Here is a 288,358-nt window from a genome sequence, read left to right as displayed (position 1 = left end):
AGGAAAAATAATGCCTTTACCATTCTGCCATTGTTATGTCTTCTTTCATCAAGAAAGTAACACCCTTTCCCTCTTACCTGCACCTCTGTCACAGCTATGACATCTGTATCCCTAATCTAACAGATATGCCCTTCCTTCGGCCATGTTTCTGTTATGTCAGTGGTATCCTAGTCCCCATAGTCAATCCACATCCTCAGTTCATCTGCCTTACCTGAAAACTCTTTTGCATTGACACAAATGCAGTTTAAATTGACGGGCTTTCCTCTCCCTTTTTCTGTGCACCTGTCTATGCTGACAACTCAATTTGCTCTCCTTGACTACAGTGTTATCCCCTGATTTCAAATCAGCCACTCTACTGCTCAGGGTCCCAATTTTCCCACCTCACACCACTCCATTTTAAACTCTCTGGAGTAGCACTAGCAAATCTCCCATTGGTCTCCCTCTATTTCAGGAGCAACTTGTCTCTCCTGTACAGGTCTCCTCTACCCAAGAAGTTGTCCCAATGATCCAAGAACTTGAATCTCTGCCTTCTGCATACTCTTGCCACATATTCTTCTGAGCTCTTTCTATTGTTACAACCATAAGCACATAATACTGCAAGTAATCCAGGATGAGTGCCCTTGAGGTCCTACCTTGAATGTTTTCTTCTACACCCTCCAATATTCACTGCACAGGACTTCATCCTCTTTCTATGTAGGTCATTGGCACCAACATAAAGACATAATTTTCCTATACCAAGCTCATAGTTCCTTTTATATTTCTTTTTCAGTCTGAACCTTGTACATACTTGATGTTATTTTGCAGAGTTCTTTCGTAAATATAGACTTACTTAAAGAAATAGTGGTATCAAGCAGTTGCCAAAGACTGTGACCATTGCATTTGAGTATGTTGCCAAGCCAAATGAATTGTGTATTGCTTTGACTAAATATTTTTGTTGTGTTGTAAATTTAGCTTTATATAGACAATTCTAAACAAAGATTTTGGCAACAATTTTAGTGAATTATAGTTGCTGCTCTGAATGCTTTTCAATCATCCATATTGCAAGCGAACAAAATTGAGTCACTCTGTGAAGTTTCCTATTCAATAAGATTGATGGAATTCACTGGAAAACATATTAATGATGACTATCTGGACAGTAGCTGTCAAAAGAAGTATCTATCAAAAGCAGAAAATGGAGAAAAATTAGAAAATATTGGTTAAAAAAAGCAAGCCCCCCTTCTTTGATTTTTATCCTATAATTGCACTGAAAACAAGCGTAACCAAAAGTATGTGTCCTCTTGTGCCAGGAAGAGGCCATCGTCAGGGTGGAGGAGCAGAACCTTGTATTCTGTCTGGGTGGCCTCTAACCTGATGGCATGAATATCGATTTCTCCTTCCGTTAATAAGATTTATTCTCTTCTACTCCCCACTCTGGTCTTTTACCCCTTCTTACCTACCAATCACCTCCTGCTGGTGTTCCTCCTCCTTTCCTTTCTCCTATGCATCATTTTCCTCTCCTATTAGATTCCTTCGGCTCCAGCGAGTTACCTTTTCCACCCACTTGGCTTCACCCATCATCTTCCAGTTAGCCTTCTTTCCCTCCCCCCCACCATTTTTATTCTAGTATCTTCCCACTTCCATTTCGGTCCTGAAGAAAGACTTAAACCAAAATATTGACTGTTTATTTATTTCCAGAGATGCTGCCTGATCTGATGAGTTCTTCCAGCTTTTTGCGTGTGTTGCTAACCAAAATTATAGAAGGGATTTTTAATTATGCTAGCAATAGTAACTCAACTACCTTCAGAACTGTGTCACATTCCATCTTCTCTTAAGCCTATCATCCCTAATGGGCATAAGCCACTGACAGTATCTCACCCGAGCCCTCTGTCCTGAGCCAGTCTTACAAGTTGTCCCCTGATGTAGCCTTGTATATCCTTTCCCTCCCAGCATAAGACCTTTGGAGCTTCTATTGGTGTTTCTGTAGTATTGGGTTTTTTTATGGGAAGGAGTTGCTAGCCCCATGTTTGACCCTCTGCCTTTCCCATCTGGGCTCATGACCATCCATGGCAGAGTAGTCACACTCCATGGTTCAATAAAATCTAGGCTACTTATTGATGAGGTGAACAAATTTCTGTAGAAAGCTGAAACATCACCTTAGTCACTTTTATACCAAACATACCTCTGTTCATCTTGTTTAGATAAGCTGGCCTTTTAAAATGTAGAGTACAGTCCCAACTACCAGTAATTGGATAACAAGTAACATCTGGCAATTAAAACATCAGCTGCTGAGTCATAAATTTTATTTATGACATACTTACTCTTTGGCAGATTCTTCAGATATTGCAAAAGATAAATGGGACTTCCCCTACACATCAGGAACATCAAATTGTGATTAAACGATAACCACGTTAGCCTTCCTCTGAACCTCCCCGTATTCTGGGGAGTAAGGACTTTTCTATTTATTCAGAACTTTTGGAGATATCAGATGTTGCTGTTGCTACTGCACCATGAGGAACTTCCATTTCCTTGCTTTCTCTTCATTACAAAATAATATCCAAGAAGTTACGGTGTGTTAAGTTGGCATTTGATGATAGTCACATCACTAGACTCCATTGATGAACAATCTGTCTAAGCTATATGTGTATTGACTTATACGTTCAGTATTATGGTAGAGTTGTGGAAAGAATCACAGATAAATTAATACAAAAAATATAGTCAACATGACTATATATGACTAGTCTCCGCCTATACACCAGGAATAGCCAGGTGAAGGGACTTTTCAAGTTACAGGCATGGAATGGCACAGTAATTGTTCTTGATAGTGGTGTAACAGTGGTCAAGTGTGTTGGTTCCTCTGGCTCCACGGGTGATATGTTCACGATAGTTGTTCAGAGACTTCTTCAAGCTGGCCTGGTCAAAATATCGCACAAAGTTGGAGATAAGGCATCAGGTTGTGTTGTTTCATGTCTGCTGATTATAGTGCACAGCAACTCCTGACTTGGTGGCCTGAGATGGAATGTATACCACTACCAGGATGATGGCAGAACACTCCCTCGGCAGATAAGATGGAAAACACTTGACTGCTAGATATTCCAAATCAGGTAAGCAGGATTGAGACAGAACTGCGCACCTCTGTGCATTATAATGAGTTGATCATAAAGCTTCCACCACTTCCTCTACCTTTAGAGGACTCAAAAGGTGACCTAACTTTTCAGTGGATGGTGAAGCCCGCGGGCCGCAGCACTGCAACCAAGATGAGAAAGGTGAACCATGGTTCTGTGAAGCATTTACATAGCAGTCCCTAATGTCCCTGTGGTACTGCAATCTTGCTCTGAAGTCTTCATTTTATTTTCGCCAGCAGGATTGGGGTCTAAGTACTCTGTGTTACAATCATACATGTTGACTGCATGGTCTCCTCATTTCTTTTGCTGAAAATGGAACTGCACTGCTGACTGGGGTCTGCCAATTCTGAGGATTTAATCATCTTAAAACGCTGTTGCTTATTTCTTATTAGCCTATACTGGTTTTGGTATTGAGTAGCAGCTGTAGGATCACAGCCCAGAATGATTTGCACACAACGTTCCCAGTGGGAAAACCCCACAGACAAAACAAGTGACGAGCCAAGATTGTACTTTTCTTCTGATTACTTTATATTTGATAGTTGACAATTTCAGTATGAATTAAGGAACCGAGGTCTTGCAAATATTTTCTCCCCATGGAATGCACTGCATGTAATACCTTACAATTTTTACTTATTGCAAAACCAGTAATACAAGTATTAATTTCTAAAATTGCTCTCAGGCTTAAAGGGCAATTGCTTATAATGCCGCTAAGAATGTTTGAAAGATCAATCAAAATATACTAATATGTGAAAGCTTGAAATAACAGAATCTAATTCATACACCTGGACCAGTACTAGACCATTATGTGTGTATATCCCTGCCAGAAATTACACCCTGAATATAACCATTGATTTGTCGAAGAGTACAGTTAACATACAAGACATCTCCAAACACTAATCTGAAGCAGCCTCTGTGTTGAAACTGACAAAGACTGCTGTGTATTCTAATAGGCTGAAGCTAATTTAGGTGTATTTTCAAAGTATTCCCATTGTGCTAAGATCTGCATCATGGGTATTTCTAGAGCTTCAGAACATAATAAACTGTAACATATTTATTCGTCAAGGTTGGAGGTCAAGCAAGAGCACTAAATCCCACAGCTTGAGAAGACAAACAGTATGTGTACATTAATCCTCCCATGACAGCAACCCTTGTTTGTAAATATTCTATGGAGCTTCTAAGTCTGTAGATTCAAAATCTGAAATCTTCACTGAGCTGTTTTCTAGTATTTTGTATCCAATAATACATGCACTGTGAGTTACTTCCTAGTCCCTCTTCAAATTTGTTTACTACATCCTCTGAAAGGATGCTTCTCCGTATAATCTTCTGTGATGTGCTGCTTGGTAAATTGAATTCCTTTAAGGATCATATCTGTGAAAGACAGATTTTCAGACTGCTATCTCAATTTATCAGATTACAACAGTATTTTCAGAGTATGCTATCCTCTTTTGCTTATTTTGTGCCTGTGTGTACATGTAGTTCAGTGGCACACACCTACATTTGAGTTACAGACGAGTTATGAGCAGGGATAGGCCACTTGATTATGTCTGATCTGATTGTAACTTCAGCTCTCCATTCCTCTCTACCTGCAGTAGCTTTTCACCTTTGGCTTATCAAGAATTTATCTTCTTTTGTAAAAATATTCACTCTGCTTTCACTACTCTTTGCCTATTCTCACTATTATCAAGTAAATCTTTTCTGAACTCCCTCCTACAAATTAACATCCTTCCTTAACTATGGAGACAAATACTGCACACAAACTTCTCCATGTGTGGTCTCATCACCGTTGTGCATAACTGAAGCATAATTGCTCTACCTTTTTATTTAATTTCCCTAAAATACATGGTAATATTCTGTAGATTTTCTAATTATTTGCAGTGCAACAATTCAGTACTTCCATTTAATATCAGAGAATATATACCATATACAATCTGAAAATTTTGTTCTTCACAGACGTCAATGAAATCAGAACGAAATCCCCCAAAGATTAAATGACAGTAAAAACATTAGAATCCCAAAGCACTCCCTGCTGCCCTCCTCCCACACACAAGCAGCAGCAAAACTTTGATCCAGCCTTCCCCCTCCCCACTTACTTCAGCAAAATGCATCAACACCCTCCACCCACCAAACAAGCAATCACAAAGTCCCCAAGAAAGACCATGATCTGCAGTAGAACAAAAACTAATTGTTCACCCGACAATTCAACATGTCTCTCTCTCCCTAATAAGGGGGTGGAGAGATGTCACTCAGTGAGAGAGGAGACTAACAAGACAGAATAAAAGCATCTCACTGATTACGATGCTAAAGTCTTGTGTGTCATTTTTTTTCTGAGTTCTCCAACTTGATGCGCCATCAATAACTCTCTGAGACGCGAGGTGAGATTTAGGCTTTTATTGGCTGGAAGAAAGAACAAGCAGCAATTGACCACCACACTACATCCTGGAGACTGAGGCCGGGGCTCGGGCTCCAATCGCTCCCAGTCAGTGGGAGGAGCCACAGGAGCAGTCAGTGGGGGGGGCGTGTCCAGACAGGTATATGTAGTTCACTACATAACTCAAGAATCAGCAATAAACTCTCCCCCATGATTAAGAGAACAAGAAAGAGAAAGCCCCCTGACAGCCGATCTGCTGCTCCCGATATTCCGTTTTCTCCAGCAGTTGGTGATACTGGCATAAAATTGGCTCATCCCCAGGGCTGCAGAGCCTCAGAACCCCAAAAGCGTGCTGGCCTTCTAGGGCGTCTCCCCTGGGATCTCGAAAAACGGCTGGTTGGTGAGCCCCAGGAGAGGGACCAATCAGCGTAAAGAACCAAAGTTTGAGTGTGGCAAGTCAGGGACTTTGACAGAACCCCATCCACCTTGAAAAGAAACAGAAAGAGAGATTAAAGGTAGAAAGTAAGTTGTTTTCCACAGATGAGCTCAAAGAAGCCACTCTCTAGCGCCATCATGGCTCTACACTCCAAGACTGGCCCTTTGTAAATCATACACTAGAACAGGGTATCGCAACCCGGGGATCCACGAATTCCTCAATTAATGCTAGGGGTCCATGGAAATAAAAAGGTTGGGAACTCCTGCGCTAGAAAATCCGGAACTTCCTGCAAAGCTCTACAATTTGTTGCCATTTAATTTCACATTAAACTATCTACACCTTTTTGAAGCCTACTTACATTCTTAATAGATAAATCAGAATAAGTTAATTAAATTCTATAGTACTTTCATAATGTTAAATATCAGCCTTGAGTATCACCCTCCAATGTTGTCCTGTTGCATTGCATTCCTTTGCAGAAATGATTTCTAAGTTAATATCATAGGAATGAATAACATATCTTTACTTCCTTCTCATGCTGACAAAATATATGATTCACAGCAAATGGATGTCATTCTGAAAATGGAGAAACTACACTGACAGATAGAAAGTGCACCCTACTCTACATTTCAGAGATCAATTAAATCTAATGTATTGGATGTTTTAAACAATTATTTACTTAGAAACTTCAAAAATCCTGTTTTGAACATAAGTGTACAAATATAGCTACAGAATCAGAATCAGAATCCGGTTTAATATCACCATTTTATATAGCATGAAATCTGCTGTTTTGCAGCAGCAGCTCCATGCAAATACATAAAATCACTATAAATTACAAAATAAATAAATAGTGCAAAAAAAGAATAATTCAAAATTCGAGATTGTTTAATGTCATTTCCAGTAGACAAGTGTAAAGGAGAACAAAATAATTATAATGCAGGATATGATGCTGCACACAAATAAACACAATCAGATGAAAAACACAATAAATATAGACGCAAATGATAGCTTATATACATAGATTCATTCTATGTACGTACAAAAAGTGACATTAGATACAGGAGTGTTTGTACCTAAAGAGACTGACGGGAAATGATAGTGAGGTAGTATTTTTGGATACATGGACCATTCAGAAATATGATGGCAGAGGAGAAGAACCTGGATCTGAATCATTGAAAGTGGGTCTTCAGGATCCTGTACCAATGGTAGTAGTGAGGAAATGACATGTTTTGGATGGTGATGTCCAGTGCCTTCTTGAGTCACTGCCACTTGAAGATGCTCTCAATGCTGTAGAGGATTTAAAGATTAAAGATTAGCTTGATTTATCATATGTAAGCCAGAGACCAACACAGTCCGAGGCTGTACTTGGGGCAGCCCACAGGTGTGGCCATGCTTTCGGCACCAACGTAAAATGACCATTATTTACTAATCCTAATCTGTACGTCTTTCGAACGTGGGAGGAGACTAGAGCACCCAGAGTATGTAGTGATGGGGTGAATGCACAAACTCCTTACAGACAGTGGCAGGAAATTGAAATCTGATTTACATGCTACCATGCCACCCATGACATAGGCTGAGGAGTCTGTAACCATCTGCAGCCTCTTGTGACCTTATGCATTGGAGCTTCCATATCAGGCAGTGATGTAACCGGTCAGAACGCTCTCCATTGTACATCAAAAGAAACAAGAAAGATTCTTTGGTAACATTCCAAATCTCCTCAAACTGCTAATGAAGTAGCCCTACTGACATGCCTTCTTCATGATTGCATCAATGTGTTGGGCCCAGGATAGAACTTCTGAGATAAGACCATAAAACCATAAGATGTAGGAGCACAAATAGGCCATTCAGCCCATTGAGTCTGCTCCGCCATTCAATCAGGGGGCTGATCCAATTCTTGCAGTCATCCCCACTCTCCCCTGCTTTCTCCCCATACACTTTGATGCCCTGGCTAATCAAGAATCTATCTTTGCCTTAAATGCACCTGATGACTTGTCCTCCACAGCCCCTTGTGATAACAAATTCCACAGATTTACCACCCTCTGACTAAAGTAATTTCATTGCATCTCTGTTCTAAATAGATGTTCTTCAATCCTGAATTTTTTCCCACTTGTCCTAGACTCTCCTACCATGAGAAATAACTTACTTAGTTCAGGCCTTTTAACATTTGGAATGTTCCTGTGAGATCCCCCCTCATTCTCCTGAACATCAGGGAATACAGCCCAAAAGCTGCCAGATGTTCCTCATACTATAACCCTTTCATTCCTGGAATCATTCTCGTGAATCTTTTCTGAACCTTCTCCAATGTCAATATATCCTTTCTAAAATAAGGAGACCAAAACTGCTTGGAACAATATTCCAAGTGTGGTCTCATGAGTGCCTTATAGAGCCTCATCATTACATCCCTGCTCTTTTATTCTATACCTCTAGAAATGAATGCCAACATTGCATTCGCTGCATTCACCACCGGCTCAACCTGGAGATTAACCTTTAGGGTACCCTACACAAGGACTCCCAAGTCCTTTAGCATTTCTGCATTTTACATTCTCTCCCCATCTAAATAATAGTCTGCTCGTTTATTTCGTCCAGCAATGTGTATGACCATACAGCTTCCAACAGTGTATTTCATTTGCCACTTCCTTGCCCATTCCCCTAAACTATCTAAGTCTCTCTGCAGGCTCTGTGTTTCCTCAGCACAACCTGCTCCTCTATCTATCTTTGTATCATCAGCAAATTTAGCCATAAATCCATTAATCCCATAGTCCAATTAATTGACATACATTGTAAAATGCAGCAGTCCCAACGCCAACCCCTGTGGAACTCCATTGATAATCAGCAGTTCATCAGAATTGGATCCCTTTATTCCCACTCTCTGTTTTCTACCAATCAGCCAAAGCTCCACCCATGCCAGTAACTCCCCTGTAATTACACGGGCTCTTATCTTGCTAAGCAGTCTCATGTGCGGCACCTTGTCAAAGGCCTTCTGAAAAGCCAAATATACCACATCAAATTCATCTCCTTTGTCCACCCTGCTTGTAATTTCCTCAGAAAATTGCAGTAGGGTAGTCAGATGTTGACACCCGAGAATTTGAAGCCGTTTAACATTTCCACTACTGACCTCACAATGAGGACTGACGCATATTTTTGCAATTTCCTCTTCATGAAGCCCACAATCGGTTTCTTGGCGTTGCTAACGTTGACTGCATGATCGATATTGTGAAATCACTCAACAAGTTGATCTATCTCACTCTGGTATGTCTCGTCGTCACCATCTGAGATTTTACCAACATCAGTGAGTGGACCTGCGATGGAATCTGAACAGTACTTGATTAGAAAGAGCAGAGCAATACAGCATCTACTTCTGACAGAAGGTCATGTGGCTGAAGGCCTTTTCCCTGCAAAAGGAGAATAGACAGATTCTATAGAGGAGAGACTGATTTCTGTGATCTGTTGACCTGTGTTCACAACTCTCTGTAGTTGCTTGCAATCATGGGCAGATCATTTGCATTAATGCATCCATTCAAGATGCTTTCTCTGGTGCATCCATTAAAAAGTAGAGGGTCAAAGGGAACATGTCAGATTTCTTTAGGTTCCTGATTAAACTGAGGTGCTGATTAGATTTCTTAGCCACAGTGCAGCATGGTTGGACCAGGACGGGCTACTAATGTTCGCTCCCAGGAACTTGAAACTCAGCCCTCTCAACACTGTTGATGTGAACAAGAGAGGTCAAACCACACCCCTTCCTGAAGTCAAATACCAGCTAGGTTTATTTTACTGACACAGAGCAAAATGCTGTCGTCATGACACCATGTCACTAGACCCTCTGTCTAATTAATTTATTCCAATTCGTCACTATCTGAGATATATCTCACTGCCGTGGAAAAATCTGCAAAATGGTGGACGGAGTTAAAGCAGTCACAACCTGGTGTTTTTCCTTTTCCCTTTATCTCTTCCTCAGCCTTAAATGACTGTTTTTTTATTGTGTACTAGGACATGTTTCACCTATACTTTGAAATATGTTGCTCAAAGTATCACTTTTCACGTGTGAACGTGAGCAATCAATGTTACCTGCTGCAGATGGGCCAATTTGCCCCAGATGGCCCATACATGTATATACATTTGCAGCAAGGCTTATTAGCTAGTGAGCAGATGCTTCCCTCTGGCAAACCCAGGGGCTTTGAGGCCAATTGTTTTCCTAAGATCAGCTTGAATATTATCACCTCATATAAAATTAAATCAAGCGACATAGGAAACAGCAGGGTTTTGCTTCCAGGTGAATTAAGTGCCTCCTATGCTCACTTTGACTGTCAAAACGATGGAGGAAGCATCACCAGCTCCAATATCCCCTGATGATCCAATGATTTCAGCCGACGTGCGAACTGCCTTCAGGAGGGTGAACCCACAATAGCATTCAGCCCACGTAGGATAACTGGTCTTGTACTAAAGACCTGTGCTGATCAACTGCATGGAGTGAGTGTTCACTGAGATCTTTAACCTCTCACTTCAGCAGTGTGTAGTGACTACCTGCTTCAATCAGGCTTCAATTATCCTAGTGCCCAAGAAGATTGTGATGACCTTTTCAGTGACTATCACCCAGTAGCACTTACATTCATAGTGATTAAGTGTATTGAGAGGCTGGTGATGAAACATATCAAATCCTTCCTTAGAAGTAGCTTGGATCTGCCCCAATTTGCCTACTGGAGCAACAGCTCCACAGCAGATGCCATCGCATTGGCTCTTCACTCAGCACTGAAATATCTGGATAGTCAAAGGTGCATTCATCAGGATGCTCTTTATCAAATACAGCTCAGCGCACAATACCATCATCCCCTTATCCCCTCAAAACTAAGCAATAGGCTACAAGATTTTGGCCTCAATACCTCCTTGTGAAAAAGATCCTGGATTTCCTCACTTGTAAAACACCCGCAGCCCCCGTCAGTTCAGGGGCCAAATCAGGGGTGGTGATCAATCAGCATATAGGAGGGAGACTGAAAATCTGGCTGAGTGGTAACTACACCCTCTCACTCAATGTCAACAGGACAAAGGATCTGATTATAGACCAGGAGAAATAAACCAGAGCTCCATGAGGCAGGTTCAGAGGTGGAGAGGGTCAACAGCATTAATTTTCTCGGTATTATTATTTCAGAGGAACTGTCCTGGGCTCAGTATGTAAATGCAATTATGAAGAAAGCAGGCAGTGTCTCTACTTCTTTGTGAGTTTGTGAAGATGTGACATGGCATCTAAAACTTTGACAAATGTCTATACATGTGTAGTGGAGAGTATATGGACTGGCTGCATCACAGCCTGGTATGGAAACACCAATGCCCTTGAACAGAAAATCCTACAAAAATCTGGATACAGCTCAATCTAACATGGATAATGTCCTCCCAACCATTGAGCACATCTACATGAAACACTGTCACAGGAAAGCAGTAAGCATCACCAGGGACCCCCACCACCCAGAACATGTTTGCTTCTCACTGCTGCCATCAGGAAGAATGTACAAGAGCTTTCAGACTCACACCACCAGGGTTAGGAACAGTTATTACCCCTCAACCATCAGGTTCTTGAACAAAGGGGGTAACTTCACTCAACTTCACTTGCCCCATCATTGAAATGTTCCCACAACCAATGGACTCACTTTCAAGGACTCTTCATCTCACATTCTTGATATTTGTTCCTTATTTATTTATATTATTCTTCCTTCTTTTTGCATTTGCACAGTTTGTTGACTGCACTTTGGTCAAATGCCCTAGTTGAGTAGTCATTCATTGATTCTGTTGTAGTTACTATCCAAGGGTTCAAAGATTCATTTATTATCAAAGTATTTATCCCTAAACAACTCTGAAATTTGTCTTCTCCAGATAACCACAGAACAAAAAAAGGACATGAAAGTCATTCAGAGAGAAACATCCAACCCATTCCCCCCACTCCAACACAAAAAAAAAGAATGGCATCCCACTCTACAAACCCTTTCCCTCCACACAAAACAGAACAGGAACATCGACTCGTAAAAAACAATCCCTCCCCCACATGAAAAACTGACAGAACACTAACTGAGCATCAAAGACCATCCACTTTAAACACTATCCGCTCGCGCAACAAAATGAAAAAGGAACTGGCAATTTTTTAAAAAACACAATATAAAAACATTAAGTCTGAAAAAGTCCACTGGCCATAAATGCAATAGCCCAATCAATACACGCAGAACCATGATAGCATCCTGCGATATTACTGACATTCATCAAAAGAGAGGGACACCACACCAGGCAGAGAGGACTGACCACCCACCTGCCACAGCAAACCTCACAATGAAGGGCCGTGCACAGACTCCTTCTCCAGCAGTGACCAGAAGGCAGGCAGTCAATGCTGAACTCTCACTCGCCTTCTGTATTTGCCTCGATGTCTCAGTCTTCCTCGATGCTTTAATTGGCGATTACTGGACACTTTAAATGGCAAAATGGAGTAGAACATCAGGTCGCACCCAGTTTCAAAGTTTTGTTGAGTATGCCCCGAGAAAATGAACCTCAGGATTGTATATGGCCACATATATGTACTTTGAACTTTGAGCTAATTCACAGAAGAGAATTGTCACTGCTATTTCAGTTGATGAACAATTCAACATGGCTCTTTTACCTACACATAACTGTATCTTTTTAATCTAGATTTCCTGACTGAATCAAGAATATTCCATGTGTGGGATCCACATATCCATCACAAATCAAATGGCTGTACATCTTCAGCTGCAATCAAAGGGAAAAACTTTTGGAATGAAAGCTTTGTAAAAAAATTCCTTACAAGTATTTTGAAAGATACTAGGAGTACAGTTTACTGAGTACTAAATTAAAATGTTTCTGTGTGGTGAGTTCTATAAGTAATGGGAAGATGGCAAACTTCACCTTTGTGTGAAAAGTTTTTAATTTTTGATAGATGTATACTATTTTTAACTGATAAGACTGGGCTCTGCTTAGTTTTTATCCAATTTCTGTACACTTTCAAACCAACATGCAGTTCAAGGAATGATGTTATCAATAGCTAATTGGCAGATAATGAACTATTTAAGATAATCATGACTGAAAATGTAATGGAACAGATCAATCATATAATCACATATCTGTAATGTACTACTTTTCCTTAAATGTAACATGCATATTTTACAAAATAGATATGAGACACAGCATTTTTGCAGGATATGACTCATGTTCTTTATCAGCTACTACATTTCCCTTACAGAACCTACGTTAATGACACAGTGCAGAAGTGAGTGATGGTTTCACAACAGATTCCAGGAAATGATAACAGACAGATTTTAGAAAATAGCTAAAATGCAAATATGTGAAAAGCAAAGCAGATGAGGAACCAAAATAATAGAAGGAAAAGTTCTACTTTTTTTTCAATTACTTAATTTTGATAATTTATTCACCATTTGCATTTATTGCCATCCCTAACTGCCTTTGAGAAGGTGATGATGAGCTATCTTCTTTCACCTTCTTCGGGTTCAGTACCTCCCACATTGCTTTTGGGTGACAGTTCCATGATATAGAAGGGCCAGCAGTATATTTCCAGGTCAGTTTGGTGTGTCACTTAGAAGGGTGACTGCATATGGTGTTGTTGCCAAAGCCTGCTGCCCTTATCCTACTTAGGAATAGATGTCTGGGATTTAAGAGCCTTGGCAAGTAACTATGGTACATTTGTAGACCACTGATAATCTCCAGGATCTTGATGGTGCAAAAATTGGATATCATTATGCAATTGGATGTCAAGCGGAGATGTATCAACTCTCTTTTGGTAATGGTTCATTATTGTTACATGTATCAAGGTACAATGAAAAACGTCCTTGCAGTTCATAACCATCATCCATACTTTGAGAAAGTGCAAAGGACAAACAAAAACAAACTGTAGAATATTGTATTTCAGTTACAGAGAAAGTGCAAGTTCTGCTTTGTAACTTCAAATCATTAAGCTAATCCAAAAGAAGAATCAGGAGTCTGAAATGTTAGTCTAACTTTGTGTTTACTTTTACTGAGGTATGTACATATCATGTGAAAGCGTGATGACATAAGCAAGTCATGTATTTTTACATATAGCCTGTAAGAATTATTTAAACAAGCAATATATAGTTTGATTAAGCATTTTCTTAGTGAAATATTAAATACACAACACTCCTCCCTGCTTAGCTGTAAACTCCAACTCAATAGAGAATATATCTCAACTATATACACAGATGAACTCAACACCTTCTATGCATGCTTTGGAAGGGAGAACACAACTACAGCCCTGAAGATCCCTGCTACACCTGATGACCCTGTAATCTCTGTCTCAGAGGCCAATGTTAGACTGCCTTTAAAGAGAGTGATCCTTCGCAAAGAGGAAGGTCCCAATGGCGTACCTGGTAAGGCTCTGAACACCTGTGCCAACCATCTAGCGGGAGTATTCAAGGACATTTTCAACCTCTCACTGTTACAGGCAGAAGTTCCCACTTGCTTCAAAAAAGCAACAATTATATTAGTGCCTAAGAAGAATAATGTGGGCTGCCTTAATGATTATCACCCGGTAGCACTCACATCAATAATGATGAAATTCTTTGAGAGGTTGATCTTGACTAGACTGATCTCCTGCCTCAGCAAGGACCTAGAACCATTGCAGTTTGCCTATCGCCATAATAGGTCAATGGTAGATGCAACCTCCATGGCTCTCCAGACCACCTAGACAACACAAATATCTACGTCACAATGTTGTTCATCAACTATAGCTCAGCATTTAATACCATCATTCCCATAATCCCGATTGAGAATTTGCAGAACTTGGGCCTCTGTACCCACCTCTGCAATTGGATCTTTGACTTCCTAACCAGAAGACCACAATCTGTGCGGATTGGTGATAACATTTCTCTTCGCTGACATTCAGCACTGGCGCACCTCAGGGGTGTGTTCTTAGCCCACTGCTCTACTCTGTATATACACATGACTGTGTGGCTAGGCATAGCTCAAATACCATCTATAAATTTGTTGACGTTACAACCATTGTTGGTAGAATCTTGGGTGGTGACGAGAGGGTGTACAGGAGTGAGATATGCCAACTAGCAGAGTGGTGCCACAGCAATAATCTGACACTCAACGTCAGTAAAACAAAAGAGCTGATTGTAGATTTCATGAAGGGTAAGACAAAGGAACACATACCAATCCTCATAGAGGGAGCAGAAAGTTCCTGGGTGTCAAGATCTCTAAGGATCTAACCTCGTCCCAACGTATCAATGCAGTTATAAAGAAGGCAAGGCAGCGACTATACTTCATTAGGAGTCTGAAGAGATTTTGTATGTCAACAAATACATTCAAAAACTTCTATAGTTGTACCATGGAGAGCATTCTGACAAGCTGCATCACTGTCTGGTATGGAGGGGCAAGTGCACAGGACCGAAAGAAACTGCAGAAAGTTGTAAATCTAGTCAGCTCCATCTTGGGCAGTAGCCTACAAAGTACCCAGGACATCCTTAAGGAGCAGTGTCTCAGAAAGGCAGCATCCATTATTAAGGACGTCCAGCACCCAGGGCATGCCCTTTTCTTACTGTTACCATCAGGTTGGAGGTACAGAAACTTGAAGGCACACACTCAGTGATTCAGGAACAGCTTCTTCCCCTCTGCCATCCAATTCTTAAATGGACATTGAATCTTTGGACACTACCTCACTCTTTTTTTAATATACAGTATTTCTGTTTTTGCACATTTCTTTAATCTATTCAATATATGTAACAGATTCACTTGTTTATTTATTATTATATTTATTCTTACTGTTTTTTTCTCTGCTAGATTATGTATCGCATTGAACTGCTGCTGCTAAGTTAACAAATTTCATGTCACATGCCGGTGGCCTGATTCTGATTCAGTGAATTATATACTACAAAGGCTATATAGAGATATCCACAGCATAGTAAATTTTTAAATTGTCCCATTCAGGCTTAAAAATTTAATCACTGTGGAGAATTTCTTACTCATCTTTCCAGACACTGTGCTTTGCAGGTGAGACTTGTGGCAGTGGAACGATCTCAGGTTCTGAGGCCTCCTCTGTGGTGACTGAAGAGTTGACTGAGACTGCAGAAGTGGTTTTGACAGTGAAAGACACTTCTTCTTTGTTTATCTTTTTCTAGTTTTTTGATCTTGGTCTTGGGAAGGTGCAATTAGTTCACTTATTAATCTTCCGCTTGCTCGCTTTACAATCTGATCTCTCCTCTTAGTTTCTGCATCCAGAACATCATCTGACAAATCTTCTGTTTTGATATCTCCATTGACTCCTTCTTTTTGGCCTTCCATTCATCCAGCTCAGCTTTGGTCTTTGCATCTGCTTTTACAAGCAGCTTTTTGTCCCGCACTTGAAGTTCATGCAATAACCTTAATGCACATAGAATAAATTCTGGTTCCTTATACTCACAAAAGCTGACTGCTTACAACTTTCCTGAACCTCCTTGAACTCTCTTCTAACTTAAAACCAAGCTCTATTTTGCAAGTAACTACTTGATTAACATACCAGACGATTCCTCAGATATGTTGCTGAGAAAACTGTTATAGTCAAAACATTGCTTTCATCCCTTTCACACTTCCTCAGAGCAGCATGGTCCTTCATTGGTCGAATATGCTTTCCAACCAGAGACACAGAGGTTGGCATCAACATGTGTTTCTCCTCTGTTGGACCACAGTTCATGGTGTCTGGCATGGAGACAGTTATGGCATCATCCTGTATATTTCATAATTCACTTTCAGTTAGCTTCATTGCAGGGACTCTCATCAAGTTGTAGATGTTTTAGACACTGATGTCCCCATAATGCTGGTTCTCCTGTTTTTACCACGTACAAGCCCAATGGGGCCTGTTGATTGTTCTACTTCACTGTTATGAATATCATTTCTCCCATAGGAGCTACCTTTTCTTCAGTATAAGTTCCGAGTTGGATATCTACAGGCTTCATTTAGTATCTTTGAAATGCCATTCAACCTCATTTTGTGGAATGACTGAGACAGCTGAGCCAGAATCGAACTCAGTTTTAATTAATTTGTAAACCATATTGTTAATTTTCATACTGTAAATGTCAAGGCTACGCAGTCCTGTGTCACTCTCATCAATATCAATTTCTTTTATCATTAGCATGCATGCAGATTAGTGCTCTTTATGAAACTGCAGCTTGACTTTCTATCTTTTTCTCTTCTGTGCAGTCCATTTACATTTGTCTGTCTGCCATTCTCTTTGTTTCTGTCCTACTTTGTTGTATTTTCTGCAATTTTCGCCCATAAACCTGAAATGGTCTGGTGTATGCGACCCCCTGCTACAATGGTAACACAATTTATTTGGCCTGGCAAGTTTCTGCTTAGACATTGCAGTTTTGTTTGTGCTCACTTTCTTACCTGACTGAAACTCAATTGCATCTCTGTCTGCTGTTTCCATTGAAACAGAAATGAGCTTCAGTTAGGAGTTGTTTTTGAATGCTTTCTTGTAAGATCCCAAAAATTCAATGACTTTTCAGCGCATCATTAAACCTATTACCAAAACTGACAATGCTTGGATAATCTCTTCAATTCAACCACATATGCTGAAAAGGACACCCCTTCCATTTGATTCCATTATTAAATGTAAAGCATCTGCTTTAATTCTAAATGCTCTTGCATTAGTTTGACAATATGCGCAAAGTTCATATCTGCTGGTTTGGTTGGAGCAATCAAACTTCAAAGCAAACTATAGGCCTTTAAATCCCATGAATTGAGCAAAATTGGTTCTCATTTCTTATTGACAATTTAATTTGCCTCAAAATGCTGTTCACTTTGCTCAGTATATATCAAGTTATCTGTTGTGTAATCAAACATGTCAATCTTTCTGATGTAGCCAGCGATTTCCAAAGTTTCTTTGTGATTAATATCACTTGGTACTCACTGCTTATGAAACCTAATTCCTTCCATTTACTGTCTTTTTTTTATATCGACAGTCTCTACACATGCTGCACTGGTATTTTTTATTCACCATTGTTTGCTGCGCTTTTCTTTGAACTCAAACATCTCACTGTGCTTCAACAAGTTGGTAGCCATTTGGATTCCTTTTAAAAATATTTCATCACCAATGTTATGTTTTGTAACTTCAAAACATGAATCCAATTCAAAGGAAGATTCAAGAGTCAAATATGTTAGTTTAACTTCATGTTTATTTCTAGCGAAGCGCATACATATTACATGGTAGCATGATGACATAGATAATCCACATATTTTTATGTATTACTCATAATTAATTATTTAAATGAACAAAGTTGTTTAATTAAACTATATATATATAATAGGTTACTCAAATATCTGTGAAATATTAAATATACAACACTGCATTGGAGGTAGACAATAAAGGTGCAAGGGTCATGGTGCGGTAGATTGCGATGTCAAAAGTGTATCGTTAATGTATAAGAGGTCCATTCAAGGGTCTCAGAAGCTGTCCTTGAAACTGGGAGGAGAGGTCTATGATAAAGTGTCTGCGTTACAAGGCAGCAGACCGGGTAAACAGAGTTTATGGAGTGTGACTGTTTTTTGTGATTGACTGAGCTGTGTTAATGATTCTCTGCAATGTTTTTGTGGTGCAGGGCAGAGCAGTTGCCATACTGAGCTGTGATGCATTTGGATAGGATAATTTGAGTCATGTATTTATAAAAATTGGTGAAGTTCAGTGCATATATGTCAAATTTCCTTACCTCCTGGAATTAGAAAAACTACTGTGCTTTCTTGGTTATAACACTTACGTCATTGGACCAGGTCAGGCTTTGTTGGAGATAGTCTTGCCTAGTTATTTTGTGGTATGAGTGTTACTTGTCACTAATCAGCCGTTAAGTGAATTTTGTCAAGATCATTCTGCATGCAGATATAGACTGATTCAATGCTGAAGATCTGTGAATCAATCTGAACATTGCATAATCATCAGCTAAGAACCTTACTTATAATGATAAAGTGGAAGGAAGATTGCCCTTGAAACAGCTCAAGGGGGCTTCTTCTAGGACATGTGTCCTTCAGTACTTCTGAGTGAACATGGTTGCAAAGACACAAATGATAAATATTTTAAAACAATGATCTTCATGTATTCAAATAGAAATTTAAAAAAAACTATGCCTCCCAAGCCTTGGGTACAGTTGTGTGGGAGCGACACGTGTTGGGCCTGAGATTTCAGAGGCTGTGTCCAGGATGGCCTGTGGCCACAGATACTATAAGGTTTTGTACCATGGTTGATGTGGGGTGGCATGTGCAGCATCAGAGCCTGTTGTACATGGATTGTTGGGTTGATGTTATGCACCATCAATAACTCTCGGAGACTGGAAGTGAATGATAGGCTTTCATTAGCAGCAAAAAGTGAGCACAGCATCTCGGAGACTGAGGGAGGAGCAGAGCCCCAATCGCCTTTATACAGGGGTCTGTGGGAGGAGCCACAGGAGCAGTCAGCAGAGAGGCGTGTCCAGACAGGTTGTCCAGACACATGATGAGAGTTGGAATACTGGAAATTATGATAAAATGGTTCGGGGGCAGTGGTCAGCATCTTAGCAATGATCTTTAGATGATGGAATGGAGTCATGAACAATGGATCAATGATAAGGAGGTGTCTGTGCATAGTGAAAGATGTAGGGAATTGTTGTACTCACCAAGCACACACATTGCAGAGCATTAGGTTTAAACCTATGACTGAGCTGGAAAACAATTTCCAACTCAGCTCTTATATTGCTGATGAGTCATCTTTTGAGTTCTGCAAACTGAAATGTGATGATTCATTCCTTTAAATGTGCTATTCCATCCTATAATAGAAAATCAAATGGGATTGGACAGGTCAATTTTGCCAAGCCATAATAAACTATTGGAAAACAGTAGTGCTCCTAGTCAAATCATTGCAGTATCACATCCAAATTAATGCACTGGCTCAATAGTTTTGATGCATTTCCTGCATGACCACTTGCTGACATCAAGGCTTCAAATACCATGACAGGAGTCCTTTCATAAAACTATAGGTACTGCGACACGTAAACCATTGATAAATAAAACAATATCTGCTGTATTTTTATTGGTCAAGCATGAATAACAGTCCATCATGTTTAGTTTGCATCTTGGAGTGTTTTGTTATCGTCATCCCTCCTCTTCATGCATGCTTCTTAGTGATCATTCTTCAAACTTGATGTGGAATTTATTGCCCATCTGCCCACATGTCTTATCTATCAGTTTTGGCTTCATCATTTAAATCAATGGGAGAGACTTGGGCCAATGCTGATAATTTTGCAGATAGGTTTCTATTGTAATTTGTACTGAGCCTGATATGGATTTATAGGCAAAAACTAAACACAGATAAAACCTCTCCTTCCTCCTCTTCTGGTTCTAATTCAAATAGCCTGAACTGTAACAGCACTTTACAAAATGCATTATCACATTCTCACTGGCAGAGTAACAATTATGCATTGTATCCTCATTCGTCAAGAACCAATGATGTAATGAAATCTCAATGCTGAATATTCTTACAGGTGGAAGAATATTTTTAACCCAAGCTAGGAGTACTACAACATACAGTATCAGTGTTCAGTAAAGTAATGATAAGCAAAATAGCAGTATAACATACCACATTAAAACCTAGCAAATTCCTTTTAACTTAAGGATGAAAATTAGTTGAGCATAAAGGGATGAAGATAACAATTTTAGTTAATGATTATTTTGTTCAATTGAACCGCTTTAAGGGGACAAGTACACCTGATGTGACTCTTCCATATCCTGTAGAATCCTGAGTGATCTTTGCAATTCAAATTCTCCTCTTCCCATTAGTGGCCAAGAGAACGATCTCTTCTTGAAGACTTTAAACCACTTAATGACAACCCATTCAACAAAACCTGTAAAGAGAGTTTTTGAACATAACACCATTTTGTTTCTGCATCTTGATTGATCTTTCATTTGTATTTGTAGCCCTTATGTCTACCCTTTCGATTGCTTTGCTAGCAGAGAGGGGCGAGCTCGCCATGGTGCCCATGTTACCCAGGTTTTCAGCATTTTGGATATGGACTTGAAAATTTTTTTTAGTCTTATAGTATTTTTTATATTCTGTGTTTTTCGCCCGACCTTTCTTATTAATTTTTTGTGTGGGTGGAGGGTGGAGGGATTTGGGGGTTGAAGTACCTGCTCCATTTTTGATTGTTTTATTTTGTGTAGGAAGGGGGGATTTGGGGGTTGATATGCCTCTTCTCGTTTTGATCATTTTGGGTGGGGAGGGGGGATTTGGGGGTTGATGATCATGCTGCCTTTCTTTCTTGGTTTCATGGCTCCCGGTGAAGAAGAATTTCAGAGTTGTATACTTTGATAATAAATGAAACTTCAAACATGCCAGATGGCCAGTCCTGAAATATCTTCATTTTGCCTTAATGATATTACTTCAGTGCTATACATTCCTTTTATGATTTAACTGATTCAAGCTCTAAATAATTGATCACATTCAAGAGCCTCACGATCACCGGTCTGTTTACAGTAAAAGGTATTTTTCCAGTGAATCTGTATGTCTAGCATGGTAGGTACATCGCTTAGGATCTAATGCAGCATCTAACTCACTCTTTGTCTCACTGTTTAATTTGCCTGGGGAAGCTGATTATCTTTTTCTGCATATTATAGATGAGACAAACAGTATAAGTTTATCTTGGAAACCGGGAAGTCATAGTCATACAATTTAAAAACAAGCCCTTCAGCCCAGTTATTCAAAGCTGACCAAGATTCCCAGCTAAGCTAGTTCCATTTGCCAAAACTCTTCCATTCCATCCTCCTGTCCCAATGTCTTAAATACTTCTATTGTACCTGCCTCAATCACTTACTCAGACAACTCATTCCATGCACATATCACATTCAACATTATGAAGCTGCCTCAAAATCAATTTTAAATCTGTCCTCTCTCAGCTCTGGGGAAAGACCATGTGATTTCACCCCTGGCTGAGATGAACTGTCAAAAGATTCAAACAATTCACCATTCAAAAGAACTGGAGAATTTTATGTCAATTAGCGTAATGTCTGGAATCTGGAATAAGTGTGGGCTGAGTTACAGTAGGATTAGTGTAAATGGGTAGTCGATATTCAGTATGAACTCTGAGTCTCTGTTTTGTATTCCTCTGTGTCTTTGCAAAAGTGAGCTTATGGGGTTTTGAAATAACATAATATCACAATCAGGAAATTTGCTTACTGAAAGCAGCAAGTACAGATCAGATAGTCATATTCACTTTGTCAACCTGTGACCAGTATACTTACCGAGGGGATTGTTGCTAGGACATAAGTGTTAACAATATATCTTACTGACTTGGAGAAAGGAAGTGAACATACTGCAGCCATATTTATGGAAAATGCAAGCAGTGGGGAGGATACAAGAGTAAATTCAATTACCCACATACAAGTTTAGGTCCATCCTTCAGATGAAAATCTCCAGATGATTAATCTTTTAACAGTTTCAGCTCCTATATTCTAAGCTTTCACTTCCTTATATCCATGTTATCTGTGTAGTTTGTGGATTCTCAGTTTGACTACAATCTGGACTATTGAACAAACTCATCAAAATTCAAGAGCTCCAACAAACATGTTTCTTTTTATTCTAAGTCCTCTCGATAAACTCCGGAACGCTGTACAAATAATGCTGCTACCTGATAGCCGTCAATCACCAAATGGCCTGTACCTGTACCAAATGTTCTATGTTCTACTGTCCTTAGGGCTATCAGACTTCAGGTAATAATTGCTATGTATACCACAGTTCAAACTTTAAGAAACTATGAAGGAAAAGAAAGATATTATGAAAGAAGTTCAATGACTATGTATTAATAGCAGTTTTGTTGCCGTTTTACAATTTTAAAAAGACACTGCAATGCTGGCTGGCACAGACTGGTTCACATGAAATTGTGATGGGCATTCACTGTCCTGGGCCAGGGGGCCTTTTTTTTGCTACGCCCACCTTTCTACACAACAGCTGACACTTCTATAGATCAAAGAGTTGTTTATGAGTAAGTTAAACATCCAACCAATATTTTTGTTCAGCTTCTTGTCATGAATGAGAGCCCGCCTTCAGTTCTTAATGCAAATGGCAAGTGATCATTTGTCTGAAGTTAAAAGGACAGCTTTGCAAATGAACAACACTGTCTATAGCAGGCATGGGCAAACTACGGCCCGTGGGCCATATGCGGCCCGTTAAGCTTTTTAATCCGGCCCGCAGAACTTAATGAAATTATATTAATAAACCTTGTTAACGTTTTATCCCCGCAATTCTGGCGTTTTCCCAATAGATGACGCACTCTATATACATTGACCTTTGTTGAGGTGCAGCGTATTACTCCACATTTGCGCTTTACTCTTTGTTCGGCTCGACCTATTTGTGTGAACTGGCGTTCAGCGTCATGAACATCAACAAAGCCAGCCACAGATACAGGTTAACTGACCAACACCTCAGATCCATCCTGAGAATCGCCACAACAAAACAAAATCCAGACTTTGATGCGCTGGCTAAAAAGGGAGACCAACAACACTATTCCCACTGAAATTAAAAATAAGTTTCTTCGTTGTGTTATGTAAAAAATGCATTTGAAAATATTTTTTTCAATAAGCCTTACATGTTACATGTCATTTCTTTTAAGTGATGGACATGAGTAGTGCGCAGGTGCACGTACGTTCTCAAAATAAAAAAAATGCGCTCCAGATCAAATAACACGCTCCGCATACTGGCACTGGTCACTGGTCTGTCTTTGTGCTGGTCGTTGTTGAGTTTTGGCACAGGGGACAATTGAATAAGAAGGAGAAGGACAAGTAGACCTGCATCTCCTTCCGTTTTTGAAAAAAAGACAGTCAGGAGGAGAGTGATGATGATAATATCTTGAAGGATAACAGAATTTTCAGTGCTTTAAAATAATAACTGTTACTATTAAAAAAAGCTATATTTTATTCATTTAATTTTCAGTGTTTTAAAAGTCATTTCAATAAATAGCTAAATACCATGGGACTTCAAAGACAAATATTTTGTTGTAATCCATTTGTTCATTTTCAATTGAAATTAAAGCACATGTTTTCTACATATCCCATGATATTTTACTTTCTCTTATGAGGTGTATTACCAAAACACTCTGTCCATCTGCTCCTGGTCCGGCCCCCCTGTCAAATTTTAGAACCCTTTGTGGCCCACAAGTCAAAAAGTTTGCCCACCCCTGGTCCATAGAAAACAGACTGCTGGCTCACAGCATGGGGCTGGTTGCAGTGTAAGATAATGGGTTATGTTAACTGGCCTGCATCAAACCAAATAACACTGGCTAAATTATTTAGTTTAAGGATTGATACTGTCACTTAGCACATCAAAGAGCCGATCTATTATTAGTTGGAAGATTAGTGTACTCATAGAGTGTTTGATAACGGGACAATCTCAGAAAATTTGATAATTGTTTGCATTTTGATTTCCACAATTTCTCCAGCAAACAGGGAGGTTACTATCACAATGGGATTTCTGAGAAGGTGTAATAAAATATCTTATCAAGTTTTTCCATCCAAATTCCCTCCATTTCTGTGAACTGTGATTATGATTTTGCAGCACATTTGAGTGTAACCCATCATATGATGCTCCATGGAAAAATATTGAAGAGAGGATTCTTCCCATCCCCATACAGGCAATTTTGGCTGATAACAACCTACAAAGTTACATAAATACTATTGATAACTCATGAGTGAAACGGACTCTTAAAATATGGAAAACTATTATAAAAGAATATAAACTAGAGGGAGATATTGTAATTCTTAAATGGTGTGCATATGACTCAGATTTTACGCCGAATAATCTGGATGCTAGATCTAAGATCAAGACAGGTAAAAGAATAACAGTTCTTTGCAATATAATGAAAAAAGGAATGCTGTTCAGTTTTGAAATGCTTACAGAGAAACACTTATTAGAAAAGCAAGACTTTTATCAGTATTTGCAGATGCGACAGTATGTTAATAGGAGAGTTAAAAATGTACCCAAGGCAAGTACCCAAGGCAAGAGCCATTTAGAAAAGCATATAATTCAGATAGTTGTAGTAGAATCTTTTCAAGTGTATAAGGGCTTGTCAAATCTTAAAACACAGTCAATTTCATACATTGAAACAAAATGGGAGAAGGAAGGAGGGATAATTATATCTGAGGAAGAATGGACAATAATATGGAGGTATCAATGGAAGTGTACTGGTAATGAATGTTCTAATTGTGATTATTCTATAAATATAAATGTGGGATGCTTGTTAGATATCTTAAAACTTAAAACTGTAGTTTAGTATATGTTAGTCACAATTGTTCTCATTTTATGTTACTATGCATACCTTAATCGTCTGCATTAATTTGTCACTCTGTTAGCACTGTCTATTCAGTGGGTTCTTACAAGCAGCAAAAAATAATTTAGTATTTTTTCCATTGTCTTGCTTTTCAATAAGTGAGATTACTAATATTCAATAGAAGATTGAACAAACATATATATTTCACAATAAAACAACATGCATCTTATGACCTATCTACAAGACCATAAGACATAGGAGCAGAATTAGGGACATCCTTGTATTCTGAGGCTGTGCCCATTGTCCCTACACTCCCCCACTATTGGAAACATCCTCTCCATGTCCACTCTATCTAGATCTTTCAATATTTGATAGGTTTCAATGAGATCTCCCCTCATTACTTTAATCTACAGCAAGAACAGGTCCAAAGCCATCAAATGCTTCTTACACATTAAAATTTTCATTCTTGGTATCATTCCCAGGAATCTCCTCTGGACCCTTTGCAAAGCACATCTTTTCTCAGCTAAGGGGCACAAAATTGCTCACAAATCTCCAAGTGCAATCCGACCAATGCTTTACAAAGCCTCAACCATACATCATTGCTTTTATATTCTAATACTCTGGAAAAGAATGCTAATATTACATTTGCTTTCCTTACCATTGACTCAACCTGAAAGTTAAATTATAGGGAATCCTGCACGAGAACTCCCAAGTTTCTTTGCTCCCCAGATTTATGAATTTGCTCCCCATCTAAAAAATACCTTACATTCATATTCCTTCTACCAAATTGCAAGCCTATACACTTCCTTACACTGTGTTCCATCTGCCACCTCTTTGCCTATATTCTGAAGCTTTCTAAGTCCTTCTACAGATTCTTTGCTTCCTCAACACTACATCCCCCTCCACCAATCTTGGTATCATCCGCATACCTGGCCACAAAGTTGTTCAGTTCCTTCATCCTAATTATTGGCATATAATGTGAAAACAGCAGTACAACTCCACCTACAGCAGATCACCTCTAGTCATTGGCAGCAAATCAGAAAATGCCTTCTTTATTCCCACTCTTTGCTTCCTGCTAGTCAGCCAATCTTCTGTCTATGCATTATCTTCCCAGTAATAACATGGGCTCTTATCTTGCTGAGCAGTCTCATTTGTGGTACTTTGTCAAAGGTTTTCCAAAAAACCAAGTCAACAACATCCATTGTCTATCCTGCCCATTATTTTTTCAAGGAATTGCAACAGATTTGAATGGCAGGAAACAATGCTGGCTTTGATCTATTTTATCATGTGCTTCCAAGTATCCTGAATCCTCACACTTAATACTGTAGTGGACTCTAACATCTTGTCCTCCATGAAGTCAGGCTACCTAGCCTATTATTTCCTGTCTTTTGCGTCCTTCTTAAAATGCGGAGTGACATTTCTAGTTTTTCAGTCTTCTAGAATCTTGCAATTCTTGGAAGATCACTACTAATACCTCCACAATTTCTTCAGCTACCTCTATCAGGGCTCTGGAGTGTAGTTCATCTGGTCCTGGGAGGGGGAGGTGTGAAGTAAAGAGCTGGGAAGTTGATTGGTGAAAGATAAACGGGGCTGGAGAAGGGGAAATCCAATTGGAGAGGACAGAAGGTCATGGAGGAACGAAAAGGGAAGAGGAGCACCAGAGGGAGGTGATGAGCAGGCAAGGAGATAAGGTGAGAGATGGAAAAGTGGATGGGTAATGGTGAAGGAGCTCTGTCCGCTACAGAAAGCAGGATCTCCCAGTGGCCACCCATTTAATTATACTTCCCATTCCCATTCCAATATGTCAATCCATGGCCTCCTCCACTGTCGGGATGAGGCCACTCTTAGGTTGGAGGAACAGCACCTTATATTCCATTTGGGTAGCCTCCAATCTGACGGCATGAACATCCATTTCTTGAGCTTCTGGTAATAGTCCCCCCCAACCCCCACTCTCCACCATCCCCCGTTCCCCATTCCCTCTATCAATTTAGCTGGAAAGGAGTACAATTGCAATCTTCCAGTACCCCCATGAGGATGACTTGGGTGTTCTCCTGCCATATATCACCACAAACATCACCATATGTATCTTCAGACATCTACTTTCCTTTCATTCTTCAGCTAAACTTGCCCATTTAAAACATGCTAACTTTTAATTACTCTTCTGAATATTTTACAAGCTAAAACAACTCTCCACAAATGTAGTTTGATTCCAGACAATGGGCACTTTATTCTACAGCCTGCATAAATTATATTCTAGTTTCTCTTGTTCACCATCAGACGCTGTTTCATCTTGACTTGCATTACTTGCAGAGATAAGCATGACCCAACAGGATTATAAATTATAATTCTAAAACAAAGGCTCTTTGTCAGGGATGAGGTCATCAGTACATTTAAACTTATGAAGAAATGTAACATCCGATAAGATCAGTTACTCTTGAAAAGTATTGCATTTCTTAGCATAATTTAAATTGTGAGGTTGAGCATGCCGAACTAAAATTATGTAAAATAATGTCAAAGTAATATTGCTACAAGAAAGCATTTTTATCCACTGGTGGCATTACACATAACTTTGGTGTGCAAAGACACATTATGGGCAAAAGGAGCAAAAATTTGGAGGAGGAGGAAGGGGAAAGGACAAGCCAATCTATAAACCACATACCTAACTGTCGTCAATGTACAACTTGACTTTGATTCATGTAAATGCAGTCTAATTTCTCTTTCCACCAACACCCCTGATCCTTCTCCATACCAACAACACAAAAATAAGTACTTATATAAAATAAGTATCACCCACCAAATCTATAAAACAAAAAAAATGTCATTTTATGTAGAATCGACCCTGTGCTTTGCCTTAATTTTTGTTGTCAAAGTACATTCACTTGTCTTCTTTTTCTCCAGCTTGCCTAGAAGCTACAGCTTAGGTTGAGGACCCATGGGTGCCTAGGAGGATAACCTCAGTAGGTTGTATGCCCAGTAGGCTCAGCTTTGATCTATTCCTTTATACCCTGCAAACTGGGCCCAGTGACTGACACGACACCTACAGAGGGTCCCTATAGTAGTGTAATCAAAATCAGCAGGTTTCCATTACCCTGGGCCACTGCCAAGTGTGGTACCTCAAATACTAGTAAATTACATATATGAAGACAAATTGTTGTGCTGTAGCATCACCCAGGGCTCTTTAGACACTTGTATCCGTGGTTTGGATGGTAACTGTGTCCGAACTTACATGAAAGAAGCCCGTCTTTCCAATGTGGTGCCTAGATACTGGGAATTTCCGCTGTGTGTAATCAAAACTGAACCCTCAGTCAACTGATGCTGCATTTGATCAGGCCTATGACTGTGCTGAAAGCTCTATGTGTCTGACATAAAGCCCGAAGCAAGATTAATACTTGACTTTTCCTGATGTTGAATGAAAAGATAAGCATGACCCAACATGACTGGCAGTATACATGACATTCTGTACATAGCCTTCGATCTGTGTAGGCTGACCTGCTGAATCCTTTCCAGCAGAACCATGTAGTGTTACCTGGGCCATCCTTGCTCCTCATCCTTTATGCTGATCACTCACATCTCGTGCCTCACTAAACGAAGCTCCAAACTGTGCATTACCTACGACGATGCTTTGAGATTATGGGTCAAATACTCAGTCAAATTGTAGGATATTTTCACCTTGCCCTTCCACCATTGCCTGACAAGAGTTGAATTTTTTTGATTTCTGAAAGAAGAAAGGTTCAGAGTTCTTGACAACAGCCATTCTAAATACAATCAATACTGTCTCCTACTTCTAGATGAACTTTGTAGTTGTGTCTGGCCCCTCTGGGTTAGTTGATAACTTGCCACCTTTAAGGGTGCCACAGTGGAACAGCTAGTAGCACAGTAGCAGAAACCCAGATGTGATGCTGACCTTTAATAGTACTGTGTAGCACCTGCACACTCACTGTAACAACATGTGTGTCTCCTCCAGATGCTCCAGTTTCGCAAAGACATGGGGGGAGGGTGATGTTGGTAGGTAAATAGCCTCTAATATGTAGGTGTATGGTCATATCTGGGATGAGTTGATGAGATTAAGGGAGCTAGGACTTTACTCTTTGGAGAGAAGGAGGATAAGAGGAGACATGATAGAGGTATACAAGATACTAAGAGGAATAGACAGAGTGGACAGCCAGTGCCTCTTCCCCAGGGCACCACTGCTCAATACAAGTGGACATGGCTTTAAGGAAAGGGGAGGGAAATTCAAGGGGGGGATATTAGAGGAAGCTTTTTCACTCAGAGAGTGGTTGGTGCATGGAATACACTGCCTGAGTCAGTGGTGCAGGCAGATACACTAATGAAATTTAAGAGACTACTGGACAGGTATATGGAGGAATTTAAGGTGGGCGGTTATATGGGAGCCAGGATCTAAGGGTTGGCACAACATTGTGGGCCGAAGGGTCTGTACTGTGCTGTACTATTCTATGTTCTATGTTTTAAAATGCAGGATAGTGTAAGTGGGTAGTTGGTCAGCATGGACTTAGTCTGAAGGACCTCTTTCTGTACTGTAGTTTTTCCATGACTCTATCATGGAAGAAAATGGGAAATGTGTCAGTATCATGCAATATTTTTGGTTGAAGTGCTTCATATGTTACAAATGCAAGCAGCTTATGCAGGCTATGAGATACAAATGAAATAATTGTTAGAGGTTAGTGTGTGACTTTGATGTGAACCTATTAATGTTAACCTTAATTATTAATTGTTGGTGAGAGAAGAGGGTGATGTACTTTGAGAAGTATCTGAGGCTTGTGGAACAGCTAGTTATTTACTTTACTTATTGAGATCCAACACAGCGTTGGCCCTTCCAGCACTTCAAGTGGTGTCACCCAGCAACCCCTAGCCTAATCATGAGACATTTTATAACAATCAAATAACCTACCAAAAGATTCATTTTTACACTGTGGGAGGAAACCAGAGAACCTGGAGGAAACCCACAGGGTCACAGGGAGAATATACAAACTCCTTGTAGACAGCAGTGGGAATTGAACCCTGGTTGCTGGTGCTGTAAAGAGTTGTGCTAACCACTACGCTACCATACCGCCATTAATGTTAAACTTAATTCCTAATTGTTGGTGAGTGAAAAGGGTGTTGTACTTTGGGAAGTATCTGGGGCTTGTAGAACAATTCATGGGATGACGATTCTATTGCTTTCGGATAATTTGTTTGGAGACCCTGCTTGCCTCTTATTAGTATATCCTATCTCTCCTCTTCAATTTCACCGAAGTTTGCAGTGCCAAACTGGAAAAACATGGCACCTATCTTCTCTCATATTGTTCAAATATAAAAGGAATCACAACCACGATTGACTCGAGAAAATTCCCATCATTTTCTTACAGTCACAGTGTGAATTCCCTTTGAGGTACAAGTTAACATTAAAGAGTGTAAGCTAGCATGAGTTGTGCTAGTGATTAGGCTGCCTGTCATTCATATTGGTTGCATGCAGTAATTGCAAAGATTATGAAGCAACAGTATTGGTCAATGTGATTCATGGACCAATTTTGGGGATTTATTGAAGCTAGCCACTCAAGAATTTTCTTGTATTGGTTAATCAAATTCATGTATCTTTTAACTGCTGGACACAATAAAGTTGGTTTTCTTGGTGATTGTGATTCTAGGATCAGCAAAGAAAGATTCCAGGGTCAAATAAATATGCTTGCTCTAGCTTTCTCAATAATTTGTTAACAAGTTTGTTAATCCAAAGACCCAGGTCAAATTTCATACAGGAAAATATGACTATAATTGAAGAGTTTCTGCATATCTCTTCCTCTACCAGCTTTCCAAGATATCTGTTAAGACTAATATAACATAATTCAATTCTCAAATTCAAATTAGCTTTAGCTTATGATCTCAACTTCGATAGGCTCACCCATTTTTAGGAGCTGTGCCAGAGCAAATATTTTTTTTAAATGTGGAACATGACTCAACCATCCTCAAAACTAACCCCCTTTTCAGCATAGGTATGTCAAAAAGGAGAAAAAGTCTCTGATGTGAAGTAGGTTAGTTAATAAGATATGATGACAAAAGCTAGACGGCATCATTTGAATGATAATTCCTCTTTAAACCAAAGGCATCTGTAATTTTCCAACAGCTGAAAACAGAATACCGGAACCGAATCCATGATGGTTGTGAACCACAAAGCGCAGGAGAGTTCTATCCAGGTCCAGAAAGTATCTACCTTTTCCTAGCACCTTCCTGCACACAAACTGAATGTCTTTCAACATTACTCACACTCCTTTATTTGTCATCAGTTTTCCCTCTGTATCCTCACCAGTAGTTCCCTCACCACCATGAGAACTTCTTTGCTAGTAATTGGAAGCTTCCCATGATGAATGACCTTACTACTCACTATTACACCTGCACTCTCGGTCAACATAAGGTAAGATCTTGCAGTCAGAACACCACTTGAGAGGACCACGGGCTGGATATCAATCTAGTTCTTGTTGAGAAACTTGTGGTAAAAAATTGAATCATCACTTGTGAAACCCATACTTCCAGTCTTCCTAATCTCAAACACCTAACTCTCTTGCCTCCAAATTAACCATATGGAGGTGCATCCAGATAATATACAGGCAAATGTATTTCCTCAAAAGAATAAATAAAACAGCCAAAGGTTTACTTGGAAAACCTTACTAAGAATGAGACTATTTGGCCTGAGGACTTTGCCAGTTGTGTGCTGGAACAATTTAAAGCTGCTCCCTCTGCATCCCTTTTTCTCTAGGGTTTCCTTTTAAAAGATGCATTGTTCTTTGTCCAAATCATTCCCTGTGGCAAAGTACTTCATGCCTCAATAGCATTCTATATTATAAACATACCTCAATATCTTTAATTCAATCTTTTTCAAGATGGTGTTAAATTAATGATCTTTCATCACTGTCACCACTTGAAGAAAACAAAATCTTCTATCAAACATCAGCAGCCATCACTGCAGAGATGATGAAAGGATTACAGAAACTGATATCAATTATTTCGTGGGAAATACTTGCAATCCTTGAGGCATCTTATTAGGCTGGATTTGAGTATGGTAGGTACAGGTGAGGACAAAAGCCAGCCGACCGTTGCCTGCTAAGGTTAGTAGCTATGTCTCAAGATTGGAAGAATAATTGGGGTGATGGTTGAGCATGAGGTGGCTGTGAAATGTAATGCACTCTTCTTCAATAGCAATAGACCTACAACCCTACAACCTGTTTGAGTCCTGACAAAGGGTCTCGGCCCAAAATGTCGACTGCACTTCTTCCTATAGATGCTGCCTGGCCTGCTGCATTCCACCAGCATTTTGTGTGTGTTGCTTGGATTTCCAGCATCTGCAGATTTTCTCTTGCTTATGACCTACAATAGTTATTGGAGTTGAACTTCAAAAGTGGATTGCAATACAGTATATTATTGAGAGCTTAGCTTAGTTTAAGAACAAATATCTTAAGGTTAATATCACTGGATACCAGTAGGCTATATACATTTAGATTCGTCCTGAAGAAGGGCCTCAGCCTGAAATATCGACTGTTTGTTCATTTCTGTGGATGCTGCCTGACCTGCTAAGTTCCTCCGGCATTTTGTGTTTGTTGCTTTGGATTTCCAGCATATGCAGAATTTCTTGTGTATATATCAACTTATTTTGAATTTAATCTAGAATACTACTATTACCTACGGGGAGTTGGGGCTACATTTCTTTTTTAAAGATAGCCACTTTATAATAATAATAATTTGCCTGAAGTCTTCCTTTGAAATTTATGTTTTTTATTACATTCGAATAAATATTAGAAACTATGGTGGTTTACATTTTTCTGTTTGTATACTGTCTGTTGGTTGCTTGTAGAGTTCAATAGCAATGTCCATTGATTTTAAAGTTCAAAGTTCAAAATTCCAAATGCATTTATTTTGAATGTACATATATATATATATCACCGTATACCACCCTGAGATTCATTTTCTTGCAGACAAGCTGAGTAGGTACAAAGAAACATAATAGCATCAATGAAAATCCATACACAACAAAGACAGACAGATAACCCATGTGTAAAAGATAACGAACTATACAAATACAAAAAGGAAGAAAAAAAATAATCAATGAATATCAACTACGTGAGTTGTAGAGTTCTTAAAAGTGAGTCCATAGTTTGCAGAATCAGTTCAGTGCTGGGGTGAGTGAAGGTGTTTCCTCTGGTTCAAGAGCCTGCTAGATGAGGGGTAATAACTATTCCTGAAGGTGTGGGGCTTGAGGCTCCTGTGCCTCCTTCCTATTGGCAGAAGTAAGAAGAGAACATGGCCTGGATTGTGAGGATGATGGATTTATTCACAATATTGCATATTACAGACTACGGTCTAAAGCGTAAACCATGCAGCCAGCCAGCCATGGTTGATACTGATTCCATTGATCAATAGTGAACTAGAGCAAAGACGAGGTACAAAATAAACATATGCTGCAATTAGAGTGAACTGTAAAAACTTCTACAAATGCTAGAAATATCAGTAAAATCATGTTAAGTCTCCTACATTCAGGAAGAGAAGAATTTATAAACAAGGAAAGAGCAGATCAGTTAAACAAACACTTTGGTTTTACCTTTACTGAGCATGGCATTAGTGACTTCCCAGAAATGTTAGGAACAAAGAATCCAATGAAACTGAGGAGGCGTAGGAAGTTAGTATTAGGAATGAAATAATCCTGGAGAATTTCAAGGCACTGAATGGTGATAAATCTTCAGGACCTGATAATTTGAATCCCAGAATACTAAAGGATGTGGCCATGGAAAATAACAGTTGCATTGATATTCAGTTTAGGACTTAAGATTACAATTTTAGTTTGAAATACTAAACTTTCTTTGTTAAAGAATTCTGTCGCTTTGTGGTAATTCTCCCCTAATGGATGATGGATCGTAGAATTATTAACTATTAACTTTTATCATCCTGTAAAAGGTTCAGGGCACTAAAAGCCAGAACAAATAGACTGAAGAACAGCTTCTACCCCAGAGCTATGGCCTCCATCACACCACTCTCACAGAACAATGACTGAAACGGTGAAGACACACATGCACACAAAAGGACTCAAATACTTGCACTAACGGCACTTTGTGCATTACTGTGATATTCTGGTGCTGCAGCAACTTATTTTCTGCTACTTGTCTATCTAATACTGTTTTTCTATAACTGTCTTGTTTTTATCTACCGCTTTGTTTGATTGCCTGAGAGGAAGCCAAACAGAGTTTCATTGTACCTATGTATAATGACAATAAAGATCCTTCAATTCAATTCTAATCCTTTTCAAATGAAGTTAAAAGAATAAGGTATCCTATTTATGAGTCTAGCTGTATGATTACAGTAAAGTTACGTATATTAAAATCTATTGTGTTTTAATATCTCAGTATTCAGTTCACCAGTTTGGTCTGTGCAATGAATCTGTGGACAATTCTGTGTTGATCGTCTGTGGAGCACTACATCAGTGGTTCAAGTGCACAAAAGGCATTTGGTCATAGAGTCATACAGCACTACAGCACTGAAACAGATTCCTCAGCCCATTTCTACGGCGCCAAAATATTACTCTGTCTAGTCCCATCGACCTGCACCCAGACCATAGCCTTCCATAATTCTCCCATCCATATACCTATCTAAATTTCTCTTAATTGTTGAAATCAAACCCACATCCAACACATCAGCTGGTAGCTCATTCCATACTCTCACCACCCTCTGAGTGAAGAAGTTTCTTCTCATGTTCCCCATAAATATTTCAACTTTCACCATTAACCCATGACCTCTAGTTGCAGACTCACCCAACTTCAGTGGGAAAAGTCTGCTTGAATTTACCCTGACTATACCCCTCATAATTTTGTATACCTAATCAAATCTCCCCTCATTCTCCAAGCTCTAGGGAATAAAGTCCCAATCTTTTCAACCTTTCCCTATAACTCAGATCCTCAAATCCTGGCAACGTCCTTGCCAATTTTCTCTGCACTCTTTCAATCTTACTGCTAACTTCCCTGCAGGTAGATGACTGGAACTGCACACATTGCAGTTCAAATAATTATGGGGTCTGTATTCCACTGTCTTGCCTTCATCAGTGGGATCTTGGGGTCTGAGTCCATAGGACACTCAAAGCTGCTGTGCAGGTTGACTCTGTGGTTAAGAAGGCATACGGTGCATTGGCCTTTATCAATCATGAAATTGAATTGAGGAGCCGAGAGGTAATGTTGCAGCTATATAGGACCCTGGTCAGACCCCACTTGGAGTACTGTGCTCAGTTCTGGTCGCCTCACTACAGGAAGGATGAGGAAAACATAGAAAGGGTGCAGAGGAGATTTACAAGGATGTTGCCTGGATTGGGGAGCATGCCTTATGAAAACAGGTTGAGTGATAAGCAACCTGGAGACCCAGTGGCACGGTCACATAGTGGTTAGTGCAATCACTTCACAGAGACAGTGACTACCTACCAGGGTTCGATTCCCACCACGATCTGTATGGAATTCAAGCATTCTCAGCATGCTTGTGTACGTTTCCTCCAGGTGCTCTGGTTCTTTCCTACATTCTAAAGATGTACGGTTAGCTTTAGGGTCAGTAAGTTGTGGGCATGATATATTGATGCCAGCGGCATGGCAACTCTTGCAGGCTGCCTCCTGATTTGTTGCAACTAAAGATAAGCTTTATTTTGTCACATGTACATCAAAACATCGAAATATACAATGAAATGTGTTTTGGGACTAGTGAGGAAGATACACAACAAAAAACTTATCTGAAGCATGTGTCTGATATGAGAAAGGAATTGCAAAAGGCTTCTGAACTAGCCGGGGTCTCGGCTACCAAGCTGAATCAAGGAAATAAGAGAAGGTATGATCAAAAGGTTAGGTTCTCCCAACTAATGCCTGGAGACTGAGTCCACATAAAGAATCTGGGGCTACCTGGGAAGCATAAATTGGCTGACCGTTGCGTGGCTACGCCCTATGCAGTAGAGAGTCAGATGCCAAACATACCAGTTTTCTGGGTGAAACCAGAGCATGGGAATGGATCTGTCAATATTCTCCATCAGAACCACCGTCTACCACTGGGGCAAGAGGTATGTGTTGACCCAGAACCTGTTCTGGACCCTACATCAAGTAAGAGGATACTGCAGCAATGTGGGGGAACCAAAGGACCAGCAGTTGGAATGATTAGACCAGATCCCAGCCTTGAATGTGATACGGACCCAGGAGTATGAGAAAATGGGGGTGTGGTGTATGCTGCCCTTCGCAAACTCCCTAATAATTGATGAAAAGATTCCCAACCCTTTCCACACTGAGGCGTGTGAAATGGGGGGATCTAGGAGTGGACAGGCAGGTTTGCAGTTAGAAGGTGATGGGAGGCTGGACTCTGAAGTCACTGGGCATGAAAGTGAGCTCAGACAAGTGACGGGGGACCTGAGTTGCTGGTGGACATGAGTAATGGATGAGGGAGGGGCCTCCCCAGGTAGACAAGAAAGAGCCCTGGAGTATCTGAAGCTGAAGAAGAAGATGATGATGGGATAAGGGGGTCCCAAAGAGTCAGGAGACCCCCAGACAGTCTGGCCTATGTTGCACCCGGGGAGCAGAGTGTGGTCAGCTATGTCACTGCCATTTACACATGGGTTGGATTTTGTGCTTTGTATGAAGGGGTGACAAATTACCTCAAAGTCATAAGGACGTGACTAAATTTGGTGGGGGAGAATGTAACACCCTAGGGAAGGTTTCACTGCTATGTTATGGTCCTTCTGTAGAAGCAGTGTTTGGGTTATAGTTAGCGATTATGGGTGCTTTAGAATGTGAGCCATCGAATGAGGAGAGTGTGTTTTTGTGTTGTGCGCCTGACACCGGTGTGAGCTGGGTCCTTTTGTTCAGTGGGAAATGAGAGGTGACCTGATAGACGTGTAGAACATGATGAGAGGCATTGATCATGTCGATAGTCAGAGGCTTTTTCCCAGTGCTGAACTGGTTGCCACAAGAGGACACAGGCTTAAGGTGCTGGGGAGTAGGTACAGAGGAGATGTCAAGGGTAAGTTTTTTACTCAGAGAGTTGTGAGTCGTGGAATGGGCTGCTGGCAACAGTGGTAGAGGTGGATACAATAAGGTCTTTTAAGAGAATCCTGGATTGGTACATGGAGCTTAGAAAAATAGAGGGCTATGGGTAACCTTAGATAATTTCTATGGTAAGGACATGCTCGGCACAATTTTGTGGGCCGAGTGGCCTGTATTGTGCTGTAGGTTTTCTATGTTTTCTTTTCCTATGACATTCCTGGTAACTTCATTAAGAAACTCTATAAAATTGGTTAGACATGATCTACTGCGCACAAAGCCATGTTGATTATCCCTAATCAGTCCCTGTCTATTCAAATACTAACTGTATATATCTGGTTTCTTAGAATACCTTCCAGCAGCTTATGTCAGGCTCAGCAGTCAATAACTTCTTAAATAAAGTACTCATAGAACCTTTCTTAAACAATGGAACAACATTAGCTATCAGCCAGTGCTCTGCCACTTCACCGTGGCTGAGGACATTTTAAGTATCTCTGCTAGGTCCACTGCAATTTTTGCATTGGGCACCTACAGTGTCCAAGGAAATACCCTGACAGGCCCTGGACAGTTATCCACCCTAATTTGCCTCAAGAAAACAAGCAGTCCCTCCTCTGTAGTCTGTCCACTGCCTCACTTCTATAGGCCTAGTGTCCATCTCCTGAAGTAAATAGAGATGCAAAAACTCCATTTAAGATCTCCTCCATCTCCTTCGGCTCCCTGCAAATCATTATTATTTAAATTTTGTATCTTTACTCTGTTGCCATTTACTTTTATTTTGTAATTCTGTGTCCCACTCATTAAATGGCTTCATTGAAAACTTGGGAGAAAGTAAATACTTTTGAAAGTCAATAGTGGCTGAATGGGAGATGAAAGAGAGTAGTGGTGGATAACTGTTTGTCAGGTTGGAGGCCTCAGGGATCTGTACTGGGTCCAATGTTGTTTGTCATTTACATTAATGATCTGGATGATGGGGTGGTAAATTGGATTAGTAAGTATGCAGATGATACTAAGTTGGCTGGCGTTATGGATAATGAAGTAGGTTTTCAAAGCTTGCAGAGAGATTTAGGCCAGTTAGAAGAGTGGGCTGAAAGATGGCAGATGGAGTTTAATACTGATGTGTGAGGTGCTACATTTTGGTAGGAATAATCCAAAAAGGACATACATGGTAAATGGTAGGGCATTGAGGAATGCAGTAGAACAGAGTGATCTAGGAATAATGGTGCACAGTTTCCTAAAGGTGGAATCTCATGTGGATAGGGTGGTGAAGAAAGCTTTTGGTATGCTGGCCTTTATAAATCAGAGCAATGAGTATAGGAGATGGGATGTAATGTTAAAATTGTATAAGGCATTGGTGAGGCCAAATTTGGAGTATTGTGTACAGTTCTGGTCACCGAATAAGAGGAAAGATGACAGCAAAATAGGAGATTTACTAGAATGTTACCTGGGTTTCAGCACCTAAGTTACAGGGAAAGGCTGAACAAGTTAGGTCTTTATTCTTTGGAGCGTAGAAGGTTGAGGGGGGACTTGATAGAGGTATTTAAAATTATGATGGGGATAGATAGAGTTGATGTGGATAGACTTTTTCCATTGAGAGTAGGGGAGATTCAAATAAGAGGACATGTTTTGAGAGTTAAGGGGCAAAAGTTTAGGGGTAACACGAGGGGGAACTTCTTTACTCAGAGAGTGGTAGCTGTGTGGAACGAGCTTCCAGTAGAAGTGGTAGAGGCAGGTTTGATTTTGTCATTTAAAAAAAAAATTGGATAGGTATATGGACAGGAAAGGAATGGAGGGTTATGGGCTGAATGCAAATAGCTGGGACTAGGTGAGAGTAAGCGTTCGGCACGGACTAGAAGGGCCAAGGTGGCCTGTTTCTGTGCTGTAATTGTTACGTGGTTATAATATATGACTCCACAGAAGACAGTAATAAATCTAATGACCTGAGACTCCTACATTTACAGAGTCCTGAGAATGATGTCAGCAAACTGCATCTAAGTGGTTTCAAGTCCACAGATCTATAGAAGGCTACAAAAGAAGATAGGGCCTCATCTTTCTTTCTTACCTTGTGGCCTACTCCTTCTGGCCAGAAATCCTATTGCACAGAGTGTAATTCCTCTCTATTGAACATTTCTTCTTAATATTGATTCTCAGCATGTGGGCAAATCAAGATAATTTATAGTATATACTATCAGAGGAATATTGTAGTAAGAGAAAAGACCATTCAGCACATTAAATCCCAACCATTGGTTCATCCCCTTTAACACTGCAAATTGCGTCCCATACAACAGTTACACATTTATTTTGTGGAAGATACCATAGCAGCATTGCCACAGGCTATGTACGAGTCACCTCTTAAACTTGGCTCTGTGCACGTACTGCAACTTTCACGTGCACAATGTAAACAGATTTTTTTAGTCTGGGAATCCAGTGGTGGCAGGCCGAAACTGAGATAAGATAGCATGGCCATAAAGCATTCAAATGGTGTCCTAGAAGTGGTTGAAGGGGCAGCCTTGTCTCATTGATTGTACACAACCAGTGAACGGAAGGTGTGGTGAGAGTTCAGGCTCTTGCCTCTCCGCTCTCTTACTATGTAGTGGTGACATAAATTACAAGCTTAAAAAGTAAATCACCCCACAATGAATAAAAGTGCATCACTGAGATAAATTTGGCTATACATGTGGTAACTCCACCTACAGTTCACAATGGAAACAAAGAGTCATTCCGTCATCTGCCACAAGTTTTAGTACCGAAAACAGACATTCTGTAAATTTTTCTGAATCACCTACAATAAAGAAAAAAACTACCATGGCAAAACAATGCAGTAATAGCTTTCGAGATTAGAAAAGTGCCAACAACACCTAGTGCGGAACTTCCTCTGTACTAGGTCATGACATCTACTTCAAAAAACCTTTACCATATATTATTGAAACATCCAGATTAATAACTGTTGTGTTACCAGCAGCTTTTATGTTAGTTCACAGTGTTCAAAAATATGTTATTGTATCCAAATGAATATCTAGGCCTTAACTTATTCGAAGACAGTTCTAAGAAGCACAATAGATACGTAAAGACATGCTAATTTTACACTTGTGACAATCATGAATCATTCTTTCCCAAAGTTTGCATCAGAATTTTGCAATCTTCAGCTGTGCTATCAGAATTATGGAACTGAAATTGTCTCTCTGTTTCAAGCACTAGTTTACAGATACCGTACATCTCCTGAGAAAAGCAGTCCTTTGAAATTGACAAAAGCTGCTTTGCCAGTGATAAGCACACTCACAACTGAGTGTGGAGGGAAAAGCAAGCAGCAGCTGTTGAAATATTTATAAATCCCAAAGTAATTTATAATTCATCAAATAACAAAAATACAATCATTCACAAGTACAGAATAAAGTAAAAATCAAAATGAGCTACTGTGCTCATTTTGAGCATAGTATGAGCATAGTGTTTGTTTCTGGTAGCTGTTCTGAGAGTGTATTTTTACCTCAATCAAATTTCAGTGGAGCAATCGGCACATTTATTATTCTATTGCAAAGGCTGATGGCTGTAACTCCCAACCCACCATGGTGCTTACACTGCATAAGAACATGACATTAGCTTTCAGCGTCAATGTTGCCTGACCTGCTGAGTTCTTCCTTCCAGAGTCCTTTGTTTTGAATTTCCATCACCAGGAGGTTTTTTTTTGAAATACTTTCACAGTACTACAAATCCTTTTCCATGCTCAGTAGTTTTCATCGTGGATCACGAAGAAGGGTCTCAAATTGCAGACCTCAGCTGCACTGCCCCTCAGCAATAAAGCTAAACCATCACGGGCTGCTTTAAATCTGGTATTGGGTTCTTCTTCTTTGCAATATATCTGACATGTGGCATTTTTCCCCAAGTTAAACATGTGTTGTTGCATTTTAAGGCATATAACCAGCTCATGAATATCTTTAGCCAATGTTTTGGGAATTCCTAGTCTGCCTCCTCTTCAGCACCAGCAACCTCACCACTCACTTTCTCTTCATGCAAACTCACCCCAACCTTCAAACTAATAAAACACCCATGCCACAGATGTTCTCTCTGCTCCAGCCTTCTTAGCTTTTTAAGTTTTATTGATCTAACATCAGCAAGGTACAGGAGCCTGAATTCTGAAACAGCTTTTCCCCCTCCACCATCAAATTTCTCAACGATTCATGAACACTACCTCATATTTCATTGTTTTCTGCAGTACTATCTTGTAATGTATAGTATTTTTTATGTCTTTTCACTGTATAGCTACCACAAAACAACATATTTCACATCATACAGTGGCATGCAGAAGTTTGGGCACCCCTGGTCAAAATTTCTGTTACTGTGAATAGTGAAATGAGTAGAAGATGAACTGATCTCCAAAAGTCATACAGTTAAAGATGAAACATACTTTTCATCATTTTAAGCAAGATTTATTGTATTATTTTTGTTTTGTACAACTTTAGAGTGAAAAAAGGGAAGGAGCACCATGCAAACGTTTGGGCACCCCAAGAGATTTGAGCTCTCAGATAACTTTTACCAAGGGCTCAGATCTTAATTAGCTTGTTAGGGCTATGGCTTGTTCACAGTCATCGTTAGGAAAGGCAAGGTGATGCAAATTTCAAAGCTTTATAAACGTCCTGACTCCTCAAACCTTGTCCCAACAATCAGCAGCCATGGGCTCCTCTAATCAGCTGCCCAGCACTCTGAAAATTTAAAATAAATGACGCCCACAAAGCAGGAGAAGGCTATAAGACGATAGCCGTTTCCTCAGTTCGTAATGTAATTAAGAAATGGCAGTTAACAGGAACAGTGGAGGTCAAAGTGAAGAAAACTTTCCGAGAGAACTGCTCATAGGATTGCTAGAAGGGCAAATCAAAACCCCTGTTTGACTGCAAAAGACCTTCAGGAAGATGTAGCAGATGCTAGAGTGGTATTTGCACAAATATGACCTTCATGGAAGAGTCATCAGAAGAAAACCTTTCCTGTATCCTCACCACAAAATTCAGCATCAGAAATTTGCAAAGGAACATCTCAACAAGCCTGATGCATTTTGGAAACAAGTCCTGTGGACTGATGAAGTTAAAATAGAACTTTTTGGCCGCAATGAACAAAGGTATGTTTGGAGAAAAAAGGGTGCAGAATTTCATGAAAAGAACACCTCTCCAACTGTTAAGCAAGGGGGTGGATCGATCATGCTTTGGGCTTGTGTTGCAGCCAGTGGCATAGGGAACATTTCACTGGTAGAGGGAAGAATGAATTCAATTAAATACCAGCAAATTCTGGAAGCAAACATCACACCATCTGTTTAAAAAAAAGCTGAAGATGAAAAGAGAATGGTTTTTACAACAGGATAACGATCCCAAACACACCTCAAAATCCACAATGGACTACCTCAAGAGGCACAAGCTGAAGGTTTTGCCATGGCCCTCACAGTCCCCTGAACTAAACATCATCAAATATCTGTGGATAGACCTCAAAAGAGCAGTGCATGCAAGACAGCCCAAGAATCTCACAGAACTAGAAGCCTTTTGCAAGGAAGAATGGTTGAAAATCCCCAAGTAAGAATTGAAAGACTCTTAGCTGGCTACAGAAGACTGTATACTTGCCAAAGGGGGTGTTACTGAGTACTGACCATGGAGGGTGCCAAAACTTTTGCTTTGGGCCCTTTTCCTTTTTTGTTATTTTGAAACTGTAAAAGATGGAAATAAAAAAGTAATCTTGCTTAAAATATTGGAAATGAGGTCATCTTTTACTTGCTTAGCTATTCACAGCAACAGAAATTTTGACCAGCAATAATAATGAATCAGATTTTGATCTGAAGACTTTTAGCTTTTCCTAAATAATCTTACAAGATAGATGCACCTAGTATGTTGGAGACCAGCACTGTCTTGAATTTGATCCTCAATCCACAACACTAATAATTATTCTGGTCTTATAACCATTCAAATGCATGAAGTATAAAATACAAAAGTAAGTTGATTATCAGAGCACATACACTGTACTCTGTACGTGTACAACCCCAAGATTCATCTTCCTGCAGGCATACTCAGAAAATCCACATAACAGGATCAATGAAAGAGCAAGTAGAGTGCAGAAGATAAACTGTGCAGATGCAAATATAAATAAATAGCAATGAATAATGAGAACATGGGATAACAAGATAAAGAGTCATTAAAGTGAGATCATTGTTTGTGGGAACATCTCAGTGAATGGGCAAGTGAGTGTAATTATCCCCTTTTGATCAGGAGCCTGATGGTTGAGGGGTAGTAACTGTTCTTGAACTGGTGGTGTGAGTACTGAGGCTCTTGAACCTTCTACCTAATGGCAGCAATGAGTAAAGTGCATGACCTGGGTGGTAAGGATCTGTAACGATGGGTGTTACTTTCCTACAATGGCATTTCATGTAGATGTTCTCAATGGTTGTTTTTGCACTACTATTCTTAATTTAACTATTTAATATACATATACATACTTACTTACATAATTCAGTTATTCAGTTATTTTTTCTATACTTATCATGTAATACATTGTACTGCTGCCACTAAGTTAACAAATTTCACGACATATGACAGAGATATTAAACCTGATTCTAATTCTGATTCTCTGTAATATGTAGTCCATGATAAATTCTGTGTCCATCTCCTGAGTAAATATAGACACAAAAAAAATCAACTTAAGGAGCCAATTAGATGGCAGAAACTCAATGCATAAAAGCACAAAGACATAATCAAGAGGCTCAGTGTTTTTTCAGATCAAATGTCAGAACAGGCAAGAAGTGACTAAGTGTCTTTGACAGTGCAATGATTGTTGGTACCAGGTGGAGTGGTTTGAGTATCTCAAAAACTGATGATCTCCTGGGATTTTCACACACAACAATCTCTAGAGTTTACAGAGAATGGAGTGAAAAACAAAAAAAAAACAAATCTAGTGAGCTGCAGTTCTGTAGGCAAAAAAAAACCCTTTTAATGAGAGAGATCAGAGAAGAATGGCCAGACTGGCTCAAGCTGACAGGATGGCAACAGTAAGTCAAATAACCTGACCTTACAACAATGGTGTGCAGAAGCACATCTCTGAATGCACAACAAGTCAAGCCTTGAGGTGGATGGGCTACAGCAGTTGAAGACAATGACCATACACTCAGTGGCCACTTTATTAGGTCCAAGAGGTATAATACACACCAAGTGTATATTCAGCATCTATAACCAATATTGATAAGTGAAAATGCGATTCAATACTAATGTGATTCAGGAGCAAATGCAAGAACTTAAATTTGAGCACTGTTAGATCAGTATTTTATGCAAAAGTATGCACACCTGTATCATTGTTAGTGGACAATAAGGAAGAGATGTGGATGATCTGGGCCAGCCGAAAAATGGGCTGAAAAATAGCAGATAGAATTTAATGCAGTCAAATGTTAGGTGTTGAACTTTGGGAGGATAAACCAGTGTAGGGCTTACAAAGTGATAGGTAGAGAACTGAGGTGTGTGTGAAGAAAACAGAGGGATCTGGGAATACAGATTCATAATTCCTTGGAAGTGGCGTCACAGGCAGATAAGGTAAGCAGAAGAACTTCTGGCACATTGGTCTTCATAAATTGGAGCTGAGTTGTTATATTGATATCATTTAAGACATTAGTGAGGCCTAGTTTGGAGTATTGTGTGCAGTTCTGGTCATCTACCTACACTAAAGATATTAATAAGATTGAAAGAGTGCAGTGAAAATTTACAATAATGTTGCAAGGACTTGAGCACCTGAGTTATAGAGAAAGTTGAATAAGTTGGGACCTTTTATTCTTACACAAAATGACTGGAGATTTGATGGAGGCTTAAAAAATTTGAGGTGTATAGCTAGGGTAAATACAAGCAGGCTTTTTACAGTGAGGTTGGGTGATACTAGAGCTAGAGGTTACGGGTTAAAGGAGGTCAAAGGAGAATCAGTGCATGTTGTTCACTTGTATTTTCAGGAGGCCTTTAACAAGGTGCTGCACATGAGGCTGTTAAGCAAGATAAAACCACATGGTATTACAGGAAAGATACGAGCATGGATAGAAGATTAGCCGACTAACAGGCAGGGGACCAGAATATAAAAACAAGGATATAATACTTAGGCTTTCTAAGGCATTGGTCAGACCACACTTGGAATATTGAGAAAAGTTTTGGGCCCTTTATCCAAGAAAGTATGAGCTGGCATTAGAGAGGTGCCAGAGAATGTTTATGAGAATGATACTGGGAATGAAAAGATTAATGTACAGGGAGCATTTGATCACACTGAGACTGTACTCACTGGAGGTTAGAAGAATAAGAGGTGTTATCTTTGAAAACTATCAAATATTAAAAGGCTTAGATAGAGTGTATATGGAGGGGATGTTTTCTATATTGGGGAGTCATTGAGTACATTTAAAATGGAGGTTGGTAGGTTCTTGATTAATAAGGATGCAGAGGACATAGGGAGAATATAGGAGAGTGGAGTTGAGAGTCAGAATAAATCAGTCATGTAGGAATGGCAGAGCAGGCTCAATGTGTCGAATGGCCTAATTACGTAAAAAATTGTCAAATTATGTTCAATCATCAAAACATTCTGGAGTGAGTCTGCAATCCTCAAAGTTCAAAGTGCATTTATTATCAAAGTATGTATACTATTGTTACGAATGTGAAGCAACTCTGAGGGGCTGAAGGGTACAAAGTCGCCCCCTCCTTTTTGAGAATCGCCAGATCGCTATTATTTCGGGTCTGAGACCCAGGAAATGAGAGAGAGACATCCAGAATACACAAGGTTTGGAATGTGTCCTGACATCAGCGGAACGCAACCACTGATTACTGCCATTGTCTCTTGGAGACGGAATTGTGTATTGAGTACTGTACTATTCATTGAAACCCCTCGGGACAACCAGAGTGGTCTGGTTGAGGGATTGCATCATCCCAACCTGATTGACATCTGAGACCCCATGAGTAAGGATAAAAGAGGGTCTGGGGAACAGCCCCTTTAGACGCACCAGGAGAAATGCTAGAAATCCCGTGACAGCATTTTATAGCGAAAGCCGGTGGGGCTCGTGTGCGTCTTCCCTTGCCTGGGGTGGTGAGCTCACCACGGAAGAACGGTTTAGCTAAAGGAGAGGCCACAGGTGAACGGCCACGACAACGAGACACCTGATGGATCGAAATCATAAAGGAAAGCCGGCAAGTTTTTCTCCAAATCTCTCTCTCTCTCCAACAATTGCAACACAGTGGTCCCCAACGGCAGCAGCCTGTATGAACTGAATGAACTATATATTTCCATCAGACAATACATTATCCCCGAGACAACAATAGAGCTTATTTCTTATTGATTATTATTATACCCGCACTTTTAGATTTCGTATTGACGACGTATATCATCTGTATATTTGCATTGATATTATTTTTGTGTATTTTTACTAATAAACACTGTTAAAAATAGTATCATCAGACTTCAACGGACGTCTCTATCTTTGCTGGTAAGACACCCAGTTACGGGGTTCGTAACTCTATATACAACCTTAAGATTTGACTCCTTCCAGGCAGCCACAAAACAAAGAAGCCCGATAGAACCTGGTTAAAAAAAAAGAAACTGTCAAACCCCCAATGTACACAAAAATCCAATTGTGCAAACAATAAGAATAAGCAAATAATATTCGCAACTGAATTTCAGGAGTGAGCCCATTAGTTGCAGCCCAGAGACGAGTAAACCTCACAAATCAGTGAACTGAACACCGACTCATTTCTCACCTCGGGCCCCGACACCCTGACCTTTTCAATCTGGCCTGGTGTTTACATCGGATAAACAGCGGATCATTCCTCGTACTCAGACCCGCCATCTCAATTCATCCCGTAGCTGACCTTCCCAATTTGGCACAGCGCTTATATCAGTCAAACCTCAGCTTGTGCCTTGCTCTCAGGCCTGGGCCTGGTGCTCTCTCACCACCTCGACTCTGCCTTGCCTCAGTTCTGCTTCTTCGAATCACCTGCAAGTCCGCTCCAGTAGCCAAACATTAGCTCATTCCCCGCCACTGCAATTCAGACCATACACAGCATGTCACAGCCATCCTGCGCCTTCGAGGCTTCAGCTTACATCGAAAAAATGCCAGGACATACAGGTGATTGCAAATCTCGGCTCCAAAAGGGAAATTACAGGCTATTGATTGCAGTGATCGTTTTCCAGGAAAATTGTGATTAATATAGTAATTAGTAGCTGTTTTTGCTGCCAGTAACATCTTAATGCCTCTATCAATGGTATCTACATTTCGAAGTAATTTTAGTTCAAGAAGCAAACTTGAGGATGTTAGATTTTTCACTTCGGTATAAAATGGATTAAGTATTTGGGTATAGTGAAGCTTAACTCTAGTAGTGTTTTAAGTCTTATTTTTTGGTACAACTGATGCTGAATTGTGAAGGTATTCCTTGAAGCAAGGACAATCTTTGTGAAATTAAGATTAAGTATAGATTGGAAGCACGCCAATGTTGTCCAGTGCTACATAGCCAGTGTAAAAAACCTTGTGTTTATCCAGATGAGATAAATTTAGCCAGATTTACAGGTCTTCAGGCAAAATATGTTTTGGAAATGGACAGAGAAAGGAACAATTTTTCAACACTTGAACAATTACAGTGTGCTTCACCACAGGTGCCTTATATTCAGAACTACTGGCACACTCCCAGACACAACAAAGATTGTTTCCTTGATTCAGAAGAAATGTTTATTTTCTTTTAAAATGTCACCCATAGAGTCTGCTAAATGGCCTTTTTATCATCTAGGTAAACTATCTTCTTTCTTGTTTAGGGAATATGATATAGGTGGGGAGGAAGTATTTAAGTAGTACTGTAGTTTTGTCTACAAATTATCAAAAGGCAATTTTTAAATGCATCTGAATGTTAAAAAGGCAGCATCTGTGGAAGGAAAGAAGCAGTCAATGTTTCAGGCTGTGACCCTTCATTAGGACTGGAAAAAAAAAGGTCTCAGCCTGAAAGTTTGACTGATAATTTACCTCTATAGATACTGCCTGGCCTGTTGAGTTCTTTCAGCTATCAGCCTAACCTATTCTGTTTGCTTTTGTTTAAAATTACATGTATTTTTCTACCCAATTGTTGACAAACAAGATTCAGACAGAACGAGAAATCAATTGTAAAAATTGCTTTAACACAATAAGCGAACCTCCTAGAGTTACTTATGAACTAATAAAAGTATTATCACTTTGGTATGTTAAGTATCTTATTATTCACCTTGAGTTTTTGTGGGGTTTTTCTCCTGGTGTTCCACATCCTCTCTTCCCTTTAACTTTTTCTTCTGTTCTTATGCCTTATAACATCACTAGCTTTGCCACCATTGTGTCTTCCTTTATCACAGACTTTCTTATCCTTAGAAAGGACTATATGAGGAAGAACAGCTCTTCCTTTTTAAATAATCCATATGACCTTGTTGAGGCCTATAAAGTCAACAAGAAAAATTCCTTTAGAACACATGAAAATACGGTACTAGTGTTTCAAGGTTGATTTAATTCTGGGATATTTTCATTAACAGTGACACTGGGAATTTTGCTGTCAGTTAATCCTTTGGGAGATGTTCATAGTTCATCTATCTTTTTAACTATTTTTGTTTGCATTTGGAAAGAAATATTCAAGTACATTGGCATGAAGTATAAGTTTGCTCACATATTAGAATGAGAAACAGCCTGAATTATCAGATATCTAACTTTTGGTAAATTTTTAGTTGATTTATATTGCTTACTTAACTATTTCATACATTAATTGAAAACAAGATGAAAGTTCCTACGATTCTATAAGGCAGCAAGGGAAAAATGCCAAATGTACAGCTGTGTGGTAGAACTGCACAGCAAGAATTACCAAGATATGGCATGGTACTTGCAGAGATGTTGGTTGGTGCAGTCCTTGTCTCCCATCCCACTCAAAGACTGATAAGATGGGGAGATTGTGGTGATGCCGTTCACAGCCGTTGCAACGCAAGTCACAATCTTGTAAAACAACATTTTAAATATCTTTGCTGATAGTATTTTGTGACAGTCTTTGGCCTCTTTCATTTAATTCTACTCATCTGCATATGCACATCTGTTTGCAAATGAACACAGGAATTTTGAAGCCAGAAAGCTTTTATTTGTGGTACAGTCCTCTGATTAACAAAAACTTTGAAACAAGTTCTTGATATCCAAAATGAGAGTCAATAGCAAATATGTTTCATTTTAACTTCAAAAAGAATTCTGAATTCTGACGTTCTGAATTCAGAAATTCTGAACTTCAAAAATTCTGATTTATTTTGCATATGGTAATATGCTTCTGTGTTATATTGGTGGCATCTGTCACCTGGAGTTTCCAGGGCGCAGGGTTGTATGGAAGACCGGCAGTTGCCCAAGCTGCAGGCCTTCCCCTCTCCATGCCACCGATGTTGCCCAAGGGAAGGGCACTAGGACCCATGCAGCTTGGCACCAGTGATGTCGCAGAGCAATGTGTTGTTAATTGCCTTGCTCATGGACACAATCACACTGCCTCAGCTGAGGTTCGAACCAGTGACCTTCAGGTTACTAGTCTGATGCCTTGCCCACTAGGCCACGCACCAACTTGTGTTATATAGGAAGCAAAATAAAAGACAGATAGTAATTGCATTTCAGGTAATAGAGAAGGATTTGGGACTGTACACAAAATACATTCCAAAGTGATACCTGAAACAATAATTATTCTTTATGGAGATTATTTTTTCATGCACATGTTCACTTCTCGGAGATGAATGCTTAACTGCTATCGGGAATTGCTTCTTTCTCAAAAATGTATTTATAGCATATGCCTAGCTTGATTTGGAATTATGGTTACGATCAGTCCTTGTACACACCTGTGTCTGGTTATCTATCCCTTTACTGGAAGAACCGTGAATTTTCCAGCTACAATATTACACTAATAAAAACAATGCACTGCAAGATAATATTTGAACTATTTACAATCCATTTGGAAGAGATTAATCATTCTCAAGGTCAACTGAAACAACATTTCATTTTGTGTAGAGTTTGATAATACAAGAATCTTTGAGAAATTGTCCAAGTTTCATTTGTAGCTATTGGCCACTGATGTTGCAGGGCAGGTGGGGGGTGTAGGGAACAGCAAAAAAGCTGCAATGCTAAAGCAAATTGACCCCGGTTCATCTGTTTAAGTTTAGGCTATTTTAGCACAGCATCTTCACTTATACCCAAGCTAGCCAATTGACCAAAACAAGTGAAAAGATGCAGTTTCATTTTTCCAAGATGGCATCTGAGGTCACAGCTTAGACTTAATTGTTTTTTTTTAGTTTTTCTTAGGTTCATAGGGGACAGAGAGAGAAGTTAAGGATCAGGTTAGGTTTTAGGGACTGGGATGTGTGGAATTAGAAGCCTCCACTCCGTGTCATAGGTCAGCGACGTGGATGTAGATCGATGTCAGGCCCACAAACCAACACAAACAAGGGCTGGAGACATCAGTGTTTTCCAGGATCAGAAATCCATTTGGGCAGGAGGAACATGGCTGGTGACTCCCTCGGTACGCAAAGCGTGAGACTGGGTTCAAGCCTAATGTTTGGGATCCAGTCATTTGCGTGTCCAGAGCTCAAGCCTTCATTTCAGATACTCATCCAGGGTCCTGATTTGTCGCCATTTGCAAGTACTGGGCAATACTGGGATCAAAGCCTGAAGCCAGGAAGTCCAGATTAAAGCCCGAAGGTTGATTGGAAATCCAGTATTTGAGGCCTAATGGCCGGGGCCTGAGTCTGCGAATCTCTGTGAGTCCACTGCGGAAGTCAAAGGCCCAATATCTACAAATCCACCAGCTCGCTGGATGTTGGAAGCAGAAAGTGACGGAGTATCCTGGAGTTAGAGGACTGTGTATGTGTTGGTGGGTTGGAACGATGAACGAGGGTTGCTTTGCTGTTGTTACTTTGTTGCTTTCTATGTTCTCTTTTGTTGTGTTCTGTCTAGTTCTGCTGAGCATTGTGAGCATGCATTGCTGGCGCTGGAATGTGTGGCATCATATCATTGGGCGCATTGGCTGTTGACACAAACCACACTTTCACTGTACGTACAGTGATGTATGATAATTAAATCTGAAATCAGATGGCAAGTGTGCTAGCTAACTTAAGACAATAGATGATTAACTAACAATGCTCAAATACTACTTTTAACCAAATTTTAGATACCGATCAGGAAAAGAAATGAATTAAAAGTTTAGTTCTCTAGTTTAACAGATTTAAATTCACCAACTCATCATTCTGCATTCTTAATGTACCGTAGTAGGTTTAGTTAATGCAGATAAATAAACTAATTAGCATTGTTTTCAACTTGAACTGTAAACAGGTGGATCTTAATTCTGGTTTCATAAGTAGAGTACCCGAACTTGCCACCAACAGCAAGTCAAGTATGGCTTGCATTACCTACTATACATTGTGAAGAATAGCCATTCCTTTCCAGATTGTGTGAGTGTTGATTTAATGCTAAAACCGTCCTGGATCCTACATAGTGAGGCTTTGTGTTGCATCAGGCTCTGCAGCATTGTAAAATCTTAAAAATACAAACAAACCCTGCTTGATAAACATCTGGAAAAGCTTTAACAGGTGCCTAAGTCTAGCCTATGTTTCACTGACTGTCAGATCTGCCAAAGAATATTAAATTTCTGAATATCCTAGTATTTAGACATATTAGGAAAGAAATATGTTAAGGATATTTACATAAGAGATAGGTAAATATGAAAAAATATGTTAATGTTGTTAAAATCATTAATATTTTTAAAAATAGAAGTAAGACTTATTAAATATGTTTACTTTAAATCAGTTTTAAACAGCAAAAAGATTTAAAGTTAATTCAGAAAGTTTCCTTAATACCCATTCTTGTTCTTATGGGAAAAATGAAGTTTCCATTGAATAGGTGGACTAATCTAGCATGGATTTAGTGAACATGAATTCTGGGTTACTGTAGCCTGCTCATGCAAAGCTGCAGGATTCTGCAAGGATTCCACTTCAGCAAGTCCCAAAGTACAAGTGAAGAGCTGCTGGAAATTTCAGGACAAGAGGACTGTTATAGTATGACTGATAACTTGGCAAATAACAAAAATTGATGTTTGTTGATGACAAGGAGAGTAATCTTGTAGTGTTATATTAAATTTAATCTCAATGAGGGTGAGATGATGCATTATAGGTTAGTTGTGGCACATCAAAGTTGGTGGATAAAGCATATGGGATAATGACCATCACATGCAGAGGCATCAGAAACAAGAGCTTTGAGGTCAGGGTGCAACTTTATAAAACATTGGTTAGGCCACAGCTGGAGTACTTTGTGCATTTATTGCCAAAACACAGTAGGAAGGGCACCGAACATGGGCATCAGCCCCCAGCACGCCATGGACTCACTCGCTTCTGATTCAGACCTCAGTTCTGGCGCCCTGCAGGCCACAGGCTCCGACACCCCCAGTTCCAGATCCAGCTCGGACTAAGATCCTGACCCTATCCAGACCAGGACCTCTCTTACTGATGCTGGGTCCTACCACTCATTTTATTCCTCTACTAACCCCTATCTTCCCTGCGACTTCCAACACTCCCTCCACCCCTCATCTCCCCTCCATTCCTCTGATCCCTCATCCTCCCCTCAGCCTGCTCTCCCTGACCATCCCAACCCCCCTCTCCCTCCTCCCACTCTTTACTCTCCAATGACCCCAGCCCCAACCCTTTCCATGTCTTCACCATCCCCTCTGACCTTCCCCTCTCTGAGGCAGAGCGTTCTGTGCTCAGCAAGGGCCTCACTTTTGTCCCCCTCCGTCCACACCTCAGTGAGTTCCGTGTCTGGCATGACGCTGAACTCTTCTTCTGTCGCCTACGTCTCTGAGCCTACTACTTTAATAAGGATTCCCCTTGCCCTTTTCCCGTCTTCAACCCTCCTCCTCCTCCTGGACACCCCCACCGGGCCTTCTACCTGCACTCTATCTTTTCATCTCCAACTTCACCACTCCTCTCTCCTGTTCCAACCTCACTCCCTCTGAACACACTGCCCTCCACTCTCTCCGCACTCGTCCTAACCTCACCATCAAACCCGCAGACAAAGGTGGTGCCGCAGTGGTCTGGCAGACAGACTCTACCTCACTAAGGCCAAACGGCAGCTCTCTGACACCTTCTCTTACTTACCCCTGGAACAGGACCCCACCAAAAAACATCAAACCATTGTCCCCCGTACCATCGTTGCCCTTATCAACTCCGGAGACCTTCCATCCTCAGCCAAAAAACTCATAATTCCCACACCCCCCACTGCTAGCTTTTACCTCCTCCCCAAGATCCATAAGCCTGACTGTCCTGGTAGGCCTATAGTTTCGGCCTGTTCCTGTCCCACCAAACTTGTATCTTCCTACCTCGACTCCATTTTGTCACCCATAGTTCAGTCCCTCCCTACCTACATCCGGGATACATCCCATGCCCTCAACCTCTTCAATAACTTCCAGTTTCCCAGTCCCGGCTGCTTCATTTTCACCATGGATGTCCAATTCTTATACACTTCAATTCCCCATCAAGAAGGCCTCAAAGCCCTCCGCTACTTTCTGGACAATAGACCTTACCAGTTCCCCAACACCACCACACTCCTCCAGTTGGCGGAACTGGTACTCACACTTAATAACTTCTCTTTTGGCTCTTCCCACTTTCTTCAGACCAAAGATGTAGCAATGGTCTCTCGCATGGGCCCCAGCTATGCCTGCCTCTTTGTGGGTTATGTGGAACAGTCTATGCTCCAAATCTATACTGGTACTGCTCCCCAACTTTTCCTTCGCTACATTGACGATTACATTGGTGCTGCTTCCTGCACCCATGCTGAGCTTGTCAATTTCATCGACTTTGCCTCTAACTTTCACCCAGCCCACAAATTCACTTGGTCCATCTTGGACACTTCTCTCCCCTTTCTCGATCTCTCAGTCTCCATCTCTGGAGATAGACTGTACACTGACATCTTCTATAAACCCACTGACTCTCATAACTACCTCGACTATACCTCTTCACACCCTGTCAAATGTAAAAATGCTATTCCCTATTTCCAGTTCCTCCGTCTCCGCTGCATCTGCTCCAAGGATGAGGCTTTCCGTTCCAGGATATCCCAAATGTCCTCTTTCTTTAAGAATCGTGCTTTCCCTTCTTCCATCATCAATGAAGCCCTCACCCGCATCTCCTCCATTTCCCGCTCTTCGGCCCTCACCCCATCCTCCCATCAACACAACAGGGACCGTGTCCCCTTGTCCTCACCTACCACCCCACCAGCCTCTGGACCCAGCATATTATCCTCCATCTCTGCCGGCACCTTCAAGAGGACCCCACCACTAAGCACATCTTTTCCTCTCTGCTTTTTGCAGGGATCGTTCCCTCCGCTACTGCCTGATTCACACTTTCCCTCCCCACAGATCTCCCACCTGGCACTTATCCCTGCAAGCAGAAGTGCTACACCTGTCCCTACACCTCATCTCTTACCGCCATTCAGGGCTTCAAACAGTCCTTCTACGTGAGGCAACACATCACTTGTGAGTCTGCTGGGGTCATCTATTGCATCCAGTGCTCCCAGTGCGGCCTCCTCTACATCAGCGAGACCCGACGCAGATTGAGGGACTGCTTCGTCGAGCACCTTTGCTCCGTCCGTCACAACAGACTGAATCTCCTGGTTGCCACTCACTTCAACTCTGCTTCACATTCCCATTCAGATATGTCCATACACGGCCTCCTCTACTGCCATGATGAGGCCAAACTCAGGTTGGAGGAACAACATCTCATATACCGTCTGGGTAGTCTCCAGCCCCTTGGTATGAACATTGAATTCTCCAACTTCTGGTAATTCCCTCCCTCTCCCTTCCCCCATCCCACTTTCACTCTGTCTCCTCTTCTAGCTGCCTATCACCTCTCTCATGATTCTGCCTTCTTCTACCACCCATAGTGCTTTCCCCTTACATTCCTTCTTCACCTCTCCTGCCTATACCCTCCCTGCTTCCCCTCCCCCACCCCTTGATCTTTCTTCTGATTGGTTTTTCACCTGGCACCTTCCACCGTGCCGCCGCCTTCTTTATGGGGCCCCTGCCCCCTCCTTCTTCAGTCCTGACGAAGGGTCTCGGCCCAAAACTTCGACGGATGCTGCCCAACCTGCTGAGTTAATCCAGCTTGTTTGTACGAGTTGATTTGACCACAGCATCTGCAGTGTACTTTGTGTTTACCGTAGGAAGGATATGATTGCACGAGAGAATGAGCGGAGCAGATTTACCAAATGTTGCCTGCATTTTGGTTTGATCTGAGTGTATATTTTTTTCCACCCAGAAAGCACAGCCTGAGAAGATAGAGGCAGACACTTTTGCAGTGTTTAAGAATATCTGGCTGCTACATATAAGGCTATGGATCAAGTGCAGGTAAATGGAATTAGCCCAGTTGGAGATGAGATCATTGGCATGTATGTCATGAAACTAAGGACCTGCTTCTCTGCGGTATAATTTTTATGAGACAGACTTACAAATTTGCATGGCAATTCTAATCTTCCTTGCAGTTAAGGCTAGAAACATCACCAGCTGCGTGTGGAACAGCTGCCACAATCCAGCAAATACTGCCACGTTATTTGCAATTAAGTCAGTATTGTAGCGATGTGCTACACACAGCGCTGAAATAACGACACGCAGTTGGTAAGTTGTTTTGAGACTAGTTTATTCAAACTTTGTGGCGCTGGCATTTAAATCCCTAGCGCCCGCCATCTCCGGGCGGAAATGACGTCAGAGGTGCATTACCAAAGTCTCCCTCCGCGCACTGGCTATTTGTGAGCCGGTTCGCCTGCGCAGAAAGTGGGTCGCCACATAACCCCCCACCTCCAGAACCGGCGATACACTCCCCAATGTCCACAGTCTGGATCAGCCTCTGTTTGGGAGGTCTGCCTCTGCGCCGCGGTGCCTGAACCTCGACCGGCTGCGCCAAGTCCACATGGGCTGGTTTGAGTCAGTCCACTGTGAAAACCTCCTATTTCCCCCCAATGTCCAGAATGTACGTGGACCCGTTGCTGTTGAACACCTTGAATGGCCCCTCGTACGGCCACTGTAGTGGTGCCCGGTGTCCGCCCCTTCGTACAAACACAAACTTACAGTTCTGCAGGTCTTTGGGTACATGGGTCGGGGTCCGTCTGTGCTGTGAAGTCGGTAAAGGGGCCAGGTTGCCGAACCTTTCGCGTAGCCTGTCCAGGACTGCTGCGGGTTCTTCCTCTTGCCCGCTTGGGGCTGGTATGAACTCTCCTGGGACGACCATGGGTGCACCGTACATCAACTCGGCCGACGAGGCGTGCAGAGCCTCTTTGGGCACTGTGTGAATTCCAAGCAGGACCCAGGGAAGCTCATCCACCCAGTTGGGTCCTCTCTGACAGGAAATGAGAGCCGACTTCAAGTGACGGTGGAAGTGTTCCACTAGTCCGTTCGACTGTGGGTGGTAGGCAGTAGTGTGGTGTAGCTGCGTTCCCAACAGGCTGGCCACAGCTGACCGCAGGCTGGAGGTGAACTGGGCGCCTCTGTCGGAGGTAATGTGGGCCGGTACACCAAAGCGAGATACCCAGGTTGCAATCAGTGCTCAGGCGCAGGAATCGGCAGATGTGTCGGTGAGCGGGACTGCCTCTGGCCACCTCGTGAACCGGTCTACCACCATTAGGAGGTACCGCGCTCCTCGGGACACTGGTAGAGGGCCCATGATATCCACATGAATGTGGTCAAACCTCCGGTGAGTGGGTTCGAACTGCTGCAGCGGGGCTTTAGTGTGCCACTGCACCTTGGCTGTTTGGCACTGCGCGCACGTTCTGGCCCATTGACTGACCTGCTTGCGAAGTCTGTGCCACACGAACTTGCTGGAGACCACCCGGACAGTTGTCCTGATAGATGGGTGCGCCAAACCGTGTATGAAGTCAAAAACTCGCCGCCTCCAGGCTGCCGGGACGATGGGGTGAGGTTGGCCGGTAGCCACGTCGCACAAGTGGGTCCTCTCACCTGGGCCTACGAGAAAGTCCGACAGCTGCAAACCCGAGACTGCGGTCCTATAGCTGGGCATCTCGTCGTCTGCCTGCTGCGCCTCCACCAGTGCTGCATAGTCCACCCCCAGGGACAGGGCCTGGACAGCTGGTCTGGAGAGTGCGTCCGCCACAACGTTGTCCTTTCCCCAGGCATGCTGGATGTCCGTCATGTACTCAGAGATGTAGGACAGATGTCGCTGCTGGCGAGCCAACCGGGGATCGGACATCTTCGTGAACATTAAGGTCAACGGTTTGTGGTCTGTGAACGTGGTGAACGGCCTGCCTTCTAAGAAGTACCTGAAATGCCGGATTGCCAGATACAGTGCCGACAGCTCCCGGTCGAAAGCACTGTACTTGAATTTGGGTGGTCGTAGGTGCTTGCTGAAGAATGCCAGGGGTTGCCTCGATGAGCTGCTCCAGCACCCCACTGACTGCTGTGTCAGATGCGTCCACCGTGAGGGCGGTTGGAACATCCGTTATGGGGTGCACCAGCATCGTGGCATCTGCCAAGGCTTCCGTGGCTTTAACGAAAGTGGCCACAGCTTCCACGTCCCAAGTAATGTCCTTGCCTTTACCCAACATCAGGGTGTACAAAGGGCGCATGATACGGGCTGCTGAGGGGAGGAAACAGTGGTACAAGTTCACCATACCAACGAACTCCTGCAGGCCTTTGACCGTGTTGGGCTGGGCAAAGTGTCGGATCGTGTCTACCTTGGCGGGCAGAGGTGTTGCCCCGTCTTTGGTAATCCTGTGGCCCAGGAAGTCGATGATATCGAGACTGAACTGGCATTTGGTCGGGTTGATCGTGAGGCCGAAATCACTCAGGCGGGAGTAGAACTTGAGGAGGTGGGACAGATGCTCCTGACGACTACTGCTGGCTATAAGGATGTTATCCAAATAGATGAACACAAAGTCCAGGTTGCATCCCACTACGCCCATTAGCCGCTGGAATGTCTGTGCAGCATTCTTCAGGCTGATCGGCATTCGAAGGAACTCGAACAGGCCGAACAGGGTGATGAGTGCTGTATTGGGGATGTCTTCAGGGTGCACCGGGATTTGATGGTGTCCCTGGACGAGGTCTACTTTGGAAAAGATTCTTGCCCCATGCAGGTTTACTGCAAAGTCCTGTATGTGCGGCACGGGGTAGCGGTCTGGAGTTGTAGCCTCGTTCAGTCTGCGGTAGTCGCCGCATGGTCTCCAATCCCTAGTTGCTTTGGGCACCATGTTCAGGGGGGAGGCCCATGGACAGTTGGACCTCTGTACGATCCCCAATTCCTCCATCCTCTTGAACCTCCTTCGCCAGGCGGAGCTTTTCCAGGGGGAGCCTTCATGCGTGGGCGTGGAGGGGTGGTCCCTTGGTCGGGATGTGGTGCTGTACCCCGTGTCTGGGCATGGCTGCCAGAATCGATGGAAAGTCTGCCAGGATTCTGGTGAATTTGTTGTCCGACAGTGTGATGGAGTCCAGGAGTGGGGCTGACAACTTGGCTTCGCCCAGGGAGAATGACTGGAAAGTCTTGGCATGTACCAGTCTTTTCCCTTGCAAGTTGACCAGCAGGCTGTGAGCTCGCAAGAAGTCCACCCCCAGGAGTGGTTGGGCCACCACGGCCAGTGTGAAGTCCCACATGAACCGGCTGGCGCCGAACTGCAGCTGCACTGTGCGGGTGCTGTAGGTCCGTATCATGCTGCCGTTTGCGGCCCTCAGGGTGAGCCCTGGCTTCCTGTTGAGGTGTCGTACCCCATCGGGGGCAAGACGCTGATTTCCACTCCGGTGTCGACCAAGAAGAGGCATCCCGACTGTTTGTCCCAGACGTACAAGAGGCTGTCCTGGTGGCCAGCTGCCATAGTCATTAGCGGCAGCCGGCCCTGGTTCTGGCCCTTGCAGGGCGGGTGACAACAGCGGGCTTTTGTGCCTCACCGCTGGTGGTAGAAACACCACTGTTCACTGGCCTTCTCACTCCTGCCTCTATGTTGTGTGCGCCCCCCTGCCGGGCCTGGTCTGGTCTGCTGTTGGGCTAGTGGCCTGGTAGTCTGAAGGACGGACACCATGCTCTCCCTCTTGGCTTTCCACAGCATGTCTGCCCGGGCCGCCACCTTCTGGGGGGGAGTCGTTGAAATTTGCATCGGCCAGCTGCAGATGTATGTCCTCGGGCAGTCGCTCTAGGAACGCTTGCTCGAACATGAGGCAGGGCTTGTGTCCGTCAGCCAGGGCCAGCGTCTCGTTCATCAATGCTGACAGTAGTCTGCCTCCCAAACCGTCCAGGTGAAGCAGGCGGGCACCTTGCTCACGCAGTGAGAGGCCAAAGGTCCCAATGAGCAGCGCTTTGAATGCTTCATATTTGCCTTCTTCTGGGGGCGACTGTATGAAATGCGCAACCTGGGTGGCCGTCTCCTGGTCAAGGGCACTCACCACATGGTAGTAACATGTGGAATCAGAGGATATCTGCTGAATCAGGAACTGGGCTTCTGCTTGGCTAAACCACACACGTGGTCGCAGCGTCCAGAAAGTCGGCAGTTCTAGCGAAACTGCGTGAACAGATGAAGAGTCAGTCATCTTTGGTCCAAATCCCGTTTGGACCGTCATGGTCACCAATGTAGCGATGTGCTACACACAGCGCTGAAATAACGATATGCAGTCGGTAAGTCATTTCGAAACTAGTTTATTCAAACTTCGCAGCGCTGGCACTTAATCCCTAGTGTCGCCCTCTCCGGGCGGAAATGACGTCAGAGGTGCATTACCAAATTCTCCCCCCGCGCGCTGGCTATTTGTGAGCCGGTTCGCCTGCGCAGAAAGTGGGTCACCACAGTATAGCGAAATTTTTTGTACAAAGCAGTGTGTTTAACCATGGTATCTAAAGAAGGAAATTCAATGTATCTATATGCATGAGCCAGAGCAAGGGATTTTTCATCTTTGATTTTTTTTAATCCCTTACAGCTTTTTACTCATTTGCAGGATGTTGACATTCCTGGCAATGCTGGTGCTTATTGCCCATCCATAATTACTTTTGATAAGATGATGGCAAGTGGTCTTCTCCAAATATTTCTGGTGAAAGTATACCTATACTATTACTGGGTTTTGACACACTGACATAGAAGGACTGATATACATTTGCGAGTTGGGATGGTGGGTAACTTGTAGGGAACTCTGGATTTGATAGTGATGCCTTGCATTTGTTGCCTTTTTGCTGTGTGGCAGATATTGTTGGCTTCAGAGAAACTGTCAGAGTAGTTTGGGTGCAAACTATTGTCGCAATGTGCCAGTGGAAGAGGAATGAACGTTCAGTGTGCTTGTTAAAATGCGCTTCAAGTGGGGTGCTTTTTCTTAGGTGGTGCCAAGTTTCTTGGAAATTATTGGTGCTGCACGCATTGCAAAGTGTTGCATCACAGTCCTGAATTGATTCTTGTAGGTAGTGGAAGGACCTCTAGGCATCAGAGGCAAATCACTTATAGCAAGATAGTCCATCTTTCACTAGCTCTTGCAGCCGTGGCATTTATGGAAGTGGTTTATTTGAGTTTCTGGTTGATGGTGGCCTCTAAGTTATCTGGGGACCCAGCCATGGTAATCCCAGTGAGTATCAAGTTTAGGTATTTCTGTTAGGTGATCATAGCCTGGCACTTTTGTCATATTACTCACCACTTATCAGCCCATGCTGATGTTGTCTCGGACAGCTTCATTCGGTGAGGAACTGCATATCGTGGACATCTCCACTTCTGACCTAATGATGGTTGAAGCTCTGTGATGAAAAAGCTGAAAATGACTGGACCTAAAATGAACTCCTGCAGTGATATCTTGGCAGCTTCTTCTATAGGAGGTACTGTATGACTTCATTTTCTTATGGGCATACTAAATAAATCCATAATTGAATAATAACCATAATAGAATCAATGAAAGACGGCAGCAACTTGAGAGTTCAACCAGTCTGCAAAAGACAGCTAATTGTGCATATACAAAAAGAGAGAAGAAAAAAAAACACCAAATAAATAAATAGATAGATAGATAGATAGATAATCAATAAGTACTGAGAAAATGAGATGAAGAGTCCTTGAAATTGAGTCCACTGGTTGTGGGAACATTTCAGTATCGGGATCAGTGAAGTTATCACCTTTGGTTCAAGAGCCTGATTATTGAAGGGTTGATAACTGTTCTTAAACCTGGTGGTGTGAGTCCTGAGGCTCCAGTATCTTCTTCCTGATGGTGGTAGCGAGAGGAGGGCATGATCTGGGTGGTGGGTGACACTGATGATGGATGCTGTTTTCCTGTGAAAATGCTCCGTGAAGTATTCAATGGTGGGGAGGTCTTTACCCATGATAGATTGGGCCATGTCCACTACTTTATCCATGCAAGGTTACTGGTCTTCCAATATGATGCAGCCAGTCAATATACTCTCCACTACACTTCTATAGAAACTTGTCAAAGTTTATATGTCATGCCGAATGTTTGCAAACCTCTAAGGAAGTAGAGGCGCTGCCATACCTTCTTCATAATTGCACGTATGTGCTGGGCCTAAGACAGACCCTACAAAATGATAACACCAAGGAACTCTGATGAGGACTGGTTCATGGACCTCTGGTTTCCCCCTCCTGTAGTCAGTAATCAGCTCCTTGGTCTTGCTGACATTGAGTGAGAGGTAATTGCTGTGGCACCACTCTGCCAAATTTTTAATCTCCCTCCTATCTGCTGAGTTGCCATCTCCTTTGATTCAATATATGACAGTGGTGTCATCAGCAAACTTGAATATTGCATTAGAGATGTGCTTAGCCACACAGTCATAAGTGTAAAGTGAGTAGAGCAGTGAGTTAAGCACACAGCCTTGTGGTGCTTCTCAGCTGATAGAGATTGTGGATGAGATGCTGTTGCCAATCTGAACTGACTGGAGTCTGCAGGTAAGGAAATCAAGGATCCAGTTGCACAGGGAAGTAATAAGGCCAAGGTCTTATTGATTAGTTCTGAAGGGATGATGGTATCAAGCTGTAGTTGATAAAAAGCATCATGATGTATGAATTTTTGCTGTCCAGATGGTCCAGGGTTGAGTGAAGAGCCAGTCAGATGGCATCTGCTGTGGACCTGGTGCTCCGGTAGGCAAATCAGAGTGGATCCAAGTTGCTTCTCAGGCAGGAGTTGATATCTTTCATAACCAACCTCTCAAACTCTGGTGAGGATCCCTAGGTACATGCGAACTCCCTAGGTACATAGAAAAGATGGCATTTGACCATTACATGTTGAAGATTGGGGGAATGCAAGTTTGACAAAACTGTAACATCAGAGCACCACCAAGAGTTTATAATGAATCACACACCTTCAGCTTTTGCTTTTCTAAATCAGCAGTTCGGTTCAGTCTGTGAATTGAGAAGCCTTTGGGTCTGATTGCCATATCCGGTGTTCAGGGAGTAAGCCATGTCTCAGTCAAACATAGAGCACAGCAATCTCTCATTTCTCTCCGATACAGTAATCTTGCCCTCAGATCCTCAATTTTGTTCTCCAGCAACTGGATATTTGCTAACAATATGCTGGTTATGTAAGGTCTGCATGTCTCCAGTTTACTCATAAAAGAAATAAGTAGATGGAATATTTATCCATACATTATACAATAAACTTGTAAATAAATTGGGTCTCAATATTTTAGACATGTCAAGTATTAGAAATTATTCAATATTTTAGAATAGTTCAAAAGTATTGTTAAATATATTGTTCTATCCATTGCTAATTTTACTTTACAGGATGAACAGCATGATATTGAAATTTTAATTTCTTTGAAAATATAAAGCATTTTAATCTATAAATCACACATGAAGGAAGCTGCTTTGCCATACAATTTTACAAGGATTAGACATGAGGCACCGGTAAGTGTCCTGGATTGGAATCAAAGCTTACATTATGCAGGTAGGTTATTTATCTTGTAACATTTTCTACATTCTTTGCATAGCTATTCTTTACATACCATGTTAGTTAATCAATCTATAAGGACAAATTAAGATTTTTATCAGACACCATTTGACTTCCCTTTCAGGTAGGTCCATAAATCTAACTTCTATTTTCTTAGGCCAGAGGGTGATAGTTAAAAGCAAATGAAGAGACAAGAATTAAAGGACAATGCTTTATTTTTTTCATCTCACAACTGGTGAAAGAAACTGGATAATGAAATTTGAAATGTTGACTGGAAGTAACTTGATAAATTTTGAAGTTTAAAAATATACAATAATTGTAGAAGTTTTAATATTACATTATACACACAAGAGATTCTGCAGATGCTGGAAATTTTGGGCAACACACACAAAGTTTGCTTAAAACTCATTTTGTCAGTTTGATGGTGATGTTGGGATTGATGTGAAGAGAGTAGAGTGGAGAGTTGAGTTCTTCCAGCATATTATGCGTATTACATAATACACTAATGGGTGAATCTTGTTGAAAAGGAACAGGAGATCAGAAAATGTTTTGAGGTTGAATTTGATTTTAAAATCTAAAGCCAAAAATGGGTAAACCATCCTTCATATTCCATATTTATTTCTATCGAAACTATGGCTTGAGAGGAAGAAGAATAGAGTCATGTGGTTTGGTCCGTATGCAAAATAGCTATAATGTATGGATCTACTTCTTTTAGAGCAATGACCACTCCCTTAGCACTACGTAGAGATCTGTTCTTTGCTGTTGTTTACTCATGCATGTTGTTCTCTCTCTCTCTCTCTCTCACTGCAATCTGAGTACAGCAGTTCAAGCTATCACCCGCCTGCGTGCTTTTTTAAAGTCGATATATAGTTGTGCACAGATGCAACAAATTGGTGAAGAGGTTGGGAGCTGAATGTCAGAAAATATCATGAGCTGCACCTACAGTTACAGCATGATTACGCGATGAAACAGCAACAATTAAACAGTGAGAGTTAAACAGCACAAGAAAGCCATCATGAACACTTACAAAGGAATGCATGAGTAGTAAAAGGTGTGCTGAATTTAAAATGAAAATCATGTGGTGGTGGCTTCAGTTGGGAAAGTTGATGAGTTTGATAGTGCTAGTGAAAGCTATGAGTGTACATCAAGAGGGTTGAACTATATTGTAACACGAACAACGTGCAGGAGCAAAAGGAAGACACTATACTTCTCAGCTTAATGGACCAAGAACATATAGTCTTTTATGCAATTTAGTATCCCCTGCAGAGCCAGCAAGACGTTCGATGGAATTGTTACAATTTTACAAAATCACTTGAACCCTAAACTGCTGGTAATAGGTGACAGATTTAGACTTTACAAAAGGAACCAGTTGAAAGATGAAAGATATTCTGAATACATTGCAAAACTGCGCAAATTTTCCCAGTACTGTGACTTTAGAGATGGACTTTCTGATACATTAAGGGACAAGTTTGTATGTGACATGCATAGACAAAGCACTCAAACGAGACTACTGGCAGTAAAGGGGCCTAACATTAGAACCTTAGAACAGGTGTTGACCTTTGCAGTATTGTTAGAGACCTCATCAAGGGATGCAGCAGAACTACAGAAAAGGAAGTTAGAATGTGAAAGTGTTCCTGAGTGGGGCAAAAGGCCAAAGATATTATCGATGTGGCAAATCCTCTGGCAGTGAGTCAAAGCTCTCAATATGGCACAAACAGGCAACTGCAGCCCAAATGCTAGACCTCCTGAAACCAAACCTTCGGAGGGAAGTACAAAATAAACAATTCAGTCTGTTGCCAAGTGAATCAACAAGGAGCTTTGAGATTGGGAAGGACTTCCTAGTACATGATCACTGAGAATACAAGTGGACACCTGTTAGGATAGCTACAAGAACTGGAACACTGATGTACACAGTGGATGTTGGAGATCAGATACGGAGACATCACGTGGCCCGGATACTGGATGCTTAGCTGAAGAACACACCTGAGCTGACTGCATCCAACTGACAGACACATTACAGTCATTGGACTTGCCTCTCAGTGATGATGTCACTGATAGCAACGTGATGCCGGAAGCTGAGAAAGTTGTCTTAGACACAACCCTCGCCAAACCCAATGCTACTCCACAAGTCCAGAGGCATGATAAGAATGTTATCATTGTCTAGATACCTGCCAAACCTGATGCCATTCCACAGATCCAGAGGCGCTATGCTGGAAGAAACAGAGCGCCAGCCAGAAGACTGAACCTTTAGAACTGTGAAGTCAGTTATGGACTGTTATCGTGAAAGTACATTTACTTAGAATATGGCTTTATGAAAGGAAAAGTGAATGTTTTGTACATATGCAGTTTTATGTTGCATTAATCTAAAGGAGGATTGATTTTCAAACTTTTGATACGTTTCCTTAAGTTCAAGAAACATGTTTTCTCGTCAGCATTTTTTTCCATCAAAAGTTCTAAGACTGATTGTATTGAAGAGAAGAAAAAGATCAAAATATTTATGAGTTGTAAAAACAGTTCGGAAGGAATTTTTAGGCATTAAAATGGAAAAGCAATGAACTCTATGGAAATTTCACCTTAATTGCCGGAACTAACTATATTATAATTGTAGGTTGCATATGTCAGAAGTTTTAACATGCACAAGAACATAGTGGCACAGAGAGAGCAAAGATTATCCAATTTGTCTCATCCCGTACTTAACAGTTTTTCTGGTAGTTGTCCTGACCAGCATTCCTCCAAATAACCACATCACCAAACTATGGTTAACTGTTGTTAATTAACTGCAAATTGTGAAATCCAACTGTGACTAATTTGGTTGTTACATATCACAGAAGCAATTGTACGTCAGAGAATTCTGGATGAATAATTCTGGGATAATTCCAACTCATACAGATCTTGAAACAAATGTCAGTTTTTAAAACTAACTCACAGCCCTTAAGTGAATGATGCAGAATTGTACAAAAATCCATGTTTAGGAGACAGAGAGTAAATATATTGATTGGCTGAAGAGTTTGCCTGCCCTTGCCTGGTAACAGATGCTCTGTACAGGATTTTGTGGTGGATCAGATGTCAGATTCAAGCAGGTCTGCATTCAAATCCATGAAAGTTTGTGAGCAGCTGTCGATAAAGTGAATGTTAAACATATTTTTGTGGCTGTTGACAAGAAATCCATAGGGTTCTCTTTAAGCAAACTGTGGAGAGCAGCTGGAAGGAGGAGACGATGGCATCATGGTTAGTTTTGGTGACCTGAGTTCACATCCGAACATGCAGCTGTTCAATTAAAATTCAAATAATTATTTGAAAAATAAATTGATGAATATTATTTTATATAGTATATAATATTTATAATTATAATATAAATAATTGTAATAATTATTATGTGTATTTTATAATAAATATAATATAATTATTATAATTAAAATTCAAATAATAGTCCAGAATTTAAAGAAAAATAAAAGAGCTATCCTTAGCAATGACTGGTCTCTTCATTGTAAAATTCCATCTGGTTTCACTAATGTTCTTTATGGGAAGAAATAGACTGTTATTGTCTCGTCTGGCTTATATGTGACTTCAGAACCACAATATTATGGTTGACTTTTAAATTACAGATAAAGCCACTCTGTTCAGGCACAATTTGTGACATGTTTTACCTCTAAAATGCATTAATCCAGTTTTTTCTTGCAGAAGTTTAGTTTTTGTTTTGCTTCTCCTTCAGAACAAATGAGAGGCAGAGCCAGAAGCTCACTAAAGAATTGCTCATTAAGGATTATCAGGAAGACTTATCTTCAAGTGAGTGGAATTGCATTTGGAAAAGCGAGCAGAAGGGAATATTGATGATAGGAGAAATTCAGTGGCAAAAGTACAAGTAGACAGCCGATTGTAGAAGAACAAGTAGTAGATCAGTGAAATAATCGAAGAAGGTGTGAATGCAGAATAATTACTCTAAATTCACTTGAGAAACATGGAATGAGTGCCAGAACTCTGGAAATGCTAATTATTTGAAACTTCCTCGATCATATGTTGAGATTTATTGGAAAAATCTTGGAGATTGACAACAGGCTAGTCAGATTAAGGAGTGGCTGGTTTAATTAAAATGACAGTGATTAGAGGCCAGGGCTGACACTTGCAGACTAAATGGCTGTTTTGCAAAGCAAACTATCAATCTGTATTTGCCTCCCATGGTAGTAGAGGACAGTACAATAAATTGTAATAAGTGTACAAATGACAGCCGCATGCACGAAGTATCCTTAAGACCTGGAATAGAAGGAAAGGAGGAGACAAAAGATCATATTTTGTGATTGGAATGAGGATGGATATCACTGGAGATGTGAGACTGAATTGGAGACACAAATAAATGCCAAAGCCGGAACATAGAGCAACAAACAAGGTTTTGGAGGAACTCAGCAGGCCGAGCAGCATCTGTGGGAGGAAAGCAACTGTCAATGTTCAGGGATGATACTTTGTGAGGGTAGAGGCAAGGTGGCCGGTCTTAGGAGGGCAAAGGAAGTAGAGCAATGGAGGTCAGATGTGACTGGTGGGGCAGTGTAAGACAGCAAGCAGGTTATGTCAGTTAGGGGATGGGCCAAAGGATGGAGTTGGGAAATAAGGGGCAGATGAATGATAGGTGGAAGCAGACAAAGAGAGCAAGGAAACAAAAAGTATGGATAGGCAGATCGAGCAAGGTGCGGTTGGAGTGCATAGGTTAGAAACTGCTCCAGGAGGGACATTAGCAAGGACAAAAGGGCTACAGAATAAATGAAGAGAGAATAGGAACCACCAGGGGAAAGGAGCGTGGTGGTTGGAATTAGAACTAGAAAGGATAGAAAGGTGAAGAACCTGTGGGTGAAGTGTAAGTGTGTGTGTGCGCGTGCGTGTACGTGTGTGTGTGTGTGTGTGTGTGTGTGTGTGTGTGTGTGTGTGCGCATGTGTGTGCATGTCTGCGTGTGTGTATGCGTGTGCTTGTGCGTGTGTGTGCGTGTGCGTGTGTGTGTGCGTGTGCTTGTGTGTGTGCGTGAGCTTGTGCGCGTGTGTGCGTGTGCGCGTGCGCGTGTGCGTGTGCTTGTGTGTGTGCGTGTGCTTGTGCGCGTGTGTGCGCGTGCGCGTGTGCGTGTGTGTGTGTGTGTGTGTGTGCGTGTGTGTGTGTGTGTGTGTGTGTGTGCGCATGCACACTTTCAGTGGATGGAACCAGGAGGAGATGGGAGATGGTGCAGGAGTCAAAGGAAAAGATGACAAAAATGGAAGACCCAGAAGAGGATCAGAAGAAAATGGAGGGTGGGGGAAGGTAGCACTGTCAAGTGGGGAGGCAACCCAGCAGAGATAGAGGGTTCCCAAACATTGGGTAACTCAATCTTCATGTCATTGGGTAGTAGACTATGCAGGTTGAATATGAGGTGTTGTTCCTTTAGTTTACATTAGACTTAACTCTGGCAGTAAGAAAGGCCAAACCTGGACAGGTCATTGTAGGAATGGCAAAGGAAATTAGAATGCACTACAACTGGGAGCTCAGGATGGCTATTTATGCGTCAAGTGCAGATGTTGTACTAAGCCTGCGCCTAGTCTGCACTTGGTATTACCGATGTAGACGAGGCCACATCAGGAACTACAGATGCAGTGGACTTGGCTGCATAAGAACCTTTGCCTCACCTGCAAGGGCTGTTGAGGTCCCTGGATGGTGGTGAGAGGTAAAGACAACTGCTACACCTCCTGCAATTGTAGGAGGACATTTCAGGGATCAGGGAGGGAAGAGTGGACCACTGTATTATGGAAGTTGCAGTCTCTGCAGAAGGCAGAAAAGGTTATGGAGGAGAAGATATGTCTGGTGTTGGGATCATGTCATAACTTCATCCGATTAAACGTAAAAAAATATTTAAAGTATTCCATAGATTGAACGCTAATATTATTTTTGCACAGGAGACCCATATTAGGAGGGAGGATAATCAACGTTTTTTTAGGTTCTGGAAAGGAAAACAATTTCACTCAAATTGTACCGCTAAAATTAGGGGTGTGTCTATTTTTATAGACCCCTCAATTTCGTTTACACATTATGAAATTATTTCTGATCCACAAGGTAGATTTTTGTTGATAACTGGTTCACTTTTTAATCGGAAAGTTGTTTTAGTTAATATTTATGCTCCAAACTTTGATTGTCCTGAATTTTTTAAACGTTTATTTACTTCTCTTCCTAATTTGAATGAATATATGTTGATTATGGGTGGAGACTTTAATTGTTGTTTGAATCCTTCGATGGATAGATCTAAACCTATTCGAACTCTTCCGAATAGATCAGCTTTACTTATTAATTCTTTTATGGTTGATTCTGGAATTACTGAAATATGGCGGTTTTTGAACCCTAAAGATAAAGAATTTTCTTTTTTTTCACATGTATATCATAGTTATTCTAGAATTGATTATTTCCTTATTGATCATCGTTTATTAACAGATGTTATTGATTGTAAATACGATTCTATTGCTATTTCGGATCATGCGCCTTTGAAGTTATCTATCAAGATTCCAGACTCTTCTATCAATACTAGATCTTGGAGACTTAATGCTACTTTGCTTCAAGATCCAGAATTTATTACCTTCATAAAACAACAAATTGACTTATTTTTTTCAACAAACTATAATGAAGAGATTGATAAAGGAATACTTTGGGACTCTTTCAAGGCTTTTATTCGTGGACAAATTATTTCATATTCCGCTGGTAAAAGAAAACAAAGATATTCAGATATAGCTTTATTGGTGGATAAAATTAAAGAAATTGATAAGATTTATTCCGTTACTCCTACCAAAGAACTTTATAAGAAGAGAGTTGAGCTTCAAATGGAACATAGTTTATTATTATCTTCTTCAATTGAGAATCAATTAATTAAGACTAGGGCTCAATTTTATATTCATAGTGATCGAACTGGTAAATTGTTAGCTAATCAATTAAAAGCTATTTCGACTAAGCGACAAATTATTAAAATTCGTAAACAAGATGGTAATTTAACTACTGATTATAAAGAAATCAATAACACTTTTCAAGATTTTTATAAATCTTTATATCAATCAGAATTTGACGGTGACCGGTTTACGATGGATAATTTTTTTAATAACTTGAATATTCCTAAACTGATAGATGAAGATTGTAGCTTGCTTGATGCTCCTATTTCTATGGATGAAATAAGAGAGGCTATCTCATCAATGAATTCAGGGAAAGCTCCTGGTCTTGATGGTTTTATTGTAGAATTTTTTAAAACTTTTTCTTTATTGCTTTCTCCTTGGCTATGTGAAATCTTTAATGATGCGTTTGTTAAGAAGAGACTACCTCAATCGTTTTATGAAGCTACTATCTCTCTAATTCTTAAAAAAGATAAAGATCCTACTTTATGTGCATCTTATCGCCCTATATCATTATTAAATGTAGACTCTAAGATTCTTACAAAAATTTTAGCCATTAGATTAGAAAAGGTATTACCACAGATTATTTCAGAAGATCAAACTGGTTTTATTAGGAATCGGTATTCCTTTTTTAATATTAGAAAATTGATTAACATAATTTATACTTCATCACCTACAACCCCAGAATGTGTTATCTCATTAGATGCTGAAAAAGCCTTTGATAGAGTTGAATGGATATATTTATTTAATGCATTGAGAAACTTTAATTTTAGTCCTAATTTTATATCATGGATTAAATTAATATATTATAAACCTGTTGCTTCTGTTCTTACAAATAATTATAGATCCTCTTTTTTTCAATTATCTCGTGGTACGAGACAAGGTTGTCCTTTAAGTCCTTTATTATTTAATATTGCATTAGAACCTTTAGCTATTGCTATTCGTGAGTCTCCTAATATTTTTGGTATTACCCGTAATGAGAAGTTATACAAATTATCGCTTTATGCTGATGATTTGTTGTTATATATTTCTAATCCTAGTAGGTCTATTCCTGCTATTTTATCCTTGTTGGCTCAATTTGGTAGCTTTTCTGGTTATAAGTTAAACTTAGATAAGAGTGAGTTATTCCCTTTAAACGCGCAAACCTTATTGAGTGATAGGATGCCATTTAAAGTTGTTACTGATAACTTTATCTATTTAGGTATAAAAATCACTAAGAAATATAAAGATTTATTTGGTCTGAATTTTTTACCTATGCTTTATCAAATTCAGCAACTTACTACAAGATGGTCTCCCTTATTTTTATCATTAGTTGGTCGGATTAATGCTATTAAAATGATGATTTTACCGAAATTTTTATATTTATTCCAAGCTTTACCAATTTTTATTCCTAAATCTTTTTTTGATAATATTGATTCAAAAATTTCCTCATTTGTGTGGCAAAATAAAAATCCTAGGTTAAGCAAAAGGCAATTACAAAAGTCTAAAAAAGATGGTGGTCTAGCTTTACCTAACTTTAGATTTTATTATTGGGCGAATAATATTCGTAACCTAATGTACTGGAAACTAGATTTGGATTCACCTGTGTGCCCACAGTGGGTAAATTTGGAATGTAGTGTGGTTAAGGGATATTCTATATTTTCCGTTCTTGGTTCTTCTCTTCCTATTGATTTAGCCAAATTCAATAAACAGATATCTAACCCTGTTGTTAAACATACACTACGAATTTGGTTTCAATTTCGCAAATTCTTTAATCTGAAAAACTTTGCTCTGGACAGCCCTATTTTATGTAATTTTTTTTTCAAACCTTCATTGACAGATCAAGCTTTTAGTATATGGAAAAGGAAAGGTATAAAATGTTTTCGTGATCTTTTTTTTGAAGGTACTTTGATGTCTTTTGATCAACTATCCAACAAATTTGAATTACCTAAATCTAATTTTTTTAGATACTTACAAATTAGAAATTTCTTACATAAAATTCTTCCATCTTTTCCTAATTCAACTCCATCGGATTTTTCAGATTTGATTTTTACTTTTAATCCTTGTCAGAAGGGATTAGTAGCTTTTATTTATAACATGATTATGAAGATACAGCCAGAAATATCAGATAGAATTAGACAAGAATGGGAAAAAGAACTTCGATGTAATATATCAACAGATAAATGGGAAAAAATTTTACAAATGGTTAATTCCTCCTCTATTTGTGCTAAACATGCTTTAATACAATTTAAAATTGTACATAGAGCTTATATGTCTAAAGATAAGCTTGCCCGATTTTACTCGCATATTAATCCTCAATGTGACAGATGTCACTTAGAAGTGACATCATTGACCCACATGTTTTGGGCATGTCCCACTTTACATAACTATTGGAAGGACATTTTTGATGTCATTTCCTCAGTATGGAATATCGATTTACAACCCCATTTTATTACTGCAATTTTCGGTATACCAAATGAAGATGGCAATCAGCTTTCCCCTTCAATCAGACGAATGATTGCCTTTGTAACATTAATTGCCAGAAGGTCTATATTACAAAACTGGAAAGAAGTAAATCCTCCTACTACATTTCAGTGGTTCTCCCAAACTATTTCTTATTTGAGTTTGGAAAAAATCAGAAGCACTATCTTTGATTCTTCAATTAAATTTGAAGAAACCTGGGGACCATTTATTCGACACTTTCATATGAATTAATTTGGCCTATTTCAGATCCTTTTCTCTACTTATCCTTGTTCAGGTATGGAGTTCCGGAGTTCTTTTCTTGACACCTTCATATATTTATAAAGTGCTATTATTGCCCATGTTAGTTTAGTTTAGTATTTTTTTTCAATATATACTTTTTCTCATATATAATTTCAATTTTTTTTTCTTTTTTCGATGATTATTTTTGTTTTTTTTTCATATATATTTATATAGACTTGATTGATTTATGTACCTTTTGTTGATGGATGTTTTAATAGGATATTATTATCCTATTACTAATGTTATCTCAAGTTTGTTGAATTTGTAATCTATTCATTATTATGTGTTGTTTTTTTTTATATATGAAATTTAATAAAAAGATTGAAAAAGAAAGAAAGATCATGTCATAACTGGCAGGAATGACAAAGGACGGGATGCTGGATGTGGAAGCTCATGGGGTGAAAGGTGAGGACCAGAGGAACTCTATCTCGGTTCTGTCTTAGAGGAAGGTCAGTGACAACAGAAGTATGAGACATGGGAGATGTAAGAATGGACTTCTACAACAGCAGAAGGGAAGCAACACTTCTTGAAAAGGGAGGACATTCGCAGTGTCCTGGAACAGAAAGCATCATCTTCAGAGCAAATCCAGCAGACAGAGAATTTGGAAGAAAGTAATGGCATCATTACAAGGGGCGGGCTGGGAATAGGTGTCATTTAAATAGTGGCAGGAGTTAGTGAGCTTATAGTAAATATCAACCAATAGTTTTGCTCCTGAGATGGAGACAGAGAGATCCAGGAAAGGGAGAAATGTGTCAGAAATGGCCCGTGTAAATTTGAGAGCAAGGTGGATGTGACAAGAGTCCTTGACAAGGATAGTTTGCACCCAAATGTTAGAATAGCCAAAGCAAGGATTGAAACACAGTATCAAACTGAATGGAGAACTGAGCACTAACCAAATGCTGGACAAAACTACCAGCAGGCTTAGCATTGAGCACTGAACTGCAGTTCAGGTGTTCCTTAAATACTCAATTCTTGGCACAAAATCATGATTACTAATTAGCGGGACTGTCCCGAATCCTTAAAGGGGCCACACCAGATATCTGTACTCTGGGTTGATAGAGCGTCTAAATCCCAGAAGTTGGCACAGTTGGGAGAATCCCATAATAGGGCCTTCCTCTCCTATGGCCGACTCTGGACGGCTCTGGCTGCTTGGAGAGGCGGGGATAGTAATCATGGATGACAGCCAGATCCACAGTGCCTCTTTCGGGCATCCAGCGCATCTCCTCTGATTTGAATCCTTCCCAGTTCATGGGGTTGCCAAATCCCTCAGACAGTATGCATCCAGAGCCTTCTCACCATGAAGACCTTTTCTCCCTTAATACAGCTGGGTGGCTGTTGTGCTGATGGTGCAGGGGCTAAGGGGCTGTGCAGACAGGGTTTAATTTAGAGATGTGGAAGGTGGGATTGATCTTTAGGGTCTTGGGGAGCTTCAAGGTGTAAGCCACTAGGTTTACTTTCCTCAGGATTTCAAAGGGTCCAACAAACCTGGTGGGTAACTTTCTGGATTCCAACAGGAGTGGAATATGATGAGTGGACAGCCCAGACCAAGGGCTCCTCCACTCCCTACCTGTTCCAGAAAGACATAGGGCACACACCTCCATGGTCCCCATGGTTCCCCTTGAGTTCAGGAATTGGTTTCCTTGTTCCAGTCACACACCTCGCATACCTGCACATACTGCCGAACCTTTATCATCATGCCAGGCTGCCAATACCTCCTCTTGACAAACTTGAGGGTCCTGGCAATCCCAGAGTGTGCAGTGATTCTCGATGAATGTCCTCATTGGAGCACCTGGGACTGGATGGAACTTGGAACAAACAGCCAACCCAGAGAACTGTTCTTGGGAATCTTTCCTCGTGCTTGGGCCTTGTGAGCAAAAGCGTCAATTCCCCAGCAAGTTGGCAACACCGCCTGGCTTGGGGCACAATTGTGGTGGCTGTTCTTCTCAATCTGGTTCATCAAACTTATGGGACAGGGCATCTAGCTTCTGGTTCTTCAAACCCAGTCAATAGGTCAGGATGAATTCAAAGAACGAAACCCACCTCCCTGTCTGGAATTCAACATCTTGGCCACCTGAATGTAACCCAGATTCTTGTGGTCAGTCAATTACAATAAAAAGGTTCTTGGCTCCCTCTAGCCTGTGACACTATACCTCCAAGGCTAACTTAACCACAAGAAGCTCCTGATTCCCAATGTCATAGTTCTTCTTTGCCAGGGATAGCTACCTGGAGAAGAATGCAGATGGGCTCAGATTACTGTCCAAAGGTGGTTATTGAGACAAGGTGGCACCCTCTCTGATGTCTGAGGTGTCCACCTCCACAATGAAGGGAAGATCCAGGAACGTCCAGGAGGTTAGAAGAAACCAAGATGGGAGCTGTTGTGAACCACTGTTTAAGTTCTGTAAAAACACCCTCTGCTTCAATAGTCCAGACAAAAGGGCCTGTGGATTTCTCAGTTAACACTGTCAATGGAGATGCCACCAAGCTGAAGTTCCTGATGAACTTCCAGTAGAAGTTTGCAAACTCCAGCAATTGCTGGACTTGTTTGACACTGGATAGTGGAGATGATGAAACCCAAAAATGTAACAGTCGTCACATGAAACTCAGACTTTCCCAACTTGACATAAAGTCTATGGTCTAGCAGCCTCTTTGAAATGTCCCAGACATGAGCGACATTCTCCTATATGAACTTCGAGAAGATTAGGGTATCATCCAAGCAGAGGAAAGTATACTTATGGAGAGTATCATGGAGAACATCATTTATAAAGGCCTGGAAAAAGGTTGGAGCGTTCGCAAGGCCAAAGGGCATAACCAGGGCATAATCGTAGTGCACTGTTGGTTTATTGAATACGATCTTACACTCATCGCCTTCCCTGTTACGGACCAGATTACATGCACTCGGTAGGTCTAGTTTTGTGAATACCCTCGCTCCTCAGAGCATCTCAAAGGCCGTACTCATGAGTGAAAAAGGGTAACAATTTTTGGCCATTATGGGGTTTAATTCCCTATAATCAATACACAGCCATAGGCTCCCATCTTTGTTTTGTACGAAGAAGAAACCTGCACTAGCGGGTGAGATGGGGGCCAAATGAAGCCCATGGCAAGAGCTTCCTTTATATACTCCTCCATTGCTCTTCTCCCTGGGCCTGAGAGCACAAACAATCGACCCCATGGGGACATATACTGGACAGCGGGTCTATAGCACCATCGTAGGGTCAGTGCAATGGAAGAGTCAATGCCTTTCCCTTGTTGCAGACGACCTCCAAGTCGTTGCAGACAGAGGAGATTTTGATTGGCCTGGGTGTTGCCATCTCTTCTGGGACTTCCTTCGAAGATGACTCCTGAAGCTTCTTACTTGTCAGATCTCAGAGTCCTCTCCCTAGGCTCACAAAGTTCCTTTGTACAAACAGTGGCCAAATCAGAATCCAAATCCCCATCTGTATCCTCCAGCAAAGGCAGCAAGGCATTACAGAGTGTTCTTGCCTCCCTAGGATTCGGCTTCAAGGACCAGCATAAAGGAGTCTTTCCCTTCCTTGAGACCTGGCAGCTGGATTCCTTAAGCTTAAACAAGTTTCCCAGACAACTCAGGCATCTCACTGGACCACTCCTGAACTATAGATTCCCTCTCTGAGCTCCTGTGAGATCCTGACTAAAGTGTGTTAGGACTCCTACAATCCTGTTGGCTGGAACTGGCTTGTCCACTCTTGAGGACTGGACTAAATCTCCAGAAAGTCTTACGTTCCCTCACACTGACCTCAGTGGTTGGGAAGATGTTAGAGACGATCATTAATGATGAGGTGATGGTGTACTTGGTGACACAGGACAAGATAGGACAAAGTCGGCATGGCTTCCTTAAAGGATAACCTTGCCTGACAAACCTGATGGAACTCTTTGAGGAGATTACAAGTAGGATAGATAAAGGGGATGTGGTGGATGTTGTATATTTGGACTTACTGAAGGCCTTTGACAAGGTGCCACACATGAGGCTGCTTGCCAGGTTAAGAGCCCATGGTATTACAGGAAAGTTACTGACATGGTTAGAATATTGACTGATTGGTAGGAAGCAATGAGGGGAATAAAAGGATCCTTATCTATTTGGCTGCCAGTGACTAGTGGTGTTCCACAGGGGTCAGTGTTGGGACCGCGTCTTTTTATGTTGTGTATCAATGATTTAGATGATGGAATAAATGGCTTTGTTGCCAAGTTTGCAGATGATACAAAGATTGGTGGAGGGGCAGGTAGTGTTGAGGAAACTGGTAGGCTGGTGAAGGACTTAGATTAGGAGAATGGGCAAATGGCAAATAAAATACAATGTTGGAAAATGCATGGTCATGTGCTTCTGTAGTATAAATAAATGTACAGACTATTTTCTAAACAAGCAGAAAATCCAAAAATCTGAGATGCAAAGGGACTTGGGAGTCCTTGTGCAGAACACCCTAAATGTTAACTTGCAGGTAGAGTCAGTGGTGAGGAGGGCAAATGCAATGTTAGCATTCATTTCAAGAGGCCTAGAATACAAGAGCAAGGATGTGACGCTGAGGCTTTATAAGGCACTGGTGAGGCCTCACTATGAGTATTGTGAACAGTTTTGGGCTCCTGATCTAAGAAAAGACGTGCTGGCTTTGGAGAGGGTTCAGAGGAGGTTCACAAGGATAAAAAGGTTATCATGTGAGGAACACTTGATGGCTCTGGGTCTGTACTCGCTGGAATTTAGAAGGATGAAGGGGGATCTTATTGAAACCTTTCGGATGTTGACAGAACTAGACAGAATGGATGTGGAAAGGATGTTTCCCATGGTGGGAAAGTCTAGGACATAAGGGCACAACCTCAGGATAGAGGGTTGCCCTTTCAAAGCAGAGATGTAGAGAAATTTCTTTAGCCAAAGGGTAGTGAATTAGTGGAATTTGTCACCACATCCAGTTGTGGAGGTCAGATCGTTGGGTGTACTTAAGGCGGAGATTGATAAGTTCTTGATTGGACACGACATCAAATGTTACGAGGAGAAGGCTGAGGAATGGAGTTGAGGAGGGGATAAAAGGATCAGCTATGATTTGAATCGTGGAGCAGGCCTGATGCTTAAATGGCCTAATTCTGCTCTTATGTCTTATGGTCTTAATAATCGACTCCAACATCTTCCCAACCACTGAAGTCAGACTAACTGGCCTATAGTTTCCTTTCTTTTGCCGCTCTCCCTTCCTGAAGAGTGGAGTGACAAATACGCAATCCTTGGTAACCAAAACATGATTACCAATTAGTGGGGCCATCCTAAAGGCTTAAAGGGGCCGCACCAGTTATCCGTTTTACGGGGAGCTACAGTGTCTAAATCCCGAAAGCTGAAGGTGGGAGCATCTCGTAACAGTGGAAGTTAGGGTGATTGTGATAAAATCGAAGCAATATGAATGGAGAAAGAGCTGCAGAGTTGTACCAGAGAAGATTTGGATTGGGTTCTGTTCCACGTAGCCAGTTAAAGGGCGGTCAGTGCTGGGGCCCATATAGGTGATTGGTTTGTAACAGTGTGAGTTAAGATATTCCAGAGGAACGCTCTTGATGAAATGCTAATATGAAAGAGAATGGAAAATGTTTGCTGTGATGCTATCACATTTGAGCTATCAGAAATTTCAGCTGAGGCTTCCTACTTCCTCATTTTCTCCATCTAGTACTTTTCTCTCTTTCTAAATTTTCTCTTTTCTGATGAGAAATCATTGGTCTGGAATTATAACAGTTTCTATCTCTACAGAAACTGCCCGAACTCTTAACAATTTTCCCAAAATCATAAGGCACTCAAGCTACATACAGGAATAACTGGACCAAAATATCTGAGAAGAAACCCATTGAAACATAGAATTTTATGTAATTACTTTGAATTGACTAAGTTGAAATAAATTATGATTTTCAAAATGCAATGCATTTCCACCTTCTCTAGAAAATGTGGGCAGTTAACACAGAATTAACCAGTTTCAAATGATTAAAACTTCATAGACTTGTGACAATATTACTTCAAGGTGGTATCTTGTTGAACATTATTATAGGATTGATAGCATCCAGTCTGACATTAGTGACAGGATGTGTAATGATACAAGTGAGACCATAAAAAATAAGAGCAGGATTAAGCCATTTGGCCCATCAAATCAGCTGCACTATTTGATCATGGCTGATACCATTCCTCTCAATCCCATTCTCCTGCTTTCTCCCCATAACATCTGATGCACCTGCCATTTCCTCTGTACTAGACAACACCCAGTCCAGAATTGTGTTTCCTCTAGTGGGCTCAACCACAAGCTGCTAGATAGTGCTATACGAGCCTCAGCCCTCAGCCCTTGAGCTTGCCCAGCAGGTCTAAAATTGGTGCTCCCTGTGAAGGTGAAAACTGGGTCTCAACCACAAGCAGCTCTAAAAAGCCATCTTGTAGGCATTCTACAGATTGCTTCTCTTAGGATCCAGCATCAACCAATTTTCCAATTTTCCAAACCAGATTTTCCAATCTAAATGAAATTTCACCCATGACAATCATAACAATATCCTTTTTATACGCCTTTTCTAACTCCTGTTACAATTTGTTCCCCACATCCTGGCTATGTACAGGAAATAGGCCCTTGCAATTTCTTCACTCTAACCACAAGGATTCTACATCTTCCGATGCTGTCATCTCTTTCTCATGATTTGATTTCAATTTTTACCAGTGGATAGGAAAGGTTTAGAGTGGTTTGGGCCAAATGTGGGCATATGGGGCTGGTTTAAATGGGAATCTTTGTGAGCATGTTCTAGTTAGGCTATAAAGAGCCTCTTCCCATGCTCTGTGACCCGAGTGTCTCTCTCCCTCCTCACTGCAAACAGAAAGACACACCATCCTTTCCATCCACATCTCTCCTTTCGATACAACATTCACCCAGCTGTGAACTTACGATGTCCACAACATCATACTTACCAATTTTTAACTGCGCTACAAGATCATCTACCTTATTTTGTATACAGAGTGCTTTCAAGTATGACAGCATCAGTCATTCAGTCACCACCCTTTTGTCTGAAGTTAAATTCTTATCTCTTGCTGAACATTTTGTCTTATTATTTATTCTAGAGACTTTAGTATCTTTCTTGCATTTTCCTTCCCTTTTATTTTATCCATACTTTTCCAAGCTGTTGAACTATTTAGTTTTAAGCACAAAGATAGTTATGTGATTTACCACTACCCTGGTCCCAGGTGGATCTTGTTGAATCAGAACAGTTCCTTCCTCTTACAGTACTAGTGCCAATGTCCCACAAGCTTAAACCCATTTCTTCCACACCAATCTTTGACCTACCCATTTGACTCTCTAATCTTACTAACCTTGTGCCAAAATACACGTGGCTCAGGTAATATTCCAGAGATTATTACCTTCTGCATTTTAATCTAAATTCCCTCAGCAGAACCTCTTTCTTTGTTCTTCCTATGTTATTGGTATCCATATGGACCATGACAACTGGATCTTTGCCCTCTACTCCAAATTCCTCTGTCTGTCAGTTGAGATGTCCTGAACCTAGGCACCAGAGAGGCAACACAGTCACTGGGACTCTTAGTTCTTGTGACATAGAATTGTGCCTATTCTTCTGACTACACTATAGTCAATTACAACTACATTTCTCTTCTCAGCACTCCAGTGCCACCTTGAATGTCTCCCTGAGCCACGGTTCATTTCATACAGTCCCCACTCGCATTCTCACAGACAGCAATGATCTCAGACCTCTTGGGCGAACTCAAAGGCTGAGGCTCCTCCAGCACTGCCTCCTGAATCCCCCTCCCTCACCAACTCACAACCTCGCAGACTGAAGTTTAAGTACTTAATTTAAATAATGGGTGTGACTGCCTTCTGAAGCAGTGTTGGGGTAACTCTCCCCCTCCCTGATGCATCAAAGTGCTTGAAGCTCAGATTCCAGGCAATCGATATTGAGCCTGGGTATCTCCAGCAACCGACACTTGCTACAGACATGGTCATCAAGAACCACAATGGGGTCCACCAGCTAGATCACTTCCCTATTTAGTTTAATAAGTTGTAATTTTCCATCTTTTTATTTAACTACTATAAAAAGTATGTCCCTTTTCCGACCTGCTACTGAGAATAATAATGATAATTTAATTGTATGTCCTGTATCAGGTGTGCATTTTTTTATAGCAGCTGGTAGCATTGAAAGATAAATAAGGCTAATCTTAAGATATGGAAAGTTGGAAATAAAATTATTAGATATAGTTCTTTGTAGTAGGTGACCTATGAGGTATGACAGAAATTCATAATGAAGTTATGCTAGAATATGTAACCCAATTATATAAAAGCTCTTTGACAATATTAGTCAATCTCCAGCAGAATGGCTTGGGTATATACAGTCAGTGTCCGCTTCACTATCTTCCTCCAGTACTTCATAGTGGCCAGTGAGTGTACGCTCGTGACCTTCTGCTGTATCCCATCCATTTCAAGGATCAACATGACGTGCATTCAGAGATGTTCTTCTGCACACCACTGTTTCAACGCATGACCATTTGGGTTACAGTTGCCTTCCTGTCAGCTTGAACCAATCCAGCTATTCTCCTCTGACCTCTCTCATTAACAAGGTGTTTTGACCCACAGGGCTGCTGCTCACTGGATGTTTTCTTTTGTTTATTGCACCATTCTCTGTAAACTCCAGAGACTGTTTTGCGTGAAAATCCAAGGCAATCAGTAGTTGCTGAGATAACCCGTTTCATACCAAAAATGATTGCACAGTCAAAGTCACTTAGAACATATGTCTTCTCCATTCTGGTGTTTGGCTTGAATAATAACTGAAGCTCTTGACCATGTCTACTTGCTTTTATGCAAAGTGTTGCTGATTAGATATTTGCCTTGATGAGCAGATGTACAGGTGAATCTAATAAAGTGGCCAAGCAATGTATATTCTCATAATAATGTTATCTATTTGTGCTGTAAGTACCTTGCTATCCATCGTAGGTTTGCATACAGTTTCTTATTCTATTTGTCCTCCACATTCACCCTCCACATTGTTTGTCTGTGAACCTTGCATTTTTACTTCCGTTGTAGCCTCAATTATTGGTCAGCATTGGTCACACAACAATTAAGGTATTGTGAGCAGTTTTGGGCCCCTTATGAGACCATGAGACATAGGAGGAGAATTAGACCATTTGTCCCTGCTGAGCTATTTTCCCTCTCAGCCCCAATCTCCTACCTCCTCCCCATATCCCTTCATGCCCTGGCTAATCAGGAATCTACCTTAAATATCGTGCCTTAAATATACACAATGACCTGGCCTCCACAGCCACCTGTAGCAATGAATTCCACAGATTCTCCATTTTATTGACAAAAAAAAATCCTCCTCATCTCCAATCCAAATGGAGGTCTCTCTATTCTGAGCCTGTATTCTCTGGTCTTAGACCCTCCTCTCATAGAAAACATCATCTTCATATCCACTCTACTGAGGCCTTTCAACATTCAATAGGTTTCAATGATTTCCCAACCCCCTATTCTTCTGAATTCCAGTGAGTACAGGCCCAGAGCCATCAAACGCTCCTCATTTGAGAAGCCATTTAAAACTGGAATCATTTTCATGATACTCCATTGAACTCTCTGCAGTTTCAGCAGATAAGGCCCTAAACTTCTCACAGTACTCCAAATGAGGCCTCGCCAGAGCTTTTTAAGGCCTTAACATTACATCCTTGCTTTTATCTGAGAAAGGATGTGCTGCCATTGGAGAGGGCCCAGAGGAGATTCATCAGAATGAGCCTGGGAGTGAAAAGGTTAAAACATCAGGCTGGTTCTAGATCTGTATTTGTAGAGTTTAGAAGAACGAGAGGGGATCTCATTCAAAACTGCTGAATATTGAAAGGCCTAGATAGAGTGGACTTAGCGGGAATGTTTCCTACATTAGGGGAGTTAGGACCAGAATGCACAGCCTCAGAATAGAAGCATGTCTCTTTAGAACAGAGCTGAGGGAAAATTTATTTAACCAGAAGGTGGTGAATCTGTAGAATTTACAGCCACAGTCAGCTGTGGAGGCCTAGTCATTGGGTCTATTTAAAACAGAGGTTATTAGATTTTTAATTAATGGAGCGTCAATGGTTAGGGGCAGGAGAATGGGGTTGAGAGGGATAATGAATCAGCCTCGATTGAGTGGGAGAGTAGACTTGATGGGTTGAATGGCCTAATTCTGCTGATGACCATGTTTTATGGTCTAAAACTGCAATCACCCACCCCCAGCACCTTGTCTTTTTTCAAATAATCTTGAGGGCATTATCTTTTTTAAATAAATCTGTGTGGTCCTAATGTGGTCTATAGTCATTAAAGCAACCTTTCTTTTAAGTGTATTAATAAATGTTACGTTGTTTCGCTCACTGAATAAAATGCAGGAGGCAATACAGCCAATTAGGTTCAACAGTACACACCCATTCTCCACTTATTTCCCTGTAGCACTTTCGCCACCCACTTAATTAATTCTTAATCATTTTGCCATTTAATTATGCTAAGAAGTGATTTGCAATGGCCAGCTGAGCTAACAGCCTATTTGTGTATCTGTGGCAGGAAACTGTGGCACTTGATTCAAACCAGAGAGAGTGTGCAGACTGCACAATAGGTAGCACCCAAGGTGAGTATTGAATTCAGATTCCTGGAGCTATGAGGTGGCACTGGGAGCTGCTGCACCACTATGGCTGGTCTATTGCAGGTATGTTCTTCACCAGCAATGTTGAAAAAATTATTGCCCTTTGGGCTTATGGAAGCTTATCATTTTCTTAGCTTTTATCTTTACTTGTTTTACTGGTAGATGTATCCCAATGGTTGAGTTAAAGGTGGAGGGTTATAGAACAACAGAACAATTGTTTAAATATTTGGCTGAGTGGTGTCATTTCAACAACCTCTCACTCAATGTCAGTAAGACCAAGGAACTGAGTGTAGACTTCAGGGGAGGAATCCACAGGTCCATGAGCCAGTGCTCATCAGAAGTGAAGTGGATTAGCAACTTCCAATTCCTAGGAGTTAATATTTCTGGGATCTGCCCTGAATCCAGCACATACTGTAAGAGCAATTGCAAAGAATGCACAGCAGTGCCTCTACTTCCTGGGAGTCTGTGGAGATTCGGCACAACATTCTAAAACTTTGACAGACTTCTATAGATGTGTAGTGGAGAGTGTATTGACTGGCTGCATCATGGCCTGGTATGGAAACATCAATGGCTTTGAATGGAAAATCTTACAAAGTGTAATGCATTTGGCCCAGTACATCACAGGTAAAGCTCTCCCAACCATAGGATACATTTAGATGAAACACTGTCATAGGAAAGCAGCATCTATCATTGGAGATCTCCACCACCCAGGCCACTTGCTTTTCTCGCTGCTGTCATCAGGTAGAAGGTACAGGGGCCTCAGGACTTGCACCACCAGGTTTGGGGACAGTTACTACCACACAACCATCAGGCTCCTGAACAAAAGTGGGTAACTACACTCACTTCCCATCCGTTGAGTTGTTCCTACAGCCAATAATATCATTTTAAGGGCTGTTTATCCTGTTACTTCATGTTCTCATCATTGATTGCTATTTATTTATATTTGTATTTGCATAGCTTGTTGTCTTCTGCTCACTGGTTGAACTTTCATTGATCCTGTTATAGTTGCTATTCTATAGATTTGCTGAGCATGCCTACAGGAAAATGAATCTCAGGGCTGTATGTGGTGACATATATGTACTTTGATAATAAAATTTGCTTTGAACTTTGAAAGTACATGGTTTACTGCAGGTGGGTAGGGTAGTGAAGAAGGCCTTTGTCAGTCAGGGCACTGAGTATAGTAGATAGAATGTTACACTGGAGTTATACAAGATCTTGGTGAGGCTTCATTTGGAATACTGTATTCAGTTTAGCTTACCCTGCCATTAAGCTGAAGGAATGCAAAGGAAATGTATGAGCATGTTGCCAGTACTGGAAAGACTGAGATTATGGAGAGATAGGTATTTTTCACCCAAAAAATGATTCAAATAGAGAATAAACTAAAAAAGGAAGTGGTTGAGTAGGTGTGTTAACAACATTTAAAACACACTTGGACAGGTAAGGTTTAGAGGGATTTGGGCTAAATATGGCTTAGATGGCAATCTTTGTCAGCATGGACCATTTGGATAGAAGGGCCTGTTTCCATGGAATATGACTGTAATGTCCCTCAGAAAGATGGATTATAGCCATTTAAAATAAGAAAAAAGCTACGGATGCTGAAAATCAGGATGATTGTTGTTTCTTTTAACTATTTTCTGGAACCTAACAGTTTATGGTTATTACTTAGCAGGGAATTCTTCAGAAGTCTAGAAGCCATCACAGGGAGTAGTTGAAGAGAGTAGTATAGATTCATATAAGAGAATAAGGAATAGAGGTTATGCTGGCATATTTACCTGAGGAAGACAGGAGCCACAAGAGTTGGAGTACTGAATGGAATAAATGGCTCATTTCTGTACAGATATTCTATGTGAACTAAAATCATAACAATCAGCCAAGGCTGAAGAGAAAGGAAGCTTAAGATTCTGTGCACCACTGTTCCCTTGGAGATGTTGGATTTGTAGAGGGAGACCGATTTCAGAAAAAGCAAGCAGAAGCAGTTCAGGCATTCCACACTCCACAGCTCCCTTGGAAACATTAAATTACACATAATTAGGCACTTGGAAAGGGCCAACAAGCAGTTCGAAGTTCAAAGTATGAACACTATACACAACCTTGAGATTCCTCAGCCACAAAACAAAGAAACCCAGTAGAACTCATTTTTTGAAAAAAGGCAGTCCAATCCACAGGAAAAAAATCATATTATACGAACAATAAAAAGTAAGCAAATAATTTTCAGAACTGAAGTTCACTAAAGTGAGTCCACAGCCACAAAGCCGATTCAGGAGCCCATTTGTTGCAGGCCACAGCCTCAATTCAGCACAGAGATGAGTAAACCTTGCGCAGCAACGAACTGAACACTGGCCCATCCTTCCTTCTCCTCTGGCCCCAACACTCTCACTTTAAATTGGGCCCGCCGCTTAAATCAGGCAAATCAGGTGTGCTACCTTGCTCTCCCTCCCAGTTCTTGCTACCTTCATATGCTGTCACCCCACTGCCTCAATTTAGCCTGTACCAGATCTTTCCAATATGGCTGGCCACTTGTATCTGCCAAATAATGGGCTGTCCTTCCCTCTCGGGCCTGGGTCCCCTGCCCCTGCCTCAACTCTGCTCCACCTTGGTTCCCTGCTTTGAATTGCCTCCATGTCTGCTCCAACATTGACCAAACAATGGTTCATACCACACTCTCAGGCCTGGGTATCACCATCTCAACTCGGCCCTCACCTGCCATGCTGTAACCATCCTGCACCTTCAAGTCTTTAGTTCATACTGCAAAAATGGCAGGTTGTACAGATTGTTCCATAGCTCAGCTCCAAAAGGGATGTTATTGTAGTGATCATTTCTGGGAAAAAGTGTGGGAGTTAATAAAGAAGCTATTAGTTTTGTTTGCTACCAGCAAGTCATCACTGTGCTTCACCAGTGCCACCCCAAACCAGAAACAAGTTAGGTTTAAGCAGAGCAGCCATTGAGTGAGTGGGCCAGTGTTGGGGTGGTAAGTTCAGACTTTGGATCAGAGACTTTGCCAAGGAGAGGCAGAGGCTGAACCTGGGTTTTTTTTTGTTTAGTTCTTTCTGTTTTAATGTGCGGATAGAGCAGCGGAGGTGTAAGGCAGAATGGTGGAATGTGGAGAGGCCATGTCCCTGGTGACTATACCTGCAAGAAGTGCATCCGGCTGCAGCTTCTTTCAGACCGTGTTAAGGAATGGGAGCTGGAGCTAGATGAACTCCAGATTATTTAGGAGACTGACGGATTGATCAACAGGATATATAGGGAACAGGAAACAGGTAACTAGGTGGCTGTCAGGAGGGGATAAGGGGCTAGGCCGCCAGTGCATAGTACTCCTGTGGCTGTTCCACTCAAAGACAGGTATATTGCTTTGGATACTGTTGGGGAGATGACATGGGAGAGGAAATCTACAGTCGTCAGGTCTCTTATCATTGAGTCTGACTCTGTAGCTCACAAGGCAAGAGGGAAAAGAGGTGAGCTATGGTGATAGGGGATACACTGGTTGGGGAATGGAAAGGAGGTTTTGTCGACAAGAACAAGATTCCCAAATGGTTTGCAGCCTCGCAAGTGTCAAGGTCAGGGACATCTTAGATCACATCCACAGCTTTCTTAAGTGGGAGGGTGAGGTTGTGGACAACATTGGTATCAATGACATGGGCAGGAAGGGTGATGACATCCCACATCGTGAATTCAGGGAGTTAGGTGTTGTTAAGGAACAGGACCTTCAGGGTTGTGAACTCAGATGTGCTACTCGTGCCAGGTGCTAGTGAGGGCAGAAATGGGAAGATCATACAGTTTAACGCATGGCTAAGGAGGATTTCATAATTTTGGATCATTGGGCTCTCTACCAAGAAAGGTGGGACCTTTACAGACTTGAACTGGAAAGGGACTAATGTCCTTGCAGGTAGTGCTACCCAAAGGCTTTTAAACTAGAATTGCAGTGGGACGGGAAGTGGAGCACCAGAGCAGGTAGAGGAGTGGTTGTGGGGGAAAAGTATCGTAAGTCTACATACAAAGTCAGGAGTCGGAAGATTGAGCATGTTGAGACTACTGTGCTGAGTTGTGTAAATTTCAAAGCAAGGAATATCATAAGAAAGGTGGATAAGCTCAGGGCATGGATCAACATGTGGAATTACAACACTGAAGCCTTTAGTTAGACTTGGTTGCAGGAGGGGCAGGACTGGTGATTCAATGCTCCAGAATTCTGTTGCTTTAGATGTGATAAATGGGAAAGATTAAAAGAGAAGGGGTGGCATTACCAGTTAGGGAAACTGTTACAGCAGGACAGACAGAGCAAGTATACTGAGGCTATATGAGTGCACTGCTGAATAAGACGGGGATGACACATTAATGGGATTAGGGGAGCAAATTTATAGAGATCGCAGGCTTATGGCAAGGACACATAAGGTTGTGATAGTAGATGATTTTAACTTTCCACACATTGACTGGGACTCTGTAGGAAGGCTGGATAGGATAGAGTTTGTCAAATGTGTTTAGGCATCAGTATGTAGATGTCCAAAATGGAGAAAGTGTGATACTAGATCTCTTATTAGGGAATGAGACAGGGGAGGTATCAGAGGTTTGTGCAGGGGAACAATTTGCGTCTAGTGATCATAATGCCATTAGTTTCAAAATAATTATGGAGAAGGTTGAGATTCTAAATTAGAGAAAGGCCAATTTTGATGGGATCAGAATGGATCTGGCAAGTGTGGATTGGGACAGGCTGTTTTCCTGCCTAAGGTGTACTTGGTAAGCAGAGTCCTTCAAAATTGAAATTTTGAAAGCACAGCGTTTGTATATTTATGTCAGAATAAAAGGTAAAGATAACAGGTTTAGGAAACTTTGGTTTTCAAGAGGTATTGAGGCCCTGGCTAAGAAAAAGGAGAAGGCATACAGCAGGTATAGGCAAGAAAGAGTAAATGAGGCACTTAAGGAGTACAAGAAACGCAAGTGAACACTTAAGAGAAATCAGGAAGGAAAAAGGAAGGCAAGAGATTGCTCAGCAGATGATGTAAAGGAGAACCTTAAGGGCTTCTGCAGATACTTACACAGTGAATGGTAGGGAACTGAGGAGTGTGATAGAACAAAGAGTTCTGGGAATACAGGTCCATAATTCATTGAAAGTGGTGGCACAGGAAAATAGGGTTGTAAAGAAAACTTTTGGCACATTGCTCTTCAAAAATCAAAGATTTGAGTGCAGGAAATGGGATGTGATGTTGAAGTTGTATAAGATGTTGTTGAGGCCTTATTGTGTGTAATTTTGGTCACCTCACAGGAAGGATGTTAATAAGATTGAAAGAATACAGAAAAAAATTTACAAGGATTTTGCTACAACTGGAGGATATAGGGAATATATATATTTTTAAATTTTTAAGGGGTATATGAGGGGGAACTTCATCATTCACAAGGTGATGAGAGTGTGGAACAAGCTGCCAGCGGAAGAGGTAGATGAGTCCAATTTCAAAACTGAAGAGTAATTTGGATAAGTACTTGGATGGGAGGTATATGCAGGGCTATTTTCCAGTTGTGGGTCAATGGGACTAGGCAGTATAATAGTTCAGCATAGTCTAGATGGCTTGAAAGACCTGCTTCTATGCTGTAGTGTTCTATTACTCTATGTAGCAGGCAAAAGGGAATGGAAATAGAAACCAAGGTGTAGGCATAAATCTACAGAGGTGTTGTAATACCTCAGTACTTCAACCCTTAGTGGAGTGGTTTCTAAAGTGGAGGTAGTTCTGCAGAACTTGCTTGGTTAATATTCTAAGAAATTCCTCTTTAACCTTGACACATTGCTTGAAATATTTATGTATAGGTGTCATTAATCATCTTTTTCTTGGTAAACCTCAAAACTGATCCTAGTGTCTTATTTCAGCCTGCCTGAGTTAACTGTGATGTCTTGTAACTTCAGAAACCATCGATCAAAAAAAAAACAAGGGAGCCCAGAAGATAACTGGTCTACTTTGTTTTACTTTTCTTTAATTAAGTGCTCGGATGACGTGGTGGCATAATGACGTATGTAATTCTTACATACAGTATATCCGGGATTGAACTATGTAAACAAAGAAAGAATGCTCAAACAAATTTACAATGCAACACACACAAAATGCTGGAGGAACTTAGTAGGTCAGGCAACAGACTGAATAGGCAGTCAACGTTTCAGACCGAGACCCTTCTTCAGGACTGGAAGGAAGGCAGAAGACACCAGAATAAAACAAAAGGTGAGAAGGTAGGAAAGGAGGTTCACTGTGGGGTGATAGGTGAAGCCATGAGGTTAGGAGAGGTCAAGGGCTGGAGAAGAAGGAATCTGATAGGAGAGTGAACCATAGGGAAAAGGGAAGGAGAAGGGGACCTAGGTGGAAGCAATAGGCAAGTGAGAATAGGTAAAGGTCAGGGTGGGGAATAGAAGAATGGGGGGAATTTGTTTACTGGAAGGAGAAATTTATATTAATTACATCAGGTTGAAGACTTCACAGATCGTGTTGTTCCTCCATGCTGAGAGTAGCCTCGTGGTACAAGAGGCGGGTGTGGACCAGCATATGGGAATGGGAATGGGAATTGAAATGCTTGGCCACAGGGTAGTCTCACTCATGACTGATGGAGTAGAGATGTTCAACGAAGTACTTGCCCAATTTATGATGAGTCTCGCCAATGTAGAGGAGGCTGCATCAGGAGCACTGGACACAATAGACAACTCCAGGAGATGTGCAGATGAGGTGTTGCTTCACCTGGAAGAACTGCCCAGGGTGCTGAATGGAGTGAGGGAGGAAGTGTTTGGGCAGGGGTGGAGCAGGAGTAAGTGCTGGGAGGGAGATTAGTGGTAATGTATGAATGGACCAGGGAATCACAGTGATCAAACCCTGTGGAAAACAAAGATGGGGGGGGGGGAAGTAAAGTTTAGTGGTAGGATCCCTTTGGAGATGGTGGAATTTGCTGAGGATAATGTGTTGATTGCAGGGGCTGATGTGGTGGTAGATAAGGACAAGACGAACTCTATCATTGTTAAGGTGGCGGGAAAATGGGGTGTGAGGACGTTTGGAAAATGGAGAAGTGGGTGAGGGCAGCATCAATAGTGGAGGGAGAGAAACCCCATTCTTTGAGGACAGAAGACATCACAGATGTCCTGGAATGGAAAGCTGTGTCCTGGGAACAGATGAGGTGCTGGCAAAGAAACTGAGAAAAGGAATAGCATTTTTGTAGGAGATTGGGTGGGAAGAGGTATAGTCAAGATAACTGTGGGAATCCGGAAGTTTATAAAAGATGTCGGCTGACAGGTTTTTTTTTCTCCCTTTTTTTAAGGGATATAGATGAGAAGGGACTGAACCAAGGGAAATAGATTGGAATTGAGATATGAGGATACGAGTTCAGTGGGGCAGGGGCAGGCAGAGCCAATCAGCCTGCCTGGACAGTCCAGTTTGCGGACCTTGGGTAGGAGGAAGAAACAAGAAGCAATCAGCGTGGGGTAAAGGAACTGAGTTTGGTGGCAGTGGATGGGAGATCCCCCAGAGTGGATGTGTTCACTGATGATGTCGGAGATAGTTATTTGGTGGTGTGGATTGGGGTCCTCTTCACAGAATAGATATGAGGAAGAGTTTGAGTTGTTGCCTGGCTTCAGCAAGGTAAAGGTCAGTGTGCTATATTTCAGAAATATTAAACAAACTACACTCCTCCCTGCCTAGCTGTTAACTTCAACCCAGTATAGAATGCATCCCCACTATATAGAGAGTATACCATGTAATACAACTACTATATAGACATCCACAGCATAGTAAATTTTAACTTGTCCCATTCAGGCCTAAAGAATTAATTACTGTGGAGGATTTCTTTCTCTTGTGGGATTAACAATTTTTCTGACCTGGGGGAAGGGGTAGGGAGGTCATTCTGCTTAGCAGGTGAGACTTGTGGGTGTGAAACAATCTCAGGTTCTGGGTCCTCCTCTGTGGTGGTTGTAGGAGTCAAATCTGGGACTGCAGGAAGTGGTTCTGACAGCTCTGGGCACCTTTCTTCTGGAGAATTTGTTGCTGCATTCACTTCTACCAAGAAATGTGTGCCCATGAATGGTCCAGCACAATCCACATGAATCCTCTTCTAGGACAATCCTGGCCATTCCCATGGATAGAGAGGAGTTGCTCTTGGCATCTTCTGGTCATTTTGGCATCCTGTAGAGTGCATAACAATCTGCTGAACTTTCCCAGGACACCAGACAAAGCTTTGAGCCAACAAGCCTAGCCAACTGGCATGGACTATAGCTCCTTCAACACTTTTGCTTTCAGCTTGGAGGCTACAACAACTCCCAATCCCCACATAAAGCAAGTCCCATCAAGGGCAAGTTCATCTCAGTGCTAATATTTGCATTAGGGAGAGTGTCAAGAGAAGTGTCCTTTCTTATAAATTTTTCAGGTATTTCCTTTTCCAAGAGTAAATGGGACAGTACATCAGCTTTTCCATAATTAGTTGTCCTTTTAAGTTTGATTTCGTAATCGTGTCCTTGAAGAAACAGAGCCCATCTCTGCATTTGCACTGCTGCTGTTAGTGAAACACCCTTCGGTGGATTGAAAATAGACAACAGTGGTTGATCATCAATACTGAGGATAAACTCTCACCCAGCGAGGTACAGGTTGAAGCATTTTACACCCCAAAACAGACTCAATCTCTCTCTTAATACGTACACAACGCTGGAAGAACTCAGCAGGTCAGGCAGCATCCGTGAGAAAAGAGTAGCCAAAGTTTCGGGCTGAGACCCTTCATCAGGAATGGTGGGGGGGGGGGGGGAAGAGAGGGACGAAGCTCAGTGATAGACATGGGGGGGGGGGTAGGGCCTAGAGGCACCATGTGGAAAACCAATCAGAGGAAAGATAAAGGGGGTAGGGAATAAGCATGAAAGAACTGTAGAGATAAAACAGCAGAAAGTTGAAAGGGGACAGAGGCAGAGAGGGATCTGGGATAGGGGGACGGAATTACCGGAAATTGGAGAATTCAATGTTCATACCACCAGGCGGGAGGCTACCCAGACGGTAGATGAGGTGTTCCTCCTACAACCTGAGTTTGGCCTCATCATGGCAGTCGAGGCCATGTATGGACCTATCTAGATGGGAATGAGAGGCAGAGTTGAAGAGGGTGGCAACCGGGATGCAGAGGAGGCCACACCGGGAGCACCGGATGCAATAGACAACTCCAGCAGACTCGCAGGTGAAGTGTTGCCTCACCTGGAAGGACTGTCTGGGGCCCGGAATGGTGGTAAGGGGGGAGGTGTGTAGCATTTGCGCTTGCAGGGATAAGTGCCTGGTGGGAGTTCTGTGGGGAGGGACGTGTGGACCAGGTAGTCATGGAGGGAACTATCCCTGCGAAAAGCTGAGAGGGGTAGAGAGGGAAAGATGTGCTTGGTGGTGGGGTCCTGTTGAAGGTGGCAGAAGTTGCAGAGGATAAATGCTGGATCCGGAGGCTGGTAGGGTGGTAGGTGAGGACAAGGGGAACCCTGTCCCTGTTGTGGTGACAGGAGGATGGGTTAAGGGCTGAAGTGCGGGAAGTGGAGGAGATGCTGTTGAGGGCATCTTTGATGACACCAGAAGGGAAACTTGAAAGAAAGAGGACATTTGAGAAGTCCTGGAATGGAAAGCCTCATCCTGGGAGCAGATGCAGTGGAGACGGAGGAACTGGGAATAGGGAATGGCATTTTTGCATTGGGCAGGGTGGGGAAGAGGTATAGTCAGGTGGGAGTCAGTGGGTTTGTTGAAGATGTCAGTGGATAGTCTGCCTCCAGAGATAGAGACCAAGAGATCAAGAAAGGGGAGAGAAGTGTCTGAGGTGGACCAAGTGAATTTAAGGGCTGGGGGAAAGTTAGAGGCAAAGCTTCATTGGGCAGGTTGGGAAGAGGTATAATCTCTCTGTCAATCTCTGTGCAATCTTTCTATGCATTGGTAAGGGAATGTGATGCATTCACTTCCATTACTCATAACATGTGACGACTGCACCTGCAAGCTTCACTGGAAGATTTAGATCATAATATGTATATAGTGTCTGACCATTTCCTTTACCTCTGGCAAAGCCACCTCATGTTGATTTGTCCATTGCCATTTCTCCCTGATCTCTAGCAAAAAAAAAAAATTCAAGGTGTGGACCATAGTAGCCAGGTTTGGCAGCAGCCTGTTAGAGAAATTGAAAACTATGACTCATCCTTTGGCCTTGGGACAGCCACCACTGTTTGAATTTTCTCAGCACACTTGTGTAAACTTGTGTGTCAATGGTGTAACCACTGTAAGTAATGCTTAGTTTAAAGAATTCACACTCATTGTGTGATGCTGAGCCTGTAATCTTTTTAACACTGTCTTGAGTTTTGGAGATGTGCCTTGCCATCCTCACCAGCAACAATGATGTCATCCAGGAAAAACTGGGAGCCTGGGCAGCCTTGCAACACCTGGTCCATAGTTTTCTGCCGGAGTGCAGGTGCAGATGCTATTCCAAAAATAAGCCTATTATAAAGATAAATCTTATTGTAAGTAATGCAATGCTTCCATCTCCATCTGTAGGTAGGCCTTTGCTAAGTCCACTTTGCTTAATTGTTTCCCTCCAGAAAGATTTGCAAAGATATCCTCTACTCTGGGTAGAAGTTATAGATCTAATTTCAGTATTGAGTTAATGGTGACCTTAATCACCACAGATCCATTCTTCTTGGGTACTGAGACCACTGGCATTACCCATGAGCTCCACTCAACCATGGAAAGAATTCCTTCAGCCTCCATATGATCTGGCTCTCTGGCTACTTTACCAAGAGTGCTATAAGGAACTGGTGAGATCACTTGGCATGGACAGGGGAGACTGCTCTTTCTAATCTTTGGTGAGATCACTCTGCTACAGAGGGGGAGAATATTGCCCAGGTTTTCTGTTTTGTATGTCAACCTTTTCAGTCTTATGGTTTTTGTATTCTGTTTACTATCCAATCTTTCTCATTTTTTTGTGGGGGGGTAGGAGGATTTGGGGGCTGATGATCATGCTGCCTTTTTTTTCTTGCTTGGTTTCATGGCTATCTGGAGAAGAGTTGTATACTTTGATAATAAATTAATCTTTGAAATTTTATAATTAATTTCGGTCAGTTTGGTTGAAGCAGTTGACCTTCTAAGCAAATTGTATGCTTTTCCAACTATTGCACTCAATAACACTGGCACTCGTTTTTCATTGGCTACATCATTTGCTTTAAAATACTGCTCAATTCATTCAATATGTATCAGTCACTTATCTGTTGAGCATCAAATGAATTTTATCTTAATGTATCCAGCCATTTCTACTTTATTTATATTATTATTAACAGGTATTAATAGTTTATGAACCCATAAATTTTGTCAGTTCTCTACCATCTTTTTAAAAAAACAGGAACATCTCTATGTAGGTAGGCATCCTGGAGTCATTTTAAAACTTGCTCATTGGCAGAGTTATATTTTGTAACTACAGAAACTAATCAAAAGAAAAACACGGGAACACGGGGATCACTGGTCTAGTTCATTTTACTTTCTTTAGTGAGTCGCTCACATATGACGTGTTAGCGTAATGACGTGTGCCATTCACGTACTTCTTACATATAACCCGTAATGAATTATGTAAACAAATACTTAATCAAACAATATATTTACAATATTATCCAAATATTACCAAAATATTAAATATACTACATTAACCTAGAGCTTTCTTTGCACATTCTTCCAGAAGAGCATTCCATGGTTCAGATGAACCTTAAGCTATCAGTTGCTTGTCTTTTTAGCTATCAGTGCAAAGGCTATTCAACCATGCATTTCTTCAAAATATTAAATCTTTTAACTTTCATTTTCTTTTTAAAAAAATATACTCTATTTTCAGTTTTTTTCAACATTCCAGGCCTGATTAACATTTATACCTTAAATTTCTCCTTTGTCTTTCTTTACTCATTTGATTAAAACGAGAGTCAACCAAGTTCACATTCGGTGAAATTTTATTACAATACTGAAGTTTCATGAACTTCAGTGAAGACCATATTTTAAGAGAAACATGTACAGTTTGAGTGGATATGGCAATCTGTGACGGAAAATGTATAAGAAATGTACAGTAATACTGTTTAAACACCATTTTAACATAAAAGGATAGACAGAATCCAAACTACTTCCAAAATTAAGCTGCTAGTGCAGTCATCATAGTCTTGCATACACCATTTTATTAAATACTAAGGCTCAGCTGCTATTGAATGTACTGTATAGGACAGAACACTAATAAGCAGCTGTGTATGTAGTACAACAAATAGAAATGCTTGTTAGACAGTACACAAGTCATACTGGATATTTGGCACTTAATATGGGATGGTGGTTTGTATTTGGTTTAAAAGACTATAATATGATACAGCTGCATTTCACAAACAGTAAAATAATGATGCTGTCCCTTTAATCCCTTAATACAGTGTTTGTAGACTCAGCTACTATTCATCATGTTCACAAACATCCTAATTTTTTTCAGGATTTGCAATGAATTAATCCTGCACTTCATTTCAAAAAAGAAAGCATTTGATGCTTCTGGCTGCTATTTTTCAGATTAAGAAAGGTGCTTAAATTTAATTCTCTCCAATAAAGGCTCTGACTAATGGTTGTTAGTGTTGATGGAAATGTTGTTCCCTTTATACATAGTTAGGCTAATCTGGTAATAGACATTGCAGATGTTGCAGAAAATAGTTGTTTTATCTTCTGACCTACAAGAATCAACTGGACCACTCTTTGTAAAGATAATAGTTCGAGGATTCCAAATTTCCATCATCTGCAAATATTTAGTTTTGACCTTAATCGCCTATCGCACAGCAGTGGCAGTTATAAGTATATGAACACAGCTATCAAACATGCCAAATGCAATTGAATATGAGGAGGTAATTGTAGGGATGGATATAACTGGAATTAAGGCACTAAGAAGGTTACTGGATCTTCTACCAGTTAACATAATTCTGAAGGAAGGAAGAAACAATATGGGAATCACAAGCTTCAGATTCATGTTAGAGGACTGAAAAGGTGGCTGTGGTAGTTGTAATACCTAAAGAAAGCAAGTGAACTTATAAGTTAAACATTTGCAAAGGATCAAATTACATTACTAAAGTTAAAAATTACGACCATATGAAGAGTTTGACAGCATACTTTTCAGAAACAGATTATGCCGCATTAACATGACGAAGGGAGGGTTTAAATGGAGACATTGGCTAAGGATGATAGAAAGTAGATTTGACATATTTCTGGAAACCAAGCTAGGTAATGTCCTGGGCAATAAATTTTGTCAATAACCATTTTTAAACAGAATTTTAACAGACAATTAACATAATTGACATGGAGCTTGCCATTGCAGATTTGTGGGGGTCACCTACATAATCTGTAGGTTTTTGAGTTAGCACTGTTGCTGCTTATCACCTGTAACAAGTTCTAGATGGCACATTACTGTATACAAATATGCAGAGGTGTTGAGAATTGATATTTAATCATAACTAATCTGAATTATGGCAGATACTCTCATTGTGATAAGCCAGCATTATTGGTTTAGGTTTGGAAATTAATGGAATGTTTATACTACATGGGCACCTAATATGGTTTCACACAAAAGGAGAGGCCTAAGGCAGACACAAGAGATTCTGCAGATGCTGGAAATCTTGAGCAACACACACAAAATGCTGAAGGAGCTCAATAAGTCAGTCAGCCAGCATCTATGGTGGGGAATAAACGGTCAATGCTTTGGCCTGGGACCATTCATCCGGACTGAGTTCCTCCAGCATTTTATGTCTGGAGCTGATAAATTAAGGTTTTTTAAGTCCTAGTCTCAGTCCTGATGAAGGGTCTTGGCCCAAAACGTCAACTGTTTACTCTTCTCCACAGATGCTGCCTGGCTTGCTGAGTTCCTCCAGCATTTTGTATGTGTTGCTATGTTTCAGAAGTGCAGTGGTACAGTTAAACATATTTCATTACTGGGGATAAATAATACAACTCTAGCAAACATATTAGGTATTCATAGTATCATGACCTTCTGAAACAGATTCCAAAGCATATGTGTATGTAACCAGTGTAATCCTTAAGGGAGATGAAAGTTGTATTTGAATGAGTTTCTATTTCAGAGCAGTTCTTTTTCCAAATTGTGTTTCATGGAAGTGTTAGTTGTGCTTGATGGATTATAAATGCATCTAGACTGTAGGTATACACATATTGGGTCCCCTGTTAAGTAACAGGCAAACTAAGTTCATGTGATATCTCTTTAAACAGTGAGAGTTGAAATGGGGGGCATATTTTAAAAAAACAGCACCATTAACTTTGCATATCACTGTCTTTTGGTTTTTGCATTTGCAACTAGCAGAATTTAAAAATATAATAAATGCTTCTTAATAAAAATTAACTTCACCAGGACAATTTTGTTCAGAAAATGTTACATAATGCACACAGTAAATTTAAATGTAAAAAAATTAGTAATTATCAAAAGAGATACATTTACATTGCTATTTTAGGTCTATAAAATCTGTCCGATAAAGTAACTGCATTTGAAAATTATATTTTTGATAAACTGTACATTATAGCTTCTAATAACTAAAGCAAAAATTGTACTGTAGTTCTTTGTAATTTCTCACTGAACCAATAAGAGCCTTTACTTTAAATGTTTTATTCTCCTAAAAGAGTGCAATATACAAAGGGTAGTTAGTAATAACTAAGGCTTGGTACTCATGGAAGAACATACTAGCTCTCTCATTTAAGTACAAATCATAATGGGGAATCCCATGTAATAATCCTCAATACTGTCTTGCTACACGTGGCATGCACACCACATGTGCCAGAGCTAACTACATGTCAAAACCTGCAAAACTACCTGATTATAAACCAGATAGCTGCATAATTGTTTTCTTTAAATTAAATAAACATGACCATATCATGGATCCTGGGATCAGGCATAGACTTTCCAGTAACTGATAAAAGACCTCACTGTGTAATAATTCCTGGAAGGTGATTTGTTATTTGATATTTTTTCACAAGATAAGTTGTGGAAATATTGGTCATTGTTATGACATGTGCGTAATAGGAAAAATATCGATACTATTATTGGTATTTTTTTTTAGTGACTCTTACATAAATGGGAGTGGGAGAAAATGCTTCCATAGCTATTGTGTTCAGTGATAATCCCAAATATTAAATATTTGTTGAGACTCTGAACAATTTATCATAACTCAACCATTTTTGTGGAATGGAAATAACTTAGTTCCAAATAAAATATGCAATTAACACAAATTGTATGCAAGTTTTTCAAAAGGTTATAAAGTGATTTAAAACTCTTCAGATATTATTTTGAATTAACCTAATTATTGATCTGAGTCTTCCTATCAACTATTCCAGTGCTCCCTATTCTGAATTCTACTTATGCAGTATCTGCAGGGTACCTTTTTGTCACCAACATTTACAGCTGTTTTATTAGTTTTAAGGAAAGTTACTCCAGGGTTCTTCAACCTTCTGTTATAACATGTTAGTTGGTGGCTCAGAAGTTTTGAAAAAGTCATAAATGGTGTCAGATGTTAGGAGTCATTGGGATGCAAACTTGTATAACACCATCACCATGAATGGGAATTACCACATTTAGGATTGTATCAACTAAAGACAAAGAGAAACAAATGTCTTTTATATTTACTGCCAACTGCCCTACATAAGTTTAAAAAAAATACCTTAATTTCATTTCCATGCAGCAGACTGTCTTTGTGTTACTACTTTTTTTAAAAAGAAGTGCTATAATGTGTTTAGTCGTGAGCAGGCAGGTGAAAAGGGAAAATGATTGTCATAATCTTATCTTACATGCACAGTCCTGGAAAGACCAAATCCATTTGGCAAAAGTGCATCTGGCAAATCCATACACAACCTTTTTACTTTTAGCATACTGGAATAACCAGCTACTACAGTTGTAAAAGTAGGTTATTTTAAAATTATACCACATCTCCAAGTCCAACCATTTCAATAGAGCTCATTCAATGTGAAAGAACTTTTGTCACTTTCAATATGAATTTTGGAGCAAAAGTACATGCAGGAACCAAACTGGAATTCCAGCTTGAAAAGGTCATCATAGTACTTGAAGACTAGAGAGCCCATAACAAGATCCAGTACAGTCTCTTGCTCGTTCACATTCTACATACAAATGTCAGTTCCTTCAGCAAGCACCACAAAAAATACTGCCGCACTTGTTGTCACTGGACAGAAATTTCCATGGTTGCCTATATAATGTCACTTGATGGTTGATTTGAGTAAGATCCAGGATCTCTCAGATGATTATGTGGAGCCTGAAGATATGTGTCTGTGTAATTTCTGTTACCAAATATACTTGGATAAACTTCATTCCTGTTTCCATCATTGCATCCTGTTTGGATCTGTTGAGGAAAAGAAAAACATGTTTTAGCATTTTACTTGTATAAAAGGACCTATTGTCAACATGAAATGATACTTATTGGCTCATGGTGAACTAGCCTAAATTTTACAGTGCAAGTCAAACTGTACAGAATTCAGGCACAGGCTGTTCCTTTCAAAGTTCAAAGTAAATTTATTACCAAAGTACATACAGTGGCATGCAAAGGTTTGGGCACCCTTGGTCAAAATTTCTGTTACTGTGAATAGTTAAGTGAGTAGAAGATGAACTGATCTCCAAAAGTCAAAGTTAAAGAAGAACCTTTCTTTTCAACATTTTAAGCAAGATTAGTGTATTATTTTTGTTTTCTACAATTTTAGAATGGGGGGAAAAAAGGGAAGGAGCACCATGCAAACGTTTGGGCACCCTAGGAGATTTGAGCTCTCATAACTTTTACCAAGGTCTCAAATCTTAATTAGCTTGTTAGGGCTATGGCTTGTTCAGTCATCGTTAGGAAAGGCCTGGTAATGCAAATTTCAAAGCTTTATAAATATCCTGACTCCTCAAACCTTGTCCCAACAATCAGCAGCCATGGGATCCTCTAAGCAGCTGCCTAGCACTCTGAAAATTTAAAATAAGTGATGCCCACAAAGCAGGAGGCGGCTATAAAAAGATAGCAAAGTGTTTTCAGGTAGCCATTTCCTCAGTTCGTAATGTAATTAAGAAATGGCAGTTAACAGGAATAGTGGAGATCAAGTTGAAGAAAACTATGAGAGAACTGCTCGTAGGATTGCTAGAAAGGCAAATCAAAACCCCTGTTTGACTGCAAAAGACCTTCAGGAAGATTTAGCAGATGCTAGAGTGGTGGTAACACCTGCACAAATATGACCTTCATGGTAGAGTCATCAGAAGAAAACCTTTCCTGCATCATCACCACAAAATTCAGCATCAGAAGTTTGCAAAGGAACATCTCAACAAGCCTGATGCATTTTGGAAACAAGTCCTGTGGACTGATGAAGTTAAAATAGAACTTTTTGGCCGCAATGAGCAAAGGTATGTTTGGAGAAAAAAGGGTGCAGAATTTCATGAAAAGAACACTTCTCCAACTATTAAGTAAGGGGGTGGATTGATCATGCATTGGGCTTGTGTTGCAGCCAGTGGCATGGGGACATTTCACTGGTAGAAGGAAGATGGAATTCAATTAAATACCAGCAAATTCTGGAAGCAAACATCACACCATCTGTTTAAAAAAAAAGCTGAAGATGAAAAGAGGATGGCTTCTACAACAGGATAATAATCCTAAACACATCTCAAAATACACAATGGACCACCTCAAGAGGCGCAAGCTGAAGGTTTTGCCATGGCACTCACAGTCCTGTTACTTAAACATAATCAAAAATCTGTGGCTAGACATCAAATGAGCAGTGCATGCAAGATGGCCCAAGAATCTCACAGAACTAGAAGCCTTTTGCAAGGAAGAATGGGTGATAATTCTTGTTTAGGGAATTTAAAGACTCTTAGTTGGCTACAGAAAGTGTTTACAAGCTGTGATAATTGCCAAAGGGGGTGTTACTAAGTACTGACCATGCAGGGTGCCCAAACTTTGCTTTGGGCCCTTTTCCTTTTTTGTTATTTTGAACCTGTAAAAGATGGAAATAAAGTAATCTTGCTTAAAATATTAAAGAAATGTGTTATCTTTAACTTAATGCTTTTTGGAAATCGGGTCATCTTTTACTCGCTTAGCTATTCACAGTAACGGAAATTTTAACCAGGGTGCCCAAACATTTACATGCCACTGTATATGTCACCATATTCTATCTGGAACTTCATTTGCTTGCAGGCATTTACAGAAAAAAAATTAAATACAATAGAATTTAGTACAATTTTTTTCAATAACAAATACTTATAAACATCCAATGTGCAAGAGAGGTCAAATCAAGCAAATAATAAAAAGTGTAAATAAATAATACTGAATGGTAGAGTCCATGAAAGTAAGTCCATAGGTTGTGGAATCAGTACAGTGGTGAGGTGAGTGAGTTATCCAGTGGTTCCGGAGCCTGATGGTTGTATAACTGTTCCTATACCCAATGGTGTGGGATTCAAGGCTCCTGTACATTCTGCCCAATGGTAGTATTGAGAAGAGAACATGGCCTGGATAATGAGTTCTTGATTATGAATGCTGCTTTCTTGTGGCGCCACTGCTTGTAAAGCTACTCTGATGGGGAGGCCTTTGCCTGTGATGGACATGGCTATATTCACCATTTTTACTAGACTTTTCTGTTCCTAGGCAATGTCCCTCCTATATGCCAATTCGTCACTATCTTTGATTTGGCCAACAGCAGTAAACTTAAATACGGCATTGGAGTTATACTTAGCCACACAATCATAGGTGTAGAGCATGGGGATAAGCACATAGCCTTGTGATGAACCTGTACTGACTGGGATCTGTAAGTGAGGAAGTTGAGAACACAGTTACACAGGCAGGTATCAAAGCTTGGGTCTTGGAGCTTTCTGATTAGCTTTGATTGGATGACTGTTGAATACTAAGCTGTATACAAAGAAGAGCCAATTAAATGGAATCTGCTGCTGACCTGTTGTGATGATAAGCAAATGGGAGCAGATCCAAGTTATTCCTTAGGCAAGAGTTGATGTGCTTCCTGAACAATCTCTCAAACCACTTCATCACCATGGTTTTCAGAAGGCAAGGAGCTGCAGGTGAAGTTGCCAAATAAGAGTCCATGGTGTAATTAGAGGAAAGATACTTTTATGGATAGAAGATTGGTTGACTGGCAGGAGGCAGAGAGAGAGTAAAAGGGGCCTTTTCTGTTTGGATGCTAGTGACTGCTGGTGTTCTCCAGGGTTCACTGTTGGGACCACTTCTTTTCATGTTATATGTCAATGACCTGAGAGATGGAATTGATGGCTTTGTGTTAAGTGTGCGGATGATACAAAGTTAAGTGGAAGGGCAGGCAGTGTTGAGGAATCAGGGAGCTTACAAAAGGATGTGGATGCATTAAGAAAATAGAAAAAGTGGCAGATGGAGTACAGTGCAGGGAAGCATATGGTCATGGACTTTGGTAGAAGAAATAGACTATTCTAAATGGGGAATAGAATCAGAAATCAGAGGTGCAAAGGGACTTGGAAGTCCTTCTGCAGGTCACCTTGCAGGTTGAGATGGTAGTAAGGAAGACAAATATAATGTTAACTCTTACTATGAGGGGGATAGAATATAAAAGCTAGGATGTAATGCTGATACGTCATAAAGCATTAGTCAAACAGCACTTGGAATATGGTGAGCAGTTTTGGGTTCCTTATCTACAAAAGGAGGTGCTAGCATAAGAGAGGGTCCAAAGGAGGTTTATGAGAATGATCCCAGGATTGAAAGCATCTACGTATGAGGAACATTTGAGCTGGAGTTTACAAAAACAGTGTGGGAGCAGCTCATTGTAAGGGTGGAGAAGGCATGAGAATGGGATTGAGAGGGATAATAAATCAGCCATGGTGTTGATTATCCAAATAGCCTATTCTGCCCCTATCACTTATGGTCTTTTGATCACAGAGGACATAGGTGCTACTGAACAATAGACACTGAGGCAGGTTATCACATTCTTCTTGGCCACCAGTATAATATAGCCTGCTTGAACTTCAAGCCATGACTCTGAGTGGGAGTCACATCTGAAGCAAGGGGTAATGGACCTGCCTGGGACACAGATCTAGAGCACTGGTTGAGGACCTTGATGGTTGTGACTTGGTGGTTGCAGAGCCTAACTGATGTGAGATTTTTCTTATCCAGAAGCTACTTGCTCTCTAACATGATGAACAAAAATAACAGGTACGGTGAGTAGAGTGAATTACGCAATCTTATGGTACTGGCTATGTTCAATATGCAAATTAAAGGGGAAGATTTTTTTTGTCTTCTGCCAAACAAATATGTTCCTTGTCAAGCTCCTAAACCATGACTGCAGGCTATAACTTCCAGAACCACAAGATGCCTTGCCATTCTGTCAGATCCACATGCAAATGCCAACATTGTTTCTTATCAATACATTTTCCTTTCCTTCGCTCTTGTTATGAAGTACTTGTGCAGAAAAAGACTGCAACATTGAAACATGTAAACATGTGATCAAGAACCTGAAGACTTCTGTAACTCACATTGCCCAAGCACAGACCAGGAACAACTCAAGTCTGGAGCTCTGTCTGCCACAGGTAGATTCTACCCCTCCCCCATTGAAAATCTTGGCATCTACACGATGTCCAGTCTACTGAGGCACAAAGCATTAAGCACAAAAGCCACAAAGAGGATTGGCCCTTCTGGTCACAACCCCTCAATCTCCAACAAAGTAAACTAATCTTCAAATCAAGGCCTGTTTATAACTCCAACACTATGAACTCAATCTCTAGTCTCTCTTTTCCTATTCACTGAGATGCTGGATTACATCCAAAGTCGCGATTTCCCAAATGAAAGCAATTACTCTTCATCTTCAATCTCAGACACAAGTTTCATAAATATACAGGACGGTTCAGCAGAACAAGTTCATGCCCTACAAGTAGTTATGGATTTATCTTGATTAGTAGGGACAGCCCCTTTACTTTCTGGGTGCTGGGCCTGCAATTGTTCACAATATTCATTAATATTCCAGGACCGAGTGTAGTGTATCTAAGTTTGCTAATGATACTAAATTGAGTGGAAAAGCAAATTTTGCAGAAGATGGAGAGTCTGCAGAGAGATACAGGTAGGTTAAGTGAGTGGGCAAGAGTCTGGCAGATGGAGTACAATATTGGTAAATGCAAGGCCATCCAATTTGGAAGGAAAAATGAAAGAACAGATTATTTAAATGGTAAAAATTTGCAACATGCTGCTGTGCAGAGGGACTTGGGAGTGTTCATGCATGAATCACGAAAGGTTGGTTTGCAGGTGCAGCAGGCTATCAAGGAGGCAAATGGGGTGTCGGCCTTCATTGCTAGAGGGACTGAATTTAAGAGCAGGGAAGTTGAGCTGCAACTGTACAGGGTACAGGTGAGGCCACATCTGGAGTACTGTGTGCAGTTTTAGTCTCCTTACTTGAAGAAGAATATACTGGCTTTAGAGGAAGTGCAGAGGAGGTTCATCAGTTTGATTCCACAGATGAGGGTGTTGGACTATGAGGAGAGATTGAGTTTCCTGGGGCTGTACTTGCTGGAATTCAGAAGGAGAGGAGATCTTATAGAAACATAAAATTATGAAAGGGATAGATAATTTAGAGTCAGGAAAGTTGTTTCTGCTGGTAGGTGAAACTAGAACTATGGGACATAGCCTCAAGATTCAGAGGAGTAGATTTAGGATGAAGATGCGGAGGAACTGCTTTTCCCAGAGAGTGGTGAATCTCTGGAATTCTCTGCCAATGTAGCAGTGGAGGCTACCTTGGTAAATGTATTTAAGATAAGGTTGGATATACTTTTGCATAGTAGGGGAATTAAGTTATGGAGAAAAGGCAGATAGGTGGAGATTAGTCAATGCAGATCAGCCATGACCTTATTGAATGGTGGAGCAGGCTCGATGGGTCAGATGGCCGCCTCCTGCTCCCATTTCCTATGTTCTTTCATTGAGGTCATAAGGAAAAAAATGGATCAGGGTATTTGGCCCCTTATACTTGCTCTTGCTATTTAATAAGATCAGCTAATCTTTTACCCCAGTGCTCTCTTCCTGCATTAACGCATAACCCTTGCTTCCCCCACCCCACCTCTTGAAAATACTCAGCAACAATCTTCTGTGGCCATCTTGCACAGAGAATCCCAATGATGGGATTCTACTTTGGTGTCTTAAAAGGTTGACCATTTATTTTGATCCATCAGCACCTGTTACACTTACAAGGATAGGTACCAGGAGGGAGATCGGTGGGAAGGGATGGGGGTGATGGGTGGACAAGGGAGTCGCGTAGGGAGCAATCCCTGCGGAAAGCAGAAAGAGGGTGGGGTAGTAGGTGAGGACAAGAGGAACCCTATCCCGAGTGAGGTGGTGGGCGGATGGGGTGAGGGTAGATGTGCGGAAAATGGGAGAGATGCATTTGAGAGCAGAGTTGATGGTGGAAGAAGGGAAGCCCCTTTGTTTAAAACAGGAAGATATCTCCTTCGTCCTGGAATGAAAAGCCTCATCCTGAGAGCAGATGCGGTGGAGACGGAGGAATTGTGAAAAGGGGATAGTATTTTTGCAAGAGACGGGGTGGGAAGAGGAATAGTCCAGGTAGCTGTGAGAGTCTGTAGGCTTATAGTAGATATCAGTAGATAAGCTGTCTCCAGAGATGGAGACAGAAAGATCAAGAAAGGGGAGGGAGGTGTTGGAAATGGACCAGGTAAATTTGAGGGCAGGGTGAAAGTTGAAGGCGAAGTTAATGAAGTCAATGAGCTCAGCATGCGTGCAGGAGGCAGCATCAACGCAGTCGTCGATGTAGCGAAGGAAAAGAGGGGGACGGATACCCGTATAGAGTTGGAACATGGACTGTTCCACAAAGCCAACGAAAAGGCAGGCATAACTGGGACCCATGCGGGTGCCCATGGCTACACCTTTGGTTTGGAGGAAGTGGGAGGAGCCAAAGGAGAAATTATTGAGAGTAAGAACTAATTCCGCTAGACGGAGGAGAGTGGTGGTAGAGGGGAATTGGTTAGGTCTGGAATCCAAAAAGAAGCAAAGAGCTTTGAGACCGTCTGGTTGGGGGATGGAGGTATATAGGGACTGGAGGTCCATGGTGAAAATAAGCCAGTGTGGGCTAGGGAACTCTCTGATACCTCCTCTTATTTACCCCTTGATCATGACCCCACTAAGGAGCACCAGGCCATTAACTCCTATACCATCACCAACCTTATAACCTCTGAGGATCTCCCATCCACTGTCACCAACCTCATAGTTCCCACACCCCGTACTTCCTGTTTCTACCTCCTACCCAAGATCCACAAACCTGCCTGTCCAGGTAGACCTATTGTCTCAGCTTGCTCCTGCCCCACCAAACTCATTTCTGCATACTTTGACACTGTTTTATCCCCCCTTGTTCAATCTCTTCCCACCTATGTTTGTGACACATCTCACACTTTGAATTTTTTCAATGATTTTTAAGTTCCCTAGCCCCCACCACCTTATTTTCACCTTGGACGTCCAGTCCCTATATACCTCCATCCCCCACCCGGACGGTCTCAAAGCTCTTTGCTTCTTTTTGGATTCCAGACCTAACCAATTCCCCTCTACCACCACTCTCCTCCATCTAGCGGAATTAGTTCTTACTCTCAATAATTTCTCCTTTGGCTCCTCCCACTTCCTCCAATCCAAGGGTGTAGCCATGGGCACCCGTATGGCTTCCAGTTATGCCTGCCTTTTTGTTGGCTTTGTGGAACAGTCCACATTCCAACTCTATACGGGTATCCGTCCCCCTCTTTTTCTCCGCTACATCGACGACTGCATTGACGCTGCCTCCTGCACACATGCTGAGCTCGTTGACTTCATTAACTTTGCCTCCAACTTTCACCCTGCCCTCAAATTTACCTGGTCCATTTCTGACACCTCCCTCCCCTTTCTTGATCTTTCTGTCTCCATCTCTGGAGACGGCTTATCTATTGATATCTACTATAAGCCTACAGACTCTCACAACTAACTGGTCTATTCCTCTTCCCACCCTGTCTCTTGCAAAAATGCCATCCCTTACACTTCCTCCCTCACCACCATTCAGGGCCCCAGACAGTCCTTCCAGGTGAGGCGACACTTCACCTGTGAGTTGGCTGGTGTGGTATACTGTGTCCGGTGCTCCCGGTGTGGCCTTTTATATATTGGTGAGACCCGACACAGACTGGGAGACTATTTCGCTGAAGACCTACGCTCAGTCTGCCAGAGAAAGCAGGATCTCCCAGTGGCCACACATTTTTAATTCCATGTCCCATTCCCATTCTGATATGTCTGTCCATGGCCTCCTCTACTGTAAAGGTGAATCCACACTCAGGTTGGAGGAACAACACCTTATATACCGGCTGGGTAGCCTCCAACCTGATGGCATGAACATTGATTTCTCTAACTTCCGTTAATGCCCCTTCTCCCCTTCTTGCCCCATCCCTGACATATTTTGTCGTTTGTTTCTTTCCTCTCTCTCTGCCCATCACCCTGCCTGTTCTCCATCTCCTCTGGTGCTCCCTCCTCCCCCTTTCTTTCTCCCAAGGCCTCCCGTCCCATGATCCTTTCCCTTCTCCAGCTCTGTATCACTTTCGCCAATCACCTTTCCAGCTCTTGGCTTCATCCCACCCACTCCAGTCTTCTCCTATCATTTCGGATTTTCCCCTCCCCCCCCACTACTTTCAAATCTCTTAGTATCTCTCCTTTCAGTTAGTCCTGACAAAGGGTCTCGGCCCGAAACGTCGACAGTGCTTCTCCTTATAGATGTTGCCTTGGATGCTGTGTTCCACCAGCGTTTTGTGTGTGTTGCTTGAATTTCCAGCATCTGCAGATTACCTCGTGTTTGCTTTTTAAAATCAGTAATCAAATGGCCAACCAGACTAATCCCTTCTGCCTACACTATGTTCATATTATTCCCACATTCACGTGCCTATCTGAATGTTTCTTAAGGTCCCTAATGTCTGTGCCACTGGCATTACTCCAGGCACCCACCACTCTGTAAATAAAAACTTGCCTCTCACATCTCCTTTGAACCTACCACCTTAAATGCATGTCATCCAGTATTAGAGATTTCAACCCTAAGAATAAGGTTATGATTGTTTACTCTATCTACATCTCCACATTCTTATAAACCTTTATCAGATCTCCCCTCAACCTCCAGTGCTCCAGAGAAAACAACACAAGTTTGTCCAATCTCATGTTATAACACATACTCTTTAATCCAAGCAGCATTTGACATACTAAATTGCAACACTTCACATTTGTCCGGATTAAACTCCATCTGCCATTTCTCCACCCCTATCTCCAACTGATCTGTATTTCACTGTATTATTTGTCAATCGTCTATGCTATTCACAACACAACCGATCTTCATGTCATCTGCAAACTTACTAGCCCAGCCATCTACATTTTCATTCAAGTCATTTACAAATAGAGCACATTTAATCACACCCCTCCAGCTAGAATACACCCCTTCAGCCACTGCCCTCTGCTTTAAGGGCATGCCAGTTCTCAATTAAATCTCTTCTCTACTGATTTCTAATACTCCAGTACAATTTCTCCTATCTCAATCTGTAAGGAATCCGGAACACTTCCTGCTATCTTTTCCTTTCACATACAGTATCTATCAATTATCTTACAATTAACATCTATTATTTCTACCTAGTTGCCTTTCATATTCTACTTCCCACTTCCCAATGAACATTTTGGATGATCTTATCTGATATCTGAAATATTCCCAAAGCTTACTGCTTTTCTTACAATTTTATAAGTGCTCTTCTTTGATCTAATGTGACCTTTCGATCACTAAGTGTCTTGGGCAGTTTACACATTGCTTTTGGTGGCAGCTTGATAGGTCAAACAAACATCAAGAAGTGCAGAGTGAGAGTGATATCATCATATATGCACATATAACAAATTAGGCACAGAACATTTAGTAAATTTTCTTAAACAGTACAAGATTGCAATTTCTATTTCAAATTCCTTCCAAATTAAGATAATTGCTCTACAAAGAAACAAAAACAATGATACATGATGCTGTTTGACGGTAAGACCATAATAGGTATGTATTACAATACACAATACAATAAACCAATCAGAACGAGTCCAGTTTGACATTTGATCATGATTGACTTATTTCTTCTTTCAGCCCCATTCACTTGCCATCTCCCTACAACCTCTGACACCCTTACTAATCAAGAACCTAATAACCGCTACTTTAAACATAACCAAAGGATCGGACACCGCAGCTCTCCATTGCACTGAATTCCAAAATCTCGCCACCCCAACTTAAAGAAATCCCTCATCGCTGTCCTAAAGGGTTCTGAGGTTGTGGCCTTTGTCCTAGATTCTCTAACCATTGTAAACGTTCTATGTTCACTCTACCTAGGCCTTTCAATAGTAGGTAGGTTTCAATGAGATTCTCCCTCATTCTTCTAAACTCCAACAAATACAGGCCCAGAGCTATTAAATGTTCCTTGTATAATAATTCTGAAGAATGTTCATTCCCAGGATTATTCTCTGGTCCCTCTCTAATACCAGTGCTCCCTTCCTTAGATATAAGCCCCAAAACTGCTCACAATATTTCAAATACTTAAAAAAGCCTTAGTATTACATCCTTGCTTATATTCTAGTCTTCTCAAAATGAATGGTAGCATTGCATTTGCCTTCCATACTATCAAGTAAAATCGCAAATTAGCCTTCGGGGAATCCTGCACTAGGCCTGTGAAGTCCCTTTGCAGTTTTGACTCTTAATTCATTGCCCATTTAGAAAATAACCTATACTTTTCTCCTTTTTACCATGCACTTCCCTCCTCTATATTCTAATCTACAACTTCTTTGTCTATGTTCCTAATCTGCTCAAATCCATCTGCAGACTCCCTGCTTCCTCAACACTACCTGTCCTCAACCTATCTTTGTATCATCTGCAAATCTGGTACAAAGCCACTTGATTGCATCATCTAGATTATTAACAGATAATGTGAAAAGTAGCAAAGCTAAGACTGGCTACTGCAGAACTCTACTAGTCAATGGCAGCCAAACAGAAAAGGCCCCCTTTATTCTATTCTTTGCCTTCTACCAGTCAGCTAATTGTCCATCCATGCTAGTATTTTTTCTTTTAACACCATGGTCTCCTATCTTGTTTACCAGCTCCTTGTGTAGCACCATGTCAAAGGTCTTCTGAAAATCCAAGTAAACAATATCAACTGACTCTCCCTTATCTATCCTGCTTGTTACTTCTCACAGAATTCAAAAAGATTCATCAGATAAAACTTTCACTTAAGTAAACTATGTTGACTTCTGCCTATTTTATCATTTGCCCCAAGTACCCTGAAACTGCATTCTTAACAACTGACCCCTCCAACTTCCCAAACATTGAGGTCAGGCTAACATGCCTATAATCTTTTGTCTTTTGCCTCCTCCTCCAGAACCATTCTAAAATCTAGTGATTCTTCAAAGATCATGACTAATGTTTCCACAATTGCTTTCGCTACCTCTCAGAACCTATAGCAACACGCACAAAGGTTGGAGGGACTCAGTAAGTCAGAGAGCATCTACAGAAATGAATGAGCAGTCAATGTTTTGGGACGAGACCCTTCTTCAAGACTGAAAAGGAAGGTGAAGATGCTAAAATAAAGAGATAGGAGGGGAAGGAGAATAGTTAGGTTTCAGTATCAGGCCCAGGTGACCTATCTACATTCAGACCTTTCAGCTTTGGTTCTTTTTATCTAGTTTTAGGACATGTGAAGATCTGATCACACTTTGACATATTCATGCAAAAACAGAGAAAATTCTACAGGGTTCACAAACTTCCTAGCACCACTGAACATTGGACCTTTGAATTTATTGATATTAAGTGATTTGTCATACATACTTCAAGCACTTATAACCAAGGAATAGCCTGGATAGAATTAAATGGCTATATTCAAAGAGGTTAGTTAGCCAGTAGCATAGTGGCATCCACACTAGACTCATAGGCAAGTGGTCCCGGGTTTGAATCCAGCCAACTCCTTACACGCTTTGCGTCCATGCTGGATTGAGCACCGAGCTAGAAATTTGGCCTCGTAAGAAACAGACAAAAATGCTAAAGAAACAGCAAGCTTGTCGCCTGATGCACCACAAGGTGTGGAAAGGAGCAACAATAACAACATTCAAAGAGGGACTTGGAAACTCAACGGAAATCTAAAATACATGTTCTTTTCCAATTTATTGTTTTACTTGAGAGCAGAAGAGTTTCCAATAATTTCCTGGGTTTTAAACATCAATTGTACCTTGAACTTTTGAGATGCTGATTAACAAATATTTTCAAACAAAGCATTTGAGAAAATCTCAAAAATATAATATGTATTGATGTCATATTTACACCAAGTTAAATAGAGACTTATAACTTAAAAGATTTAATATGGAAGTATAGTGGTGCTGTTAACTGACAAAAAGTCCAGACTCTTCATCGACATTCATATGAATACATGGTCAAATCGCTCATTGGTAATCCCAAAAGTTGAACTTTTTTTTTACATTTTTCAAGTATAATGGCTGCTACTAATGAAATTAAGTATTTACAATCACACAAGTGTGTTCCCATGAAATCCTAATGGTTCACTGATATATTTAATAGAAGTAAATGTAGTCTTACAATGACAGCATCTCCAGACCCATGACAACATGACCCTCTACAAAGTAGCCTTACAAACCATCCAGTTCCACCAATACTTTCCACAGCACTATTCGGGATAGGCAAGAAGTTTTAGCCTTGTTAGCTAACCCCACATTCCAAGAATAAAGTATAAGAAAATAGTGTTTACCTTGGGTAAAAATTCCTGTTGGCCTGAATCCATTTGATTGAATTGCATTGTATCTATACAGGATAAACCACTTTCCATTAGACACGGAATCACTGACATGGCACCTGTGTAACATGCCTGTGACGAAATTAAATCCATTGAAGGGTTTATAGCACCACAGTCTCGTTTCCTTGATTGCTGCTGTATGCAATCCAGGTAGTCCTCCAGGCCATTAACTGCATTACTGTTCTGTATATGAAACCCATCAACTGGCACATCTATCTGGCTGAAGTCAGAATGTTGGTTTAACTCAGCAGCTCTCCGATGGTATGCAGTGGCTTGTGGACATGCTGAGCTGGTAACGTTAAGCTCAGATTTATACTGGAACCCTGATGAAGTGCTGTCTGAACCAGACAACCCAAACTGCTTTCCCTGATCGTTCACAAGACTTTCACTGCCAGAGTTCCAGTTTGAGAGAAGGCCATTGACTTTCATGAGCTTCATCTTCTGGCACAGCTGCTGCTGATGCTGATAATGCTGCATTTGAGCTTGTTTTTGCTCTTGTTGGTAATGTTGTGATGGAAGTGGCTGCTGCACATATTTTTGGATTTGAGGTTGCTGCTGCAACAAGTGTTGTGTCGCTTGTTGTGGCTGCTTCTGTTGTAAGTGCTGAAATGAAGGTTGTTGGGGATGTTGCAAGCTTTGCCATGGAAGTGGCTGCTGCAGATGTTGCACTGATGGTGGCTGCTGCTGTTGCTGCTTTACTGGAAGTGGCTGTTGCAGATGTTGCACTGGTAACGGCTGCTGTTGCTGCTTTACTGGAAGTGGCTGTTGCAGATGTTGCACTGGTAACGGCTGCTGTTGCTGCTTTACTGGAAGTGGCTGTTGCAGGTGTTCCACTGGTAGTGGCTGTTGCAGATGTTGCACTGGTAACAGCTGCTGTTGCTGCTTTACTGGAAGTGGCTGTTGCAGGTGTTCCACTGGCAGTGGCAGCTGTTGCTGCACTGGAAGTGTCCACTGCAGGTGTTGCACTGGTAGTGGTTGCTGTTGCTGCATGTGTGTTGGAAATTGGGGTTGCTGCTGCTGTTGCAAGAGTTGTGATTGAGGTTGTTGCTGCATCTTGCAGTCTAAGTTTGAATTAAATGGTTTCTCTGACATACAGCTTGAAAACATGCAGTCTGACCTCCTCTTCAGTGATTCCTGAACATAACTTAGAATTTCATCATTCAGTGTAATGTTATTAATGTCTCCAGCCTCATCCCAATGAACCCTCAGGAATGTCTCATCCTGGCATATGAGATCAAAGTCTTCTAATTTTATATCAAGGTCTTTCATAGTGTTATAAAGTTCACTGCTAATGTTATTTGCCAAAATATCAACATTATTTTCAGGAGCAGGGAATGTCTTTTGCTGCTGCATGCAATTGATATTCCTAATACTGTTATCTTCATTGAACAAAAGTTCTTCCCAACCACTTAGATGGACATCACTTAATTCTGTACCTTTACTCTCATTAAAAAAGGCCTTCTCAAGATCACATTTTTGATGTTGTGAAGGATCAGACACATACAGTGATTTATCTTGGTTTAACATGACACCAAGAAGGGAGCTTGGATCTATTGATTCCTGCTTTCTTAATGTTTCTGTTGTGTGAGTGATCTGACTACTTGTAGGATCTGTTAATCCAAGTATTGTACAGTTTCCTTCATATAGTAATGCTTCTCCAGTTGCAAAATTAAAAGGCAACTGCAGAGTTCGTTTTTGCAAATTCTCTTCCCCTTCCTCATCACTGAAAAAGCAGAAAAAAGTCTATAGTTATTACAAAGAATTACAATACATCCAAGAACTCTAGTCCACACTTTACTAATATAACAGTGCTCTAAAAGAGCATTGAATTAATTTCCAATGAATAAATTATTCTAGCCTTTGCAGGAAATGGGGGCTAGATGGAAATTTGAGGGCTCCATCACCCTCACCTAGCCTGTTGACAAATCTCACTGCCTGTGTTACCTTCCTGTCCTTACTAATGCATTGCAGATAAGGAGGCCAGCTGAGCTGATCTTCCAAACCTGAGAATTATCCCCCGAAGCAACAAGACATCTGGTTTTGAGATCCACCTCCTGCAGATAGCTGGTTATCAGAACGATTTGGAACTAATTTAAAATGTATCTGAATGTTTACACGATGTCTTTGAAACCTGTTCAAGTAAAAACAATGGTATTCTCACACAGCTATTTGATAAAACATACAAACCTATTGTATTATGGAATTCTTGAAGGCTGGGAAAAATGAAATTAAGGTATATTCTATACACCCAGTGACAGTAAGGAAGGGCAAAGGTGTCAAGGAGCCAGTGCAGAGCATCCCTGTTATCATCTCCCTCAACAACAGGTATATTTCTTTGGATGCTATGGGGGGGTGGGTGCTGACCCATCAGAGGAAAGACACAATGTGGTTGGTCACTGGCACTCAATCTGCCTCTGTGTAGAAGAACATTTTGTATCTTGTGATCATAACGCCATTAGTTTCAAGATAATAATGGAGAAGGATAGACCTGGTCCTTGGGTTGAGATTCCAAATTGAAAAAAGGCCAATTCTGATGGTATCAGAATGAATCTGGCAAATGTGGATTGAGACAGGCTGCTTTCTGGCAAATGAGTACCTGGTAAGTGGGAGGCTTTCAAAAGTGAAAATATTAGAGTACAAAGAGTCAGGGAAAAAAGGCAAGAATAACAAGTTTAAAGAACCTTGGTGTTCAAGAGAGATTGAGGCACTGGTAAAGAAAAAGAGAGGTGCATAGCAGTTATAGGCTGGAAGGAGTGAATGAAGTAATTGAGGAGTATTAAGAAATGCAGAACACTTGAGGAGGAAATCAGGAAGGCTAAAAGAATGCACGAGCTTGCTCGAGTAGAAAAGGAGAATTCCAAGGTAAATCTAGCAATATATTAAGTGGAAAGGATAGCAAGGGACATTTTCTTTCTTGAATATCACAGTGGTCACCTAAGCACAAACCCAAAAGAAATGGGTGAGATCTTAAATGGAGTTCTTGCATCTGTATTTACTCGGGGCAGACTCTACAGAAGTGAGGCAAAACATCAGTGAGGTCACAGACCATTTATCAATTACAGAGGAGGATGGGTTTACTGTTTGAGGAAGATTAGGGTGAACAAATCCCCAGGTCTGGACAAGGTGTTCCCTCAGACTCTGGGAGGTGAGTGCAGAAATTGCAGGGGCCCTAGCAGAGATATTTAAAACATTCTTAGCCATGGGTGAGGTGCTGGAAGATTGTAGGATAGCTAACATTTTGTTATCTCAAGTAAGTCTCCAAGTATAAGTCAGGAAATCGGAGGCCAGTAAGCTGGCACTAGTAGTGAGCAAGTTATTAGAAGGTATTCTTAGGAAACAAGTATTTGGATAGACAGGGATTGATTAGGGTAGACAACATGAATTTGTACATGGTAGGTCATGTCTAACCAACCCAAACTTATAGAATTTTTTGTTAACTTGAAAGTTGATGAAGGCAAGGTATCTATTAAAGTTGTCTATATGGAGTTTAGCAAGGCCTTTGACAAGGTCCCACATGGGAGGTTGGTCAAGAAATTTCAGTCACACAGCATTCAAAATGAAATAATAAATTGGATTAGACTATGGCTTCTCAGTGGAATTTACAATGGTTGTAGATGGTTACCCCTCTGACTGGAGGCCTGTGACTAGCGGGATGCCGCAGGGACTGATGCTGGTTCCATTGTTGTTCTCATCTATATCAACAACCTAGAGAATAATATGGTAAAATGTGTTGATGATACCAAGAATGAAGGTGTAGTGGACAGTGCGGAAGACTACCAAAGCTCACAACGGGATCTAGACCAGCTGGAAAGATAGCTGAAAAATGGCAGATGGAATTTAATGCAGAGAAGTGTGAGGTGTTGCACTTTGGGAGGGTAGGACCCTCATGGAGGGCAGTAGAAAAGGGGTGTGGGAATACAGATTCATAATTCCTTGAAAGTGGAGTCGCAGGTTGATAGGGTCATAAAGAAAGCTTTTGGCACATTGGCCTTCATTAATCAGAGTTTTGAGTACAGGGGTTGTGACATTATGTTGAAGTTGGTAGAAGACATTGGTGATGCCTAATTTGGAGTACTGTGTGCCGCTTTGGTTACCTACCTAAAGGAAAAATGTAAATAACATTGAAAGAGTGCAGAGAAAATTTACAAGGATAGTGCTAGGACATCAGGATCTGAGTTATAGGGAAAGGTTGAATAGGTTAGGATTTTATTCCCTAGAACATACAAGAATGAGGGGGGACTTCATAGAAGTATTAAAAATTATGAGGACTAGAGATAGAGTAAACACAAGCAGGCTTTTTCCACTGAAATTGAGTGAGACAAGAACTAGAGGTCATGAGTTAAGAGTGAAAGGCAAAATGCTTAAGGTGAACATGAGGTGGGGAGACCCAGCTGCATGCTTCCATATTTCTTTAAGTCACATGAAGAGGGTATTTTGAGCCTTTGAGATGACATCTCTCAGAACAAATGCATTTACTCGTTAATTTTCATTGTATGCTCATCTATATTTCTAGGTTCTACCACGCATCTCCACATTAAGGACATTTTACAGTGGCTAATTAAGCTACCAATTAGCTTAGGACATGTGAGGAAACTGTGTAATTACAGAGGAAATGGATAAACTGTCCACTAACAGCACTGGAAGGCAATACTAAACCGGACCACTGAACCTATAAGGAAGCAGCTTTACATGTCGTGCTGTTTTGACACCCCAAAATGTAACGGGTAGGTGATTATTTAACAATGAACATTAATTTAAGCCAAAATTAATCTAGACACATTTTCTCTTCCCGAGAATTTTACTTCTGAAGGTTTAGTTAGTGTCTTCTCTCACTATAAAAGGTTAATATACAAGAGGAATTAAATGCAAATCTCTTTTAGTACTTACGTGAGAGGTCTTTGTGTGGCTATAATATAATCTGGCTTTCCATTTTTGTATCCCAGTCGTGCATTTGCTTGCACCCAAGTCCACCTATTCTCTTTGGTCAAAAGCCTGAAGACAGTCATTCCACTTTCCCCTTTCTTCATCACTGAAACACAGAAACCAGGAAGAAGGAAGTGTTACTGAAGGACAAGATTCTCAAATATATTTGAGACACTGGAAGTATTGTCCAGCAAAGGGGCACAGTGAAGTGATGATGGTACCAAACAGCGACTCCTTTGCTTGCATCTTCAAAAACAGCTCTATTTCTATCTTTGATAACTTTTTTTTCCTTTTCGAAGTTCTTTTGAAGACCCTGACCTGGAGTTACACTCTGTCTTTGGTTCTTTGTGAGAATGGGACCTGCTCTCAGAGCCTTATGACTGGCTGCTTTTTGATATACCAAGGGTGTGGTCTGGAAGACTAGCACACCTTCAGGGTGCTGGATTTTCGTAGTTCAGGAAGTGGGCTGATTCAAACCCAGGCCCCTGACTGAGGCATTGCAGTTGAACATGGAGCATCAGGAGCCGCAGGTTAGCTGCCATGGGCCGAGTGTCTTGAGACCTAAGCTTTTCTGGGGCCGACTCTCCGGGCGCAAAGCTTGGAAAGAACGACACAACAGACTTTTAACATCATAAATCAGCGAGTTGTTTGTTATATCTCCCTACTTGCTGTGAAACAGGGATACCTCTTTTTCCCTTATTGGGGGAGAGAGCACCTGTGGTATGTTGAATTACTGGGTGAACGAGTAGTCTTTGGGGTACTGCAAGTCTGTGTCTTTATTGATGCTTTGCTGCACGCTTGAGTGTTCAGTGGGGGGTGCCGATGGTGGGGAAAGGCGGCCTTTGCTGCTCCTTGTGCGTAAGAGGGGGGAGCTGGTGGGGGGCTTTGGGGTTCTAACATTTAACTCATTCATTCATTGAGGCATTCCTCTGTTTTCGTGGATGTTTGCGAAGAAAAAGAATTTCAGGATGTATATTGTATACATTTCTCTGACATTAAATGTACCTACTGAAACCTACTAAAGTCAGTTACAAATATAATTCAGACATCTATTTTACAATCCAGTTCTGTCACCACCCCCCCCCCCACTGCACAGAAGTTGCAAACAGTTCCAGATAATAAACCAAGTGTGTGCATTCCTATTGCAAGTGAATACTGACTGTATTGATCAGTGTTCATCCACATCATATAAATTTAAAACCCCTTCACACATTTCTGACAGCAAAGCCTCTCCAAGATTTAGGTATATTTACCCATATAACATTTCATTGAATTGAAACTTATAAATTAAACAATTTATTTGTAGAAATCACCTGTAGTTAATTCACATTTGGTTATGTTTGCTTAAAAATTAGTATTTATTTACATTAAACTGTTGCTAGCCTTTGAAAACTCAATTTTAAATGGTAGCTACCTAAATTATACACCATGAGGTCTCAGACATTTAATGTTCATCTCTGAATTTCTGGAACTTCATGGTTTTCAAGGCCATTTCAAAGGCCAGTAAGATGTGAGTCACACTACCTGAGGTCTCTCCAGCACAGTTCCTCCTATGAAAGGCAACAGCGAAGCACTGGAATTCTCTTATTGAAATGGGTTGATAATGCATATAAGGAATTAGAAAGATCAGAGGGGCAGAATGTGAGTACAGAGTGAGATATCACATGTAAAAGCGAATCCAAATTTGTTTACAGGAACAACTAAACTGTAGGAAACAAATAAACAGACAAAGTGGGGTTGGGCTATGGGGACCAAAAAGGAGACCTATATACGGAAGGAAATAGCATAAGATTACAACTAATCCGATCAAGGCCTTGATCCTCATCAAATTTACTGGGGAAAAGACCCACTGAAGGCTTTCAAAAAGGAATTATATAGACACCTGAGAAACAATCTGCAGGGCAATGGGGTAAACGCAGGATAACAGACAGTATTGATCTACAAATGACACTGTTTGGGGTGATGATTATATGACAGCATCATGTTCATGTCTGTGCTGACCATTCCAATCCAAGCTAATCCCATATGCTTGCACATGCTTTGCTATCTGCCTCCATTCCCTGCCTAGTCACGTGCTTGCTTCAGTACTTCCTTCAATATTACTACTGTATCTACTTCCACAACCGATCCTGGTGGCATATCCCTTCACCAGGCACACTCTACGTAAGCAAAACTTTGCCTTGTAAATCTACCTTAAACATTTCCTCTCTCACTTTAAAGATGTGCCCTCTGTTATTCAACATATTCATGCTGCAGGAAAAAAAACTGTCATAAATCTCTAATCTTTCATCAGTTCTCCTCTCAGTCTCCCATACTCCAGAGCAAACAACCCAAGAGTGTCCAACGTTTCCTTATGGCTAAAGTCCTTGCTGAACTCATCTTAGTTTAGAAAAGGGTAGAAAAACCGAAATTACAGAAATATTAACCATAAGTTTAAAACTTCCCTGGATATGCCTAGAGGTCTTCTGTTGGTGAGGCAGTGGGATGTTTAAAAAGAGCTTGGGAGCTTTCAGCTTCTTTTCAGTGCAGCAAACAGCGTGGGGCCGATAAAAAGAAAGGAGCTGTAGGTGGAGTGGCCCGACTTTGCTTTGATGGGCGTAGATGAGAACAGGCTTAGGCAAGCTCAGGCAGAGGTTCTAAGTAAGTAAGTTTCTAGAATGTTTTTTTTTAATTAGTACATAGCTAGTGTGGTGAGAATGGGTCTGCACGTATTATTATGTTCCTTGGGTGAGATGTGGGAAATTTAGGAGACATCCAGTCTCCCTGATAACTACATCTGCACCAGGTGCACAGAGCTGCAGTTCCTTGGGGAGCATGTTGAGGAACTGGAGGGGCAGCTGGATGACCAGCTAGTAGGAAAAATGAGTAAACACAAAGTACACTGCAGATGCTGTGATCGAATCAACATGTACAAACAAACTGGATGAACTCAGCAGGTTGGGCAGCATCTGTTGAAATGAGCAGTCAATGTTTTGGGTCGATTCTCTTTGTCAGGACTGAAGAAGGAGGGGGCAGGGGCCTTATAAAGAAGGTGGGGGGAGGGTGAAAAACCAATCAGAGGAAAGATCAAGGGGTGGGGGAGGGGAAGCAGGGAGGGGATAGGCCGAAGAGGTGAAGAAGGAATGTAAGGGGAAAGCACTATGGGTAGTAGAAGGCAGAGTCATGAAAGAAGTGATAGGCAGCTGGAGGAGGAGGCAGAGGGAAACTGGGATGGGGGGAGGGAGGGGGAGTAAAATAAGCCAAAGACTCCATGATAAATCTGTAGAAATTTGCTGGAGTCTTTAGTACCAAATGTCTTCAAACTCTTCATGAAGTATCAAGATGTACAAAAAAGCTGGATGAACTCAGCAGGTCGGGCAGCATCCGTTGAAATGAGTAGTCACCGTTTCGGGTCGAGACCCTTCGTTAGGACTAAAGAAGGAGGGGGCAGGGGCCCTATAAAGAAGGTGGGGGGGGGAACAGGGAGGGGAGAGGCGAAGAAGGAATCTAAGGGGAAAGCACTATGGGTAGTAGAAGAAGGCAGAGTCATGAGAGGTGATAGGCAGCTAGAAGAGGAGACAGAGTGAAGGTGTGATGGGGAAAGGAGAGGGAGGGAATTACTGGAAGTTGGAGAATTCGATGTTCATACCAAGGGGCTGGAGACTACCCAGACGGTATATGAGATGTTGTTCCTCCAACCGAAGTTTGGCCTCATCATGGCAGTAGAGGAGGTCATGTATGGACATATCCGAATGGGAATGTGAAGCAGAGTTGAAGTGAGTGGCAACCGGGAGATCCTGTCTGTTGTGGCGGACGGAGCGAAGGTACTCAACGAAGCAGTAGCCCAGTCTGCGTGGGGTCTCGCTGCTGTAGAGGAGGCCGCACCGGGAGCACCGGATGCAATAGATTACCCCAACAGACTCAGAAGTGAAGTGTTGCCTCACCTGGAAGGACTGTTTGAAGCCCTGAATGGTGGTAAGAGGAGGTGTAGGGACAGGTGTAGCACTTACGCTTGCAGGGATAAGTGCCAGGTGGGAGATCTGTGGGGAGGGACGTGTGGACCAGGCAGTCGCGGAGGGAACGATTCCTGCAAAAAGCAGAGAGGGGTAGAGAGAGAAAGACGTCCTTAGCGGTGGGGTCCTGTTGAAGGTGACGGAAGTTGCGGAGGATAATATGCTGGATCCGGAGGTAAAGATAAGGGGACACAGTCCCTGTTGTGGTGACGGGAGGACGGGGTGAGGGCTGAAGTGCAGGAAATGGAGGAGATGCGGGTGAGGGCATCATTGATGATGGCCCAAGGGAAACCACGATTTTTAAAGAAAGAGGACATTTGGGATGTCCTGGAATGGAAAGCCTCATCCTTGGAGCAGATGTGGCGGAGACGGAGGAACTGGGAATAGGGAATAGCATTTTTACATTTGGCAGGGTGGGAAGAGGTATAGTCAAGGTAGTTATGGGAGTCAGTTGGTTTACAGAAGATGTCAGTGGACAGTCTATCTCCAGAGCTGGGAGACCGAGAGATCCCGAAAGGGGAGAGAAGTGTCCGAGATAGACCAAGTGAATTTGAGGGCTGGGTGAAAGCTAGAGGCAAAGTCAATGAAATTGATGAGCTCAGCATGAGTGCAGGAAGCAGCACCAATGTAGTTGTCAATGTATCGAAGGAAAAGTTGGGGAGCAGTACCAGTATTGATTTGAAGCATAGACTGTTCCACATAACCCACAAAGAGGCAGGCATAGCTAGGGTCCATGCGAGTGCCCATAGATACACCCTTGGTCTGGAGAAAGTGGGAAGAGCTGAAAGAGAAGTTATTAAGTGTGAGTACCAGTTCTGCCAACCTGAGGAGTGTGGAGGTGTTGGGGAACTGGTGAGGTCTATTGTCCAGAAAGTAGTGGAGGGCTTTGAGGCCTTCTGGATGGGGAATTGAAGTGCATAAGAATTGGACATCCTCATGAAGTATAGCTGCTGACATGCCTTCTTTGTGACTGCGTCAATATGTTAGGATCAGTCCTCTGAGATGTCAATGCCCAGGAACTTAAGCTGCTGTTCCTCTTCACTGCTGATCCCTCAGTAAGGACTGATGTGTTCTCCTGACTTCCCCTTCCTGCAGCCGACAATCAACTACTTGGTCTAACTGTCTGAGATGAAAACATACTGCAGCACCACTCAACCAGTCGATCTATCTCACTCCTGCATTTTTATCCCCGTCATTCCAGTTTATTACAACAGTTAACTTCACCACTAGGGTGATTGTGATTGCTGGTATAAGCCATCCCTCTTCTAAAACCTTCTCCAAAAACCAATTCTAGTCCCAGGAACCCAAATCCTTCCTTTCTACATCATCTCTTCAGCCATGCTTTCAATAATTCATCTTCCATTAACAGACTCACTGGCACTTGGCATTGCAAGTAACCTTGAGATCATGACATCTAATTCATCACTTCACTCCTTAAAATCAACTCGTATTACCATATCCCCTGTTGGATCTACACAGTGGTACAATATGCACCACAGCCACTGGTTGCTTATCCTCACCCTTTTCATTGTTTTTGACATCCTTTGATTGACCCTGTGTGTCTGGACAAATTGGTGTCTTTTTTTTAAGGAAGTGCACTGGAAAAAACCAGAAGACTACTTACTTCGGACGTGGCTTTCTGCGCAGTACATCATGTCAGCTACATGAATAAACTGATAGCCCGTTCCGCGCATGCATAATTCAGCATCTGTGTAACCCAGGACTATCTTCCCTCTGCAAACAAAAAAGAACAGCATTTTTCTTTGTGTGTACCTGTCACATCAGAATGCAGAAATGCTATTAATTTTCCAAAATGAAATTGTCAGTCAGTGAAACTTTCTCACTCACATTCATTGGGATGAATTTATTATTATTTCTAATGGTCACACATTAGCCAAATATTGCTTATGAGATCAGAAATCCCATACTATAAATTGTAAGTTGCTGCATATAAAACCAATGCATGTAAAAAAAAAACAACCCAAATGGAATACAAACCTCCTAAATTAAAATTAAACAATTGTAGACTCAGGGTGCTAGCTGCCAACACAGCAACTTGTACCTAATAGCTACACTTGTCCACAGATGATGTAAGAAGACAAACCTAAACTAAACAGGAAATGTATAAGAGGTTGAAAAAATCTGAATATTTGCATAGATCCAGTCACAGTTTGTTCCCCTGCTGAAGGAAACTTAAGTGCCTTTACAGAATAAAAAGCAAAAAAACTTCACTTCACTTACTAGAAATCAGAAACATATGAAATGATGGTGATACTCAGGAGGTCAGGCACCATTTGTGGAAAGAGAAACAGAGTTAACTGAGATTTTCATTCATATCAATGATAACCCTGTTTCTCTCTCTACAGATACTGTCTGATATCAAGAATATTTCCATCATTTAGTACTTTTAGTTCATAGTCTTACATATCATATACAGAAAAATATGGTTCCTTTATTCAGGAAATACAAAGGTAAGTTAGCCCAACTTATAGTATTTTGTTGAATTTTAACAAAATTCAAACAGTCCCAGAAACTGGCCAAGTTCTGCTGTAGCAGGTTTGACCTGAAATAGCATTCATGTGCCTTTGCACTTGAATGAAGATTTCATCGTCATGCAAAGAAAAGTAAAAATCAGGCTACACTTTTTTTTAAATAGGCTGTACCAATGTCCAAAATTATTTAAAACTCAAGTATGATGTTTTCTATATTTAACAATTTAATTTCAATTTAATTTCATTTTCAGAATGTTCTAAAAGTTTATGAATATTAGGGTTATACAAACAGACTGAAAATCATGAGAGATGACAAAGTTACTGAGTTTGGCCTTGCATTAATCAACCTTTTTTTTAAAAAATAAAGATGAGTTTATCCTGCTCTGCACTCATATCTCAGTCAGCCCAAGAAAAGCTCTGCTGCTTTGCTCTGATAGTCTCACCCAGCAAGATCGCCTCAACAAGTGCAGACCAATTCAGTGCCTGACGATGAAGTTCAGTAGCGAGTGCTGGCAGTGAGTCACATTCAGCAAAATATGGGTCGGCGATGAAGAAAAATAATCTGAGTCACAACTGAGGTATCAGACGACTAGAGGATAAGTGATATTGAACCTTTACTTGAGATGGGCGAGCTTTGATAAGCCAGGGAACTACAGGCCAGTGAGCTTACATTCATGGTGGGGAAGTTACTTAAAGGGATTCTGAGGGACATGTTTTATGTGCATTTGGAAAGGACTGATTAGAGATAGCACGACTTTGTCCATAAGACATTTGAATTTTTGATGAGGTGACCAAGAGGGGGACAGGGCAGTAGATGTCACCTACGTGGACTTCAGCAAAGCTTTTGATAAAGTCCAGCATCGTAGGTTAATGTGGAAGATTAGAATACTTGGGATCAAGGGTGAGCTAGCCTGAAAGTAGTAACACAAGCAGAGAATGTGCCGAGGAGGGCTTATTGTATGCTGGCCTTCACAGGCTGAAGCGTTAAATATAAGAACTGGATGGTCGTATTACAATTGCACAAAATGTTGGTTAGGCTGCAGCTGGGACTTTGTTGTCATTTTTATTATGCCACAGGATAGATGTTTTTATGGCAAAGAGGGAACAGAAAAGATTAACAAGGATATTGCCAGTTTTGGAGTGTTAAGAGATACTAGAAAATACTGATTCATAGGGTGATGTGCTATCAATAACTCTAGGAGACTGGAAGTACAGTACAAAATGATAGGCTTTTATTAACAGCAAAAATGGGCACAACTATGGTGAAGACTGAGGGAGGAGCAGTGCCCCAATCACCTTTATACAGGGGTCTGTGGGAGGAGCCACAGGAGCAGTCATCAGAGGGGTGTGTCCAGACAGGTATACATGGTTTACCACACAGGGTATGTTGTCTTCCCCTCTGCCATCAGATTTCTGAAAGGTTCATGAACACTATCTCTTTTTTTTTGCGCTATTTATTTATTTTGTAATTTATAGTAATTTTACATCTGTGCACTATTTATGCAAAACAACAGAATTTCATGTCATGTAAAACAGTGGCAAAAAAACCATACGTTTATTTCCCTGGGAGGAAAGGAAGCTGTAAAATAACATAAGTCATATTAAATTACGAGAGGTGTAGACAGAATAGATGGTCATAGTTTCCCATGTTAGGCATATCTTAAAGTAGAGCTTAAAAAGCTTAAAGTGAGAGAGAGAGAGAGAGAGTAAAGGGATCTGAAGGGTAAGCTTTTCACACTAAGTGTGGTTGTATTTAGAAATGAACTTCCTGAGCGGGTGGTGAAGGCGGGAATAGTAGCAACATTTAAGAGGCATTGAGGTAGGTATCAGAATGAGCAAGGCAAGTGGAATTAGTATAAGTAGACGGTCAGCATAGACATGGTGAGAGAAGGGGGCTGTTTCTATGTGTATAACTCCATGAGTCTAAATAGAATTTACATTGCCACAGTAGTTCTGGTAGGGAAACACTAACATTTTTTTTCTATTCAGTATAATTCCTAAAATGGAATAAAATGAAAGACCAGTTAATTTGTTTTTAGTGACCTTGGTTGCACCCCAAGAACCTAGCTTCTATTAGCAGTCAAATTCTGATACATCTCAATATCCAATTACATCAGCAGTCTATCACATAATTTCATGGATGCAAGTTAGCTACCCATCCCAAAGATATGCCAAGAAATCGTACTGTTATTTAACTTATTATATTTTCTGACACGTTTCCTCTTTGTCATTGTAATTATTTTGAATAACTCTTTTAAATCTATACCATTCATTCCCATAATCACTGAAAATGTCATTCCTATACTCAAACCCATGTTATTCTGAATTGTCTCTGAGCCTTTCTTAACAAGCTGATTACTGTAGATTCTGGACTACAGAGCGCACCTGATTAAAAGCCGCACGCTCTAATTTCAGAAAGAAAATCAATTTTGTACTTGTACAGGCCGCACCAGATTTTAAGCTGCAGGTGTCCCACGTTGTAATATGAGATATTTACACAGAAAGATATTACACGTGAGGATTTTTTAACTTTTAATTAAATCTGTATGGTCACATAAACAAATATATATTGCAAATGCTTTTTTTCGAACAGTGCCTGTAACACAGCTACTTTTAAATATACATACGTATCGGTAACACACAAATTACATTGCGTATACTTTTTTACTGAACAGTGCACGAACAACATTCCAATATCTCCTAACGACTGGTAAAAAAATATATATACTGCAGCCTACCAGGAAAAGTTATTGATCGCCTTCTTCATCTTCCTCCTGCACACTAAAACCATCAAAGTCCTCTTCTTCAGTGTCCAAATTCAATAACCTCAGGATCTCGTCACTCTCTTCAGTCTCTTCGTTGTCGCTCTCACTTGAGCGCACGCGGTCCTCTTCATCACTCAGCAGTCCAGCCTTTCGAAACCCGTTGGTGATGGTGGATGTTGTGACACGGCTCCACGCATTTAGGATCCACTGGCAGACTTGAGTTAAAGATGCTCTTCGCATGCGTCCTGTTTTGGTAAAGGATTTCTCGCCGCTAGTCATCCAAGCCTCCCACTCAACGCGCAGTGCCACTTTAAATGCCCGGTTCACGCTGATGTCCAGTGGCTGCAAATACTTCGTGGTGCCCCCAGGAATCACAGCTGGAATTGAGTTTGTACTTTTGATGGCAGCTTTCACTGAACTTTCATTGTCAGCCGCTTAAAAATCACCATCGGTGGAAGCTTTAGTCCGGATGCTGTGCAGCTCAGAACACAAGTAAAATGCGATCTCTCATGGCCACTTGTTTTCAGTGTGATGGACGAGTCACCTTTTTTATTAACAGTCCAAGTGAGAGGCAGGTCAAACGTCAAAGGTACTGCATCCATATTTATGATATCATCTGGCCCGATGGAATTCTCCGCTATCTTTGTTTGAGTGAATGTGCGGAAGTTAGCAAGCTTTTCCTCGTGGTTGGGAGGGAGCTGCTGACACAGAGTCGTGTGTACCCTGACGGACAGGCCTTTTCGTCTCATAAATCTAAAACACCACGATGGCCCACCTCTAAAATCTTCGATTTTCATTTTGGTGGCGACTGCTTTAGCCTTCAGTCTGATCTGCACAGTGGAAACACCGCGGCCGCCTGCTCTCTGTGTGTTAACCCAGTCTTCAAGAAAGTTTTCAAGTTCGGGCCATCTGCTATGATTACCTCTGAAAGCTTTTGTCGTCTTTTTGCATTGACTCAGTTCTTCACGCTGCCATCTCCACCGTCTCAACATCGATTCATTTATGCCAAGATTATGTGCAGCAGCTCGATTTCCTTCTTCAACCGCCAGATTGATCGCCTTTAACTTAAAAGCTGCATCATATGCTTTTCTTCGAGTGTTTTCCATGTTGATGAGGGTGAGTACAAATGACTGATTTACAATAATTTAATTGTGAAAGTGCGCTTGATTTATCGTACAATTTCATTGGACCTCTGTGAACTACTCATCAATTTTATTGGTCTACTGTTACGAGGCAAAATGTTTTTGGCGGCATGAAAAAAAACATGCATTAGCCGCACCGTAGTATAGGCTGCAGTGTTGCAGCAGTGTTCAAAGCGTGGGAAAAAAGTAGCGGCTTATAGTCCAGAATTTACAGTAAGTATCATATGTCATTCTTGTTGTTTCTTGCAACCTTTCCAGAAGCATAAATATCCTTCCTTTAGTCTAAGATCAGAATTGGATACAGAAATTTTGTGTTTTGATGCTTTTAATATCTTTTAAAAGGACATGTGCTCAGAAATTCAGGGCAGTAGTCATAGTACTCCTCCAAGAGGACCATAACTTTGTTATGGTTTGGAGGCTTGTGTGCCTCAATAACCTGGAGAACTATATTGGCGAGAGTCTGAGCTTTGTGCTTTGGCTCTTGGTAGGGCTGTCCATCCCAAACAGGTCAAAGGATAGAGGGTAGACTAAGAGTGGTCCATCAGTCCTCCAAGTTCATAGAAACACAGAAAATAGGTGTAGGAGTAGGCCATTCGGCCCTTCGAGTCTGCACCACCATTCAGTATGATCATGGCTGATCATCCAACTCAGAACCCTGTACCTGCTTTCTCTCCATACCCCCGATCCCTTTAGCCACAAGGGCCATATCTAATTTCCTCTTAAATATAGCCAATGAACCGGCCTCAACTGTTTCCTGTGGCAGAGAATTCCACAGATTCACCACTCTCTGTGTGAAGAAGTTTTTCCTCATCTCGGCCCTAAAAGGCTTCCCCTTTATCCTTAAACTGTGACCCCTTGTTCTGGACTTCCCCTACATCGAAAACAATCTTCCTGCATCTAGCCTGTCCAATCCCTTTAGAACTTTATACGTTTCAATAAGATCCCCCCTCAATCTTCTAAATTCCAGTGAGTATAAGCCTAGTCGATCCAGTCTTTCTACATATGAAAGTCCTGCCATCCCAGGAATCAATCTGGTGAACCTTCTCTGTACTCCCTCTATGGCAAGAATGTCTTTCCTCAGATTAGGGGACCAAAACTGCACACAATATTCTAGGTGTGGTCTCACCAAGGCCTTGTACAACTGCAGTAAGACCTCCCTGCTCCTGTACTCAAATCCTTTTGCTATGAATGTCAACATACCATTTGCCTTTTTCACCGCCTGCTGTACCTGCATGCCCACCTTCAATGACTGGTGTCCAATGACACCCAGGTCTCGTTGCATCTTCCCTTTTCCTAATCGGCCACCGTTCAGATAGTAATCTGTTTTCCTGTTCTTGCAACCAAAGTGGATAACCTCACATTTATCGACATTAAATTGCATTTGCCTTTAATTTGCCCACTCACCTAACCTATTCAAGTCACGCTGCATCCTCTTAGCATCCTCCTCACAGCTAACACCGCCGCCCAGCTTCGTGTCATCCACAAATTTGGAGATGCTGCATTTAATTCCCTCGTCTAAATCATTAATATATATTGTAAACAACTGGGGTTCCAGCACTGAGCCTTGTGGTACCCGACTAGTCACTGCCTGCCTTTCTGAAAAGGTCCCGTTTACTCCCACTCTTTGCTTCCTGTCTGCCAACCAATTCTCTATCCACATCAATACCACACCGCCAATACCGTGTGCTTTAAGTTTGCACACTAATCTCCTGTGTGGGAGCTTGTCAAAAGCCTTTTGAAAATCTAAATATACCACATCCACTGGCTCTCCCCTATCCACTCTACTAGCTACATCTTCAAAAAATTCTATAAAATTCATCAGACATGATTTTCCTTTCACAAATCCATGCTGACTTTGTCCGATTATTTCACCTCTTTCCAAATGTGCTGTTATCACATCTTTGATAACCGACTCTAGCATTTTCCCCACCACCGAGGGTTCAATTCAAAGCTGACTGGTAAAACAAATTGTTACGGAAACAGCAATGAAAAATCCTTCTACATCTGTGTGCAGTGGTATTCCTGAGTCTCCACATGGAACTTGCATAACTAAAAGTACTGAAAACTGAACCACTGTACACTGAAGGAAGGCGAACACTGCCAAAGATGGAGGACCTTCATTGCTGCCCAAATCGTCAGTGGCATAACAGGCAGTAGAGAGTTGAATATTCCATGATTTTACACCTGGCATCTCTAGGCTATATAACTAGTATTAATTTCTCCTTTCTGTGACTCATACAACTGAGAATTATTAGACTGTGGATTATACAATACTAAGAAAATAATACTAAATTTGCATAACTTGGACGCTCTCCAAACTGTGCAAGCAGAGTACTTAATGTATAGTTATGAATTTACTCACCATTTGACATCCTGACAGGGATGTTGCATTACTTAATATTTGAATGGAGTGATGAAGGTGTGTAACATTTTTATTGCCACATAAACTCATCTCATCAAAATTTCCAATTTGTACCTCCATTGTGACTTAGCAAAATGCTACCTCACCTCTAATTTGTTTTCAAAATTTAGTTGCTGCTTATTATCACCCAAGTCCTTTGCTATGTTTAATTACACGATAAGTTACTTGGTCTTCTAAGGACCTGACATATTGAATAATTTCTGCCATTCAAAAAATATTGACAAGTTAAAGCAAACAACACAAGTGTATAAGGTTTTAATAATTATAAAGATAATGCTTTAGAAAATTGAACTTTATAGCAAATATTTTCTACTTACTTAGCATCACAGCCCATTGGTGTGAAGTCTAATTTGTGTTTGGTTCTGAAAATTAAATTTTTGGTTCGGATCTCCAAAATGGATGGAGGCTGCAGAGGGGTTGCTACCGCAAACAAGGCCAACTGTGGGGGGATAATTGAGCCATCTTTTCCCTTCATATTCTGTTCATAAAGAAACTTGAGTCTACCTTGAAAATTCATAGCCTGGAAAGAAAGAGTTAGAAATTAGTTGGTGCAACACTTCTAATCCAGGTTATAACAGTTAAAAGCAAATTAGTTAAATAAAAAAGGACAAGGGCTTTGCCATAATTGAAGAATTTGGTAAAATTGCTTTACAAGAAAAAAAAATTGATTTCTTCACATGATGGCATGAATTATAGTAAAGGGATCTGGAAATACTCAATAATTGCCCATATTGCTCATACCAACACAGATTTATAATCCATAGTGAAGGCATTTACAGATTTAAAAGCATTTCTAATTTTCAATTTTACAATAGCTCAATACTGTGCATCAGAAAGCAGAGCTACACAAGTATAAATATACAAACACAATGCTCCAATAAGTGCAGTTCTGGTTATCAATTTGTATTCTTCTTTGGTTAGATGTGAAGTTTAATAAAAGGGAAAAGGTATCAATGTACAGTATTTAACCACTGACAAGTCTAATTGACATTGATGATGAGAGCATGTTGTCTATTAGCATTAATTAGTTTTTAGGGAGGTACATGTTAATCACAGTAGTCAGAACTGACTTGGGAGAATGTGCAACCAACTTCATTAGTATTTCATGTAAAATAGCGTGCTGATGAGGGTAATACAAAAGCAAATTCTGCATATGTTTGAAATCTGAAGTAAAAGCAGAAAATACTGGAACTACTCGGCTAGTCAGGCCACAACTTTAATATAGTCTGCATATATTCTAGTTAACATTGTCAAGGATCTCCAGGACAGACTGGTTGTAGAAGCCACATCTAAGCAAATGGGATTGAAACTGGATTAAAATTGTTTAACTGGGAAATAGCAAAGGACAAAAGTCAAAAGAAGATACTCAGATAGGTACAAAAAGAGCAAATGGAATTCAATCTGCGTGAACAAATAAGGCAAATTAATATATGGTAGGGGATACTAACAAGTGTGGTGGAGCTTGTAGTGCAGGCCTAGATTCCCTAGGTTTGCGGGACAGGTATGTAAAGGATGGATACCCATACATACAGGATACTTGTCTTTGACTCCAAGCCATTGCTTCAAACTGTGTACATTAATTAAGCTCTTGGCAACAGTATGTCATACAATTCTGGCCTGCATATTACAGAAAAGCTGCAACTACACAGGGAAGGATGCAGGGGACTTACAAAAATATTACAACAGAATTGGAGAAATAAAGTTGTGAGTGGAAGTCATTTTTATTTGGGTTGTTTTCTTTGGAACAAAGGAGACTAGGGAGGTATTTAACTGAGATGCTTGAGGCTGACATAGAGGGAACCGGATAGGTACAATCATTCATCGAGGAGGGTGGGTTTGTTGGTTTGGAAGCCCCACGAGACAGACCATAGAAGCCTCTACCACTACTCTGGTAGTGCATTACAGACATTTACCACTCTCTGTGTAAAAATAACTACCCCTGATATCTCCCCTATATATACCTCCACTCACCTTAAAAGTATGTTCTCTGGTGCTCGCCATTGTCACCCTGGGGAAGAAAATTACTGGCTGTCCACTTAATCTATGCCTCTTATAATCTTATATACTTCTGTCAAGTCACCTCTCATCCTCCTTCACTCCAAAGAGGAAAGCTTTAGCTAATTCAATCAGGCTCTCTAAAGATACATTCTGTAATCCAGGCAGCATCCTGGTAAATCTCCTCCCTAATGCTCTAGCATCAAAGGGGAATAAACAAAGGCATAAATTTAGTGTTCAATCACAAATGAGCTTTAGAATATATCTACATATTACTCTTGCTAATCAACTTTCTTAAAATACATTTCTTCAAAGTTCTCAATGAGAAAAGGCATAGCTGTAAGGCTACATCCACACTATGCCAGATAAAACCGTAACTGAAGCTTTTTCTCTTCGTTTTTACGCTCCGTCCACACTAAAATGGCGTTTTCATCTCCCGAAACCGGAGCTTTTCAGGAACGCTTTCCAGGCTGGATATTTTTGAAAATGCTGTTCAGGCAGATCAGTGTGGACGGGGTAACTGGAGACTTTTGAAAACGCTGTCAGATGGCAGCGCGCTATTTTCATTGTTTTCTTGAACGCAACCTAACAATTTCAGAACAGACGGCAAAGAGACTGAAGCTAGAAGAGTTAGAAACGTACTCACCAAATACTTTGACCCATAACTTACTGAATAAATAAGTATACTGTACTCACTTTGCCCTGTTTTCTGTCCTTGCTCGTATGAAGGCGGGTTACCTATTTATGCAAGTACTTCTCTGACAATAGATGTTAACAGCCTAATGCAACATAGTATGGAAATACAAGATAACACTAATGCAGAGATGTTTTATACATTTAACAAGGTGCTTTATTAATGCAACAGAGTTAGTCAGTTTTTCAATGTTCATCATCAGCCAGTTCATACTGCTGGTGAAGTCCGGGTCAGTTGCCTCCATACACTCCAGTATTTTTCTTTTTACTTTTAAGTTCTCCTGCGTGAGAGCCAACAGCTGAACATTGTTTTAAGTTTTGCTAGTCTGTAACTGAACAAACGCGCACTTTCACACCGAGATTCAACAACAAACATGTTGCTTGTTTTCGGTAGATGTGTCCTATGCATGCGCAGTAGGACGAGATTCGCCGAAATCTCCGTTTCAATGTAGACAGAGACTTTTAAAAACACATAGTGTGGACGCCTATCGTTTTTACACGAAAACGGCGTTTTCAAAAGTATCTGGTCTAGTGTGGATGTAGCCTTAGGCTAGAGGATCCTTTAACTCTCAGGTTAGAAGATCAACACCTCGTATTCAATTCAACCTGACGGCATGAATACTTCCATTCCCCACTCTGGCTCACCTCTTACCTCTTCTGTTCTCCTCACCTGCCTATCACCTCCCCATAAGGCCCTCCTCCTTCTCTTTCTCCCATAGCCCACTCTCCTATCAGATTCCTTCTTTTTCAGCCTTTTATCTTTTCTACCTATCACCTTGTTTATACTGGCTTCCTCTCCCTCTCCCTACCTTTCCATTCCTGATGAAGGGTCTCATCCCAAGATGTTGATTGCTTATTCCTCTATACAGATGCTGCCTGGTGGACACAGTTCCTCCAGCATTTTGTATGTGTTCTGCCTTTCCAGCATCTGCAAAATGTCATGTTTAACATCAACTATACACTCCACCTGGTCTTGAACTTTTCGAACAAGCATACATCAGGGCAGTGAAGGAAAAAAAGGGTTCATGTATAGGATCTCCTTAGTCAATAGGACTGAAAAATATTGAAGTTAACTGCACAACTATTGAGTAAGAACTGTGAATAGAGTTACTGAGTTCTGGCGCAGGGATACAAATGAAGAGAGGGAAAGAATTACTGACTTAATGGACAGTGAGTTGAGTGGGGAAGGGGTGAAGAGAAATGAGACAAGAAAAATAACAAAGGTTTCAATTTTAAATATTGTTAATAATCTCCAACAGCAGCTGAAAATCAGAGGGAATGTTCATTTTAATGATTAGTAATAATTAATATAATACATGGAGTCAAGGATCAAAAATCAACCTTTTGGAGTGAATTTTGTCCGTCTCTACAGAGCAGTCTCACTGCACTTGGACTGTTTAAAGATCAAGTCAAATAACCAGAAACTGCTTTTACACCTATTTTTTTTACATGTGTTGCCCAACTTCTCCCTGCTCAAGATGCTTTAACATTTGAGAAAAGATCATTTATTTTTATTGAATAATTTGTATTTTATGAGAAAATCCCTTAGGAGTTTATAATTATAACCCATACAGTTCATGAGATGATAGCATTGGTAAAACAACGTTACTTAGTAAATAGTTATTGTTAAATAACTTCACATGAAAACTGCAAGATAAAAAAGAAAATGCACAATGTCAAAAGATAACTTTACCAGAAATCCAGATGAATTATCCAGGAGACATCTTAACCTGCATACAAAGTTTCTTTCCAAAAATGGTGACTTTTCTGGGGGAAGCTGCTCGGGACTATAATGACTCATGGGCATTGAAAGTCCATTTTCACCTGAATAAAAGATAATTTCATGAGACATACACCAAGAATGTATAGAAATATAAAAGTATGGCTTATTTCCTAGGACTTTCTATTTTTACACTTTGTCCAAATTAAGTAATATCAAAAACAGCTATGAGCATCTGTGCTAGAAATCAGATTGGATATAAAATTGCAATCTGGCCTGAGCTTGACCTGAGAGGACATTTATAATCCTCACATTCATCTCTCTCTCCCTCTTATGCACATATGCAGCCCACACTTCTCTCAGTTAACCTCCATCTACAAGTCACAGCCAGATATACTGATTATGAAGCACAAATATTTAAGATAATCTAAAACTAACACATGTATTTTTATCATTCTAGGGCAAGGTATAAGGGATCAAATCAAAACAACATTTTTTCATGAATTAAATGCTACATTGTCATTTTGAATCTTAAGCAATTTAAAGGCAGGAATATCATTATTGACTGACAGTATCAACAGCAAATTACCATTAATGATTCCTACATTCTCACAATACATATACTACCTGTCACCCCCTGGCACACCTCAGCCTCGCTCAGCTCGCTTCCGTCTAGAGGGAGCAGCCTTCGACCCCGCCAATCTGAATAATCAGTTTGTGTGGATGCTGTGTGATGTGTCCCCCCCCCCACCAAATAACACACAGTACACCATATCCGATAACAAAGAACGCAGTTACAAAGAAAAAGAAGAAACCCCCTTACACCAATAAGAAACCCCTTTACATATAAAAAGAGGATATTTGGAATGGGTGGAAGAACAGAATTTCCTTTAAGGTGAAAGAAAATACTGTATATTGCAAACAAATATGCATTGATAACCATAATTCAAATAATTTAGTTAATTTAGTTACCTCCTTCGGAGAGTACAACAAATCATTTGATTGCCCCAACAGAAAGGACAGTACTTTTAAGAAAGAAAGGAGTAAAAGAATTTCTTCGCAAATGGGCCAATGAGCAGAAGTACATTCAGTGGCCACTTTATTAGGTACTCCTGTATGCCTGCTCACGTGGCAGCAATTCAATGCGTAATGGCATGTAGACTTGGTCAAGCAGTTCAGCTGTTGTTCAGGCCAAGCTTCCAAATGGAGATGCAATGTGACTATTGAGTAATTGTCGGTGCCAAATGGGGTAGTTTGATTATCTCAGAAACTGCTAAACTCCTGGGATTTTCATGCATAACAGGCTCTAGACTTCAGAGAATAGTGCGAGAAACAAAAACATTCAGTGAGCGGCATTTCTGTGCACAGAAATTACTTGTTAATGAAGGCGGTCCGACTGTGGTGAAACTGGCTCAAGCTGATGAGAAAGGGACAGTAACTAAAATAGCCACGCATTATGACAGTGATGGACAGCAGAACATCTCCGAATGCGCAACACGTTGAATCTCAGAGTGGATGGGCTACAACAGCAAAAGTACACGAGGTTCCACTCCTGTGAGCACGTTATTAGGTATATTCCTGTACCTAATAAAATGGCCACTAACTGTAATGCTCAACACTAAATGACAATACAGACGAAACACTTTGGCAAAACTCAGATTATTGTATTGAAAGGATTTTGCAAACAGATAATTAAAATTCCAACTTGGCTCTTTTTGAAGAGAAGCATCCCATTTAAAGTTCTGTAAACTGTGTCACATTAAAAAAATATTTTATGGGGATTTGCACTCATCTAAGCAGGTGAATAGAGATGCTGCTCAATATTTTATTGATAGATAGACCATCGCTGGAAAATGCAGCTCTTGCTTAGTAGTGAATTAACCTAGGTTATTTACTCAACATCTGAGTATAACCAACAAAGTCAAGTTAATATTCGGAAAACCCAAGAGTAAAAAGAGTTAAATAAAATGAAAAACGAGAATAAGTCCATTATTAATAGTACTTGTATCTTTTCTCAATTATTGATCAGTCATATTACATGCTTCTGGAATTTTTGTATATTTTATTATCTAAAATTGCCTTACTTAGAAAAAAATAATTAAATATTGGACCTCAAGAGTTTAAAATACATCACTTCTACACCTGCATGAAAATGTGCATCCTAAATAGAAATAGCTACTAAATATTTACATAAATAAGACCCATAAGACATAGGAGCAGAATTAGGCCATTCAGCCCATTGAGTCTGCTCCGCCATTCCATCCTGGCTGATCCTGGATCCCACTCAAACCCATATATCTGCCTTCTCACCATATCCTTTGATGCAATGACCAACCCAGAAACGATCAACTTCTGCCTTAAACATACACACGGACTTGGCCTCCACTGCAGTCTGTGGCAGAGCATTCCAGAGATTTACTACTCTCTGGCTAAAAAAGAATCCTCCCTACCACTGTTCTAAAGAGTCACCCTTCAATTTTAAGGCTGTGCTTCCTAGTTCTGGATGCCTCCACCATTGGAAATATTCTCACTACATTTGCCCTATCTAGTCCTTTCAACATTTGGTAGGTTTTAATGAGATCCCAACACATTCTTCTAAATTCCAGTGATTACAGGCCCAAATTTGCCAAATGCTCCTCCTATGTTAATCCTTTTATTCCCGGAATCATGCTCGTGAACCTCCTCTGGACTCTCTCCAATGACAACATGCCCTTTCTGAGATATAGTGCCGAGAACTGTTGACAACTCTCTAAGTGTGGCCTGACTAGTGTATTATAAAGGCTCAGCATTATCTTCTTGCTTGCTTTTACATTTTATTCCCCTTGAAGTAAATGTTAACATTGCATTTGCCTTCTTTACTATAGACTCAACCTGTAAATTAACCTTCTGGGAGTCTTGCACAATGACTCCCAAGTCCTTCTGTACCTCTGACGTTTGAACCTTCTCGCCATTTAGATAATAGTGATTGTTTCTTTACTATTGTTATTTACTAAATAACTATTGTTTCTTTTACCAAAATGCATTATCACACATTTCCCAACACTGTATTCCATCTGACATTTTCTACCCATTCTTCCACTTTGTCCAAGTCTTGCTGCAATCACATTACTTCCTCAGCACTACCTACTGCTCCACCTATCTTTGTGTCATCTGCAAACTTTGCCACAAAGCCAACAATTCCATTATCTAAATCACTGACAAGCAATGTGAAAAGCAGTGATCCCTATACTGACCCCTGAGGAACACCACTAGTCACTGGCAGCCAACCAGAAAAGGTCCTTTTATTCCCACTCGCTGCCTCCTGCCTGTCAGCCATTCCACTATCTTCCCTGTGACACCACAGGATTTTATCTTGTTAAGCAGCCTCATATGTGGTACCTTATTAAACATCCAAGTAAGGAATCTGAAAATCCAAGTAAGGAACACCCACTGCCTCTCCTTTGTCCATTATGCTTGTTACTTTCTTGAACAGCTCTAAGAAGTTTGCCAGGCATGAGTTCCCTTTACAGAAACCATGCTGACGTTGACTTATTCTATCATTAATCTTCAAGTACCTCGAAACCTCATCCTTAATAATAAGACTCCAACACCTTCGGAACCACTGAGGTTAGGCTAACTGGGCTCCAATTTCCTTTCATTTGCCTTCCCCCCTTCTTAAAGAGTGGAGTGATGTTTGAAATCTTCCAGTCCTCTGGGACCATGCCAGAACCAAGTGATTCTTGAAAAATCATCTTCAGCAACCTCTCTCAAGACTTATACACTTTAAGAGCATTGAGGTTGCCTGCCAACTTTTCCTTTGTAATAGCAATGGCACTCACTCCTGTTCCCCGGCTCTCAAGGACCTCTGGTGTTTTCCACAGTAAAGATAGATACAAAGTACCCATTAATGTTCATAAATCCTGCCTCTCAGGATCTTTTCCATCAACTTACCAACCACTGAAGTAAGGCTCACTGGTGTATAATTTCCTGGGCTACCTCTACTCCCTTTCTTGAATAAAGGAACAACACCTGCAACCCTCCAATCCTCCGGAACCTCTCCCGTCCCCATTGATGATGCAAAGACCATTGCCAGAGGCTCAGCAATCTCCCTTGCTTCCCACAGTAGCCTGGGGTATATCTCATCTGGTCCCAGTGACATATCCAAATTGATGCTTTCCAAAAGGCCCAGCACACCATCTTTTTTTAAAATGTCTATATATTCAAGCTTTTCAGTCCACTGTAAGTCATCCCTACAATCACTAATTCCTCTTCCATAGTTAATACTGAAGCAAAGAATTCATTAAGTACCTCCACTATCTCTTTTAGTTTCACAATACTTTTCCACTGTTACACTTGATTGGTCCTATTCTCTCATGTCTTATCCTCTTGCTCTTCACATACTTGTAGAATGCCTTGGGATTTTGCTTTCCTTAATCCTGCTCACCAAGGCCTTCTCATGGCCCCTATGGGCTCTCCTAATTTCATTTTTAAGTTCCTTCCTGCTAGCCTTATAATCTTCTAGATCTCTATCATAACCTAGTTTTTTGACCCTTCCATAAGCTTTTCTTTTCTTCTTGACTAGATTTTCAACTGCCTTTGTACAGCATGGTTCCTGTACCCTACCATCCTTTCCCTGTCTCACTGGAACATACCTTTGCAGAACGCCACACAAATATCCCCTGAACATTTGCCACATTTCTGCCAAACAGTTCCATGAGAACATCTTTTCCCCATTTATGCTTCAATTTCCTGCCTGATAACTTCATATTTCCCCTTACTCCAGTTAAAGGCTTTCCTAACTTGTCTATTCCTATTCCTCTCCAATGCTATGGTAAAGGAGATAGAATTGTGATCACTATCTCCAACATGCTCTCCCACTGAGAGAACTGACACCTGACCAGGTTCATTTCCCAATACCAGATTAAGTACAGCCTCTCGTCTTGTAGGCGTTTCTACATACTGTGTCAGGAAACTTTCCTGAACACACCTAACAAACTCCACCCCATCTAAACCCCTTGATCTACAGAGATGCCAATCAATATCGGGGAAATTAAAATCCCCCATCACGACAACCCTGTATATTACTGCACCGTTCCAGAATCTGTCCCCTATCTGCTCCTCAATGTCCCTGTTGAGATTGGGTGGTCTATAAAAAACACACAGTAGAGTTATTGACCCCTTCCTGTTCCTAACTTCCACCCACAGAGACTCTGCAGAGAATCCCTCCATGACTTCCTCCTTTTCTGCAGCTGTGACACTATCTCTGATCAACAGTGCCACGCCCCCACCTCTGTTGCCTCCCTCCCTGTCCTTACTGAAACATCTAAAGCCTGCCACTCTAAGTTGCCATTCTTGCCCCTAAGCCAACCAAGTCTCTACAATGGCCACAACATCATAGCTCCAAGTACAAGTTTAACCCCGTCATCCCTGTCATCTCGTAAACCTCTTCTGGACACTCTCCAACACCAGCATATCCTTTTTTACATATGGGCCCCAAATTCCTCATGATATCCAAATGTCCTCTAACCAATGACATAAACCCTCAGGATTACATCCTTGATTTTATGTTTGTCTTCCCAAAATAAATCCTAACATTGCATCTGTCTTCCTTACTATTGACTCAACCAGCAAATTAATCTTTTGGGCATCTTGCATTCGGATTTCAATGCCTTTTTGCACCTCAGATTTCTGAATTCTCTCCCCATTTAGAAAGCAGGTGCATGACCACACACTCCCCGAAACTATACTACATCTGCCAATTTGAATGGGCAAAATTCCATAAAACAACTGGTTGTAACGCATAGGTCATCTGTACAGCTTTGTTTAAGATATCCAGAGTCGAGGGAAAGATTAATGTTTGCATAGTAGATGATTAGAATAAAATCGAAAAGTAAATATTTTATATGCTCATATGAAGAGAAAATGAAGAGTATTTGAATGAAGTGAAGTCTGTTAAGATAATGTAAGATTAGTGCTGAACGGCCAGAAGTAATTCTTCTTTCCACTTCAGTTCTCATGTGGCTTTATCAAAGATGTAAATAAAACGTGTAAAGCATCATTTAGAAGATATTGGCAATAAAATCAAAAATTGTAAAAACAGCAAATGAATCAGGGAGAGCAGGTATAATTACTTTACGATGATTTCTTTGAGCTATAAATGTGTTGATAAAGCTTGAAAATGAGAGCAGAACAAAATATATTGTATAAACATAAATGTGTCATGTGTATAATGATGCACTAAGTTTTTCTACTTTTCTAATTGTGCACACAGAGAAAAGACATCAGATACTATATACTTTCACATATTTAATAACTAATAATTATACCATCTACCTTTGAAAACAAGAAACAAAACATAACCTGCTAAATATTTCCAAGCTTTTTTAAAAAAAAATTCTAATCACAGACTGTCACACTGACATTGTATATCTGGTTAAGAGTGGTATTTCTATTCCTTAAGACTTCTATAGCTTTCTGATCTATCTTTAGTGACTAGTGGGTACCATTTCCAGGGTGGCCATTATGGTTAAAATAAAAGGTCCAGCAGGTGAGCAAATTTTTAGAAACTGCACAACTCTCAAACTATGGTCATTATGACAACACTAGAAGCCAGATCTATTTGAGGCTGTGCATCATTATTGAATTTAGTATAAGTTAGCTCTGCTCAAATGATTTACTTGCCTAAACCATTGGATCAGCTTACAGTTTCTAAAGTGGTAATGCATGATTTGAAGCTTACTGTCTGTGCTCAGTTTAGCCAGCAGCTGTTGTGAAAATGCACATTTATGAACAAACTTACTCCAAAGTTGTGGTAATATTTAAATGCATTTCAAAATTATCAAGTCTACAAGTACACGAGTCCTAAAATAATATTTCTGTAACTCTTGTTAATGGAACTATTATTATCATGCTTAGTAATATACTACATTTTTAAATCCATGGTCATGGATATAAATTATTTAGTGTATTTTAAAAACTCTTAATGCAAATTACTTGTGCACATGTTTTGCAGAAGAGTTTTAGACAATCTTGACTTACTTCCACTCCAGCTTTCTGGGCTGAGGTATTTGATGAAATCAGTGTGGGAATCACAAATTGTTCAATGGATGAGGTGGAGGCTGACAAGTGGTTAATTTGTGATGTAGTGGCATATCTGTTGTTCCAGCTGTAGACAGTCCACAACTTAAGATCACATTGGAGGGCAGGGATCACTGTTGTCTGTTAAACTGTGTGCCAAGTCAAAGGTCTTGATCTTCTGTTACCCTTTTTTCTCTTAACAGATGGAAGGTTGTGCTGGTACATTTAAAGTGAAGGTAAATTTCATCATTAGTCTGCCTTTGACGTGTGATGGCTTTTGACATTTGGGAAGTAGTCTAAGCTTTCCAGTATCTAGTTCTGAACTATATAGATGCAGTACAGAGTAGCAGAAGCAAGTTTGCGCAGGACAAACATGTAGATATTAAATGCAAAGCATCAATCTTGTATGCTTCAATGAATCAATCAACAATTGCTTGAAGCTCAGCGTTCAAGCTTGTATAAACAAGTTTATGTGTTCATCTCTCTTTTAAATTAAAATACTACAGACCGACTTTTCTTTAACTTTCTGATAACCCTCTCATCCTAGTAATTAACTCATAAACCTCTTCTGCACCTCTTCTGAAGGTGTATGATAAGATCCTGAACACATGGATTTGAGGTTAATTTACTGGCATGGACTGGGAATTAGTTATCAGACTAAAAACAAATAGTGAGAATGAAGAGATAACTATCAGAATGGCAAGCTGTAAATTGTGGCGCACCATAAAAATTGGTTCATATTTTACATTAATGATTTGGTGGGCATTGTAAATGAGGCATGACTGTGAATACAGAGAGGATTTAAAGAAGACACGCAGGACTAGTTAAGGGACAGATCACTATATTCAGAATATCCAGCTCCTGTTCTACGTGTTTGTAGCCTTGACACTTAGTTAACTGGTCCAGTTACATTTTTGGTGAACAGTCATCCCTTGGATTTTTGGAGGTGACAAATTCAGCAACAGTAACATTGTTAAATGTCATGATCTTTGCTTGTTAGAGATATTTGTTGCCTATCAGTGGAATCATGCAAATATTACTTGCTACTTAATCAGCCAAGACTCATCTGCAAATATATAGGTGATTTATTATCTGATTTTTGCCAATAACAATTGTAATAATAGATAGACCATGATCACCAATATAATGATGGTGATGATGATTAGCTGATTATTTACTAGTAGAACAAAACATTGCATAATCAGCAATAACCTGGTGATTGTGTTCCAGCTGTAACTCATCTCCCCTTGTGCCTGATGACTCTAACCAGTGAACACTTTTCCAACCAATTCCCATTGACTGCATTTGTGGTCCAAGCCTAAAATGTCTGTTTTTGGAGTTACGCAAAAGTAGAAATACCAGCAGAACAAAATAAAATCATCTTGAAATTCATCTGCTCCAAGGAAGGTGTTTTAATGGAACAATATCTGAGGTATTTTTGAGGTGCAAAATGCTGCTACAAAGCCCAATTTAAAATGGTGGGCAGAACTGCAGACCTTGCACATTAAGTTTGCTGAAATGCCCATCCTCAAAATGTCCTGGCATTGCAGACCAAGAAGAGTAAAACAGTTTACAGTTATGAGAAATATTGAAGAGGGATTGAATGAAGGCAGAAGTGTAATCAAAGATAGGAAGGTGGAGATATGGGGATGTTAAGGACACTGTTGCAAGGTGGAACACGGGCACGGAGGCCAAGGAGGGAGACGCTGCCGTTCTAGCGAGCGTGGGAAGGGTTCCAAGGGGGGTTTTACCTGGAGTCTTGGTCTCGGTAGATAATTCAGGAACAAGGCCAGACTTAGGCTATATCCACACTACGCCGGATAAATCCGTAACCGAAGCTTTTTCTCTTCGTTTTTATGCTCTGTCCACACTAAAATGGCGTTTTCATCTCCCGAAACCGGAGCTTTCCAGGGTGGGTATTTTTGAAAATGCTGTTCAGGCAGATCAGTGTGGACGGGGTAACCGGAGACTTTTGAAAATGCTGTCAGATGGCAGCGCGCTACTTTCATTGTTTTCTTGAATGCAACCTAACAATTTCAGAACAGACGGCAAAGAGACTGAAGCCAGAAGAGTTAGAAACGTACTCACCAAATACTTTGATCCATAACTTACTGAATAAATAAGTATACTGTACTCACTTTGCCCTGTTTTCTGTCCTTGCTCGTATGAAGGTGGTTTACCTATTTATGCAAGTACTTCTCTGACAATAGATGTGTAACAGCCTAATGTAACATTGTAAGGAAATACAAGATAACACTGATGCAGACATGTCTTATACATTTAACAAGGTGCTTTATTAATGCAACAGAGTCAGTTTTTCAATGTTTGTCATCAGCTGGGTCAACCTGTCCGTGAACTCCCTGTCGGTTGCTGCCGTACGCTCCAGTATGCTTTTTTTTAGTTTTAAGTTCTCCTGTGCAAAAGCCAACAGCTGTCTGTTGTTTTAAGTTTTTCTAGTCTGTAACTACACAAACTTGCACTTTTATGGCAAGATTCAACATCAAACATGTCACTTGTTTTCGGCAGATGTGTCCTGTGCATGTGCCGGAGGAGGAGATTTGCCGATATTTCCGTTTCAGTGTGGATAGAGATATTTTCCAAAAACGCTATCGTTTTTACGCGAAACCGGTGTTTTCAAAATTATCCGGTCTAATGTGGATGCAGCCTTAGAACTGATAGTCCTAAACACGATGGAGTGAGGTTACTTGTACACGAGTCAGCCAACCAACTGGCACCTTCTAGTAGTGGTCACAGGATTCTTATACTACTGTTGGATGGAATGCAGGTGTTCGTAATTATTGGAACCTGGGAACAGCTTGGGAACTAAACGTGGTGTTAAAGCCCCAATTCCTGAGTAAGACAGCTGGGTGCAAGAAGGGACCATGACACACTGGTGTGCCACTGGCTGTTAGGCGGGGAGTTGAACTTAAAGGAGAGCAAGTTCAAGGTCACTAGAGGGAACTCTGCTAACAGAAAGTTTTTAAAACTTGAAGGGCATCTATTTGTAACTGATTTCACGCACCAGTATTTACCAACTGTTACTTTTTAAGTTAATTTTCATATAATGGACCTCAAGTTTGTTGTCAAAACCTGCTTTTGCAAAGTTGCTTACATTTCTAAGTAGACCTCTTACACGTAAGTGAGTACTGCTGGCATAAGAATGATATGTGCATTGTACTGTACATCATTGCACATACATGGATGTCCCCTGCTTTAGTATGCCATACACAAATCAACATGTTGGGATGTATGTAATAAACAGGATTAAATTCTGTTCTGCAGCTCATTTAAATATTGCCTGATGCACTAAAATACCTAAGCCAATTATGCAACTGAAAACCAAGGCAACAACTACCACCCAGTCGTTCTAATATCCACTATCATGAAGTACTTTGAGAGGCTGGGCATGGCACACAGTAACTCCAGCCTCCCAAACAATTCCAACCCACTGCAATTCACCACTGTAACAGGTACTCACCTCCTGAGCATCTGGACAGTAAATATATCTACATTAGATTACTGTTAATTAATTACAGCTCCATCTTCAGTACTATAATTCTCAGCAAATTCATCACCTAACTCTGAGACTTGAGAGTCAACTCTTCTCTCTTCAACTGGACCTTTGACTTACCAACCAACAGACTGAAATCTGTAAGGACAAGCACAACACCTCCAGCATGAGAGTTCGGAACATTGGTGCTCCACAAGGTTGTGTCATCAGACCCCTATTCTACTCCCAGTGTACTATGACTGCATGGCCAGATTCTGATCTAACTCCATTTACTTGTTTGCAGGTGATACCACTGTGATGGGTTGTACCTCGAATAATGAGTCTGTGTACAGGAAGTAACTAGAGATTAGTAACATAGAGTCATGACAACAAACTTACTCTCAGTGTTAGCAAAAGAGCTGGTCGCTTACTTTAGGAAGGAAGTAGTGCACATACTCCTGTCTTCATCAACACTACTAAAGTTGAGAAGGTTGAGAGCTTTAAGTTCCTTGCAGTGAACATCTCAATAGCATATCCTGGTCCAACCAAATTGACACTATAGCCAAAAAAGCTCACCAACAGCTCTACTTCCTCAAGAGTCTCAAGAAATCTGGTATGTCCCTATTGACCATTGTAAAAAGGCCAAACTTGCATTTGCTTCTTTAATTACTTGTTGTATGTGGTGCTTATTTGCATGGGGTTGCTGGCTAGACTTCTTAATAAAAGGAAATCTGATTTTACTGTTGAAAATATTTCACTTATATTACCATTTTAATCATAATTTTTAAATCAGTTTTTAAAATTTGTTAAAAAACTAAACTATTTAGACAACTCACCCAAAATGCTGGAGGAACTCAGACCTGATGGAGGTTCTCGGCCCGTAACATTGAGTTTATTCTCTTCTATAGATGCTGTCTTGGCCTGCTGAGTTCCTCCAGCATTTTGTGTGTGTTGCTTGGATTTCCAGCATCTGCAGGTTCTCTCTTGTTTGTGATTAATCTATTTAAAAACTTTCTTGGGTGTACAGGATCAGCTAATTAGCCCTCTATATCCAGAAAAGGGGAGCAAGTACCGGCAGTAGGGTTATATTCTGGGCAGTAGGCTAGATTTATCAAAGTCCAGGCCTCTAAGCCAATAACTACACCATTTATATCTTGTTCAATTGAATGCTGATACAAAAACAGAAAAATTAAAGGAAAAGCAAACAGCTAAAATACCTATAACAATTGTCTAATTCCATTGTCTATGTATTATTGATACAAGTTACAATATGCTTTTCAAGGCGTGGATTAGTAGAGATGCAAGTAAATTGAATGAACTCTTCCTTCTGCTCAGGATGGGGGTTTTACTTATTATTTGAGACTTTAAGTGAAACAGTAGAATTACCTGGATGCTCTTTGCCCAATTCAACATTTGGTTCTGGGTTCAGAGCCCAATGGAGCTGTCGTCGAAATTCAGCTCTATCTTCAGTATGGATCAACTCAAATACACTCTGATGGATGATATCAGACTGAGGACAGAAAACAAACACATTTCAATTCAACTTTATGACTCCTGTTCAATACTTTCTGTCCTAACCAAATAATTCTAATGGAGTTAACTCAATTATTTAAGGTGAGCGTGATAAAAGTTAGTAGAACAATTCATTATGTAAAAACCGGCACAAACATAATGCTTACAGATAACAAAATAAATATATAATGCCACCTTAGCCTTTAAAAGGAATTAAAACTGAAAATATTTTTAATTGACAGGCCTCACAAGATTTCACTTCTATTCCCTTTGCAAACCAGTCAATTTAAATCAATACTACCCATGGATGAAATATCAATTTTACACAAGGTGAATAATTTCAGAAAACTAAAACTCATATGCTAGATTCCAACATTACTGTAACACAATTCACACACAATCAAGTCAGAAGCATTTTAAAAGACATTACCATTTACCGTCAATTGCAGTTATATAGGGATTAAACAATCATTTATCATTCAGGAAAAAAAGTTTTAACTGTACTTTTCATAAAATACAATCACCAAGTTGATTCTACTTTGATTAGAACTCATAACTAGAAATTCTGAGAAAAATAAACAGTTATGTGGCTGCGTTCAGTGGTTTACTTTTGGTAAACCACTGACTCTCTTGAGCATCCGGATACTAATCTATTCAATGAAAGCTGGTTATAAGCTATAAGCCACTGAACAATTTTAACATACTGTAGGTCAATGGTGCTCATCACTTCCTGTCAATGACCTTATGTACAGACACTGTTGTGCCTAGCATCACCTTATGAACATACAAACAATTTATGTACATATAAGCTATCGTGTATTTAAATTTCTTGCGTTGTTTTATATTATTATCGTGAATTATCTTACTGTTCTTTTTTGTGCCTTGTCAAATCCAGAGAAACAACTATTTCATTCTCCTTTACACTTGTATACTGGAATTGACATTAGAAGTTTCGATTGCTTTAGGAGTTTAGGAAGATCTGGTATGTCACCAAAGACACTTGCAAATTTCTACAGATGTACCATGGAGAGTGATCTAACTGGCTCCCATCTGGTATGGGAGGGTGGGACTATTGCACAGGATCAAAATAAGCAGAAGAAACTTTTAAAGTTAGTCAGTTCCATCACGGGCACTAGCCTCCACTGTATCCAGGACAGCTTCAAGGAGTGATGCCTCAGAAAGGCAGCATCCATCATTAAGGATCCCCATCACCCAGGACATGCCTTGTTCTCATTATTACCACCAGGAAAGAGGACAGAAACCTGAAGGCACCATTTCAAAGATTCAGGAACCACTTCTTCCACTCTGCCATTCGATTTCGGAATGGACATTGAACCCATGAACTCTACCTCACTTCTTTTTTATTTCTATCTTTGCACTACTCATTTAAGCTGATTACTTAATATAGATACTTATCGTAATTCACATTTTTTTCTATTGCTATGTATGGCGCAGTACTGCTGCTGCAATGACAACACACTTCGCAACGTGCCGGTGATATTAAACCCAATTCTGATTGTGACGATCTTGAACCCTCATGCATGTCAGCACCATGCAAACATAAACACCATACCTGGAAGTAGGTACAGAGGAGATGTCAGGGGTAAGTTGTTTTTTTTTATGCAGAGAGTGGTGAGTGCGTGGAATGGGCTGCCAGCGACAGTGCTGGAGGTAGATACAATAGGGTCTTTTAAGAGACTCCTGGACAGGTACATGTAGCTTAGAAAAATAGAGGGCTATGGGTAACCCTACGTAATTCCTCAGGTAAGGACATGTTCAGCACAGCTTTGTGGGCAACGGGGCTGCATTGTGCTGTAGGTTTTCTATGTTTCTATAAACTGTATTTAAATTACAGTGAAAGCTTGATTACACTTATTATTAGTTCAAAGAAAATGTAACAGAGATTTCACTTAAGTTAATGATAGATGGCATTAACGAAGTGGTGTCTGGATTAGACTACTCATATGCCTGGAATTTAGAATTTACCCACATCCAGTGTGCTAAATAGAAGCTGTATGTGGTACTAAATCAGATCTGAAATATCCAAAAACAGTGCAAAATTAGAATATTATTGCACAGAGACAGTGCTATTATTTTTCAGGCCATTAAAATTGATCTAAGGGATTCAGCAGGGAATTACGGCGGAAAGTAGTAGATAGGAAGGAGAAAAAAAGAGGGAGGTTGGAGACAGATAAAAGCATGTGAACAGGTAAAGAATCGCAATGCCGACCTAGACCAAAGGCCAATGATATTCTTTCATCACAGGTACCGTCTGGCGCCAATGATTGGTGAGCAGCTATCAAAGCTACCGCAGGGCATCAATAAAGTTGATTAACACAGAGAACTGGAGTCCAAGTCCATGGTTACTAGAAAGTGATGAAAAAGCCAAAATTGCATGTTTACCTTCATAGATAAAGACATTGAAGACTAGAATTAGGACTTTAGGTGGGGACTTTGAAGAACATTGGTTATGCCACACTTGGAATACTGTACACAGTTCTCATCAGCACCCTTGGAATTGTGTAACTATACTGGAGAGATTGCAGAGAAGATTCACCTTTAGTTTTGGGGAGAGGCTGAATAGGTTATGCTTAATTTCCCTGGAGTAAAAAAAACTGAGGGATGACCCTGACTGAAGCATACGAAATTATGAGAGAGTAGACAGACAAGATCTTACTTCCCCCAAGGCAGCAGCACCAATAAAAAAAGAACATAGATTTGAGATCAGAAGGAGCTTTAAAAGGGATCTAAGTGTTTGATATCTGAAGTGCACTGCCCGATCAAATGTAATTACGATGTTTAAGATGCATTTATACTACACTTAAGTAGGCAAGGCATAGGAAGATATAGACCTAGTGTGGGCAAGAAGATCAACATATATATGGTTGGGCTGAAGGACCCATTTTTGTGCTTTACAATTCTATGACTCTGAGTAAGAGACTGTGAATATAATTACAAGTGATTACATCAAAGTAATAATATTCCTGAGGTGTTCTTTGACACGCGCTTGGTGCACTTATTCTATTGCCAGTTAATTGCAAAGATCTAATTTCTATTGTTAAATAATTAAACCAGCTATATACACCAATAACATCAGCACACGCATGAAGCACAACTGGTAAATTATTCAACATCATAGTATAAATCAGGGCAGGAAGTGGCAAGTCCAATTTCCTGATGGTAGGACTTCTGCCGGAAGTGATCATAAAGAGTTCAAAACAATAAGTTTTGCTTTTTAGGCACAACTTGTACAGAAGACTGAATAACTAGATTCAATTTCATGAGCAGCACACACAAAATGCTGGAGGAACTCTACAGGCCAGGCAACATCTATGGAAAAGAGTTAACAGTCGACATTTTGGCCCAAAACATCGACTGTTTACTCCTTTCCATGGATGCTGCCTGGCCTGCTGAGTTCCGCCAGTATTTTGTTTGTGTTACTTTGGATTTCCAGCATCTGCAGATTTTCTTGTTTTATGGTTCAGTTTCTAGACACCAATTCCTTAGGGTGACGTCCATTTGATTGTGATTTACATTACTCAACACAACATATACTTAAAACAAATGACTATTGAAAACTCCAAGAACTGCTGCTAAAAGGGCTGAAAAATATTCACACACTGCAGTTCTGCTTCAGTAACATTCTTCATCTTCACAATGTTAATAAAGGGAACAAGTTGTATTTGTTTGATGACAGAATAAAGATAAAGGGAAAAACAATAAGAAGCAAGACTAAAATGACTAAAGCAACAGGAAATAGAAGTACAAGAATGGAAAATTGCCTTGGAAGGTTGACCATTCATCAATCTCTCTGATGAAGGATCATCAAACTACAACAGTAATTATTTTTTCATCCATAGTTGATACCTGAGCTGCTGAGTAACCATCAGCCATCAGGCTCTTGAACCAAAGGGATAACTTCATTCAAATTCATCACTGAAATGTTTGTTCCCACAACCTGTTGGCTCACTTTCAAGGACTCTTTGTCTCATGCTTTCAATATTTATTATTATTATTATAATATCTTTCCTTTATTGTCAATTTGTCATCCTTTGCACACTGGTTGGACACCCAAATTGATGCGGTCTCTCATTGATTCTGTTATAGTTATTATACTATGGATTTACTGAGTATGCCCAAAATTATGTTGTATATGGTATATGTATATGTATATGTACTTTGATAATAAACTTACTTCGAACTTTGAGTATTGCCACCATTCACTTTGGCTTAAAATTCTGATAAAGGAGAGGGTTCAAAGAGAGAAGCGGGGAAAGAATGCTCATTAATGCCTCCAAAGTGATGGCATCAACATTCATTTCTTCAACTTCCAGTAATTTCTCTCTATTTCCCTAACTCAGACAATGACATATTCAATGAGATGCCACTGGGAGGCTGGTTCACAGGCAGACTGGTGTCAGGAGTCCAGTGGCATGGAGTGCAAGGCATCTCAGGACCCTTCACTGCAGCAGCCTTCCTCCACCTTCACTGCCATCATCTTCTGCACTTCCACCACTGAGATTGTACTTTGTCTGTAATCTCCCTCCTGACCTTACTACCATGGGTGAACTTACCTCAATGAGAACACTACAGGGAGCTAAACTCCAGCCGGATTGCTTTTGGGATCTTGGAAACTCACAGACCTCACACTCTGTGATGTGAATATCACAAGGGTCATGATTGGCACACATGACCGCTTGTCAGGTCATTACCTATTTGCTCTACCTTGTCCAACAGACTCATGAAAAACAGCAGGGTTCCTAAGAAGACTAGGCCAAGAATAAAACATGTGAGGCTGCTTGGCAGTGCCACCCAATAGCACCTTCAGGCATCGTTTGGGGTAAAAACCCCCAAAACGAATATACACCACCATTCTGTCATATGTTCCTGAGGAGACTGAGGTCCTTTAACATCTGCCGGATGATACTGAGGATGTTCTACGAGTCCGTGGTGGCCAGTGCTATCATGTTTGCTGTTGTGTGCTGGGGCAGCAGGCTGAGGGTAGCAGACACCGACAGAACCAACAAACTCATTCGTAAGGTCAGTGATGTTGTGGAGGTGGAACTGGACTCTCTGACGGTGGTGTCTGAAAAGAGGATGCTGTCCAAGTTGCGTGCCATCTTGGACAATGTCTCCTATCCACTACATAATGTACTGGTTAGGCACAGAAGTACATTCAGCCAGAGACTCATTCCACCGAGATGCAACACTGAGCGTCATAGGAAGTCATTCCTGCCTGTGGCCATCAAACTTTACAACTCCTCCCTCGGAGTGTCAGACACCCTGAGCCAATAGGCTGGTCCTGAACTTATTTCCTCTTGGCATGATTTACCTATTATTATTTAATTATTTGTGGGTTTATATTGCTATATTTCTACACTATTCTTGGTTGGTGCGACTGTAACAAAACCCAATTTACCTCGGGATCAATAAAGTATGTCTGTCTGTCTGTATCAAGCTAGGCATTGTTGATGACTAGTGTTTTGAGAGATACCTGTAAAGTGCTATTTAAGGTAACTAAATTATAGGAAATGAGATGAGGTAGAAAGAGTCAAAGGTAATTTAAATTTTAAAACATTTGTTTTTTTGTAGCGGGCATCTTCAGGAAAGAAAGAAATATCAAGAGATTCCAAAATACATTTACATTGTGAATTAATAAAATATCAGAAACCATGATCAAAATTACTGAGATTACAGTTATTTAAACATTTCTATTACCTGGCAACTTTTACAAAAAAAAAGCATTTAAGGCTGTTTTTGGAAAACCTGGGGGTAAATAGAATCATTGTTGATGCATCATCTAATTTATGAGCTCCAACATTGGCACTGCTATTGTAAGCAGGCTGACTGGCAAATTTAAGTGATGAGCAAGCAGATAGTCATCAATGGACATTATTGGGGATGATTGTTGTCCCACATTACTTGACACACAACTGTCCCTCTGCCTTACTGACACACACCAATCCCATTTAACTTATAATAATACAAAAAAGGGTTAAGCACATAGCTGAAAAATTGGGACTGAATGACATCCACTGCTTCCCCTGCTCCAAATGCTCCCCACATCTATTCATTCATTAACTATACTTTGTACTGAACAGTGGGAGATTCGCAACTGTAACTAAGATCAAGAAAATATTAAAACCAAAACACAAAGAAAACTTGAGTCCTGTAACTCTGAATACATTGTAAAGTGAGCCAGTTTACACTGGTTCACCAGACAACTGCAATAACATTTAACTTAGTAACAATAGAGCCTACCATGTATGGTCTTTCATTGATTTTGAGTGAAATAATAAATAAATAGTAATTTTGAAACTTTGCCGAGCATAAATGCTGAAAAATAAACAATTACGTTGACTGGCAACAAATTATATCTCAGCTACAGTTAATAGTAAAGGAAATACCAAAGCAATTACATTCCTGGAATCCAATTTGAATTTTACACGCAAAGGGTAACATGCAAACTTTGAACATTAACACAGAAACCAAAAACTCTGATAACAGAACTGCTTAATTTTGAGATCCTTACACATTTTAGAAAAAAAGGAAAACATACCTGGTGAAATCCTAGATAGTCCTGAATGGTAGAAGACGTGTAAAAAATTAAGCCTTCAGCTGTTACTACCAGCACAAATCCATTGAGAGCCTGTAAAGTTAACGAATAAAGCATTGTTGAGTAAGGCCAATTATGTGAACAAACATTTTCTACAATAAGGTAAACAGTACCTTATATGATGGCTGTACTACTTTCAAACTGGAGGCAGCTCACAGAATCAAAGGAGACTACATACAGAAACAGTCCCTATAGCCTCATCTCTTGTCTCCTCTAGAGCTTTCCACTATTTGCAAGGCACAAGTGATGGAATATATTCCAATTGCCTGGCTGAGTGTGGTTGCAAGCAGCCCTTCCGTTCTAAACATTATACAATTATTTCAAAAAAAGAAATAAAATTGATTGTGGACTTCAGGAAGTGAAGGTCAAGAGAACACACAACAGTACTTATCAAAAAGTCAGCAGTGGAAAGGATGAGCAGCTTCAACATCTCAGAAAATACATCCTGGGTCCAACACATTGATGCTGTCACAAAGGGACAGCGATGGTTAAACTTCATTAGGGGTTTCAGGATATTTGGTACGGTCACCACTCTTACAAATTTTTACTGATGTGCTGAAGAGCATTATGACTGGCTGCATCATTGCCTGGAATAGCAGCTCCAATACAGAAGATCGCAAGGGTTCACAGAGGGTTGTAGATTCAGCCAGTTTCATCACAGGCACAGCCCTCGAGACCATCAAGGACACTTTGAAAAGGCTCAAGTAGGTAGTATCCATGGCATCCATCATTAAAGGCTCTCACCATCTGGGATACGCCCTTTACTAATTACTACCATCAGGGAAGAGATACAGGAGCCTAAAGACCTACACACAATGCTTAAGAAAAGCTTTTTCCCTCCTGCCATTAAATTTCCGAATGATCTAAGAACCAATGAATACTACCTTTTTGTTCTTCTTTCACACCAGTTATTGTGATTATTAGTAATTTTTATGTCTTATACTATATTGCTTCCACAAATTTCAGGACATAGCTGTAATAATAAACTTTATTCTGACTCTCTCTACCATAATCTACAAAATGTGTGCCAATTGCCTGTCCAGTCTACTCCAAAAATACTTTACAAATTCATAATCTCTACCACCAAGAAGTAGGGTAAAATAAAGGGGAACACCACACTTTCTGACTCTCTCCCCATTTCTCCCTCCAAACTCTAATCTCTGATTTGGAGACAGACCCAATCACAATGAAGGAATGAAAAGAGAGCACCGTTAGATTAGCTTCACCAGAATAACTGCAGTGGTTCAAGAAGATGACCCATTGCTTTCTCAAAGGTAATAAATGGTAGATTTGTAAGCAGAGTCTAGATCCCTGGGCAAAAAAATAAAAAAGATTAGAAAATTTTAGTCTGATTCTTTTATACCATATTAGTGGATTACAGTGAGGCAACAGCTGCCTGCAGTGATTAAAGGCAAGGAAATCACCTACGGCAAATGCTTTTTATCCAATCCAGACATTTCTTTGGAAAGTGAAAATCATTTTGGGTCTAGCTACAGTCTAGCCAGATCAAAGTATCAGTTGGTCTAACAGCAACATAAAAAAGTCATTTAAAATATCCAAGTTGTTCTCAGCCATACTAAGCTTTCAGCATTCCACAAACTAGCAAGGAAATCGGGAGGGGGGTGGGGAGAGAAAATCAAGAACAGTAAGTAGGAAGTCTCTATGTCTCAATGTAATAAAATGATTTACAACTACACTTAATCAAAAAAGCTGAAAATACCCAATGCAATTTAAAAAAAACTCTAGATGAAGGAAACCACTTAAGTAACAAAAATAACATGAAATCTATTTTTGATAAAGATTATCTTTATTTGGCTCACGTACATCAAAACATACAATGAAATGCTTTAACCTTGGACTAATTTTACAAAACAATTTTAAATCAGAGTTCTAAGAAGGAAATCTAATTCTTAGATAATTAACAAAACAGTGATTAAACTGTCTTTAATTTAACATCACCACCTATAGTTTTCCCTCCGAGTCGCACACATGACCTGACTTGGAAATACAGTGTGGTTCCTATGTTGTCATTTAGTCCGGATCCTGTATCCTGCAACATCCTACCTATCACCAAGAGGACTATGCCAACAGCCTCTGAACAATAACTGGGATTTCACATTGAAGTTTGTAAATAAATGCAACAATGCTATTTAAATATCAAAAGATGAATACAGTAAATAAAATTTAAATTATTGCTTAGCTGATCAGGAATATTCAGAGATTTTTGTATTGTAATCCCAAAGCTGAGCAACAAAGTACAGCCACATATTACAGTTACAGACTTCAATAATTTTAAACTAATAATTTTAATAGTTTTAGTTTTGTGCTAGACTGTAAAGTAATATGCAAAATTTCAAACAATGTAAGCTAGACACATTGCTTGTAAACTACGTAATTTAGACTTGTATCTTAACTGAAGATAACCAAGTTAACTGATGAGAGTGGAAAGGACAAAGCAATTTTACAATAGAAAGCTATCGAAAAATAATTAAGAAAAGAAAGTCTCAAAGGAAGGTGACATTGAGTGCTGAAAAATACATAGCTAGCAAAAACCAAACTTGCTGGAAACACTTACAAGAAGAGTGCAGTCTCTAAAGTGAGTTAATATCTCAGGTCATCTGAAAGCTTTTTTGATCCAAAATAGTAACTCGCTTTCTTCAGTGAAGTGTTTCTAGTATTTTCTATATTTATTTAAAATTTCCAGGATCAGTTAATTATTTTTAGATGTTGAATATATTATAAATATAATGAACACAATCCATCCCAGTTTTGAAATATCTGGCTGACAGAAATATTTTCAAAATCTTTTGAAAGCTTAATGACAAGCATGGTGAGAAAGCAGAGCTAATGAAGGTAGTATTAGAGGTGGAGTATAAATGTTATTATAAGAGTTACAAAAGAGTATAACAAATTGGGCTGGAGTAGGTGTAAACAGAAGATGACGAAATTTATCTGAAGTTAGCAGAACAAAGTCAAACATCTGTTATGAGGGCTGAATCATTGATAATTACAACAGATTTTTTTGTATTAAACCATGGACATCCTACAGTGCAAGACTATTTATGCTCCAGCATGATAAATGCTACCCCATCATTACAAGTGCAAAATCTGGACTGAAATTTGTACAAAGTAGTAGTCATCGAATAGAATCGGCTTCTTTACAGATGACAGAAACATCCAAGAAGCAAGAAATTAAATAATTTTACCTCAGAAAATAATGGCCTAGATTTTAGGAGAAAATTTTTCTAGATCTCTAAGTAAAAATACCACACAGTTTTTAAGATTGCTGACAACACAGCTGTCATTGTCCAAATCAAAGGTGATGACAAATCAGCATGGAGGAGGGAGACTGAAAATCTGCGTGAGTGACACCATAACAACAATCTGTTACTCAATGTCACCAAAACCAAAGTGCTGATTATTGGCAGCACTAGCAGGCATGAAATTCAGATCGCTGACCTGGCCGTCCATCTCGGCTGCCCCAGCAACCCAGGGCATATTCAAAACCTGGATTCCAGCACCATCAATGCAGGTCCTAACAACCATGGACACCTTCAAAGCGATTGTGCAGCCTCCAACTGCAACTCCAGCCTTGAACTCCAGACCGGGTCTTCACGTGCTGTGATTGTGACTCCCATCTCCCCTTCCCCCACCACCACTCTCCCTCAGATTCCATCGTCAGCTCCTGGGCCCTTCGAGGCTCCATCTTCCTCTCACCCCAACCCTCCCCTCTCGACCGACACCACCAGCTTCCTTCCCCTCCCCCCTCTGATCCCGTCTCTCATCTGTGCCAGGTCTTTCCCATCCCCACCGACATTCAACTCTCTGAGGGAGAGCACTGTTCTCAGTAAGGGCCTCACCTTTGTCCTCCTTCACCCACACCTCAGTGAGTTCCACGTAAGCCATGACGTTGAGCTCTTCTTCTACAGGCTCTGTCTTCGAGCCTACTTCTTCGGCAAGGACTCCCCCACTCCCACCGATGACCCCTTCTCCCGAGTTCAACCCTCCTCCTCTTCATGGACACCCTGCTTTGGTCTTCTGTTTGCTCTGGATCTCTTTATTGCTAATTGCCGACAGGACATCAACCGTCTCAACTTCACCACACCATGTTCCAATTCTGACCTAATTCCTTCCGAACGCACTCCTCTCCACTCCCTCTGCACCAATCCCAACCTTACTATAAAACTCACTGATAAAGGGGGGCGTTGTTGTAGTCTAGTGTACTGACCTCTACAGGGACAACTTGCTGATAACTCTGCTTATTTACCCCTCAATCATGACCCCACTAAGGAGCACCAGGCCACTGACTCCCACACCATCACCAATCATATCCGCTCTGGGGATCTCACATCCACTGCCACCAACCTCATAGTTCCCGAAACCACACTTCCCATTTCTACCTCCTACTTAAGGTCCACAAATCTGCCTGTCCAGTTAGACCCATTGTCTCAGCTTGCTCCTGCCCCACCAAACTCATTTCTGCATACCTTGACACTGTTTTATCACTCCTTGTTCAATCTCTTCCTACCTATGTTTGTGACACTTCCCACGCTTTGAATTTTTTCAATGATTTTAAGTTCCCTGGCCCCCACCGCCTATTTTCATCATAGACATCTAGTCCCTATATACCTCCATCCCCCACCAGGAAGGTCTCAAAGCTCTCCGCTTCTTTTTGGATTCCAGACCTAACCAATTCACTTCTACCACCACTCTCCTCCGTCAAGCGGAATTAGTCCTTACATTCAATAATTTCCCCTTTGGCTTTTCCCACTTCCGTAGCCATGGGCACCCGCGTGGGTCCCAGCTATACCTGCCTTTTTGTTGGCTTTGTGGAACAGTCCATGTTCCAAGCCTATACAGGTATCCATCCCCCTCTTTTCCTTCGCTACATTGACGACTGCATTGGCATTGCCTCCTGCACGCATGCTGAGCTCATTGACTTCATTAACTTTGCCTCCAACTTTCAACCTGCCCTCAAATTTACCTGGTCCATTTCCTATACCTCCCTCCCTTTTCTTGATCTTTCTGTCTCCATCTCTGGAGACAGCTTATCTACTGATATCTACTATAAGCCTACTAACTCTCACAGCTAACTGGACTATTCCTTTTCCCACCCTGTCTCTTGCAAAATGCCATCCCCTTCTTGCAATTCCTCCGTCTCCACCGCATCTGCTCTCAGGATGAGGCTTTTCATTCCAGGACGAAGGAGATGTCTTCCTTTTTCAAACAAAGGGGCTTCCCTTCCTCCACCATCAACTCTGCTCTCAAACGCATCTCTCCCATTTCCTGCACATCTGCCCTCACTGCATCCACCCGCTGACTCGGGATAGGGTTCCCCTTGTTCTCACCTACCAGCCCACCAGCCTCCAGGTCCAACATAAAGTTCTCCGTAACTTCCGCCACTTCCAACAGGATCCCGCTACCAAGCACATCTTTCCCTCCCCCCTCTTTCTGCTTTCTGCAGGATTCGCTCCCTACATGACTCCCTTGGCCACTCATTCTCCCCATTCCTTCCCACCAATCTCCCTCCTGGCACTTACCCTTGCAAGCGGAACAAGTGCTATACCTGCCCTTACACTTCCTCCCTCACCACCATTCAGAGCCCCAGACAGTCCTTCCAGGTGAGGCGACACTTCACCTGTGAGTCGGCTGATGTGGTATACTGCGTCCGGTGCTCCTGGTGTGGCCTTTTATATATTGGTGAGACTCAATGCGGACTCGGAGACTATTTCGCTGAACACCTACGCTCTGTCCGCCAGAGAAATCAGGATCTCCCAGTGGCCACACATTTTAATTCCACATCCCATTCCCATTCTGATATGTCTATCCATGGCCTCCTCTACTGTCAAGACAGAGCCACACTCAGGTTGGAGGAACATCACCTTATATTCTGTCTGGGTAGCCTCCAACCTGATGGCATGAACACTGACTTCTCCAACATCCGTTAACGCCCTTCTTCTCCTTTTTACCCCATACCTGATTAATTTATTTTCCCCCTTCCCTTACTTTTTCTCTCTGCCCATCACTCTTTGCCTGTTCTCCATCTCCCTCTGGTGCTCCCTTCCTCCTTTCTTTCGCCCTAGGCTTCCCGTCCCATGATCCTTTCCCTTCTCCAGCTCTGTATCCCTTTTGCCAATCACCTTTCCAGCTCTTAGCTTCACCCCACCCCCTTCCAGTCTTCTCCTATCATTTTGGTTTTCCCCCCTCCCCTCCTACTTTCAAATCTCTTACTATCTTTTCTTTCAGTTAGTCCTGACGAAGGGTCTCGGCCTGAAACGTTGACAGTGCTTCTCCCTATAGATGCTGCCTGGCCTGCTGTGTTCCACCAGCACTTTGTGTGTGTTGCTTGAATTTCCAGCAACTGCAGATTTCCTCATGTTTGCTGATTATTGACTTCAGGAGGATAAAAGAAGAGGTCCGTGAGCCAGTCCTCATCAGGTGACCCGAGGGTTAACAACTTTAAATTGCTCGGTGTTATCATTTCAGTGGGCCCAGCACGTAAATGCTATTACCAAGAAGGCATGGCAGCTGCTCCACTTTCTTAGAAGATTGCGAAGATTTGGCATGTCACCTAAAATGCTGACAATCATCTATAGGTGTACGGTGGAGAATACATTGAATGGTTAGATAACAGGCCGGTAACAGAAACATCAATGTCCTTGAATTGAAGAGCCTACAAAATATAGTGGACACAGCTCAGTCCATCATGGATAAAGCCATTCGCAATACTGAGCAATTACTACAGACTGAGTGCCCAGCAATTAAATAATTGAGTTATCGTGCAGCTACCAGGATGTAAAAGGCAATTAAATTATCTACAAACATTAATGTTGCATTTAATTTCATTACAGGAAACCAAATAAATTCACAGCAGAGTCCTGGCACATAGTATTAAAGACATATTTTTAACAGGTGACTTATTATATTGGAATATGGCTCATTTATTCAGGATAGTAAAGGGCTATATGTTAAGATATTTATTTTACGAGTTGCTTCGGCCTGATATAAACATACTTAAAGGAAGTAAAAAAAAACTATAACTGTAAAAGGGGATATAATTAGGATGTTGTTTGCTGAGTGATAATTGTCAATCAGTAAAATGATGAAGATTATTTATAATGAGTTGCAATTTATGCCTGTCAATTTGATGCCACTCTAAACCATAAATTCAAAGGTTGAAATTGCTTATCAATATTAACAATGGGAGATTCTGAAACTGTGACATGCATTTAATTTCAGCAATCTGACAAAGCTAGATATTTCAGTTGGGTAACTAATTGGATCAACACTGAGCATATGTGTCAAAAGGCAATATTGCAGATAAATGATACAGGGAGGATACAGAAACCTGAAGGCACACACTCAGAGATTCAGGAACAACTTCTTCCCCTCTGCCGTCCGATTCATAAATGGACATTGAACCCATGAACACTTCTCCACTATTCTGTCATTCGTTTTTTTCTGCACTACTTAAACTTGACTACTTAATACACATATATAATTACTGCAATTCTGTTTTTATCTCTATATTTACCAAATATTTTATTGTACTGCTGCCGTTAAGTTAACAAATTTCACAACATTCTGTATGCCAGTGATATTAAAGCTGATTCTGAAGTGATTATATTATTTAGGACATTCAATCAGATTATCATTGCATAACATAAAACCATTCAGTGAGCGCATCCGCAGCTAATAAAGCTTTTAATAGACCTTTTATTAAAAATGAGAAGAAAGTTTACTAGAAGGGAAGAAGACAGAGCAAAAGAAAGAATTTGAATTGGTTTGCTGTTGTCAAGTATACCAAGGTACAGTGAAAACACGATACAAACACGAGGAAATCTGCAGATGCTGGAAATTCAAACAACACACACAAAATGCTGGTGGACCCTTCGTCAGGACTAATTGAAAGGAAAGATACTAAGAGAGTTGAAAGTAGGAGGGGGAGGGGGAAATGCGAAATGATAGGAGAAGACCGGAGTACTGGGATGAAGCTAAGAGCTGGAAAGGTGATTGGCAAAAGGGATACAGAGCTGGAGACCCAGGGAGAAAGAAAGGGGGAGGGAAGCACCAGAGGTATATGGAGAACAGGCAGAGTGATGGGCAGAGAGAGAAAAAACAAACAATGGATGACCCCTTCCCCCGTCTTCAGTCCTCCTCCTCTTCATGGACACCCTGCTCTGGATCTCTTTATTGCTAATTGCCGATGCTAATCAACCGTCTCGACTTCACCACACCCTGTTCCAATTCCAACCTCGCTCCTTCCGAACGCTCTGCTCTCCGCTCCCTCCACACCAATCCCAACCTCACTATAAAACCTGCTGATAAGGGGGGAGCTGTTGTTGTCTGGAGTACTGACCTCTACCTGGCCAAGGCACAGCGACAACTCTCTGATACCTCCTCTTATTTACCCCTTGATCATGACCCCACTAAGGAGCACCAGGCCATTGTCTCCTATACCATCACCAACCTTATCAGCTCTGAGGATCTCCCATCCAACCTCATAGTTCCCACACCCCGCACTTCCCGTTTCTACCTTCTAACCAAGATCCACAAACCTGCCTGTCCAGGTAGACCAATAGTCTCAGCTTGCTCCTGCCCCACTGAACTCATTTCTGCATACCTTGTCACTGTTTTATCCCCCCTTGTTCAATTTCTTCCCATCTATGTTCGTGACACTTCTCATGCTTTGAATTTTTTCAATGATTTCAAGTTCCCTGGCCCCACCGCCTTATTTTCACCATGGACGTCCAGTCCCTATATACCTCCATCCCCCACCCAGACGGTCTCAAAGCTCTTGGCTTCTTTTTGGATTCCAGACGTAACCAATTCCCCTCTACCACCACTTTCCTCCATCTAGCGGAATTAGTTCTTACTCTCAATAATTTCTCCTTTGGCTCCTCCCACTTCCTCCAAACCAAAGGTGTAGCCATGGGCACCCGTACGGGTCCCAGTTATGCCTGCCCATTTGTTGGCTTTGTGGACCAGTCCATGTTTCAAGTCTATACGGGTATCCGTGCCCCTTTTCCTTCGCTACATCGACACCTGCATTGGTGCTGCCTCCTGCACGCATGCTGAGCTCATTGACTTCATTAACTTTGCCTCCAACTTTCACCCTGCCCTCAAATTTACCTGGTCCATTTCCGACATCTCCCTCCCCTTTCTTGATCTTTCTGTCTCCATCTCTGGAGACAGCTTATCTACTGATATCTAGTATAAGCCTATAGACTCTCACAGCTCCCTGGACTATTCTTCCCACCCTGTCTCTTGCAAAAATGCTATCCCCTTCTCACAATTCCTCCGTCTCCGCCGTATCTGCTCTCAGGATGAGGCTTTTCATTCCAGGACGAAGGAGACGACTTCCTTTTTTAAACAAAGGGGCTTCCCTTCTTCCACCATCAACTCTGCTCTCAAACGCATCTCTCCCATTTCCTGCACATCTGCCCTCAACACCATCCGCCCGCCACCCCACTCGGGATAGGGTTCCCCTTGTCCTCACCTACCACCATACCAGCCTCCAGGTTCAACGTATAATTCTCCGTAACTTTCGCCACCTCCAACAGTATCCCACTACCAAGCACATCTTTCCCTCCCCCCCTCCTTTCTGCTTTCCGCAGGGATCGCTCCCTACGCCACTCCCTTGTCCACTCGTCCCCCCCATCCCTTCCCACCAATCTCCCTCCTGGCACTTATCCTTGTAAATGGAACAAGTGCTACACCTGCCCTTACACTTCCTCCCTCACCACCATTCAAGGCCCCAGACAGTCCCTCCAGGTGAGGTGACACTTCACCTGTGAGTCCATTGGTGTGGTATGCTGTGTCCGGTGCTCCCGGTGTGGCCTTTTATATATTAGTGAGACCTGACAGACTGGGAGACCATTTCGCTGAACACCTATGTCCACCAGAGAAAGCAGGATCTCCCAGTGGCCACACATTTTAATTCCACATCCTATTCCCATTCTGATATGTCTATCCATGGCCTCCTCTACTGTCAAGATGAAGCCACACTCAGGTTGGAGGAACAACACCTTACATACCAACTGTGTAGCCTCCAACCTGATGGCATGAACATTGACTTCTCTAACTTCCGTTAATGCCCCTCCTCCCCTTCCTATTCCATCCCTGACATACTTAGTTGTTTGTTTTTCTCTCTCCCATCACTCTGCCTCTTCTCCATCTTCTTCTGGTGCTCCCCTCCCCCTTTCTTTCTCCCTAGGCCTCCCGTCCCATGATTCTTTCCCTTCTCCAGCTCTGTGTCACTTTTGCCAATCACCTTTCCAGCTCTTAGCTTCACCCCACCCCCTCCGGTCTTCTCCTATCATTTCGCATTTTCCCCTCGCCCTCCTACTTTCAAATCTCTTAGTAGCTTTCCTTTCAGTTAGTCTTGACAAAGGGTCTCGGCCCGAAACGTTGACAGTGCTTCTCCTATAGATGCTGCTTGGCCTGCTGTGTTCCACCAGCATTTTGTGTGTGTTGTTTTTACAGTTCATATGGATTCTTTCAATACACAGTACATTGAGGCAGCACAATGTAAAACAATAAGAGAATTCGGAATAAAGTGTAACAGCTACAGAGAAACTGCAATGCAGGCACACAGTAAAGGTAAGAACACAACGAGATAGATTATGAATCAAGAGTCCATCTTATTGTCTAAGGAATCATTCAATAGTATTGAAATAGTGAGGTAGTAACTGTGCCTGATGTTACATGCTTTCAAGTTTTTGTATCTTTCCCCCAGTGTGAGAGGACAGAAGAGAGAATGTCTGGGGTGAGTGGTGTCTTTGATTATACTGGCTGCTTTACCGAGGCAGCAAGAAGTATAGACGAAGTCCATCAAGGGGAGGCTCGTTTTCATGATGAGCTGAGCTGTGTCCAAAACTCTGCAGTTTCTTGGCACCTATGTGGTTGGACCAGCACAGATTATTGGTGATATTTACTCCTCAGCTCCTGGTGACGGATCCTGCAAATAAGGATTGAGGACAAACTGCCCTGAAACATGCCCAAGAGCTCTGCCTGAAGCTATAATAGCATTAAGTACAGTGAGGGACTTTTAGTCATTTTTAATATCTCCGACTTTCAAAGACAGTCAAAAAGAGAAAAAAAAGTGAATTAATACACGTTATTTCAAGTGAAAGTGCTTAAATGTACATAAATCTCACACACACGAGTATTATAATAATAATAACAAGCAAAAGGTCGAGAACTGGCTGGAAAGCGAGGGTGGGGTCCAGAGCGTATTGATGCAGTGGGGTCTGGGTCTTAGAGTGAGGAACAACCTGATATTTGGACAGTTTAACACCAGGCCAGATGGATTGAAAAGGCAAGGCGTCAGGACCAGAGGCAGTCGTTAGGCAAATTCTGCTTGCTGCTCCATTACATCTGTTCTGCTCCTTGCCTCTAATAAGCCTGAAGCTGTGGGCCTGCTCCAGGCTTCGTGTCTGTGACCTATGTGACATTCTGCTCTGCTGCGTGATGAACTGAGGGTGTGGGCCTGGTCCAGCTGCTCTGGGCTTTGTGTCTGCAAGTTCTGCGACATCTAGCTCCGTTGCGTGACAAACTGAGGCTGAGGGCTACCCTGGCTGCTCCTGGTTTCATGTCCATGGACTCACTTTCATTCTGAATCCTGTTGCTGCTGTTTGTTTTTATCATTGGCATGATTTGCATTTTTTTCTCTCTCTGTGCATTAGGGGCCTGTTGGTCCTTTTTTTAATGTGTTCTTTTGGGTTTCTTGTTTTTGTGGCTGCCTGCAAGGAGACGAATCTCAAGGTTGTATAATGTATACATACTTTGATAATGAATATACTTTGAACTTTGATCATTAAAGGGACTTACTTTCTCCTTGTTTGATACTTACTGCCCAAAAATTCCTGCAAAGAGATCTTGACTCTTGTCACAAGTCTGACAGAAAATTACCCTGAGTAACTGGTTGAAATCCTAGCAACGTGGAGCTACCCCGTCAATTCAATAATGGTGCATTTTAGCAGATGCAGAACTACCTGTTCTTCAATAAACTTGGTGCTTCTGGATTTGACAACATGTGTAAGGAATATGCTTTACTGATCCCAAAGGAAATTACAGTGTCACAGTAGGATTACAAGTGCACAGATTTACACATATTACAAGAGAAGTAAAAAAGAAAAAAAATTAAGTTGCTTAAACAGTCTAACGGGGGGGGGGGGGGGGGGGGTCATCAATTCCCCTGCTATAGTTTGACTCATTTTAGAGCCTAATGGCCAAGGGTAAGAATGACCCCATATAGCGCTCTTTGGAGCAGTGCAGTTGCCTTAGCTAGTTGGTGGTGGCTGCATTTGGAACTAATAACATAAGTATAGAAAGCAGAAAACACTGTTATGGCACACAGAGTTGCTGTCAGTCATATAACACCAACTAATGTGCTGTTGAAACAGAAAGCATTTTAATTCATAAATAGTATTCATGGCACAAATAGCAAACAGGCAGTAAACCTTACATGTCTGAATGCTCCTGAGTGCTACGTGTTTTTTTAATTCTTCCACCTGAGATGATTCTAAATGGAGTTAATTATCAATTGGGAAAAGGTTTCAGAGCTCAGTTTTCATCACAAAAACAGTCCTTTCATCTTAATTAGACCACGCTAGCTAAATGCCTGTGCAAACTTGGCCTATTTGTCCACTATCCTTTCAATCCTTAAGTCTGCCCAAGATATCTACTATGACACTGCATCATTACAAGAGCTTAATAAAGAACAAATCCACTTAATGCAACATGTTGCTACTGCCCATGTTCTATGCCTTTACAACCAAAGGGCCAACTTATAATGGTCTTTTCAATAATTTTAATGAATTAGCTCTGAAAATTATTCTTAATATCAATTAAGGACAAAATTTGATTTTAAATCAAAAGTAGTTATTTTAATTTCTTATAAGGATATTTACATTAACTACTTTCCCACAGTACTTATAGTTTATTTCGGAGATAATGCTCAAAACTCAAAATTCTTCCTCAGTTATTCCATAAAGTCATAGGAAAGTATAGCAAAGCCCTTTGGCCCATCTAGTCTGTACCAAAGCATTTAAGCTGCCTAGTTCATTTGACTAGCACTGGGACCATAGCCCTCCAGACCCCTACCATCTATGTACCTACCCAAACTTATTTTAAGTGTTGAAATCGAATTCACATGTGCCACTTGTGCTAGCAGCTTGTTCCACAGTCTCATAACTTTCTGTGTGAAGAAGTTTCCTCTCATGTTGCCCTTAAACTTTTCAACTTTCACTCTTAACCCATGACCTCAAGCTGAAGTCCCACCCAACCTCAGATAAAATACAATGCAGAATAAGATAGAGTCAAATATAACAGGGTACGTTTTGTCCATCCTCTAGTTAGCAAGCAAACTCAACAAAATCATTAGTTTCACCACAGTTTATCCTACCAATACCCTTTAAGTAAAAGGGTATTGCATGAACACCGAGGTAGCATCGCAGATTAGCAATAGCTGGAAAATGTTTGCAGCTATCGTCTATTGAAGTAAACACTTTTATATGAAGAGTTTATCAGTACTTGGTTATTGTTTAAGTTGGATTTATAATTATGAAATCAAATTAGTACATAACCACATGATGAACAAAATAATTTGGTTGAAATGCAAATATACAACCTCACTACTTTGAGAAAATTAAGTAACTATTTTAGAAGCAAAGAAAAAATGACAAACTTGTTCTGTGCTGTCATACAGCTTAAATTTCTACAGCAACATTTTGCTTCAGAAACTGTTCAATATATATATATATATATATATAACATGTACATTAAATTCATTTCTAAAATTCATGTAAGTCAGTTTTCATGGCATTAGTGTTTCAAACAATGACACAATTTGAAAGACTAGAAAATGTTTTGCCTTTCAAAACAATTGTTGAATGGTAGACTACTTTTTAAGGAAAGACTTCAAGAGGTCTAAACAGACCATTCTGAAAATACTGCACTGGATAAAAACAATATTCCATATTGCAAATGAATATATTAGCATAATGTTGTTTTTTAAACATGGTTTCTTTCATTTTAATTGTTTTTATATATTCTTTTTCAGATTTATTATACATTACGTCATAAATTTTTTGTTCTGTGACAGCAGCACAGCACATTAATAAATTACAAGTTACAATAAAAAGTCAAATAAGTACATAGTACAAAGGAAGCACTATTCATGAGTTCATTGAGAAATCTGATGAAGAGGGGAAGAAGCTGTTACTAAAACATCTTCAGACTTTTGTACCTCCTCCCTGATGGTAGCAAAGGAATGGGGTACTGTCTTGGGTAGTGAGGGTCCTTAATGATGGATGCTGCCTTCTGAAGATATCTTCAATGGTGAGGAGGTTGTACCCATGATGGAGCTGGCTCTTATGATTCTGTGCATTGGAGCCTCTATATATACCAGGTAGTGATGCAGTCAGTCAGAATGTTCTCCATGGTATATTTGTAGAAAGTTGTAAGAGTCTTTGGTGATGTACCAAGTCTCCTTAAATTCCTAATGAAGCATAGCCACTGGCACACTTTCTTTGTGATTGCATCAATACAATGGGTCCAGAAAAGACCCTCTCAGATGCTGACACCCAGGAACTTGAAGCTGTTCACCTTTTCCACTGCCGACCCCTTTACAAAGGATTGGAGTAACACACACAAAATGTTAGAGGAAGTCAACAGGTCACGCAGCATCTATGGAGAGGATTAACCAGTCAACATTTCATCAGGATTGTTGAGTGGGCCCTAATGTTTACTCCTATCTATAAATGCTGCCTAACCTACTAAGTTCCCCCAACATTTTTTTGTGTGGTACTCTGGATTCCCAGCATCTGCAAAATCTCCTGTGTTTATGAAGACTGGTGTGTGTTCTCCCAAACTCCCCTTACTGAAGTCCACAATCAATTTCATGGTTTGGCTGATGCTGAGTGCAAGGCCGTTGTATCAACACCACTCCACCAATTGCTCTGTCAAATTCCTGTATGCCTCCTCACCACCATCTGATATCCCACCAACAAAAGGGATGTAACTACCAAACTTACAGATGATGGTTGAGCTGTGGCTAGCAACACAGATGTAGCCACTGAACTAATATCCAGCTAATGTACACAAGAATTCCTAGATGGAATATTGTTAGTTTTCAACAAATTAAAATATTTACAAAAGGGCTACTTTATAATCAGATTTGTTTTGACTTCCTTCATGATGTACAATAACAGAAGTTAAACCTGCCCACGTTAGTTGGCATCAAATATCCTTACAGAGATATAGCAGAAGCTACCCTTGGGTAAAAAGCTCTGAATGATGTTACATTACTTCTCAGAAAGAACTGTCTGCTATCCACTTTAAATTTTCATTTTGGCAAGAGTCAGTGTGATTTATTCTCATACATTTTTGATTTGTCAGGGTATTAACTTTTGTACCCAATTGTGGGTGGTATTAACTGGAAAAATAAACAGCTTTAAAAAAATGTTCTCTGGAACTTTTCTGGAGTTACTTTAAGATCTTTTCAGCTGGATAATATAGATGACAAAGAATAGAACAGCTCAGTTCACAAATCAAAGCAGTTGAGGAGTATAATAAAGTTTACATAATTAAAAAATAATAGCTGTAACAATACTTAGGATTTGAAATTAAAGTATAAAATGCTGAAAGCACTTGGCAGGTCAAGCAGCACCTGTGTAAAGAATTAAGGTGTTTCTAAGTCTGACAACCTTCATCAGCTAATCAGATTTTCAGACTTAAAATATTAACAAAGTTCTTCTTTCACAAATACTGCCTGACGTGCTGAATGCTTAACTATTTTCTGTTTTTATTGCACATTTCCAGCATGGGCTGTTTTTATTTTCTTGAGGACATCAATCCTACACAGTTGAAGCATTATCCCCCTTCATTGGTGATATATATTGACCCCTTTTATTGCCAACCTTGCCTTCTATCACAACCTTATTGTAAAGGGAAGTCAGTCTTCTATTCTTAAAACATATATGGAAAGTAGTAATTAGCTTTAAATTAAAATACAGCTTTGCAAATAAGCTCTGTATATTGCTGATCAAGATGGAGTATAAGAAAAATGGGTTGTTTAATTCGGGTTGCTTCAAACAGACAAGCAGACTTTGAAGTTGCTCAGTGCAAAGAAGCTTGCAAAACAGATGGATAATATCATTTAGCACATAAATAACTGATGTGTTTCTAGTATGTAAGGTTCACGTACTCAAGGAAGTTAGCTTTATAATAGTCTTTGTGAATTGCAAACATTAAACTAAGATCGATGTCTCCCAAAACTGTTTTTAGTCCGTTTGGGTTAAAAGGATATCTATGGATCCTTTTGGGAGAAAAAGGGTATAAATGTAGAGAGCAGTTCAGGCTTATTTGGAATGGGGTAAGGAGCATCAAGACGAAGCCATGAAAGAAACAGAGGGTGAAGAAGAATTCATTCTTCTAGATTCAGTTTCTGAAACAGACAATTTGTTTGTCTGCAACTTATTCACATGTATTTTAGTTTATAAGAATTGCACTTCTGTATTTGAAACCCTTTATCATTTCAGCTAAAGAAATCATTTGTGCTTTAGAAATGATTTGTGTTTTAGAGATCTGTGAATTTGGAAATGTTTAGGATAGAAATCCTCTGAGCTTTAAATGTGTTTTAAGAATGTTGTGTGGATTTAAATTCTAACATTGAAATAAATTAACTGTGTTTTAAACTAGTTTGTTAGTTGGAAGTATCTTCTCCTTAGTAGGGACAGGGGACCAACCTCTCAAATAGCGAGTATTGGCAGCTACACCTGTCATGGGAAATAAATAGGCAATTAAAGTACTCTTTGAAGACTGGGTAGTTATAGTGTAATCTTCCTTTAGTGACAGTATCCATGACTATTTATATTCAATTGGTTTAAAACTTTGTGGTCAGTAACCCAATACCATTACACTTTTAACTTCGTTGTATATAAATATGATGAATCCCAAACAGGGCGTGGAATTAAATAGGAAATTAGGGATATATGCATTAAGGGTAGAACTCTGATAATCAATTGTTTTCCTCTACGTATAAATTAGACTAACCAAATTATAGTGCAGGAATTTATGCAAAGCGTGTGATAATTCATTGAGAAACCACCTCGAGGAAAAGCTATTCTAGACCTGGTATTGTGCAAAGAGAAAGTAGTGTGGAATTTCGTGGGGAAATAATGAGAATAAAATGATAAATTTCTTCATTAAGATGGAGAGTATAAGGCTGATTCTGAGAGTGAGGTCCTGAATCCAAATAAAGAAAGCTCTAAAGGTATGAGGTTTGTGTTGACTGTGCTAAAATGGGGAACATTACTTAAAGGGTTGATTGTTGATAGGTATTGGATAATAACCAAAGAATGGACAGTATATGTAGATTTCAACACTTCCATGCAGTGGGCCAGAGGATTAGGAACAATTTTGAGTTCAGCACAGGAAGAAAAAAGGTTAAGAGAAGGAAGATGGTGTACAAAAACAAATTTGCAGAAGAAAACCAGCAGAACAATTGAAAAGGTGGTGACAAATCAGCATATAGCTGGGAGACTGAAATTCTGGTTGAGTTGTGCCACCACTACAACCACTGTAGTGCTGGCAACTACAATGTCAGCAAGACCAAGGAGCTGATTATTGACTTCAGGAGGAGGAAACAGAGGTCCATGCGCCAGTTCTCATCGAAGGATCAGAAATGGACAGTCAGCACTCTGTGTTATCATTTTGGAGGAACTGTCATGGACCCAGCATGCAAGTGCAACTATGAAGAAAGCTTGGCAGTGCCTAAACTTCCTTTGGATTTTGCACAGATTCAGTATTTTTGGCAGATTTATTGCTTATTTATTTAATATTAATATTACTTATTTTTCTATTTCCACAGTTCATCATCTTTTGTGCACTGGTTGAATGCCCAAGTTGGTGTAATCTTTCATCAATTCTATTATGGTTATTATTCTATTATGGATTTGTTGAGTATAGCTGCAAGAAAATGAATCTCAGGGTTGTATATGGTGACATATATGTACTTTGATAATAAATTTACTTTGAACTTTTAAACACATACAGTGGTTTCTAGTTAATTGGGACACATTGGATGAGTATATTTTGGCCCAATTATGTGGCTTCCCCAATTAGCCAAAGTTTCATGGAAATAGTTAAAAAGTTATAAAAAGACAAACTACCATTTAACTGAGAAACAAATTTTGTATTTAAATCAACCACAGAATAAATTAGAACACTATCACTACTACTACAGTACTATAAACTTCTATATTAATTCCTAATAGTTATCGACAGAGGACTTAATCCTGTGTATGCTGCTGTGTTCTTTTAATTGACTATAAATGAACAAAATCAGTGCAGGGACCTCCTGTATATAATGATCTGCCTTCATACAATGCTTTTGAAGATTGCATCCTCCAAATCTTCATTTTAATTGTAACATTCAAGATTACTGTTGAAAGTCATGCAAATTCATCATTTCACTTTCACTCCCAGTTGTTTCTGGCCTCTCCAAGGCTGAATACTTGAAACTGCAGTGAACAAAAGAGTTCTAAGTTATCTTACTGCTTACTTCTCATCAGTTACAAAAATCACTTTGTTTTGAACACAAGCACTCATATCTGCTGCTACTTAAAAACTGTTTGCTCTAAGCATGGTGTAGAATCTAATGGCCACACAATTGCATGCATTTGACCTTAGAAACTGTTCAGCAAGAGTCTCCCGCCCCAACTAAGTGGCATAGTATCCCAAATAAACAAAGGGAATTTTGACTATTTTCTTGATACGTTTTGTTCTTTAGGAGCTGCCCTATATAAGTGGCTGCCACAATTAGCTGATGGATCAATTAACTGGAATCCACTGTTTTTTGGTTCTGTCTTCACTAATAAGAAAACAAATGACTTTGTCAGATATGCTGGGGGACCTAGATTCCAGCAAGAGGGAGAAGCTGACTGAAATCAGTATTAATAAAGAAATGGAGTGGGGAACTTATTGGGACCAAAGGCTTACAGATCCTTCACGTCAGAAAATCTACTTGCCAAAGTGCTAAAGAGAAGTGGTGCTTCAAAATGAATTCATGGCCGGTCAACTTACAAAATTCTTTTACCATTGGAGCAATTACTACTGATTGGAAGATGGCAAATAGTACCTCACTAATTAAAAAAGAACGGACAGAGTAAGACTAGTAAACCCAATGTATAGGGTAAAGAAACTGCTAGAATCCATTATAAAAAATGTAACAACAGAACAGTTAGAAACTAGAACAAAACTGCACAAGTCAGTATAGGCTCATCAAAGGGCAATTATGCCTAACAAGTATTTCCAAGTTTTCTTTCAGGATGCAAACAATAGAGTGGATAGGGTAGGACCAGGGGATGTGATGCCTATGGGCTTTCAGAAACTTTTGACAAAATCCTTCATAAAAGGTTGGTGTGCAAAATTGAAACATATGAGATTGCAGCAAATAGAGGCAGAGACAGAGAACTGACAGACAAAAAAAAGTAAGAATAATTCTTTTTTCTGGGTAGCAGCAAGCACCTACGGGATTTTTGTAGGGACCATGGATCCCATGTTTTCACAATATATACCAACAATTTTGATGATATAGCTAAATGTAACATCTCCAAATTTTCAGATGGCACATTGTTACAGAGCAAATGCAAGTTCTTTAAAATATTAACTAAAATTCTTGTCTTTTTCATATTTCTAATTAACTTTATCTCAATACATCCTTGTGCAGTTGAATCCTCTAATTCCTCACTTGCAGCCTCCAGTCAGTTTGGACTGGCAACATCTCCTCCACGACCTCCATATGCACAGATGCACCACAAGGCTCTACTCGCTTCTATTGGAGAATAAAGTTGCAATGTTTGCTGTGTGGCCAGAACTATGTGGCCTGCCCTGTGTTTGCTATTTGCTATGTATCCAATTTATTGGCCAGAATGTAATCTCTGTATTGCCTCTGTACTATTGAACACATCAGTGCCTTAAGAATGTAGCTAACAGTGAAAACCCAGCCTTATATTTACTATGTATCCAATTTATTAGCCAGAATGTAATCTCTGTATTGCCTCTGTACTATTGAACACATCAGTGCCTTAAGAATGTAGCTAACAGTGAAAGTAAGCATGTAGAGATAACGGTGGTAGACAGGGTCGTGGAATGGTGTGACGGTATGAAAACCAGTCAAAGCCGGGAAGGGGGACACATGTTCCAAGGGGTAGACTAGACCGGATCGTGCGATGGTATGAAAACCAGTCAAGGCACTAGAACAAGTATATGCTCATGTAACTGAGATAAGAAAGTACTATAAAGAATACTGTGTACTAGGCTCGGCAGGCAATTAGTGACATGTTCATTAATTGTCTCAGCTTTTGTTTGCAAATAAAGGCTTAAATTTCTCGAAGAATCTTCAGCGTCTCCTGGTTATTTCAAGAAACCACGACAAAACTTCACACTCATGGCTGACTAAGCACAGTTCCAATGCCATATTTAAGTTTGCTGATGACACCACTGTCAAGGACTGAACCAAAGGTGGTGATGAGTCAGCATACAAGAGGTAGATTGCAAATCTGGCTGAGTGATGCCACAACAACCTCCCTCTCCCTCAATGTCAGCAACACCAAGGAGCTGCTTTTTGACATCAGGAGGAAAAACTCAGAGGTCCATGAGCCAGTCCCCATCAGAGGATCAGAGATGGAGAGGGTCAGCGTCTTTAAATTCTTCAGTGTTTTCATTTTGGAGGACCTATCCTGGGCCCAGCCAATGTGCACAATTACAAAGAAAGCATGGCAGTGCCTCTATTTCCTTAAGAGTTTGTGAAGATTCGGCATGATATCTAAAACTTTTGACAAAATTTTATAGATCTGTGTTGGAGAGTATATGAACTGGCTGCATCATAGCCTGCTATGGAAACACCAACACCCTTGAACAGAAAATGCTAGAAAATGTAGCTGGTATGACCCAGTTCATCACTGAGCACATCTACATGAAGCGCTGTCTTAGGAAAGCAGCATCCATCATCAGGGACCCCGTTAACCCATGTCATGATCTCCTCTCACTGCTGGCATTAGGAAGAAGGTACGGAAGCCTCAGGACTCACAGCACCAGGTTCAGGAACAGTTATTACCCCTGAACCATCAGGCTTTTGAACCAGAGGTGATAACTTCACTTTCACCATCATTAAAAAATTCCTACAACCTATGGACTTACTTTCAAGGACTCTTCATCTGATGTTCTCGATATTTTTTGCATATTTATTTATTATTGTTATTTCTTCCTTTTGTTTTTGCAGATTGTTGTCTTTTGCACACTGGTTGAACACCCAAGTTAGTCCAATCTTTCATTGATTCTATAACGATTATTATGTTGTGGATTTATTGAGTATGCCCATGAGTAAATGAATCTCAGGGCTTTTTACGGTGACAGGTAAGTACTTTGATCTTTGATAAGCTGATTTTACCTTATTAACCTTTAAATCATTCATTGTCATTTTAACATTTCCGTACAATTTTCTCACCTGCCGCCCACCTTGGTGCTTCACATTTTCTTCTTTATTTGATAACACTTTGACCTTCTTTAAATAACCACTGATGATGAGTTTCCCTTTAGAATTTGTCTTCCTTCTTAGAATATATGTATTTTGTGCTTTCAGGAAGATCCTTTAAATTGTCTGCAGTGCATTTTGGCAGATTAATTCATTAACCTAATCTGCCTGTTTGTTTGAGCTGGTTGTGCATTCAGGCCCTCATGTTTCCCCCTATTTAAATTCAAACTATTAGCCTTGGACACACTCCTTCTCAAACGGAATGTAAAATTCAATTACACAAGTGCTGCTATCATGCTGTGGTCATTAATTAAACCTATCTCAGTGCACAATACACACATCTAGTTTGGCTTCACTATTCATTTAGATATGCAAAGATAGCTAGGATTTAGAAGATTCAATAGAACTAGCTATTTCACTTTTAAGTAAAGAATTAAGTGTAATAGACTTTGAAAGTTGACTATTCAATTGTTCATTACACAGAGCACTGATATAAATATTAAATCACAAGACAAACAATATCATATTACTGTGTTTAATACAACATGCACTTTTAAAATGCTCTTTACTGGTAGGCTTATAATCACATTAAATCAGCTGCAATCTTGGATACATCCCACATTCCATTTAACTGGGATCAAGAAGTAAATGTCATGTTCCAGAACCTGCATGAATGATCCACATCTAATCACAATCAGGTTTATTATCACTGACGTTATGTTGTGAAATTTGTTGTTCTGCAGCCACAGTACAGTGCAATGTACAAAAAATAACAAGTTATAGTAAGAACTTTGTACATTAATTAAACAGTGCACAAAAAAACAGAAATAGTGAGGTAATGCTCATTATTTCATGGACCGTTTGGATGGTAAAGGGTAATCTTAAATCAATTCTTTACAACTTGTAATAAAATCCTTTAACTCAAAAGTTGCTTTCAGTAACTAAATCACATTATTATTGTTGGATACCTAATAACGTGTCTAACATTTGAGATCTTGCAACAATATTTTCTGATCTTTAAATATTAATATAATTTTCTGCTCAACTGCTCATTAACATTAAGAACTGCATTTATCAATTCCATGTCAGTGAGCAATTTGGTAACTGCTACTGGTACACTGTGAAGATAATTATTCTGATGGGAAAGGGAGTTGGAAGAGATTGAGCAGAAGGAAGCATGAATACTTAGTAAGGTCAATGGCTGCAATTTCCTGTCACAAAAAAACTGCATGGAAATCAACATTGCTATGAAGATGGATAAAGAAAATATATATTCAGGCTGTTATGAAAGGGCAACTATAATATTGCCATGTGTATAAATGCAGTAACTGAGAGAACTCTCGAAGTAAATGTTGTAACCTGTGCCTATAAATTCTAGTGCAGCTCAGAGAATGATCTAGCTGTTTCCATCAGTGAAATTGGTTGTGATCATCAGAAGGGATCTGATGGGGGAATGTGGGGTAGAATTAAAATAGCAAGTCCAGTCTAACTAACAGAGGAGTGGTCTTAGGACTGGGTTCAACAGAGATCACAGGGAAAATTGGGGAAATGCAACTTTTAATAACCACAAGGTTGAAGTTGGCCAATGTCTCTAACAAAGTCCACCTCCTCCGCCCTCACCATTCTACAACCCCTCTCCACCCTTCCCAAGGTGTTCTCCTAAGCTTTCCCCTCACTGATCCCTCACTACACCTCACCTTCTCACCTTCCTTGCAACTATGCTTGCCCTGATAATTGGCTCCCCAGCAGCGTTCCCTTTCACATGTTACTTCCACAGCAGAAGTCTCTGTTCATCAATCAAATACTCAGCTCGAGTGCTAATCAACCTTCCTGCCATGCACCTGGTTGTCTCCGTTTCCTCCTTCTCCCTCCCCTCCTATTTCCCCTCCACAATCTTGCTCCATTATTTCCACTGCACAACACCACAGGAGCTCACCAGGAAAGGCTTATGTGCGTGTCTGTGTATTTCACAGCTAAGGACTAGCAGAATCTAACATGTTGTCTCAAAATGTCACGAGTCTCTCACGGAGCACTGCTTTAACATACATTTACAGTAATTTTCTATTCCAAAATGCCCCCATAGTTCAGATGACACTAAGTTTCTGTTCTCAAGATGAAAATTCAGCAGCTTGCACGCAGTTAAGAAACAAACTTGAAGATAGCAATGGGAAAGAGGATGATTGTTTCAATATTAATCAAAAGAGCCATAACCTTACATTAACCTTTTGAGTTCACTCAACATTCAAGTTTCCTGAGGAACATCAACAAATCAGGAGCAGGTCTGATATACAGTTAGAGGGCAGAAACCGAGCATGGGTTGAATTATGAAGGAAATATGATCTAAACTTGAAATACATTTTCCTCTACACACATACAAAAACCCCAGAAAACTGAACTGGGGATTCAGTAAAATGGATTTGCAGTTTACAAGTGATCACATGGATTTAAGAAATAGGCTATTTGCCCATTGTGCTTAATCTGCCATCCAATAAGACATTACATGATCATCTACATCAGTGTTACTGTCCTGCACTAATCTCACATCCCTAATATCCAGAAATCTATTTATCTGCCTCAAATATATCTGTCCATTAAACTCCACAAGAACAGAATTTCTTGTGGAAAATGCAATTTCTTTTCACCTCTGTCCTAAATAGCCAACCCTTTAAACCGATCGTGTGATTTCTAATTCTAAGCAATCCAGCCAGGAGAAACATCCATTCTGAGAAGACCCTAACAACATGGTACCTTTTCATGAGATCACTGTAGGAGAGTACAAGCTCAGCCTAATTAATCTGTCCTCATCACACACCCCAGAACCAACAACCCACTGCACCCTTGCCTTACTCTCTCTCTCACACACAAATAAATTATTTCTTAGGGAGATCAGATTTGCAAAAAGTATTTCTGAAACTGACTCCACAGGCCCCATATAACTGAAGTAAGACAACTCTATGCATACACAAATCACAAAGAGGAGAACATACCATTTATAGTAACACGCATAAAAAGGCTGGAGGAACTCAGAAGGTCGGGTAGCATCTACAGAATTGAATTAACATTTGGCATTGTGGGCCGAGACCCTTCATCAGGACTGGAAAAAAAAGGGGTAATATACCATATTAAGGCTGGGGGGAGGAGGAGGACAAGCTATAAGTTGATGTGAAGCCAGGTGTGTGAGGGAGGAGGGATGAAGTTGATAATTGGAAAAGGCAAAAAGGCTGAGGAAGAAGAAATCTAACAAGAATGGAGAGCGGACGATGGGACAAAGTTGCACCAGGGGAGGGTGATAGGCAGTTGATGAGAAGAGTTAACAAGCCAGAGTAGGAATAGAAGAAGGAGGAAGGAGGGGGAGGGGATATAACCAGAAGGAGAAATCGATAGTTCATACCATCAGGTTCTAGGCTACCTAGATGGAATAGGAGGTGTTCCTCCTCCAACTTGAGAGGATCTCATCGTGGCAGAAGAGGAGGCCATAGACCACATGTCCGAACGAAAAAGGAGATAGGAATTAAAGTGACTGGCCACTGGGAAATTCTGCTTTTAGCAGATGGAGCGGAGGTCCTCAAATAAACAGTCCCCCGATTTACTTCGGGTCTCACCAAAGTAGAAGAGGCTGCATCACGAGAACCGTAAACAACAGATGACCCAGATGGACTCACAGGTGAAGTGTTGCCTCAGCTGGAAGGGTGCTTGGGGCCCTGAATGAAGATGGAGGTGGTGGTGTACGGACATGTGTAGCACTAAGGCTGCTTGCAGGGATAAGTGCCAGGAGGGAGATTATTGGGGAGGGATGAATGGATAAGGGGATAGGTGCTAGGAGGGAGATTTATAGTGCTGTGATAAACTTAATGCTCTGGCTTGTAAATTCCAAGGAATATTTACTTTAAAGACATGCCAAACAATCAGTTTTTCTAACAAGAAAGTGTCTAACCACCTACCCCGACAGTCAATAGCATTTCCACCATCAAATTCCCTCATCCAAGAAGTAGTTTTCTATTAACATGAAACTCAACTGGACCAACAACACACGACATTTATGGGTGTAAGGCTGTGTATCCTTCCGCAAGGCAGGATTGTGGCAAATACTCTCCATTTGTCTGCATGAGTTCAGTCCAACAAAGCTGAAGCAGCTCAACAGCATGTAGGACAGAGAACAGACTTGATTTTCCTCCCATCAATCAACCTAACAATTCATTATCTACTGCCTGTGTAATACGCCTACAGTAATATACCAAACAGACACCAATATTGCCCTCCCACCTGCAGTCTCTACCACCAAGATGTCCAGCATGTATCTCTAAATGAAATTTGTTTTTTTCAAAAATAAAAAAAAATGTGATGACTAAAAGATTTGTGGTGCCTTTCCCACTCAAGACCTCAGAAGAGTACTGTGAGAACTGAAATTGCGCTCATAATGTTCTTACAATGATTGAGGAAGAGATTCTGGAACAAATGGATAAAGTGCTTAAGAAAATGATACGAATTGAAATACTATAACAGGGCAACAAAAAATCAACTTAATAACAGCTAAAGATACAGGTAAATCCCAAATAATTGCATTATAATTAATCATGGAGGTGAAAACATGCAATGGAAACAACTTGGTATACGAATCTTTCCATGTACATGTGTCTACTGCATATTTAGTTGTAAACCAATTTGCCTGCCTGCCCATCTGTTACAGAGCAGGATGTAGGGGTAAATTAAAAGGAATGTTTCCATAATAACATTTCTTCATACAGGATGTTAAACAGGATCGCTCTACAATGATCTTTTCTGCAGATTTAAAACTTGTGACAAGATAGGTTATCGAAGTATTAACTTCTATAAATTGACAAGTAATGTGAAGCAGTATTTGGTGCATATGCAATGTGGTTTAACATTTATATTTAAGATTCCATTAACGCCCAATCTGTCTCAAGGATTGAGTAAATAAAGCCAGAAATCTTAAATGTTTTTTGAAGTCTCACGCACTTTATATGTAAAATGCTATTTAGTGTATTGTGGATTGAAAACATAAAACAAAAACAGCAGTAGTAATAGAGCTTCAAAGCCTCAACACTTATAAATAAGTCACAATCAAATAACGTTTGGACAAGATTTCCCCTGTACAGCAACTCTTACTTGATAAGTCACGCAAGGGCTATTTATCTGCACTCACAATCAATAGAGTTCATGGTGATTGCTGTGATAGCAAACAGAACATTAAAAACTTGGCAGACAGGCAGATAGGTTTGGATTAAACTCTATAGTCCCAGACTGCAAGATTTTGCTTATGTTTGATTCATAAAAAGCAATAAAAGAAGGCTGTTAACTGCTTTTGCTAATAAAATTTCATTTGATAGAAGCAATCAACATTAATTACCTTAACTCATTGTCCACCAGCAAGGCAAAGCATTAACCATCGACCTGGAAATTCATCCATGATCAACAGCATTAAATTTGCCACGTAGAAACAACCATGAGACTACACCACTTCTGTACTTCGTAGTACAAAATCTGACTGTAGTAATTTTTCCTTTTTGAGCTATCATCAGTTAGTGATTTTCTAGGCAATGCTTTTCAGCACAAATTCTAATCTTGCCTTTCACTGATTCAGACTTTTGCCCTCTGGTTAATGATTTATTATAAATAATTACTTTTTTCTATGGTGCTTAGCTTCTTGTCAAGTCAGTTTGCAGTTATACATCACCTTTAAGGTGAATATCTTGAGCTGTCTTGCTGAGGCATATGAGCACCAGGAAGAAATTAAAAGGATATTGAGGGAATGGTGGCATACTTTGTTGAAAAGGAGAACTTCAAGCGGGGTCTTCATGGGAAAGAGGATCATGAGAATAGCATAAGAAGGGAGTTCCAGAGAACAGGTTCCAACCATTTTCTTATGTCTTCAGCTTCACAATTTGGACATTGACAGGAAGTTCAGTAATAATTGCCCTTCCTTATTTTTTCCTTGAGAAGGTGATGGTAAGTGCCTTCTTGAATAAGTTCAATCCTACTGCTGAAAGTATTCCCCACAGTCCTATTAGGCAGGCAGTTCCAGAATCTAGACCCAATGGCATTGTACTCCTAGTACTATGGTTCAGAATAAAGATGCTGCATGACTTGGGGTGCAAAATGCCATTTGGCCTTCTATTCCATGATTATATAGGTTGCAGATACTCCTACACATCTCCTCCATGATCTCCATCAACACAGGTACACCACAAGACTGTGTGCTTAATAACCCCTGTGCTTCATTCACTGTACACTTCACAGCTCCAATGCCATATTTATGTTTGCTGATGACATTGTCCTAGACTGAATCAAACATGGCAATGAATCAGCATATAGGACAGAATTTGAAAATCTGGCTGAGTGGTGCCACAACAACCTCTCACTCAATATCAGCAAGACTAAAGAGATAACGATTGACTTGAGGAGGAGGAAACAGAGGTGCACGAGCCCTCATTGGGGCTCATTGCCCCTGAGTGGAGTATCGAAGGAGGAGAGGGTCAGCAACTTTAAATACTTCGGTGTTAACATTTCTAGGAATCTGTCCTGGGCCCAGCACATAAATGCAATTATGAAGAAAGCTTGGCAGTTCCTCTACTTCCTTAACAACTTACAAAGTTTCGACATGACATCTAAAATTCTGACAAACTTCTACAGACTTGTTGTGGAGAGTATATTGACTGGCTGCAACACAGCCTGCTCTGGAAACACCAATGCCCTTGAATGGAAAATCTTACAAGAAGTAATGGATATGGCCTAGTCCATCATGAATAAAGCCCTCCCCACCACTGAACACATTTACATGGAGAACTGTCACAGGAAAGCAGCATCCATCATCATCAAGGACTTTTTACCACCCAGGTCATGTTCTCTTCTTACTGCTGCCATCAGGAAGATGTGAGAGCCTCAGGATTCACATCACCAGGTTCTAGAATAGTTATTGCTCCTCAACAATCAGGCTCCTGAACCACTGAGGATAACTTCATTTAACATCACTTGCCCCATCAGTGAACTGTTTTCACAACCTACGGACTCACTTTCAAGGACTCGTCCTCTCCTGTTCTCGATATTTACTGTGTTTACTTATTATTATCTTTTTTTTTGTATTTGCAGTTTGTTTTCTTTTACACACTGGCTGTCAGCCCCACTGGTGCGGTCCTTCCTCAATTCTATTACGGTTATTGCATTTATTGAGTAGGCCCACAAGAAAACGTATCTTAGGGTTGTATACAGCGATGTATAGGTACTTGGATAATAAAATTAGTTTGAACTTTCAGATTTGTGAGATGCTACTGCTGTATCATAGATGAGTTTCTGCAGTGAATTTTATAGATCACATTTGCTGCAATCACTGTGCACCAAGTGTGGAAGGAATGAATGTTTAGGTTGGTTGAAGGAGTGCCAATCAAGTGGGCTGTTTTGTCCTGAATGGCACAGAGCTTCTCCATCGTATTCTTTATCTGGTGGGAAGACTCTGAGTATCAGAGGGAGAGTTATTCAACACAAGATGCCAATCCTCCAACCTGCTCTTGAATCTACAGAACTAATGTTGAATTTGTCATCCAACATATTGATAGTAATCCACTGAATGTAAAGAGTACCTGGTTAGCTTTACTCGTATGGGAGATAGCACAACACTTACGCAGAGGCATTAATGTTGGTCTTTGTCACAATATCTATGTCTTGCAGAGTGCATACATGGACTACTTCATCTGCTGAAGAATTGAAAATGGAATTGAAAATTGTCCACTCATCAGTAAATATCATTTTTAACCTTATGATGGAAAGAAAATCGTTGACAAAGCAGCTGAAGATGGTTGGGCCAAGAACAGCACTCAAAGGAACTCCTGTAATGATGTCTGGCGCTGGAATGATTGACCTCTGATGACCACAGCCAACTTTCTTTGTGTAACGTATGACAAGGGCAAGTGGTGTGTTCTCCCTTTGACACCATAGATTTTAATTTTACCATGACACTTGGATGCCTTATCTGGACAAACGTTTCCTTGATATCAGAAGAAAGCTTTCTTACATCACTTCTGGAACTGAGCATTTCTGGCAAAAGCCAATCTGGACAGTGGCATGTCATTTTTAGTGAATAAATGAGCCTTGATAGAATTGTTGATATCTTCTATCATTTTGCTAATGATTAAAAATAGACTGATTGAGTGGTAATTATGTGGATGGGATTTGTGCTAATTATTATGAATGGGACATACTGTACCTGGACAATTTCTATATTGTAGGGTAGATACTAATGTTATAAGTGCACTGTCAGCTCTACAGCACAGGTCTTTGATATTACAGCTGGAAAAATACCCAATCCCATACATTCTGTTGCTTTCAGCAATCTTCAACTGTTTCCTTATTTCAATGGGTAAATTAAATAAACTGGTGACTAGCTTCTGTGATCAAGGGGATTGCAGGAGGAAGCAGCAATGAATTATCTATCACTGATGAACAAGAGGGATATGACCATGAAATGGCTACTTATTGCGGTACTCTTCATTTCTACTGCACAGGACTGTAGGTGGCAAACAAGTTTCCTTGTTTCCATTGATCTGATCCTATGCGACTTCCTGGAACTCAGAGATGACGCTCAAGATTCCAAGCGCTACTCCTTCCATCCTGTATACTACAGCCAATCATACCTGGTTGGTCTGTTGTGTAATGGAGGAATATGGCACATTCTTTGGAGGACACCATACTATGACTATGACAATATACAGCTGTTGGAACCTTAGGACTCAAACCACCAGGTTCAGGAACAGTTACTACCACTCAACCATCAAGCTCTTGTACCAGAGGAGATAACTTCACTCAAATATATTTGCCCCATCATGAACTGTTCCCACAACCTACAGACTCACTTTCAAGGATTCTTCATCTCATGTTCTTGATCTATATTGATAACTTATTTATTATTTTGGGTGGCAGGACAGAGGCGCACATCTACCAAATAAGGTACAAGGCATTCCTTCCCTCCACTAGCCTACAGGTCACCCCTGGTGGTGGATGGTTGTATGAGCAGATGGTGCTAATCACAAGTCCTGGTTATGCAAGTACTGATGTCAGGTAGACAATCTTTGAAGAGTATTGATAATGACTGAGGTCACCTGTCTTGTAAAGACACTGTCCAGATGAAGGCAAGGGCAAACCACTTCTGTAGAAAAATTTGCCAACAACATTCATGGTTATGGAAAGACCATGGGCGTCCACATCATACAACATGACATATAATGTATGGGTGACTTATTATTGTTATTATTTCTTTTTGTGCTTGTACAGTTTGTTCTCTTTTACACAATAGTTGTCTGCCCTTTCGGTGTGGTTTTTAATTGATTTCATTATGGTTAATCAACATATTGAGTATGGCCACAAGAAAATGAATCTGAAGGTTATATATATGTACTTTGATAGTAAATTGACTTTGAACTTTCAACCACAATCAAGCACTTACCTAATAATTACATTGAGGAGTCTACCCATCAAGTGTTATAACATTGAGAACAGGCACAAGTTGTACAGCACCACCCATTGCAATGTAAATATATGGTTATAAGGATCAAAATTAAGTTTCTGGTGTTTCACAATTCTTCTGAATCATTTGATTTAAATGTATTTAATTGTTTTTAACTGTTTTAAATGAAAGTGAGAGACTTTCATGTGTATTCAAATTGTTACTCAAGTTTAAAAGCTAGATCACCAGCTGACCTGTCTTTCAATATTTTTTTTGGTAATATTTTTCGGCCAGAGCATTTATCAAGAACTACTACACGAGTAGTAGCATGGCAAGCTTGATACTCAACTTTAAAAATAGAGCACTCAAGTGCATGCAATAGCATTTTGCCTTCTGTGCTTTCATTTACTTCCAGAAAAAAAGCATTTCCTCAGCGAACAGTCAGGATGAGATGGCGGTTGGTTTTGTTTAAATGAAGGAAACTGGCATAAATACCAAACTCTGCAATACAGGACACCAACGGGGTTGAAAAACCCCACACTCAAGTTAAGGAGTCATAATGAAGTGATGACAAGTGATTTTCTTAAAAGGTCTGCAGCTGGTGGAAGGAAGTAAAGACTAACAGGAACTAAGGAGTCAGAGACAAAACATGAATGTTTCATTTGAACTCCGGGATATTGTGAAGGAAGAACATATTTTAATCTGTAACTGACGCTAAAGAGACAAAGAAAAAAATATTACAGAGGAGCAAACATTTTTATGTTTTCTTTTAAATTTACATCCACATATTAAGGTTAAATAAACATTTGCAAATAGCACATTAGAAAGCTGCATGGTCAAATCAGATACCTTAGACAAATCCTTCTCAAGTTTCATAGAGTGCAATATTGCAGAAAAATATCAAAAAATGGAAGTAGTAATAGGGTTTTCAATATATCGACCGTAGTTTAGTGGCTGAACTCTTTTTAGAAGAAACTACAATTAAGTTTCCATGAAATTATACAAACAACTTGGCTATTAAATCTTACAACTGAGACAACAGCAAAAAAAAAAATGACAAACATAACATTATCTATAGGTTATTCTGTTGGATGTATACCACTGCTATGGTCTTGCATATTGTGGACTAACAGGAGTCACACGCAGCTTACCGAAAACTTCCATTAACAAGTGTGCTTTTTGGGCTTCATCTCACTGGGACATTAAAATTTTACTTTCACCTTTTAACCTCATTGTTTATTTGTTGAATCTGAATAATATTGTTGTTGAAGTCTTTTAAATGCATCATTTTAAATTCTGGACTAAGTCTAGCTCTCTGAACTTGAGCATTGCTGGATACAGAAACATAGTACAAAACAACTGAAAACCATTATACCCTAGTCATTCACGCCCCAAATCATCTGACATTGTGAAAGCTTTTTTCTTAATAGTGTCAATATCACTTGAAATGCATACTCAAATTCTTCAAGTACTTGTGGCTACCTAATACATTGTTCATTTCTTTACTGCTATACTACACCCAAGCTAGAATGCTACAAGTGAACAACAATGATGTAATTAAGATATTGTGCTCACTGCTACTAACGCTAACCAGAATACAGTAGGTATTGATTTTACATTCTTTACAAATTCAAACTTTTGTCTTGGCAGTAAATGCGCACACAGATATTAGTTCAAGTTTTGTCATTTGTAGGCCTTCAGAGCAGGTTTAACAGGTTTAATAGAAACATTTATTCCATTATTTACTCTTCATTCTCACTTCCCCTGCTACCATTGAGTATAATTACACTGTCTATTAATTTGAATGTATAAATTTAATGGGACAGATCAGCCATGATCTTATTGGATGACATATCAGCCTTGACAGGCCAAGGGTTCCTATTTATTGTTTTTATAAGTTCTTAAGAAGCCTATCTTGTTCAATCAGATGTGTGGTGCACGACATTCACATTTCCCAGTCTTTGATTATCTTCACCATTCCTTTAGCAGAAATGAATGAAATCATCCAGTTACTGTACATCAAATTAAAACTGAATTACTCACTTTGCAAGTACAGATTGAGAACAGAATTACTACTTTAATTCTCTGCTAGGCCACAATGATTAAAATATTAACATTATTATTTTATTAATTGAAAATGCTACTGTTGTGTATTTAATATTTCAATCATATTTGAGTAATATTGTGAATTCACAAGTTTATAAAGAGTGAGTACTGGGTGACAATAATAATAAAAAAAAGCAGAAATGGCTGGCTAGATCAGAAAGTTTGATGCATTTGACTTCACCACATGTAATTAGCTCATGTATGCTGAGCTATGGGAACAGTATTTTGAAGCAAATGAAGTAGCAGATGAGAAGCAAGTACTGATTTTATTGGGTTTATTGGGTTTAAAGGCATACAGTTTGCTCTGAAATTTAACTTCTCCAACCAAATAATCAGAAATCAGCTTTGCTGATATTGTAAAAGTAATGCAGGAGCACTTTGAAACAAAGCCATTGTTGAAAGTAGAACACTTTAGGTCTCATAAACAGAATCAAAAACAAAGCGAGTCCATTTCAGGTTACATGTCTGAATTGAAGAGATTGTCTGATCATTGCCAGTTCAGTAATGGGCTTAATAATGCACTGAGAGATCATTTCCTAAAAATCTTAAAAGAAAGCATTCAAAAATGGTTCCTAACTGAAGCACAGCTTACATTCAAGAGATCAGTTGCAATTGCTGTTTCAATGGAAACCACAGACAGAGATGCAATTGAGTTGCAGACAGGAATGAAAGTGAGCTTGAGAAAAGTTGCAGTGTCTAAACACTGTCTGACCTAACAAATTGCATTACCTTTGTGGAAGGGGCTTACATACACCAGACAGTTGCAGGTTAAAAGGTGAAACTTGCAGATAATGCAACAAAGTAGGACACATATATGTTGGACAGACATAAATAAATGGGACTGAACAGGGAAGAGAAAGAGCTAAAAGGTCAAGTTATAGTTTCAAAAAGAGCACTAATCTGCATACTGTTAATGATAAATCTGATAATAATGAAAGCGATGCAGGTCTGGGTACCCTTGAGACTTCCCGTGTGTAAACTAACAATAGGCAAGAAATATAGCTTACACCAGAAGTGAATGACAAATTAGTTAAAATGGAATTATATACTAGTTCAGCTGTTTCAGTCATTTCACAAAATGACTTTGAATGGAATTTCAAAGATAGCAAACTGAAGCCGACAGTTATTCAACTGTATAACTCCTGTGGGAATGACGTTTATAACAGTGAAATATAACAAACAATAAGCCACATTGAGCTTGTATGTGGTAAACACAGAAGGAATCATAATTGGCTGAGACAACTACAACTGTTTGGAGACTAATCTACAATTTGCAAGCCACATCTTCTGCAATGAAGTCATATGAAAGCAAATTAACAAAGGTACTGGATGATGCTACAACTGTCACCACGTCAAACACCATGAACCACAGCCTGATAGAGGACAAACAAGTGCTGGTACCAAACTCCATACCTCTGGTTGGGGAGCATATTGGACCAGGAAAGGACCATGCTGCTGAGACGAAAGCAGTGGTCCAAACACAACTGTTTTGCAGGCAACATATCTGAGAAAGCTTCTGATATCTGTTCTTCAAGGTTATTGCATGAACTTGAAGCAGGAGACAAAAAAGCTGCTTGTAAAATTAGATGCAAAACCAAAAAGCCCAGTTGGATGAAGTGTGGGGCAATAGCTTTTAAAGGAGAAAATGCATGTATTAGGGTGGTAACAAGATAATTTAGATAACCACTTTAAAATTATTGGTTTTAAATGTTTATTTTTCTTCTAATTTTAAGACATTTTAAATTCTTTTGTTGTCTGATTTTTCAGAAATAGTTTTGGAATGATCGTGAATTGAAGTTTAATAAGTCAGCTTGGCCAGATTGTGTGGGTTAACAGGCCCTCCTAGTTTTTTCATGGTTGAGACTAGATCGGATATCCATTTTAATGGCACTTAAATGACTAACACCCTGCTGTCAAGAAAGTTAGGCCAGCATTTAGTGGGAAGATAAATGCTGGAGAATCCACAAAAGACAAGCTTGGAATTTTTCCCACAGAGGGCTTGTCACTGACAGGAAATTCTGCCCAATGTTATCCTCACATTGCACTGTGTAAATTGGCCAAGATTATATCAGGCACAAATTCATCAAACAATTGTTAGCAGTAATCCTTTAAACATACCAATTCTGCAAACATCACAACTGATAAATGTTAAAGAATGTGGCATTTAAGTTATGATGCAATTAAAAGAAGAAAATCTTGCATGACATTAAAAGTACTTTACAACCAATCCAGTAAACTCTGCAGCCAAACTGTTTGCAGACAGCCCCTCTAAATTACAAATTGATAATAATCTGATAATCTACTTAATTTATGTTGGTGCAAGACAAGCATTTAATATGATGTCAACAACTCCTCTGCTTTCTTTTTTCAGACTGGTGTCATAATTTGCTAGAGTCTAAGTTTATATAGCATAGAAACGAGTCTTCAGTCACTATGTCTGCTATTAAACAACCATCAAAACTAAAGCTTGATACCACTGTTCACGCAAAATAATGGAGGAACTCAGCAGGTGAGATAGCATCTATGGAGGGGAATAAACAGTCAACATTTCAAGGTGAGACTTTTCACCTGGACTGGAAAGGAAGGGGACAGAAGCCAGAAGGAAAAGGTATAGGGAGGAGTACCATCAGCTTGGCAGGTCAAAGGTGAAATCAGGTGAGGGGGAAGATGGGTTGGTGTGCAAAATTGGTAGGTGATAGATAAAGAACTGAAAGAGATGGAAGCTTATAGGACAATGGAAAAGGAAAGGAAGGGAAGGGAAAGGGGTGGATAACCAAAAAAGAGGTGAGGGCAGGTCAATATTGCGGGCTCAAGATACCACACATTTGCAGCATCTCTTGAGTTCTCTGTTTCTAACATCCACTGAAAATGTGAAAGGGCCTCTTTTCAATCTGAAAGATGAAATTGGAAAGAGTGCATCATTCCCCACGTATTCCCCAGAGAATCCACTGAGAACTGTGCATACAAATATTTGGATTAAGAGTCTGCATCTGGAGTCTTCTGCCTCCGGTGTATGAGCGCTATAACTGAGCCACAGCAGACAATTAGAAATAAAACTAATTTATCACATGCATACATATATAGCTTAAGCTATGTGTTTGTATATAAAGCTCTAACATCTTGGCCACATACTAGAATTTACAGCCTTGAGCTACAGTTTATTATTAAACAAGATCTCAGTGTAAATAGTGCCATTGTAGGAAGGTGCTGATCAGGGAAACAAGAGTCAGCACTTGCTTGTGCATGTTTGATAACTGCACAGCAGCATTAACAGACTACCGTATAAGTAATGCAACAGGCTGCATAATGACTTTAGAACTGGAGTACGTCCTTCTGCTATTCAAGAAGCAATTTGATTTTGTTTCAGAAGCTGTGTTTGGAGCATAGCTTGCTATTAACCAAAATGCATCACCTGTTGTGTCAGTATACACTTCTGAAGCATGGGAACAGCCTTTAATGTAATCAGAATGAAATCCGATGAATTCCACGCTACTGAGTGAAAACACGCTTGGCAATGTAAAAAAGGTGCATGCAGATTTCAGTGCTTAATTTAACAGAAAATGCACTGAATAATTAATGCCCACTGTCAGTCCCACTGAGAACCAAGAAACAACTCACACAAAATGCTGCTGGAACACAGCAAGCCAGTCAGCATCTATAAGGAGAAGCACTGTTGACGTTTCCGGCCGAGACCCTTTGTCAGGACGTCATTTCATTGTTCTTAGCTTTGCAACATGTGTCATTATTTTTGTATTTAGATAATGAAAGCACATTCTGTATACGTTAATGACAATTTCCCCTTATTCCCCATGGCAAATATTCTACAATGTCACATCTCTCAATGTTGCCATGGCACTCAAATATTACAAAATAAAACAAAATGTGCCAAAAATGCTACTTGCAAACATTCTGCAGAATTTGAGTAAAGCTACGCCCAAAAAATATCAGAATTCCAAAATGATACCGAGGGCAAAATATCTCACAGCTAAGAGTAGCTGCTAGTGTTCAGTTGGTGTGGCCAGGCATCTCTAGATTGTCCAACCAACAGATGACCAGAGAAATTAATTTCATCTTGCAAGCCAGAAAGGAGATTTCATGATTCCTGCTAGGTACCCATTTTTACCTGAATTTCTATTATATCATTAAAATGAAGCAAAGTACAATATTTTGAAAGTGAAAGAAAAGAAATTACACCTCTTAATCACACGAAAAATTGTTTTAAGCACTCAACAAGCATCCATTGAAACTTTTCACACCAAGGAACACATCTCCTGCCACAAATTTCAATTAGTTCAGATGGCATTTGAAGCGGTTCATTTGCTTTGAGAATCACTATTAAAAAGTGAGTTTTATTTTAAAAATCACAGTAGTAACAATTCAAATGTTGATGACACTTGAGCCAAGTTAACTTCCTGAGAAAAAGTGAAGCTAGCTCTTCATGATAACAGCCAACTGATAGAGAAGAAATAATACATTGGCATGTACATACATCACACACATCCTTCACGGAAAAGCCCTTAGGCACTCTAAGGCAACCAGCTGTAACTGCTCTGGTTTAAGGACAAATTTGTGCAAATACCTACAATCATATTGAAGATGCAAACTTTACAGCAAAAAGACAGCATTATTTGATGGAAAATCATTGAAACAAACCAAATTTAAGCTCAAGTCTCCTGTATCCAAAACATCATTCTCCATAACTTCCAAATCTCCAAGGGAATTCTACCACTGAGCACATCATCCCATTTCACAGGGACCCTCTCTCTGTGACTCCTTTATCCACCCATCCCTCCCCATTGATCTCCCTCCTGGCACTTACCCCTGCAAACAGCACAAGTACTGCAGCTGCCCGTTCATTTCTCGTCATCATTCAGGGCCTCCAAACAGTCCCTCCATGTGAGTCAACACTTCACCTGTCAGTCCTTCAGGGTTATCTATTGTATCCTATGTTCCCAGTGTGGCCACTTCAACATCAATGAGCCCAACACAGACTGGGGGACCAATTCACTGAATACCTTTGCTAAGTCAGTTGCAAAAAACAGGATATCTAAGTGGACACCCATTTCATTTCCGCCTCCTGTTCCCATTCTGACCACTGTCACGATGAATCCAAACTCAGGATGGTGAAACAACACCTCATATCCCTTCTGGATAGCGTCTAACCAGATTGTATGGGCATTTGTTTCTCTAACATCGAATTTCTTACCCCTCTGTCCTTCTCCCTTTTTCCATTCCCCATTCTGGCTACCCTTGCACCCATTCTCTTCACCTGCCCATCACCTCCCTCTACCTCCCTTTTCTTCTCTGGTCTATTGTCCTCTCCTACTGGACTGCTTCATCTTCAGCCCTTTATCTCTTCCACCTATCACCTCCCAGCTTGTTACTTCACACCCGCACCCTACCCATCCACTTCTGCCTTCACCTGGTTTTCCCTATCACATGCCAGCTTATACTCCTTCCCCTCACCCCCACCACCTTATTCTGGCTTCTGTTCCCTTCTTTTCAATCCAGATGAAGAGTCTCAGCCTAAAATATCAATTGTTCATCCCCCTGGAGTCCCTCCAGCATTTTATGTGTTTTGTTCATGATTTCCAGCATCTGCAGCATCTTCAATTTTACAAATTTAAACTATTGTTTACCAGATGTCATCAGTTAACTCTCAAATAATGCTTTGACAATGAAAGTTAACATTTTTCTCCCCAGGTGTTATCTGACCTTCTGAAGTGTTTATACTACTTTGAATTCTTACTTCAGATTTTCAGGATCCTCAAAATTTTCCATCTATCTAGTGATCTCAGACAATTGCAAGTTACTAGGCTTACCAGGTCCTGTGTCACTACATCATAAAAAAATTGAAGTACATTTTTAAAAAATATAGCAACAACTATTACCCACTCTTTATTATGTAAATAGGCATAAAAAATTTCAGATTACTGTGCAACTCCTGACAAATCTACCAGCAGCAAGATAGTGTACAAATACCTCAAAGTTTAAAAAAAAGTTGTTATAATTCAGATAACCATAGCAACTTACAGATTGGTAACTTCACATTATGGCTGCTGCTCTTACACTTAAAAAAAATCATTATTTATCTTACTTGCAACAGAAGTTCTCCTTCTTGAAGATGCTCTCTTGGTTGAGGTTGTACACAATTTTCATGGATACCATTCCCATTAGATTTCAATGTAACTGGAGAAACAAAAGTGAAAGCAATTATTGTTACTTTACAACATAAGCAATGTAGGTACTATCACTCTTAAGATAAGCTTACAAAAGTACTTAACTTTATTATACCCCAAAAGGATTGGCATATGGTATAATTGATTAAATATACTATATAAGTTAGACTCTTCCACATTCAAAACCACCACAGAAATCAAAAGTACACACAATACCATAGAAAATAAAAAGTGGTGAAGTAACACACACAAAATTCGCATTGAGTATAGGACATAGGATGTAATGTTAAAATTTTACAAGGCATTGGTGAGGCCAAATTTGGAGTACTGTGTACAGTTCTGGTCACCAAATTATAGGAAAAATGTCAGCAAAATAGAGAGAGTACAGAGAATATTAACTAGAATGTTACCTGGGTTTCAGCACCTAAGTTACAGGGAAAGGTTGAACAAGTTAGGTCTTTATGCTTTGGAGCGTAGAAGGTTGAGGGGGGACTTGATAGAGGTATTTAAAATTATGAGGGGGATAGATAGAGTTGATGTGGATAGGCTTTTTCCATTGAGAGTAGGGAGATTCAAACAAGAGGACATGAGTTGAGAGTTAAGGGGGAAAAGTTTAGGGGTAACATGAGGGGGAATTTCTTTACTTAGAGTGGTAGCTGTGTGGAACAAGCTTCCAGTAGAAGTGGTAGAGACAGGTTCGATTTTGTCATTTACAAAAGAAAATTGGATAGGTATATGGACAGGAAAGGAATGGAGAGTAAGTGCAGGTCAGTGGGACTAGATGAGAGTAAGCGTTCAGCTTGGACTGGAAGGGCCGAGATGGCCTGTTTCAGTGTTATAATTGTTAAATGGTTATATGCTGCAGGAACTCCGTAGGTCAGGCAGCAGTCTGGTCAGTTAGTCCTGAAGAAGGGTCTAAGCCTGAAACATCGACTGTTTATTCATTTCCATGGATGTTTCCTGACCTACTGTGTTCCTTGTGTGTGTTGCTTTAGATTTCCAGCGTCTACAGACTTTCTCGTGTCAGTGATGAAATAATTTGCTAAGGGTAATCAAACACTTTAAACATGAGCTTTTAGAGCAAATACTGCTCTTACACCTGCATGACTTCATGGAGAAATTCTCAAAGCATCTCGGAAGGATCAGCACAGAAACGGGTCCTTATGTCTTATTTCATCCATGCTGACCATGCCACCCATCTCTGCATTTGCCTACATTAGATCCATATCTCTGGATGTCTGTTCCACGCAAATTTAAAGACTGTAATTGGATCTGCCTCCACTACCTCATCTGACAGCTTGTCTCAGGTATTCACTGTGTGGAAATATGTACCCTTCAGATTTTCTTTAAACTTCTGCCCTTCATCTTAAACCTGTACCCTCTACACTCCTCTGCCAGAGGAAAAAAATTCTATCTGTTCTATTTATGTCCTTTGTAATTATATAAACCTTTATAAGGTCATCCCTCAGCCTCCTGCATTGCAGTGAGAAAATAACCCAGCCATTTCAAGCCCTCTTGATAATTACAGCCCTCTATTCCAGACACATCCTGGTGATTCTGTTCTATACACTGTCTATTGCTAGCACACCATTCCTGGAATTTTACTTAAATCACTTATCTGTTAATCCTTATTTTACTTATGGAATTGAAAATGTAGATAGGTGTTCTCGGTGGATAAATGACAGCTTCAAGAGCAGCTGATTTAGTTTAGTAGAATGATATATTTAAATATTCAATCTATGATAGCAGTTTAGTGGCTGTGGAGTGAGATACAATCTCGCCACCCCCCCCCCCCCCCACCACTGAAAGAGGTTCAATAAACTCATGAAACTGGCTAAGCAACCAGTTAAAGCTATTTAGCCAGTCAGTGGCGCAGTGGCATTAGCAATGGACTTCAAGGCAAATGCTTTGGGTTCAAGTCCAGCTGCCACCTCGCACACTTTCCATCTGTGCTGGGTAGAGCATCAAACTAGCAACTCAAAAAACAGATGGATGCTAAGGAAACAGCAAAAAAAAATGCTGCCCGATGCAGCACAAGGCATGAAAAGGAGCAACAAATGTACAAACAACTCAAGCTATAAACTGTCAAGGACAAAATTATGTGGAACTCAAATTACAAATTAACTAACTGTCAAAAGGAGATAAATTACAAAGATCAACTTGAGTAAAGACAGAGGACAGACTTTAATTAATAATTAACCCTGAACAGTTCCCACAACCTTTGCACTAATTTTAGCTTGTATTCTCGATACTTATTGCTTATTTATTATTATTATTATTATTATTATTATTATTCATTATTTCTTCTTTTGTGTTTGCAGAGTTGATTATCTTTTGTACATTGGCTGCTTGTCCACCCTGTTGGGTACATTCTTTCACTGATTCTATTATGATTCTTGGATTTACAGAGTATGCCCACAAGAAAACAAATCTCTGAGTTGTATATGGTGACATTGATGTACTTTGATAATAAATTTATTTTGAACTTTAAAATAGTAAAAATGAAGACATCAAAAATAATTCCTGCAGAGCTTTCATGTCCTTCGAAATAAAGTTTAGCAATACCATTTCACTTAGACATGTACAGTATCCCAATTCATCATTAATATAGTAGTCCATCTAAAGAAAATGCATCCACACTTGTCAAAACAATGTTTTTATTAAGTCAGTTAAGCATATCAAGTGAAAATTTCTGTATACAACACTGAACGTGCTTCAATGCAAATTAATACTCTTTTAAACCATGCATCTGTTGGCAAACAAAAAGAATAAGGGAACTGATATTATTTGCTGGCATCAAAGCTCAAAAGTAAACAAATAATGAAATTATTTGCAAATCATTCTGTTATTTTCAGAACTAATTGTAAACTCATTCAACCTCAGTCAGGAAATACAGTGGAATCTACATTAAGTCAAAAAAGCCAAATTTAAAATAACTATTATTGCTTCAGATCTACAAAGACATAGAGGAAGAAATTATTATCGTATTGAAAATAAATTCATGGTCCCATGTATGAACAAGCTTTCATGAGTGTTGATGAACAATTGGAGCCATATATTTATTGCATGCACCAATGACAGATGGGAAATGGATTCTGAAGTGACAAAATGTCACAGGATACAGTTGTTAGAAAGTAACACTACAGCAGCAGGTCATCTTAGAGATCCATTTAGTTGCATGAAAGGAAAGGATATTCCCATTTTACAATGGAACACTTGTGCATTTGAACAAAATAAAAGGGCTGCTCCTTCAGGGCAGAACAGGTAACTCTGGCCCTATCACGAAAGCCTTAATATGTTCCATAGAGTCCCGAAAGGTTGGCCAAGCAGCCATGGTAAGCAGAGTCGGGGCAGCATTTGCTTAGACTAAAACACACCAAACGCTCAGTCACATCCATCTATTTCCTCATAGCGCGAATTTATCACTCACATAGAGGAACAAGTGTTGGGACTGATTAAACCAAGCCTTATGGAAGCTATTACTGGGAAACATGAAACTCCTTATTGACTCCACAGGCCTTCAGGACAGAGTGTCTAAGGCTGCATCCACACTAGACTGCATAATTTTGAAAACGCCGGTTTCATGTAAAAACGATAGGCCTCCACACTATGCGTTTTTAAAAGTATCTCTGTCCACATTGAAACGTAGGAGATGTTGGTGAATCTCCTTCTACTGCACATGCGCAGGACACACCTACCGAAAACAAGCGACATATTTGGTGTTGAAACTCACCATAAAAGTGCGCGTTTCTGTAGTTACAGACTAGAAAAACTTAAAATGACGGACAGCTGTTGGCTCTCGCGCAGGAGAACTTAAAATTAAAGAAAACAAATACTGGAGTGTATGGAGGTAACCGACAGGGAGTTCATGGACAGATTAACCCGGCTGACGACGAACACTTAAAAACTGAACAACTCTGTTGCATTAATAAAGCACCTTGTTAAATGTATAAGACATGTCTGCATCAGTGTTATCTTGTATTTCCATACAATGTTATATTAGGCTGTTACACATCCAATGTCAGAGAAGTACTTGTCTAAATAGGTAAACCACCCTCATTCGAGCAAGGACAGAAAACGGCAAAGTGAGTATATTTATTTATTCAGTAAGCTATGGGTCAAAATATTTGGTGAGTACATTTCTAACTCTTCTAGCGTCAGTATCGTTGCTGTCTGTTCTGAAATTGTTAGGTTGCGTTCAAGAAAACAGCAAAATAGCGCACTGCCGTCTGACAGTGTTTTCTGAGGTCTCCAGTTACCCCGTCCACACTGATCTGCCCGAGCAGCGTTTTCAAAAATATCCAGCCTGGAAAGCGTTTCTGAAAAGCTCAGGTTTCGGGGGATGAAAACGCCGTTTTAGTGTGGACGGAAAGTAAAAACGAAGAGAAAAACCTTTGGTTACAGATTTATCCAGCATAGTGTGGACGTAGCCTAAGAGAATCTCACTCTCTTAACAGAATGTGTTATACATTTTAAACACAAAGTGTTTAAGTGGTAAGATATGCCTTTAACAATGTGTTAATCTAGGAAACGTCCACTGGGCTATTAAAACAAAACCTTCATGTCAATTTAAAAGTTTCATCTACCAGGTAATTAATCTGATTAAAGATTCTTGTTAGCCATCCCCACCCCCTCTATTACCGCAATCACTACACTGTTCTGAAAACACCTTAAATCACTTTTTATAATGTTGTTTACATTGTACATACATGCTGGTATTTATGCATTTACACACATTTTATTCCATATCTGTACTTTAACCTCTAACATTATTTTATATGACTTTTTATAATTGTTGAAGGTTGCTGTTTTTGTTGTATGTCACAATAAAATACCACAGTAAATTCCTAATACACGCAAGTATATATGGCAAATAAAGTTGATCCTTGATCCTTAATACCTTCCTTGATCTCATTCTTGAGTTTTTAATGATTATTGTCTTCTCCTGTGTAGTTCCAGTGGGACAGAATCGAAATATCCCACACCTAATGATTGGTTTCACTATTTATAAAGCACCATTGGAAAGTAAATTTATACTGCAAAACACACATCATAAATGCAAACAAGTATGCTTCCTTAAATCAAACCAACTGGAAACAACAAAATTAAGTATGTAAAGTAATTTACAGCCATGCACACAAACTCTGCAACTGCAAACTTGATAACTCTTACAGATTCAGAAGAGTAAATACAGGTGGCCCCCATTTTTCAAACGTTCACTTTACGACAGCTCGCGGTTATGAAAGACCTACATTAGTACCTGTTTTCGCCAACCAAAGAAGATTTTCTCTTTTACGAAAAAGACGCCCGCTTTTTATGTGTGTTTACCCCGAGAATGGCTACAATGACCATGAAGCCTTGTGCGGACAGTTGTTTGTGCATGCGTGTATGTGCGCATGCGGGTACATGCCAATTTTTTTTTTCCAAATTGATTTTGGCTCACTGTCTTCCCGAGTTTGATAAGTGAAACTACACCATACATACAATATTTTTACTTTATATAGAGTGTATATTTATCATATCATTCCTGCTTTTACTATATATTCAAGTTATTTTAGGTTTTATGTGTTATTTGGTTTGATTTGGTAGGTTAATGTTTGGATCTTGGAACGCTCACAAATTTTCCCATATAAATTAATGGTAATTGCTTCTTTGCTTTACGACATTTCGGCTTATAAACGGTTTCAGAGGAATGCTCTACTTCGGATAGCAGAGGAAAACCTGTAACTAAAAATCAAAGCAGCAGCTGAGTTCCAAATGCTTCTTCATCAAGAAATGTAAGTATAATCATTTGCATTGGGCTGAAATAAATTATGCTGCACATTTACTAAAATGAAAATTCCAGGACTGGTATTTAGTTCTGATCAGCATGTGAACTGAACCAGAGTGTACATGCTGTGAAAGCACATTCGTTTTGATAGCGTTCTGAAGAAACCCAAGTGTAATTACTTCATGTCATTTAACAGTTCTTTACGGTTATAATTCTGGCCATTGTTCCTTTGCAGCAACTTGGCAGGAAATAAGAAACCCATTAGTTCCCATCTATCTGCACATTAATATAACATTCTACAAAAGTGAAAATAGATATGTCGCATTTATCACAAAAATACATCATCATTGTTGGAGAAAAAAACCACTGTAGAAATTTTTGCTATCATTTGGACTCATTAGATATCTCTGCATCTTTGTTTCTGTCTTGGGCAGAGGAGGGACATGTTGAGAAGAAACTCAAACCACTTAACTTCTCACTGCTTTCTGATGTCAGAAGTTCCATAAACGAAAAAAAATGTTATGAGAAAACAGTAAAAGTAGAATGAGTCACAAAAATGACATTGCTTCTAATTGCATAGTTCAGGACATTTTAAAATGTAATATAAAGGAAAGACTAACTGTTTTTGTATTGACGCACTGTGGGTTTAATTGCTTCCCGCAAATTCAAAAAAAGAATTTCTCAAGTGACTTCAGAGAATGGACATTCCAACAATATGCCCAAAAGGAACGTACTGTAGACAACGGTAATGTAAAATAAAGTTTTTAAGTTCTGAAACAAAAAAGCTAAAAAAAAATCAAAATACAATAGACCGCAGTGCTGGAAATTTGGAGCAACACAGTAAACAGCTGGAGGAACTCAAGGTCAGGCAGCATCTATGGAGGGAAAAGGACAGTAAATATTTTGGGTTGAGATCCTATATTTGATTTAGAAGAAGGATCCTAACCTGAAATGCAAACTCATCACTTCCTCCATGAATATCAGAAATATTCAGTTCTGATAAAAGATCATCAACCTAAAACACTAAATCTGGTTCCCTCTGCAACAGTTGACTGATCTATTGAACACTTCCAGCATTCATCGCTTTTACAAACGTACCTCCAATGCTATATTAATTATTAATTCACACTTAATATTTGATGCATCACATGGTGCCAAATGAAAAGAAAGGGGTTAATCATAGAATTTTACTTATGCACAAAGATTAAATGTTTCCATGTAAGATTATAGACCAGACACAAAATCTGGGATGACACTCACTTCAGATGCAACTTGACATAATGATTTCCAGCATTTTCTGATTTTATTCCCGATCCCAAGCCTACACATAAATTTAATTTGTTTAATTTGCTCAGTTCTTTTACATGTTCTATTCCTTTTACAGAACACTTCTGCAAATTAATTTTTTTCAACAAATTAAGAAAATATAACACATGGTGTTATAATATTCACTGCATTAATTTGGACACTTACAAAACTAGGGTGGGATTTTAATTAGGTTGGCAAGGAGGTTTACTATTTTAGAATATTTTGGGAGGAACAGGATAAGAGCATGATGGCCAAAACACTGCATGGTTCAATATTGTCATTTAAAGTAAAATTGTATAGGTATATGGACAGGAAAGGAATGGAGGATTATGGGCTGTGTGCAGGTCAATGGGACTAGGTGAAAGAAAGCGTTTGGTACGGACTAGAAGGGCTGAGATGGTCTGTTTCCGTGCTGTAATTGTTATATGGTTATATGGGTAATTACAGGCACAAGAAAGCAAATTACTAGAAATGGTCAGAATCCTACGTATGTGTGGAAGGTGCAGGTCGAACATACAACAGAAAAAAAAACAAGATTTCATGTTTAGTATTCAATACAATTCAAGTTTAATTGTCAATCAACCACACAGACATGAATACTCAAGAATACAGCCAAACGAGACAGTGCTCCTACGGGGTCAAGGTGCTAAAACACATCACCAACAGTCACACACAAGAACACATCCACAGAATAAAAGAGTCTCTTCACCGCCCCCCCCCCATGACTCAATGCCCAGTCAACACATAACAAGTCAACAAACTCATAGAGCATATTAGTAAATTCAATGATGCAGAATATACATGCATATAGCCCTGAGCCCTCAGCTCACCAAGAACATCTGACAACCAGTCCCAACATCCACTAGGAAACACTGTGGCTTTAAAGCCCATTCCTCGCCTGTACAAACACATTAGAATATTACTAGAAGTACAACAATGCAAAATATACAAGTATATAGCCTACACGTCCCAGCCCACCGAGGTCATCTCCGACAACCAACGCCTGCTAGGCAACACGGCGGCTTCGAGGCCCAGTCCTCACATATACAGGCATATATAGATATTAGCAAAAACACGAGACAAATATACATTGTGGGTATGTTGGCATTTAATCAGACCTGGAAATGAAAGTCAAGAGATGTGATTGTTTTAAACTGCAGTCAAGATGGTGCCAAGCTGTGGTCTCTATTGAGATTGTGGCTCATACTTTTAAGTTCATAGTGATCGTTTTGGGAACAGAGAGGGGAGTTGGAAGGTCAGGTTAGGGTTTAGGAACAGTTAAGCGGGGAAGGTAGAAGTCAGGACGGAGTCTAGGCATCTGTTCCATGTTCGCAGCATATGATGCAGATGAGTGATGAAGGACATCTATAGACTAGGCCTTCACTCCATGCTCAAAGGTAGATAGAAATGTCAACATGGGGCTGAAGGATATCAGTGGATGTTCAGCTGTCCCAGGATGGTGGGTCCCAGAAGGCACGAGGGTTAGTGTGCTTGGTGATTTTGCTTATTTTTCCCATTATTCTTCTTTTCTTAACATTATCATAGTCTTTCCTCGTGTTTTTTGAGCCTGGAGTTCAAGGTCCCATCATGGTCTAGTCCAGGGGTCGATATCAAAGATGGTCAATTAAAGTGCAGAAGTGGAAGGCCAATGGCTGAAGCCTGGATACCGGAGGACTTCCCTGGGCTGCGTGTTTGTACTGGTGGGTGGGAGGGAAAGAAGTGGTGCGTTTCACTGTTGTTGTTTTGTCGCTTGTTGTATTGTTCTGCTGATAATTGTGAGAATGCAATGTTGGCACCAGAATTTGTGGCAACACTTGTGGGCTGTACCCAGCACATCCTTAGGGGTGCTGGTTGTCTACACAAATGACGCATTTCACAGTCCACTTAGTGGCCGCGTTATTAGGTACCTCTTGTACCAAGTATGTTCGTGGTCTTCTGCTGCTGGAGCCCATCCACTTCGAGGTTCGATGTGTTGTGCGTTGAGAGATGCTCTTCTGCACACCACTGTTGTAATGTGTGGTTATCTGAGTTGTTTCAGCTTGAATCGCCTGGTCATTCTCTTCCGACCTCTCTCATTAACAAGACATTTTTGCCTACAGAGCTGCCGCTGACTGGATGTTTTTTATTGCACCATCCTCTGTAAACTCAAGACTGTTGTGTGTGAAATTCCCATGAGATCAGCAGTTTTTGAGATATTCAACCTACCATGTCTGGCACCAACAATCATTACACGGTCTAAATCATTTAGATCTTAGATCACATTTCATCACCATTCTGATTGGCACAATAACTGAACCTCTGGACCACGTCTGCATGCTTTTGAGCACTGAGTTGCTACCATATGATTGACCAATTAGCTAACAAAGTGTAACAGGTGTAACTTATTATGTTAATATATCTGTAACCCTTAAGTCTTTATGAATTTGTGACTTTTGTAAAAGGAAATGAAACAAAATGGAACTTATAAAATCCAAAGATACTTTGCCACTTTGGATGGGAGGTTTACAAATCTGTATGCAATTTATGATAGGAAGCTGTGGGATTTGTTTATGACAGGAGATACGTTTTATGGCGGGGGGTGGATGCTTTGAAAACAGTGGGAAACAAGACTCAGCTTCTAAAGAACAAATGTCAGAACAAGATAACCATAAGACGATGATATAGGAGCAAAATTAGGCCATTTGGCCCATTGAGTCTGCTCTGCTATTTCAACTTGGCTGATCCAATTTTCCTCTCAGCCTCAAACTCCTGCCTTCTCCCTATATCCCGCCGTGCCCTGACCAATCAAGAATCTATCAACTTCTGCCCTAAATATACATAAATACTTGGCCTCCACAGAATTCCTACAGATTCATCACTGAGATTCACATAATGGAGAAACTCTGGAATCTTGCAAAGTAATGACTGTTCTCTATAAAAAGTATAAAAGTGCTTCATTTGAGACACAAGATCAAAGGTATTTTCCAGACGCTCGCCTGCAGACAGAATTTCCCTTGCAAGTACAACAATAAATGAGCTATAATGTAATCCACTCTGAATTTGTTGTTGGTGGTTTCTGTATAAGACCTAGCAGAATGTACATGGCACTAATAAAGTGGCCACTGAGTGTGTGTTTTACTGAGCATGCAATAAATAAATCTAAACTTGAATTACCAAGAAAGAGAAAGAGGAGGAAAGAACATGAGAAAAGAAAAATAAACAAATTCTGGGTCTCAAGAAACATTATGGTAATAATTCTGTCATAATGATGCATTATGGCAGAATTATTACCCACAGCTGCTAAACTCATTTGAGGTCCATTGAAACAAAGAAAAAAATCCTCATAAGTTATGCAGCAAATGTGAAATGAGAAACAGTATACAATCAAAGAAAAGCTTAAATTTAACATTACACACGTTATACTCTTTATAAAATATGAAAATTTAAATATTAAAATATAAAGATGCTTTATTTTTAATTAGAAAAATTATTATGAAAACTCTATGATTCCTCTACTTAGTCCTATTTTCCTTTCTTATAACAATATCATTAAAAAATGAATATAGGGTTTCAGTAGCAAGATGCAAGCAACTTGCGGAGAGTTTTATTTTTTCCAAATATTCTGACTGAACTGATGACATAACTTTGGCAAAGGGTCTAACTTAAAATCCAAGTAACCAACTGATGAGAAACTTACACCATGACTGTTTGTATCCATCAACGTTCAGACAAAATCGAGCAATGACTTGGAGCTCCAAGTGGTACTGATGATCAACTCTTCCCATGAGAATACGTTCTGGACATACATGGACCTCTTATCCAGGCACAAATGAGCAATAGATGCTGCCACATCTGTTCCTTGGCTCAGTCACTGATGTCACCGAAGAGTCCAAACATGGAACTGCCTTGTTAGGATCCCCCCGACCCGATTCTGGGATCAGTCTTTCTGAGTTCGTACCAATCACATGTAGTGGAACATCAGAGATTAAACTGAAGATTCTCAGCCAGTAAAAATGTGGAATGTATATTTTACTTCAGAAATAAGTTACTGTGGTTCAGTTTTCTTATGGCTTTGTAGAAGTTTTAACATTTTTCTTATTAATAATTTTACTATTTTTAAATGTCGCTGGATGTCCGAGATTATTAAATACAGAAAAATAAAGGAATACATCACTGGCTTTGACAGGGGGGTAAAGCCCCACCTCTGCTAATGTCTTCTATTAAAGGCACTGAAGGCAGAGCCACCCAAGTCCTGGATATCATAAAAGTGCTACTTCACCTTGCTGGATGGCCTTCAAAGTGCAGAAAGTCAGCTTCCTTAGTCTTTTGCATACAGCCCGGGTAAGAATTAGTCAGTGGGTGTGCTGACAATGAGCCTATTCCAGCACAATCCAGACCATGAATATTACGAACTTACCAAATACATTCAACATTCCAAAACAGTTCACAAAGGTACACAAATACACACACCATTACATAGTTTTGGAAAATAATAGAATTGAACAAAATCTTGGTCAGAGGTTAAATAAACCATTCAATTATTTGACTTCCAAGTGGTACAGTCTAACATCCAACTAAGATTAGCAGAACATGCCTTTCCCAATTATAATGTATACCTCCTGTTTGCACTGCTGATTAAGAAATGTTTCAGTGAGAACAAATATCATATTAGCCACTTTCGGCATTGTTTGCATGGATAAATTTTGAACCAAATCAAACAGAAAACACAATAACTGCTCCAGCAAGTTTTTGCAGTAGAATACTATCCCTGTAACACTGATATCCATTGTTCCCACATCTGGTTGTCTAGCAACTGTAGTCATATTCAAAATAAACATCGTTAAAAGTAAACAAAGCTTAAGAATTATTTAATCCTACATGCAAAGATACCATGCTTACCATCAAAGTATGACAACAAAACATTTGAATTATTCCATTTGCTCATGATTAATTACCTCAAAGAAGCAGATGCAGGTCTCTAGTAGAAATATGTACCTATACCCATTTTTATGGCAGGGCAGGAAGAAGAAACAGAGTTAGCGATTGGAGGGATGACGCAGAGGTAAGAGGCTGATTGACATTTAAGAACATTCACAGAGCAGTCTAGTATAATAATGTTGGTAACAAGTACATAGATTGAGGACAATAGATTCTATAGCATTTAGGCAATCAATGTCTAATTCACACCCCAGGTTTTGCACCACATGATAGGCTTATTCAGAAAGTCAGAAAGCATGGAATCCAGGGAAGTTTGGCCAGGTGGATTCAGAATTGGCTTGCCTGCAGAAAGCAGAGGTTCGTGGTGGAGGGAGTACATTCAGATTGGAGGGTTGTGACTAGTGGTGTCCCACAAGGATTGGTTCCGAGACCTCTACTTTTTGTGATTTTTATTAACAACCTGGATGTGGGGGTAGAAGGGTGGGTTGGCGGAGTTGTGGATAGTGTAGAGGATTGTCGAAGATTGTAGAGAGACATTGATAGGATGTAGAAGTGGCATATGGAGATCAACCCAGAGAAGTGTGAGGTGGTACACTTTGGAAGGACAAACTCCAAGGCAAAGTACAAAGTAAATGGCAGGATAGTTAGTAGTGTGGAGGAGCAGAGGGATCTGGGGGTACATGTCCACAGATCCCTGGAAGTTGCCTCACAGGTAGATAGGGTAGTTAAGAAAGCTTATGGAGGAAACACGAAGAAATCTGCAGATGCTGGAAATTCAAACAACACACACAAAATGCTGGCGGAACACAGCAGGTCAGGTAGTATCTGTAAGGAGAAGCACTGACGACGTTTCGGGCCGAGACCCTTCGTCAGGACTAACACTTATGGAGTTAGCTTTCATAAGTCGAGGGATAGAGTTTAAGAGTCGCAAGGTAATGATGCACCTCTATAAAACTCTGGTTAGGCCACACTTGGAGTACTGTGTCCAGTTCTGGTCACCTCACCATATGAAGGATGTGAAAGCATTGGAAAGGGTACAGAGAAGACTTACCAGGATGCTGCCTGGTTTAGAGAGTATGCATTATGATCAGAGATTAAGGGAGCTAGGGGTTTACTCTTTGGAGAGGAGGATGAGAGGAGACATGAGAGGTGTACAAGATATTAAGAGGAATAGATAGAGTGGACAGCCAGCACCTCTTCTCCAAGGCACCACTGCTCAATACAAGAGGACATGGCTTTAAGGTAAGGGGAGGAAAGTTAAAGGGGGATATTAGAGGAAGGTTTTTTACTCAGAGAGTGGTTGGTGTGTGGAATGCATTGCCTGAGTCAGTGGTGGAGGCAGATACACTAGTGAAATTTAAGGGACTACTAGACAGGTATATGGAGGAATTTAAGGTGGGAGGTTATATGGGAGGCAGGGGTTAAGGGTCAGCACAACATTGTGGGCTGAAGCCTGTAATGTGCTGTACTATTCTATGTTCTATGTTCTATTTACATCCAATTTTCTGAAGGAGTAAGGTCAATTTTCAGTACACATCATATAATAAACATTTCTGAAATAGGAGTCAGGAGATGAGGCAGACTTCTATTTTTGGACATCTTATTCCAGATGTTTTCATTTAATTACCCATCTGAGTACAATAACGTTTAGCTTGCTACCTTTTATTCTACAGTAAATTTTGGGACATTATGCTCATTGAGAGATAAGCATCAATTCTTTTGCTAGTCAATCAGACTAATAAGCTGTACATTCCACACAGCCATGATGTATTGCTCAAATTCTACCCACATCGTGTTATTGATATTCCAGAAAATGCCACAGAATCGTTGCGAACATCAGCTGATGCTTCCCACAAAAAGGCAGGAAGTACATCCTTTATTCAATCTTATAGTCAATCAATAATTTCTGTAATATAGTGTCTTTGATTATTTATTCCAGCATCTTAGGGAAACAAGTTGTTTTTATAAAGTCTTCTCTTTATTAATGTGTATATGTAGTTAGCTTCCATCTTACCTTTTTTGAGGAATCCATAAAGCAATGATGAAGTCAGAGACTCTGTTTTAAAGGACATAACTAACCTGTGGAAATGTCTCTGGGTTAAGTGAAAGGGAGGCGGTGGAACTCAACACATTTGTGGCAAAGATCAAGCAAGTTAAAAATAGAGACAGAAAGCTAGGTGTTATTAAGGATTATGACACTGAATGACTTAGGACCAAGATGCTGGAGAAAGGAAAGCTCCAAAAAAAAGAGCAATGGTTTGACAGGAATACTGGATGAGACAAAATTATGGACAATTACTACTCAACTGGCTCAAAAAACGTCATTCCAAGATGAAAAACTAGAATCCTTTTACTTTCCATGTCTAGTCTACTTGCAACCCTTGACTCATACCAATCTAACTCTTAAGCTCTGAAGTAGACCAGAAAAATACTTAGCTGAATCAACCTGTTGGAGGGGTGTAAAAATGGACAAATTGCTTGCTGTGTTTATCTAATCACTTTATAACACTTTCTCATGTGTAGAATTGCTCGCTGTGATATGACAAAGGGCGCCATGGTGGCGTAGCAGTTTCGGTGATGCTGCAATGGCTTGATGCAGGTCAATTCCAGCGCTGTCTGCAAGGAGTCCTCCCAGTGGGATGTATGGGTTTTCCCTGTGTGCCCCGGGTTCCTCCTGCTCTCCAAAGATGTACCTGGTACACCTGGGTGGAGCTTAGGAGGACTGATGTCGCCTAACAGCGACTCCTTTGCTTGAATCTTAGGAAACGGCCCTATTTCTACCTTTAATAACTTTGTTTTGCCCTTTCAGGGTTCTTTGGAAGACCCTGGCCTGAAGTTACACACAAGCTTCGGTTCTTTGCAGGAATGGGACCCGTTCTCGGGGTTCCACGACTGGCCGCTATTCCACATGCCAAGGGTTTGGGCTGAGAATCTCGATCGTGTTTGGAAGCCTAAGATGTCGGGGCTCTGGAGACGGGCGGATTGAGGGTCAGTGTCATGGCCAGAGACTCGTGTGTTGTCGGGGAGGCCGGAAAATCTTTCGCTGTAGGCCCAAAGAAGTGAGGTCTTTGCAATCTTTGGACACTGGGAAAAAGTGATGAAACGGACTCTTAAGATCGTAAACCAGCAGGTTGTTATTACAAGACATACAAACAAGCTGGATCAACTCAGCAGGTTGGGCAGCATTCGTTGTTATTACGTCTTCCACCCACTGTGAAAATGGGAGACACCTTGCTCTCCCATGTCAGGAAAAGAGAGAACCTGTGGGCTGTCATATTCGGATGAAACGCGAAGCTTATGGGGTAACTGCAAGGTCTGTGTCTTTGCTATTGCTTACCACACGCTTGGACTTGGTGATGGTACCGATGCTTGCTTTTTTTTTGCTGGTGGGGGGAGGGAGAACTGTTGCTCGCTGCCGCTTACACGTGGGAAGGGAGACTTTGGGGTTCTCAAGTTTAACTGTCGTTCATTCTTTGGGGCACTTCTCTGTTTTCGTGGCTGTTTTGTGAAGAAAAAGCATTTCAGGAGGTATATTGTATCCATTTCTCTGACATTAAACTTGACCTTTAAACCTTGAATCTTTGGTAGGTTAATTGGTCACTGTAAATTGTACCATGATTAGGCTAGGGTTAATCAGGGTTGTCAGGGGTTGCTGGGGCAGCATGGCTCGAAGGGCCAGAATGGCCTACTCTATATTGTATCTCTAAATAAAACAAACATGCAGTTCAGCTGAAGCTGAAAACTCCCACCCCACCAACCCTAGTGGCATTTGATCTCGTGCTAATGCTGATACTGATATATTTCCTGAGATTTTTGCTATAAAAATATTATTTTATTAATTGAGTCAGGTCAAATGTTCAATGTTCAAAGATATTATGAAGGACATGTCAGACAACTACAGGTAAGTTAGTGTAGCTTTAATTCTGTGAAACAATCATGGAAAACATCAACAGTCACTTAGAGAAGTTTGAGTCAAACTCAAAGGAGAGCTCGAAAACATTTGCTAAAGGCTAACTTGATAGATTCTATAATGGAAAAGATTAATGTCAAGAATACAGTAAAATGTTGTCCAAGTAGAATTTTAGATGACATTTGATAAAGACCTACACAAAAGGATGATTAACAAAATTTGTGCCAATGGAGGTAACATCAGTAGCAGCATATCTGGATGATTCACTTAAACGTATAAAGTAGATATTCATGGTAAATAGCTATTTTTCAGACTGCAAGAATGGTAGACTGTCTTTGTCCTCCAGGAATTAGAATTGGACCCTTTTTATTATATGCAAATAACCTGGATATAGATGTGAAGGTAAAATTTCCAAATTCACAGATATAGTCAGATTTGTGAGGCAATTAATTTCAGCAATTTTCCAAGATCCAACTTGAATATGATTACTTTTTTCTCCCTGCTTTTATAAACAAGATAGAATATTGCACACATTTTACAGTGCATTTTTCCTTTGCGTTGACTTTCACACGAGCATGTGAAGGGTTACCTCATTCAGGACATAATGTAAAAACATGTCCTTTAGATTTTTATAAATGCATATGATGCTAGATTTGACTCTGTGAAATAGTTACTTTCTCCCATCACTTCAAATTTCCTGCCCACAAAATCCCCAATTGTGACTGACCACTTTTGCTTGTGAAGAAGTGCTGAAAGCTTTGACAGGAGTTTAAAAAGAAACATTAAGATAAAGAGAAACAACAGAATCAAAAGAAAGATTTTAAAAAGTTGCACGTTTTGGAAAATTAAATTCAGAAAAGGCACAAAATGATGACTGCGATAGTTATAACCGATGACAAAAGCTGGTGGAAATTTTGCATAATTGCTTCCTCTAAGTTAAATCTAGAAGCTAACACAATTGACACAGGGGGTTGGAGAAAAATCGAAAACATTTTAAATTGCGTATGTAATGTTTCAGTCCTCATGAAGGGTCTTGGCTCAAAATGTCAACTCTTCACTCTTTTCCACAGATGATGTCTGGCCTGCTGTGTCCTTCGAGCATTTTGTGTGTCTTGCTAATATTTCAGTAATATGTAGGTAATCTTGTAAATTTATTGTTTGATTAAGCATTCTTTGTTGTTTAAATAATGCACTGAGGGCTATATGTAAAAATATGTAAATAGCATACATCATCAAACCACCATATCATATGTGCGTGCCTTGCCTAAAGTAAAAACAAAGTTAGACTCACTTTCTGGACTCTCCACATTTTTCTTTTAAATTAGTTTTATATTTTGGAGTAACATAATGGTGGTGACGAGGATGTTTTAAACAAACTCGAGACAACTCTCTATCCGTTCCAGTTTTTAAAAGCGCAGCACATGCTTCTTTTGAAGGAATAGATACAGTAGTTTTAAAAAAAGGCAGAAAACAGACAAATTCATGGGGCCATAAACAGTGAAGTACAAGGTGATAATCATAATAAATTTTTAAAAAAGAGCAGAAATAGCTGGCTACCTCGGAAAGATTGACATGCTCGATTGCACAAGAGAGAGCTAGATTTTGAATGGATTGAGGAGTATATTAAAGCAAATGAAATAGCCAATGAGAAACAAGTACAAATTTTGCTGAGTGCATTAGATTTAAAAGTATATAGTTTGTTTAGAAGTTTGACTGCTCCAACCTAACCAGCCGAAATGAGCTTTTTTGATTTTGTGGAAGTTATGATGCAGGAACATTTAGAACCAAAACTATTGCTGCTTGCAGAACACTTTAGGTTTCATAAGCAGAATCAAAAGGAAGGGACAGACACAAAATGCTGGTGGAACGCAGCAGACCAGGCAGCATCTATAGGAAGAAGTACAGTCAGGACTGATGAAGGGTCTCGGCCCGAAATGTCGACAGCGCGTCTCCCTATAGATGCTGCCTGGCCTGCTGTGTTCCACCAGCATTTTGTGTGTGTTGTTTGAATTTCCAGCATCTGCAGATTTCCTCGTGTTTGCAAAAGGAAGGGAAGTTCATTTCAGCATACATAGCTGAATTGCAGAAGATGTCTGAGCATTGTCAGTTCAGTAATGGGTTTAATGATGCACTGAAACATTGGTCAGTTTCACAAACTAAACAATGAATCTAAAAACAGCCCTTAACTGAAACACAAGCATTTAAAACCGACATTCACAACAGTGAAATTCAACAACCAATAAGCCACATTGGGCTTGCCCGTGGTAAAAATAGGAGGGCCAGCATTGTGGGGACTTGAGTGGTTGAGACAACTACAACTTGACTGGAGATCAACTTGCTGACTACATCCCCTGTAAGAGTCAACTGAAAGGCACTGGATGCTGCCACAACCATCTCCATGCTGTACATCAGGAACTGTTGTCCCACATAGGGCAAACAGGTATTGGTGCCAACTTCTGTGCCTCTGATTGCAAAGCATATTGGACCACTGAAGGAACATGCTGCTCAGAGGAATCGTGCAAGTGATGAATGCAGTAGTCCAATTACAACAATTTTTAGTGCACAACATATCTAAATTTTTGATACATTAATCAGGCAGTTACTTGCAAACTGTGACTTTGCTTTAAGCTGGATGAGAGTGCAAGCACCTTCAGGACAATTGCAAACATCCAGCATTTGTCAGCATTAGGAACCAATATTTATTCTGCGTGCATTAAAGTTATTGCATGAACTTTAAGTGGGAGAGAAAAAGCTGCTTGTAAAAGTAGATGCAAAGGTCAAAGCCTAGCTGGATGAATGGAAGGCCAAAGATGAAGGAGTCAATGGAGATATGAAAACAGAGGATTCATTAGATGTTGCAAATGACGAAACCAAGGGAACAGATCAGATCATAAAGGGAGCAACAGAAGGACTACTAAAAGGATAATCCAGTGAATTAAATGCAGCTTCTTAGGACCAAGATACACACCTGAGAGAGAAGAAAAAGGAATGCAAGAAAAAGAAAGACAGAAATTTGAAAAAGAGAGAAGAGATCGAGAGAATGATCATGAGTGAAAAAGAGAAAGGCACAAAAGAGACAAGGAACATGAGAAAGAAAATGTGCAGAATGAGAAGATGAATGGGATCAGGACCATGACTGATATCTTGAGAAAGGAAGGAAGGATAAGGAAAGGGAGCACAACTGAGAAAGAGATTGAAAACGGGATAAAGAGAGAGGAAGAAACCAGGATTGGGAGAGAGGCAAGGATCAAAGTCGATCCAGAGAGAACAGCTGAGAAAAGCTCAAGAAAGGGGTTCAGAGCAGTCAGAACTCCTACAACCATCACGGAGGTGGTACCAGAACCTGAGATTGTTTCACAGCCGAAATCTTACTTACAAAGCAAAGTGATTAACCCTGTCAGGAAAGACATTATCTCACAAGAGTAAGGAGTGTGAGTATGAGTGTGTGTGCACTCCAACCTCAATGAGATAGGGATATGCCTACCCCAGCAAGCAAAACCAGCTACGGCAGACTGGGTGGATGAATCAACTCCAAGGTCCAATAGCCAAAAAGGCTGTGTTGGAACACTTCATGGAGAATGAAGAGCATGTCAAGGCACAGAAGCTGTCATGGCTATCCACTGCAGCCAAGGAAGTCTCCAGTTAGGATGATTTTTCATACCATTGGACCCAGATTTTTGAGACCAAGAGAGTGGAACTGTCCCAATGCAATGGCTTTTTCACTATAAAACTCCTCCCGCACAGGTTTACATTATCGTCAGAAAAGGCGGACAACTAGTTTATGTATATACAAGCTGAGATGCATTCTATATTGAGTTAAAGTTTACAACTAAGCAGGCAGGAATGTTTGTATTTAATATTTCAATAGTATTTGAGCAATATTGTGTGTGTGTGTGTGTGTGTGTGTGTGTGTGTGTGTACACATAGCTTAATTAAGCATTCTTTGTTGTTTACATAATGCATTGCGGGTTACATGTATAAAGTACATACAGTACATGGCATTCGTCATTAAGTCACCATGTCATATGAAGTGCCTCACTTAAAAGTAAACATATACAAGTTATCTCCCAGCTCCCTTGTTTTCCATCTAATTAACTTTTATGTTTTGGAGTAACAAAGCATAGAAGTAAATATGAATGTAATTGCCAAGTTAGCAAAAATACAAGTGGTATTGAAAGGGACCAAAGGATTGGTGCGTGGTGTTGAGCACATATAAAGCCACAGATATGGAAGTCCATCTTGGTGGTTTAACACTAGCAGTGAGAAAAACAATGGAAGCCACACCGAAGGTGCACCAGGAGCACCTGAACATAGAAAAAAAAACATCAGCATAGATTCCAAAACTACTTATAAGAAATAGAAGCAGAATACTTTTTGGACCCTTGTGTATACTCCATCATTCAGTAAAGTCCTGTCTGATCTTTTACAACTTCTCTGCATTAATCTCACATTCCTTGATATCTAAAATCCGTTTATTTGTCTTGAGTATACTTAGAGCTTCTACAGCACCCTTGGATACTGAATACCAAAGCTTTACTTCAATATAGTGAAGAAATTTATTCTCATCTTGAATGGCCAACCCTTTAACTTTAGAGTGCAACTCTCATTCTACAAAACTCAGCCGTCATCCCTACATGTACCCTGTTAATCCCTGTGAGGACATTGTAGGTTTTAAGTAGATCACACAGCTAAGTCATGCAGAACTATTAACTACATTCTTTAAAAAAGCTAATGCAACAAAATTTAGATTGAAATTCAGTTAGCCCAGTTGAAAGAAATTATAAGTTCCATCATTAAAACCACATTGTCCCCAAAATCCCAATATTCAACTTTAGACAAGTTAATAAAGTCGGTCATCCATTGTTATAACTAGAATTATTTTATTATTTCAAGGACAAATTCCTTGGTTCAGTTTAAATTAGTAAAACTATTCTGGAGAAAAAAATAAAACCTGAGCATAATGCAGCATGTGCCAAAATTATGTTACCTAAAAAGATTCAACTCTTAGAAAGATCATGCTTAAATAACTTAAGAGTCACGTTACTAGAATCATTTTAGAACATGAAGGTCAAGTCAGTCTGAGAAATTATGTTTACAGTCTTAGAAACTAGATATCTCGACCCAAGGTTAATATATGGTTTATGCTCCACATCAGCATTCTATCTATTTTTATGTATCCATATGATGTCCAGTTGGCACAATATTAGATGAGGGTCAACCACTGAATTAACTGCATACAAATTATTAACTTTCTTTGCAAATCAACAAAAATCCATGCCTACCTTTTTATGTGACAAATGGAATAGTTTTAGAGTCACAGTTCTACAAAAGTAACATTTCCTTCAGACCATTTCATTTATGCTGACTTTTTTGTCCATCTGCATTAGGTCATTATCCTCCTTATCCTTGCATATTCAAACGTTCATCTAAATGCTTCTTAAATTGTATCTGATTCCACCAGCTTCAGTGGGCAGCACATTCGACATTAAACCCATCACAGCTTGTTTTTGACACCTTCACCATTGAAAAAAATACTTCAAACTATCTATCCCATCTATGGCTCTCAGGTCAATATACCTATCAAGTCACCCATCAGCCTTCCTCATTCCAGGGAAAATAAACTCTGCCTATTCAGTCACTCCTTATAATTAAAGCGCTTCAATTCAGGCAATGCCCTAGAGAATCTCCATTGCATCCCTCTGCTCCTCTACACCTTCTGCATTTTGGTTCAACTCCCTTAATTATTTTATTATATCAACAAGTACAGTACTGTTGCTTTCTGCGTTCTTACAAAATTCAAATTTAATTACCTTTTCTGTCAATTTCTACTCTGATTTTAAAGTCACATGGCACATCTCCAATGGATCTTTTCATGTAATCTTTATCTCTGTCTCTGATAAAGCCTAACCACAAACCTCTATTACAGACCTATAAACTTCCATAGCTATATTGACAATACTTTATCTTATTCTGCAACTTAAGGAGTCCATTGCTTTCTCCTAATTCTTCATTTCCCATCATATTTGCACAAACGATGATACCCCTGAAATGGTTTTACTTCTTACTGAAGCGTGACTTCCATTCTATTATAGTGGACAAGCACTAGATTGCAGATCATCTATTTTCTGCAGCTCTGCTCTCACACCATCACCTCCTGGACAGGCCAAAAACAGATTTCTCCTCAACCTCATCTTTGGCATTCAATGGATCATCTTTCCCAATTTCTGCCAGCTACAAAAATATACTGCTACCAGTTACTTCTTTCCTTGCTCAAGATGGATCCTGATTTAGATGATACTTAAAAAGTTGCAAACAAAAATAAATCAATTCAGAGCAGATACAGCGGGGAGCAGAAAAACAAATTTAATTAAGTTTAAAAGTAAGCCTGTAGGTACGATGGAAGTCAGGCCACTGGCTTTATTTAAGGAATTCAAAAATATTTGGAGTTTACCTGACTTCTCCCACCAAAGACACAAATTGCCTTCAGAGCATAAGACCACAAAACACAGCAGCAGAATTTGGCCATTCAGCCCATTAAGTCTGTTCTACCATTCAATAGTACCGGATTTATTTTTCCCTCTCAACCCCATTCTCCTACCTTCTCACATTATCTCTGGTTCTCAAGTTCCATTGCACTTCCGACTTCTGAGTCCTCTCCCCATTTAGCAAGTAGTCTATGCCTTTGCACTGTATTCCACCTGCCAATTCTTTGCCCATTCTGCTAATCTGTCCAAGTCCTCTGCTATCTCAACACTGCCCACCCCTCCACCTATCTTTATATCAAACACAAACATGACCACAAAACCATTACTTCTGTCATCCAGATCAACATACTTTTGTGCAAAATAGCGGATGCAACACTGACCCTTGTTATGAGTTACAAAACATAGCAGTCCCAATTTGACTTCTCCAGTCTACCTGCATACTGAAGTCCCCCATGACCAGCACAACATTGTCTATTCCGCATCATTTTTAAAAATCCCTGTTGCAGTTTGTACCCCACATCCTGGCAACAATTTGACTGTATACAACTTCCATCAGGGTCCACTTACCTTTGCAGTTTCTTAACTCTGCCCACAAAGATTCTACATCTTCTGATCCTATGTCACTTTTTTCTAAGGATTTAACATTTTTTTTTAAAAACCAACAAACCCACCCACACCCTCTGCTCAACAGCCTGTCTTCTCAAAAGGATGAACTTTCTTGGATGTTAAGGTCCAGCTGTAATCATCTTTCAGCCACAACTCCATAATGCCCACAATGTCCTACCAGCCAATTTCTAACTGTGCTGCAAGATCACACTGTATACCTCATTGCATATACAATGTACATTCAAATAGAACAGCTTCAGCTTCTATTCCCCAACTTTTCTCCATGTTGACTAAAGTAAAATTCTTATCCATTTCCAAGCACTGCTTTATTTTTTTTATTCTGGGGTCTTCAGTAATCTTTCTTGCACTCCCCTCCCCTTTTACTTTTCCAGTCTGTTGGACCCATGTCTCAATGTTCAGTTTAAAACCCTAGTTATAGATTTACCTGTTCGCAGCATGGTTCAGGTGCAGCCCGCTCCACAGGAACAGTTCCCTCTTCTCTCAGTACTGCTGCTGATGGTCCACAAGTTCAAACCCACTTCCTGCCACCAACTTTTGAGCCATTGAATTAACTCTAACCTTACTGACTTTGTGCCAAGTTGCACGTGGCTCAGGTAGCAAACCCAATTATTACCTTTTCAGTTCTGCTTTTTAATTAGTTCCTAGCCGTTCAGATTTCCTCAGCAGGATCTCTTCCCTTGTTCTACCTATGCTGTGGTACCCACATGGAACACAACAACTGGATCTTTCCTGTCCCATTGCTAACTATACATCAGATGAGATGTCCTGACCCAGACAATACAGCCTAATAGACACTTGATCCTAGCAACGGAGAGTTGCCTATTTTACTAAGCCAATTACAACTACATTTCTGTTCTTACTTCCCCTCCTTCAATGCCTTCCTGAACCACAATGCCACGGTTAGGATCCTCATCCTTCTTACAGTCCCCCATTTATCCTCACAGGGAGCAACTATCTGATCTGTTGGACAAACTCAAGGGCCAAGACTCTTCAATCATTACCTCCCCCTCCCCCCCCCACCACCTGTTTCACTTGCAGTCACACTTGCTCGTCCCTAGCCACAGACCAAATTTGAAGTAGTTAATCTAATGGGCGTGACTAACTTCTGAAACACAAGTGTCCCCCTCTCTGATGCATCACCACGTTTGAAGTTCAAATTCCGAATCATCAGCTTTAAGCCCGAGATCACCAAGCAACCAACACTTGCTAAAGATGTGATCACTAGAAATGAAAATAGGGTCAAACAGCTTCTACATCGTGCAGTTAAAAACATCACCTCATCCTACAACCCTACTTTATTCAATTAATTGTAATTTATTTTAAATTACTGTTGTCAGTAACCTCATTTACACTGGTGTACAAGGCATTCCATGTTGCTTAAAGAGGAAAGTTTAAGGATCTTACCTAATCCTCTCTAAAGCATTCTCTCCCTCGCTCTGAAGTGAAAGCCTCAAGTCCCATACTTACACTGGACCACTGCGATAATGGCTGCTCCATTTGAGCTTATTTTCCATTTGCCGGTTACTACTACGCAATAAGCCAATCAATTGAGACTTGTTTTAAACCTTTCCTGCTTTCAATCCTGTAAAACAAAACTCACCGGCAAAGCAACCTACTCTCACTCTTGTGAAGTGAAACTCACCAGCTCCCTTGGTCACCACTAGTCAGAAGAATCTTGACATTCAACAAGAGAGGTGTGGAAAATTCTCAGTAGAGCCGTTATTATGGGAAGGAGAGGCCATGTGCCAATGTAAAGGCTGGTAGCTTTGCTCCAGAATGTGGTGTTGGTTGTACATTGTCCAAGAGTAAAAATTTGCAAAGGTAGAAATCCAGCAATCACTGAAAGTTTCCTCTGATCTCCAACTTTCTAACCCAAACAGTTCTAGCTACTGTTGACTACAGCAGTAATGGATCAGGTGGGTATAATAAAATAAAATGTTACATCCACACTGCAAAATTTAAACTTACTTTTCTACATATAGTGTGTGCCTTTCATGTGAACTGAACAAAATCCTTGCCTGTTCAATTGCCTAGGTCACGATTTTATGGGCTGTTAAAGCTATACATTAAAAAAAACAATTTGCAAATCCATGTCTGCCCTCATTTCCTGTGTAAGAACTCCATTCTATTTGCTATTGCTATTTTCCATGTCAATGTTTGCAATAGGTCTTCAGCTTATCAGTCAAGCATTCCACTCTCCCTATCAAATCAGCTGTCAATCAACACTTCAGCTCTTACTTTCCCTTCCGCTCCCAGAATTCTAAGTGTTTCTTTGTCCTCATTACTGCATTCACCAGCCTGCACATAACACAATTCAGCCTCTGGTATATTTCACACTTGCAACATGACCATCTCCCTTGCTTCAGCTTTCAGAACTCCAAAGGAACTATTGCCCAGCCATGTCATGCCCTTCTTTCCCACTGTTAGAATATGGTCACTGTTAGATATGTGGGTTATGATCAAAGAAAAATTGGTTGGAGTCACTTAGCACTTTAGTGTAAGGTTATTTACTGCAAGTGTCAAAAATCATAATTTGCAAAAAAAATTAAAAGAAAAATGCCAATATTTTCAAAATGATAACTACAAGAAAACATATCAATAGCTTTGTAGTTATTCTTGCCCAGTGTGAATTCCTGTCAGACCCTCTTTCTCAAACTGAGGGCGATCAGCTCCTTTTATTAGGACATAGCATCTTTAAATACCAAAGTTAAATTAAGACTACACATGAATTAGAGTATGATGCACCCCACAATGTGGTTACAATCATATTACAAAATAAACAGACGTATCTACATTAAATACAGTATACAAACATGTACATACTTAAACATCCCCATTACTAAATAAATGGAATACTCTGCTGTGTATGACAAGAAAGGCAGCATAAAGCCAGCCTGAGTGCATCAGTTCTGTTTAGAATTATACTAGAATTTGGTGTCTGACTTTGAATCTATGCAGCAAAGCAGAGGGTAAGCAGTGGATTAATTACAATATACCGGAGAAGACAATCACCACAAAAGCAGAAGAATGACAAGGCAATGACATTGGTCGAGTAGGATGCTGCAAGTCTAATTCACTGACAAACGGCGGGGGGCACATGTGGCGGGCTGTGTGGCCTCAGTCATAGCAAGGACTAGGCCTCAAACTGCAGTGTCACTTCTTCACGGCCGTCCAGGAGAGAGGCAGAGCCGGTGAACTCTACAAGAGTGCTGGGGGCATGTGGTGCTGCATCTATGCTGGAGTTGGTACTGCTTCCAGTATTCGTTCGGCAGAAGACAAGATATATTGTGTTCAACTGCAGTCTGCTGCAACGTTCATGGACTCAGGGGTTTGGACTATATGTTTTTGTGTGACTGTATTTTACTGCGGTCTTGTATGTGCTATGTGTGCCTTGCGCTGTTGGTACTGTGTTTTGCACCTTGGCTCCAAAGTAAAACTGTTTGGCTTGGCTGTATTCATGGGTATTCATTTATGGTTGAATGACAATTAAACGTGAACTGGATTTACTCTGCTTGTCTCAGCATAGATGTTGCCTAGCATGCTGTGTTGCAGTCATCCTTTATTCGTTGTATTTTTGCTTCAGCAGTTCTTTTTCTAAATTCCTTTCCCTTAGTTCTCACAATTGTCCTTCACTTCTGTCGTTGCCTTGTAGTACACAAACCGATACTTTCAATGACTTACCTGTTGCAGTTTTAGTTCACATACTAATTCCCAATTTGAGGCTTAAGTTATTTTTGATTATTCCTCTTCCATCTGTAAACCTAACTTGAGCTGAACCTGCATGATGTCACACTGATTAACAACTATCACTTTCTCACTCACTATCTTAATTCCAGCTTTGTTGTTAGATAGAAAATCAGTATTTAAAAAATAAACACCATCTTTCTGCTAGCTATCTTCACCAAGCTCCATTTTCCAAAAGGCCGCAGAACAGAAATAGAATTAGGCCATATGGACAATCATGTCTCATCCACCATTCCATCATGGCTGATTTATGATCCTTCTCAACCCCACTCTCCTGCCTTTTTCCCCTAACTTTAAATGGCCTGACTAATCAACAACTTATCAACTTTATTTTAAATATACCCAATGACTTGGCCTCCACAGTCGTCTGTGGCAATGAATTCCACAGATTCACTACCCTCTGGCTAAAGAAATAAAGAAATTTATTCTCATCTCTGTTCTACATGAATATCCCTCTATTTTGAGGCTGTGCCCACTGGTCCTAGGCTCCCCACTATTGGGAAATAGCCACTCCACACCCACTGTCTTAATCATTCAATATTCGGTAGATTTCAATGAGATACCAGCCCCCCCACCATTCTTCTAAACTCTCGTGACTGCAGGCCCGGAGCCATCAAAAGTTCCACATATATTAACCCTTTCATTCCTGGAATCATTCTCATAAACCTTATCTGGACCCTAACCAATGCTAGCACATCATTTCTTAAAGGGCCCAAAACTGTTCACAATACTCCAAGTGCAGTCTGACCAATGCCTTATAAATCCTCAGCATTACATTCTTCCTTTTATGTTCTAGTCTTCTCAAAGTAAACACTAGCATTACATTTGCCTCCCTTACCACCAACTCAACTTGCATGTTAACTTTTAGGGAATTCTGCACAAGGGATCTAAAGTCCCTTTGCTCCTCGGATTTATGAATTTTCTTCCCATTTAAAAAATAGCCTGATCCTTTATTCCTGCTACCAAATGCATGACCATACAATTACCTACACTATATCCCATCTGCCACTTCTTTCCCCATTCTCCTAATCTATCCAAGTCATTCTACTTACGCAACAGTACCTACCCCTCCAACTATCTTTGTTTTGTCCACAAACTTGGCCACAAAACCATCAATTCTGTTATGCAAATCACTGCCATCTACACAGGAAAAGAAAGTAGTCCCAACAACAACCACTGCAAACACCACAAGTCACAGGCAACCAACCAGTAAAGGCTCCCTTTATTCGCACTCTTTGCGTCCTGCCAGTCAGCCAATCTTCTTTCCTGTAATACCATGGGCTCTTATCATATTAAACAGCCTCATGTGCGACACTACTCTCACTCCTCAATGCTTCCCTCCTTCGTTTGTGGGCGAAATCGCTGACCTTCTTATACCCATTTCTTTGTTGTTACCCCTTGGATAATGATTTCTTTTGGCTACCACTTCTCTCTCAATTTTGTCCAAAACTTTCCCCCTCTTCACCCCCGTTCTCTCATATTGATCATTGCATAAAAGAGCAAAAGGGGTAAGCATGGGCAGCAACAATTTAATATTCTTCATGACACTGATTGGTTTTGAACAGCATGTACTTCAGCGAGACTTTGTCCTGCAGTTGATCAAACATTAAAATCCTGGCAAACGAGAGAGGTGGAAAATATATGGAGGTACAGCCAGGAAAAGGCCGCTATTGGTTGACTGCCACGTCAGATAAAGCTTGACCTTCCTTAGGAAGGAACACCATAATTTTCCCTCAGTCAACGAGGCAAACTAGACAAAGCAGGCAGAAATTTGTAAAATTATGGAAGGAATGGAAAGGTTGGAAAGCCAGGATCTGTTTCCCAGGGTCAAATGTTTAATATGAGAAGGTGTGACTGAGGTGAGAGGGGTAAGTTTAAAGGAGATGAGTGGGACCAGCTTTCTGAAAGCAGAGGATGGTGGTGAGTTCCTGGAATGAATTGCCAGGCTGGTGGTGGAGGCGGAGGCAGATACAATAGAAGCTTTTAAAGGGGATCTTAGATATATGAATATGCAGATGGGAGCTGGGGATCTTGATCATAAAGGGATAAGGTTCTATTAGCTTGATTAGTCCGGCATTTGGGCCTAAGTGTTACTGTACTCTATACTCACTTGACTACACAGCCAGAACCTCATCTGTGAGAGCCAAAAGGGAACTTTACAAAAAAAATGCTTATAACCATATCTGAGTTATAGTTATAACATGGGTAATGTTTGTCTGGCATTAGCGGAACAGCTAATTACATCATACCTCAAGAGATAAATGCTTTCTCCACTGCCAGCTGATATTGAAAGTTTCAGTCTTAACTCACAGGGAAAAAGATTAAGAGCCTACCACACAAGATTTGGGAGTAAAATGGTGTTTACAAGGTCTGCATTGTCACATCAACATCCTGAACGCATCTGTCTCAAAGGCTCATATTTATATCATTGATTTCCCCAGAGGTCACTTTATGGATCACAGCCATTTTTAAGTGAAAAGCCACAATCTACAATCACTGAATCAACCCCTGCACCACACCCCCCGCCCCCCACCAGTAAGCTTGATGTGACGTGGAGCCACTCAAGTTGCAGTCATCCAGTTAAACTCTTCATGGTGTTGATTGGGCTCCAGACCTATGGTAGAATGGCATGTCCCTTCTCCCTATATTTTCCATGATAGCCTTGTCTGCTGCTGTATTACGGCTTCCATAGGGAGAGCTCTTTTAAATGCAGTTTTGTTTCTCTGTCACCAGCATGGCAATAATGTGGCAGCTAGAAGCAGCTCACATACAAAAGCAGGTAGTTCTCATTTTAGCCCAAGGAACCTCTGCAAAATGTCACAGCATAATGTTAACTTATTCTTATCTAATGTTTCTTCTAGGGATCTGAGTGGGAGTAGGTGCCAAATGCATCACATTTACCAATCAACATAAGTTGATTGCCTATTACTAAACATATTTTTTTAATAAAAGAGGAGTAAACGCAAGCCCAGGTCTTGTTAAAGCTGTGTACTTCTGCACAACATCCAATCTGTTAAACTGTTGAGCACAAAGTATATAGTAAATTTATTATCAAAGTACATATATGTCACCATATACAACCCTGAGATTCATTTTCTTCTGGGCATTCTCAATAAATCTATAGAATAATAGCCATAACAGAATCAGTGAAAGACTGCCTAACTTGGGTGTTCAACCAGAATACATTAGACAACAAACAGTACCAATACAAAAAGAAAGAAATAATAATAATAATAAATAAATAAGGAATAAATATTGAGAGCATGAGATGAAGAGTCCTTGAAAGTGGATGTATTGGTTGTGGCAACATTTCAATGATGGGACAAGTAAAGCTGAGTGAAGTTATTGCCTTTGGTTCAGGAGCCTGATGGTTGAGGGGTAATAATTGTTCCTGAACCTGGTGGCGCGAGTCCTGAGCCATGCATACTTTCTTCTTGATGGCAGCAGTGAGTAGAAAGCATGGGCTGGGTAGTGGGGGTCGCTGATGATGGATGCTACTTTCCTATAACAGCACTTCATGTAGATGTGGTCAATGGTGGGGAGAGTGTTGACCATGACGAACTGGGCTATATACACTACTTTTTATAGGATCTTCTGTTCAAGGCCATTGATGTTTCCATACCAGGTTGTGATGCAACCCGTCAGTATACTTACTCTTCACCATACATCTATAGACGTTTGTTGAAGTTTTAGAAGTCATACCGAACCTCTGCAAACTCCTAAGGAAGTAAAGGTACTGCTGTGCTTTCTTCATAATTGCAAATATGTGCTGGGCTCAGGAGAGGTCTTCCGACATAATAACACATGTCAGCAATAATAATTCTCATCAACAAACAATATCTGAGTATGCAAGATGCTGACAATGCAACCTGAAAACAACAGGAAGTAGGACACCCAGAAATAAGCCAGACATTTGGCTGTTGGAAGCTAATATGGGCATATACCTTTACCAAAATCCAGGATGGGGAATGGAAACAGAGTGCTAAAGAGACAAAAATAAATCTTGGACAAAGGAACAGACTTTCTTCAATCCTCCCCTGATATCTTACTTATAAATAATTATAAAAGTGCAATCCTAAAGCACAATGGAGAGCTTAGCTAAGTGGGGAATTAAATGAATTCTTTGGTTAATATATAAACCATATATGTGCTGGTGTGTCTGATAAGTACAAATCAGAATCTTCAGTTCTGTAATTACCCACGGAGACATCACAAAACTGAGACAATTTGAAAATAGTTAATTTGTTAATGTGAGCTATTTCTGTCATATATTTTTAATGCAATCAGTCCTCTATTAATCATTGAGAAAGAATAAAAGAAAGCAACAAGAGAAAATCTGCAGATGCTGGAGATCCGAGCAGCACGCACAAAATGCTGGAGGAACTCAGCAGGCCAGGCAGCATCTATGGAAAAGAGTACAGTCGGCGTTTTGGGCCGAAACCAATTAGGTTGGTGGAGCAAGGGGCAAGAGCAATCCTTCACGAGATCGGAGGTCTATAGAGAAGAAAGCGCTGGGAAGAGGGTATGAATATAACATCAAGTAAGCAGAAACTATTGGACAGAAACCGTACAACTGAATTTTTGTGAGTTGTCACAATATTCCTCACAAGGATAGCAGATTGGTGAAAAAAAGCAAGCTGCTGAAGAAACTTACTGTGGTGAACTACATATACCTGTCTGGACACGCCCCCCCCCCCCCCCCCCCCCGCTGACCACTGACCGTGGCTCCTCCCACTGACCCCGGTATAAAGGCGATTGAGGCCTGAGCCCTGCCCTCAGTCTCTAGGATGTAGTATGGTGGTCAACCACTGCTTGTTCTTTCTTCCAGTCAATAAAAGCCGATATTTCGCCTTTACGTCTCAGAGAGAGTTATTGATGGTGCATCACTCACCAAGTCAGTTAGCATCAGTGGAGGCAAAGGGATGGCTGACATTTTGTGGTGAGATCCTGTGTCAAGACTGCTACATGGTAACTGGAAGGATTTAAACCAAGTGAAATCAGGACATCCTACACGTCTTAGAAAACTCACTACTGCAAAGATAACACAGCAAAAATGGACCGAAACAGAGAGTCCCAGAGTCCCATTTTATGTGCAAAGTGGCATTTCCAGACAACTGTGGCAGGGCTTGAAATCTGCAGAAAGCATCTGGCCCAGACAGCATACCTGTCTGAGTACTGAAGATCTATGCTAATCAACTGACTGGATTATTTACAGACATTTCCAATCTCCCACTTTGACAGTCTGAGGTACCCATCTGCATCAATCATACCAGTGCCAAAGAACGTGGTAACCTGCCTCGGTGACTGTCATACTCCAGCACTTAAATCCCCCATGATGAAGTGCTTCAAAAAGATTGGTCATAAAACTGTCTGAGGACTGGCCTGGATTCACTCCAATTTGCCTACCATCACAAGAGATCAAAAGCAATTGCCATTTCATTGGCTCTTCACTTAGATCTGGAACAGTTAGACAAAGAAGGTGCACTTCATTGGCTACAGCTCATCATTCAACACTATCATCCCACTGAAAATCATCAGGCACAAAAGCTCCAAGACCTGGGCCTTGGTAACTCCTTGATTCCTCATTGACAGACCACAGTTATTGTGGATTGGCAGCACCATCTCCTCCACATTCACCATCAACACAGGTGCACCACATATCTGTATGCAGAACCCCTTGCTATACTCATACTATCCTCACATGATTGTGTGGCTAAGTACAGTTCTAATGCTGTATTTAAATTTGCTAATGACACCACTGTTATTGGCCGAATCAAAGGTGGTGATAAATCAGCTGATAGAGGAGGGAGACTGAAAATCTGGTTGAATGGCGCCACAAGAACAACCTCTCATTCAAAATCAGCAAAAACAAAGAGTGATTATCAACTACAGGAGGAAGCAGCTAGAGGTCCATGAGTCAGTCCTTATTCTGGTAATGGAGGTGGAGACTGTCAGTAACTTTAAATTCCTTGGCAGGCATTATCCTATTACAGAATCAGTTCTGGGATCAGCACATAAATGTCAACACAATGAAGGCATGGCAGAACCTCTACTTCTTTAGAAGTTTGCGCGAATTTGCCTTGTCACCAAAACCTTTAACCAACTTCTATAGACACACAGCGGAGAGTATCCTAAATGGTTGCATCATAGTATGGCACGGAAACATCAATGCCCAGGACCAGTAAAGGATACAGAAAATGGTGAATACACAGCAGTCCATCACAAGTAAAGCCCTTTCCACCAATGAATACACTTATATGGAGCACTGCTCCATAGAAGTATCCACCATCAAAGAGTACCATCATTCAAGCCATGCCCTCTTCTCACTACTACTATCAGGGAGGAGGTACAGAACATTTAAGAGCCACACCACCAGGCTCCTGAACTGGAGTGGATAACTTAGTCCACCACAACTCTGAAATGATTCTATGATTTCCACCCCAGACCACCAGGCAATACCTATGCCAAGCTGCTGTTTGTTGATAACAGTTCAATGTTCAACACCATCATACTCTCAGTACTCATCAACAAGCTTTAAAACCTGGCTCGGTACCTACCACTGCAACTGGATCCTTGCCTTGCTCATTGGGAGACTACGGACAGTTCGGATCAAAAATAATACTGTATCTGCTCCTCGCTGACAATCAATACAGGTGCACCTCAAAGATACATGCTTAGCCCACTGCTCTACTCTCTCTAATCCCATGACGGTATGGCACAGCTTAAATACCATCTATGAATTCATCAATAACACAACTGTTGTGGCAGAATCTCAGATGGTGATGAGGATGCAAACAGAAGTGTGATACCGTGGATTGTTGGATTGAGTGGTGTCACAGGAACAACCTTGCACTCAATGTCTGCAAGACCAAAGAAGTGATTGTAGACTTCAGGAAGCAGAAGCTGGGACATCACACACCAGTTCTCATCAAGAGGTCAGCAGTTTCAAGCTCCTGGGTGTCTGAAGATCTATCCTGCGCCAACATATTGATGCAATTACAAAGAAGGCAGGACAGTGATAATATTTCTTTAGGAGCTTGAGGAAACTTGGTATGTTACCAAAGACTCTTGCAAATTTCTTCAGATGTACTGTGGAGAGCATTTTGGCTGGTATAGAGGCACCAATGCACAGGATCAGAAAACAACTGCAGAGATTTGTAAACTTAGCCAGCTCCATCATGGCACGAGCATCCCTACATCGAAGTTATGTTCAATAGGTGATGCCTCCAGAAGATAGCATCCATTATTACATGGCATCTTGTTACTACAGTCAACGACGAGGGACAGGAGCTGGAAGATGCACATTCAACGGTTTAGGAACAGCTTCTTTCCCTCTGCCACCAGATTTTTGAATGGACTTTGAACCCAAGAATACTACCACACTTTCTGCATTACTTAATTATTTTTCTTATTGCAATTTTATAGTAATATTTTATTGTACTGCTGCCACAAAGTAACGTCAGTTGTAATAAACTTGATTCTGATACAAATTCTCAAACTAATTTCTATGTGCCTCCAAAGCTTTGCCTTACCCTAAAGCTATCCTTCAAGTCTACAAGCTACTAATTAATTCACATTTCTCCTTTCAATCACCTCTGAATTTAAATATTCCACCATTTGTAACCATCTCTTAGCTTGTTAAGAGCCTCAGCTTTGGAATTTCCATTACCTCACAAGTCCCTCCCACTGCATCTTTAAGATGGTGCATAACCAAATTTTTGACCATCATCCATAATATTCACCTTGGTCAGTGTCTAGTTGACTTTGCTCTTGTAAACTATTATGTTGTTTTGTTTCTTTTATTATAAAAAGTTACTCTCTGGTATACTTAATGGATAATTAATTTGCAAGTACAGCAACATTGTGCAAAGTACAATGATAAAGGCAAGCTGAGTTTTCCACGTAGTAATGACAATTTACATGAGGTTCCCAAAAATTTTGGCCATTTGAGTCTTAACAATTACACTATTCCTTTTAATGAAATATAGACCAATGGTTAAAACTTGACATTAGCATACTATTCAAATTAAATATAACTACTCATCAGGGACCAGTAAATATCCTGTCAACAGATGTTGCCAAAAATATATAATAAATGAAACAACTCAAAGAAAATAACAAACTATCTTCAACATTATATACAAATAGGCACTTTGATAAACAAAGGGAGACTAAATCAGAACAAGAAGCATGGGAAGCACTGCTGGAACAAAAGAGGGGAAAGACATTATATAGATAGAAAGCGGTCTACAATAAAAATAATAAATAAATTAATACACACACACACACACACACACACACACACACACACATATATATATAAAAAACACAAACAGTATGCCGATACTAAAGACAAACCAAAGGTCATACATACACACCGAGTGACAGTGTGGTTAACGTGAAAGTGAGCAAGAGCTCAAGAAAAAGCAGTTACAATAAATGAAAATTCTGAAGAAAACCATGAAAAGGATCAGACAGAAGCTTGTCTACAATATGGAGGTGCAGAAGAATGGGAGAGCACAGAGTGAGAGAGACATTTTTGATGATGGATCGAACCCATGAGAAATCCGTTCATCATCATTAATGCCTTTGAATTCTCTTGAAAACAGCATCAAAAAATTGCATAGTATGTTGTTCCATCTGAGATAAATTAAGGCTGAATTTACAAACTGACGCATAGAAATAACTCAAAAGCAAATGAATCTTTTATTATGGAAACTTTCAGGTTAAAATGCCAACTTGATTGGCACAGGTATCACAGACCAAACGCACAGTTCCTGTGTTATACCCTTCTAGGTTTTATATAAGTGCATTCATTTGGGTGGTGGGGCAGAGATTAGGCCTCTGCCAGAAGGGTAATGAGTTCCTTCCTTCTGTTAGGCTGCAGGTCACCCTTGGGCAAGGTTGGCCCCCTGATGTGAAGTCATGGATGGGAGCAGGTGCTAAATGGCTGCATGAGCAGCTGGTGCTCATCTCAAGTCCTGGTTATATGACCACTGATGCCAGGCAGACAGTCTCTGAAGAGTATTGTTGATGGCTGGGGTCACCCATCTTGTAAAGGCACTGACCATAAGGCAGCAATGGGAAACCTCTTCTGTAGAAAAAATTTGCCAAGAACAACCATGGTCAAGACCACGATCGCCCACACCGTAAGACATGGAACAGAATGGATGAATAAATTAACCTCAGTCATATTTATGTACAAGGTATGATCTCTTTTCAAACCAGTTGCTAGATTCCAGACTGAGGGTTCCGACCTTTTGACTCTGGAAATGTCATTAGTACACCAGGATTCACATGCAGCTAATTTTGTTTTAGGCTACTAAAAGGGGAAGTGGTCCAATTCTATGCCAAAATCAGTGCAATTAACAATGTAAGCCCTCTTTTGGGTTAATATCCTGTCTAGTTGTTTCCAAAACTGAAAGCAAGAAAAATTACAAAAGTCTGTTTTGCCATGTAAATGTTTCTCTCTTGGCCTTATACAACCTTAAGATTGTGTTCTAGTAGAGCATTAAGATGCCATCTCTACTATGCTAAACCACAGCTAGCATGCAAACCCAAAATGTGACTCTAGTGCTGGCCTATATCACCTTTTGGAAATAGTATCCAAAGTTTAGCGAGACCAGTCAAAGTTTGCAGTTTAAGCCACCACTATCAAATTTTTTCATAGCCCTTTTGTACAGTTAAGAGTTCATATGTCCGAGATTACTCACACAACAAAGCTTCCCCTTCTTCCTGGAACTTTCATAATTAATGCTAACCTCTATAACAAATTATTATTTGTAACCACTTGATAGATTTAAATCTCTAGAAGAATTTTACAGTTTAGCATTAGAAAATAATGGGAAATAGCATGCAGATTAATTTTTCTGTCATCATTCACGATTGTAGCTACTGTTCAAGAAACTGCTTTAGATATAAAAATCAATTTGGCTTTAGTATGGAGTCTTAAACTCCCAAACAAACCAAGGGTTCCCATACTTAAAACTTCAATTGGCTTTGTCAGTCCAAATCAAAATATAAAGAAATCACAATCCAAATGCTTCCTAGATCTATGGTAAAACAGACAATTATCTTTCTGTTCCTTTTATGGTACTGTACTTTCATAGCTTTCAAGACGCAACATCTTGACAATGACAAAGGTCACAGACATTCATTAAGCTAACCTGATTTATATATTATCTATTGCCATAAACTATCAAACATTTTCTGTGCTTACAGGACTCATTTTCTTCCCCCCCCCCCCCATGAGATATTTCTTCAGGAGTATTTTTTTTTTAATTAATAAAAAGGTAAGGAAGTGGAGTCATGGTCTAGAGGCATTGGCAGCAATACTTCAAACATCAGTTCAAAATTGCTTTGAAGACAAGATCTATTTTTCAAAATGCAGAGCTGCTAGACCTTATGTTGATTATTTTTAGTAACTGATACACATCAATCAGACTCTATTCACGATAACCTTTATTTATGTAAAAGAATTAAGAAGTGCGTCATTCGCAATAAATTTTACAGAGCAGAAGTTAGGAATTTACAGGGAACTGTAATTTTCACTTTTGTTTTGGTACTGCTTCAAATGAAGTAGATTAGCATTAGCTTTATAAATGCAAGCCAGGTAGCAGATTTGTGTTTGGACTCCAGTCTACCTGAAAGCAACAGTAGAAGTGTTTGTTGAAAAAGTGCACAGCAGCGTTCTATCTGTAGAGACTAAAGAAGAAAAGCATAACAACAAAAAAAAAAATCAGCTAAGGATTCCCCAAACCATTTGCAAGGTCATCACAGAGTTACAAGTTTCTTAAAATGCAAAAAGGCTACCAACTCAGAATGTCATGTCTTTAAAATCGTATCAACATCCTTTCTGGTTGGCTGCCAGTGACTAGTGGTGTTCTGCAGGGGTTGGTTTTGTGGCCACATCTTGTCACATTATATGTCAATGATTTGGATGAAGGAATTGATGGTTTTGTGGCCAAGTTTGCGGATGATACAAAGATAGATGGAGACACAGGTAGTGCTGAAGAAGCAGAGAGTCTGCAGAAGAACTTAAGACAGAGGAGGAGAATGGACAAATAACTAGCTGATGGAATACAGAGCAGGGAAGTAAATCATCATGCACTTTGGTAGAAAGAATAAAGGCATAGATTATTTTCTCAATGGGGAGAAAATTAATTTAGTTAACCTGCAAGTTGAGTCAGTGTAAGGAAGACAAATGCAATGTCAGCATTCATCTTGAGAGAATTAGGAAATAAAAGCAAGGACGTCATGCTGAGGCTTTAAAAGGCATTGGGCAGACCGCACTTGGAGCACTGTGAGCAGTTTTGGGCTGCTTATCTAAGAAAGGATTTGCTGACGTTGGAGAGGGTCCAAAAGAGGCGCACAAGAATAATCCCAAGAAAGAGAGGATTAACATATGAGGAGCATTTAATGGGATTGCAGATCAAAATGGAATTTGTTGTAAAGTACATGCACAAAACTATATCATGCTACACAAAAAATATTTACAGATAGATCCTAATGAAACAAACACTCCTATGAACTGCCAGACAGGAAACCCTCAGCATAGATTTATTTTAAATCAGATTATTTCTTCCAGCAATCCCGACGGAAGAACAAATACTTGTGATTTAACCCCAACTCAGACTTTGTACCTCTGGCAACATTGTAACAGTTCGGCAAATTTCATGCCACAGTGTTTCTCATGAGTAAAGTAGATAAAGGAAGGGAAAATACTGGTTGATACACTGCAACAATGTACAAATAGGCTCTTAGGTCATGCACTGAAGAAAATTCTAGTTGCAATAACTGGCGACCAAAAATTAAGTGAACTATTTTTGTCAGAGCAAAATCTACAGTGTGCCTTTCCAAATCAATATCCACTGGGACAAAAGCAAATGAATACTGGCCTCCAAGTCCTCTGCTGAGGGAAGCATCAAAAGTTCATTGATATTAATCACAGGGTAGAGAAAGGAAATTGGCAAAGGAAGCATGTTTGCAGACTCCACTTAAATTGCACTCTGCTGCTCTCAGAGACAGTCCAGTATTTATCAGCATTTTATGGTTATGCACAAAGCACACAGCTGTACCAAACTTGGAAGTATTAAGCATTCACTCTTCCCTCATGAACTCTAAATAAGCAAATTAGTAAATAACACTGAAAAGACAATAGAAGAAAATTATATATCATAAACTTTAGGAAATAATGAATCATTAGAAAAAGTCGTAATTCCTGTACAAGCCTTTGCCGAACAACATCCATACTACCAAAACACTATTAAACTTGTTAGCTTTCCAATGGCTCAACATTCTACAGCATAAAATGTTTTAAACTACGAGACAAGTTGATCATAGCAATGACTGAAAATAGCCTCAGCATCCATGAGTGTGGAGTAAATCACAAAGACTGAGAAATATTGCAGCTAATTTTTTTTCAGTGAATTTTATTCCCTTGAATAAATATTGGGAATACCTAGCTATACAGGCACTTTGTTTTCCAGCAATGTTCTGGCCTGCTACAATCTATATATAAGGAAAACATACTTGTCCGAGACCAGGAACAATGGTCAACTAAAATAAATGAACAAAAAGGACAGGCAAAGTGGTTTGAAAGGAAAGGTAAAATGAATCACTAGATGATCATTCTACACAGTGTTACTACAACATTAAAATGACAGTATACAACATACGCCAGTATAATTGTAACTGTCAAATTAAATACGCATTACTAACAATGTACTTGAGAAACAAGATCAAGTCTTTATAAAAAAAATCTTTCTTCTGCACATTTATAGAACAAAAAGAAAAAACAGACAAGGCTAACAATATTTTAAGCAATAAATTTAAATACTTATGACAATATAATATGTCCCTGTAATATGTCTGACATTGTAAGTAGTAGGAATATTTCTTTAACCAGCAATTCATTTTAAAATATGTTTGTATATTTTCTGTATATCTTTTCAGATATATGCCTTTAATCTTTCCCACTATCAAAAAGTTATCCAATTACTAAGTATAACAATATAATTTTTTAAAGTTTAAAAAATGCACAGTTGAAATGAAAATAAGATAATTTAAAGTTGTAATCTTCACGCAGCTTGCTAATCACTTAAAAAGGTCTCCCTATGGGTTGAGGTCAAATAAAAAATATGATAAAACTGCTAGTATTGACAACCTTCCCAATGAATCATTATTGGTTTTAGTCTTCTTTCTCCTGTGAGAATTTTATTCTATACAACCCTGGTAAAATAAATCTCAATAGAAAAGCAGAACTATTAGGGAAACTAGTAACACATGGTAACTGTTTGCTCACCACCAAGCTGCGAGTTGTGATAGGTATGCTGACACTTCGGAGTTATTTTTGTTTCACTCTCCCTCCCTCTATTCCCATCCCCCACCACCTCCAGTTCCAAACTCATAGAGAAAAGTGCATAAATAAGCATACACCTCACCCTTGATGGACCTTTTTTGATATAGTGCTGGTTAGGTAAACTATTTTGAAATAGTTTATTTTTATAGGAAAATGCACAGCTCTGCAATTCTGCTTAGTAGCGTCTTGTTAAAAGGAGGAAAATGTAACTATATAAAAAGTTCCCTTTGTCCAATATAAAACTAAACGATTAAATACTTGGTCCATTTGATCTTTTCTCTTCTCCCCAAAGAAAATTATTTTGAAATAGCAGAATAGCTCAGATTTGCTACAATGTTCCTACAGTTCAGGTGAAAAACACCAAAAATATGCTAAACTTGGAGAAATGAATCAAACTTATAACCTTTTTGGGCCCTTATCTGCCAGTTCCAAAATGGCTAGCTGCGAATTATCCATGAAAGCTGAGTATATACTGAAAAATATTTCTCCCCTGCATTTTAAAAAGAATAACCCATTGACTCTCTATATTGGTGTAGAACCATGCTACTTTAAAAACAAATCACAGTACATCCTCTTCACCTCTTTGCACAAAATTCTGCAACAAATCATTTGAAGTAACGCATTTAGAAAAGTAACATGACTACTTGATAAACAACTAATTATATGGCTAAAATCAGAAATCTTAATTTTTAATTCTGTTCATCTTACTTTTTTCAGAAGGTGCTGTGTTAACAGCATGTTCTCTACTCTAAATGATTAAAAAAATAGAAAGCCTTAGTAGTAGAATAAATTTCAAATGAAAGCTCATCAACAAGGCCCAATTCAGATGTTATTTCATTGGTTGTCAACTCAGCTATGGGACATCTGGACAGTTAACATGCATACATCAAGATGTTCTTCATTGACCACAGTTCAGCATTCAACACTAACATTCCCTTGAAACTAATCAATAAGCTTCAAGACCTAGGCCTCGAAACTTCCTTATGCAACTGGATCCTCAAATTCCTCCCTTGCAGACCCCAGTCAATATAGATTGGCAACAAGATATTCTCCACAATCATCATCAGCACAAGGCTGTGTGCTTAACTCCTTTCTCTACTTGCTTTATACTTATGACTGTGAGGCAAAGTACAGCTTCAAAGCCATATTTAAATTGCTGTTTTTGGTCAAATAATAGATGGATCAGAATATAGGAGGGAGATTGAAAATCTGGTTGAGTGGCACCACAACAACCTCTCTCTCAATGTCAGTAAACCAAAGAGCTTATTATTGACTACAAGGGGGGAAATCAGGGGTCCATGAGCTAGTCTTCATTGGGGGATTGGAGGTTGAGAGGTTAAATTGCTTGGCGTTATCGTACAAAAGGATCTGTCCAGGAACCAGCACGCAGGTGCCATTACAAAGAAGGCACGGCAGCACTTCGAATTTCTTAGAAGTTTGCGTAGATTAGGCACGTCATCTAAAACGTTGGCAAATTTCTACAGATGGAGAGTGGACTGTTGGTTGCATCACAGCATTGTATGGAAGCACCAATGCCAAGAACAGAAAAGCCTGCAAAAATTGGTAGATGCAGTACAGTCCATCAGAGGAAAAGTCCTCCCCACCATTAAGGAGATTAACAAGGAGAACTGCCACAAGAAAGCAGCATCCATCATCAAGAACCCTCACCACCCAGGCTCACTTCTCCCTGCTGCGTTCAAGAAGGACATACAAGAGATCTAAGTCTACCAGTTTCAGGTCTCCTAAACCAGCGTGGATAACCTTATTCACCTTAATACTGAACAGATCACTAAACACAAGCTGGGACTCACTTTCAAGAACTCTGTATCTCATGTTCTCTGTATTATTTATTTATTTATTATTTGTGTTTTTTTATATATTTTTGCAGTTTTGCCCTTTGTTACACGTCATTTGTCAGTCTTTGTGTGTAGTTTTCATTAACTCTGTTTTTCTTTGTTCTACTATGGATGCCTGCAAGAAAATAAATCCCAGGTGACATATAATGAATTTATTTTGAGCTTAAACATTATCTCATTTAATCGCACACTACCAAAGGTATTCCCTTTGTCCTGTCCATTTCTCAACCACTTCTCTGTAACTTAAAGCCAACTTGTTTTTGCTCTTTCCCCAAATAACTGAAGAAATGGCTTGGTCTAAGCTGTTAATTCAGTTTCCCCTTTTACAAATGTACACATGTTGGGCATTTCTGACTTACTCAATTTTAATTAATTGCCCCAAAAAATATTGTAAACTTCAGTGGAAGGGAGGCATCAAGGACCAAAACTGCAATATACAGTAATAGAGCAGAAATAGCGCATAAAATGAAAAAGAAACAAGTATTCAGTAGGTCAGCCAGCAACCATACAGCGAAAGGAAGGGAAACTCGATGCCATCACTAGGCACAGTCCCTCCTTCTTCTGACTTGCATCAGATCCCCATTCAACTATATACACCTGAGAAACACATCCTTTTTAGCCCCCTCCGTTATCCAGGAACCTAACACAACATCCGGTCAAAACAATGATTTGTTTTGAAGATATTACATTCACTTTTCATGCTGTGAACTCCACGACATTGGGGAATAAGACAAAAATAGGATGGTCACTTTGCAGATATTGATTAGTTTTGTCACACGTACATTGAAGCATTCAGTGACACTCGTTGAGCATCAAATCAAATCAGCGAGGATTGTGTTGGGCAGCCCACTAGTGTCACCATGCCAACATAACATGCCCACACACAGCTCACTAACCCCTATGGTCATTGGGAGAACATACTGCACAAATTCCTTACAGACAGGGGCAAGAATCAAACCTCGTGAGCGCTGGTTCTGTAATAGCGTTGCACAGAACATGGGGTTAGAGAGAACATACTGCACAAATTCCTTACAGACAGGGGCAGGAATCAAACCTTGTGAGTGCTGGTCTGTAACAGCGTTACACAGCACAATGCCTTTATTCCATTCTCAGCAGATTCATTCAGATTTGTTGTAGGTCAGAGCCTTGAGTTGCATGTCATTTTAATTCTTCATCTGATTCCCACCCTTGACATCTGTCTTTAACATATCACACCATTACAATGAAGCCCAACGTAGACTGGAGGAAAAGAATCTAAACTTCGACCTTTGCACATCACAATCTTCAGGACTCGATATTCACTCAGCAATTTCAGATAATCAGCCAATTCTGTCTTGTGTACCCAGACCTTTCAAGACTGTTGACTTGCTACTGCTGCACCTGCAGAATTCAAATATTGCAAATTAACCAGCAACTATTTCTCAGTTCCTAACTCGGTTCTGTGGCACTGCTGAACTCAAAACTACAAAGAATAACCCTACAAGCACAACTTCAAAGGGTAATCTTAAACCATTCAACTTGTTCTTTTCATTGAACAGACTTCTAGGCGCTAAAACTCTATCCTGGTCCAGAATCAAAAAAGTATAATCTAGAGAATTTATGATAGGCATGCCTCCAATAAATTGATACAAGAAACAAATCTACAGCATTGTTATTCTACTGCAAAACACCAGCACCCCCATTTAATTAAATTATGTCAAAATGATATTTCAAAAGTGTCTCAGTGAATATCCTGAAAATGCAGCAGTAACAAACAGATTAAAATTCTTTATTCTACCTTTGGCTTTTTTCCCCCACTTTATAGAGGGTACATTTGAACTTTTGGACAAAATGTAAGGCATCCACCTTTTTAAAATAATTCATGTAAAAGCTACATAGTTTAAAAAAAAATGATCAACTGGTGTCTTGAATAGGTTCACCAAACGACTGAAATGAATGTTTTTGAAAATTTCTGCTAAACATTTTGAAATAGCTGTTTTAGTATCTGGCACTGCTTACTGACATCACCTCTGTTAGTAGATGTTATTACATGGAATTTGCAAAAAAAATACCACCCTGATGGGACAGTTTGAGTCATAAGGGCAGGCTGGATTGGCTCAGATTTTTTCCCTTAGGAGGCTAAGGAGTGATTTCACAGAGGCTTTTTGATCATGAGGGACATTGATAAGGTAAATAGCCAAAATAATTTCCCCATGGTAGAAAAGCCCAAGCTAGGGAGCATATACATTTAAGGTAGAAAAGAGTTACAAGTGATGTATGGGACACATTTCTCCACACAGAAGGTGGAGCATACATGGACCAAGTTACCAGAGAGAGTGATAGAAGTGAATAAAATTACATCATTTAAAATTTATTTGAACAGCTGCATGGATAGGAAACGTTTAGAGGGATACGGGCCAAACAAAGGCAAACAGAAGCAGCTCGGACAACTTTGTTAGCATGATGCGTAGATTTGTTTCCAGGCTCAGTCCACTCTTAACAACCCTTCCCTCATATCTCTGTATTGCGCTTAATATGTGGATACAGCTAAAGTACTTACTTAAGTTTTAGATCCAAGGTGTTCACCTTCAAACTATGTCTGGATTTCTAATATGGTCTGAACAATACTCCCTAGGAAATTGGTAAATACAGGATCTCATACTAATCCTATTGAAGTCAATTCAGTTGAGACAAGGGGCATACAATAATGATCTGAGTTGGATATACTTCTCCTCTGCCCCCTCAGCTCTTCATCAACCACGGCTGTTGCATCTAAAGCAACAGTCCTCATTCAAACTGCTGGCAAACAGTTTGTTTTCAATAACTTTAGTTAAGGTAATAGGAGATCAATGGTGCTGGAGAATGGTGACTCATTCTATTATGATTGATCTTCTCCTTAAAATATAATTTCAATGACTCTAAGAAGGCCTTGCACCTTATTGTCTACCATAGTGGTTGCCAACCCGTCGATCATGATCAACTGGTCGATCTTTGAGACTTTCCCAGTAGATCCCAAAAAAAAGAAAAAAAAATACACAAATACTGTTTTTGAAATTGTTTCAGGGTTGCAGGGTTTTAGTTCCGTTCTTTCTGCCCAGTGCGCATGCGGGTAGCTCCCCCGCACTGCTCAGTGTACTTCAGTGGTCCCCAACCACTAGGCCATGAGGAAACGACATGAGTCAGCTGCACCTTTCCTCATTCCCTGTCACGCCCACTGTTGAACTTGAACCCACGTGAGGTCAATACCCAAGCGCGTCCACAGCCACTGGTTGGCCTCAGGTAACCGGCCGCTTCATGCAGCCAGTAAGAAGTGTCGATGCTACTGGCCTGGAGTGCGGACAGATGGGCGCCGCCTCTAAACCTGTTTAGCACACCAACTGATCGTGGGGAACCCAGTGCTAAAATACTCACAGACGATCTAATTCAGGCTCAAGGTTTCATAAGTAGCAGAACAGCTACCTCACTGCGATTTACAAAAAGTCATCCCTCGAGCCAAACTTTTGTCGGCCGATAGATCCTACCTACCTGTCACACTCCTCACTCAGTCAGTCACTCTCTCCAGACTGTGACCGCCACGGCCCCAGTATGGGGGCCTCCATCCCCTACCTTGTCCTCTCACCCCACCCACAACCGGCTGCACCTGGCCAAGGCATCTGGTGGCGGGCGGGCGGGAGGCTGGAGTTTGGGCCCGGAGGCTGTCTAATTAGGCAATGAAACCCTCAAAACAGCTTTGGTACCCCGAGTCCAAGCTCCCTGCACTTAAAAGACAAACCCGTTGAGTTTTTTTCCCGGTGGAAAAAATGGGAGCAAGCGGGACAGCAGCTAAGTGCTGAGAACCACGTAAGCTAAATTGCAGAATAAACTGGACATAAGGAACCTGCTTTGAGTATCGCTGTATTCTCGTCGTGTTTAACACCACCACCCCCCCTCGTCTGCCGGTCCGCAAGAATATTGTCAATATTAAACTGGTCCATGGTGCAAAAAAAGGTTGGTGACCCCTGGTGATCATACATCATTTCTACTTTCGAGTTGCAGGGTTTTACTTCCGGTCTTTCTGCCCTGGTGTGCATGCGTGTGACTAATCGATTTGGAGTCGATCTTGCCTTTCACTAAGGCCGAGGTAAGGTTGGTGACCACTAGTCTACCGGTACTTCACTTTGTCTGTAATACCTTTACTCTGAAATTTGTTATTGCTTTCCCTCATACAAACTCAATACACTGCTGCAATGAAATAATCTGAATGGATGTCATACATACCTTGGTACACGTGGCAATAATAAACCAATTTCTGCTCTACGCTTTCTGTCCCTTCCTGTCATGCTTTGATTTACATTCAGCACCTGTGCTACTGCTCTTGTTTCATTTTGATTTGTAAAACTTCCTGACATTTGAGCTCCTGACCATTTATTTCCAGTCCCATCTTTAATCACGGGTATGTGATTTGACCAGCCTGACAAAGTGGCTCTCTCTTCACCCAGTACAGTTGCTAGTGTCCCATAAAACTACTTCTTCCACACTATTCTCTGAGTGATGCTTAAACTTCTCCAAACACTTTTACTCTGCTAATTTGCACATGGCGCATTTTCATTTACAAACATACTCTGATATCCTGCTACTTTAAAATTCTTATACAAGTGCAAATTGTTGTCCAATAATAGCCTAATAGTTGCTTTAGGTCTAACGCCTTCTGCAAACAATAAGCTTTTTTCTCCCCCCAAATCAAATCTACAATAGGAGTTATGGTTAATACTAACGCAATTCTAAATACGGAGCCAGAACAATTTCAATTCTATTTGCCAGTTCCCATATTAGAAAATTAAAAGCTGCATTCCCCCACCGCAACAAAAGAAAATAAGAAAATATAAAATGCATCAACAGAATTTGTCTCGCAGTCAGTCATCATGTAACACAATGTTTTTTTAAATATAGAACATTAGAGTTACATGAGCAAGACTGTACATCAATTTCCTCTCTGTAATGGGTAGTTACAGAAAAGTACAGTACAGAAACAGGCCTTTCGGTCCATTTGGTCCATGCTGAGCCATTTAAACTGCCTACTTACATCACCCCTGCTCCAGATCCATAGCCCACCATATTCCTATCATCTCCTAAACGTCAAAGTCAAGCTCCCATGCACCACTTGCACTGGAAGCATGTTCTACACTCTACTGACTGTCTGAGTGATGTTTTCTTCAAGTTCCCCTTAAACTTCTCACCCTTAACCCATGATCTCTGGCTGTAGTTCTACCCAACCTCAGTGGGAAAAAAGTCTGCTTGCATTTACCCTATCTATACCCTTCAATTTTGTATAACTCTATCAACTCTCCTCTCATTCTTCTACATTCCGAGGAATAAAGTCCTAACCTATTCAATCTTTCCATATAACTCAGGACTTCCAGAATCAGCAACATCCTTGTAAGTTTTCTCTGTACTCTTTCAACCTTATTTACAGCTTTCCTGCAAAGTCACTTGGGAAAGACTGGTAGCTGGTGATTGACATAAGGCAGGGGTATCGCACATGTTCATATTTACATCAATGGTCCTGAGGTTAAGGGGGCTGAGAGTTTAAAATTCCTAGGGGTGAACATTACCAATAACCTCTTCTGGTCCAACCACTTCGATGCCATGACCAGGAAAGTTTACCGGTGCCTCCACTTCCTCATTTCGCATATCCCCTTTGCCCTTCACCAAATTTTAAACTGAGGAACCACAGTAAGAATCCTTTCAGGAAGCACCATGGCTTGGTATGCTGCAACCATAAGAAGCTGCAGAGTGCTATGAACACAGCTCAGCACATCACGGAATCTTATCCTCCCCTCCGCGCTGGTCCTTTCTCCACACGGTGTAAAGCAGCCAACATAATTAGAAGCACTACCTACCCCAGATGTTCCCCCTTCTCATCCCTCCAAATGGGCAAAGATACAAAAGCCTGAAAGCACAAAGACAACTTATACGCTGCTGTTAAAAAACTATTGAATGGTTCTCTAGTATTATAAAATGTCCTGTTGACTTCAAAATCTACCTTGTTATAACCTTGCACGTTACTGTCTACCTGCACTGCACTTTCAGCCTACTGTAACCCTTTATTCTGCACTTGGTTATTACCTTACCCTCCTACTGTCTCAATGCACTGTTGCAATGAATTGATCTGATGGACGGTATGCAAAGCAAGTCTTTCACTGTACATGTGACAAGAATAAACTATTTTACCATCTTTCCTGTCAAACATGAACCCTTGTCACAACTTCATTTCAGCAACCTGCAAGATGACTAATTTAATATAAATATGTACATTAGAGCAGTCAATTCATCAAACACTCAATTTCACATGATCACGAATCAACGTGCCCAAATTTAAAGTATTTCTAATGTGGGGAAAAGGAATCGATTCAGATTTTGAGATAAAGAAGTCTGAAGCTACCATCTGAAAGTCCATATGGGCCATGGCACATTGCTCCAACTACCACAACCAAGACTGTTGCTAGGGAATGTAACTACCACCCATCCTCACTCGCCCCAACCAACATCAGGCGCTCATCCCCACCACTGGGCTCCACCCTGCCAATCCCTATCAAAAGGGTCTTTAACTTGACTGTCTCTGCTCTAGTTCTCCACGATTTGTCACTGCTCAACACCACTCCAACAATTCCACTCCAAATGGAGTAAGCCCAACCTCAACACCCACCAATGGATCCCACGGTCTGACCCTGAGGTTTGTAGATGACACAACTGTCATTGGCCTGATCTGAGACGGTGATAAGTCTGCATAGAGACGGGAGGTGGAACGGCTGGCCCTCTGGTGTGGTCAGAACAATCTGAGCTAAATACACTCAAGACTGTGGAGATGACAGTGGACTTCAGGAGGAGCCCCCCAGTACTCCCCCCACTCACTATACTCAACAGTATTGTGTCACAATCTCCCAGGACCTGAAGTGGACACCCAATGCAGACACTCTTATCAAAAAGGCTCAGCAGAGGTTGTATTTCCTACGTCAACTCAGGAAGTACAACCTGCCTCAGGAGCTGCTGATTCAATTCTATTCTGGAATAATCCAGTCTGTTCTTTGTTCGTCCATCACTGTCTGGTTTGGATCAGCTACCAAACAAGACAAGAATCCAAAGAACCGTCAGGGCTGCAGAAAGGATTATTGGTGTGAAGCTGCCCTCGATCCAGGACTTATATGCACCTAGAGTCAGAAAGCAAGCAAGCAGCATTATTGTAGACCCATCACACCCTGGACATCACCTGTTCCAACTCCTTCCTTCTGGTAGGCACTTTAGATCACTGTATGCCAGGACAAATAGGTACAAGAACAGTTTCTTTCCATATGCCATCATAAGTGTTCATAAGTGTTCTTATGAGCACTTGAATCTTAGTCTATTATAAATCAAGTCCACCCGTACATTCAATGAGGTGGACCTCATTGTATATAGCTTATGATTATTTGCACTATTGTTTTTGTTTGCTTTTAATTCTGTACAGAGAGAGCTCAGAGAAACCGATACTTGGCGATAATAAAGGATTCTGATTCTGAAATGAAAAAGCATACCATTAAAAGCAAACTATATAAAAATGGATATGTTGTCCGATTGTAATAAATTACTTATTGTGGTTCAAATCTACTTCAATTAGAAGTTGTTTTAATATCACTTGAATCTAATCTTTTTTCCCCAAAACGTTATCTATAATAACGAGTAGAGATAATTGTGTAATACTGGCAGTTATGCCAGATTGCCTTGCTGCACATTAACATCAGCAAAAGGCACTATTGTTAACATGCAACAAGATAATCAAAGTCAAAATTTATTACCAAAATATGTATATGTTAGCATATACTACCTTGAGATTCATTTGTCTTGCAGGCACTTAAATGAAAATGAGTTCAGCAATATATCCTCCAGTGCTTGAATTTCTACTCTGCCTAGAATGAGAAGTTGCTGCAATATTTTAATTAAGTTTTGTTTTCTGTTCTCCTTAATCAAACAGATTTCACAATATATTTACATTATTAACTGTGCATACATACAATTTACTTCATTACATCAAATTCACTGGCTAGAGTTCTCAGTAGTGTTTGTCTAAATTCTAAAATAGTCTTCCCTCACTTTTCATTAAAATTTGTCTGTAATTCCACAAAGCTTCCACTTCATTTCTTCATCAGGCAAGTTCCTGATCTCCTCGGAAACATACCAACTGGCAAAACTGTTAAACTGACAAGCAAAAAAAAAGGAGCAAAGAATAGCAATCAGCTTTCTTTTTACAGATCTCTACCAAGAAACTCCAAAGAAGAACATGTGTTGGGGCAACATTGATGTTTCATGCCACTCTAGCCAGTGAATATTGTCTGTAAGTTATTACTACTTAGGCAATTCCAAAAACTGAATGACAGACATGAAACCATGCGCAAAGTTTACAAGAAAAAGTACAAGAAACATTCAAACAATAAATGCTCCATGACTATGCACAGACTATGCCAAATATAATGTAGCATTCAACAGATGCCATGTTTTAAAATGACATGAGCAAATTTAATCCTTTTCTACCAACTGGATATATTAAGCCATTCTCCAGCAGGCAATCTTCAGTTTCACGAGATGATATTTTGTACAATTTACTGGCATGTTTTAGCTCATTCAGATTGTTAAGTGAAAGAAATCCTCAATCCTAATAAAGAACAGTGGAAAATTAAAGCCAGGCCAGTTCTTTTAAAATGAAAATAAGTGTTTATGACTGCTTTGCCACCACAGTTGCAATCTGCTAATTAAATTTGCTGTCGATACTACATTGATTGGCCTTATCTAAAATAATAACGGGGCAGCCTACAGAGAATAAGTCATCACCCTGACACGGTGAGGGAGCTGTTTTCTTTACACCAAAGTTGCAAAACCAAAGGAGCTGGTTGTGGACTACAGAAGGAATGGAGACAGTCTTACCCCAATTGACATCAATAGATCTGGGGTTGAGAGGGTGAACAGCTTGAAGTTTCTCAGTATTTGCATTATTGAGGATCTCACGTGGTTTGTACATACCGGCTGTGTGGTGAAAAAGGCACAACAGTGCCTCTTTCACCTCAGACGGTCGAAGAAGTTTGGCATGAGTCCCCAAATCCTAGGACTTTCTACGGGGACAAAATTGAGAGTGTCCTCACTGTCTGCATCACTGCTTGGTATGGGAACTGTACTTTCCTCAATCGCAAGACTCTTCAGACTGATGCGGACAGCTCAGCGCATCTGTAGTTGTGAACTTCCCGTTATTATGGACATTTACAGCAACAGGTGGGTAAACAGGGCCCTGAGGATCATTGGGGACCAGAGTCACCCCAACCACAGACTGCTCTGGCTGCTACCATCCCAGAAATGGTACCGCAGCTTAAAAGCCAGGACCAATAGGGTCTGGGACAATTTCTTTCAACAGGCTATCAGACTGATTAATTCATGCTGATACAACTGTATTTCTATGCTATGTTGACCGTCCTGTTACACATACTATTTATTACAAATTATAAATCGCACATTTAGACGGAGACACACTGTAAAGATTTTTACTCCTCATGTATGTGAAGGATGTAAGAAATAAAGTCAATTCAATTCAAATCAAAGAAAAAAGCTAGAAACATAAAAGTTTTTGGAATGAAGACAGAAGATAGATTAGAAGAATGGGCAAAGAAGTGGTAGACTGAATACAGTCCACCACTACAGGAAATTGATGGTCATGCACTTTGGTAGAAGGAACAGAAGCTTAGAATATTTTCTAAATAGGGAGTAAATTCAAAAACCTGAGGTGCAAAGAGACTTGGGAGCTTTCATGCAGGATTCCTATAGGTTAACTTGCACATCGAGTCAGTGGTGAGGAAAGCAAATGCAATGTTAGCATTCATTTCATTAGGGCTGAAGTATAATAACAAGCATATAATGTTGAATGTTTATAAGGCAATGGGGAGACCTCACTTAAGAATAATGTAAGCAGCTTTGGACCCCTTACCTATGGAAGGGAGTGCTGACATTGGAAAGGGTTCAAAGGAGGTTCACAAAACTGATTCCGGGAATGAAAGGTTTATCATATGAGGAGTGTTTGATGGTTCCAAGCATGTACTCATCGGAATCTAGAAGAATGAGGGAGGATCTCAATGAAATCTATAGAAATCAGGATAATAGAGCGGAGGATAAGCCAGCCGGTTTGCAAGTAGATGATGGTTGAAACATGAATGAAAGGAAGGACAAGCCAATGATTGGGTACAAACGCAGACAGAGAAAAGAGTTAAATTGTAATACAGAGGCAAAATTCAAAAGGGCGAAAAATGTAGGACAGGAGGTGCTGTATTTAAATGCGCATCATGTTCAGAATGAGGTGGACGAACTCATGGCGTAATTAGATTGGTCGGTATGACATTGTGGGCATCACTGAGTCGTGGCTGGAAGGTGGCCAGTGTTGGGAGCTAAACATCAATGTATCTACTTGCATTGAAAGGACATGCAGGAAGCCATAGGCGGTGGTGTGGCTCTGTTGGTAAGAGATGGAATTATATCTTTAGAAAGAGGTGACAGAGAGTCAGGTAATGTTGAATCTTTGTAGGTGGAGTTACGAAATTGTAAGGATTAGAAAAAAATTATGGAAATTATATATAAGCCTCCAAATAGTAGCCTAGATGTGGTGTTGGGATTGCAAAGGGAGCTGGAAAAGACATGCAATAAGGGTAATTACACAATTGCAATGGGGAACTTCAAGGGGACTGGGAAAATCAGGTTGGTGTTAGATTACAAGAGAAGGAATTTGTTGAAGGCATATGAAATAGCTTTTTAGAGCAGCCTGTGCTCGAGCCTAATTGGGGAAAGAACATTTTAGATTGGGTGTTGTGTAATAACTCAGATCTTATTAGGGAGCTTAATGTAAAGGAACCCTGAGGAGACAGTGATCATAATATGAGTGATTTCATATTGCAGTTTGAGAGTGAGAAGCATAACTCACATGTATCTGTATCACAGTAGAATAAAGGGAATTACAGAGGCATGAGAGAGGAGCTTGCCCAGGTGTACTGGAGGAAGATACTGGTGGGAATGACGGCAGAGCAGAGATAGCTGTAGTTTCTAGGAAAAGTTCACAAGGTGCAGGGTAGATAGGTCCCACAGAAGAAGTAGTTCTCAAATGGCAGGAGGAGGTAACCATGGCTGGCAAAGTAAGTTAAGGACTGCAGAGAAGCCAAGGAAAGGGCATACAAGGTTGCAAAAGTGAGTGGGAAGTTGGGTGATTGGGAAGCTTTTAAAATTCAACAAAAGGCAATGAAAAAAGATATAAGGAAAAGATTTAATAAGAGGCCAATAATATAAAGCAAGATACCAAAAGTTATTTTTTACGGTTCCATAAAGAGTAAAAGGGAGGTGAGAGCTGATACTGGACCACTGGAAAATGATGCTGGTGAGGTAGTAATGGGAAACAAAGAAAAAGCAGATGAACTTAATGGGTATTTGGCATCTATCTTCTCTGTGGAAGATGTTAGTAACGTGCCAGAGGTCAATGAGTGCCAGGGAGCAGAAGTAAGTGCCATTGCTATTACAAAGGAAAAAAATGCCAGGCAAACTCAGAGGTCTTAAGGTGGATAAGTCACCAGGGCCAGATGGACTACATCCCAGAGTCCTGAGAAAGGTTGCTGAAGAGATAACAGATGCATCAGTCATAACCTTTCAAGAATCACTTGATTCTGGCATAGTCCGGGAGAACTGGAAGATTGGAAGTATCGCTCCACTGTTTAAGAAGGGAGGAAGGGAAAAGAAAGGAAATTATAGGCCAGTTAGCCTCACATCAGTGGGTGGGGAAGTGTTGGAGTCTATTATTAAGGATGAGGTTTTGAGGTACTTGGCGACTAATGATAAAATAAGTCAAAGTCAGCACAGTTTCTGTAAAGGGAAATCTTGCTTGACCATCTGTTAGAATTCTACGAGGAAGTAGCAAGCAGGGTGGACAAAAAAGAGTAAGTGGATGTCATTTACTGGGATTTTCAGAAGGCGTTTGATAAGTTGCCACACATGAAGCTGCTTACAAGATAAAATCCTATGGCATTACAGGAAAGATACTGGCAAGGATAGTGGAATGGCTGACAGGCAGGAGGCAGCGAGTGCAATAAAAGGCGCCTTTTCCGGTTGGCTACCAGTGATTAGTTGTGTTCCTCAGGGGTCAGTCCTGGGACTGTTGCTTTTCACACTGTTTGACGATTTAGATAATTGAATTGATGGCTTTGTGGCAAAGTTTGTCGATGATATGAAGCTAGGCGGAGGGGTAGGTAGTGCTGAGGAAGCAATACGATTGCAGCAGGACTTAAACAAGTTGGAAGAACGGGCAAAAAAGTGGCAGATGAAATACAGTTGGGAAATTTATGATGATGCATTTTGGTCAGGGTATCCAAAACTAGAGGGCACAGCCTGAAAATTGAGGGGTGACCCTTTAGAACAGAGGTAAGGAGGAATTTTTTTAGCCAGAGAGTAGTAAACCTGTAGAATGCTCTGCAATAGACTGTGGTGGAGGCCAAGTCCGTGCACATGTTTAAGGTGGAAGTTGGTTATTTCCTGATCAGCCAGGGCATTAAAGGATATGGCGAGAGGGTATGCATATGGGGTTGAGTGAAATTCAGGATTAACTTCAGGAGTGGTGGAACAGACTCGATGGGCTGAATAGCCTAATTCTGCTCCTATGTCTTGTGGAATATTGAAAGGCCGATAAAATGGCTGACGTAGAGAAGACATTTCCTATAATAGGCAACTCTAGGACTGGAGGGCACAACCTCAGAATAGAGGGGCGTCCTTTTAGAACGGAGATGAGGGGAATTTCTTTAGCCAGGGACTAGTGAATCTGTGCATTGATAGCTGTGGACGCCAGATCAATAGGTGTATTTAAGGAGGATGTTGATAGATTCTTGATAAGTTAGTGTATGAAAGATTATAGGGAGAAGGCAGGAGAATGGGGTTGAAATGGAATCAGAACAGCCATGATCAAATAGTGGAGCAAACACGAAGGGCCAAATGGCCTATTTGTCCTCCCAGGTCTTATGGTCTTATGTTACCTGCTGATATCACAAAGATCATTTGTCACTATTGTTACACCTTATGTCATCAGTTGATGGAATTTCAATTATAATTAGTTAAAAATTCAGTAATTACCAAAGATGAATAATAATAATAGTAATAAGTACTTTATTGATCATGAGCAGGAATTTCATTACAGTAGCAACATCTACAAACTTACTTAGCAATAATAATAAAGTACAGAATAATATACACAATAATTTACAAATATGCAATATTTCTGTGCAATGTATGAAATAATAAAACAGAGACTATTGTACTATGATATGTGTTCTCCTGTCGCACAGAGATGAACTGTTGTGTACAGTATGCTTATTGCATTTGGTAAGAAAGGTTTTCTGTAACAATCCTTGAGACAGCAGAGCTGAATGAGCCTGTTCCAAAGGGAGCTCTATTGCTTATTCGGTAGCTCATGGAGAGGATGAATCTGATTGTTATACTGTTATCCATTATGGACAGTTTATTTAGTTACCTCCTCTCTACCACAGAAATATATATGTATATATACATACACACACATACATATACACATACATACATAAACACATACATGTATTACAATGCCTTCAGCCATCTAATAGAAGCAACAATTAAGAGATTGAGAAAAGGGTTAGAATGTGGAAGAAGATTGTTAGCAGAGAAAATGCATTTTAAACTTTGTTAAAGCAAAACTTGGGCTTCTAACAACATTTCATAAGCATGACTGATAACAGCAATACATTTTGCAAGCTGTAATCATAGAAAGATGGATCAAGATACAAATTGCCCAAGGTGTATGTGACTGACATCTGGGTGCCAACGTGGATGGCTTAGTCAGTTGGCATGGCAGTATCTAGCATTTTGAGGGAATCCTATAAACAGATTTTGGCACCCAAAGCTTTTCTTTCCAATTTAAATATGCATCTTATGCAACAAGCCTTCTACAAGAACACATACAAAAAAAAACAAAAGCCATGTGCAGGATTGCAATAGAAGTAAAATATCTACCGCATTTCCTTCACCTTTGTACTTCTATAATAAAACAACTTATGCAACATTGGTACCATTGAGTCAAGTTCAGAAGTAGCTTCAGCTCAAGTCACACAGAAGTGTTACAATAGTCAGAGATACTGTAGAAACTTTTTGGAAGAGATGTTAAAAATAAATTCACAATTCCTCTACGGATTAGCATTAAAGACCACGCGGCATCATTTTTTTAAGATGATTGAAGTGTTTTCTCAAGTGTTTTAATCATCTATCTCTCAACAAACATCACCAAAATAAATAATCATTCATTTTTCACCAAGTTGTACTGTGGAATTTTTCTTGCATGAGAAGACTTAAGCCAACAAATAGTCTGGAATGACAATACATCCAGTGTTCCAACAAATTTCATAAGATTCAAAAATCCTCAAGATTTAGAAATATCTGGCAAGTTTGACCACATTAATTCACTGTCACTTTTTCCATTTCATGCAAACTGTTGCTAAATGGTTCAAAGCACAGTTAAAATAAAATTTGGAGCTTGTTTTTGGATGCACATACATATGGGCAGTCAGAGTGCTGCTTGCATTTTTCCAACCAATATCATTCCAGTTTAAATGTAGCCGTTTTAAAGACATTGACCCTGAAGTTTACTGCTCACCAGCAATAGTGAAAACAGAAATTGGACAAAATATACATTATATTAAATATGTGACATAGTGGTTTTGGAAAATTATAGTCTTCATTACAGAAACCTGAAGGAAGATGGTATTAAACAGACCCAAAAGCAAAAGTGCTTTTAACTAACAATAATATAGGCATTCATAACTTACTGTATCCACTTTGGGAATTTATTTCCCGGTTACTTCAGTACTCATACACCTTTTAAATTTCCACTTACATTCAATTTTGGGCAAGCTAAACCAAAGCAACTTCAAGCATCATTCTAAACTGCAAGACTGAGGTTTATCAGAGCAGTCACATCTCTATTATTATGCTTTGTTTTTGCAGCAATATTTTCATTCAATGGATTGGGATGAGCAATTTAAAAACTGTTAAATGCAAGTCCATTTTGCCGGCTTTCCCAGGCAAGTCCAAAACAACTAGTTTGCTCAGTTTAATATGGCAAAAAAAGCTATAGTAATCTGTTTCACTAAGAACCCTTTACTGTTGAAAGTTACAAGCTGCAAGTTTGTTTTGCTTTGCCTCCTCCATTGACACCTTTCTTTGTTCCAATGCCATCTCTTGTCCACAAGTCTCTGCTTGATGAAAACCACAAAGTTCCACAATCTCAACTACCCCTGGTTTAAGATTACCTAAACGAGGACAACATTACTTTTGTAATAATTGCTCCAGGAAAGCATTATGAAATACAAAAAGTAGAATTTTCATTACCATATTATTTCATGCAACATTGAAGATACGTCAACTAAATTTAAATTTTATATATGCTTAGAGCTTTTGAAGGAGTTTAAAATAATGTTTTGCTAAGTTGTGTCTTAACTGGAAGTGTGATAATATACTAGTGTACTTCTGAGTGTCTGTAGAAAATGTTGCTGTAAACTCAAATGAAAACTGCACCACCTCACCTGCAATTTGGATTTTGCCTCATTAGAATAGCAATAATATTTTCTGAATTCATGAAACACAGGATTCCTACCACATTATTTTATATTCGCCTTCCTACATTAACCCACCCTCCATCAAACAAGAGTAAACTCACTCCAGCAAACAGATCAAGAAACAGGAAAATAATAAAAAAAAAATTAAAAATCACCCACTGCCATTTGCTGTTTGCTTTTTGAAAAAGTACAAAAAAACAGATCTTTACTGTGTATTTTGACTTCCATCTGGGATGAAACTAGCACAGAAGATCTAGGAGGCTCTAAAAGGAATATAGCTGGATTACAAGGGTGGGCATTGATATATGTAATGTAATTCAAAAAAAGTGTACATATTTTTTAAATAATTATTTGTCCAAAGGCAGAAAACTCCAGAAAACAAAAAAAAACAGAACTTTAGGATGTCTTGCATTTAACTACCATTTTGCCTTAGCTGAAATATAGTTCTCAGATTAGGTGACAAAAACATTAGGATTGACTCAAAGTTCTTTTAGATTGATTGCTGCTATACAGTCACTCAGATATGAGATTAAGTTGCAAGAGTTGGAAAGTTTAGGAAAGCATGGTGACTTTTAAAATAATGAAGATATTAAACATAATTTACATGAATGAGCTACATCAATTAGGAAGGAGTAATATGTTACACATGGACAGCATTAACTTATACATTCAGTGACCACATTTTAGGTACACCTGCTCATTAATGCAAATACCTAATCAGCCAATCATGTGGCAGCAACTCATTGCATAAAAGCATGCTGATGTGGTCTAAAGTTTGATCTGTTGTTCAGACCAAACTTGAGAATGGGAAATTAATGTGATCCAAGTAATTTTGACTATGGAATGATTGTTGGTGCCAGATGGAGTGGTTTGAGTATCTTAGAAACTGCTGATCTCCTGGGATTTTCATGCAGAGTCTCTAGAGTTTACAGAGAATGGTGCAAAAAACAAAAAATATATAAAGAGTCAGCTCTGTGGGCAAAAATACCTTGTTAACGATAGAGATCAGAGGAGAATGGCCGGACTGGTTCAAGCTAACTGGAAGATGACAGTAACTCAAATAACCACGCATTACAACAGTGGTGTCTAGAAGAGCATCTCTGAACACACAACAGGAGATACCTAATAAAGTGGTCACTGAGTATATGTTAGAAAGCATTGCTTTTTGCAAAGGTCTACTGACCTTCCTGAGATATAATCATTATGTTACTAGACAAGCAGAAATTTCTGATGCATTGATCCTGACACACAAGTTTCAATCCCATCACGAGAATTTTTTTAAAAAAATATCAAGTAATGAAATTAATCTGGATGTATCACCAAAAATAATTGTTAAAGCAATGGGATTTCTGAGAAATTGATCTGATATACTAAATTTCTTTCGATTATGTCAAAGAGGTAGATTTTAATGGGTGCCATAAAAAGGAGTTAAAAGCAACAGAAGTGCAGAGTTTAGAAAGGGAATGTTAGAGCATAGTGATTTAGCAGCCAGTCATAAAAGGCAGTGGTTACAACAATATATAAAAGAAAAATAGCCATTTAACTCATGAGGGACATCACCAAGACTTTTTAAACTGGAGATGATTTCAAAAACACCTACATTTGGGAGGGACCAAGGAGAGAGGCAAATCCTTACCTAATTTGGCTTTTGTATTAGGGATGGGCTCTGAATGCCAGTAATCTGTGTGTGCAGTGAACAATACTGGAAAATAATTGCAAATTTGCTACAAGCATTAAGAAGCCGGGCAGGGACACCGAAGCTGAAATTCCAAGAGAATTACTCCTAAATTGGACTGCTTTTTTCCCTGATTTTATGTCATCTTTCTCAGGAGACTGCACGGATGATACTTAACTGGGAAGCAGCTGGGAGTCAGAGAGTGTGTTAACTGTATCATTACAGTATAACACTCAAGAAGCCAAGCTGGTGAAGTTCAAGTCTTTAAAGTACAAAACAATGTGTCTTCTCAGCTACATGAAAATGGAAAGAGGGGAAAAAAACCACTCCAAGCCAGAAAAAAGGGCCTGGGAATGACAGCCATCACTCAAAACAGCCACAGATATCCATTTGTTTTCCATTTTATTAAATTCCTCCCTGGACAATAATGAAAAATAATATGTGTCTGGCCAAAGTATATCTCATTCCTTTATTTTAGATTATACCAGTCAGGTCTTGGTAATACATGTGGGAAATGGAAGACCTGAATCGCCCCAAGTGCTGGATTGAAATCTTTTTTTTGTGGGAAGAGTGCAAAGCATTGCCAGCACAGGTTAGAGAGATGAGATGAGAGCCAAACCAACCAACATGTTTCTTTCTGAAAGAGAGCAGCAGCAAATACAAAACAATTATTACATGGAACTCCATGTCGCAAAGGATAAAACAATGACAGAGCATCTCCAGAAGCCTAAGATCATGCTCATTTCACTAACGGTGGAAGATGAGTGTTATTGCAAGGTATTGAGGGAGTAGAGTAGGATAGTTACCAATGGATTATTTGAAATTACAAACCTCAAACATTAATCCTAAAGCCCAGCTCAATTATTCAGAGGGTTGAATTGTGATCCTCCATGCCTACACTAAAGACTTTGAGAAACATTAACCAAAGACATGATTGCTCTTTTTATGATGAGTGCTTAAATAATACATTTCTGAATGGATTTTTAAAGTACAAATAGTTTTTCTCTGAATCAAACTTTTACATGTTTTAGGCTGTTGCTACTGCTCAAATAAAAATTTGATACTCAAAGCAACACAATGACTGAGTTCCAGCTTCCAGTGCTGTCCATGATGAGTTTGCAGGATCCCTCTTGATTCATGTAGACTTCCTTAGGTGATCTGATTTCCATCAACATCAAAAGGAGATGTGGACTGATGTTTACTGCCCACTGTAAATTATCCTTAGAAGTGTTGGCTGGTGGAATTAATGTGGATAGAATGTATTACAGGGAAACTTAGTGGGGATAAAAGGTTCGCTTTATGAGCGCACACACATTTGATGGGCTGAGTGGTTTCTTTCTACATTGTAAGAAAATAAGGAAGAATATTCAGCTTTTACTTTCCTTCCAACAATAAGATTTGAGTTCAGTGCCCTTTCCCAAAAATTTTATGAGATAAAAAGCAACACAAGAATCACAGGTCAATGGCTCACTAGCTCCTGTCACATTAAAGCAGTTTCCTGTCTCATGTTACAACATACAACTCGGCTGATGATAAAACTCCCTACTTCCGGAAACAACCACCCTGTGAGATGCTACAAGTTGTCTTAGCTCACAAACAAAAGTTTGCAAGTTAATTGGACACAAATTTTAAGTATTTCCTCAGATCAATTGTACTATTCCAGAATTCAAGGAGGAAGCATTTTTGTATTAAAGTTGTTCAAATACTGTACTTCTTCTTTAAAAAAAACAGAATAGTCGATTTTTTTTAAAACATAAAGTCAGTTAATCTGCCTCACTTCCACGCAGATTTTTTTTTTCAAAACCTCAAGCTATGCTATGGTTTTAATTGACCTGGTAAAATCCCAATTAAAAATGTAACATGGTCATATTTTTTGAAGAAATAAGAAAAGTTGAGAAGGCATTAAAGGCTCAAGACCGTAATTTTTAAGGCTTTTTTTTAAAAAAAAGGGTTGGCAGCTTAATGAAGTCAAAGATGGAGAGTACTAATGGGCTTATTTTCTCAAAAAATACAGATCCTTCTTTGAAAACCTCGAGGCATTTCCTCTATTTAAATATCAGTGCTATTTTTAGTAATCTACATACAAAAGGTATTCACTGAGCCAGATGCACCAATACATCTTATACAGCTTTCAATTTAATCAACTGTTATCCTTTGATTCAAACCTCTCTCCCATTACTCCTACCATAAGCCCGACCAAACTATCTTTAAACCTTTCCAAAAACAGCCAAATTATTTATGACCCCCACAAGTACTGACATATATCTTACTTGCTCAGCCATGGGTAAGAAAGAACCTAACCCAACAGTAGGTGGACATTAATCATGGCCACAAAGAACAAAAGGCTTTGGCTGGAGTTTCTTCATGACATTTCACTGCAGCAGATTGAGCAGCTTGCAATTCAGATTTGTTTTCTGCTTCAAGTTAAGCTAGCTTTGATTTGAGGGTGAAGTACGTGAAAGAAAGACTGCAGTATGTAGATTAGGGGTGCAGAAGGCACACTGAATATGACAGCTGGAAGACAAGACAGGGAAAGCCAACATGTCCCATAGAAAGATTTTCTGTGTGTTTTCAATTATGTCCCACAATCCTAAAATTTCAAAATCACATATTGTCAGCAAACATAAATAGAAAGAGTATAGGGAAGAGGTGGAAGGGTAATTGTTTTAGGTTTGGATTTGTCTGGTCTCACTGGCACTAACTATTGTCTTCTCATTTTAACAGCAGAAAATCACAACCCATAACTAGCTCCACTGCAAGAACAATCTAACATTCATACTGTTTGAAGTGATACAATTTATCTTATAAAGTAACTAACCTTCACACAAAATAAAAAGCATACAATGAAGGACACTAGTAGAAAAAAGCTTTCAGGAAGTAGTGTCTGAGAAGGAAAGACATCTAGTCTGGCACTCTGCCTTGTAATCAGACAATTAGCCACAACATTACTAGTAGATTAATATCTCGATCTCACTTTTGAAACCACAGTATAAAGATTGAATTGAAGGCAATTTATACACCGTAGCTGAGGCCTGCTGTTGTCAGAGGGTGACCAAGAATAGTTTTCCTGTATGGTCTACCCAAAAAAAAATTGAGCTCTTTAACAAGTTTGCCTCCCATTTCAGGAAGCCTCATTGGTAGGCCAGGAAGTTTTCAGCAGGATGTCAGAAGGTTGAATGTTACAAGAGAAAGTAAGGGACGTGAAGGAGGGGGGTAGGAGAGGGACTAGAATTCAAGGCAGAGTTAAGACTGAGGGAGATGGGAATGGAGGTTGGAGAAAGGAGGTATTGAGTCAGAAGCCAGGGCAAGACAGAAACAGGAATCAGGATAAAGAGTGGGTTGGGAGATATATTGTGACCCAAAATTTCCCCATAATCTTCTACTGATTACTTTAAATTTTTACTCTGGGCTTTTAACCCCTCGGCTATCACATTTCATGTAACCCCTGTATAATCTTACTTAATTTATAATCTTAAAAAACAATTCTCCTCAGTTCTGTTCCAAAGAAAACAACACGAGCTAATTCAATCATTTTTCACAGCTTTATATTTCCAGTCCCAGCTATACCCCAGCAAGAACTACAGGTATATGCAATACTTAAGCAATTGCCTAGCCTGTGTCAGATGCAGTCCCAGCATAACTTCACTGCTCTTGCATTGTCTCTTGCCGTTCTAAGTTCAGATTTCATCGACCCCCTTTTATTACTTCCTCAAAAAATTCTATCAAGTTGGGGTGGCACAGCTAGTTAAGCTTCTGCATCATAGCTCCAGCGGCCCAGATTCAATGCTGATCTTCAGTGCTCTGTATGAAGTTTGCACCATCTCACAAGGAGTTAATGGGTTTTCCTCAAGTGTTCTAGTTTCTGGTGACATCCCAAAGCATGCTGGTTTGCAGGCTTAATTCCTAGAATTATGTGATGCAAATATGGGAAGAAATGGCTATAGGGAAAACTAGTTGGGAATGGAATTGCTTTAGGAATTGCCATAGACTCAAGAAACTCAATAACCTTGTTCTTACCTTAAGAAAATATGAAAATAACTTAGTTACACATGACCTTCCATTAACAAATCTAACATGCCTGGCACAGATGAAATTGAGCATACTATCCTGTACAATAGTTTCTATATTTTGCCCACTTCAAAATTAAACTAAATGGCCTATGGTTACCTATATTATCTCTTAATTTCTATTTAAACAATGAATGATGGCATAGCATTAATAATTCGTTGACACACTCCTGTTGTGAGAGCTTCTGCAATTTCCTCTCCTGCTTCTTTTAACAGCCTGGGATGTACTTAAGTCTGGCTTAATAATTTATCTAAAGCTGATAAACTCCTAATCCTTCCTCTTTTACACTGCTTATCTCATTCATGATTTAACATAGAAAGAAAATGAAGAAATAGGTATAGAACTAGGCCTCTCAACTCCTCAAGGCAGGTCTGCCATTCAATATGATCATGGCTAATATTGCCAAGCCTCAGATCTTCTCCTGCGCCACTTTCCGACAGTCCTCAATTTTAAGATCTTTTAAAATTTATCTACTTCCATTCCTCAGTCCATGGCTGATTTAATCATCTACCCTTCACAATCTTCCAGGGTTCAAAATTACAGACATTTCACTGATAGTTCCTTGACTGGTTGATTAGTTGGAAGTGTATCCTTGGCCATGGGTAACAAGGTATCCAGACAATCCCTAGTTTCTCTTCAACACTATTATTCCTAAACCCTTTTCAATCTCCAAGTTTGCACACAGCTTATTCTTACCAAACTAATACTAGATATAGAATGTTCAATGACATTTTGAAACCCTCTGATTCCTGTTAAAGTGCTATTTCCCAAAAAAGTCTTTCATAACCCAGAACAGGCAGATCTTGTTGTCGTATGTAACATCAAGTTGGGCATTTGTTCACATATCTACACCATCAATCTCTGTAAGATTTCAATACTCCTGCAATGGCTTACTCAAGACCTGTTGAAACTATCAAGTTCTTATTAACTCTAGATGACTGTTCCTGGGAACTCTTTTCACACCCATCAAGAGACCATAAGACATAGAAGCAGAATTAGGATATTTGGCCCATCGAGGCTGCTCCGCCATTCAATCATGGCTGATCCTTTTTTACCCCCTCCCCAGCCCAACACCCAGCCTTGTCCTCATAACCTTGAAACCTGTGTCCAATCAAGAACCTATCAAGCTCTCCCTTAAATTTACCCAATGGCCTGGCCTCCACAGCTGCCTATAGTAATAAATTCCACAAACTCCCCACCCTCTGGCTAAAGAAATTTCTCTGCATCTGTTTTAAATGTATGCCCCTCCATCCTGAGGCTGTGCCCTCTTGTTGTAGACTCTCCCATCATGGGAAACATCCCGTCTACATCAACTCTGTCTAAGCCTTTCAACATTCAAAAGGTTTCAATGAGATTTCCCGCCAATCCTTCTAAATTCCAGTGAGTACAGACCCAGAGCAATCAAACGTTCCTCATATGATAACCCTTTCATTCCCAGAAACATCCTTTTTAACCTCCTTTGAACCCTCTCCAAAGAGATTATACGTAAAGTGGTTGCCCACTTCCTAACTCCAAGTCCTGCACATTCATACTTGTTGCCCTAAAAGAGCTCCTAGCAGCATCTCAACATCAACTTCTTCCCACCTGTTTTTAAATCCATTCTCAGCATTGTTTCTCTCTGCCTTTGCAACCTATCAGGGGGCTATTTCAATCTTATTGCAATCGTCGTAACAGGACATCTGAAGATCTTCACAATTTCCTATCAAACACCACATTTCACCACATTTTTCAATGTTTTGATGTACTTGTGACAAATAAAGCAATTACTAATATTTGCATTAGTTACTATTTACTAAGGTGCCCACACAGAAGTCTGGCGAGCACAAATTGATTATCACAAACATCTCTCAGGCACAACCTCCTCCTCATGAAGCTCCAGTATGGGACAGGAGGCAAAGCCTATTTTTGTACAAGACAACAAATCCATTTTATTTTCTTAAGTAGAAAGGAAACAGCTGAACTTGATCACAAATTTTAATATCAAAGTATGCTCTCTGACTAGGTGAGGCCTCTCCTTACCAAAGAATTGCAAACAAGCCTTGCAATTACTCAAGTGCATTTACTTTATTCTATACATCAGTAGTAATTCAGTAAGCAAACAGAATCCCCACATACTGTGATATGGTCTAGATTATCTACAAGCAAAGCTGACATGATAATAAATGCACAGTACTGAAACAGTAATGAATCATTTTCTGTAATTAGGAAACACCACAACAAACTTCATTTCTGAGAAATTGCCTCATGTATATCCTTTTGAGAAAACAAGAAGAAATAATTTATAAAAATTCATTATATTTATTGATGTGAAAGAGATTTTAGCTGAAGCTAAACCAATTAACTGTCAATTCATTTTGAATACACAAATACAAATTGTCTGGACACAAAATGCTTGATATGTACCTACAAACCAGCTACACAGACACACACATTACTCAAATATTACATAACTATTAAATACCCAGCTTTCATCACTGCTTAGCTATAAACTTCAACTCAATAGAGAATGCATTTCAACTATATACAGACTGTACTAGATAATACAACTGCTATATACAGACATCCACAGCAGAGTAAATTTTAAATTGTCCCATTCAGGCCTAGAGATTTAATCGCTGTGGAGACAATCCTACATTGGTGGGATAAAGTCCTTCCTGACTAGGGAGGTCACTCCACTATAAGGTGAGACTCATGCCGGTGGAAACAATCTGACTCTGGGGCCTCTTCTGTGGTACTGGCATGAGTTGACTCTGAGGTTGTAGGATAGTGGTCACCAACCTTTTTAAGCCCAAGATCCCCCACCTCGGCCTTAGGGAAAGGCGAGATCGACCCCAGATCGATTAGTTACACGTATGCGCACGGGGGCAGAAAATACCAGAAGTAAAACCCCGCAATCTGGAAGTAAAAATAATGTATAAACACCAGGTGTGCCCACTTTTTTTGCACCGCGGATGGGTTTAATATTGACAATATTCTTGCGGACTGGCTGACGGGTGGGGCGGGTGTTAAACATGACGGGAATACAGCGATACTCGAAGCAGGTTCCTTATGTCCAGTCTATTCCGCAATTTAGTTTTCACAGATCTCGGCACTTAGCTTCTGCCCCGCGCTGCTCTCAGTTTTTCAGCTGAAAAAACTCAAATGGTTTGTCTTTAAGTGCAGGGTGCTTGGACTCAAGGTACCGAAGCAGTTTTGAGGGCTTCATTGCCTCATTGGACAGCTTCCGGGCCAGAACTCCAGCCTCCCGCCTGCCGCCAGACGCCTTGGCCAGGTGCGGCTGGTCGTGGGTGGGGTGAGAGGACAAGGTCAAGGCCAGAGGTCCCCATGACGGGCCGCGGCAGTCACAGTCCGAAGAGAGTGACCAACCGAGCACCCGCCCACCCGCCCCCCCCCCCCGCCCCCCGGTAGGATCTATTGGCTGACAAAAGTTTCTTTTAGTAGATCGCAGCAAGGTACCTGCTTTGATACTTGTGAAACCCTGAGCCCGAATTAGGTTGTCTGCAAATATTTTAGCACCGGGTTCCTCACGAACATTCGGTGTGGTAATCCACAACATCATCTGAAGAATCCTCTGTTTTCATATCTCCACTGACTCCTTTCTTTTTGGCCTTCCATTCATCCAGCAGGGCTTTGGTCCTTGCATCTACTTTTACAAGTAGCTGTTTGTCTCCCACTTGGAGGTTAGGCAACAACCTTAATGCACGCAGAGTAGATTCGGGTTCTTTATATTCACAAACCTTAATGCTTGCAACTTTCCTGAAACTCCTTGAACTCCCTTTCATCTTAAAACCAAGCTTCACTTTACAAATAACTGCCTGATTAACATATCAGAAGCTTTCTCAGATACATCGCCTACAAAAACGGTTGTAGTCGGACCACTACTTCTGTCATTTTCATGATTCCTCCAAGTAGTATGGTCCTTCCTCGGTCCCATATGCTTTCCAACCAGAGGCATAGAGGTTGGTATCAACACCTGCTTACTCTTGTTGAGGATAAGCTCATGGTGTACAACATAAAGACAGTTGTGACATCAACTAGTACCTTTCTTAATTTGCTTTCAGATGGCTTTATTGCAGGAGAAATGGCTTGCAAATTGTGGTTGGATCTTCAAGCAAGTTGTAGCTCTCTCAGCTAATGACACCCCCACAATGTTGGTCCTCCTGTTTCTACCATATACAAGCTTAATGCGGCTTGTTGGTTGTAGTATTTCACTGTTACTAATGTCATTCCTACAGGTGTTCTCCCATATAAGCTCTTAGTTGGATATCTGCAGGATTTAGTAAACTAAATATGAAATGTCATTCAAACTCATTTTGTGGAATGACTGAAACAGCCAAACCAGAGTCTAATTCCATTTTAATTAATTTGCCGTTCACTTTTGGTGTAAGTCACATTGCTTGCCCATTGTTAGCTTTCAAATTGTAAATTGCAAGTCTGCCAGTTCCACGTCATTCTCAGCATTATCAGATTTTCCATCAACATCATTAGACTGGCGTTCCTTTTGAAACTGTAACTGGATATTTTAGCTTTTTCTCTTCCTTGAGCAGTCCATTTATTTTTGTCTGCAACATGGATTTTGTACGTGACCTACTTTATTGAATTTTCTGCAAGTTTTGCCTTTAAACGTGCATTTGTTTGATGTATGTCAGCCCCTGTCACAATAGCACAATTTGTTCAAGTTGGCTGGTTTCTGTTTAGACGTTGCAATTTTGTTCATGCTCATTTTCATTTCTGACTGCAGCTCAATTGTATCCATGTCTGTGGTTTCCATTGAAACAACTATTCCAACTGCTCTTTTGAATGCAAGTTGTGCTTCAGTTAGGAGCCATTTTGAATGCTTTCCTATAAGTTTTCACAAACTAAACAAACTCTCAGTGTATCACTAAGCCCATTACTGAACTCACAATGCTCAATCTCTTCAATTCAGCCAAGTATGCTGAAATGGACTCTCCTTTTTGATTTCGCTATGAAACCTAAAATGTTCTGCCATCAATAATGGTTTCAGTTGTACGTGCTCCTGCATCACTTTTGCAATATCAACAAAGCTGCTATCTACTCATTTGGTTGGATCAGACAACCCTTGAAGCAAACTGTATGCATTTAAACCCAAAGCATTTAGCAAAATTGGTACTTATTTCTCGATTATTTTATTTGCTTCAAAATACTGTTGAATTTGCTCAGTAGTATGTAAAATCCAGTTACATGTTGTGTAAACAAACGTGTCAATCTTTCCAATATAGCCAACAATTTCTACTTATTTTAAAATGACTGTTATCACCTAGTACTTTCTTTATGAACCCATGAACTCTTCTGTTTTCTGACATTTTTTAAAAATCGATCGTGCATTCCCTTCAAAACAACATGTGCTGCGCTGTTTTTTGTTTAAAATTCAACCATTCTTGACTGGGTTTTTTTGTACTTTGGATGTCTCACTGCATTTTAACATGTCCACAGCCATCTCAGGTTCATTTTCAAACAAAACATTGTTGACAATGTTACGTTTTGTATCTTCAAAGTAAGACACAGGAGTCCAAAATACAAGTCTAACATCATGTTTACCTTATACGAGTCGTGCATGTATCACATGGTAGTGAGAAGACAATCACAATTTATGTAATTATACATAGAACCTATAATGAATTATATAAACAAACAAGAATGCTTAATCAAGCAATACATATCGACACACAAAATTACTCAAATATTACTTAAATACAAAACAGCATAAAAAAACAGGTTGATAACAGCATCAAGATCTAAAAAAGGCCAACCTCTGATTTAAGACACCAGCCTTGCAAAAAGGGAAATACCACAATTTTTAAAATAATCATGAATACAGCTGTTTAGATCCCACTTGGGCACGTGTACCAAATCTGCCAGTACTGCTCAATACTGTTTATTTTAAACACAGTCATGCAATTTCACCATGAATTTAGAAACCAATACAATCCATAGGTAAAAGAAAATATACTGAAAATCAAAGATATAATTGGAGGAGAAAACAAACTTGTGTCCAGAAGTAATGGTAAGCAGATTGTTCACAGTTCCTTCCATTACACTTGCTTCTGAAATTCCAAATCAGCTACTACGTTTACTGATGAAAGCAGCATTTAAAGCAAACATCTTTGCCAAATTGGTAATTATACAATAAAGGGTTCTGTTTCTATTGAAGACAATCAGAATTCCAATAGGATAAATATAAAGAGCATTCACTGAACTGTTTTCAAAGCAGAAACAGTAGGATGGAAAAGGAACTGGCCAGCCCTCAATAGTTTCAGTTACTTCAGAAGCCAACGTTATGCATACTGATGTAATAGATTTATTGTCTATACTATAATGCATCTTTCAGTCAAGTCTGCTGGTGTGGATAGTTAACTCGGATTTGCAAGTATATGCACAGAAATTCCAGTCATCCAAACTTATCATCTAAAATTTTGTCTTCACTGTTTACAAAAGGCAGATATGGATTACAACACACACATTTAAAAAAAATCAGATTCAAAGAATGCACATGGAATTTAACTACACAATTGAAAAATCAAGATTATTTTGGCATTAGGCACAATATTAAGATTTCACCAATCTCAAGGCTGATAAAACCTCAAAAATTGAACATTTCAAGTTCAAATGAAAATAAATATAACTGTAGATGCTGTAAATCTAAAATGAAAAATTCAAAATGCTGGAAGCATTTCAGATCCTTCAGCCTGTAAATCTAACTGCATTACTTTTCATAGTAATTCTAACATCTCTGTATTTTATTTCAACTTTAATGTGAAATAATAATGTTAGAAATACTTTAATTATTAATACAATGCTGATATTTTCAAGAACAATTTATACAAAATGAAAATATGATATTATTTTAAAATAATAATCCGACACACTGTATTTAAAACACAAGAGATTCTGCAGCTGTTGGAAATCCAGAGTGAAAATGCTGGAAAAGCTCAGGTCAGGCAGCATCTATGGAAATGAATAAACAGTCACCATTTTGGGCTGAGAACCTTCATCAGGACTGGATAGAAAGGGGAAACCAGCCAACTACCTTTTATACCAATCACCTCCCAGCTTCTTACTTTATCCCCCCTCCCCCACCCACCTGGCTTCACCTATCACCTTCTAGTTTGTACTCTTGCTGTTAGGCTTTGTAACTCCAAAAACTAATTGAAAGGAAAACTCAGCAGGTGGGATATTTGTGTACTTAGTTTTTCTTTTAGTGAGGCGCTCACATACGACACGGTGGATTAATGACATATGCTGTTCACGAACTGTACTTCTTACATATAATCCATAGTGAATTACGTAAACAAAGGATGCTTAATCAAACATTTTTACATTATTCAAATATTTCTGAAATATTAAATGCACTACAGCTTCCTCTCCCCCCCACCATCTTATTCCGGCTTCTTCCCTTTCCTTTCCAATCCTGATGAAGGGTCTCGACCCAAAATGACAACTATTTATTCATTTCAAGAAATGCTGCCTGACCTGCTGAGTTCCTCCAGCATTTTCTGGATGTTGCACTGTATTTAAAGTTGCTTCGTTAAATATCCATTGATCTGGTGTTTTCTCAGTTAATATATCATCCTAAAGACAAACTACGACATAAAAAGACATCCCCGAGATCTGTAGAGATGCAACCAATCATTTTTCATATAATATATAAATAAATAAAAGGTACAAACTGTAAAATGCATCCAAATTTGTTAAAAACCAAACTATCTCTAACCCATAGAATCTATGCCCCATATTGAAACTGTATGTTTTATAATGCAGAGCAATTCTAATGAAACATTAGTAATTACATATGGAAAAAACACATGATCTTAATTAAAATATCTACTTTTGCAAATAAATAGTTTTCCATTTTAAACATTTTTTGCATTCCACACACCAAACTTCCTTCGCTCAAACATTCTCCACCCCTAAGTGCACTGAGGCATAGCTCCAGCAGTCAGAAGTCTCTTGCCTTCTCCTCTCCGGTTTCTCCTTTTACCCGTCTACCACAGTAGATATAATAATCATATTAATATTAAGTACTTTATTGATCCCCAGTGAATTGATAATACTGTACTTTTTAACAATTTCCCATGAGTCAGAAAACTTGGTCACTGGATTACAAAAAATAGGCCCTCACTGGAAGTTGTGATTTAAAAGGTAAGTAACAGTCCTATGCCTAGTTTCTGGTGTTCCCCATCCTCCACCATCCTCACACCTCACTACCATACAATAAAAACAAGCACTCCAGTTCAGAGAAAAATCAAGAATATGAAATTAAGATATAGAAATCCATAGATTTAACTCGCTGTTTTGAAACAGGACTCGCTGTTTTGAAATTATAATTGTTGCTTCCTGCCATGTAGTTTGCTAACTTCATGCTGTTACATTTCAGGAATACAACAGACTGCAATCTAATAATAGAAGTAGTTCTGAAGTTCTTCAGTGACAAATTTAAGTTGGCTGCTTTTAATTGAGCCACATGAAATTTTATCCTCTGCAATCCACTGGCTCAGTAATAATATTGTATTTACACTGGAAAAATTGAGCTTGAAAGAGTATTCATCAATTGTTACACAAGAAAACCAGTCAGGACGTTCAGAGTTTTCAATGTGGTATTTTACATAACATCAGGAGTTAAAAGAGCCTAGAAAGGCAATTATACTCATATACTGCTCACACTGTAAAACATTCTCCAAAATCTTGCTAGCTTTGTTGAAGAAATCTTGGATTTAACCATCTGTATTCATAAAAGGAAATCTATTTTCACAGCAAAAGAAAGCTTCCCTTTCAGTATACCAGAGTTCAAGATCATGTGATAACATTTAAATTTTGCTTTCCGCAGGAATTCCACACCCCCTTTTTGTATCCTGTTATTCACAAGAGTATTTTCCTTTTGGTTAACAGCAAGAGTATGAAATGTACGTCCCCAGGTGGTCTTACCATTAAAGAAACTTTTAGCTCGGAGATAACTGACACTGAGCCGGAGAACAGAGAGCTTGTCCAATTTCGATACAACATCCTGTGGGAAAGGCAAGAGGTTGGCTAGTCGTTCTAGCTCTGCATTCAGTCGATCCCGATGCCTTTTGGATGGATTTGACTTTGCTCCTTCAGGTGCCGTGGATTTTATGCTTAAAGTAAAAAAAAAACTGTTGTAATACTATGAATTTTTGCTCTCCATTCATGAATTTCAAAGCATCACAATGTTATTTCCAACTGTGTCAAATTTGAAACTTAATAGTATATTATATTTGCCCCATGGGCAAAGTGGACCCAATCACAATTAACTCATGAGAATACAGTTAAAAATAATCATACATAGACTTTACTCCTTAACATACAGTAAATGCTTCAAATGAAGTGTGATATTTTACAATAGTTCAAGTGTGCAAGACAAACTTTCATCAATTTAGGAATTCAATTCTTTTTCCCTCACCAATTGTAATATATTGAATACTGGTTATTTAAAAAGTCTATAATTGGAATTTGAAGAGGAGGAATATGGGTGAAGCTTTTCAAAATTACATTGTGGTTGTTTACAGTTAATGTCCCCACCATTCTCACCCCATTAAGGGAGCAAAGTGTAATTTTTAAGGAACCAAAAGTGATTTAGTTCAATCTAAAACAAGGTCTTGAATCCAACAAAGCAAACTACACAAATGTGACACTTAGAACCAATGTGCACGGGCACATTGAACATAGATTCATGACAGAGAAGTCAGATTTGCAAACCTGTTACAAAACAGCAAACAATACGTGACATATTTAACCTTTCCTAAAACTTATAAGATACCACACAAAAGATTATTAAACAAAATTAGGGTGCACCAAAGTGGAAGCAGTATACCAAAATTGAACAATGGTTAACAGAGAGACAACAGGCAAAGAATAAACAGATAATTTTCAAGTTGGAAAGCTGTGATTTGTCAGTTGTTAGAGACTGGTCCTGAATCTTCTGTCAGAACTACATCAATGAATATATAATGATATCATATATTTTATAAAATATTAATATATAATAAACTCTATCTATGAATAAGAGGGCCAAATTATAGTTTCCTGAAGATACAAAGCTGAATGGTCATGTGGATATGAGAATGAAATAGAGGGATATGTGAACGGGTTCAGCAAGCATGTAATGAAAAGTAATGGAGGAAAAATAGGAAGTTGTTCACTTTGGTAAAATAAAAGAAGAAAACATAACTTTTTTTAAAAAATGGTCAGAGAGTGAAAAGTATCATTATTCAGAAAGAGCAGGTGCTCCTCTTATACAAACCATTAAAAATCATTATTCAGGTTAGGAAAGCAAATAGTACTTTAGCCTTCAATTAAAATAGAGTGAAAATATCCAACTGAAAACATATGGGGCTCTGGTGAGATACTAACTGGAATATAGTGTGCAGATCGGGACTACCCTAAGGAACAACATACAGTGACGGGAACAAAGGCTCACCAGAATTGTAGGGGAGGAAGAGTGGGGGAGTTTCCTACCAGGAGAGATTAAGCATTATGAAACTAGGTTCTCTAGAGCTTCAAAACAGAGAGGAAAAAGAATTAATGTCAGTAATATATGCATTTTTAAATAAGGCTTAACAGGGTAGACGCAGGGATGATGCTTCCCTTGGGTGTGTCCAGAACCAAGACTCAAATAATATTTTGACCACTTAGAACTGAGATGAAAAGAATTCTGATGCCTAGACAGTGGTGAATCTTTACAAGTCCACACACAAGAGGGTTGTGGAGGCTGTCACTTAGTATATTCAAGTCAGTGATCAACAGAATTTTGGATATTAAAGGAACAGGGGGATGCAGGGTTTTGCAGCAAAGTGGTACTGATGTAAAAGACAGCCATAATCGCAATGAATGATAGAGCAGCCCTGAAGAGTCAAATGTTCAAACCTAGAAGAAAATTTTGAAATATGTACACTTCCCTGATGTGTGAACACTCTTGAATCTTGGCTAGAAGTAATGTAATTACTGTCTAATATTGCAAAATATAATTGTGGCATGGAACATAAACAAATACAATTAAAGTTATATGCACATAATTTAATTATCCACAACAATCTTCACCCAAGAAATGAGCTTGCCTCTTCAATTGCAAAATGTTTAAGATGAGGAGCCAATGCAGTTTATCATAACCATGCTAGCTCCCTACCAGAGTAACTCATTAGTTCCACCCCAGGACACCTTTTGGGGCCTTGCAAAAACTTCCCTCATCACAAATTCATTCAAATGTCTTAAAGGCCATAGCCGAACCTGCTTCCAGTGAATTCTGGATTCCAAACATACGATGTGTAAACAATTTTATTTTTCTTATTTATACACGTCATCCATTCCTTGACTCCTCAACCTTTGGAAACTACCTACTATCCACTCTATCCTAACCCCTTATCATAATTCAAATAGATCTCCCCTCTGCATTCTCTAGAAAAACTTGCCCAGATTCTCTTTTCTAACTGCAGATTCTCATCCTAGGAACCATTCTCATAATTTTTTTCTGTACCTTTTCTAAAATCTTAATATTCTTCCTACAACGGATGAGATCAGAATATGTCAAAGTAAATTTATTATGAAAGTATGTATATGACAATATAATTACCTTGAAATTTATTTGCTTGCAGCCATTTACCAGAAAATAAAGAAATACAATAGCATTAATAAATAAAGACTGTCAAAGACCAACAACTAACGTGCAAAAGAAGATAAAGTGTGCAAATAAAAATAATAAGAACATAGAGTTGCAGAATCCTTGAAAGTGAGTCTGCAGGTAGTGGAATCAGTTCAGAGTTGAGGGGAGTTATCCATACCAATTCAGGAGCCTGAGGCTGTTCCTCAGTCTGGTCATGTGGGACCCAAGGTTCCTGTATCTCCTACCCAATGATAGAGAAAGCAGATTGGTGGGGGCTCCTGATGATGGATGCTACTTGCTTGCGGCAGCACTCCTTGTAAATACACTCAGTGGTGGAGAGGGCTTCACCAGTGATGGATTCAGGTGTTTCCACCACTTTCTGACTGAGACATATCCACCCCTCTCAGTAGACATATTTCATAAAAGTTACTGAAACGTGTCACTTTGGCCTCAAATGCAGTAATCTCTGGAGCAGTCCCAGTGCCACGTGCGAGTCAAGGCTGAAATAGAACAAGTGAATGTGTGGCTGAGGAGCTAGTGCAGCCTGCTGGCTTTCAGGCTGCTGGATCGTTAGTACCTCTTCCGGGCCAAGAGAGATGGGTTGCACCTTTAATAGAGTGAACTAGAAGGTTTGCTAGTTCTGCTTTGGGTGGGGGGGGGGGGGGTGGCTTCAAACTAGTTTGGCAGAGGAATGGGAACACAGCACAGGTCAGAAGATGAAGAGATAGAGAAGAGGGTAGATGCCATCACCAGCAAGTCTATAGTGAAGGGCAGGCAGAAGCAAGGTAGTAGACACAATGTGCTGGATGTGTAACAGTGTTTATTTGTATGCTCAGAGTACTCAGTAGGGCAAAGGTGAAAATTTTGAGCATGGATCAGTATATAGCACTACTAGATGATGTTGAAGACATTATGGATACTTGGTCGAGGGAGAGGCAGAACTGGATGCTTATTATTCTGGGGTTTCAATGTTTTAGAAAAGACTGAAATGGAAGCCAGCAAGGAGGGTGAAGGGAAACTGCACTATTAATCAGGGAAAATATCAGATCTGTATTCAAAAATAAGAAAAGTGCAATCATTCTGAACAGATGTGCAGACAGATAAAGGGAGAGGTGTAAAAACTTAAGTTTTAAAATTACTAAAAATTAGAATATGTCGAGATCTTGTAGGAGATTATTAAATTGGAGCAGAGCAAATTATAAGGGTATTAGGCAGGAACTAGATTTGGGATTAGCTCTTTATGGACAAGTGGGATAAAGCTTCGGTCATCCTAATCATAATGCCATATGATAGACAATTACCGTGTCAGCATGAGTTTTGCTGGTAAATGCTAAAGAACTTCTGAAATTTACCTCCTTTACTGCCAGCAAGAATTGGGTAAAAGACTTTAACTTACCCTGTAGTGGTGGGTGGCATATCAGTAAATACACCCTACTGCTGGATTTTCTGTGATATCCAATGGCAAATCTGACCCTTGCTAAGCTTCCTCAGTATTTACTTCAGGGAAATTTGGCTCCTGAACCCTAGCAGACCTGGTCAGAACTCTCTCCAACAGTGGAGATTCCATGGCTACAGAAAGGAAAACACATGGCACAATGCATTTTCTTTAAAAAAAAATTAAACAATTCCAAAATAATTACTTATGTAAGCTTCAAGAGACTTTAGTCAACTGTACCTTTTTTAATTAAAAAGATATTTTAAATAGCATCTAAATGTTTCTGTATGTTGGGGGGATTGAAACATTTAAGAGCTTTTCCAGTTTTGACAGCTAACAAAACTGGGCTGGCTTTCATAGTTTCATAGCAAGGATTCTTCAACAAGACAGCCATGCTACCACTCAGGCCAGCAAGCGAGCTCTCGGTACTCAGACCAGGTCAAGTTCAGGAATGAAAGGAACAGTGGCAATGGACAACAACGAGTGGCATAGCCCTGTGCCATTAAGAACTGGCCTTGATATTGCTGAAATTGCTTGATTTAAGATTTGTAGCTGAAATGTTTCTAATAAATCTCTTTCTTTTGGCTAGTCTGTCTTTCCAACTTTCCGTTTGCCATTCTGCAGACATCCTTTTTTTTAAGAATTAACTGCTAATCCAGTCATTTTTTAATGCTAACTTGCTTTAAGACTCTTGGTCTTGGCAGCCTATAATTAATGCCCATCCACTATGTTTGAATAATTCCTATCCACCTATATCCTGGTTCAATTTCAAAATCTACTACTCATTTCTTTGCCAGTACTAGAAGTTTAGCTGGAAATGTGTCTTCTTGCACTTTCTAAACAGATTACAAGGGTAAATAAAAACATTTCCTGTGTCCTGGGAACCCATGGTTATATAATAGGCACAAAAGGGACTAGTATGACAGAAAGAAGTAGGAAGAAAGCAGAGGATAGGAACTGTAAGTTCTAGTTGGAACAGGAGAGCAGATGTTGCAGAGCAAGGACGAGACACAAAAAGGGAGAAATGGAAGTGAAGGGACAGCAAAGAGGGGTAAACAAACAATGTTGAAAAGACTATAGAAGAGATATTATTCACAATGTCAATACTGCATCACACCAACTAGTGGAAAGTGCAATCTGAATGCTCACTATTACTCCATCTTCCAATGCCCACCAGGAAATAATAGAAACAGGGGGCAAGGCAGTGAAGCAATGCATATATTAGAGGGGCAAACAGAGGAACAAGGTGCACATACAAATAAAAACACAGAATAGGTAATAATTACAAATGTATACAATTGAAGTAGGTGGACATTTAATTAACTACCTCATATTTAAATAAACTACCTCATTACATAGATTTAAAAAATTATCAGAAAACATTTGTAAGAAAGAAATTATTTGTGAAGTACAGCTATGACATGTTTTAAATGGAACCAAAATTCAGTGTTTAATGGTTTGTCAAAGCACACACATTTCTAACCACAACTAACCAAAATGGTATTTGCAGTTTGAATGTGGGAAGAGCTTTCCTAGCACAACTTTACAGCAAAGACAACATCACTGTTTGAACAGTTCCCCTTCACTTCACCACTGGCATGTAGAAGTGCAGGAAGGCAAAGGAGTCCAAACCAAAATTGGACCACCTCCCCAGATCTCCCATAGCTATTTGCCTGAAAGGTTGCATGATACACAGCATATTGCTTTGCAAGGAATCATTACAACCTGTAATGAGCCATGTAACATCTTATTATCAAGATGCCAATGTGGTGCATTTTCTTATAAAAAGCTTGGGTAAGAGCTCATTATTTAGCAAAGGGCTGCTTTCAAATCCAGACCTCCAACAGTAAGTGGCCATTTTTATCCTGGCATTTCTTAATACAATTGATACATAGTGATATCTGGAACGTGACACAACTGTGCAAATTTTTAAAAAAAATACACAGTTTAATAAATAGAGTCACAGAATTATTGTGACACTATTTAGGTGGGTAAAGCAGGAAGGCCCTGAAAGTTAGGAATAACTGTTCTGTACATCTCAACTGTGGCCAAAGTTTCAGGATTAATCACACTTAAATATTTGCTACATACACATTTGGCACATACGTTTGTCACTTAAAAATTAAGCATTAACAACCTGGCCATATCACTTGTTAACATCTATGGCCCATGAACACATTCCCCGATCTGACCTGGGAAGACTGCAAGTGTCTGGATGGAATGCAACATGTTAACAAACAAACTGGAGTCGTTTCAAAGGTAATTTATGGAAGTACAGATCTACAGCAGTCACTTTCAAATCTGCCAAGAATAAAGCTGGCTAACAAAATGATTTCATATTGAATGATTTACTATTTAAGACCATCAAAACATAAATCTGAGGCAATGCAAAGGCAATTTTAATCTCTGCCCAGTCCATGCTAAGTAAAGTTCACCATATAGTATATCAGTGCAAAGAATCTCATTTATAATGGCTGGGAACTTTCTCTATGATGAGGGCATAAACTGAAAGCAGAATTGTCCCATAAAGTTTTCCAGGATGGAATTGCTCAGATAAGAATTCAGACACAAACACATGATTATTGCTCAAGTCCACTGAGGTTTCAAAACCGTTAACTTTCCAAAGGTTCCTTATAGGTTATTCCAGTGGGTAATTAGCAGATACGAAAACCTCTGCAACAAATGACTTTGTAATAGTAGTGGAAATTGGAAAATGGTCATCTGATCAACTTAAAGATGCTGAATTTTAAAGTTGTGCTTTAAGTCACCAATTACAAAAAACATCAATCAGATCCATCACCAAGGAAACGCACAGTACAGCAAAAGACTAGGCAACTCATCCTTTGTGCTTCTGCCAGTTTTCCTCAGACTGAGCTGATCTATACCTCCACTCTTATTTACTAATTTTAGTCAGAATCCTGAGGTTCTTTCCAAACAAAAATAATTCAGTCTCGGCTAAACTCTGACTTTGTGCCTTATTCTGTACTCCCTCAATAAAAAAAGGTGACAAGATATCTGAAGCTAGAAACAAATTTCAATAACTTTAGATGCCTTGTTGAGATTATCCTTCAATTTGCCAAAGCACAAAAATATACCCAACTTATCTTTGAATGATCCATTTAAGCAATGGTATCATTTTGGTGGAATTGGTAACCCATCTCCAAAGCCAACATACTTTCCTGAGCCAACATACCGAAAATTCAATTGAGCACTCATGTTAAGAATGATTAGTCATCTATATAGTTAAAAATAAAATTTTTATTCAAACCCCTTACCACACTTTCCATGAATCTCACTTTAAAAATAACAAAACATTCTATTGCAAAGTCAAAAACTCCTATCTGTCTCTTGTGGTATGGCTAGGTTAAATGTTAATAACCCATCTTCTAACAGGCTGGAAAATTATCTTTTGTGACCAAGTGAATAATTATGAATTGAATGAAAGCTTGCTGCTGAACAGATAAGAGTGTGTTAGTGGTATAGTCACAATTTATCAAATAGGATGATATGATAAAGCAGATGTAAAACACAAAGTAAAAATGAATAAACGTGATTAAGCAGCTCTTTATCCAAATATTATTACAATATTATCTAAATACTCAAGACCATAAGGTGCACTAAATATCATGGAATCTTCAGTGTTTCAACAAGGGCAATCACTTAATAAAGATTAATGGGAATAAACTCTGGAAGTAGCTGAAGTGATTGAAAACAATCTTCATAATTACACAAGTAGAGATAGTTTATTTATTTATTGAGATACAGTGCAGAATAGGCCCTCTGGCTACTGAGCTGCTCCTCCCAGCAACCTTAACCGAATCAGGACAATTATAAGTTCGTCTTTGCATTCTCACAATCCATAATTAGCAAAAGAGCAAAATACTGTTTAGGAATGTCTGTTTGGTTATATAGCAGTTCCACTGAGGAAAGGAAAATTAAAATAATCACAGTCTTAATCTTTCTTGTCATATTCATCCATTTGCAATTGATTCCTGCAGTATCAACTCTTTTTCCCCTTTCTCCATTGAGCAATATTCTTACCCTTCCACGCCACCTTCCTCTGCAGCCAAGATGAGCAAGTCTCTTCAAACAAACTGAAAACTCTAGCAAGAACCTCACTTTGTTTCTTACTGCACTCCAATCCACTATTACCTCTTACTCTCGCTTAACCTTTCCATTCTCTATCCCACACCACCCACTGCCAGCAAGTAAATCATTGGTCTTCTTCACATTTCACAATTCATAAGATCAGTGTCTGAATTTACATCCTTGCCCATATCCTACCTCAGATCAAGGCCTTTCACTCACCTACACTGACATAAATTTGATCGTCTAACAATCTTAAAATATTCCACCTTTGGCTTAGCCAGTTCCTCCAGCCTAATAACCCTCTGGGATTGCTGAATCATTATTTTTAGCTTTTATATCCTACATTCCAAAATAATCACCCCCCCCCCCCCCCCCGGTCTCCTCCATTGTGTCTATCATTTGTTAGCCCTTTAAGATTCTATATTCAGAGACTGACTAGCACAGAATGCACTCGTTAGCCCAAAAAGTTCATTGGGAAGCTACAGCCTACTCTAATCAAGCTTCTTCAGCAATATTTATCATGTAAATTTCTAATCCCTTTTCATTCAGATCTTGTCCATCATCCTCTTAAAAGGCATCTACACTCTTTCTCCAAGTCCACCTCCTCACCAATATCAGGCAAAGGAATTTCCCTCAGTTTCCTATCAGATTTATTGATTTCTGTTTCATGCTGACAACCATTTTGTTTACAAGTGGAAGTATTCTGATTGTATCTGTTCAATGGAAACCTCTCATAATCTGAAGATCTTTAATAGGTCACTCCTCTATTTTCTTTTCTCAAGAGTAAAATGCCAGTCTGATCATCCTTTCCTGATGTCACATTTCCAACATCATCCCTTCGCCCGTTTCAGCATCCTCTCCAGTACTTCCATATTCAAGAAATCTTTATAATATTAAAATATATTAATATTATAATATTAAGATATCCTTATAATATTAAGAGGGGAATTAAATACAGGACTAAATTTATCTCACCGCAATTAGGCATGGACTTGGGAAACTACACTTAAAGTTTTTTCAAGGGTTTTGATTCTCTTGCCTAAAGGAGGATGTACTTTTCATAGAAGTACACCAAAAAATTACTAGCCTGGTTCTAGCAATGGCAGATTTGCCATACGAGATGAGAATGAATAGATTAGACCCAAATACTCTGCTGTTCAGCAGACTGAACAGTTGCTTTAATGGCCTTTTTCAGTTTCTTCTCATCATTATTATTTTTGAAACATAGTCACTTCAATGAAACTGAGACACCAACATTTCTTCAAAACAAAAAATGTGATGACAAATCAACAATTTTTCTTGGTTACTGATTGAAGTAAAAATACTGATAAAGACGCATATATCTTCCTGAGAGAAAATACGTTATAATATTTTGTTTTAATTCTGCTCTAAAACTTGGCTAACTGCATCAACTGTAACTATTAACATTTTGTTCTCTTCAGTCTTACAATGTGTTTTACTTCTCAATTCTCTGAGCTGCAGGATTTCAACTGATAGTTCCAACATCACCCGTGACAAGAAACCAGGGCACTTTCCACTCATTTTCATTTCCTCCCTCCAGCCAATCACACCACTTCAGAACCACAAGAATGGGCAGTGGTTCATTTTTAGTCTTATCTACAGATCACTGTTGTGGCATCATAACACCAAAATCCACTTGTCCATCACTACCCTCACCCATAACCATGGAAACTCAGATGCATTGCCTTTATTAAGAGAGTTGCAAATACCTTAACAAACATCAGAAAGATCAAAGCCAAGTCATCACGAGTGAATCTGCAGATGCTGGAAATAAAAAAAAACACAAAATGCTGGCAAAACTCAGCAGGCCAGGCAGCATCTATGGGAGGAGGTAGTGACGACGTTTCGGGCCGAAACCCTTCATCCCCAAATTCACCTCAATAGATTTCACTTCAGTGTAACAAATTGTGCAGAGTCCCAAATTCAACCATGACTCTTGCCCATATTGAACATGGATCTTCATGTTTCTCTCATATCTTTCTTTCACTTGCATCTCCCTTGCCCTTCCAAACCAATACAATCCATTTTTATCCAACATTTGTGTCACAGCCTTCAGCTGCTCCAGACCAATTTTCAGAAATCCTTTCTATTTCTTTCTTGCCAATTTTAAAACTTTTCCTACAAATCCATTCTCTTGTCCAGCCTCTTACACCACGAATGGCATCAATTCTTTTTGTTTCCATCTTGTGGATGTTTACCCACATTTAGAGGAACACAATAACAGATACCAAACATTTAACTGTGTGATCCCCTCCAAGTAGTTTCTGACCGCTCAGAAACAGGCTCTTCAACCCAGAGAGTGTGCTCCAACTGAACACCCACCTTTCCACTCCAGCAATTCTCCCCACATTTTCCAGAATTCTCCTCAACCTCTACCCTCATTGTTATTTTAAGGCTAATTTACAGTGGCCTACCAATCTGCACACCTTTGGGTTACAGAAGGAAACCAGAGTGCCCAGACTTCCAGTCTGTATGCAAAGTGCATGTTCTCTCAGTGAGCACATGTGAAACCCATGTGGTCACAGAGAGAACAGTTCCACACAGAGAGGCAAGGATTGAACCTACTGTCCCAATGCTTTTTACTCAACAGTTCTATCTTCTTACAACTACCTTCACCTGACCATCCCTAACCAAATTCAGATATATTCTAGTGCCAAGCAGAATTTATGGAATTCTCAAATTTCTCAGACAGCAACATCTACAAAATCTTAAAGCTCAAGATGAAAAGAGGCTCAATGTGGAAAATCTGAAACTTCTTCAGCCTACAAAATGCAATCAGTATCATCACTACATCTGTACAATCTTCTTTTCTTGTGGACGACAAAACTACTCAGTAAGTCACATTCAAGTTCAAGTCAAAGTCCAAGTGTAATGCCATGTGACTGTACATATATACAATCAAACAAAACAACGTCCCTCTGGACCACAGTGCACACACAAAACACGAGATAAAAGATCAGCACAAATATGTTAATAAAATATAATTCAATGTGCATGTAGCATGCAGCACAGTAAACAGCTCACCGTCCTAGTAATGAGACCTCGGTAATGGCAGGGTATTCATTAGTCTTACAGCCTGAAGGAAGAAGCTGTTACCCAGCCTGGCAGGCCTAGTCCTGATGTTCTGTACTTCCCCCCAATGGTAGAGGGTCAAAGAGATTGTGGGATGGATGGTAGGAATCCTCTACAATGCTTTAGACATTTCATATCCAAAGCTCCTGGTATATGTCACAAACAGGGGTGAGGGAGACCCCAGTGATCCTCTCACTGCTTTTTTATTATCCTCTGTAGGGTCTTGCATTCCGATGCCTTGCAGCTTCCATACCACACAAAGATACAGCCAAGCAGTGGTGCTCATGTAGAAAGTTGTTAGAATGGGTAGAAAGGGGGTGGGGGGAGCAAGAAGCCTTGCATGCCTCATTCTCCTCAGAAAGTGCCCTCCTGACAAATGAGGTGATGCTGGGGGTCCAGGTTAGATTGTTACATGTACCCCAAGAAACTTGGTGCTCTTCAATCTCTCCATGGCAGAGCCATTGATGTGCAATGGAGAGTGGTCAACCTGTGCCTTTCTCAAGTCCACAATCATCTCTTTTGTTATGTCCACATTGGTACATGGGCTGTTGTTCTAACACCATTAGACAAATCTCTCGACCTCCTGCCTGTATGCTGACTTATCATTGCTGCTGATGAGGCCAACCACTGTTATATCATCAGTGAACTTGAAGATGTGGTTTGAGCTGGATCTGGCAGCAGGGTTGACTCAGCAGCGTCAACAGCCACTGACGGAGCACACAGCTCTGGGGAAGCACCAGTGCTCAGCATGATGGAGCTTGGGATGTTGCTGTCAACTTGGATAACTTACCCAGAGAGGGGTATTGAGTCCCAATCGAGGATAGTATACCCACCAGCCTCTGAGGGATGATTGTGTTAAACATCGAGCTGAAGTTGACGAACAGCAACCTGGCATTGTTTTCAAGGCGGGACAGGACCAGGTGGGGTGGGAAGAAGTTACAGAATCATCAGTATACTGGTTTGAGTGGTAAGTGAACTGGAAAAAGCCCAATATAGCTGGAAGGTGGGATTTTATACGATCCATTACCAGCCACTCAAAGCACTTCACGATTGTTGAGGTCAGCGGTACCGGGCAGTAATTGTTTAGGCCAGTCACGGATTGCTCAGAACAATTCAATAACTTTGATAGAAAAAAAAACTGACAAAAATGATATCCACATTAACCTGCGTCTTATCTAACTACAGAGTAATTTCATTACAGCAGACTGCGCTCAGCTATGTTCATTTCTCTCCTTCACATTACACAAATATTTATCCCCTCCACTTCCGCCACAGAACAGATATCCTCTTACAGACTACATTGAAATGTAAGCAAAAATAGTGCAATTGCTAATGACAAATGCATCATGTTCAGCTGCCAATCATTGGTAAGAAAAAAGTAAAATGAGGCCCAGTGGATCCCTTCAGGTAAAACATCATATTCTTCAGCTAATAATCACAACATATTGCATCAAATATAACCTTCTGCATTTTTTCAGAATTATATATGTGAAGGTCCCTAAAACTATATTTAAAGTTTTTCAATATTTATTACAGAGTATATGCCAAGGAAAAAACTCCTAAATATCAGAAGGCATCCATTTCTCAAGTTACCTATACATTTTCTAAAGTTGTTACAAAACTAGATGCTACTCCATGCAACTGCGTGACATAAACAGTTCTTTTTTGCAAGAGTCATTACAGTAGGATCCAAAATGTTTTGAATTTTGCAGAAATAGAAAAATGTTCCAGACTCTGAAAGAACTAATAACATCCTCTGTCTTCACCAGCCAGTCTAATGGAACACCACATGGACATCCACTTTGGTTGCAGAACAGGAAAACAGATTATTATTTGAACTGTGGCCGATTAGGAAAAGGGGAGATGCAACGAGACCTGGGTGTCATTGTACACCAGTCATTGAAGGTGGGCATACAGGTACAGCAGGCGGTGAAAAAGGCAATTCATAGCATGGCATTCATAGCAAAAGGATTTGAGTACAGAACAGGGAGGTTCTACTGCAGTTGTACGAGGCCTTGGTGAGACCGTACCTAGAATATTGTGTGCAGTTTTGGTCCCCTAATCTGAGGAAAGATATTCTTGCCATAGAGGGAGTACAGAAAAGGTTCACCAGATTGATTCCTGGGATGGCAGGACTTTCAATATGAAGAAAGACTGGATCGACTAGGCTTATACTCACTGGAATTTAGAAGATTGAGGGGGGGGGATCTTATTGAAACATATAAAATTCTAAAGGGATTGGACAGGCTAGATGTAGGAAGATTATTTCCGATGTTGGGGAACTCCAGAACAAGGGGTCACAGTTTAAGGACAAAGGGGAAGCCTTTTCGGACCGAGATGAGGAAAAACTTCTTCACACAGAGAGTGGTGAATCTGTGGAATTCTCTGCCACAGGAAACAGTTGAGGCTGGTTCATTGGCTATATTTAAGAGGAAGTTAGATATGGCCCTTGTGGCTAAAGGGATCAGGGGGTATGGAGAAAAAGCAGGTACAGGGTTCTAAGTTGGATGATCAGCCATGATCATACTGAATGGCAGTGCGGGCTCGAAGGGCTGAATGGCCTACTCCTGCACTTATTTTAAATGTTTCTAAGATGCATCCATGGCTTGGTTTTATGTAGGTTCATACCAAACAGATTAAAAATGCATGCATATGTGGTCAGTTTTTTTTAAATTACTTTTAAGAAAGAAATGTGTATTGTTGTACACTGGATTGCTTCCAACTCATTATTAGCAACAACAGTAGATTCATATGTTAAATTGGGTGCCTTATAATGGTTCTCAGTGCAGCTGCCAATTTCTTCCCTTTACCATAGGTGGCATTATTCCAATAAATCAAACTGTACTGTCTTAGCAAATATAAAGCATATGGCTGTTTTCTCTGTACCCATAAAATTCTGATTGAGTGAACTGCACTGAACTACATAAAATTTAAAAGTTGTATCTTGCATTTATGTAGTGTCTTTGACAGGGGAGTATGTAAATCAAATAGATGACTTTTAAAACATCATGTCACTTCATATTTAACAGAAAAACAAACACACATGGAGACTTGTACAACCAATTACCATTGTACCTTTAATAACTGCATTTACGTCAGACTTTACAAATAAGGGCTTCCTTTACGTTTATCAGGCAGTATGGAGACATCAGAATAAATTTCCTTCCTTTCTCTTTCTGTTAAGTAGAACTTGGGAGCTGGGTTGCAAAATGGCAGTAACTTCAACAACAATATGTCATGGGCCAAATTTAGATTTTGAGTTAAAGGCCCAAAAACTGACTAATATTATGTGACTGAGCAGTTTAACAATACATACTTGCGAAATTAATTGATAATGGAAGTTCCAAAACTCTGCTGTCACAAAATGATTTGGGACGTTATTCTAGTTTAACCCCACACAAACAAATCTTTCACTTGTGGTCAGGTTTACCAACAGAGAGCCTTCAAAGTGACAAAAATAAACAGGTTTAATTTCCAGCCAAAATCACAAAGTTGAGGAGGCATATTATGAAAATTGAACAATTCCCATTTCACTGTTACTTAAGAAATTGTTCTGCTTACAAGCATAAAGGAAGTACAACTGACAAAAATATTTCTAAAAACAAGTATGGCAGTAATTCACATACTTTGTGTACAAAAAGATGTGATAAAGGATATATGTCACATTAATCATTAAATAAATGTAATTTACTTAAGCACTTAAAGTGTCACAAATAACCAATCCTGTACCCACAAAACTTCCCCATCTCCACATAGAAGGGAGTCAAAGATATCACATGTAATATTTTCGAAGGGGGAATTGAATGATAATGATCACCTCTTAAGTATTTACTTCTTCTTTACCATTATCAATCCTACTAAAAATAAGGTCAAAATCACTGATGGTTTTGTAGATGTTCATAGCAAGAAATCATCACGAGTTTATTCTAAGTTATAGAAGTTTACATGGGGAAAGCGAATACAAACGGCATCTCCCCCCCCCCCCCCCCCGAAGCAGTATTGCATAAATCTGATATCTTACTATCTTTGCTGAGTGTGTTACAAATTACTGAACGAACATACATTTCTTCACCACTAATGAATCCTATTGTCTAATATTAGTTTCTTCGAAATTTTAACAGCTGGAATATTCATTATGTTAAGAAACATGTTTTGTGTTGTTTTATTCGCCAAAGCTGATAGTCTGATAACTGTATCGCACACACTACCGTTTTTGTTTTTTTTTGGTGGGGGGGGGTGCTGGTGTGGGTTTAGATTTCAAGAGTACGACGTTTACTTTCAGCTCCATACCTGTATTTCAATAAAACTCATGTCTGGAGATGCCCGTAGGTTTTGTTTATTGAACAGTTAATTTTTCAGCGGTGGGGTGGTTTCCGACAGATTCTACCTGAATGTTTTCAATAGTTTTGTCTACTGTAACACAATCAACAACGGCAAAAATCCCAAGACAACTCATTCGGTCTAAATGTAAAAAGTACAGAGCACAAAATCACCAATAACTATTTAAAAAAATAACTGCCGAACAACAAACTAGAGGAAATTATGACCTGGCGAGATCAGGAGGTACTTTTGTAAACACTGAAGGAATAGATGGCAAAATAAGAAAACAAACAAGAATGGCAACAAGAACGAGACGCTTCAGAGACAGGAACAGTTGGCAGAAGCGGCGCTGTAACTTCGCCGGCGACTCCGGGGCACAATGTTTCCAGGAAGAGCGAAGTGACACTCCTTACCTCTTCTGAACTGGCTTTCGCCGCTTACGGCTGGCGTAAATACTGTTTGAGTTCATCTGGGAAAACAAGGGCGCAGGAACCTTCTCTCTCCCTCGATTGGGAATGTTCGCTTCTCTTGACCCCCCCTCCCTCCCTCCCTCCCAAGATCTTTGTCTTAAAAGTAATTCAGCGGGGCTCCGAGGAGCGTGGCAGTCAGTGGGCCAGAGCACAGGTTAATCGAAGAAAGACGACTGAAAAGCGCAAACTCCGCTTCTGCTTCTGCTCACACACACAAGCTTCTTCCTTATTAGACAGAGACGGGGGAGTGGGCGGGGTTGCAGAAGTAGCTGTGGCTGCTCGGTGGAGCACCAGCGCCGGGGAAGGAGGTTGGGTTACGGGCGGCAGCGAGCACGAATCAGCTCCGCGAAGGACGGCTGGGCTGCACCGACCGCCTCCGCTGCTCTTCTCTTTAAAGTGATTGAGGGAAAAAAGTGGGGGGGGGGGGAGAGAGGCTGGCCTGCCGTCACATCGCCTCTGCCTTCCACCAGCACAGGGCCCCCCCGCTTTTCACTGCGTCGGCGAGCTCGGCTTCTCCTGCACCCGGCGGCGATTCGTCCCCTCGTCCCGGTCCGATCCGGACACGGTCTGGGGAGCGGACTGGCTCACGCTATCCGCACGGACGGTCGCTCACAGTGTTGCAGACGCCACTGGGGGTGGGGAACCGTCCTCTCAAGGCGGAGCACTCGGTTAACGTGCCCTTTGCTCCTCAGAGCCCGCCCAGGAGCCCTTGACAAGGTCAGGTTTGTTTGTGAGCCATCGTTGAAATCTGATTGCGAAACAAACAGCAGCAAAATTGTGGTGCTTTCAGGAGCTGAAGAAAGAATGTAACAGTGTTACAGGGATAAAACCATGTAAAAGTAGCTCAGATAAATTAATAGAGCCTCTTCTCCCCCTCCAGCCTCCCAATTTTCCCAAATCTCTGAAATGCACTTTTGACTCCCGAATCCGCTTGCGTATTTCTAAGAATGGTTTGCTTGAATTTCTCGGATTCGGTACCAATCAGTCTCTTACCAAAAGCACAAATAACTTCCCGGGTGTTTGCAACATTAGAAACAGTAATGGGAATAGGCCGGTTAGTCCCTTAAACCTTATTTGTAAAATTGTTTCTAATCCTGGCCCCCACCACGATCAATGACGCCACCTTCACGGTTTCACAGTTCTGGGAGGTAGAACATTACCGAGAATCATCAGCCTTTGAGAGGAGAAATCCCCCTCATCCTAATTCTGAAACTATGCCCCTTGGTCTCAATAGCAACAATCAATTAAATGTCCTTTCATTGTCCAGTTTGCCAATACATACACCATTAAGAACATCTCATTCTTGTAAGCTCTGAGTACAGTCCCAAATAGCCTGACTCCTTCCTCTGAGGAATTGCAATCGGTGATGTAACTGCATCTAAGGTTGTGTCATAAAAGTATCATGCTAAATGTCAATCTTATAAATAAAATAAATTTTTAAAATTTGTGCTAATATTACTTTGTGTTGTGTGTGAGTTAAATGTACTGTGTTGTGCACCTTGGTCCAGAGGAATGTTGTTTTGTTTGGCAGTATACATGAATACAGTGGTATGACAATAAACAAACTAATTAATCTGCTCTACACAGTCCCCAATGCAAGTATATAATTTTTTAAGTATATAGACCAACATTGTACTCAGTACTCAGTATGCCTTTGTGAAGTTGCATCAAAACTTACCCATTTTTATAATCCATATATCTTGCTATGAATGTGAAGCTGCTTGCATATCAATTTTTTGTACTTCATATAATCCATTTGTATCTTAGCATTTTGTGGTCTCATTCTATTAAATAATAACAATGGTATACCAACCTTGCCGTGCTTTTGAACTTGTCTTATGTCTGAGTTCTTTGTCATAGTTGACCACTCAATCCTACTCATACTCAATTCTGCCATTACACAACTGGGAATAACAACTACACTTGCTTAGTTTCATTCTTAACTATCCAGTTGTGTCAAGGAAATTACCCTAAATGGTGTCTTAAACCCATACAATTATGTTTGGTATCACTAAAAGTATTTCCTTGGCCCTTGTTTCTCATTTACATGTTTCCCCCAGATATCAGCATGTTAAAAAGTCTCCACATAAGTGTGAGAAATACCCATATTATCATCACTAGCATATGTCTCAACTAATATCTTCATTTCTAAATTGTCATACAGATTGATTAATATTGAATAACAGACAACTGAAAATTTCTTACAACTAAATTTCTTGCAGATGACACAAAGCTTGGTGGTGGTGTGGATAGTGTGGAGGATTGTCAAAGATTGCAGAGAGACATTGATAGGATGTAGAAGTGGCATATGGAGTTCAACCCAGAGAAGTGTGAGGTGGTACACTTTGGAAGGACAAACTCCAAGGCAAAGTACAAAGTAAATGGCAGGATCCTTGGTAGTGTGGAGGAGCAGAGAGATCTGGGGGTACATATCCACAGATCCCTGAAAGTTGCCTCATGGGTAGATAGGGTAGTTAAGAAAGCTTATGGGGTGTTAGCTTTCATAAGTCGAGGGATAGAGTTTAAGAGTCACGAGGTAATGATGCAGCTCTATAAAACTCTGGTTAGGCCGCACTTGGAGTACTGTGTCCAGTTCTGGTCACCTCACCATATGAAGGATGTGGAAGTATTGGAAAGGATACAGAGGAGATTTACCAGGATGCTGCCTGGTTTAGAGAGTATGCATTATGATCAGAGATTAAGGGAGCTGGGGCTTTACTCTTTGGAGAGGAGGATGAGAGGAGACATGATAGAGGTATACAAGATATTAAGAGGAATAGACAGAGTGGACACCCAGCATCTCTTCCTCAAGGCACCACTGCTCAGTACAAGAGGACATGGCTTTAATGTAAGGGGTGGAAAGTTCAAGGGGGATATTAGAGGAAGGTTTTTTACTCAGAGAGTGGTTGGTGCTTGGAATGCACTGCCTGAATCTGTGGTGGAGGCAGATACACTGGTGAAATTTAAGAGACTACTAGACAGGTATATGGAGGAATTTAAGGTGGGGGGATATAAGGGGGGCAGGGTTTAAGAGTCGGCACAACATTGTGGACCACAGGGCCTGGACTGTGCTGTACTATTCTATGTTCTATATGTTCTATAAACTTTGGAAAGACTTTTGCCATTGTAGTGTGAGGCTGAAATGATGAAATTATTCGTCACTTAGCTGTTAAATGGAAAAACATTAGCCTACATGTCGACTTCAGGAAATCAAGAAAGTTTGAACAAGATCCACTATTTATAAACAGTAAAGCAATGGAAAAGGTCTCCAGCTATAAGTTCTTGGGTTTGAACATCACTGAGGAGCTCTCTTGGACCACCAACACCTCCTTGATAGCAGGGAGGGCTCAGCAGCACCAATACTATCTTAGGAGTTTAAAGAGAGCAAACCTGCCCAAAAGCCACTGGTAAACATTTACTGATGTGTACTCAAGAGCATACTGAAGGTAGGAGCAATTTATCTCTTCAGTCAGTCTGCATTGTAGTTTGCATTAAGTTTATTCATTATGGGTTACGGTAAATTGTCATGTGTTTTGGGGTAATGTAGAAGCAAATGAGTACAGTCACATATTCACAGTTCATCCTCATTAGTTTAGTTGGGGGATGATGAGCCAGGGATGAATATTTTTTGTTGACTGCTAATTACTCCCATTTCAGTTATTTCAGTTATTTTGCTAATTCTATGAACTTGTTTACGCTAGCTTCACTTCTTTCAGTTATTTCACTATCACATTAGTTTCTTCATTGCTATGTAAGATTGTTCTTTGCCAGTTTCCTAATAAAGGATCAAATGTATTTCTTTATACTTGGAACTCAGTTATTTGGAAGAGCATCATACAGCGTCAAGTCCCTTACTCAGTCTCTCAGAAATTTTGGTTTGTTTTCCAAGTAACTGCTACACTGACCTGTTGCATGGCGGTATGGTATACTAGCTGCGACGAGATTGAACAGAAGGCACTTCAACAAGTGATCTGGATTGCAGATAACGCCACTGGAATACAAATATCATCTACTGTCTAGGGAAACTGTCTACAACTCGTGCAGTCTACTGCGGGCTTGCAACATTGGGATGGACTCATTCTGCCCCCATTCAACCTTATACTATCCAGCAGGCGATACAAAAGCATTTCTGCATAGACTTTCAGACTGAAAACGGTTTTCTCCCCATGGCTGCCATGCAATTAAACAATTAACCTACTCCCCCACCCCCAGACTTACCCATATTCCATAGGCAGCATGGATAATCTCTAAATGTAGTACGTGGGTTTAAATTTAGCAGCTACACCTTCCTTTGATTTCAGATCTCTTAGTTGTTTTAAATTTCAATTTTAATTCTTGAACTTATTGTATTATAACATAGGCATGTGCAATACTTGAAAGGGCAGTCATTGCTTATAATTTTTGAGTTGTTTGTGTTTGATTCAATTTTAAGTTAGATGTCATTCTAAGTAACTTAGCCGTTATTCTAAATTCAGTCATTGTGTTTTTAGTAATTGAATTGCCAATATGCTGTTTTGCACTGAATGGAGTAGCACTGCAATCTCGTCCTCAGCAATGACAATAAAGCTCTAATAATAAACGCTGAAGCAAATAGGACAGCTTGGTAGCATAGCCCTAAGCACATAGCTTTACCTCGCCAATGATTACTGAGCAGGGTTCAGCTCAGGTGGCTTTCTGAAGGAGCTTGTATGTTCTAATGACTCTGTAGGTTTCCTCCAGGTGCTCAGGTTTCCTCCCACCTTTCAAAGACAATACTGTAGAGTCAGGGTTAGTGAATTGTGGGCATGCTATGTGGCCATAATTGCAGGCTGCTCAGTAAAATCTTCAGCGATTTGATGGGGCATGAAGGATACATTTCACTGAATGTTTTGATGTTTCAATGTACCTCTGACAAATAAAGCTCTGCTGATTCCATGGCCAGCTGAGTTTTGTTGGCCTTGTTGTTGCTTCTCTGAGCCATTACTCGAATGGACTGTCATTGATTTGTCATCTCGAATCCAGCTCAGTAGGCAGACCATTTGCTGCTACTTGAATGGACTGGTTGTTTGTCGTCTCGTATCCAGTTCAGTAGGCAGACCATTTGCTGCTACTTGAATGGACTGGTTGTTTGTCGTTCCGCGTCCAAGTCCAGTCCAAGTCTCAGACTCCGAGTAAAGTCCCCTCCGGGTCAAGATCTCCGAGGAGGTTCCCAATCCGTGTCCAAGGCTCCGAGGAGGTTCCCAGTCTGTGTCCAAGTCTAAGTCCATGTTGTAGCCCAGGCCCTGAGCCCTGGTCTCGTCCAGGGCCAGCGTCCATGTACAGCTACGCCTCTCCCCGCTTCTGCTTTGCTCTCCCTCAACCAAGACCTAGTCTGAGATTATTGTCCTCGTCCAGTCCTGGAGTCCCGCATCCTGCCCCCACATCCAGTCCAGTCCAGACCTTGCCAGGTCCAGTTCTCACCTGGATCTGGAGTCTAAGCCTGAGTCAAGACCCAGGTTCCGGGTCCTTGTCCAGTCTCTGGCTTGGAGTTCTTGTCCATGTTCCAAATTCCTTGTTCAGGTCCCGCTTTCCCAATTCCCTTGCTTTCTGACACTTCAGGTGCCACTTTCCCCAGTATTTCAGTGTCTGTATCTTGCATTTGGGTCCATTCCCAATGCCCACCTTATGACATATACTGTACATCTACATTTACAACTATACTTTATCTCTCTTTGAAGGTATTAGGATCTCCCTCTGATTACAAACCCAAGTATGCTTTAAGTTACTTGTGAACTCTGTCCATGTGCAAGCCTAATCTCTCCTCTCCTTTAGGTATTAATTTGCAAGAAAAAGCTTTGAATAAAGATAATCAATGGATTAAGCTCTGCCATCACACTTACTGTCACTTGCTCTCTCCCAATCAAACACCAGGCAAGGATAATGGGGGAGTGAGCTTGGTTTTATTTATCTCAGCTTCAAAATATTGCAAAGGAGTTTGCAGCCAATTTAGTCTTTATGGTTATGTCAGGAAACACAGCAACTGATTTGCACATGTAATCTCCACAATGAAATTACCAGAAAATTTCTTCAATTACATCAGTTAATTAAACACATGTTGGGCATTTATCTATTATATTTCCCTTGTGTTTATTCAATAGTGCCATAGAATCCTTTTACAATTGCCTGAATTGGGCCATAACTCCAAGTTCTTTTATTGTCATGGGCATACATATACAGGTTATAAATGCCTTTGTGCAGCAGCATAGCACAATACATTAAAAGGCATGGATGAATATGTTAACATGAACTTAAATTAACATAAATTATACGTAACTTATATGTAGACAAAATAAGTAACAAAAATAAACATAACCACACTAGTACAGGATTGAGCAAATAAAATGTGTAGTCTGAAGTAGGGTTAAGGTTTGGCAGGTCGGTTCAAGAACACGTTTGTAGTCAGGAAGAAGCTGTGCTGAACCTTGAGCAATGGATTCTCAGGCTCTTGTATCTGTTACTTGATAGCAGCAAGGAGTAGAAGGTGTGGCCTGAATCGCAGGGGTCTTAGAGAATGGTTGATGTTGTCCTGAGACATTGTCTCTTATAGATGTCCTTAATGGTGGAGAGAGCTGTATCCATGATAGAACTGGCTGGGTCCACTATTTTCCGTAGCCTTTTGTGCTCCTGAGCTTTAGCCCATGATGCATTCCAATGTACATCTGTAGAAGTTTGTCAGTCTTCAGTGATATGCCAGATCTGCTTAAACATAGAAACATAGAAAACCTACCACACAAGTCGGGCCCTTCGGCCCACAAAGCTGTGCCAAACATGTCACTACCTTAGATCTACCTGGGCTTACCCATAGCCCTCTATTTTCCTAAGTTCCATGTAGCCATCTTGGAGTCTCTTAAAAGACCCGATCGTTTCCACCTCCATTGCTGCCACCAGCAGCCCATTGCACACACTCACCACTCACTGCATAAAAAACTTACCCCTGACATCTCCTCTCTACCTACTCCCTAGCACCTTAAAACGATGCCCTCTCATGCTAGCCATTTCAGCCCTGGGAAAAAGCCTCTGACTATCCACACAATCAATGCCTCTCATTATCTTATACACCTCTGTCTGGTCTCCTCTCATCCTCCATCGCTCAGCAGATAAAAGGCTGAGTTCACTCAAACTATTCCCATAAGGCATGCTCCCAAATCCAGGCAACATCCTTGTAAATCTCTGCACCCTTTCTATGGTTTCCACATCCTTCCTGTAGTGAGGTGACCAGAATTGGGCACAATACTCCAAGTGGGGTCTGACCAGGGTCCTATGTAGCTGCAACATTACCTCTCCGCTTTTAAACTCAATTCCACAATTGATGAAGGCCAATGCACCGTATGCCTTCTTAACAACAGAGTCAACCTGGGTAGCAGCTTTGAGTGGCCTATAGACTCGGACCCCAAGATCCCTCTGATCCTCCATACTGCCAAGAGTCTTACCATTAATGCTATATTCTGCCATCATATTTGACCTACCAAAATGAACCACCTCAAACTTATCTGGGTTGAACTCCATCTGCCACTTCTCGGCATAGTTTTGCATCCTATCAATGTCCCGCTGTAACCTCTGACAGGCCTCCACACTATCCACAACACCCCCAAACTATGTGACATGAGCAAATGTACTAACCCACCCCTCCACTTCCTCATCCAGATCATTTATAAAAATCACAAAGAGTAGGGATCCCAGAATAGATCCCTGAGG

At 40.1% G+C, this 288,358-nt stretch overlaps 1 protein-coding gene across 2 annotated transcripts; it reads right to left on the bottom strand.

Annotated features, from left to right (window-relative positions):
• Nucleotides 1-95,890: 95,890 nt before the first annotated feature.
• On the bottom strand, nucleotides 95,891-282,026 carry LOC132395716 (aryl hydrocarbon receptor-like). 2 transcript variants are annotated; one of them, XM_059972662.1, is made up of 11 exons: nucleotides 280,589-282,026; nucleotides 264,550-264,737; nucleotides 192,167-192,258; nucleotides 152,912-153,001; nucleotides 146,227-146,350; nucleotides 134,268-134,398; nucleotides 130,204-130,406; nucleotides 122,690-122,799; nucleotides 117,038-117,179; nucleotides 112,106-113,873; nucleotides 95,891-99,698 (listed from the first exon to the last, which is right to left on the bottom strand). In XM_059972662.1, exons 1-11 carry the CDS (start codon nucleotides 280,642-280,644, stop codon nucleotides 99,546-99,548), a joined length of 3,057 nt encoding a protein of 1,018 aa, XP_059828645.1. In that variant the 5' UTR covers nucleotides 280,645-282,026; the 3' UTR covers nucleotides 95,891-99,545. The 2 variants fall into 2 exon arrangements, with proteins under 2 accessions (XP_059828645.1, XP_059828646.1); XM_059972663.1 differs by lacking the exons at nucleotides 146,227-146,350; nucleotides 152,912-153,001; nucleotides 192,167-192,258; nucleotides 264,550-264,737; nucleotides 280,589-282,026 and adding an exon at nucleotides 143,102-143,482.
• Nucleotides 282,027-288,358: the final 6,332 nt, after the last annotated feature.

Source organism: Hypanus sabinus, chromosome 6, assembly GCF_030144855.1.
Source record: "Hypanus sabinus isolate sHypSab1 chromosome 6, sHypSab1.hap1, whole genome shotgun sequence".
In the NCBI taxonomy this organism is placed as follows: domain Eukaryota; kingdom Metazoa; phylum Chordata; class Chondrichthyes; order Myliobatiformes; family Dasyatidae; genus Hypanus; species Hypanus sabinus.
The sequence above is the reverse complement of the archived record's forward strand: the minus strand, read 5'-3'. Positions and strand labels throughout refer to the sequence as shown.

Coding starts and splice junctions, on each gene's coding strand:
- LOC132395716 (XM_059972662.1), bottom strand. CDS start 280,644: ATGAACTCAAACAGTATTTACGCCAGCCGTAAGCGGCGAAAGCCAGTT. Junction 192,259..264,549: donor AGCTAAAAGTTTCTTTAATG/GTAAGACCACCT, acceptor TTGTTTCTCCAG/TTACATTGAAATCTAATGGG. Junction 130,407..134,267: donor ATAATTCATCTGGATTTCTG/GTAAAGTTATCT, acceptor CTTTCTTTCCAG/GCTATGAATTTTCAAGGTAG.